Source organism: Sphaerodactylus townsendi, linkage group LG07 (genome assembly GCF_021028975.2).
Source record: "Sphaerodactylus townsendi isolate TG3544 linkage group LG07, MPM_Stown_v2.3, whole genome shotgun sequence".
NCBI classification, from domain to species: Eukaryota; Metazoa; Chordata; class Lepidosauria; order Squamata; family Sphaerodactylidae; genus Sphaerodactylus; species Sphaerodactylus townsendi.
In genome coordinates, this window is record NC_059431.1 from 86,516,350 (window position 1) to 86,763,986 (window position 247,637).

At 40.8% G+C, this 247,637-nt stretch overlaps 1 protein-coding gene and 1 non-coding gene across 8 annotated transcripts; both read left to right on the forward strand.

Annotated features, from left to right (window-relative positions):
• Window positions 1–5,029: 5,029 nt before the first annotated feature.
• CNTLN (centlein) lies at window positions 5,030–226,428 on the forward strand. 7 transcript variants are annotated; one of them, XM_048504012.1, is made up of 27 exons: window positions 5,030–5,340; window positions 26,906–26,994; window positions 32,037–32,105; window positions 53,102–53,186; window positions 66,639–66,773; window positions 67,394–67,573; window positions 75,669–75,802; window positions 84,118–84,280; window positions 88,122–88,316; window positions 101,870–102,043; window positions 107,519–107,644; window positions 113,099–113,220; window positions 118,676–118,801; window positions 137,648–137,748; window positions 142,177–142,268; window positions 148,449–148,990; window positions 153,244–153,415; window positions 157,493–157,559; window positions 160,777–160,997; window positions 181,310–181,501; window positions 191,262–191,359; window positions 192,901–193,027; window positions 194,408–194,545; window positions 195,872–196,057; window positions 211,116–211,313; window positions 211,970–212,047; window positions 225,451–226,428. In XM_048504012.1, exons 1-27 carry the CDS (start codon window positions 5,227–5,229, stop codon window positions 225,550–225,552), a joined length of 4,026 nt encoding a protein of 1,341 aa, XP_048359969.1. In that variant the 5' UTR covers window positions 5,030–5,226; the 3' UTR covers window positions 225,553–226,428. The 7 variants fall into 7 exon arrangements, with proteins under 7 accessions (XP_048359969.1, XP_048359972.1, XP_048359971.1 ...); XM_048504015.1 differs by lacking the exon at window positions 88,122–88,316 and having other exon boundaries at window positions 5,031–5,340; XM_048504014.1 differs by lacking the exon at window positions 66,639–66,773 and having other exon boundaries at window positions 5,031–5,340.
• Window positions 218,897–219,059, forward strand: LOC125437323. Its single transcript, XR_007245173.1, has one exon. It is a non-coding gene; the product is annotated as a U1 spliceosomal RNA (small nuclear RNA).
• Window positions 226,429–247,637: the final 21,209 nt, after the last annotated feature.

Sequence of the window (247,637 nt, forward strand, 5' to 3'; positions counted from 1 at the left end):
GGTTTAGGGGGTCCAAAGTTATGGACCCTCAAAGGGGGTGCCCCATCCCCCATTCTTTGCTAAGTCTCCTGATGATACGCTGAAATTTTGGTGCCGCTACTCAGGGGTAGGGAACCTGCGGCTCTCCAGATGTTCAGGAACTACAATTCCCATCAGCCTCTATCAGCATGGCCAATTGGCCCTGCTGGTAGGGGCTGATGGGAATTGTAGTTCCTGAACATCTGGAGAGCCGCAGGTTCCCTACCCCTGCGCTAGCTTAAAAACTGCACCCCCTGCAGGCCAAAAATGGAAAACTACTAAAAATATCCAAAAACGAACCCTGCATTTTGATGCTCCCCACAAGGTGGTGCCCTGGGCAGCTGCCCACCTTGCCCAATGGGCATTACGCCCTACCTCTGGTGGTAATATCCACTGCCTTCCTCACTATGGCAGCAACAGCAAGTCAGATGGGAAAAAGTAAGAATAATGTTCACAAGCCTTGTTTTTGTTGTGCTTGCTGATCCCATCCCCCACTCCTCCCCTTTTCTCTGTTACACCTTGCAAAAGCAGACACAAGGGCACGTTCTGTGGCTCCAGAAACTCAAGCAACCTTCCTTATCGTGTGGCTCCAATCTGGCCCAGCAGGGAAAAGGAAATTAAATGGCTGCAGAATGGATGGCACATGGCACCAAGCTCAATTTTGAAAAAAAGAACTTATCTGTACCTGCCATCCCATAGAAGCTATCGGTGAAGCATCCCTGCAGATTCTTTAACTGCCCCCCCCCCCCCAATTTATCCTTTAAGCTGAGGAAAATGAGGTTTTGACTTGCTATGGCCCAAAGAAGAAAAAATAGAAGCCAGACAAATTGTGCTCAGGTTGGGCATAGAGCTGTATGAATGCTCCCACGTGTGCAGCAGAGGTCCCAATATGGTGATCTTGGGAAACATGGTACCCATTTTTACCTTTCCTAGTACCCACCAAGTGTTTTTAGAAAGTGGGTGGGGACAGGTAGGGATTTTGTTTCTGAGGGACCATTGGAGAGCTTAATGGCTGTGCAATTTTTTAAAACATTGCTTTAGCAGCAGATGGCTGCTTCCACAGCACTAGGCTCTTCACTGTGTAAGCTATAACAGCCATTTTATGGATGGCTCTGCCTCTGTGGCACCACACTGTGTCAGAATTTCAAAGGTGCCTGCAGCGCAACGATTGGGAACCCCTGCTGTGGAGACTTACTACTCCATGTGGATGCGTCCTTATAATATCTAAATTGGGCCTCTCATCTATGTTGTGGTTCTGAAATGACCTTTACAACACATAGATCCCTGAGTGAGTAAAATATACAAGTCCTGCTTCTGGTGTAACAATAACTTTTGGTTTTCCTTTTCCTTTGAAGAGTGATCTTGACTCTCATTTCTTTGGTATCTAGTTTCAGAAAAGACTTGATATAACAGCTTTCCTTCACCCCCCCCCCCTTTTATGTACCCTGTATACTCTACAGTCAAGGCCAGTCCGCTTTCCTTAAAGTGATACCAGGCCCTCAATGCAGGAGCACAGTTTTCCTTAGCAGACCAGCAGGTTCAGCAAGGCAGGCTTCCCAGGTCTCAGCTAAATAGGCTGGCTGGTAATTAGACCCAGCACCATTGTTGGCAGGTGCTGGAGTCCCTGAGGATATGATGTATCTTGCAAGAAAGTATTGTTCTCAGCACTGTTCCAGACCCATGGTGGGATTGCATGCAGCCAGTCTAGTGTTTTGCCTCTATTGTCCCAAGCCTTCTGCCATGGTCATTCCGGCAGAGCGGGAGTGTGTTCTATAGATAATGGGCCTGGGTATGCATCCTGCCTGTGGGAGGCTTGGTGGCTGTCTCAAAGGCCAGTGGCAATGTCTCTCTTGCTGGTTCTGACACGGTTGCTGACGCTGACACATTGTGGCAGGCACCTCTGCAGGTCTGGTCCCTCCCCTGGTCTCTTTGGTCCTCCCTGGCCACTGGCCTCTGCTCCTTGAACTCTTCTCCTGAAGACTTTTGAGCCATTGGTCTCATTAGAAGTCATGTCACAGTGCATCTGCAGATTCTACTATATTCAAAAGCAGTACTGGCAACTGGCAGACCATGGGACTATATCTGGGTCCCATAATTCAATTTTAATCAACAGTTTTACTTACAAAAAAATAACTTTTCAATCATAATGAATATTTCACAGACTGTTACATATCTGGTTCTATATAAACATGTTGATGAAATGACCGAGAACTAGAAAGTTGATACTGCCAGATGTCACCAACTGTATTATGGATTGTTGCCACTGCTACTGCCTTCCCTGTGTTACAAAATACATTTCTGGGCCTTAAAGTGCTATCTAGAGAACAGAGCTGCTCCTCCAACTCTGTTTAGAGTTGTCCATCCCTAATGTATTGACTTAATGCTTAAGGAATACTGTTTTGAGAAACTGAGTATCTCTACAGATTGTGTTGTGAACTGATGTGTTAGAACTTTACAAGAGGACAATAATGGTGTGGTATGTGTGGGTGTGCATTCTCAGCTGCTATTCCCAAAAGTAGGGGGGATCTTACTGGTGTCCTTTGAACAATTCCTGAAGCTTGGGTGGTCATGGACTGAGTTGTCCCTTCCAAGTACACGCCTAATGTTAAGAAGCACATTGCTGTTTTGGGTGGCCATGTACTTTTCATTCCCTCAGAGAGCTTTAATCTAATTTCCCAACCAATCCCTTTCCTAGCAGGTAGCCTTCTCATTATTATTTTTTGTGACAGCCTACACATCCTGTGCAGGGTCAAAACCTCACCCTCTTTTCCAGTGTGTGTTTTTTTTTAAAGCAAACAAACAAGCCATCCCAAACCTTGTCCTGTTCTCTTCCTTGGTTCATTTAAAACAAATATTTTTGTCAGGACACTCCAGTTCTCCTATTTGCTTCCTCCATTTAATTACCTCCAGCTGACTGTCTTCTCTCCAGGCTTGGCATTAATGACAAGTATGTGGGGTGGGGAGTTATCATCAAACTTTGATCCAGAAGGGACTATTAACATCTCTACCACACCCCAGCCTTGCGGGATTTATTGACCATTCCATGACAATTTCATTTGTAAGGATTTCTTCCTGTTCTAAAGCAAGCCTGAAATGTATGACAATAAGAGTTGGACTGTTATACACTTTTGAAGTCTCAAAAACTGCATACAGCATTGCAGTAATACGGGAACTGCATAGCCTTCCCAGGATTCAAGGTTGTAATTTCAAAAATCCTTGCCTGTGGAGCTTTTTTACTATATTTAAGGCCATTATGAAAACAGCCTCCTATTATCAAACATAATAGTAGTTTTGTCTAAATTTAACTTCATTTTCTGAATTTTGGCATATGCCAAGGGCGTGCAATTAAATTTCATGAAAGTCCATAAAAATCACAACAGCAGTGGTGGCGGGTTTGTGTCTGGAATCTGGTTGCTTTCTTCTGCAACACTTTCATATGACTGCTGAATGGGTGGCCCATAAAACATGGATTGGAGGTTCAAATATGGATCTCAGACCACAAATTCTTGTTTCATCCCAGCTCTAAACATTCAAGTTTCCCTAATTGCAAGAACTATTCTTCGTCACAAAATAATGTCTCAAAAACCTTGCTTCTTCGCAAACCAATCTGGCAATTCGTTTTTAGCAACTGCTACACAGATCTGTTGTACAGGTATTTTCCATTATTTACAAAATGTATACCACACCTTTCTGCCCACATCAGGCAACACATACAGATCTCTGTTCAGCCTTAGATGGATGGATTAACGTGAGTACCTTCATTTGTAAAATTACTGTAATGATTTATCTCACAAGTTTTTGAAAAGGTTTAGTTGTACAAGACTAGGGCCCTTCTGCACATGCTGAACAATGCACTTTCAATCCATCTTCAATGCACTTTGCAGCTGTGCGGAATAGCAAAATCCACTTGCAAATTGTGAAAGTGGATTGAAAGTGCATTATTCTGCATGTCCGGAAGGGGCCTTTCTTAACACTCACCAGAGTTTAATTGCAGTTTCTCATGATACACAAAGTGTACACCAGTTGTGTGACAATTTTTAAAAGTGCAAATAACATCTAAAGCATTTTTAAATACAGAGCATCCCACTAACGTAGGACAGAACTACTCAAGATACTGAGAATTCCATAAAAGGAACTTCCATTTTTGTCCTTTTAAAATCAAGCTTGTAAGGTTGGATTCTGACTGGAGGTACGTGAAAAGCATGTGTGTATACATTTTTCCTTCGCACAATTTTCCTCACCCAAATTGGCACTAGGAGGCAACTATTTATACCTTTGTAGCAGGTGCAGTTAATGATGTGGGTAGACTCCATGACAATAGTCCTTTCAGTACCACTGCACTCTATTGCACCAGGGTCACATGCATGTGAAAGTATGTCCATGCTGCCACTTGCTAGTCAACACTTACAAGCATGCATCCTAGTCTCAGTCAGAGACAAACCCCATTCAGTTCAACGGTGAACAGATTTTTTAAAAATTTACACCATTTCCTTCTTCCCAATGGGGACTGAAGTGGCTTACATCTTCTCTATCTTCCTCTCACAACTTTCTTGTTAGGTAGGTTATGCTGGCTATATGACTGGCCCAAGGTCTCCCAGCAAGCGTCAACGCCAGAGTGGAGATCTCAGTGGGGAACCCAGGGATTCATGCCGAGATCCTACTTTGATCCTGCAACCACTACACAACACTCTCTCTCCGTTGCAGCGTTAATGTATCGCAATGATAGCAAAAGGCACAACTATATTCGGCAGGATTCAACTATTCTCCTCTTCCAGGACACGCCAGCAACTTCTCGCCACAGAAGAAAAGGCGGGGGTCAGAAAGCTTCTGGCGCGAAAGTTTTTTACGCATGCGCCTTGCGACACGGGGAAATAATAATTAAGAAACCCCTCCCGCCTCCTGCCGCGTGTCCGTTAAACGAGAAACCCACATGGCGTGCTTTTTCTTGCGGTGCCTAGCGCCGCCCGCATGCTTTTTTAGCTCTTGGGGGAAACAATGTCAGAAGGGCTGGGAGGAAAAGGAGGCGGGCGGGATCCTGGAGGCGGCGTTTTATTGGTTCACAAGCCGGTTTTTAATTTTGTAATGGCGGCGGGCGGTTTGTAATGGTTTCTCTACATAGAGAACACCTCCCCCCCCCCCCCATACGCAGCCTATTTCCTTTAAACCAATAACTAAAAGTGCATTTTTAATAGGATCCTAGTGTCTCTTATGCATAGCATGGATACTTCCAATTCCAAGGATCCCGCCTTTGCAGCTGAATCTCGAGTCTTAGTGCTGGAGGAAGAAGTCAGGAACTTGAAAGAGGAGCTGAGGCAGTGCCAGGTTGGTACCCGAGATGGGAAGGGGCAGCAAGAACCAGGAGGGCTCCGGGGATTGGGCGCTGGTCCCTTGGAGCCTGGACCATCTGGCACTCTGAACCCAGTCAGATAACCAGTGCGGAGGGGGAGAAAAACTTTCTCCTGCATCCTCCTCCAGAGTGACAGTTCATAGCCTAAAATAAATCGGGGGATTGCAGTTCTGTAGCACTTTTACTTAGGAGTAAGCCCCATCCACAATAGCGGGTCTTATTTCTAAGCAAATGCGACCGGGCCCCAGTCTCTTGAATTTCCAGCTTCATCCTGTGCTGGCTTGCTCAGAAGTAAATCCCCCCCCCCCCCCCCCCCGAATCTTTCAGGCAGACGAGAAATCTGCAACAAAACTGTAAAATGGGCGCCCTCTTGTGCAGCATATCGTGTTATCAACATACCGCCTTGCTTTAACTTCGGATCGCTTAACTCTGAGGAAATAGACTAGAGGTGGGAAAGGAAGTACCAGAATAATTAAAAGCCATTAAGTAACCATCACAGTTCACATCCAGATGGATAGAAGGTGCACCACAGAAAGGAAACAAATAGTTGAGCAAATAGCCCTGGAATCACTGAGGTGATTTAACCGAAACTACATACTGTCCAAAAAGAGGGAGGGAGAGAGAGAATCACTTGCTAACAGCTTGCTTTGCTGTTCAGGTCAAATGATACCTAGCGGTGATCAAAATGCTCAGCAAGCCTGTAAAGTAGGCCAATACTGGCATCCCCTTATAAGGGCAGGGTTGACAGATGAGAAAGTTTGGCTTATTTAGGCTCATTTTATGAGTCTGTGAGCAAGAAAAAATTGAAACTGAGATCCTGGATCTCAACTTTCTCTTTTAGCCACTGCACTATAGTACACTGGCTCTGCTAAAGTTTCATTTCTTAGAAGTCATCCCCCAGACGCACTCTCCCAACAACTAAGTTTCAGATTTCAGACTTCCTTTGACACTTGGTAAATACATAGCATTGGTAAATTACAAAATTCTTATACCATGTCTTTTACTACTATTGGTAGTAGTGTAACTGAAGATAGTTAAGTATTGTAAAATATGCATTGTTTTAGCCACTCTATTTATTTGCAGGCTTATCTGTTTAAAAGGTTTATGTCTGGCTTCTCAATCTCACAGTTTCTGAAATAGGTGATTAGTAAATGCAGAATTTAAAGAGAAACATAAAATGAGCATGAAGCACTTGGACTCAGAAAGCACCCGTGGAAATGAAAACATCCAGTTAGGAGCAGTGACACAAATACATTTTAAAAACAATCACCAAATGCCTGGTTGAATTTTTAAAAAGGCCTGACTGGCACCTAGAACTGAGATCAGCAGACAGGCAAACAGCTGTTTGTCTAGATACTACACTATGATGGGTAACCAACCATTTTATTTATAAAGCTGAGGCATCTGAAGAAGGGCTTCAGAAAATATTAATTCTTGAGCAGGCTCATATGGGATCAAGTGTTCTCAAACAACATAGTTTTGAATCATTTAGGGTTTTAACAACCATGATTGTGTCCAGACAGAAACAGGCAAAAATAGAAGACCAAGAACTGGTGAAACATGACGGTTCCAATAATTAGTATATGCAGTCACTATGCAATCTCTGCACAGTCACCAAAGGCTGTACTGAATTATCAGTGGTGACTTTGGGTGATATCTGCTTACCTGTCTGGTGTTTGTTCTCTATTGACTTCCATCTTATCCCCCAACCTATTTCACATGTACATGAAACCATTATCTAAGTTTTGGTGCAAGATGTCATCAACACATTTTATTTTCAGATAAATCAGGTGAACTAATAGATATTCTGAATTGGTGATTAAAAATGGTAATAGGCTGAATTAGAGCCAATTAACTGAAGCTCAATCTAGAAAAGACTGAGGCACTGCTGGGTACTAATAATGCCAATCAGGAATGGAGACATCATTCTGTTTTAATGATGAAGACATCATTCTGCCTTCTGAAATCACCACTGCTGTCCTGGTAGTGGTGGAAAAGTGCCATCATGTTGCTGCTGGCTTATGACAACACCACAAGGTTTGTGAGGCAAGAGTGTTTGCAATCAAAGTGTGCTTGCCATTGCCTGTCTTTTATAACAACCCTGGACTTCCTTGGTGGTCTCCCATCTAAGTATTAATCAGGGTGATCCTTCTTAGCTTTTGCAGTTTAACTAGTCTGGACCATCCAAGTTATGGTACTGGTGGTCTACCTGATATTATCGGATCTGTGTTTATTGAAAAAGATTGAAGTATATTCTTTAGCACATTTATTTAAGTTTGGCTGGTGTACCAGCCGCAGCCTTTCCTTGAGAAACACGATCTGGCCACAGTTACTTATTCTCTGATTCCATCTATAAATCTAATATACTTAATGTTCCTTAAGGACAACTAGAGTGGCTTTTTGAATTCTTAAAATTAATTAGACATGATGTGTATTCTTTACTTTTGAACATTCATTTTGTCTATTACCAGACAATTTATTTGAATGACTCCAAGATCTAGCAGTGTGAGAAAAAAATGCCTTTGTTAACTCTCTTCACTTACTGTAATTTTATGAATCTTGATCATATCTTTCAATTGCCCCCTCCAAATTAAAAATCCAAACTTTTAAAATATAGATGTTCGGAGTTCCATTATCATTTCAATCCCTAACAAAAGTACATTCAAATTTGTTAATGTAGCCATGGAACTGTATTGATTTCAAAGTGGGATCTTTTTAGACAAAAGTATTTACACTGTAGGTAAATATTTAATTTAATATTTTATTAATTTAGAAGATGTGTTAATTCATTTCTTGTTTTTAGATAACTTTGCTTTAGAACTGGTCTTTATTGAATAAATGCCCTATCTTTCCTTATACCTACTCCACGAAAGTAAACAATCTCAATAAGAAATACGCAAGTGTAATAGTTATTGGTCAGATCAGGAACTAAAAGTCACCTACCTGATAGCAATAGTGGTGATTTGCTAATCCCCGTCATCTGCTGTCAAGCTGTAGTTGCAACTACATGAGCTATTCCATGAAGCTATTGATGAAGTTTGTTCTTTACAGTTCTTTTTGTTTTTAACAAAGGAAAGAAGGGTTTTTAAAAATGTTCATAGTATTTTCAGTTTCAAGCAGTCAGAACACACAAAGTTGCATTATAGTGTGTTAGGCCATTGGGCTGCCCTGTTCTGTATCGTGTACTGTGGCTAGGAATGCCAAACTGCTGCATGCCACCTTTGGAAGTGTTGGGGGCAGGCCAGGGGGAGGATGTGATAGTGTGTCAGCTGAATGATATAATTTTTGACCAGTTCTGATACTGAGTAATGTCAAGGACTGTGAAAAGCAAGGACTGTGAGAAGGCCCAGCCCATGGGAGAATGCCTACTAGAAGTGTCTGACTGTAGCTCAATGCTCCAGGGCCTTGAGTAGAGGTCTTTCACATTGCTTACTATCCGATCCTTTTAACTGGAGATGCCAGGGACTGCACTTAGGACCTTCTGCAAAGTGAGATAATCTGCCACTGAGCTATAAACCAACAATTTACCATGACTTGTAATAAGTTTTGATATTGGTTTTAAATCATGTTTGGCTGCCCAAGCAGTCCTGTGGGGTGTCAGGAGGTTCTTGAGGGGCTCATTGAAAGAAAATATAGCCAGGCCAGAAATGAAGCTGGGAGGGTTGGTGGAAGGATTGTCTGTGCATTCAAAAGATGGCCAGGGGCCTGAGGGAGGAGGCTGGCCAGCAGATGAAGTGATGAGGGGGCCATAGAAACCCAACAGTGGTGATGCCAGGCTAGCAATACTAGGCCAGTAAGAAGTGGTTTGGCCAACCAGGCCACCAATATTGGGTAGCTGGCCAGGACAAGGCAGAAGGAACCAAGAGAGATCCAGATGCATGACCGGATAGCAGTGCTCCTTCAGGAGCACTCAGCGGTCCCCAGGCCAGAAGTGGGGCTGGAGTTGCCCCTGGTAGGTATGCAAAAGACCAAGGACAAGCCTCAGGGTCCAGCAGCAACTGGAGAGGCAGGGCCAAGAGAGGACATCAGGCTGCCTGAGTGTTGTTTGGCCAGCCTGAAGGTCTACAAGGAAGCAATAGGCAAGGAGGTGTGAAGAAAGCCATGGAGATGTATGGGGAAAACCATTGAGGACAGTTCTGTGGGAAACAGCAGCATCCCCCTCAAATCACATACCCAAGAAGCCAAGGAGGACAATCAAATGATGAGGAACCCAGTTTGAGGCTACAAGTGATGGTGACCCGGCTATATTAAAGAGAGAATTATCAAGCTGAAACTTAAAACAATACAATTTATACTTTAAAAAACCCTGATTTTATGTGTTAAAAACTACTGAACATAATTTAACATCTACCATTTAGGAATGTTTAGTGTAGTTACTCTTTTCTGTATTTTTACTAAGTTTTGTGATATTTTTTCGAAGGTTGGCTGACCATGACTATATACAGTATTTTAATATGGCTGCCTTACAGAATTATGGTCCATGTTTAATTTTCAATCCCTTTTATAATAATTTGTAACAGTGAACTTGCCCTTTTCAGTGAGCTTTTGACTATGACCTTAAGTTCTCTCTCCGGGGTATTCACAGCCAATTTAGATCCAATCAGCGAGTATCTGAAGTTAGGATTTCTTGTCCCAGCGTGCATCACTTTTAAACTTACTGATTTTTAGACTAATCTTCATTCTGCTGGCTGCTTAAACTGTTCAGAAATATCATTTTGGAGTTCCCACATATCTCCATGCTATTGTGCCATCCTGAATAATTTTGTGTCATATGCAAAGCTGGCTGTCTCACTGTCCTCCCCCTGACTCCCTATCATTTATGAATAAGTTAAATAGCATTGGTCCCAATACAGATCCTTAGGGGACCACCCTGTTTTCCACGAATTTATCTGGGACAGATGTTAAGCTGACTGGTCTGTAATTATCTAGATCCCCCTTGGATCTTTTTTAAAAAATTGATGCTACTTTGGCTAACTTCCAGTCCTTTGCTAAGGAGATTTATTTTAGTGATAAGTTGCATATTTTTGTTAAAAGATCAGCATTTTCACATTTGAGTTTTTAGGAACTCTTGGATGAATGTCATACATTGTTGGTGACTTATTTTTAATTTATCAATTAGTGTGAAAACTGCATTCTTTGTACTCCTCTCAAAACATCTTTTTGGGTACCTAAAGTTCATCTAGCTAAGGCCTGCAAGACAGATCATAAGAATTATTAGCCTATGAATTTGCTAGAATATCTGTCCTAATCATTTATATAACCCAGTTTTATCCAGGATTTTATTTTTGGCTTGGAAGCAATATCAAATATTGAGATTTGTTCTCTGTTTTGAGATTTGCTGTTTATTTTATATGCATGATATAGTTATATGGTTGCTTTTAGCTGGTTGTCATTATTTGATATGGTTGTGTTGGTGGATTGATTCTATGGTGGATATGTGGAGTCTTGATGTTTACTGTATGTTTGTATATTACAATGTTGTGGCTGATCTGACAGCATTTAGGCTCAGGACAGTATACAAATAAACAATTGCCTTCAGGAAACTGGCAAGTGGTTAGCTATAGGTTAGTTGGCATGTAACTTACCCATTTCTTTACATGCTTGTATTTGTCTTCTTGGGTTTTTTTTTTAATATGCTTAGCCAGTTGATTGCTATATTTATCCTTGACTTGCCATGTTTTAGCATTATATTTGATTTAGCCAATCTTTTGTTTTTCTTTTATGGATTTGGGAATGACTTCCCTTGCAATTCCCTCCCCCCACCCAGTTTTATAGGGTTTTTTTTTCTTTTGTTGTGAGAATACTGCCTTCGAAAATAATACCATATTTAGTGGTGGACACCTTCACATTGTTGGAGTCATGGCTGCATGGACCCTTGCCACCTCAAATTGAGCACCTGCCCAAGCAAGTTGGTGTTGCCTTCAGCAGCATCTTCCAGAAAACTGGTAGCAACTGATTTGTAGTAATAGCACAACTGTTCTTCCAGGCACTATAATACTTCTGTAGTAACATATTTAACAGAAGGGAATATGTGACAATTTGTACTTCTCTTTCCAGTCTGGAGGCAACTGAACAGAGCAGTGATGCAGTTGGGGTGGTTCTCCATGACCTGGTGGCCTCCACGCTGTCCTGACATGTGCCCTGTTTTATAGAGGCATCTGGTTGTAAAACAGGATAATGGAGTAAATGGATCATTGGTCTGATCTCAACCTGTTATATTTCAATCTCCGGAAGTGCAAACTACAAAAGCAGTGAGTCCCACCCCCCTCGCGTATGGACAGCGAAAACATCAGGATTTCAACATCAGTAACCTGCAGACCAGCCCTGGTGTTGGTTCTTATTCTTAGAAAGTAAAAAAAAGAGGACTATAAGTCTTGAAGAAGGTCTAGCAATAAACTGCTAGTGATAATGTACTGGATAGTTTTGCCAACTGGGACTATATTTAATCACTACAATATAAGGAATTAATGTTAAAATGGCTAAAAAATATAACCAGATCTTAATCCTAAATGAGGGAAGTTTGGCCATGTATCATCAAAGGTTGAATTTCTGGTGTATCTAAAATAGATGGGTGTGAATAGATATGCACATTAGATTATTTGGAAAGTTTATTAAAATATAAATAAGCTATGATCTCTGTTTTTCAGCAGAGGTCTGCCTCTGCTATTGCTGTTTTCAAACATGGACTGGTTTATGTATGCTAGGGTTGCCAACTGCCTGGAGAAAAAGTATCCTGAATCTTTAGCAGAAGCTTAATGAGATATTATTAACTTCCATGACCTGCAAGGCTTCAGCAGCCCAGTTCCACATATCTGTATATTATTTCCCAAGCATGCCCCCATCTGCAGATATCTAAATTCACAGATCAGGGCCACAGTTGCACTAAACAGATATTTCTGCAAACTTGGGGCTTCCCTTAGATTTGCAAAAAAAAAATCTGACTTAAAAAAACAATTGGGGGGTTTAAATTCTCGCCACAATAAAAAAGCATTTTCCTTCAGTGGGGCTTCAGTCATCTAGGCTGGTTAGTTCTTGCCTCCAGTAGCACAGGCATGGCTCTGCAAATATGTATAGCATCTTGTGGACTCTAGGAGGCCAGCTCCTTCAACCTAGCTAGCCCTGCGAGTGCAGACACTCTTCTGTAGCTCCCTTATATACATAGCAGCAGTGCCGTAGTGGTTAAGAGCAGGTGCATTCTAAACTGGAGGAACCGGGTTTGATTCCCCGCTCTGCCGCTTCAGCTGTGGAGGCTTATCTGGGGAATTCAGATTAGCCTGTGCACTCCCACACACACCAACTGGGTGACCTCGGGCTAGTCACAGCTTTTCGGAGCTCTCTCAGCCCCACCCACCTCACAGGGTGTTTGTTGTGAGTGGGGAAGGGCAAGGAGATTGTAAGCCCCTTTGAGTCTCCTACAGGAGAGAAATGTGGGATATAAATCCAAACTCTTCTTCTTCTTTAATAGAAAGAAAAAGTAATGTAAGAGGAGAACACTACCCAAAAGAGTATGTTCACAAAGATCAGAGACCACTCCTGATCCCCCTCCAAGGTATAGAGTACCTGGATGGAGCGGGGTCTGAACTTATTCCACAATGCTGCTAGGTTCAGTCTGGCAGTTCTTCATGAGCTCAGGAGATCTGGCGACACAGTTCTTCATTAGCTCAGGAGATCTGGCCCAAAATGTGTCCTCGGGATTTTGGGGCCTTCCAGACCATCTGGAAGTTCTGCACCAGTCATTTCATTTTGGCCCTTCACTGTTCCATCCCCCAGCAAAAAATCCTCTGTCAGTGAGGAGTTTTCCTTATAGTCCTTTTTCCTTTAGGACATGATCAGGAGAATAATTCTGCTGCCACAGGCACCATTTGGAGAGGGTCCATAACTTTGGACCTCCTGATCCAAACTTCACCAAACCTGGGTGCTATCATCAGGAAAGTCTCCTAAAGATACCCTGAAAGTTTGGTGCTGCTAGCTTAACAATTTCACCCTGACAGCAGGCACTTCCCAAATTGTCCCAGATTCTCCTTTTAAATCCACCCCCTTCGGCATGGATTTAAAGGGAGAATCTGAGGCCCCCAGTTTAAACATTGAAAGTGATTCTGTTTCAGGGTGGGAGATAATCCACCCCAAAACAGTATCACTTTCAATGTTGTTTTAACTGGGGACCCCAGATTCTCCCTTTAAGGTGGATTTAAAAGGATAATATGGGCTCCCTAGTTTAAACACCATTGAAAGTGATACTGTTTGAGCATCACAGAGGCCACCCATGGGGGGGGGAGGGCGCAAAACTCAGATTTTGCACCGGGCTCCATTTTCCCTAGCTACGCCTCTGCCTGGAGGGGAGGGCAGAAGGGGCTGCAAGCTGGGAGCCCAGCTGGTGGGGGGCGGGGGGCGGGGCAGGGCAGGGGAGTCTGCTGTCTCCAGCCTCAAAGAGCTGCTTTTATAAGCACTGAGGCCAGGGACGGAGCTTGTGGAGGTGTTGCCACGCCCCCGAACCCACCCCATAAAAAATCTATAGCTATGTCACTGGTCTAGGGACAGATAATTTGTTGCAGGATCTTGATTTGAATCCTATGCTGGATAAGACACCTTGACTAAGAACACAGAGAATTGCCCAGGGACAGTTTCTTTATCTTGGGGGCATGATCCAGCCTGTGCCAGAAAACAGGTGGTGAACGTTCTGAGTGCACAGGAACCTTTGGCTAATGGTTCAGAAGGTGTACCTCCTACTGCAGCCTAATTTGTTCTCTGACAGGTTGCTTAACTGGGACCAAAAAAGAGAAAAACCAATGTTTCTTACTACTCATCAAAAGGGTAAAAAGTCAGGGGAAGGTTCAAATCGCATCCTCTGACCTTGCAGAACACAGGTGAGAACCTAGACAGATTCAGTAACACTAAGTGTACCTTCTGATTGAGGAACACATAGAGAATCACCTCCAGGGCATCACTACATCTGGAAGATATCTATCACTATCATGTGGTGTTCCAGTACAGACTCGGAGTAATGGTTTATGTCAGCCCCATCCTTCTGACAATGCCAGTTGAATGCATTTCTGTAACGGGTATATGTAATCTGAAATCATAACTGTTCTTTGCCCTAATGTTAAATCTCTGTTCTCAAGCTAGCAAGTAATTCTACTACTTTGTGCTTGAAGGGAAATACACCCAAAGGAAGCAGTGTGGCACGAGTCAGGTGTCTGAGGGGCTTTGAAGGTCAACATGGCCAGAACAGAGGCTTTGTGTCCTTCTGATACATCAATCACTTTGTAGGGACTGTTACTAGACCAAACCATGGTGTGTGGGGGGCTCTGCTTTTGAAGTGTGTTCTCCTAGCCATCCTGCTAACCCTTGGGGTGCCTAGCAATGTAGTGCCAAAATGAGGTGCTTACCCACAAGGGCAGAAAACCAGTGTGCATTTAACCTTGCCTGCATCACCCTTGCAAAGTACTTGCCTCACCCCTTCCTAAAGGGAGTAAAGGGAAAACAGTGCCTACAAACCTGTGAAGCCAGTTCCCATCTCCAGCCCTGGTCTACACATCTCCATAAAACAAAGTACAGCCACCTACCAAGGAAAGTAATCTTGTTTTTCTAATTTCTACTAACTTCTCCAAAACCACCTTATTTGCAGTGCCATTGTCTTACAACTGTGATTAAGTCAGCTGCCTGCCATCTTTGGGCACTCCCAAGCTTAGCCAATTAAACCAAGTGCAAAAGCTTTTAGTTTAACTATCCAAATACTTAAGTGTGATGTTGCTTTTTGTCTTCCCCAGGAGGACAATGACCCTCCTTTGTCCAGGAAGATTAAGCTCTCTTAGCACATTTAGAGGGCACGGTCTTTCCTGTAAAATAGCCATCCACCTTGCACTCAGTGCCCAGTTCTTCTGATTGAGCCTAGTTCAGTTACACAGCCTGTCAAATTATCCCACTTTCTTGGAATCCAGTCCAGTGCTGGACTCCGCTTCTTGGACCCAAAAAAACGAAGGGGGGAATATGATAGAGGTTTATAAGACTAGGCATGAGGTAAAAAAATGGATATAGAGCTTTTTCTCTCATAGTACCAGAAGTCGGAAGCACCCTGTGCCATTGATAGGCAATAGGTTCAGGACAAACATAAGGAAACACTTCTTTACCAAACTAGTAACTATGTAAGAAAGTGCTGCAAGTCCCTACCAGCTTATGGCAACCTCAGCATAATGAGAAGACACTTTACAGTGAAATTCTCAGTGTCTTGGAAATTCCCATGCAGTATCCGTATCTACTCTTACCTACAGTCAAACAATCACTGAAGGAAGGAGTAATTCTACCTCCGCTTTACATACATGTTTATGTGCTGTCAAGTCGCAACTGATTTATGCTTGCCTCAACAAGGGGCTTTCAAGGCAAGTGAGAAGCAGAGGGAAGGGTTTGCCATTGCCTTCCTCTGTAGAATCTTTGTCTTTCTTGATGATTTCCCAACCAAGATGGAGGCTCGAGATAGAATGGGCAGGTTTTGTGCACTGGAGTTGCCAGCTCTGGGCTGGGAGATCTTGGGGTGGAGCTTAGGGGGGTAGAATTTGGCCAGGAGAAGGGACCTCAGGAGGGTATAAGGCCATGGAGGCCACCCTCCAAAGCTGCCAGTACTTCTAGGGCAGGGGTCTGCAACATGCAGCTCTCCAGATGTTCATGGACTACAACTCCCATCAGCCCCTGCCAATTGTAGTCCATGAATATCTGGAGAGCTGCAGGTTGCAGATCCCTGCTCTAGGGGAACTGATCTCTGCTGCCTGGAGAGCAATTGTTTGGGAGATCATGGGAATGGTTTGAGGGCCGGTGAGTAGAAAAAAACTTTCCTGGAGTGGGGCAGGTAAGGTGGCCAGTGTTCTTTGGGAAAAGGAGACATTTTGCAGTGACACGCACACACACGCACGCACGCACACACACACACACACACACACACACACTGGTTAAAGCACGAAACTAGGATCTGGGAGATCCAAGTTTGAACCCCCAGTCTGCTGTGGAAGCTTCCTGGGTGGTCTATGGGCCAGTCTCAGCCTATCCTACCTCACAGGATTATTCTGGGAATAAAATGGAAGAGAGGAGAATGATGTAAACTGCTTCGGGGAGTACAAGTGATGTAAACAAAATGTTACATAGTGAGATGGCCAGCCAGCCCGAGGAAGAAAGTAAAACTTGAGATTAGCAGAGCCTAAACAACAAACCTGGAGATATCAAGATATTTTTTGCCTTTTTCTTCAACATCACAGAAAAGCTTAGACTTGGGGAAAGATTTTGTTTATATCTTGCTTATACATTTTCTCTGTGCTGAGATGCTGTGATCTTTTGCTGATCAGCTGTAGGCTCTTAGTTGTATCTATTCATTGCTTATTAACTAAAATATAGCATGTTTTCTTATATTTAATGGAAGTTATTTAGTCTTTGCAACTACTTCGTGACTACAGAAAAAGCTTTGGCTCCTGCTTATCATGGTATAATAGAAAAGAAAGAAGAACTGGTAATATTTCTAACAAGAGAGGTCTCCAAAATTTCCCTTCTTATTCTACATTGACTACATTAACGATGGGATTCTGATTTTTTTACAGAAGGTTTGACTGCAGGCCATCCGACTGTAATGCTGTTAATGGCTTTCTGGTTGCATAAGAGAATAACTCTTACTTGTGAAAGGGAATGTGGAGATAAAGAGGTAGACTTCTCATAGGCCAGCTGAGTAAATAAAGAAGTCATTTTACCATAAGGTCTATCAATATCTACTAGCAATGTTAAGGGAAGGGAACCTTTGTATGCAGAGGTAGCAAACCTCTGAATTCCAGCAGCATCATGGGAAGGTTTTGATCTCTATGGCCTGTTTGTTGGCCTTCCAAGGCAGTTGGTTGGCTGCTGTGTGAAACAGGATGCTGGACTAAATGGACCACTGGTCTGATACAGCAAAGCTCTTCTTAGGTGTAATTGTAAGCTTTGTGTTTATCCATTTTGCAAAAGACTTGGTCCTGCGCTGCTGTTGTCGCATGCGAAAAGTCAGTCCCAATTACAGTTTCCAGCTTGTATCATCCGAGGGCTCCTATGCTAGCAGTAGCTATGTGACCAGCAGAAATTTAGCAAGTGAAGTTTTTTCTAGCACACAGTGGTAGGGAAAAGTTCATCTGCCGAATATCACACAGTTATTAAAGGAACAGGAGCCCAGCAGGAAAAGGTTGGTAGCTCTGTTCTCAACTTATCAAGGAGGAGGGCCTTTTATAGAGTCACCATACTGGAATATAAAAGTCAAATCTTTAACTATGTTCTGCCTGACAGGCACCCCTGATGTGTGAGGAAAAAAAAATAAGAAAAAGTTCTTATTTCCTTTCGGACTAGTTTTACCTTTAAAAAGTAAGATGAAAATGAGGGCACTATTGGTCCAGTATTGGAAAAATGAAATCATGCTGGCTCCCAAACAAATTGTAAACTTTTGTCGTCATACTATGATATTTTTGTGTGAACAGAAAATGTCTTACCAGAAGTGTACTGGTCTCAGGTTTGATTTTGGCTTTATGTGAAGTTCTCATGGTGTGAAGCTACAGTGCTGCTTTCTTACAATGTTACACTGGGAAAAAAACTTTTGGCCCCCTCAGTTATTCATATTTTCAGCCCCCTCAGTTACTCATATTTCAGCTAGATGAATGAGTAAAAGTGTACAATGGCTTTAATTTCAGTTGTAGCCAACTGAATTTCCTTGTTAGTTGTTAGCAGCTGTTAAATGTCTTTGTACACTCCCCAGACATTCCCAGTTTTTTGCAATGACACACATGGATAGAGATAATGTATAGCTAAATGGTGACTTCTAAGCTCTTTGCTGTTAGGCAACTTTCTGGCAACTGAGTTAGGATCACCTTGCAAAATTTCGGTTATGGAGTACTGTTGACCATGGTTGCTTTTGTGTTGGATTTTTAATTTCTGTACAAGAAATCACGACATATATATTTATAAACAAATACATTGTAATAAACAGTCCATATGTATTTTTTATTTCTAGGTTTCACAAGCATAAGCAAACCAGATTTTTTATGGTTGCCAACTTTGAAAATAGTTTTAAGCTTTAATATATATTTAATCTGCAAGTCTGTAATAGGGGATGTTGTTTTGAGGGAAAGCTTCAGTTGCCCATTTCTACTCATTATACTTCTGTTAAAGGGACAGGACATTTTCCCCCTGTCCAGTTCAGTTGGAAACCCTATCTATGTGCAACAAGGAAGTGACGCTATTACTTCTAGCAGGTGTCTGCTGTGATCAAAGCTTATGGAAAGAGGAGTTGTACTGCTTCGTCTTACTTATTAATTCTTATTAATTCCTACTTGATTATGTGGATCATAGTATGTCGTGAGTTGTATGGATTCTGAGGGGCATCTCATCAAATCTACTGGCCTGATGTACATTCACTGGTATCAGCTGAAGCCCTGCCTCACCCTGGCAGCCAGTTTAAATAACAGTATGTTTAAATAAAAGCTGTTTAAATAAAAGCATGTATCATGTCAGGGAGAGAAACCCATTTCACTGTGATGTGCCTCTGAAGATGCCAGCCATAGATGCAGGAGAAACGTTAGGAGCAAAAACTACCAGACCACGGCAATGCAGCCTGGAAAACCCACAGTGGTCAGTTAACTCCAGCCATGAAAGCCTTTAATTATACAACGTAGCTGGGTTTTTTTTTCTGAAAGTGTACAATCTCTGTTATGATTACTATTAAAAGATGGCTTTTAATAATGCCTATGTGCCCAATAGCTGCCAGTTGTTCATTTGAAGAGCAACAGGCAGATTTGAATTCAGCTTCCCCTCTCAATCTGTACTACTGGTGGTTTTTCTGATCAGGATGATGTGTACGCATTCAGCAGGAAGTAGCTGGGTTGTGCTCATGGTACGTTCTCCAGCCAAGGATATACATTCATACAGAAGTCTTGTCAAAGGCTTTCACAGCTGGATTCAACTGGTTCTGGTGGGTTTTCCGGAACAAGATCCCCCAGACCACAGCCACACAGCCCAGAAAACCCACCAGAACCAATACAGAAGTCTATTTATGTTGCCTGTTATCCCTAGCTGGATTGGGGTCCTCATGCCTTAATTCCTGAAACTATAATAAATGTTATCAAGGATATCTTTCCACCAGTAGCGGGATTTTAGATATATGTTTATAGAGTAATTATGAACAAACTGACCTTTGTGTTCGGGTTCTGTAAAATGATGAATATTCAGCCGTCCCCAGGAATGTGTATGTTCTCTTTCTGAAACAGATGAATATCCAGCCTGAACCTATTGGGAGTCGTATTTGTCTTTGATGCTATATATTTGCAAATGCAGGCTTTAAAAATATGGAAACTTTGATACAAAATTGATATCAACAAGGACCACCTCAACAGTAAGAGCATAAACTCTTCAGTGCTCATATTTCTTTCAGATTTTTGAAGATCTCAAAGAAATTGAGCTTTTTAGCAGAAGCCATTTGACGTCTGAAGGTGCTTGTTCGTTTTGCATACCATTCTTGACGTTATTGCCCAAAATATGGCAAAATGTCCGCAGTATTGTCTTTGTTATTTTTGCTGTAACAATTATTTATTGGTATCATTTTCATTATAACATACCTGTGAGCTTGAAATGTGCTGGAGCTAGAGACCTTTCAATAAGAATTTGCCTTTAACTATACTTTATCGTTTTTTAGTTGAAAAGAAGACTGTGACAAAAAAAATCTCCTTATTCTACATATATAGTAATCTTTGTTTTAAAAAATTCTATATACTTCATGTATGTTGTGGATGTTCTGAAGTTTTATTGAGCTAAATTAGTTGTTTGTAAATTCAAAGACTCTGTGAGGGGATTTCAGCCCTACAAAATTCCATTTATCCTAAGGATTATGGTCATTTCAGTCCCAAATCTATACTTTACTTTTCTAATACTTAAGTTTCATGTTGTTGGTGATGATCCCAGGTCTTGTATCGTATGCGCTTTGTAATCATTCCTTTTTGCCTCCAGTTTTCCATTAGTTTTGGTCGATAGCTTTATGGGTCTAATCAGTAACTATTTTGCCAAAGCTGCAGTTAACATATTTGCAAATATGACCCTTCCACCTCAAATAGGAGGGAGTTTCTTGAGAAATGAGTTGTCTACATTCGAGTCGGTTACAGAATGCCTAACAGATAAATCTTCTTTATATAGCCATACTAACTCTCAAGGAGAATGTGCCAAGTATGTGTTTGGCTATGCTGTATGTGTCATGGGATTTCACATGCATTCCTATCTTCAAAACAGCTTTGAAATTTACAGACAGATGAACACTATGCAAATGCTGAGCATCATTAACAAGCAAGTTACAATGGTAGATTCCCATCGGTCAGACTGATGTTCTGACCGTTATTTTGCACTCTGTTACCTTGGCCTGTGATCAAAACAGAAACCCTGATTTCCTGAATTTTACTCATGTAGAAAATAGCCATGTGATCTCCTTGGGAACTTTATTCATACAATGAACGACAGATTTTTTTTTCCTGTTTACCTTTGCTTTTGACTGGATTTTATTTATGCATACTGAACCTTTCTGAAATAGTTCAATAAGGCTACTAGTCACTTGTTTTACTTATTTTTTTTATGGTCCACCTTTCACAGTGAGACTCGAGGCCGATTACAGAGTATGAATAAAAAGAAGGGGGAAAAGTAATCATTATAGTATAGGACACTGGATGGATGATGCAACAGGACTAGAAATACCAAATTGAACAAAGTGAGCAATGTTGTGACCATATAGTGTGAAGTATATAATAAACAATACAACAGGACTAGGGATACAAAATTGAATGCAACGTGAAAAGCCAGGTCCACTAGGTCCGCACAGTGGGTGCAGTGCAGACTGTGAGGTTACAAGGGTACAGGCAACGCTCTCTACTCTTATATGAAGGGGCTCTTCTGGACCATTCTGTCCCTCCAAAGATCATTTTCATTACAAGAATGTCCCCCTGAACTTTTATATTCTATGCATTTTGTCGATTGACAGTATGATAGCCTTCCTGACCTTTTCAAGCAGGCCTTTCTACAGAGGGAGAGCCACCTGAGAAAATGTACATTAGTTGGTGGTTGCTAATCTTACTGACCTGTATGGAAGAACCTTTAAAAGTTTTTGTTGAGATAACCAAAGTATTGCATAGTTGGAGGGGGGCAGTCCTGCTGGTGTGAGAGTCCTAGTGTTATTATTTAAATTTTTTTCTCTAAAGCTTTTTAAGAACCATAGCTTCTGGTTGTGAACACTCCTCGGGCTCAATGAACCTGAATAAACTGAGAACTGAGAAACACTTAACTCTTCACAGCTAACCAGTGCAGTAACAATACTATCATTACCCACTTTTTAGAGAGATCTTCAGCAGTGTCGGTTGGCAATCACATAACCATTTTAAAGCATAAGTTTAAAAGGTTTTTGCTTAACCATTCTGAAGGAAAATACCTTATAAAGAGGTTTCATTTTTTCAGATTTTCTTCAGAATCCCAAGTTTTTCATTTCAAATTTAGGAAGATGGTGAAAATTAAAGAAAAAAATTGTTCCCCCCCCTCCCACCCCCAACTTGGGTATTTGCTTATCTATATGCTAATTTAAACAGTTAGTGAAAAAACATGCCTTGTCCAAAGACTACTTATTATTATTCTTATGGTTTCAGAAGTTGGGGAGAGGGAAGAAAATGTATGTAGAGAAGCTAAAAGGTCTGATGGATGTGCTTACTATCCTGAAAAGGCATTCTCTTTATCCAGTGGAAGTTAGCTTGAGCTGTCTTTCTGGTTTAATTAGGAGGTCTGCTTCTCTCTAGGAAGGAGAAATGCATGATGGAAGTTGTTTTGATTGGCCAGCTGAAATTCTAGAGCTCAGCATATTTTTCTGTACTGCTGTGTTCCCCTGAAATGCTGGAAATGTTTCTGTGAGTTGCTTGGGCTTTGTTTAATTCATTTCCTTTCTTGCCTGTTGACACAAAATTCCCTGGAGAGTTTTAGTTCAGGTAACGCTCTGAGCCAAACCCGTATAAGTTCTTCAGAGCTGCTAAATCTTGTACTGTCTAGCCATATCCTGAGTTGTGAACGAACTTGTTTGCTTGTACTCATGGGATGTCATGTAGAAAATGCTATATTTACTAATGTGGTATTAGAAAAACTGTATTTTGTAATTCTGATCTGAATGGAATTTTTAGAAAGCTGAGTCATCAAGCTATGTGTGTATTTGGGTTTAAGGTAGCCTAGACCAGTAATTCACAGATTATCTGGTGGCGAACCTATGGCACTCCAGATGTTCATGAACTACAATTCCCACCAGCCCCTGCCAATTGGCCATGCTGGCAAGGGCTGATGGGAATTGTAGTCCATGAACATCTGGAGTGCCATAGGTTTGCCACCATGGTCTAGACCAGGGGTAGGGAACCTGCGGCTCTCCAGATGTTCAGGAACTACAATTTCCATCAGCCTCTGTCAGCATGGCCAATTGGCCATGCTGGTAGGGGCTGATGGGAATTGTAGTTCCTGAACATCTGGAGAGCCGCAGGTTCTCTACCCCTGGTCTAGACTATCAGCATCCTGTGCTATGAGCAATAAATATCTAAAGACCCGTGTGAGCGTCACAGAGGAGAATGCCTGTTGTGTCTTAGTATGATTTACTGATCTGTGCTTTTCTCAATTAGCTTCTTTGCCTCATTTCAACAATTGGATAATTCTGCTATCCCTGTCTATTGTTTGTGATGTAATTTAGCAGAATTGTTGTCTCATCGGCAGCCTACTTCACCAATGACTTTTGCAGGGGAAAAAAAACATAAGTGAGGGAAGGTTGGATTCCTTTGAGGTTGTTTGTTCCTGTGCTGACACATTGTAAAGGTAAAGCTTTCTTCTGTAAGAGTGACATGTGCCTTATATTTTGATTCAGAAACCAGGGAGCATCCATTCCTGCTATGGTTGAAAATGCTTTTCTTCGCTTAAGGGTGTGCTGATAAGTTTCAAGAAGGCTGGACAGTCCCGAAATAGTGACTTGATCTCTCAAATGCGTGTTTACAGTTGTCTTTTCTTAGTATATGTTATGTGTGCTTTTGAATATTGCATGTAGGGATCTGTTCTGTTCCTATTACAGAGCAACCATATTCAGTAGTCACAGGGATCAGAGGCTGAAGTGTTCTGCATTTCCATATGTCTCCTAACATGACGATGATGAAGTATAATTATTTTCACTCTTGACTGAAGCACAATTCCATTGTCTCTCTCTTTCATAACTGTCACTTTTTCAGTGTGAGGCCTGACCTGCAATCATTGCAGATGCATTGCTGCTTGGGGAAGAGCATCTCACTTTCAATATAGCTCCCAAAGCACTCTAAATATTTATGTTTTAAACATCTTTCTTTCCAGCCTCCACATACAATCCCAAAGTGAGCCTTCTTTTTCTGACATGGAGTAGTAGTGTGAGTAATTTTATTTTTAACGAGGAAATTTGGGGATCTTCCAAATGACATCTGTATTCTGTCCTGTGCATATAAGTTCTCAGCTGCTCAAGGTACACTTCAGCTGACCTTGCTGTGCCACTAACATCCCTGGAGCAGACAGAACAGTCCTTTGGTACATTGAAGATTGATATATCCCAGGCTTTGACAGCTGTAACGTTAGGCTACTGTGCCAATTTCAGACTGGAAGTGCTGTCTTATTGGAGAGGAAATTATTTTGCTTCCGAAACCATTCACAGGACTATCTTGTCGAAGTTTTTTAATTGTGCAGTCAGCTTTTTTAAAGGCTTTAAAACTGTTTACTGTGAAGATTGGGATAATTTTCAGTCCATGTTGCTACTGTTCAAACAAAATCTACAGAATGAAATGAAGTCTGTTAAGTAGGATAGATGTTGGATTTAGTTAGATAGTCAAATACGTTTAGTGCTGAGTATTATTCTGCAGAGGCGGAGCTACAAGGAAGCAGGGGATGTGTGCGTTGCACCGCATGCGCGCCTGGGGGGCAGCAAAAATTTTAGGGCTTTTAAATTTTTTTTAGTGTTTTCCAGTTTGTGGCCTGCAGGGGGGACAGTTTTTAGGCTAGCAGCACCAAAATTTCAGGAAGTTTTCGGGGGACTCTCCTGATCATACCACCCAAGTTAAGTGAGGTTTGGTTCAGGGGGTCCAAAGTTATGGACACCCAAAGGGGGTGCCCCATCCCCCATTGTTTCCAATGGGAGCTAATAGGAGATGGGGGTTATACCTTTGAGGGTCCGTAACTTTGGACCCCCAGAACCAAACTTCACCAAACCTGGCTGGTATCATCAGGAGAGTCTCCTAAAGATACCCTGAAATTTTGATGCCGCTAGTCTAAAAAACTGAAAAAATACTAACAATACAAAAAACACAAACGAACATGGGGGGGGGGGCAGCAAAACCCAGATTTTGCACTGAGCTCCATTTTCCCTAGCCACGCCTCTGTATTCCTGTATTCACTGTAAGAACCTGCATTGTACAGTAGGCTAGATCCTAGTGGGATCATGAAGAACTGAGGGAGGGAGGACAACTGACTTTCCTGAAAATCTCTTCCTTCAGATCTTCATAAGAGTGGCTTGAGAAGGTTAACTTCTTTTCTCGCCCCATCTTCTTTAACTGACTCTCTGCTTTTCTTAAAATACTGTATCCTGGAGCATGCTTCATTGTATTTGGGATAGAAGGAGTTCTTTTTCCCTTTTTTATTTACTAAGTCATTTGGCATACACTGACAGTCTCTTGAGTACGTGGAAAACGAATTCTTTATCTGCAAATAGTGTGATATTGCTGCTTTTGTGACTAGCATGAGGTCCAGCCACTTTACTATCCGATATGGTGATACTATCCAGGAGCTTGTCTGCTTATAAACTCCCAAGCGTTTGCTGTTTTGCTTAAATGTAGAATTACCACAGACATCCTGAAGTGGTGAAATATTCAACTGTAGCATATGGGTAGATAGTCCAGCTTCTGTGAATGAAGAAAAAGTTAGTGTGGCTTAAAGAAAAACTTATACAGGGACAGGATGGCAAAAGGAGTTCCATGAACTGGTAGGCAAACTGAAAATGGAAACCTTATTTAAGAAAGGTAGTAAAATTAAGTAGTGGGGAAGCCTAGTGCCTTTGTATACAATAAGGATATGCTTTATACCTGTCTGAATGGGCCAGTTTGTTCTTCATTTCATTCCAGAGTTGTCTGAGCATAAGGAAGAAAACCTTCCTTTCACCACCTCTTACTTAGAAGAATTGCTAATTTGAGTTCCATTTTGCAAAGACCAGCACAAGTAGCAGTGAAGGGGTAATTTATTAAAGTGGTAAAAGCTCTTAGTGGCAATTTGAAAGAAGCCCTGAGACCTTGAATATGGTTAAATCAGATTACTTTATTGAGGAAAATAATAAACTGGAGCAGTAATATCAAACAGACATGGACAATATCAAACACTGGAATACTCACATTAATATGCTTAAATGTAAATATGCAAATATTCCAAGCTAGCAGTAGAGCCCATTGTATGAACAAATTCAACAGGCTCTAGGAAACAGTTGGTGAGTTAATGGTGCCCTCTGAGGGGGACAACAACTCCTCCTGCCTTTCCTCCCCACTGCACAATTTACCACAGATAACGAAAACCAAGTCTAATTATTCAATGAAAAAAGCTCCTCCCCCACACACAGACAGGGTCACCTAACTTTGTAAACAGGCTCCCCTTTCTCTGATTTCTACCCCCCCCCACACACAGATAGGCTTCCCTAACTTTGCAAATGGGCTCTTCTGGCTCAGCTGCGTGTTGACAGAGTTCATCTCGTGTTTCCAAGCAGAAGGTTCTTCAGTGTTTACCACAGGGACCTTATCCTGCTAGGGAGAAGTACACTTAGGGGAGAGGAGGAAAAAATGGCTTCTTCCTGCATTTCCCCTCCTTTTCAAGGATTGACATTGCCAGTGAGAAGCACACCATGGGGGGAGGAGCAGAGTATGGCTTCCTGCAGCAAGGACTGCTGGGAAAGACAGTCCATGCCTTTCTGGGAGGAGCTGAGATCTGGGCTTTCCTGGATGGCTAAGGGCTACACTTCCCAGCATCCCTTGCTTTTTCTGGTTTGTTGTTGGAAACACCTTTCTCAATTATATAGTAAGATAACCTGCTAACTGAGATGTTATTAACTTCCATGACCTCCCCTTAAGGCAGCAGAGTATATGCTCTTGGTAGGAGATGAACGCACAGGAAGGGGAGCTTAGGGCTCTGAATCAGCCCACCTGTGTGAGCATTTTGTTTGCTGGGCTACATTGTTGAGAGAACACCAGTGAAGAGTTGCACAGATAGCTGTACAGATTTCGCTGTTGATGTATCTTATTGACATAGGAATATGATCTTGATCTAGCAAAAATGTTCTTGCTTAAGCCTGTGTAAAGGTAATTGTGTTTCGTTTTAAAGCTATTACTTTTCCTCTTCATGAAAGAGAGGATTCCTGAGCTATTGAGTGATTAGGTATTGCAGAATAACTAGACTTTTACTGTCCAGTGAGTTTCTTTAATGTGTTCTGTTTTCTATTTGCATTTTAAGGTTGATAAAGAATTTGTATGGTCTTTGTGGAAACGTCTCCAGGTCGCAAACCCAGATATTACTCAAGCAGTAAGCTTAGTTGTGGAAAGGTAAGTATGAGAGTTTTTTAACTGGGGTTCTTTGAACAAGTTTCACTTTCCTAGATGAGTCAAAACTGTTTAACTGCCATCCCAGGAGAGTGGGATAACTCGCTATGGCTGTGGTCTTATGGACACTTTCCTGGGAGTAGGCGTCAATGGATAAATGGGATTTATTTCAAAGTGTTTCTGCTTCTGATTGATTCCTAGTTAGCTGATCATTCAAAGAATTTAGTCATACTGGAATAATTGATTAAAGATGACAGGTAAAAATACAGTTAAGGCTGTCGTCATATTAAAGATCTCTTTATGATTTATTACATGAATTTAATCAAGGGATAAATAATAAAATCTGAGTAAATTCACATATGGAGAAACCAATTGTATTCCTCTAGCAGAATGGGAAAATGGCATGCTACAGGCTTTTTTGTATTAGATGATATGCACATAAAATGTTATGGCTTAGATTCTAAACCTGACTGGTTTCCACATATCCTGTCCTGTACTGTCCGCTAGGCAGTATGTTCATCTAGCAGTAGAAGTTTCCTTTCAGTCGGCCCAAAAGCACTTAGCAGCAGAGGAATGCATCCTGCAGGGTAGGACTGCCTCCATAATGGGCAAAGAGTTGGACTAACAATGGTAAGGCAGAGGACCTGGTATTTATATCCTGCTCTTCTATTCAGGTTTCCAGCAAGGTTTATATAAAGCAGGACATTGCAAAATACAAAATTAAAATGATCATGGAAAGAAATACAAATGTGCTTAGCAGCCCAAAACTTCTTAAAAGTCTAGAGTGTTTTCTTTGGGTGAATAGAGATAAATATCTCTTTTGATGAATTAGTGCAACTCTGCAAATCTTCAAGTACTTTTATTAAAAGTAATATTCTGCGTTATTAATTGTACCATCCTTTTAACTTGAAGGTATTGAATTTGATGATTTACGGCACTATCCTAAGGGTGGTGGGTGAATGTGTTTAGGAATCTGACTGACCCTTATGCTGGGGTATTTCTCTGGTGCGAATCAAGTGCCAGGCTCTGCACCGGCATCATTGGAAACAAATCACAGGGAGTTAGTTTGCACTGTGATGCTTTTCAGCCCAAGAATACCCCACAACAGAGGTTCAAAACTGAGCTAAGAAAAAGGCTGTGCAGTCCATGGGTGGCCATAGAACAGAAAATGAAAGTTTCTCCTACTGCCTCAGCAATGCCCATGAGGCCTCAAACCACCCTGGATGTTAACTAAGGACATGATCAATCATTCCCTCCAGTAAGACACAGCCAACCCCCTCCCCAGTACCCAATTATGCCCCTCTCCCAGCCTTACAAAAAAACTCCAAGCCAAGACACCCCCTAACTTATGAGGTAGGGTGCGTGGCACCGGACATAGTCTGACAGCTCCCTGCCCTGCTGATTTAGAGTGAGCATTGTGGCATCTTGGTGGTGGGAACAGCACAGAGAGAGCACTTAGCACTACTGGGTGAGCACTTTGCACAAACACCCAATAGGGAGAGCAAAGTCCACATTCTGTGGCTGACTTGTCTCAGTTCTAAACCCAAACAGATACTCCATCTTGTCAGCCAGGACTCAAAGAAGTGGCTGCGCACTGACAGGTAAGCAAAGGATTATTCGCCCCGACCTTTTCATCCCTTCCCTTCATCTTGGGCCAGGAGCTGCCCTGGCAGTACTTTGGACTTGACTAGGCCCAGCAGCCCAGTGGGGGGGGGGGGCATTAGGTGTTTCTGGCCCCTCGCTTCGAAAGGAAGTCCTACAATGACCAAAGTGCCGTCTCTCGCAAAGAGGGTGATGAAACCGTGGAGAGCTACACATCATCTGCTGTTGTAAGAAAATAGCCTAAACTGACTCATCTCAAAGCGTCACAATAGGGCTAGCAGCAATGTACCGCACTTTCTGGAACCAACTGCAAAAGTCACATTACCCTGTAGCAAGACCTGGGTACTTGAGCACAAACCAGAGAAAGACCACAGAAGAATGAAGAAGCAAAATACTCTTGGGACTTTAGAATTACAGACAGATAGACACCTTGGCACACACAACACCCAAGACACTTAACAGTGGGATTGAGAAAAAACATGTATTTTGGATCATAGATGTTGCTGTGCTTGAAGTTGGACAATAGGGTAGAGGGATGCAAAGAGCTGGGAAAAGAAGATCACAAAAATACAAGGACCTGACCACAAATTGAAGTTGAACGATTGTGGCAAAAAAGAACAACAGTAATCCCACTAGTAGTCGGTGCTCTTAGGAGGACTCCCCAAGAAATCTTGAAAAAAACATCTGGAAAGCTCTAAACTTGGACAAGACATCAGTCCACCATGCTGCAGAAAGCAGCACTTCTAGAACTACACATATTCTCATAAAATTACCTCTAATATCCCTCGTGTCCTTGGGAAGGGACTCGATATTCCAGAGATGAATTCCAGACACTTGTGCTGTGCTGTTATGTATTATAATAATAATAATGTAATCAATAATAATAATATGTACCCACCAATAATATTCTGCCCAGTAATTCCAATCGCGACAAAGTGTTGAAACATAATACACCAGACAGTCCCGCACCATTGATCGAGGGACAAGAAAGTGACCATCGCTCGACACTTAGCTTAGTCCCTGAGTGACTGCAGAGTCATTCAAAAAAAAATTACGACAAGGTCACTTCAGATACCACGATTTCCGCCAAACCCATCGAGAACTTCAGTGTCTATGGCACAAATAGAGCTGAGATGCGTCCCAATTAGTGTCGGGCATACTGGCATTTACGTCCAAAACACTAGAGTTGTACTTAGAGCATCTTGAATTGACAAAATTAACATCTATCAAATTCAGAAGGCAGCCTACTGCCCGATCCAGCACAAATGCACGTACAGTACCGATACCATTTACAACTTCCTAGGCCTCTAGGTGAAATTTCGATTTGTAATGAAGGTAACAATATAATGAAGATCTGGTACGCTGTAGAAATCTAATAATAATAATAATATTGCCGAGAGGCTCTTCACAGCCTGCCGGAATCATAAGGTGAACTGTGTGGTTTCACGGGCTGTATGGCCATGTTCTGATAGCATTCTCTTCTAGCGTTTGCCTGCCGCATCTGTGGCTGGCATCCTGGCTGAAGATGCCAGCCACAGAATGTTACAAACGCTGAGAGAATACTGCTCATTCTACAGCCCGGAGGGACAACCAGGCTCCTACAGCACCCAAATAATAATAATAGTTGAACTCTGCGCTATTCTGCTTATTTGGGTATGAAGCAGGTGGCATTGTCCACTAGAAATCTCTTGCCACCAGCATTTGCATTGGATAGCTCTCTTTCAACTCAGGAAAGCAATGCTGGTCATTTGAGGGGAGGGGTTGCATCTAGCACTCTAGCGGTTGGGAAGGACTGGGTGGATCCCAGAAATCACAGTTTCATCCATGTATGCTGTGAATGAGCATGAGATATCTGTGGAGTTCGGGCTTTGCAGAGGACTGTTGGCCAAAAGGATTAGTTCCATGGCTGTTGTACATTTCAGGCTTTCAAGTGGCTTCATTGGGGAAAACGACAACTGTAATGAAAAGGATTATTGAAATGTATGGCATACTAGGTTCCAGGCAGCTGCTATTTATCCCATACCTCAGTGGCCTCAGAGCTAGGAGCACCCACCCTTCATGGGTGGGGGGCTGGGGATTGCCCAATGGAAGATCAGGTATCTGTTTGGATGTGCTATTGCTTCCACAACCCAGCTACTTAGCCAGACTGGTTGGATGCAAAAAAAAAAAATCTGTTTTCACAGATGTCCTTTGCCAGCAGAAATAAACTCACAAAGCAATGAAGCAGAATATTTACTGTTCCTGGGGAGCTGGCCCAAGCTCCTTGCACAGGTCTTGGATAGCTGTCCTGTCCAGGCAGAAGCAATCCAGGTCGGTGCTGTCTGACAGATGGAGGGTGGTGATGCATGCCTACTATCAGTGAGCACAGCTTTGTTTCTGTTGTTGCATGCCACCCAAACATATAGCCCTGGTAATATGTGGATACGTTGCACAGCCAGCTGAGGACAGGCTGGCCAAGACATGTGAGAGAGGGTGTGTGGTTCAAAATGATCAAATGAGCTTGTTCTCCAGCCACCCTTGAGCCCTACCCCATCATTGCCTATCCCTGTCTTCCCTGTCTGCATGGCCTCCTCCAGATGCCTGGTGTCCATTGTGAAACAAGAAGGCAAGGTCTGACCAGGGGTTCTTTGGCTTCCTCATGCCTCAGCCCACATCTGCATACCTCTGTGGGTGGCATGGCCCTGCAGTGTCAAGCAGTGGTGCTGGTCACTGCCATCCAACTGGACAGAGGCTGAGAAAGTGCTGCTGTACGGGTCGGTAGTGGAACATACAAGGATAGCCCTTGCAGCTGTTTTCTGGTGCATGGTGGTAGAACAGGTCTCTGCTCTTGGGCATGCCACCTGGACGTAGCTACCCAACCTGAAGAGTTGGAGCAATTTTTTTGGCCCTGATTAGGAATGCATGTGTACTGCCATTGCACAGGGTGTCCTTTATGAGCAGGCAGTGATGGAGAATCTGTCTGGTACGGTGTCTGCCCAAGGTAGTGGGCAGCCACCTCATCAAGGTCTTGTGTATGAATTTGAGGGTCCTGGTACTTTTGCAACCTTGCTTGAGGGCTCTCCCCCACCCTCCCCACACACCTTGATAACTCCTGCCTTCTCTCTGTAGGTGACTGCTAAAAAGGGGACACCATTGCAGGACCATTCATAGAGGTGGCTGAGGGGAGCTAGCACCAAAGGCACCAGGACTCAGACCAGGGCCCAAGGGAGGAAATGGCTACCCCAAATGTGGCCACCCTATCTCCCTCACCAGGTAGCTTATCTGGGACCCAAGAATCCAGGACATGTCCCCTTGTGCCAAGCCAGGAGGAGATAGAATTGAACAATGGGGAGGAAGACCACAGAGATCAGACTGCAGAGGTGACTGTGAAGCAGGGTGATGGTGCCAAAAAAGATGGTAATGAATGACAACATGGGCTGAGGCTCTGCTCTCTGTCCCCACAGCCCAGGACGTTCCCCCCTGATGTTTGAAGGTTATGTTGTGGACCACCTCCGTGCCCTGAGTTCCACAAGGTGAGCTGTGGTGGCTAGGCTAGTCATTCTATGGACAGTTGAGCATCACAGAGTCCCTGGTGCCAGCGGCTGGTGAGCCCATGCAAGGTGAGCCCATGCATCAGGGGTACTCAAGTGTCTTCACATGCACAGTGATGGCAGTGGAGACTGGGAAGGATGCAGGAGCCAGAGAAGAGCTATGTCCTCTGAAGCCGGGTAGTGTGGCGACTGGTTCCCTAGACTGATGTTCTTCCTATTCCTCCCACCTGTTGTCCACATGGGTGGTAGTTAAGCAGCTGGAGAGCAGCCAAGACTGGTGGAAATCCTTATCCAGGGGTCAGCAGTAGATGGAAGGGCTGGCAATGTCTGTGTCCTCACTTGCTGGACACCTGGAGGGGCTGCTTGCTGTAGCAAGGAACATTGGGGAGGCACAGATGTGCACGGGGATGCTGCTGGGAGACCTGTCAGAAATACTTTGAGCCTCTGCACAATGCCTTGCTCAGGTGGCTCCCTTCCTGGTGCACTACCAGCAGGGCCAGCACAGAGACATCCTCGGCAGCTTGGGCATCCTGCTTGAAGGTGCAGCCACCAGTAAGCAGCGGACACCCTGACTGCAAAACATCCCTCAACATCTCCCTATTCCTCTTCTGATGTGTGGGCAGGTAGCCATGTTTGTTGATGAGGGGGATATCATGGTCCATGGTAATGCTGTCAGTTGGTTTGAGATTTCTGGTGGTATTAAGATGTATATGTTTCTGACAGCAAGTCAAGATCCCTGGCCACAGCCTTTTCTGCCTTTGTGCTTTGATGGGTGCTTGGTTTGGCCCAGTGGTAGGATCCAAACATTTTAGTAACAGGTTCCCATCATGGTGGTGAGATTCAAACAGTGGCGTAGTGCCAATGAGGCTGGGCATGGCATGACGGGGGCGTGGCCGGGCATTCTGGGAGTGGGGCATTGCTGGGCAGGGCTGTGGCAAGGCCTTGAGGCGTGGGAGAATAGATACATGAGTGCAGGCTGCCACACACACCCGGTGCACCTCCTGCCAGGACTGCTTCCCAAGAGTTCTGGCGCTACTGCTGAGGGAGGAGGAGAGCAGTAACTAAAGACCAAAAATCCACGCGGCAAAATCACCAATTAGTAACCCCCTCTCGCATTTTACACAAATAGTGAAAGTAAACTACTCTCGGGAACCTGTGAGAACCTGCTGGTTTGGCCTCTGGTTTGGCCACTGATTATTTTTGTCTGCCCTGTCTGTCGTGGCCTTGCCACCTCACTAAAACTTTTCCAAGAAATGCTGCAGCACTGTTGCTGGGGATACTAATGTGGTTGACACTGAGTTCCTGCCAGCTACTGCATAAACCAGGGGTAGGGAACCTGCGGCTCTCCAGATGTTCAGGAACTACAATTCCCATCAGCCCCTACCAGCATGGCCAATTGGCCATGCTGACAGAGGCTGATGGGAATTGTAGTTCCTGAACATCTGGAGAGCCGCAGGTTCCCTACTCCTGGCATAAACAAACCCTACAGGGAGTGGACTTGTAGTGTCACATTGCCACCATGACCAGATGCCACAATACTAATGGCCCTCAGGGTCGCTCTGTTAACCAATTAATTGACAAAATGTTGCTGCCGTTTAATAATCTTTTGATAATGCATTCTGAAATAAGTTTTTGTCTGTTTTTCCCTTGACTGACTGAAAAGTATTCAGCTATTTCAGCTTTATTTTTTTCTGATAGATGGGAGGACATAGATACTTGAAAATATTATGTAATTTATTATTTTGTATTCTAGATACACTTGCTGAAAATGAATGGTTAATAGCTACATGTTTTATAACTTGGTAAAGTTTGGCCCTGTTAAATAACATTTTATTTAACAGGGTCAAACTTTATCTAGCTATAGAATAATTGGTTATTAACTGTTCATTTAGAATAACATTTCAGTTACAACAAATAACCATACATTTGGAATAACATTTTAACAGTGCCAAACTATTAAATTACTGTTGATTTTATTGAGATATTTTATAGATTCAGAGAGATGTCTTGCAGCACAAGGCTGTCTATGGTTGTAGCCTCATCCATTACAGCAGAGTGTTAAGGGGTAACACATCTCTTACTCAGGATGTCTTTTCTAGAGTGTACTGCTCGAAAGAAGAAGAGCTTGGATTTATACCTCCCTTGCTGTCCTGTAAAGGGACTCAGGGGGGCTTGTGACTGGCCCAAGGTCAGCCAGCAGGAATGTAGGAGTGGGGAGACAAATCTGGTTCACCAGATAAAAGTCCATCACTCATGTAGAGGAGTGCGGAATCAAACCCGGCTCTCCAGATTAGAGTCCACTCTCTCTTAACCACTACAACACGCTGGTGTATTTCAAATGATTAAAAGATTTTGGACATGGGTGGACTTCTTTTGTTTTTCTTCATATTTGTCCAGCATAGACCACAGATTGGTTTCAACTGATATACTCAGAATTTCTTCACAGTTGTCCGGGCGCGAGTCCCAACGCGGCACCCGGACTTGTGACGGGGCCGTGTGAGGCCGCAGCCACGCCCACTCCCGAAGAGGAGACCCCTGTCAATCCGCCGCCTCACTACCCTGCCGGGATTCTGCCGCCCTTCCATGGCGACTCACCGACTCAGGAATCGGTTGGCCTATCGATCTATCAACCCGTCGATCCTTCGACCTGTCAATCAGCCGATCCGCCGGCACGAGTGCGCCGTGCGGAGGGGGTGAATGGGCGGGGCTCTGAGCCTGGCCGGGCTCGCCCAGCCTCAGCTGAGAGTGATAGTGGAGATGAGAAGAGACGACAGCTGGGACGGGGCAGAGGGTTGAAAGGGAAAAGGGGATATAAGGGGGTGGGAAAGGAAGCTCAGGGGCGTTGGCTGAGGGAAGAGGGTGGAAGGGAGAACTGGGTGGAGGCAGGGAAAGAGGACTGTGCAGCCCAGGAGGGCAGGGAGAGGGAGAGTCCAGCAGACCAGCTGTGCGGGGGAACAAGCTGGGGGACTTGTGTTGGGTCCCAACCCTGTGAGGGTGCAACAGGGAAGGGAGAATGGTGGGAAGCCCAGTAGGCGGACCAACCCTCACTCAGTGAAGTAACAGAGCGAGAGGAAAGGCGCAGGAAAGGTGACAGGGTACGCCCACAGCTGAGGCACCCTGTGGCCGAGACTATTTAAGACACCGGTTGGGGAGGACAACCCCCAGGTAAAGGGAGGTGGGACAGCACACTCGCCCCAGGGGGACGGGCGGTCAAGGAAGGCACCACAACAGTTAAGGCGCTCAGGTAGTGTTTACTAATCCCTTGTATACCCTTTTGGCTAAGAACACAACTGATTTGCCTGATCCTTTGCAAGGTAATTAGCAACTCGGAGGTACTAGGTGTTCTATTGGAAATGAGGTTGTAGTTCAAAGGTGAATCACAGAGTACCTTCTTTCTGCATTAGGAGAGCCTTCCTGGACTGACTGTTCATTTTCAGTTTAAGATGCTTGACTGGTTATTGTACTTTGATAGAGCTGCTTACAGGGAATGGAACTCTTGTACTTGGAAGGAGAAGATATCAGTTATGAATCCAGCGGAACTTTCAGAGAGCAGAATTACTTGAATCTTATGTGCAAGGCACCGTTTGGAGCAGAACTGAAAGGAGCAGCCCTCAATTTGGTGAAAGTAGTTTTGACTAGTTAAGGTAGAGAACAAAAGAGGGCGAGTCTAATGAAATCTTAACTCTAGTGCTAGTAAAATGGAGTAGACTAAGCTAGCTATTCTGATGCAGGCGTGGAAGCCTTAGTCCTTGAAGATGGGACTCTATCCTTAACTGAACATGACGGTTCTAAGAATTATGCTATTTGAATAGCTGATCCTATTTATGCGAGTAATCCAGAAGAAAATGCCTGAAAAATGCTATGGGGAGAGTCTGAATTCCCTGTGAAGTGGAGGAGAGAAGCATTGAATAATATGGAGGGGAGGGCTGTAGGAAATTTCCAGATGACTTGGAAAGCTCTTTCTTTTTCTCTATCCGATTCTATTGCTAGTTGAATTTTGGTGACCCAGTGGAACTGCAGATCTTAAACAGGTTTCCCCAGAATCCTGTACCATAGTTTGCATTGCAAACAGCAGCGTTCAGGCATTTTAATTAGGTCTGTGTTTAGGATCGGACTGCAAGACTTCTGCCAATTATCTCATGTGAGCTTGACATAGCAATTAATGTATTTGTTTACATGAACCAAATAGTAATCCTGATAACATGTAGTTGACGAATGCATCTAAACTTGCTGTTATTGGTTAATATATTTGTTTTTTCTATGGCTCTCCTGTAACAGCAAAAGAGGTCAAGCTGGTTGCAGTCTAAAATTGATTTTCCTTGGTGGAATGCCTAAGCAATCTGTTGGGTATTACTTTACTCTGCATGTGTGTTTTTTATTCACCAAGGATGACCAGCAAATGAATGAAGCAATTTATTTAAAGAACTGTAACTTTTCAGTCCTTACTCGTTTCCTAATTGTTTAATAACTTTATGGATAAGTAAAGTAAAAAAGATTATTTGATGGCCTAGCAAACTAGTTTCCAATGATGGGGCCTCAAGTGGAACATGGAAAAACAGTGGAGAATCTTGTATTACTATTTTGTTGACACAAAAAGAGGATGAATTGAAAAATTTGATTCTTTACAACATACTTTTTTCAGTATTTTTACGACATACTTTTTTCAGTATACTTCTTTACGACATACTTTTTACCAAGGAAAATTGTAGCATGGCAGAAGGGAGAATGCCTAGCTTTGAAGCAAAAAAAGAATAGGTGTAGACAGGTATTTGGTCTAATCATCTTTATTTAACCACTTCATGTTGCAGTAGGTTTTCTTTTTGCAACCCTTTTAAGAAGTTCCTTTTCTGCGAAGCATCTTAATTAAGTTTAATTAAGCTGCATGGTTGAAAAAAGTCATTTGGGAAAACCCACCTTTGTACTGATATGACGTGGGAATATTTTAACATTGAACAAAGGAAAGTTACTTCTCTTTTTCAGAAGTCTTTCATGTTCCCAAATTGGGATTGGTGCCCTAAAAATTTCAAAATTAAATTGAAAGCTCATTGCCAGTAGTGAGGATTTGTGGAATAGATGGAGTCGATTTCATTCTTCAGTGTTTGCTGCACTTGTTATTTGGTGACTATAACTATATTCTGTTTTATTATTCAGATACAAACAAAAAAAAGTATCTTTACTGTGCAAATGAGAAAACCTTTTGGGATATGCTAAAGCCTCCAGGTATTTTCAAACAAGCCATTGTAACAGTATCTCCATGTTAGTGTACTTTCCAACTACTTTAAATACTATTGATCTCTGAATTATGTAAAAAAGGTGTATGTTTTTTCTAGTTCATTTGCTTTTTGAAACTTTTTAAATAAAAATAAGCACAGATAAATACTTCATCAGTATTTTGTGTTACCTGTGTTTATCAGGTAAAATCGGGAAGCACTTCTGTTGTATAGTAAATGTTTAAAGAAAAATATTGAATTGAAAAAGTAATTAACTTTTTTTGAAGACCTTCTCTTCAATGTTTCAGAGGGATATTAATCCTGGAAGACTTTACTCATAATAGATTGTGGCCTCTGTCTAGCAAACAAGTGTATGCTTATGAAAGGAATAGTATGAAAAAATATAGTTGCTGAATGGGGAAAATGGTATAAGATGAGCCCTGTATGTGAAACTGGATTCCTCCTAATCGGGGGTTGAAGAATATAATGAAAGGTGAGATTCAGTTGTTCCCCCACCCCAACTGACATGTGGAGATCATGAAACCCTTCTAGTATAGAGCCCTAGACAGAGGCGTACCAGGGGTAAATGGCGCCCGGAGACAAATTGTCTCCATGACGCCCCCCAGGCTCTGCCCCTGCCCTGCCCACCTCGGTGGGGTTGAGGGGGCTTGGAAGCAGCAGGAAGTCCTGCTGTCTCATCATTTTTGTGTGCCTCGGACAGGGTCGAAGCACGCGAAAATGACGTGACAGCAGGACTTCCTGGTCACGTGGGGGGTCAATTTTGCGCCCCCCATGTGACCAGAAGAGTGGCGCCCGGGGACAAGGGGTACCCCTTGTCCCTAGGCAGATACGCCACTGGCCCTAGATAAGATTCAGCTTCTTGGAACTTGACTTTGCAGGACAGCAGGTTTCAGCCAATTTTTCTCCAAGTTCCTTTCCTTTTGAGATAATCCATTGGCTAAATTTATAGTGACTAATGCTTATAAAAGCTGTTTTAGATCAGAATATAGAGTACTGCACCATTCAAATGCCGCTGCGATGGACCCCTCTGCCCTTTCCTATTTTTCTGAGGCAGGCTAAACACTTTCTGACCAGGCTTGTCAGATTTTCCACTTTTTCCCTGGACTGAGCTGTTTAGTATGGTAGCTTGTGGTAAAATAAAGCACTGTCGCTCAGCCCTATAAGTCCTCTAGAAGGTAAAAGGAGCCCGTTATTTTAACTCTTGGCAAATTCCCTTGTTGAGGCACCAAATAAACCTGAGGCAGGGTAAACAAACATAATCAAAATTTATTTAACAGAGGAGATGGGATTGAAGAAACTTCAGATGGAAGATAAAATAAGTTGGAGAAATATATAATCCATGCAACGATCACCTCTAGGCTGGATTATTGTAACTTGCTCTACGTGGGCCTACCCTTGAATTTGGTCTGGAAATTGAAGCTCGTGGAACATGTAGCCGCTCGACTCCTAGCTGCGGTTTTGAGCAAGGAACATATTACTCCTGTCCTTTACCAACTATACTGGCTGCCGATCGAGTATCGGGCCATTTTAAAGGTTTTGGTTTTAACCTTTAAGGCCGTGAGTGGTCTTGGACCCACATATCTGAGGGACCGCCTCTCCCCATATTGCCCGATAAGGTTCCTCCGCTCGTCGGAAGCAAACTTTCTGGAAATCCCCGGTCCAAAAGACGCCCGGCTAGCTTCAACAAGGGACAGGGCCTTCTCGGTTCTGGCCCCTACCTGGTGGAACAAACTCCCTACAGAGGTTAGGGCCTTGTGGGATCTGAGCAAGTTCCGCAGGGACTGTAAGAGGGACCTGTTCCACCAGGCTTTTCCATCTGTCCAGCTGGGTTGAACCATCATATTATACTGTGGCTTCCTGGGGACTGTGCAGGAAAGTCGCCATCTTTGAATATTGGATCTGTTTTCTGGAAGTCTTGTGTTTCAGTAGCTTAGATGTTCAAAGATGTTCCAGATACTTCAGTCTTAAGGATTATTACTGGGTATAATAGGCTGGTACTTTTATCAAGTACCCTCAGCCTTGTCTTAGAAACTCGCAACTTAAACATAAATCTCTCTCTGGAGATAAAACAAAGCAAAACCCCCAAATGCTCCAAACTAACTGGTCCCAGGAATTCTTGTTCCTTGAAGATCTGTTCCTGTCCTGTTTATATGGCCTGCCCTGGAAAGACTGGCCTTCTACCTCACTTTGGCCCTCAATAAACTACCGGTTCTCCCTTTCTGGGTGTAATTTTTGCTCTCACAGCTCAGGCATACAACCTCAGAGTATATATATTTAACACAGTTAAGGCAATCAGATGTTTACCTAAAGGAACCTGAATCCAAAAGCATTCCCAACTTCTCCTCTCATAGAGATATTCTCCTCCCTCTTTAAGTCATAGAGTTGTAGTGCAGGTTAGCATCAGGTTGCTTCCCCTGTTCCTAGGCATTTATTCCCAACTCTGAAATGTAAACAACCTGGCCTTTAGATAGAGTGTGCTTTTTAGATTCATTTATACTGTACAGCATAGGTGTCAAACTCGCGGCCCTCCAGATGTTATGGACTACAGTTCCCAGCATGCTGGCAGGGGATGATGGGAACTGCAGTCCATAACATCTGGAGGGACCCGAGTTTGACACCTGTGCTGTACAGTTTGTCACAGCTGCATTTTCCATTTTGCCTAGGGGTGGGATGGGGTGTAGGTGCAGCATGCTTTTGAGGGTCAGGTTAGAGCAATTGGGCTCTCTTTTCTAATCCCTAGATGATTAGAATCAACATCACAATCCTAAACCCTTCTAAACCCATTGATTGTAGTTGCAAGTTAATGCGACTAGAAGCCGCTGAACATTGCTTTTTTATGTCTCTAATTCACTCACATTTTTCTGCTTTTCCTCTCTTCCAGTTTGCTTCCTATCCCTCATTCTCCTGTTTCTCTGTTCCTTTCTTCTCTCCCTACCAATTCAAAATGAATTTTGCATCCGAACAGTGGTGACATTAAGAGTAGTAGCTGGCCACACAGTCACTATTAATGCATCTTCAACATTTGTTGTCTTGTTGGGATTAAGTACATTGTAGGATTGTTGCAGGTAGGCTGTGCATCATATTTTAAAAAGTTAGTAAGTTTATATGCAGACTTTGTGTCTGTGCAGTCATTGGCATTTATTGTATTATTGCATAGTTGGAATTTGGTGAATCAAGCTTCAGTTGCCAGGTGGCAGCGTAAAAATTGCTCAGTTTTGATCCCCTTAAGAGCCCTGTATTAACATAGAGATTGTTGACTTTGGTAGTCAGACATGCAACCTTAGAAAGGCTACTATACTAAAAAGACATTACATGCAGCTTCTCTCCCCCTGCACAAAAATACTCAGTGGACTTCAGCAAAGAAATACTTCCTCTCTCTCTCTCTCACAGACACACACTCATTGTCAGGTGGGCTGGGTAGATGGGGCAAATGAAAAGGAACAGCCATGGGAAAACTGTGCAAGAATGTACAATACAATTTGTAGCACTTTTAGATGCTCAAAAAAGCAGGACATTTTTCAAGTATTGGAGGTACTTCTCAAAATTTTCAGTCAAATCACTATTTGAACAGGGGCTGATTGCTTCATTAGTACTTGAAATGAAATACTAGAAAAAATTATATAAAAGAAAGTTGAAGATTATAAACACTGTGTTTGTAGCTTTTTATGTTACAACTGTTATTTCCTACATTTAAAAAAATCCCTGTTCAAATGGTGTCTCGATATATCCCTGCATCTTTATGTGTTTCCACTTATCAAAGAAATGCAGGCTTCTTTTATTCTGTCTTACTTCAAACATTGCTTGTATGAGAAATGCTGGGTACTTTATTCAGTGAGGGCAAGGATGTAACCAACTGGAATCTGTTTAAACTACTTGGTCTGTTGGGTTTCTAGTCTGCAGTAGACTAACACCAATTTTGCAGCCAAATGTTTAAATTCATGAGCAAGGTTTTAAGTGTCAGCTTCCTCTAGGGATGGTGGATTACATCTAGCTTGGCCCTCAACAGTGGGACACTGCTTTGTTAATAGATGAACAATGCTATTCTGTTGTTTTGCTGTTAATGCGGGGTTGGGTGTGTATTTGTACCGCCCTACTGTACTGTTCCTCTAAAAAAATATAATGAAGTGGCAGAATTTAAATATTGTGTGATTTATTTTTTATTTTTGGGGGCAATATCAAGTGATCTTGTTTATACTGAATCATTTAGCACTGCTCATTGATTATGCTGCCTATGGGCAGATTAATTCAATCAATGAAACCCTGTCATTTTTCAGCTTCCCTCATCGGTTAATCATACTATGCAGTCCAGTGACATTTATAAACTGATTACCCATATTGTCACCAAAAGATATTAAACTCACCATTACTTTTAGCCTTATTCATCTATTAAGATCTTTTACGTGCACTAATAAATATTTTCTTTGTGAGCGTATCTTAATATAGGTTTTGAAATAAGTGTTTTGTTTTAAGTCAGCTCCCCCGTTATCACTTAGTATGCTGGCTAGAATCACATTGCGTTTAGGTGAATAACCTTTACCTCTAAGGTCAAATAATTGTGATTGTTGAAAATTGATGAAAGTTTAATATCCTGTTTCATTAAAAATTCTCAGAACATTGAACATAAGTCAACATTCCATGGAGAAGAAAGTATTACACAGCTTGCATGTGTGCATATCTGCATATCGGAGCACAAAATATTGACATGATAATTGCAGTCAAGCCTGAGTGAACAGTGGCCTGTGGGAATTCAGCTGGTGTTGTACCAACTGGATGGCTGCTCAGGACACAGTTTGAAATGCAAGGTGCAAGTTAGCACTTTATTCAGCACAGGCAGGCATCATTTAAAAATCCTTGGGGGAAACCCTGGTGATGTGCAGATGTTAAACCAGTCTGTTCTGAAGTGCTGATATTTTTGAGCACTGTACGAAACTTGTGCATTTTACATGAGAAAACGCTTGCAAAATTAAGGAGAAAATATGGATGCTTAAAATATTCAGGTTAATGCTTTAACCATAACCTCTACGACACAGAGTAGTGCATAAAGAATCCTCTCCATGTGTATTGCTGTAGAAATTGTAATAGAGCTTCATCATTCAGTTTATGAGTGCAAAAAAGGCCAGTTATTTTTTTCTGAATTAAGCTTCTTTAGGAGACAAAAGAGTACAGAATGAAGTACATAGGGCAGAGCAAGGAGTGGAATGGTTAACAACACAATCCTATGCAGTGTTACTCCAGTCTAAGCCCATTGAAATGAATGGGCTTACTGGAGTAACTCTCTTTCTGATTGCACTGCAAATGGTTTTAATTTTTATTTGACACTAAAATACCAAAACAAAACATTGTCTCATTCTTAACATATGGATAGTATATAAAAACAGATTACATTCAGGCTTAGATATCCCCATATTTTGTAAATGTTTTTGTAAATTCTCTTTACATACAAATTTGAATTGGCGGTGTCACAGTTTTTATTTTACGCCCAATATGTGTTAAATTGAATATAAAATTAGACCCTGTTCTTTTGGCAATTAGCAGTCACTTCCAGAAACGAGTTTGAAGCACTCAGAAAACTGTTTAATGTATACATGATTACATTGATCACAATGTTATCAAATCTAAACACTTCAAAGCTCATTCACTTAATTATTCTCTTGAAATCTGGCTGTATTGTGCCTATTTCCCCCCATGAAGATAAATAATCATCATGTGTACTTAATATATATGAAAGGAGAACAGCCAGTGATACGCTTAAATAACCATCACCTATTTAAGGATACCTTTTTAATATCTGTAATTCTTCAGTTTTTTTCCCTCTTAATTTTTGTATTTCTGTGGCAAACTAATCCCAGCAGTTAATGGACTCAGGCTGGACCAACTGTGTGTGGGATTGCTTTGTTGAAAACAATCTGTAATGTAGAAACATTCATTATCAGAAAACTGTAAGTTCATTGACATTTATCCACCAAAATCTTGTAATAATGTTATACTTGATTCTACAAAACAGTTTGGCTAAGATTCAGAGAGCCATGTGGTTATCACAGCGTACCCAGCAGGCCTGGGTGTTCCTACCAATACCTGCATCTTCCCTACCACAAGAACAATCTCCTGTATTGATTCACAACCTGCTTTTGAAATCTTAAGTGATTTTCCAAAATTTCTTACAATGTGCTTGGGGAGATGGGTTTAAAGTCATGCTCTATGTGCATAGCAGAGCTGTTGATGCTCTGGCTTTATGTGCATTTTATCATTGTAAGCTGCAGTTAGCATCTACTTACAGTGTATATGAAGTCAGGATTAGTAATAGAACACTATAATGTACATATTAATTTATACTGTAGTTTCTTTATGTAATTTCATTTATTTATTGATCTCTGAATGCACTTCTCATAGATTATCAGTGGTTATCATCAACCAACCTCTGTGGTTAGGAAAGGGGCACAAATAGGAGGGTCTCTGTTAATGATTTTAACTGGTGAGTATATTGATAATGGATCATATAATTCTTTAAATATCCTGACCTCAAATTGTTTAATAGTAATCCTGTGCTTTGATTTGTGCTTCAAAACTTATAGGCGGTCAGTTTAGATCTCCAGTAATGGAAACTTAGTTTCTCAATAACTTGTGACAGTTAAATTGTCTTTATGTCACATTTTGTACTAATCGAAAACTTAAGAAGGAGCCATGTACAGCTCACTGTAATAATCTACCTATTGGACCAAGGAGTTTTATATGATATAGGAGATGGAAAAATAGCTCACAGTAACTATCCATACCTTGGAAAGAATTATGTAAACTGAAGCTCTGTTTACATCTTTGGCACAAATATAATTGATTTACACAGCTTTATATCTTGAAGAGTCTGTGTAAGGAAAATGCAAATAATAAAGTTCAAATAAATTACAACTGGCGGCCCATAAGAAATTACCAAGAAGAAGAAGATGAAGAGAAGAAGAGGAAGAAGAAGAGGGAGAAGAAGAGGAGGAGGAGGAGGTGTTGGATTTATATCCCCCCTTTCTCTCCTGCAAGGAGACTCAAAGGGGCTGACAATCTCCTTTCCCTTCCCCCCTCACAACAAACACCCTGTGAGGTAGGTGGGGCTGAGAGCTCAGAAGAACTATGACTAGCCCAAGGTCACCCAGCTGGTGTGTGTTGGAGTGCACAGGCTAATCTGAATTCCCCAGATAAGCCTCCACAGCTCAAGCGGCAGAATGGGGAATCAAACCCAGTTCCTCCAGATTAGAGTACACCTGATCTTAACCACTACGCCACTACTGGTGTACAATTCCACAATTTGGAAATCCGCCAATACTCCTTAAAATCTGTCCTTCCAGAATTCTTTGTGCTTGTACTAGTGCTGAAAGGGGCAGAGTCAGCATTAATCCACGCCCTGAAACCTTTTGGCCTGGGAACACCCACATTTGCTGGTACGAACTTACGCTGGTAAAAAGGTAGGTGCAGTCCATGGAGCTGCATAGAACAGTTCCACAAGGGTTGGGGGAACATCCTTGTCGGTTTGCTGGCTGCTTAGGAGGCAGCTTGGCTGCACCATGTCTGCTGTCCCCAGCTGCAGTGCAGCTAAGCCTCCCCCTTTGGATTGCACTGTAAGATACCGTATATACTCGCATATAAGCCGAGTTTTTCAGCCCTGTTTTAAGGCTGAAAAATGCCCCCTCGGCTTATACACGAGTCACCGCTTACCAGCAATCACAAGTGCTTGTTGCTGCCCTCCCCGAAGGGCGAAGGGTAAACCCCCGCAGCCAGCGGGCTCTTCAGGCCTCTGCCAAGGCTGGGGGCGTGGCCCAGGACGACCTCCCTGCAGCTGCACAAATGGCTTGTTGCTGCCCTCCTCAGAGGGTGAAGGGGGAACCCGGAGGCACCCGGCTGGCTGGGGTTCCTCAAACCCCAGCCGGGAGGCAGAGGGTAGTGACATCAGGGGGAGTCACTGCCCAAATAAGGAGCTTCCTCTGCCTGCCGGCTGGCTGGGTTTCCTCAAACCCCAGCTTCCTACCCTCAGCTTATACACGAGTCAATAAGTTGTCCCAGGTTTTGGTGGTAAAATTAGGTGCCTCCGCTTATATACACGCGTATATACGCGTATATACGGTACATCTTTTCAGACATTCTGCAACAAAATGCCTCCTAGGGCTTGTGTGAGGCACTGTGCCTCACCGTGCCCAGCCCCTGGCCAAACTCTGCCTGCTGCCCCTATGCCCAGCTCCTGACCAAGCTCCCCACCCCTGCAAAACTCCGCCTGCCATTAAAAAAACACCCTTTCCTCCATCCCTCTGAGGCCCCTTCTGCACAGCATAGGCAGAGTGGGTTGCAGTTGTGATAAAGAAACCTGCTCTCCTGTTTTTTCATTTGCATACCACTGTGCAGACAGCCAACGGAGCCCGCGGAACCAATTCGGGTTGCTGTTGCGCCTTCACTCAGTGGCGCTTTTTTTCAGTACTTACCTCCTTCGGCTGTGTTGCTACGTGGGGAGGCAGGAATGGACCCCTCCCTGCAAACCTGCATGCAGCTGAGAGGCGGGACCTCTACCAATAAAGGGAAGTGCGGCTGATTAAAGCGCTTCCGTTCGCTTTCGAGTGGCTACAACCCGTATTAAAACAAATGAATCTCACAAAACCCACTCCAGGGGAGATAACATGGGCAGCCTCACTTTAGGGGTGGGAGCTGTGCAAAGCCCCCCCCCCCCGAATGGGTTTTTCCTGTCCCCAGCCTGGGTTTATTGGCCTGTGCGGAAGGGACCTGAGCAGCACCAGGGCTGGCAACACACTGTGCCCTCCCTGGCCTTGTACCCACTCCTGGTGTGTTGCCAGCCACCGCACTGTTCAGAGTAATGGAGGAGAGTTAGGTGTATTTTGAAATACAGTTAGCTTTCCTCGGTACCTCCAAGTGGAGCTGAGGCTGGCAACACACTGGGGGCGGGGGGAGTTTGGTGGGAGGTGGTGGCAGGGGGGCGGGGAAAGAGAGGGAGGGGCGGAGTCAGGGGGAATAAAATCTGCATAACTCCACATAGCATCAGCGTGAGTGTAAAGTAAGCTTTAGGTCAAATGCTCCCCCCCCCAGATATGTCATTGTTTTCAGCAGTTCCTAAACATGAACAGAGTTCAGAATTTTAAAAATCAGTTTCTTAGTAGAGGAAAATAACTTCTGAAGGAGAATCTACATATCAACAACTTGTCAGATTGAGCCCGCTGTATTTTTACTTTGTTCTAATTGTCTATGTTAATCATCAGTTAATTGATGGTACCATAGATTTTATTTGTATTTATTTTCATAATTTCTCTTCAACACTACTGCTTTGCAAATTTATTATAGGAAAGATAATATTTTATAAACTTCAGCAGTCCACTTTTGAAAATATTTGTGGTTTTTAGAAACTGTAGGTTCTGTTTTCACACCTCATTCGTAGTTAAATGCTTCCTGGTCGTCTCCAATATTTCATTTTTGACAACTCATTAAAAATGGGCCAAATCCCAGAAAATATGATCCTGTCATGTTGCATAATATATAGCGTGGGCCATATGCAATAGAAAATTGTTAGTTAATGATTTAGAATAATTTCTCAGATTTTTTGGCTTTCAGTGGTTGGTGAAAACTAACTGTGAGAAATCCATGTGGTTAAATACAGCTCTGTTAAACATTTAAAATAGGCGGTGCTCGTGGGAAAAGTGATTGGAGCTTAAAACTTGTACAAATTGACAGCCTCTCTTCACTCCATTTTTCATCCTAAAGAAGTCTGCAAATATTCTTAGCGCACATCATTATTGCTCATCAGTGGTTCTAATTAGCTAAACTGGAGTTTGTCTCAGTCATTGATCATCATCAAGTCTTTGACAGTGCCTGAATATATTTTTTTTCTTATTTGGGTGAACATTTTTAATGTATTATAGGCATGTACAGTGTATATTAATTGAATCAAGCATTTTTTTCCACGGTGCCGTTTACCTTTACAAGCAAACCTTCCTTCTGCTTTCCTCCTTTCCTCCCGTTTATCATACTTAAAATGTAGCAGCGAGTTCAATGATATGCTAGTAGCTTGAAGCATACAGCAGTATTACTTAGCATCTCTTTTGGGAGCTTCCCTGTAATGAGTATTGGAAGATATCCTATGCCACCAGGAGGAGCTGGTGATAAAATTCCATACCAGGTTTTAATTTATGCTAAAGGCTTCTGCTTGCACCCATTGTATACAAAAATGGAAGCATTTAGACAGCAACTTGGTGTTTCTGCTATTATTGTGATAACTAATGGAGACAAACTCCTGGCCAGTGTGTGGTATTGTCTTTCCTTTGTAGCCTGCAAAAAGAATTTATTTCTTAAAAGTCAGATGTTGGGTTCATGCAATTTTTTTTAAAAAAAACTCTTTTCTTTATCATTAAGCACAGTGTTGCTTGTGTATGCAGTTTTCCTTGTTCTTGAGTTAGACACTGTGGCCACAGTTCAGAATGAGGGTGTTTGTAATGTCCTGTATTGCAGTTGCTCTTTGCTTCTTGAACGAAGACCAGTGGGTTTATTAACCTTCAGTCTCTGCAAGTGTGGTGGGCCAGTTAGGACAGCCAGCCTTCTGATCAAACAGGATTCAATTGATTTTCAAAATATTCTGGGCATGTTTGGGAATCTCAGCAGCGACTCTTTTGCATTCTTTTGCACTCCTAACATCAATATGGAATACTGAATTGCTGAGGCGAGTTTAGGTAGATTGCTTCCATGAGTGACAAGTTTGAAAGAAGACCTTCCCTGTTGAAGGGAGATCTGGCCAACTGGAGGCTTGTTTAAGATGATTTCTGAGCAAAGTGATGAAGTGGGTAGTAGAGCCACTCTCAATTTATGTGAATGGTCCTTCTTCCCTCAGCCAAATCAGTCTCACTTCAGGTCTCATTCTGGAACTAAGGCATAAATAGTTACTCCGTGAGGTAATCTCCCTTTATAGTTGAACAAGAGAACTGTTTTCTTGTTGGCAATGCTTTAAGTGAAGGTGTCAGGGAGTCAGGCCTTCTATTTTAGTGGGATCTGAGGTAGATCATGATTTGACACTCTTCCTCTGCTTAAGGATACCTGTTTTTTGACATGTACCAAGATTCCTAGATGACCCCAAGTTGTGCCATGACACTGGTCAATGGTACTTTTTAACCAAGTGAAAAAAAGCCTCACTAATGTTTAAAAACATTCTTCTCACTGGAAACGCATCATAATCCAAAAGGATCTTTTCAACTGTATCACAGGAATGAGCAGGAATAGGCAGAGCCACCAAGGGCAAGAATACTAAATCCCCCAGTCCCAGGTTGCCTTGAGAGACCCGAGAAGTCCACTTGCCTCATTCCTCATTCTGGTCTCACTTGGTACCACTATGATTCCTGTAATCTGCTAGAAGCCTCTCTAGGAATATCTGATCACTCATGTTAACTGTTTGCCTGACTTTGGATCATAGTATGTTCTTGCACCAAGAGAGCACTAGCTTGTTTTCCAGTTGTGTGAAGAGTTGAAGAGAGTGATTATGGCTTCCCAGAGAATATTTTTATTTCAAGGATTGCTAAATTCCTTCCATCCCTCATTCTCTTTTTTAAAATGGGTGTGTGAGTGTGTGTATGTAGGCAGGGGGAGGCAGGAAGTTCATATTTGTGGGAATCTTTTACTGGGAGCCTGTTGTGGTTCGCAGCTTTACTAGAAGAAGGTGACACAGGAGTTGCAATGCCCATCAGTGTCTGGATTCTGTGTTTTTTTGGCCTTGAGAAGGAAGGGAGGAAATAAATGGTTTGAGCTATTTGGTCATCTAGGAGTGTCAAGAGGATACACTGCAGCCCAGAGCAACATGAGACATAGGCGTAGCTGCCATGGGGACATCCGGGGACAAATGGGTGTCACGTGGGGGGTAGAAAAATCGCCATCACACTTCCAGGAAGGAGGCTGAGCCTCGGTGTGACATTCGTGCGCCGCCTGGGCCAAGGCCTGCCCGAGCAGCATGCGCACGTTGCACTTTTTGCAGTCTGGTGGGAACTATACTTCCCAGGAGACCTTGCGAGCGAGTTGGGGCTTATGGATTACAGTAGGGCTCTTGCTACTTTTTTTTTTTAACAATATGAGCACTAGTTGTTGGTTCCTCTGGATGTTTCTGCAGATAGGGGGAATGGACAGACATTTTACATCACCATACCTACAACTAGCACAGCTATAAGTTGTAAGCAATATTTATGATTTCTCAGGAGCTCCTTTTTTCTGTAATTTATATGTGCTTAGCTTTTTGTTATTGAAATAAATGAGCCTGAAAATACCTTAACTGCATGTGCTCAAATTTTGTCTTTTATCTAGACTAGTAATGCCGTCTTAAGCAGGTCTACTTGGAATCCTGTTCATTGGGACTTACTCCAAGGGAAGTGTTCTTAGGGGTGCACAGTAAATGCCACAAATCTGTGATTGGTTGTTATTAGTTTTAAAAGGAAATAAAAATAGCAGAAACTTCAGTGTCACTTAAAGTATTTTTGTTCTTTCTTGTTTCTCTTGGTTTCTTCTTTTACAAAAAGAAGAGATAATGTTGGTCTAGTGATTGTGTAATTTTTCCACCTTGGAGTGTTCTGGATTTTTTTTGTTCTTTTCTTCTTTGATCATATTTCTTTTTAAAAATTGTTGCTAGTTACCAGTGTAATGTCTAAATAGTTACTAAATCGGGATTAGGTGTGTTATATAATTTATATTTAGATAATGTACTTCGTGGTGTTGTCTCCCTTGACACTGTGTAGCAGCTTAACAGATAGTAAATAATACAAATGTTTATTTTGGAAAGCAATCACCATCCACCATATAATTGTTTGAAGCCAGTAAGAAGTCTGGATTTTTCCTGGAATGAAGGAATGCTTAAAACATGGTTGCTGAAACACTGTTGACCAAAATTCAGGATGACCATAAATCACTTGTTTGTTCCTTATTGCAATCACTATGAGTACGTTATGTTGAATATTCCTAATGTTAAGCAAATATATTATTTCAGTACTGTAATAACCAGTTTTTGTTTGGTTTTGAGTACTGGATTCTAACTAATCAGATTGCTCAGGAGCTCTTTGGACATGACATTATTCTCTCTCTCTCTCTCTCGCTCTCGCTCTCTCTCGCTCTCTCTTTTCCCCAGTGTTTGACTGGGAACACTGTGGTGTCCAAAACATGGACGTGGTTGTCATTGTAATGACTTTTGTTTGCTTTGTAAGAAAAACCAGTGCTGCAGCCCAAACTGCATTTCATGAACTGGAATAGGTCAAGTCAGCCTGAAGGATTTTGATGCCTAAATAGTATCTTGTCAGGTACGACTCAAGAGACAAACAACAACAAAAAGCCAACATCACTTGGTGACCATTTGCAGGGAGTTTCTTCCTGTCTACATCATGCTCCAAACTCTGCATACAGTCCTAGATGGGCCGAATGCAAAGCCCACATGATCCCAGAAAAACAGTTTATTGGTTTAGTGCCCCCCCTCCGCTTTCTGTGTAGTCAAAGGTAAACCTTTTCCTTCCCATGAGTCTTTTGAAATAAAGAATATCAAGAAGGGGGACTTTGATCAACTTTCATCCATGAGGCTTGGAATACTTGACCTCTTCTCCCAGGGAAGACATGATTATCAGAGGATCATTTTACATTTTAGCTGATATTAATTAATCTTCAATTTCTAAGTTCTGTATTTCCCTTCTCCAGTTTCCCTCATCTGTCCATCTGTGTTTAGGATAAACATGAAAAATAGATGTTCATTTTTAGACTTCATAAATTTGGTTACCAATGGGCAGAAAACGTTGATGAGAAATAGCAGTTTGCCTTGCTAGAGACAAGGGACTTGCTCAGGTCTCCTTCCTAGCACAGCAGTGGGACTTTTTCCACAGTACACATGCACATTCTGAAAGCAGAGGTCTATGACTGTTCTAAGACAGTCCATCCGTTTTACAAAGAGTTCACCCTTCTCAGCTGGTGGCAGTTACTATCCAGCTAGGTATCATTCATAAAGTCTTTTTAAAGGTATGCACTCCACAGCTGATGCTGCACTCCTTTATATGACATATTTACCCTGGCTGTATTTGCCAGGGAATGGGAAGATTGCCACTGACCTCCAAGTAATCATAGAGCCATAGGCGTTGCTGCCACAAGAACATCTGGGGACAAATGCCTCGGACGCCCCCGTGGGAGTCACATGGAGGGAGAAAAATTGCCTCCACACTTCCAAGAAAAAGGAGGGGCGTGGCTGGGCCTTGACGCGACGTGCATATGCTGCGCCGAGGCCCAGCCACGCCCCTCCTCCTTCCCAGAAGTGGCTGGGTCTCCCCCCGCAGTGCCCTACCCCCACTTACCTGAGTTTAGCCGGCTGCTGCAAAGCAGCCTGCTGGGAACTACACTTCCCAGGAGACCAGGCTGCTTTTTCACCTGGCTGCTTTTTGCATTTTTCCCCGGGCACCATTTCCCCCCCTATGCCACTGCAAAGAGCACTGGTTTAGCAAGAAGTGGCCTGTTCTGGCTCATGGACAAAATAGTATGAGGTCACATGCAGCCCCGTGGTGATATACTGTATATCAGTGGTATACTGATCAGAGTGTCAGACTAGCATATGACTCAGGTTTGATTCTCCACTCTGTCCTGGAAGCCCACTGGACTCAGCCCAACTATGTCATGGAGATGTGAGGATACAGTGGTGGAGAGGATGACAATATAAGCTGCTTTGGGATCTCTGCTGGAGATGAAGGAAGGCCAAAAGACTAGTAAAAATATTATCCATATATGAGACTAGTTTCCAGGCAAAGGTGGGAAAGGCTAGTCCTGCTGAGTCACAGTTCTCTCAGAACTCTCTTGGCCCCCCTACCTCTGAAGCTATTGCGGGGAGAGGAAGGGAAAGGAGTTTGTAAGCCGCTTTGAGACTCCTTACAGGAGAAAAAAGTGGGGTATAAATCCAAACTCTTCTTCTTCAGCCATCTGCCATTTCCCTTTTGAGTTAGAGCAAAGGAGTTCCCCCAGTTTAAAAGCACCACACATATTGTGTGAAAGCAAAAAGATTAAAAAATTGTAGCAGTTGGTAAGGGAAGGTGGAGCAAAAGCTGCAGACAGAAGACATGCAAGTCCCAGTTCCTGTAGTGTAATTGGCTGTTAGCTTTGTTCAAAGACAGTGTGAAAAAGCAAGCAAATAAGCGGCAACTGTGATTAATGCTGTTGAATAGCTTGCACCCTTACTCTTCTCTTTCTGCATATCATAAATAGTTAAAGTTATGATAAGTGAGTTGAAATTTTTGCCACATCTGGAGCTTGCTTGAAAAGATAATATAAGAAATCATTAGGGAAGAAAACATCTTTGCCCCAAATCTGCCAGTTGTTGACAGTTTTAACACAGTATACTGGAAATAGCTGTGTTCTGGAAATAGTTGTGTTGTTCAATATGTTGCTCTTTTATATAACACGGAACTAAGAGTTCTCTGATATTAGTAATGGGACGGGGGCTCATCAGAAAAGATGCTACACAGATCTTTTGAAAAGTAACATATCTGTTTTTGGTACCCTAAGCCCTGTTTCATTTAGAATAAAGTTGTCTAAGTTGTTTGGAGACAAAATTTGCTGCCACTTGCCATATGTTCCATGATTAATTCTGCAAGGGCTGTCAGCTTTAGATAATTTAATTTCCCGTGCTTTAAAATGACATTCATTATTATCAGGACATGAAAAATTCAAATGATTAGAGGAAATTATGGCTAATAAGTGTCAATATATTTTTGTTGTTTCTAGAGAAAAGCAGAAAGCTGAACTCAAGGACAGGAAAGTTTTGGAGATTTTGCAAGTCAAAGACAGCAAAATTCAGGCACTGGAACAGGTTAGTATGATATTTAAACTAAATGTGAGAAGAATATTGCTGTGGTCATTAGATGAATTTGCATTGAGTTCTCTTTTCTACTACCTATAAAATAGGGACTGCCCGAGAACCTGATCCTGATTTCCATGTATCACTAGTTGGCCCTTACCATTTCTGGTCTGAAGACTAGTGAGGAATGGGGAGGGACCAGTGGTTATGGTAGTGGGATTCAGAATGGGACATGGAGGCTGGCTCGTCAGCCTCCATTTCTGCATTTCATCCACCTGTAAAACTAGTTGCTGGCCAAGCAAATAAAAGTTGAAGATTTGCTTGGGTACAACACTTAAGTATGCAGTGTGGTGTTAAGTAGAAGTACATTTGGACCATTTTTCCTATATCATTGATGTAGGAGATGTCACAGCCTGTATCTAATCCTGTGATCTTGCAGTTGTCTTGCTTCTGTTTTTCTTCCTGCCTGTGGAAAACCATTTTTCCAACTCAAACCTTCCTGGAAATATAAAAAGTTTGTTTATTTCCGGTATATTTATTTCCTTCACATCACCAAAGGTCCTGGGCAGGGTACAGTCATAAAACACCATAAAAATACAATCATAAAACCACCTTAAAAACTCCCTTATAAATCATCCCCATTCTCTACCCTAACCAACTCTTGCTTAAAATTCATAGTTATCCACCTCGCATAAAGCTTACCCCAGCAAATTTCAAAAATTGGGCTGGGGCTGAAACCCAAAGAGAGCTGGTACAGGTGAGAGCAGGTACCAAAAAAGGGAGTGGGGGGAGGAGGGGGGAGGCACTGCCCGGATGTCCGGATACAGAGGATCATCCAGGCCAGGGCCTAAATTACTGAGTTGGTGCCTGGTGGACCTCCGGAGGAAAAGTGTTCCAGAGCACAGACCACTTCAGAGAAGGTCCTCTGGGAGCCCCCATCACCAAATCTCTGAAGGTAATGGAGCTGCCAAGAAGCCCCTCCACCACTGATCTCAGCACATGGGCAGGTCCATATAGGAGGCGTTCAACATGATCGCGTGTTCAAAGGAAGGTAGCTTGGAAATGTATCAAAAGAAATGGAGGAAAAATGAATGGAAAACATTTCCAGAACCAAATGGGAAAAAAATGTGCGGAATTTAAAAAAAAAGAATTTGGGTATAAGAGACATTGTAAACTACTTGTTTTATTTTTATATAAGTACATAAATTAAATAATGAACATCTTATTATTAAAAACCCCAAAGTTGACAGAACAACAAATATAGTCCTATGAAAGGCCAGCCACCTCATTTCAATACAGACCCTTTGTCAGAGGACTGTCCGAGCATGAGGGAGAATCAAAAAAAAGGAGCAGCGTAGAATACAGTATTCACTTTGGTAGTCAGTGGTTGGGAGGTGGGCAGATGGAATTTGGACAGACAAGTGGCCTCAACCAAAAATCCAGTGGAACATCTCTGTCTTACAGGTCCTGTGGAACTGTTTAAGGTCCCTCAGGGCCTTGGTGTCAGCCGACAGCCTTCCACCAGGCAGAAACCAGGGCAGATAAGGCTCTGGCTCTGATTGAGGCCAATGTCCTTGTGTGGAAAAGGCCCATGCTTTGAGAAACTCAGGGCAGTATGAACACTCTCTTTATAGCAATCCTGAAGGGTAGGCTGGGCTAAGAGAGAGCCTAGCCAAAGGTCACTCAGGCTGTATGGGAATTGCATCCCAGGTCTTCTAGGTCTACTTTCATCCACTTATACCTGAGTGACCTGGTTCTTTTCAGATAAATGTATCTTAAATCCTGAAGGCTGTTTTGTAGAAGATGTGGTAACAAACCTGACTGCTACCAAGTTCACACTCTATAGGGAACTACAGCTAATCTGTGTCTTTCACAATTATATATCTGTTGGCAAACATGTGTTGGACTCATTTACAGATTACATTTTTAGGTGTGTATTTTAAATCAACTTCACCAAATCAACTTAGGTGTATATGTAGCAAACAAAGTTTGTACTCACAGTACACATATTAATCCATCCTTCTGAACTGACTTTTGAGTGGTATTTCAGGGGGGCGGGGTTAGCTACTTGTTCGAAATGGCTTTTCTGGAAGAATGCTAGTTCTGGATAGTCCTTCTGAAGCAGTTCTGTTTGTATTTGCTCCAAATATGAGAATCCTGCATCTATAAACATTTACTCAGACTTATATCTCACTTTATTCAGTGGGACTTACTGTATAGGATGTTAGCGTTAGAATTATTCTGAAATTACATTGCTCTCTAAACCTACAGAAACACTAATTTAGAATCACAATAGGAAATGCAGCAGATGATAAATTGAAATGTCATATATGTATTTCTGTAAGCCCATTTTTCTAATTTTTTTACCATTCAGTTTTCAATGTTCCTGTCAGTGCTGAACACGACCACTTGGATGCAGCAGAGTATCTACTCAAAATCCACTAAAACTGCTTGTAATTTAATTTTTTCATGTGCTTATTCTAAACTTAAAAGTACACATGGGAACACAAAACTGAATGCAGAGGGTTGTTTTCACACATCATGCCTTCCAAACAACATCTGCAGTGAACACAGATTAATATTCACTAATCAAACTCCTTGCCTGTTAAATAGGATGCGACATGAATGGCTCCTCTTGAATCTGCAGCAGACTAGCTGATGTGTGTATAGGTAGTCTAGCCTGCCAACTGATGGACTGAAGGTCCTTCAATATCAGTTGAGATGCAGTTTCATCAAACATGTTTATATTGAAAAAAGTTATTTATTACAGTTACCGTATATACTCGAGTATAAAACAACCCGAATATAAGACTAGGCACCTAATTTTACCACACACACAAAAAAACCTAGGAAAACTTATTGACTCGAGTATAAGTCTAGGGTGGGAAATGCAGCAACTACTGTAAATTTCAAAAATAAAAATAGATACCAATAAAATTACATTAATTGAGGCATCAGTAGGTTAAATGTTTTTGAATATTAATTTCAAAGAAAAACAGTAAACTAGGTCTGTAAGTGGAAAAGAGGGTCAACAAGAACAATATGGTCTTAACAGTAACTTTAGAAGTACAAAAACCTTAACTCAATCAGCAACCAAGCAAAAACACAAGAGTTAAAATCCTTCAAAACTGGATTCCTCCTCCTCATCTGTATGTCTAAATGTAACCCAACTTAGATTTTAAGAGGGATATTATCAGAAATGGAAAAGGAGTTCAAGTCTTTGACAGTGTGATCCCACCTTGTGACTCTTAACCTTGTGACTTACAACAAAAGAAACTTTAAATCTGTTTTCTGTTTCATAAGCAATAGTGTGCAGTATAACAATGAAATATGGCAAACCAATACAGAAACAATAATCCACATACAATAGTTCTGGCCTGCTATGCAAAACAGACTAGCAGGGTCTCAGTCCTTTACAGTTCTCTCTAGCTGTGTCCTGTGGCACTGTTGATGAACTTACAGCTTTGCTGTTCTTTGCTGAGCCCTCTCTCCTTATTGTCAAGCCTTCAATGGTAGCCCTGAACTATGAAAAAACAGTTCATAACAACTGAACTCTGTGAAGTTGATTGACTCCAGCTACAGGCCTCTTAACAATTCTGAGGAAAATAATATTTTTATAGCACCCATTATAACATTTTATAACAGGTAACCAAAATGCAAACTAATAGTTAATCAATATAAACATAATATCCCATTCTCAACAATTAATACAAACGTTCTTATACCTGAAATATGCAAATACAGTTCATAACAACTGAAATCTGTGAAATTGACTGACTCCAGGCCTCTTAACTGAATTCTGTGAAGTTGACTGGCTACAGGCCTCTTAACAATTCTGAAGAAATGGAGCCTTTTCTTCCTTATATGGAAAATCTGAGCTCTTTAGCTCCCCCTAATGGACGCTGGTCACACAAACAGAGCTTCAGCTATAGCACATACAGTTGTATATAAATACCGTATATACTTGAGTATAAGACACAAATATAAGCCGAGGGGGGCTTTTTCAGCATAAAAAATGTGCTGAAAAAGTCGACTGATACACAAGTATATATGGTATTTTACTGATTTGTTTATCACATTTTAAGCTAATCCTTCTTCAAAGGAGCCAAAATGGCAGTTGCTTGACAAGGGCTCCTAGTGGGCTGGGTCAGCGTTAGAAACATGAAGTGTTGCTTAAGGCATCATAAGTACAGAAAGAAAAAGAAATATATATCTGCAAGCTGAAACCAAACTATAAGGGAGAGCTCTTGTGAACACAAGATACTGACTTTTCCTGAGTTGGAAAAGCTTATGATGGATATCCTAGCAAGATTAATAGTGTAAATAAACACCTAAAGAATAGCTATTACTGTCTGTAGTTGTAAAGATACTCTAATCCAAGAACATCAAATTTAGGGAAAAAGTAAGAACAAAACCTTGAGGTCTGAATCCACAAACGTCAGCCTTGGTAGCTGCCACCAGCCCCTTTGTCTACTCAAATAGCCGGAAGCCAAGGGGCAAGCTTCCAACCTTCCTGGGATTACAGTTAAAAATACTTATCCCTGCAATATATACCACTTGCAGAGTGAGTTTTACAAAACAGTTAACCTGTTACAAGCGTCTAGTACTGGAATTAGTTTGAATCCACCTGAAGACAAAACACCACAAAATATTATTAAAAGAATGTATTAAAATTGGGCAATAATATATAATCTTGAGAACAAAAGGCAGTGAGGATTAAAATAATAAAACTTAAACTGGAAAGGTCTAACAACACAGTAAAATAGCAGTGGTTCAAAAGGCAAGATTAAAAATGCAAGTAGCTTGAATCTGTCGGCTTGACAAAGACCACTCTAGCCAGAGCAAAGGCAATGTGTCAGGAAGGCATAACTCAAGACACCAAGATGTTTGTCAAGGTTCAATTCTGGATCAAGGAACCATAGTGAAGGAACTCCAAAGCACAGCAAATCCTAAATTTTATGGCAGAAGATTTGAGGTGGCCGGGGCCTGTTAATCACTCAAATCGATGTCTTGTGATGTAAGACACTCACACAATTCAGTTGCTAACCTGGTGACCTGCAGGGTCAGAGTGAAATAGCAATGTAAAATTTATCTGCAGTCATAAACCCTTCCCTTGCTCAATGTGATGAGCAATAATTTCATCAGTTTAGCTAAATGGAACATGGCACTATGGTTCTATTGCCTTGATGGCCTAGCTCTAGACAGCTGAGCTTGGAACCATGTTTTGTCTCCCAGCATCTAATCGATTATCTCAGTTTCATAAGGTCAGGACTTTGCTACTTTGCAAGCATGCAGATCAGTTAAATTCCACTCTTATTATTTTAATGTAGGCTTTAAAGCCTGAACCAGTGTTCAAAAGAACAAGAAATTGTATAGCAGAAACCAGTTTCTTAATAGTGGTGAGCTGTCCATACAGACCAAAAGTGCCATCTTGAGCAGAGTTATGTCATTTTCGATCCAATGAATTCAATGGGTATAACTCTCCTTAGTGACACTATAAGATCCATAGTTCTTCAGTACTATGTGGGATTGTGAAACTCAGAAGGAGTATACTGTAGAAGGAAAAATGACTCCAAATTAAGGAGCTAATGAATATAGACACATATGTGTTTATGTTCTGCTTTAAAAATGCAAATTCTGTAGTAAAGAATGAATCTGTGGTTTGTATTATTTGTGCAAACTAAGCAAATTTACATGCTTTCTCTTATTTTGCATAACTTCTACAGTGTCTACCGGTTTACATAATTCCTGTTCTGCTAAGAGCAAGCAAAGAGAAGCAAAGTACTGTGCAAGGCACTGAAGCCCCCACCTAGTGACCAGAGCAGTTATTCAGCAGCCAGGGTGGTCTTAGTGATTTTGGATTTCCAGAAGATAATAGTCATATCAATTTTGGGCCAAGTATGATAAATTCTCAAAACTCACAATGATTAGTCAATTTTTTTTTTGTGAGGAAGATTTTTTCTCTTCTTTCATTAAACTATAGTGTATAGTGGAGAGGACTGCTTTTAAGAGGTGTCTATAGTATTGGGGACATGTTTCCTGCCAATAATAGAAACAACAAAAGTCTATTCTGCCTTGGTGAGGATCACCAAGGAAATAGAAAGGAATACTTAAGGGTTAGACCTTATGATCTGTGTGCACAAGGACTGAAGGATAGGGAAGATCTTGGACTAATGGCATCTTCTGCAGGCAGTTCATGGTAACTAAACCATAGTTTCCAAGATGATATCTAAGTCAACTTCAGCTTCCTCAATTGGTATTATACTAGTTGCAAAATAAGCAAGTCCATTCTACACTGGCAGCAAAATCCTTTTTTCTCATCCTTCACCAAATTCAGCAGTAATAGAAGCTACTCAAGACAAGGCTTCGTTTTGACCACCTACTTGTAAGAAGTGGAATAGCATGGGAATAACAGTTTATTGCTTTGTTGTGTTATCTCTGGGTTTCATAGTAATTTTTGTGGAGCAAATCACTTGTATTCTTGTTGTTAGTCAAGAAAAGCTATATATAAAAGTGTGAAATTCCCCATCTTATAAAGCAAGATGATGGTTATGTCAGTTTTGGTTGCTATGCATGGCTGGGACCCATTATAGGATCTGTGAGAGGTACTTTCTCAGTTGCTTAGGAATTCTTATTGGGAAGAAACAGGGTATAAATATTTAAATAAACTTTTCTTCTTCTTGTGACCATATTACAAGAATATGCAAGCTTGCAAAATCCTGGAAAACATTGTTTGCATGTATGCACATATATATATTTGCATATATTTGCATTTGCACATATTTATATCTTAATGTGTGTGAATGTAAAGGGCATTCAGAAGCAGTTTGGCACGGGCTATAGTTCAGAAATATTTCAAAGGAAGCAGGAGTGGATCGATCTTTGTTGCTGTGACAAATGCTTCTTCTGGCACTGGAGAATGCAAATATGCTGACAGTACAGAATGAACACTGCTGTAGTGTAAACTTTGGGGGGGAATTTCCGACACTGCTTATGTAGTGAGTTACAAACATTGCATATTTCAATTAAGACTGCTTGAGATTTAGAATAATGTTTGAAATGAATTTGCATGTCTTAGCAGTAGCAATTTCCAGTGTTCATGCTTGTCGAGAATATAATCATCATACTTGCGTTCTGTTCTTGCTTTAAGGATCTTGGGCTTAGATATACATAGGCTTATCCCATTTCATCTTAACTGCGATCTTGAGAGATCTGTTCAGGAGAGTTAGCAGTTTGCCAAAGGCTACCAAATAGCTGAGCTGGAATTTAAATTTAAGTCATCTTGGTTGAATCCTATCATTCCCAATACTTCATTAGACTATGTATAGCTTTTCCTATGTCTGTCTTCACACTTTTGAATTTTTTCACTCCCAGGGCCAGTTTTATATAGTGCTGTACATTTTCTGTTCACTCAATAAGTCATGACCATGTCCTAGTACTCTACATGCTAAAACAAATGTTGATGTATGATCCAGCAAATGTTGATACAGTCAGTAACAAGGAAGCTGGATTAAAAATGTCTGTGATCCGAGAGATTTTTTTCTGACAAACTGGTTGTAACAGCTCACAAACGTTTGTCCTTATGTGTTGCTCATGACAGGAACAGACTTTGCTCCTTCTGCAGTCTTCACCCATGTCTCAAAATCAATCTAAAGAAAATATGCTTCCTTGTTTTTTCTCAGGAGATGAAAATTAAGGATGAATAGAAGTAACAGTAAACCTTTACTTTCTCTTCTATAGCGCTGTTATTTAATTAGCTTTCAGTTTTGATCTGAAGAGACTAAAGCTAATCTTTTCGTCCTAGACCTTGTAATCTTTCAAAACCTTATCAACCAATTATACTCCAGAAGGGTTAAAACAGTACTAGCTGCCTCATTATCTCCACTTGAAAATCTTTGGCTTGCTGTGCAAATCTATATTAAAGCTCCTTTTAATAGGTCCAATTGAAAGAAACATAATTCTAGCTTCAAGCATTAATTAACATTAATACAGTTCATTCTTAACTTTTACCTATCCTGTTTATTAATTTTTTATACCTTGATTATATTAAATTACAGAAGAAAAGACTGTAGAATTAACTTTTATAAAATCTCTGTAAGATAAAACCTCAGTAAAATGTTCAAGGTAAATGGAAATTTTTCATTGGAGGGAAAAACAGCCTCCAATTTTGAATGATTGTGAGAATGAAACTTAGCTCTCAGAAGGTTTGAAAAGGCCTCAGCAATACACTGGCTCCAGGCTGTAGTGACCTCTACCAAAGTCTTTGTGGTCTTTTTGGGAAGTTCCAAATACCTGTTATTTGTAGCCTTTTTCAACATTTTTGGGGAATGTGCAATAAAAGCCAAAGTCTGTCTAGTCTTGTGTCTCTACCAGTCCAATCCAATGCTGTCATGTGGGTGGGCACAGCGCTGCTCTGGTACCACCCTGCCTGCTCCAAAGGTTGTTTCCATGGCGTGGGAAGCCCAAAAGTAAAAACTCCAACAACTTACCTTTAACTCCCCCATAGGAGGAAGTAGAGATACTCCGCAAAAAATGTGAAGTATGTCCAAGCCCCCCTGGTGTGAGGGGGCTAACTGGTGGTGGAAGCTGACTAAAGTCAGCTCCACCTCAGGGAACGCTCCCATCGTGCCAACACAACTCAGGGCGGGGGGGAAGCACCGTTGGTTTGCTGGGTGCTGCAGCTGGGCATCCCAGGGCTCTGCAGTGGATTGGTGCCGGTGTAAGTGCCCTGGGGAGGGCATTTCTGCTGCCGTAAGCCCGCGCTGCATCCAATGGGGAATTACCCTTTCCCCCTGGATTAGGCTGCCCATCTGTATGCTTTTTCCTCTTCCTGGATTCTGAGATGCATACTAGATTTGGTGCCAGTTTCCCAGCCTACTGCAGCTAGCCAGCCTAGTATAGCTGAGTCTGAATCTTTCTTAGTGGTGGGAATTGCTAGGAGAGTGAAAGTTATGTGCTACTGTTTGCAAGCCTGGTGGATAGAAGTAATATAAAAAGAGTTGGAAGAAAAGGGGGGGCTCTGGAATGGGAGGACTACAGCGAGAAAACTGCACACCCTATCTCAGTGAACTCCAAGGTCTCTGGATGCCCATTTGCTTCTTCACCAAAGCAAATATCCAGTGCTATCTCTCTTCTGCTTTGAGAAGGAAGTACTTCCAAAGAACCCCAGATGGTACTGAGTGATGGGGCCATAGACTTGTGCTAGAAGACTAGAAAGCAAACGAAAGAGTTAGGAGGGTGAGAGTTTAGAAAGTGTAAACATGAGCAGAGACACACTAATGAAAAGTTACTAAGACAGTGGTTTTAAACAACTCTGTTAAAAAAGCAAGAACTACTTTCATGTAGTTAGTATAGGCATGTGGTCCTTCTGAATTGGCCCTGGACTTATTTGAGCAGGTTTAACAACATGACACTGAACTTGTACTCCCACCTTTATACCCAGTATATGTTGCAATTTAAGTTGCTTGATTTTATTCATTTGTCCAGGAAGGTTTTGATTACAGTTAACGTGAGCCAGTAATGTGATACTGTGAAACAAAAGATCAGAGCAATTTCTGGTTGCCTTAATAGAAACATCACATTGTAGTACTTAGGAAGCAGTATGACTCTGCTCAGATCTGATGAGGCTTCATTAGAAATACTGTATTGAATTTAGCCACTATGCTACGAGGAGGATATTAGCTAACTGGAAGGGATTCAGAGAAGATAAAAATCCTACAAAGAAAGACATATAAAAGAAAGGTGATAGAACCCAGTAGTTGATGCAGAGTACAGAAAGACAGGATTAAGGGGAGAATGTTTTTTAAGGATGCAGCGAATGTTTTTTAAGGATGCAGTGTTTTTTAAGGATGCAATGAAGAGAAAATGCTTGTTCTCCTTATCCCTCAAAATTGTGAGTTTAAATTATAGGAATCTTACTGGTTTTCAGGACAGTTCAGTAAGAGCAATCAACAAATAACAATTAACAAGACCTTTAATGGCATCAATACACAAAATAAAATATATTCAGAAAAATCAAAGCAAATTCTGAAGATAGTAAAATTACTCGTGAGAGCTAAAAGCCTTAAATAAAAATCTGGCAACCATCTCTGTAATATGTGGCTGTTGGTCGCTAAGCAAATAGGCTACTTTTTCGTGATCTCTTCTCTCTGGTCTCTTCTTTAGAATAGCTTCGATAAAAAGTGACCGTATGGGTGCCGAGTTGTTACAGAACAGGAGTAGGTGTACTGTTGTTTCGGGAAGTCCTGCTGAGCAGGGACAAAGTCTTTCACATTTTTGGATATTTAGATATCTACCTTTAGTATCTGCAGTTGGTAAAACATTTAATCAGGCTAGCATAAAGTATCAACGGAGAGAAGGTGTTGTCAGGTTGCTCATGTACTTCGGTATAGAACCTGACATGGGTGGACAAATGCTGTAGTGCATTGGAGAGCAGATTCTTCTAGCAACTGCCATCAGCATCTGACCTTCAATGTCCAGGGTTCGCAGTTTCAGAACCCTAAATGCTTGAGCTTCATCCAGTGGAAGAAGTTGGTCGAAAGAGATTCCAGTACATTTAATCTGATTTAAAATTGTGATTTGCCAGGTAGAATTGAAATGGCCATTTAGCAAAAAGTATATCAGACTTCCCAGCGATGCTCTGAAGTGTAGGTGTAATCAGTATCTGTAGATGGAGAGCCAGACCTGTGAGGCGATCGTAATTGCACCGGACTCTAGGCAGAGAATGTGGTAGGTTATGGAATTTGAAAGTCCCAGTAGATGATGGAGAAAAAGAGATTGAACACTCTCTAAAATGGCAGCAGTTTTAACTCCTCAAATTGGAGCTCCGTAAAGTTGTTGAGGCAATAGTTTTAATTTGAAGACCCTCATTGCAGCGGGCACAAACTGTCCACCTTGGGAATGGAAGAATCTAAATACTGCCATCATCTTGATTTTTGTAGTATTAAGTGCTGAGTGAATGTGAGGTGACCATATCAGAGAATGAAAGTTTATTCCCAGATATCTAAATGAATAAACCTGTTCAATCTGCCTGCCGTTTACCTTCCATTTATTGAGTTTTCTAGACTTGGAGAAAACCAGGATTTTAGATTTGTTGAAATTTATTGTCAAAGCGTTGTTTTGGCAATAGGTAACTTTGAAGCAGTCTTCATAAACCCACCCTAGAACGAGATAACAACACAGCGTCATCTACGTAGAGGAGTACGTGGGTTGGCCTTTGACCCAAGATAGTTGCATGGTTATTAGTCTGTAACAGATAAGCGGCAAGATCATTTAGGTAGAGATTGAACAAATAGGGTGCTAGAATACATCCCCTCTTGACACCTTTGTTTGAAGTTATTGGTGAAGTCAGATGACTAGCATGGTCATAGCGGACCTGGCAGGTATTTGAGGAATATAGTTGGCGCATTAGGAATAATAGTCTCTGGTCTATTCCCAAAGCTGCTAATTTTTCCCAGAGTTGCTTCCTAGGGACATAGTCAAATGCACACTTAAGGTCCAGAAAAGCTGAGAAAAGTTTTCCACCCTTAGGACTGCTGTATTTCTCTGCTAAATGGTACAGGACCAAGCAGTGGTCGAGAGTGGATTTGCCAGAGGTGAAGCCAATCTGCTCCAAACCCAAAACTGAGGAGGACGAAGGTATTAGGCACTTCGCTAGGTGTCTTGCATAGAGTTTACTTACAACTGACAGTAAGCTGATTGGTCGATAGTTTGCTGTATTCCATGGATCACCTTTTTTATGAATTGGAACAATGATAACCTGAGACCAGGTTTCGGGGCTCTGCCCACTATTGTTAATTTGTGTGAAAAGGGCAGCCAATATGGGGGCCCAGAAGTCCGGAAAGCTAGTAAGAGCAATCAAAAGACCTGGTAGTTTGCAGTACCCTGATGTAGACTTTCTGTCTCTGAAAGATGCTAAGTCAGTTAAGGCAAACTGTTAACCTCGCAAACATTTATAGCTCCTAATAAGATCCTGAGCATCCTTCACACATTCTGTTCATACCCACAAGTAACTGATTCCATGATAATCTATTACTGTATTTCATATAACAGTGCTATAATCCTTTACTATATATATATTCAGAATGTATTTTCTTAAAAAAATGTTTAAGTTAAACTGCTTACAGTGCATTCTACCACTACCACCTATGCAAAAGAGGCACCACTAGTCCATTCACTGTGGATATTCAGCAGGAGGAAAAAACCCATTCTGCTCTGCAGGGCATATATGGCATAACAAGCATGCCAAAGATAATAGCAACCCACACAACACCCTCTGGTCAGAAAACAGTGGCCAGTGGCTCACCTGGGAGTGGTACATATAGATTAAGCCAATCTGCCTGCTGCTTGGTCTCTGCCTTGACACGACTTTGTCCCCACCCCCTTCTCAAGAGCCAGCAGAAAAAAGAAAAGACCCAGTAGCAGTGCAGTCCCAACAAAGACACATGGCTTAAGTGAAACACCCTCCTTTTCCAAAGCAAGGACCTGAGCCTAGCTGCCATTTTGCCTGTCCCCTAATGAAAATGCTTCTGGGTTTGGGTGATTGTTTGCTACCTTTATGATTTTTTTAAAATAGCAAATTTCTTCAATCTACCCTGTTTCCCCCAAAATAAGACCCCCCCCCCCAAAAAAAGATCTAGCATGATTTTTTTGGATTTTGGGAGGATGCCTGAAACATAAGCCCTATTCCAAAAATAAGTCCTAGTTACAGATTCCTCGGCGCAGCTGATCAGGTCACATGGGGGGCGCAAAATCATAGGGAAAAAAATAACACATCCTCTGAAAATAAGCCCTAACACATCTTTTGGAGCAAAAATTAATATAAGACGCTGTCTTATTTTTAGGGAAACACGGTTTCGCTCCTTGGATAAATTGAAAGTATTTAAATTAAAAAACAAAACAAAAAGGAGTCCCTGGAAATGCCGACAGAACTGCTCCTGTGTGGGCAGGAGAAGGTGGGGAGGGCAGAAAAGCCAAAGGAGGCAAAATGCATACAGCTCTGCTTCTCTAACCCTGTGCAGGCAGAGAGAAAAAAATCACACCTTGCCTGCAACTGGAAATTGTAGGAATTCTCTGATCTGCAGTGTGGTTAATTCTGAAGAGAGGGGAAATGTGTGCAATTAAGAATCTGACCCAAAGTTAATGTATGCTTGACCCGAAGAAAGCACATATGTGCAAAAGGCCTCATAAGATTAAGTCAAATTTAAAACTATAAACAACAAATATATGAATATTTTCCCCTTTGTCGTAAGCTTTTTAAAATATCAAACATGACTCCATGCATTCACCCTGAGGTATGGTACTGAACTGAGGACTGCAAGGTGCAAAGAAATAAAAAGATAAGGGATAATTATGTCTATTGCAATTTAATTGGTAAAAAGTAAAATAAAACCTTGAATTTCCATGATTGTATTAGTTGGTTTATTTCTCCCTCATATTATATTAATTATGTTTGATCTTTCTTAGAGAACATCTGGGCAACAAGCAGAGATAAACGACCTGGTACAGAGAAAAATTGCTGTAGATGAGGAAAATGTTGTCTTGAAGAGTGAACTCTGCCTCTTGCAGCAGAAATTTACAGATAAAATCGAGGAACTTAAGGTATATTGACTTGTACATAGTATGAAGATGGCCCCAGCTTTGAAGTAGCTCTTTGAGCTGCATCAGTCTTTGTGGCACAGAAAGTGACAAGCTCAGAGGAAATATAGCCTTAGGCCTTAGCCTGTACCATCCAGTTTTCTCTCATGCACAAAACTCGAAGAAAGATGCTTTAAAGTGAGGAATCCACGCTTTATAACTTTCAGATAAATAGTTAATGATGGAAATGGAGCAAAGAAAGTAGGAGTGTGAAGATGTGGCTTCGTGTAATTAGATTCTGATGGGACTGGCATTATTAATTGATAAAGCAGAGGTCTGGGAGGATATGTCTGTGTGGGTCTCAAAAATAGCTGGGGACAGCATCAAAGGCAGCTTGATCAATTAATGGGCTCTTTGCAAATGTGTACTCATCAAAGCTGTCATCCAGCTAAAAAATATGACCCTTCCACCTGCATGAAAGAGGCCAATAAAAGTACACAGGTGACCTTGGCCATCAAATATAGACGAAGCTGCTGTGAGGGTAAAACTGCACAGTTTATATTTGCTGATTAGCTCTCACTTTTTTCCTCTCCTTCCCTCCCCCCCTTTTTTTGTTTATCGGCCCTTGTGGTACTGTTCTACAGGACACTAAGGAGTGTGCAGTGAGAAAGGAAGAGCAAAGCAGGCTGGTTATAAAAAATCTGGAGGAGGAAAATGAGGGATTAAGTACACGCTATGCTGACCTGCTAAATGACCTGGAGAAACTGAGGAAGCAGGAGGCACAATGGAGAATAGAAAAATCTGGCATTGATGCAAAAATAAAGGTATGAGAAGGAACAGGCTCCTGGATGTGATTTCAGAACTGGCTTCTCTTAGGCTTTATGCTACATGTTATTTTCTTTAAATAACAAGTTATATATTCATAACCACCAATGGGGACTGGCATTCATTTACATTCCTTCACTTAAGACCCAAAGCTTTTTAAAAATTGATGTTGTAAAGCAGGAAACTGACTTCAAATAGCCACCCTAAAATGTAATCATTAAATAATAAAAGATATTTCATTCAAATATAAACATGTAATTTAAAAAATGTTGGAAATAATCCTGTCATTCCAGAATTCCCTCTGCCTGCCCCCAAATCAGATTGCTATCCAGACCCTGTGTCCAAAAGAGAAGGGCCTGGCTCAGTTGGACCCAGTGGTCCATCTAGTTTAGCATTCTGTTGAGAACACTTGTCAAACAGAACACATTTACTTGGTAGACTGTCCCACTGCAATCAATGGTACCTACTCCCAGGTCTGTGTGTAGAAGGTTGCAGTGTTGGTTTCACATATTTATTTACTTCCTTTATACCCTGCTTTTGTTTTCAGTATGGACCCAACGTGGCTTACATTGTACCCCTTTCCTCCATTTTATGAGGTAGATTAGGCTGAGCCCTCCAGGGGAGGGCGGTTATATAAATATAATAAATAAATAAATAAATAAATATGACTGGTCAAAGGTCACTCATCAGTGGGGATTTGAATCTGGGTCTTCCAAATCCTTGTCCAACAGGCTGTTGTGAGTTTTCTGACCTGTGTAACTGTGGTCTGGTAGTTTTTGCTCATAATAAATAGCTAATGCTAGCTCTTTTCTGTTATAATAGGACTTCTTGTACATACATATTTCTATGCCCAGTACACATCTATAGGGTATAAATCTTATAATTGTTGTTTTATTTGCATGATCTATCTATGTTCTACATTTTATAGATACACTTTTTGTTTTGCATTGGTGGAATATAGAAATTTGCATTGGTGGAATGTAGAAATGTGGATACTGTCTTTAAAGACTTATCTTTAATTCTATGATGATTTGTTGCTAAAACATTGCGTATAAGCAAATAATCTTTTGATCTCTCTGCAGGTGGATTTATACTGCAGTTGTAGGGCATGTTTAACTATCATGGCTCCCTCCCTCCCCCGCACAGTAATTTGGGGGACTATAGTTTGGTGTAGGTACTATGACAGTTCTTTATTAGAAATTTCATTCTCAGGACTACAGTTCTTAGGGTCCCTGTCTGTAGAGGGAATGACAGTTCAACCAGATATAAACTTAGCTAACTGTCATTACCTGTACGTAATTGGTCCTGGGGGGAATGTGGAAGAATGTGGAGTGCTTCATATGTAAGTGGATTAAGTAAGTTGTTTACATACAACCTTTCAACAAAAACTTTCCAGGCCAGTTTACAAAAGAGTACAATATAATAAAGTGAATAATATAGTTAAAATGCAGTTAAGTGGTGAAATGAACAAAATAAGCTATTCTTGATTTTTGCAGAAGGGAATTCAGAAGTCAAAGGATATCAAACAAAAAAGCCATCTGGGTTCTCACCAGCAAAGCTGGCTGGTTCCTGGAAGAACGCCCCCTGGGTCATTCTCAAGCGTTACACTAGTTGATACCGTTGAGTTGTCCCCTTAGCTGTGTTGGGCCCTGAGACATTTAGGGCTGTGAAATTCAAAACTGGTATCTTGTATTGCACCTGGAAACAAACTGGAAACCTGTGTAGATAGTATAACCTGGCTTAATATAATAATTTGTTGGTTTAATATGATAATATGCTTTGTTTAAAATATTTATGTCCCCATCTTTCAGTTTGCCTTTTTCAGTCTCCAGTCATGGCTAGGACATGTAGTTTAAAAAACATGATGAAGTGCAATCAATCAATAAATTACAAGTTCTGCTGATTTCCAAACAATTTAAGTCCTAACTAGGAGAAGGTTCTGTCTCAAGAATATCTTTTGAAAGCAGACCGTATGACAAGCTTTTTAAAAGGCCATCAGAAGTGCTCCCTTATGAACAAATTGTGGAAGACCATCCTAGACCATCAGGGAGGAAGATGGTGAGAGTCACAATTCATGCAAGGATTGTCGCAGAAAGAGGGTTTGGCAGTCCAGACCAGCGCCTCAAGTTCAATCTTGTAAATAAGTAACCAGTGGACTTCCTACAAGACTGATTTAATACAATCTAACTAACTTCTTCCTATAAGGTGAACGATCATATTCTCCACTTGCTGAAGCTCTTAGTTTTCAGGGGAAGACCCGCATAGAATCTATTACAGTAATCTCTAGCCTGCAGACCATTTCAAACGTATGGGAAGCGCTTTATAAACAACTGTTCTGGGTTTTTTGTCTGCATAGCACAGAAAAATTAAGCATTTCTGGGGAAAATGGTTCTTTTGTTCACAGTTTTCTGCCGCTTCAGTTTGATTCCCCATTCTGCCTGCCATTTTCTGATTCTTTCTCACAGACGTTTCCTCCCCTGGCATTGTGACTGGGTGCCATTTTAGTGATTGAAGTACATGAATGAACTCAGTTGTGCCTGCCAATTTTGGCAACATGTCATTTCCACCTTTTAAAATTTTCGGTGAGGTATTTTTGAAGCTTCGATGATTTAGTGATTCAGTATGATAATCGGCATGGATTCTGATATTGAGTCTTTGAAGCTTCCAAGATACTTCACTGAAAATGTTTTAAAAAGGGGGAAACAACATGTTGCTGTAATCAGCAGGCACAACTGTGTTAGTTAGTGTACTTTAATCACTGAAATGGCTCCCAGCCATGATACCAGCGGAGGAAATGTCTACTGGAAAGAGTTAGAAAATGACAGGTGACATGGCGAATCAAATGGAAGTGCCAGAAAATGTAGGATGCGAGTGACAGAGAAAACAAAAGTGAGAACTTTACATTCTGGCAGGAAAAGTAAAATGTTTCCTGCTTTCCACACAGCAAACAAGATACATTTTAAAAACGGCTTCAGGAAAAAGCATTTTTCCATTAGTTTAGCATTTTCAGAATAACCTGTTTTGAGCACAAGTAAAACGTTCTCCAAACATTTCGGGGAATAAAATGTAAAACTCCACCCCCAAACACCTTTTTTCCCTTTCCTGAAAATGGTTGATATAAACATTAAAATAAAACGTTTCCCAAAATTTTGGGGGAATAAAGCTGCGGAACTCCACCCTAAAACACTTTTTTTTCTTTCCTGAAAATGTTTTATTTGTGCTGTGTGGAATGAGACCATGTTAGCAGGACCAAGAATGGGAGGCAGTTAACATATTAATTGGTCCACCTGGATTCGTCTCTTTCAATGGAGACCCAGGTGGCCCATACAACCCGGGTTGCGTTTTTCCATCTTCGACAGGCCCGACGGCTGGCTCCCTTCCTCTCCAACGCTGACCTAGCCACTGTGATCCATGCAACGGTCACCTCCAGGCTAGACTATTGTAACTCGCTCTACGCGGGCCTTCCCTTGCGTCTGATTCGGAAGCTAAAACTGGTCCAAAATGCAGCTGCACGTCTGCTCACAGGCAGTGCCATCTGGGATCATATCCAGCCTGTGTTGCACCAGCTGCATTGGCTCCCAGTGGAGTTCCGAATCATCTTCAAGGTGTTGGTGTTGACCTTTAAGGCCTTACGCGGCCTGGGACCCTCGTACCTTCGGGACCGCATTACCCCATATGTCCCGAGTCGACCTCTGCGCTCAGCAGAGGCCAATTTACTGGAGATCCCTGGCCCCTCAATGATGCGGCTGGCCTCCACTCGGGCCAGGGCCTTTACGGCTCTGGCCCCTGCCTGGTGGAACACTCTACCACCAGCTGTCCGGGCCCTGCGGGACCTTGGAGAGTTCCGTAGGGCCTGCAAGACCGAATTGTTCCACCGGGCCTTCGGAGAGACCAGCCGCTGAGGGTGCCCTGCTTTCATCCTCCCCCTGCTGTATAGGGTCCCTAACATCATCGGGACCCATCACTCTTCTTGGGAGGGTTGCATATGGGTTCGTGGGATACTGTTTTAGAATGAAATTTTTAAACTTTTATATATTTATGTTTATATATGCTTTTATATTGTTCACCGCCCTGAGCCCTTTTGGGATAGGGCGGTATACGAAATCAAATAATAAATAAATAAATAAATAAATAAATAAATAAATAAATAATTGTAGGTGAAAGTCAACACTGCCAGCAATAACACTACTTGGGATTTTCAGCACTATAGTTAAGTCATGTACGTTGGCGTTTTATTTTAATTGCTTCTGGCATCTTTCTTTGTTTGATACTTGATTATACTTTATGTGGTATTTAAAATATGGTAATACACATTCCTATTTTAAATTGTTGGATAATGGTGCAACATCTTTGGCAACAGGTTTCCCTGTCTATCTCTCAATTTGGCCATGTATCTATGATAATTTGGAATTGTGCTCAATTGGAAGACCACTTTAATAAAGCAATGAGGCCATTCTGTGTTAGAATGTTGTGGTTTTCTCCAGAACATCAAATCATTTCTCTTCTTCACACTTATGTTGTGTTTTCTGGCTTGACTTAAGACTGTTGTCTCTAGATTCATTTAATGCTTGATAATCTTGAAATCTCAGCCTGAAAGATTCTTGGACTTCAGCAGACTGATTTGTTTTCCAGCAAAATACGCACACTGTCTGAACTATTTACAGTATGGGGGGGGGGGGGGGGTTGTTTTGTTTTTTAAATAAACAAAATGTCTGACCCCTTTGTTTGGTCATCTGTGAAAACAAAGTTATTTTCATTTGTCCATATATACATGAGTGGCTCATTAAAGCAAACGCTGAGGAGATTATTGATTCCCATTGATCCCATTCTCAAACTGTTGCAGGATTTTTTATAAGAAGAAAGAGGATTTCTCCTTGATGATCTGTGGGTTTGGAAATCATGACCACAGTCCTTACCCTCATATTGGAGGAAGAACTGAGATGATGGATGTCTACCAGAGATTTTAAGAACTACTTTTTAACATCCATCTGCCTGTCTGCCTGTCTGCCTGTCTGTCTGTCTGTCTGTCTGTGATAATACCTACGTACGTACGTACGTACATACAGAAATGTGCATTTTTATTTTAGGTTTTTATTTTAAAAAACCTGATTCTGGTTCATAAAGTTTGTTATTAAATAATTATTTGTTCCTAAAATAGTCATTTGTTATTGTTTCTCTTTCTTTTGGTTTCAGTGTGATGTGTATTTTCTGCCTATCGCTGTTTTCCCATTCAACTTGGATGAAACTATCAGAGATGTCTTCTGTTGTGACTGTGTCTAGACTGGGTCCTTCCAGTATAGGATGTAACTGTATTTAAATTTAAAGAAAAGCACTTGGGGGCTGAAATTGAGAACAGTGCCAGGTCCAGGAGCATCTGAAGCTGAACCCATTGTTATTAAGGTGTACAGCAACTCATCCTGTGTCCTAGTGGACACGACTAGTGGACAGTGCAGTGCAGATGAGGGGGAGGGCTGCTGCAGCCAAGGGCAGTGCAGAAAAGGTGGTGTGTGCCACTGGTGGCACAGAAAGGAGGAAGTTAAAAAAAAACCTCCTGCCACCTGAACTGCCCCATTGGGGAAACAGGCTTACACCACACTTTTGTGTGGTATCTGCTGGCTTGGAGGGCAGTGTTGCCAGGCTGGAATGCCAGTGGAAGCTGACTAAAGTTGGCTCCATCCTCAGCAGTGCCTCCAGTATGCCCGCCCCCCTGCACTGGCATTTGCTCGGATGCTAGAATAGCTTCCTGGTGGCGCTCACCCCTGGATTTGGCCACCATGGAGCTTTGCCAACGCTGTATACCAGCGTGTTTGCTCTCTCCACTGGCATGGGAGCCCCTTATGCCAAAGAAGGGGGCAAATATGCTGGTGGGACCCTCCACCGCTTACTAACACTCCCATCTGGATTTCACACACACCCCATCTGAATTGGGCCAAAAGTTTTGTTCTTTGGGACATTCTTCCCTTACAGAAGCTGAGCTGGAAGCCGAGTCTTCTGTGTTTATGCGTGTGTGTGTGTGCTTGACCTTTTGTTAAGTGAACTATGAAGATTCCTGGATGATATGTTTGGGGCTATCCATGCTTCCTTTCTCATATGATTGCATGCTAAAAGGTTGGGTGCATGCAGGATGGCATTCAAATTGCTGACAGCTGATCTAGGAAAATGATACTTACTTGGCTGGCCTCCCGGGCATACCTATCTTCACACTGGTGGGTGCTGTATTTCCTTTGTGGGGTATGTGTGTAGGGCACAGATTTACACCATGCAGGCATGTTGGCATTGCCATGCTGCTTATAGGCTTCTGTCCCTGGCTGTTGTTGGGGCATTGTCAGCCTGCATCTTTATGATTGGTGAGTGTTACTGGTGCTGCTATGGATGCCAGCGCAGTTGCTAAGCTTCCAACTTTGTGCAGTGGGGTCTTTTATCGAATGTCTTTTCTCTGCTAACAGAGTGAACATACAATAGTGACTAGTTGTGCTGGTGCCTCACTGTTGTTAGCGCTGCAGCAGCAGCAGCATCCTCATTTAGGATGGAAAAGTGGATCTTATGCATGTTAATTTGTTAATGAATGTTGCATTAGGCCCGTTATGATTGGGCCATTATGTTTAGGCTCATTGCATCAGGCCCATCATGATTGTCCCCTCCTTCAGCATATTTAGCTTCTACAGAAGTTTAACCTTTCTAGTTCTTCTCGCCCTTGTTTTGCCCCTCTTATTGACATTTGGCAGCATTATTTCCTTCCCTTCAGTTCAGAGGCCTAGCTGGGCCAAACTGTGCCCGGTGCACATTCTATATTTTTCTTAAGTCTTCCCACCATGCCCCCCTCGGGGCCTCCTTCCTTCTTCCAATAGCTTAATCTCTTACCTTAGTCTCCCCATCTTTTTCTGTGAACTTTTTCAGGCTGCGAAAGGCCTGTTCACAGTAAAAACGGCGTGATGGGAACTGTACTTCCCAGGAGACCTTGTGAGCCCCAAGGTCTCCTGGGAACTGTAGATCCTTAGGCCATTTTTACTGCCAACAGGCCTTTTGCAGCCTGAAAAAATTCAAGAAAAAGGAAAGGATCTAAGGTAAGTGTGGGAAGGGGGTGGGGTGGGGGGGCGCCACAGGGGCGGGGGAAAGGGGAAAGGGCCTGGGGCGATTTTCTGTGCCCCAGGCGTGTGCCTAGTGCACAGCACACACCCCTTTTCCCTTGTAGCTTCGCCACTGCTTCAGTTATCTTTTCCCCTCCTCGTTTCACCTGTGATTGCCACCTATTTGACATAAAGTAACTTTGGATCCTGACCTGTGCAAGAGTGTATTAGTAATTTCCTTGAGAATTGCTAGGCATCCTTCGTGTACTTTTTTGTCATAATACTTAGTTTGTCACACAGTGCTAGTATAAGAATATATATGGCCAAATATTCATTTTCTAAGTCTGCATTGCAGAGACACCAAACACCATTGGACTGTCACTTCAACATTATGATATCTAATAGTGTCATTAGGTGTATAAGTGAAGTTATACTGTATTAACAGCCAAATCCATGGTGCCGGGGGGGGGGGGATAGACCAGCAGCCAACTATGGTTGCTCCACATTGCCTCCAAAGAGGCATCGTGGGTGCCCCTGGGAAAGCCCCTAAAAAACTGCTTTTGCCAACTTTTTATGATGGTGTAAGTCTGTGCTGTGGAAGGGGAGCATTATCTGGGTTGAAAGTCCTTAAAGTTGGCTACACCTCCCAGAAAGCCCCCCTCCATGCCAGTGTGGACATTTGCAGTGGTGGCCAGCTACCACAGGGGCCAGCTTTTGGGCACTGTGGTGGCTTGCTCCCAAGGTAAGTCTCTTGTCACCAGTGCTTCCAGTGTAGCTTCAGCCCCCCCCCCCCCCCCCTCAGACTGCCCAGCAAGAGTTGTTCCATTATATGGTGTTTGGAGCTCATTTAACTTTAATCCTAAATGGGCTGATTTTGATTGTCTTATGATATGCAGATCATTAGATCTTTTTTGACTGGCTAATTATATACAGTTCTAACACTCTTGGACATTTCACATTATACAGTTTACAACATTTTACTTATTGATTTATTCTCTCCTGTAAAAATAAATTATATGTTTTCTAGAATTTTGAAGCTGATTTAACAGATGCAAGGGTGCAAATGGAAATCTTTCACAGTAGATGCAACGATCTGGCAACGCAACTGAGAATTAAACAGACTGAATTAACACAAAAGGATTTAGATGTAGCCAGAGCCAGGTATGTATACCACATTTTAATAAAGCATTTGTGAGCATGCTCATTCCAATGAATATGGAAAATGTCCATTGTTTGGGATTTGTGGAAAAATTGTAATGCCAGTCTGCTTTGCGTGCTATGGAGAAAGTTTAGAATGTCTCCTGTTTATGCAGACTATCTTGGTGCCTTTTGGCTTCTATTACAGACATTATTTAAAAAATGCACATCTTTAATTAGCATTGGGTCAGAGAGTTCTTAGTCTCCACTGCAAGTCACAAAACATCAATATGATTAGTAACATAAGCAATTAATTTGAGAGGCTAAATGCCTGAAACTGACAAAAGTTTGAAGCCCAACTTTCACTTTTTAATTAGAGTCAAGTCTGACAGGTCAGCAGGAGCCTGCTGCTGAAGGTTTATAATGTTGTGATTTCAGCTTTTATCTGAGATTTTTCACATTTTAAGTTGGATCATGAGGATTAATATTGCATGGATGAAATGCGAAGGAAAAATCTAGCCTAAACCACTTGAACTATGTAAGCTTTTGATATAGGGCAATCTGATGGTCCGGCTAATTGCCATTATAACGGGACTTATATTGGGGTAACTTTTTGTTACCCTATATTCTTCTAGTGGTAACATCAGAAGCATAGTTAAGAGCAGTGGGAAGAAGGCAGCCCTGCCCTCCCTAACAATTCCTGTACAGCCTTCATTCACAATATTGTTATTGAGGACACCCCCCAGATCAGTGCCTTCTACACTGATCTACAGTTATCAACAATAATGGTGATATGGTGATATTGTTTTTCAACCACATGCTTTCTGACACACATGGCACAAGTATATTGAAGAAAGTGCACACAGTTATTATAATTAAACATTTAGTGTCATATCTCACTGATCAGGAGAACCAGTAAGGTCCAGAGATCCACTTATGCAATCATTCAAATTTCAAAACACTAGAATGATTCTGTGGCTCGTGAACGTGCCAGTGTTACACAGTGGATAGACTATCATTTTAGCTTTACACGGAAAGATGTGTAGCCCATTAACCAGGTGGAAGCCAGCAAATGGAATCCATTGGATATAGGTGCCCAAGGGAAAAAGTTCAGATCCTGCTTTGGGACTGAGGAAACTCCATTGATATATCTGAATGTTGTGAAGAGAATCAGATTTTTTTTTGCAAGGGAAAAGAAGTTTAGACAAGAAAAAATAGAACTTACAGCAGTAAGCTCAAAAGCAGCAGCACAAGGAAGCTGTACTTAGTTCACAGTGGCTTTTTACACAAAAGGTCTTTGCTGTGTAGTGGAGGCCACTGTTTGCCACAGCAAGATTTCTTGTATGGACGTATTTTGTGGAGCCCCACTTTCACTTTCTAGTATCTTTGTGGCAAGTGAAACCACTTGTTAAATATTTAAATCTTGCTTCACTGCCAGAATGGGACAGATTTTCCAGTGGGCACAGCTTTGGCCTGGACATCTTCTCTCCATACATGGCCAGCCTTCCGACAAAGTGGCATACTGCTAGTGGGGACATGGGGTTCCATGTCCCCATTAGCTGGGCATCCCCCACTTGATGAAATGGTGTGCGACCGAACCCCTGTCCCCTTCCTAGCCTGCAGAGAAGCCAGGGGGGTGGGGCTTAGCAGCGGGTTGCTCTACCACCTGCCTGAGCCACCTGTTGTGGTGCCCCGCCCCCTGGCCTCTTTGAAGGCTGGCTTCTGCCCTCCCCAGGCTCTGGGGAGGGCAAGAACTGGCCTGCAGGGAGGTGGGGGAGCGGGGCTCTGTGGCAGGTGGTAATTTCCAGTGCTGTATTTTTTGTAGAAAATTTTCTACAGAGTCTATAAAGTCAATAACAATGAAAGAACAGCATTACCAGCAGAATAATATGCAAGTTTTGTCAAGCATTGAAATTAATGTTTTTGAGGTAATTATCCCTAGGAAACATGTAGAAGAGAACATGTAAATGAATTATGGGAGGGAATGAAGCCTCTTTCACATGGTAGAAGTGGTACTGTAGTCAGAAGTCTGATAAGGAACTAACATGTAATGCAAGGGGTACTACAAAGGCAATGAATCTGGTATTCCACTGACCTCTGTGGATGAGAGCTAAATTCTGTTGAAAGAGATGAATAGATAGCTACCTCCAAGGAGTGGTGCACAGTTTTTTTGGGTGAGTGGGGGCTTGCTAAAATTAATCTATCCACAGTTTTAAGCACTTTTTAGACATTCAATCTTACCTTTACATTTTACAAGTATTAATTTCCACATAAAGCTTTGGATTTGTTTAATATTAAGTTTAAACTATGCTTGATTTTTTCCCTAACCATGTACATTAATTCTAGTATTTGTAGCTAATTGAAATTAACATGAGATTAAAAATTTGATTTACTAAGTATGTAAAAATAATCATGCTAATTGAGATCAAACTCTGTTACTGCCACTACCACCACGACCTCTCTGCCTCCCCATTGCCTTTAATACATCCCAAAGCTAAGTAGAGAATATAAACAGAATCAACTGAGAAAAAAGGTAAAGAAAACGAAGAATGGAGTATGAATGGGTCAAATGTGATAGACAGTAGAAAAGAGGAGTGTGAATGCGAACAAAGAAAGAAATTTGGGAAGGGCTAAGGCAGTGGTGGCGAACCTTTGGCACTCCAGATGTTATGGACTACAATTCCCATCAGCCTCTGCCAGCATGGCCAATTGGCCATGCTGGCAGGAGCTGATGGGAATTGTAGTCCATAACATCTGGAGTGCCAATTGGCCATGCTGGCAGGGGCTGATGGGAATTGTAGTACATAACATCTGGAGTGCCAAAGGTTCGCCACCACGGGGCTAAGGAATGATTAGAAACCAAATGGATGCAAAGAACCATGTAAGCATGCACCATGTTAGGGATCACTCTGATAGATGAAAGATCTGTTGAAATGTTTTCCATGCTAGGAGTTTAGTACTAAAGGTTACAGCCCTATGAGTAATACAATCTTCTTGCTCCTTAGTAAGACAGTTGTGAAACACGAGCTTATGTGATGTAGTGGTTAGAGTATCAGACTAGGATCTGGAAGACCCAAGTTTGAATCCCATTCCACCATGGCAGTTTGTTGGGTGACCTTGGAGCAATCACATATTCTCAGGCTAACATACCTCACAGAGTTGTTGTGAAGATAAAATGGACGAGAGTAGAATGTGTTTGTTTTTTTGGGGTCCCCATTATGAACAAATATTGAACAGGATGCCACAAGAGTCCAAGGGGAGAGTGGAAGCACCTGAAATAGGGGAGAAAGGGGATCTTGCAAGGTCCCCAGACCCCGCCCCTGGGAAGAAAGTCACCCAGCTAGAAGGAAGGCCACACCGCATTCCGGAAAAGCGTACTCTCATCCCTCCCCCCTGTGAGCTCGCAAACAGGGCCCCAGGTAAGTCTGTGCCCCCAGGCTATTCTGACCTGCTTCATGCTTAAGTTTCGGTCTATGGTTTGTAAATTGTGAACCAACTTTTGCAGTGCATTTTACATTCTATTTATATTGGCAAAAGGACTAACTATGGCAAAACTGACCAGGGTTTCCTTAGCCAATGTTCACAAAGTCCCTGAAAATCCTGATTTGAAATTCTAATTGAGAATGGAACTCTGGGTAGCATTAACTACAGTTAGTGACAAACTGGTGTAAATGCTGAACCATGGTTAGGACCAAAATGGGAAGTCAGAAAGAATCCATATCTGAGAAGAAGAGAGTAAGAAGGTATTCCAGAGACTGGTTGTGATATTTCAGTTTGATTTTCTTATATTTGCACCATCTCTATTTTGGTCATCCCTGCTGTCAACTGAAATCTTTTTGAAAAATTCTCTGTAATATTTTTTTGCGGTTTTGTTCCTCTTACTTTTTTCCTTATAGTTGTCAACTCTTCATTTGCAACATTAACTAACTATTAGTTTTATGTATGTCTTCCGCAGGGTGGTGAGGGGCAGGAGGAAATCAGCCGAACTCCAATTTGTACTTGGGTATAATCAATAACCAGTCACATTGCATTGATATTTCCCTGTGGATTTACCCCTTACTGCCCCAAGAGTACTGATTAATGTTAGACATCACTATGCTATCTTCTCTCATCTAATGAGGATATGGGTGCTAATCAGAACATTTTGCCTTTCCCACGTTATTCTTTAATTCAGGTGTTAACTGGTTTAGCAACTAGCCACGTGTAAATAAGATGTATGCTGTACCAGGAACATTCTCCTTAGAGACACTAGTATAGATAAGAATCCACATTACATTTGTAGGTATGAGCAAAAATGCACTTTATTATTCATTGAGGGATACCTAGAAGGAGATGAATGAATGCTTCTTATTAACATGGCCCTATCTGTGCATATTTAAATCCGGAGATCAGGGCCAAGGACAGACAAGGCAGAATTGATAGAAAAATGTAAAAACAAAGCAAACCCCCCAATGGCAATAGAAGTGCTTGTTGCCAGGCAACCAGAACAGTTTTTGTCAACAAAAGACAGGGAGAGAGGACAGGGCCCTTTCCGTATCTGTTTTGGCCTTTGAGGGAGGACTCTTTGAAACTAGGCCCACCAGCAACCACCAAGCTACGTTCTAACACACCACTTTCATGACTTACCCTTACCTGCTAGCTATTGCCCATCAGCCATGCCATTAAAGCCAGTGTGGTTTAGTAGTGTTGGAGTTAGAGAATTAGACTAGGATCTGGGAGACAAAGTTTGTTGTGGAAGTTCACTGAGTCACACACTCCCACTCCCACTCACTTGTTGTGAGGATCAAGTAGAGGAGAGAGAATTATGGAGGCTGCTTTTGGTCCCCATTGTGGAAAAAGGCGGAATATAAATGACGTAACTAAGTAAAATATGTAGCTGAAGATGGAGGCAGATAACAGGTAGGCTGTTGGTAGGTAGAAAGGAGAGAGGGAAGAAAGGAAAGATAAGCATATGGGAGCTGCCAGGAGGAAAGAAAGGTGGAATATTGTGGGGAGGACAATAGAGGGGAAAGTGAGGTTCCCCTCAGTTAATCCTTACTGGTTTCCAGCTGCACAAGTTGCCAGGAGGAGGAAAGAGGGGAAAGCTGAAGATGGAGGACAGATAAGTGTAGGTTAGCTAAGAAGGAGAGACGTGAGCAGGGAAGAGAGATAACATAGTGCGGTTTCAGGGAAGGAAAAGAGGAAATGGTGGGGGAGGCAGAAATGAGAAGGCCCCCACAAGTTCTTGCAGGTCCCCCACAGGTAATTACTTTTATATCCGTACATCCAGTTGAAATAGGTTGCATCACACAATAGTAATGTTGATTACAATTGACCAGAAAAATGGCAAGAAAGGGGTTACAAATCACATTGCTTGGGATTTTGTTTAATTATTGGCATATATGGCCATCTGTTATGAGTATATTGCTTTCTGTTTTGCATTTACATTGGAGTAATGCTACTTTAATCTGTCAGCCTATATTCCAACCCCTGTAAAAATGAGCTTTGAAATGAAAAAAAAAAATACAGGTGAAACAACTAACACTAGCAACTCTTCTTATCCCTGCTCAGGCCTTTTGTTCTCCTTTGTCATTTAGGCGTTTACTTGTAGGGCATTAACCTCAAAATTTGTAGACAGGTGTGTATCTGAAGTTTGAAATTGTGAGCTTTGAGATATCTTTCTTTATAGCCTTTACAAAGCACCTAGGTTTTGAAAGGCATCCTGTGATCAACTCCAGTATCCTGCTGCTCGGCTGCTCTCCGTCTTCTTACAATGTAATGACTGTGCTTTCTATGAAAGTTCACTCATAAGATAAGGCTTTGACTGCAGCAGCTGTGGGAATGAATGGAGCAGCTACATGACCTAAAGCTTCTGAGTTATATTTTAAAAAACCTCACAAAATCCTCCCTTCTCCCCCAGTCCAGTGCTCTCTTTCATAACAGTGTACAGAAAAAGGGTGAAATGGCAATAGATGTATTCATTGTTAACATAACTATTTCAGTTATATTAGTACTGGTAAATTGGTAATTTAAATTCGTTGTTGTGGAATCTGATTTTGGTCTCGGGAAGAGTATGTAAATGAATAGAAATATCTCAATTATGAAAATGGTTGACTACTTTGAACAGGAAGAAGATCCTAGAAGTACCAATATTACATCTGATGCAGAAATTTTGAGGACAGTGTCCTTAAACCAGTGGCAAATATGCATGCTTCCCTCCATGCTGTGGCTTGCACATGTTAAAACCCCAAAATATTAAGTAATACAACATGTGCTGAAACCCATTTGCTGTATTGAGAGGGCAAGACCTAGTTAACCCTGACCATCAGGAAAAGCAACCTTAGTATCAGCTGCCCAGTTCCTGTTCTTATTCCAGTGTAGTTGGGCTTCTGGAAGGGAAGGCACACTACCATGTTTTCTGGAATGATTCGTTCTCATGAGTTTTATTTGTGGAATTCCCAGTATGAGTTTGAAGTCTTCTGAGTTCAGAAAGGGGTTTGTAGGACTGTTGTTTAATGCCTCTAGTATCTAATGAAGAGATCTTTGAACTCTCAAAAACATATACACCCAAAAGCTTACTGGTCTCTAATGTGCTTTTGGACTTGAATTGATCTCTTCTGCTGCAGACCAACATGGTTACCCACTGAAACTATCCAATGCACATTTATGCCAGTTTCTCTTTAAGCAACACTGGAGATGTCCATAAATAAAGAGGCTTAAAAGAAAAATGGAAAAAATCAGGTGCCCTCTTCATTTGCAAAGTCTTTTTCGAATTGTGGATGTGCAATCTTTGGCATTCCTACTGTCAGTTCACCCTGCAATTACTTCCTTCTTTGCAGCACTAAAAGATCAGCTATCCCTTAATGTTTTAATCCTTTGGAACTTCTGTAAGATGTTACAATTTTAATAGTAGCAAGTATTGTGACCCTTTAGGTTCACACTTCATCTATATATGAAATTGTGTATCTGAAAGATAATATCATATTATAATTGGAAACATTTATAATGTCAGGATTCTCAATAACTAGCTATTAAGAGAATGGAAGGTTTTGTGTAATCTACTAAGCAGTTGCCCTGCTTTGTGCAGTGGTACCCAAAGCACTTGTTCAGCTGGATTCTTGAAGCTGCTGAAATACCAACTGACAATGCCAAGTTCCACCACAATAAACCTTTGAACAGCTCAAAAAAAAGTATGGAAACTAAACATCCAATATTTGCATAGAATATATTGAACCACTCTTTCTAGCTATGTACTAGCTCTGCTTCTGAAAACACATGTAATTAGACTGATCTACAGAATTTTGTATGGCTCCTTCCGCACATGCAGAATAATGCACTTTCAAACTGCTTTCAATGCTCTTTGAAGCTGTGCGGACTAGCAAAATCCACTTGCAAACAATTGTGAAAGTGGTTTGAAAACGCATTATTCTGCATGTGTGGAAGGCATCATTGTATTTTATTTACTTATACCTCACCTTTCTCTCTCATGTGGGCCCATTGTTTCCTCCTCCTTCATTTTCTCCTCACAACAGCCCTATCTAGTAAGTTAGGCCTGAGGCCATCGAACAAGCTTCCACAGCAGAGTATCCTTTCCTCAACCTTTCCCTTTTTCAAGCTTCTTTGATCTAAAGATCTTGAGTAGTACATAGGGAGCTTTTATTTCTTGAAGGAAAATATGGTGGACAGTGGGGAGTCAAACCTGCATCTCCCAGATTGTAGTTCAACACTCTACCTACTATACTCTCTAGCTGTGCTTTTGAAAACACATAGAATTACATTTCTGAGCTCTTTGTGGGATTTTGAATCTCTTTAAATAGATTTTGCTGTATAACAGAATGGGGGATAGGAAATTCAAAAATCAGATCTTTTTAACCTTTATTCCTATCACGAGAGTTGGCCTCTCAGCTATCCCTTAGAATCTGTTGTTGCATGTCTTGACAAGGAAAGGAACTTTTCTCAGCATATTTCAGGACAGTTCTTTTTATGCTTACTGTTTCTTTAGGTGGTTGATGTCACAATTTTCTCTAAAGAGAGTTTTCACATTAGATCCAATTTGGAAAAGAAAAACCCCTCATTAGACTTTTTTTTTACTGGTATAGCTATTCAAAAAGACTGCAGTTGTTGCCTGCTATCTTTTGCTTCTTGATATTAAATTGTTGCTTAAGTAGTCAGGGAAGCTATGAATACCGTAAGTGAAGTCTTGGTCATTTTGCTAATAATATTAATAATCAACCTGCACTTATAAGAAAATTGAGAGAATGAAAGATGGCTATCTCAAAATAGCTAGCACCGCCATTTAACTGAGTTGATTACGAGATTTCTTTTACTTTATTTTCAAGTTTCTTGCTTGTTTTGCACAGGAAGGAGTTGCAGGAGCTGCAGAATCTCTACAAACAAAACACTGAACATGCAGCACAGCAGGCAGAGCTGATCCAGCAGCTTCAGGCTCTCAATATGGATACGCAGAAAGTACTGAAAACTCAGGAAGATGCTCACACAGCTGAAACAATATCCTATCAGAAAGTATGCACCCCACCCCCACCCCCACAAAAAAAGTATATTTGCTTCTCTGTTGGTATGACACTATGTAAGAATTTAATTTTGTGAACTGGGTAGGGGTGCAACTTTCCCATTGGTCTGGAACACCAAGTATTGGCATATATGGGTCAGCAGCCGAGTAGTCAATGGACTGTTATCTATCTGTGTTTGGCCCCTCTGCAACAGTATTCCAGATGCTTTTTGTAGCTTTATAAAACTTAGCAGAAACTTAGGCAGCCATGCACTGATGCTTCCAGATGTGCAGTAAAATGATATTAAAGCTGTGCACATTTAGTTTCTATCAGTCTTTCTGCTAATCTTGAAGGCTGAGAAAGCATTTGGGTAATTTCAGTAAGTAGGGAGTTTGGTGGCCGGTGATTTGTATTGCTTTGGGTTTGTTTTATCATGAGACTGCATTTGTTCTGCACAGACTATTCTTGCTGAGGCAGTCCATGACTGGCATTTTCTTTGATTGAGAAATGCATGCTGAACGGATTTGTGCTGCAGTTTCAAGAAGGGCGGGGCAACACTTTTTGAAATGGAAAGGTAGACAGGATTATAGCTACATAAACATATTTGCTATACTTTCTGAAACTGTTTGGATTTATAAACCATGAAACATGGGGTTGTATAAAAAGCAACTCAACTACAGAAGCACGGGCAGCTGCGGGAAAAGAAATATCCCAGTAAATAACAGCCTGATGCATAACTAAATAACAGTAATCTTATATGTTTAATTCATTTTTGCTGTTTTTCTTAACAATGGGGACCCAAAGTGTCTTACATCCTTTTCTTTTCTTCATTTTAGTCTCACAACAACCCTGTGGGTTAGATTAGAATGAGAGAATGTGTCAAGGCCAAAGCACAAGTTAGAATTAGTCCAGCACTCTTAACCGCTATGGGCAAAAGCATTTTTGTATGAGTATGTCCCATTGAAATGATACAACATTATGTCACACATTCAGGACTATGATTTGAATATGCATTGATTTATGGGCTTCTAACTTTCCTCATTTATGGACTTGTAACTTTCTTACTATATGAAGCGTTTCTTCATTCCAGTTGACGGAGTCTATGTTAATTCTCCATCTTGGCTTAAGGGAAATGTGAGATGTTTGTCAGCCTAATAATATGAACATGGGTTTATACCGGTATTAGGAAAACTGATCAAGTTCATTTCAGGCTTATCTAGCTCATTTGAGCAAACCTTAAATAGTCGGCATTTGTTGTCTGGCTTGGTTTTAACTGAAGAAGCTTGTTCATCAATATTAATGGCCCTGATTTCTGTTGCTTGAGAGAACTAAACATAGGATTCTAGCCTAGTTTTCTGTTTGGGAGCAACAAATGTTACTTCAATCCCATTGAGATAGCTTTCCTTTATGAGATTTTCAATCAAACTGATTAATAAATAGCTAGACAGCCAAGACCACACAGAAGGGAGGTACTGCATTTTGAAACAAAAGCTCTAAACTGTAAATTTCAGAGTACTCTGATAAGATAGTCTGGAGACTGAGAAACTCTTCTTGTCTTATTATCCTTAGTATTGATTTAAGACTCACCACCTTGAGTCTTAGGTGTGGACAAATCTGTTGAGTCTCATTAAAACCAGCATGCTACTGGAGCACTTTGTGTGTCTGGGACCAGTAAAATAGTTGGTATATATTTTGGGGAAATAATTCCTTTTCTTGAGAGGAACAGCTATAAACACAATATAAAATAGATGTCAAAGAGTTTCTATAACATTGCTAACCTAAAATATTTGCCTGTGGTAAAGGGAAGTGGTGTTGTATAGTAAAACGGATAGACATTTGTGTGAAACTCCTGACTGTATATTCTTCCCCCGGTCTGAAATCACTATTAGGATTGGGATCTGGAAATATCTGTGGGTTTTGACACTTTTTCCACTTGAGTGCTCAATAGGTAAGACTCTGCAAACATTACAAATCTCACAAAATGTAACATCCAAGTGACGAGAGAAATCTGTGATTGAATCTCTTCACATTTTTTTAAAGCTTCAGTGCAGCCATGGGGCTCCTTGGCTTAGACTGAAGCCTTTGGAAAGGTTAACCTTTCTTCTGCACCATTTGTCTGAATGAATCCCTTGAAGCTATGGATTTCAACACTGTGGCTAAACCTTTTGTTGGGTGAGGTGAGGTAACTTTGATCTAGGAAAAGGTGTTGGGAATAATATGAATTAAACCCATTTTCACATCAGCTCTTATCCAAGTAGGCTACCCCACAGTTATTTCATGTGGTCAAAACCTTTCACACAAATGGCTGAGAGAATGTTGAATGCCTGAATACTTGACTGGCGTTCTGGTCTATGATTGGAATGAAGATGTGATTGATTGGCTGAATTGAATGATCCATCCCACCATTAAACAAAATGGTAGTACAAGTCTAACCCATCAACAAGAAGGCTGTGATAGGTTTTGAAGGAGTCTTTGGCTGGGAGGTATTGAAATATTTGATTATCCATTGGCTTTCTAGAGTAGTGGGTGGAATCTGCCATTCATCTGCTTTCTCCCTATGCTGTCAGAGCAGAAGTGTTTATGTAAAGATATACCTCTCTATATGATTCTATATTGACTGTTTCCTAAGAAACCTTGTATTTAACAGTGTTGCTTCCTAAATGATGTGAAGGTATGCTGAATTGAGAGTCTCTCTCTAAGTCTAATGACCTGAAGTACTGGCTATATGGACTGTCAGCCCAATAACTAAGGTCATTGATCTTCCTGTAAGGGACAGTATATCATAGGACGTACATGCTGATAGGCTTGATGCCATTTAGAAAAGCAGAAGACGGTTCCTCTGTGAATTTGCCTAAGGAGCAGCTGACAAGTCCTTATCTAGTTCTTGCAGCCCGGACTCCAGTACAATGGAGAATCTTGCCTGAAATACTGTACATTTGATTTGTAAAGGGAGGATAAAGCCTGTTATCTGGTTCTGGTTATTTAGAGAATGAAAACTTGTTGCAACCTCAGCGTGTTTGTATGTTGCCATGTGGCTAAAAGTTTTTTTTTCCAGTCCTGGAAGACATCTTGTAAGTAGATTCTTGACCATCTCAGCTTTTGAGCAATTAAGCTTCTGTTTTTTTATTATAGGAAGAAATCCTAAATGATGGACAAAAAAATCAGGTTGTGGTGTAGAAAGGGATCTAGATATAGCTATTAATTTGTTTAAAAACCAAAACTGAGCATCATCTGAATCATTTCAGTAACTACATGCAATAGGAATAATATACAGAAGTGAAGAGAGGCTTGAATATTTCCCTCCAAATATTATAACAACAACAACAACAACAACAACAACAACAACAAGACTATGAATATTGAAATTGTATCTTTGAGTGTTCTGCCATCCTTGGCAAATCTAAGTTTCTCAAACTCTGTCCTTAATAGTAATTAAAAAAAATAGATAAAAGGGGTGGGGCGGCCACATTTGTTGTTTGTGTGTCTGCCATGTATAAAATAGACGGGTGTTTGCATTTTTACAGTTAAAGGTGCATGTGTTTTTTTAATTTTATTTTTGTTGTTTTTTGAAATACAGCAACATACATAGTTCGGTGCATATGTTGAAGGGTTTATCGGTGGAGCTTTATTAGTTCTGTAGTGGAAGGATAATCTAAAGCACACTCAGTTTGTCCCAGAAAGGAACTGATATGAGTTGAAGCAGCATTTATGGAGACAAACTTGACTTCAATCCCATTGGTACCATGAGTTCTATGATCAAGCTGCACCCTGTAATAATTACATATCCGTTCATGACTTTGCACACTTGTTCGTAATGACAGTTTTTCCTCAAACCTATGTTTTGTTTAAAATAGCTCCACAATGAATTGACTATATGTTTTGACAAGCTCAAAGCAAGTGAGATTCAGCTCCGGCAAAGTCAAATTTCTCTCCAGAATGAGGTATTTGAAAAAGAACAACGGATTAATCAGCTGGAAAGCCAACTTCAGCAAGCACTCAGTTCTGCATCTACACTGCCTCAAGAAACTTATCCAAAGAAGAGAAAAGAGGTGAGGGAAAGTTTAAATGTTCAAACAAAGAGGCATTTATGGAAACTTCTATGTGTCGGTGTATTATAGCTAAGCATCATATACCTGGGTCTTGCTTTAAAAATTATACAGTATGGGGACAAAAGGGGGGGAAGAGATATGGGACTGAGATATTAGTGAACACCTCATCTCCACTAATTTCTCTGGTGGAAAACAGAATGTGAATATAAGCAATAAGCAACATGTGCATTCGCTTAAATAACTGGGAGCATGATGAAATGTAATAAATGTTTCTCTAAATACATTACTGCATGAAAATCTACACTAGAATATATATGTATACACACACACACACCTACTTCAGGCATTCAAGGCAATGTCAAACTGAGGAAAATGCAGTGTGCTTATTACAGAACTGTTACGAAGAAAAGATATGTATGGACTCTATGAGCAGTCAGAAAGAGTCCAAAGACAGAATAGGAAAGTGTAGAAGATGCTCTCAAAAAGAGAAGTTTAAGGAGTAAATGCAGGTTTAATCAAACTGAATACTTGCCTCACACATTCATATTATCTTAAGCCTAAATAAAATCTCTGTAAGCTAATAAAGGATAACTAGGTGGGGTTACCTATCAGGCAAAATCTTTGACTACTTTTTGCCACTTGGGCAAAAGTTATGGATGTGTGCACAGTACAAGCTTATGATTTTTAGACATGCGTTTTACAATTTTACCATGACGCACTGAAGAGTCTGAAAGTTATCAAGATAAGACCTTTTAAATATCCCCTCCCCTAATTCTGGCAGATCCTGTGCTGTTTCAGAAGATCAGGACTACAGGAGAGGTAGAGAGAAGATTAAGCACCCCCTTCTTTCCTCTCCAAGTTGCTTTGCAAGCCACAAAATAAAAGCAGCAGGCTGCATTAATATATTTTCATGTATTGTGGGTTGCCTTAAGAACTACTTCACATTTTATGTAGTAGTCCAGGCTCACAGATGTCTCATGGTGAAGTTATATGTAGTAAACATGTCTTAGTTTCCCTTTGTCATCCTTGAATACCATGTTAGGTTTAATTAACATTCATGTGGTACACCCGGATACTGTAAAATTCAAGTTACTCCTTGTGGTGGTACTCCAGATATGGAAGTTGCTGCCAAAGTCAGTTTGACTTGGATTTTTTTCTTTCACCTTGAGAATGTGGATCAAGTCCATTAGAATGCTGTCTTTCAAAAAGCTAGAGAAATTATCTGCTAATTTTAGTACAGCTATTGAACACATGTAGTGTAGCCACTAAAGACCTGAAACTGCCTTATATTGAATCAGACCACTGATGGTCCATCAGTTACCATACTTTTTACTCTGGTCCTTTTTTTTTTTAAGTTGGAGCTGCCAGGGATTGAACCTGGGGCCTTCTGCATGTCAAGCAGTTGCTCTACCAAGCAAATGAACCACAACCCCTTCTCCCTGTGTTTTCGTTTTTACAGTTGCTCACTGCTTTTGAATGCTATGCACATTACATAAAAATAAAGAAACAATTTAAAATTGTATTAGGCCTTTATTAAACTTTATAGGAAAATGTAAACAAATGGTCTAGCCTGCACATTCAACAGCATGTATCTTCTGTGACAGGACAATCTGAACATTGGCCTGATCCAATCATCAACCAACAAAACTTTAAGTGCCTGTGAAGGTCAGCAGACCTTTAGGAATGGCACAGTGGGAAAGGGGATTGGTGGAACTCATTGCCCTCCCTTAAGGAAACTTAACTACCTTTAAGTATGTCAAAAGTAGCTGGACAGGCTGGGCCTTGGAAGCTACTTGCCTTGGAGAAGCTTTTGATCAAATAGGTTGAGTCATTCTTTTCAAATTGATTTGGACCATATTTTTAGATAGCAGTACTCTGATGGCAATGATGGTTTATTTTCAGCATGTATGAAAGATCATGTCAGAAATAAATGGCAATTGGTTATGAAAAGAAATAGCATTCTGTGATGTGTTGGTGTAATAACGTGACCATTTCAAACACTGATGGCCTCTCTTAGAGGAATTTCAATGTTGGTATCATCATGTTAGCCTTAGCACTGCTTTAATTGAATGTAGGATCTCCCTGATGTGTGGTACAGATGCCTGTTAGGGTCAAGCAGATGTCAGGTGGGATGCCCTGATACTTTGATTACTTTCTATGCATGGTTAGTGAGTTAGGGGAGTGAAAGCAGAAGTCAATCCTGCATAATGTAGGGAGATTCACCATAAAAATAGTACCCCTTTTTTAGACTAATATTAATCCAATCATGTCCTAAACCAGTTGTGGAGTGCAGTATCTAAAGTTTCTATCTATTCATATAACAAGTAGATTAGTAAATGCGAATATCCCATTTCCCAATCAAAGCAAAGGAAAGCAGGAAGACTCTGAAAAGTGCAGGGCTTTATTATGGAAACAGCAACTCAACTTTAACTACTCTATAGTGGCCATATTCATGCTGCTATAATAAAACTTAAGAACGTTTAGTAATTTTTTCCCCCACAATTATTCAAAATTACATTACCCGTACTGAAAACGGAATGGCTTTTAGTGGATTAATTAAACTGTAGCTGGTTTGCCATCTGGGTACAGCTTGTTTAGTTGCTTTTTGCAGAAAGATTTTTCACGGAATAAAGAGCATTTCTGTTTTTCTTAGAATGCAACTGCTAGAAAGTGATGCAAGTAATATATACCCTAACGATTTACCAATTTTAAAAAGAGTTATCAAAATTAACTTTTTGGTCACCTTGATTTTTTTTCTTCACACGTTGCTTTGATGAGGTCCTGTAATATTTTATAAAAACTTATTTCACCAATATAAAGAAATATAATCACATTTTTACAACAGGTAAAGGTCCAGGGCTTAGGCTAGATGCCGAAGAGGAACAAAAAAAAAAAGGAAGAGAGGGAATTAAGTAAATCTGATTTTTATGGCTCAAGTGGTTTCATTAAATTAGAGTACTGTATGCTACTGTTCATTAATGAACTTGTGCCATATGCTTTAACTGTTATGGTCAATAGCTGATAAAGAGAAGGTTGTTTTTTTTTAAAAAAAATCTGGATAAAAATATCTCTGTGATGGGCTTTTATCAAAGGAGTTGCTTTGAATTCAGTAACTACTACTCAGCCAATATGGCTCACAATTTGCAACCCAAAGGTAGTCATACATTATTGGAATACAGCCTACTGCGCTTCACATTACACAGATGTGAAGGCCTGATTATAGCTGCTTCATAATTAACAGTGATCCGATTTGTTTTGTGGCATAAATGGTGCATGTGTAGAACATTAGCCATGGCACTCTCATTCAAATTCAACTCAAGGGCTCAGCGGCAGGCGGGTCACGAGCTTCAGGGAGTAGAAGCACAAGCTCCTCCATATGTTCTTGCGGCATCTTACTATGGCTATGAGTGCAAGATAAGTTCCCCAAAGAACCTAATCGTGTTCTGTAATTACAGTGCGGCTTTCTGCTGGCTAGAAATGAGGGAGAAGCTAAAACACTCCCTCATCAGATAATTTGTAAATTACTTTACATGGCGGATGCCTAACTCAGTTGGTTTTCAACTGCTGAAATTATAAATAATTGTAACAGATGTGGCAATATGGCTGGCCTCCAATAAATGAGGCCCTTGATAATTTGGCCGACCCTTTGACAGGCCAATTTAATAAAATGTGAACAAAATCTTCTTGCTAATAATTTATCATCCCTTTTCCCAATAGAATAAATTTAATTACCCTAGCAGTTAACAAGGTCACACCCAGATGCCAAACTCGGCTACAGTTTTGATAATGCAATCAGGAATTGAGAGGTGATGACAGCATTGTTGTTTTTTTCATTACCTGGCTTCACATAAACACAGGTGGCGTAGCTTTCTTGTCAGTTTTTAATAATTACAGGCTATTATGGAATGCATAGTTAGCAGATTGAAAACCACACTTTGGTGAATTTGTTTGAGTATGATTGAGATTCTAATGTATAGAGATGATAATTCATAACAAGCATCGCTCCTGATTTACCCTGTTATTGTGCAAGGTTTGATTTCTGCTGGTGACAGAAGTGTAACTGTTCTACGAACATCAGTCTATCTGTCAAAGAGTGCCATGCTTGTTAGGAAACATAAAGTGGAAAGACTTTGTACATTTTTCTTCCTAGCTAAACCAGCTATTTTCAAGTTGATAAGTTTACAGTTTGACATGATTTGGCATCACCAGAGAAAACGTGAAATCCATCTATCTAAAAGGGACAGAATGCCCCTTACACAAACATTTCTCAATTGGATTAGTTAACAGAATACAGATTTGATCCTATAAAGAGCAGAAATAAGAAACATGGGCTTAAAACAGAAAGTTGTTCGATTGGACTTTTCTGAAATATGTTATTTATACCAACCAACCAGGAAAGTCTTCTGACCATTAGCCCATGCAACTGTCATCAATACATCCACTTCCTTTAGTGTGAGATATGGAATGTAGTTTTGATTTCAGTTTGGCTGTGGAATGGATAATTAAAACGATGCCATAAGCAAAAGGCCAACAAGGCATCCCTATAGATGAAAATGAGGTCCCAGACAATGTGTTGAAAGTTACACAGTACAACAAAGCAAAGCTGGTCTGGATTTTGTTGGTGCTTGAATGGAGTTCTTCTTTGAAGATCTCTTCTTCTTTGAAGCCACCTACACTTCTGCAGCCCCCTCAAAAAATGGAAGATACAATTGTAATAAATAAGCAATAAACTGACAGTGGTGCTCCAGATACAACGGGAGACACCCCCACTCACCCCAATTCATTGAACTGACTGGGACATATTGTGTGCCCATGTAAACGATGTAAGCAGAAACAGTTCTGCTCTTAAGGTATTGGGGCATATTTTGTGTGTGAAATAGAGATTCTTCATTGTCAATTTAGAGCACTTCATGACCTGCATGAGATTTGGTTAATCCTTGTGTGCATTAAAATATATGCATATGATGAAGCCCCATAAAAATCTACTCATTGTTGTAATGTGTGATATGATAAATGATAAAAACCAATTTCCCTTCTGACTTCCCTTTTTAAAACAATTTACCAGAAAATGGCTCTTGCCATAAATACACGGTGGCTTGCTAAGGAGCTTGTGGAAAATAAATATGTGAACTTCCCAGGGCTATGCATACATTTTGAAAAAAGTATCAAGAAGCACCTTGCTGTGTAATCATACTGGACAGGAGATATTAGCCATCAAAGAAAAATTTTGAGACAGTGATAATAATGGAAGTGATTATTAGAACAAAAATACATTCTCAAGTGCTAAATACATATTCAAAAAGAGTCCATCACAAAAAAGGCCATCATTAGCAGGCATTCAATGTATCATCCTGTTTTGAAATATATCTTAATCAGAAGAATGTACAATGGAAAACAGTCACATGGATTTTCAAGCAGTATATTTCCATGCCCAGACAATAAACAAAATAATTGTAAGAACTGTAAGTAAACAAATATCTGACTCTTTCCCATATGACCAAAGTCTAAACATTCTTCTTAAGCTTGTTAAGAAAATTCATTGTCGGCTCTTCGGTGTTGTGGATATAATATGATTTACGCTGATGGAGAGGTTTCTTGCATACTTTAATTTGTGATACCTCAAATGGTGACAGCAATCTCCCAAGCAATACCGTGCAGACCCAAACTCTAAAAGTCAAATGTAAAAAGAGGGACTACCAGTAGATTTTTGGATACTTCTCTTAAAAGTCAGCTGGGAGTAGTAAAAAGCATATTAAGACTTTTCTATTAGAGGCAGGCATTTAACAATACAGGCAAACAAAAAGGTAACTGTTAGTTTTGTATTTTGAACCAGAAGTTCTAGCAAATATTTGCCTTCTGCACAAAAATTTGCCTTACTATTGCTACCCAATGAGTTAATCGACATACTCTGTAAGTAGATGTATGTGTATTGCCACTGGAAGGCATTGAAATCACATCCTTTTAAAAAATGAATGTATATCTCTATCCACCACTGTGCCTTGACAGATATCATGTTTCTGATATTGCACTTATATAACAATTAGTACAATCCTTCCTCAACATTTCTACTTGTTGGTACAGCAATTGCACCTGAAAGATTCAGTTTTTCAGTGCATAAATTAACTGGGCTCAAAAGTCCAACATCTTTCCTAAATTCTGATGTCTGTTGAATATTCTTTACTGTTTAAAGAGTACTGGAATAGTTGTATGATCAGTTCTGATACTGAATATAACATATTTTAAAAATGGAATTTTGCAACATTTTGAAAAGCCAGGAAATATTTAGTGTGTGCTAAATAAACAAGAGCAAAGCAAAATATTTTACTAACAGAAGCAGAATTCTGCAATGTGTTAAGCATATTCAGGACCCAAGCAGCATTTTTCTTGGCCCAGTACAAACTTGTAACACATATGTAAACTTCCCCCCCACCAACATCCTTATCCCTTATCCTATACATGCAATCTCATGAACCATGAAAAAGTCTGTTCTGATTCTAAAATTACTGCATGTTAAGTGCTAACAAGTTCTGACTTACGGCAACTATGTGAATTAATGATCTCCAAAATGACCTATCATTAACAGCCTTACTCTTGCAAACTGAGAGCCGTAGTTTCCTTGACTGAGTTAATCCATCTAATGTTGAATCTTCCCTTTTCCTGCTGGCTTCAACTTTTCCTGTCATTATTGTCTGTTCCAGTGACTTTTGTCTTGTCTTTAATGTAACCAAAGTATAATAGCCTAATTTTAGTCATTTTAGCTTCTACCCTGTTTCCCTGAAAATAAGACCTACCTCGAAAATAAGCCCTAGCACGATTTTTTGGGATTTTTGGAGGATGCTTGAAATATAAACCCTACTCCAAACATAAGCCCTAGTTACAGATTCCCAAATGCAGCTGATCTGGTCACATTGGGGGGGGGGGGGGCAAAAAAAATAAGACATTCCCTGAAAATAAGCCCTAATGCATCTTTTGAAGCAAAAATTAATATAAGACCCTGTCTTATTTTCGGGAAACACGGTAGGGAGGGTTCAGGGTTGATATGGTGTAGAACGCACTCTTTTGTTTTTGTTGGGCCAAGTATCCATAAAACTCTCCTCCAACACCACATTTCAAATGAGTAAACTTCCTTCCGGTCAGCTTTCTTCACTGTCCAACTTTCACACCTATACAATGTAATGGGAAATGCTGTAGTATCATTTACCATGACCTTGGTCATCAACAACGCATCCTTACACTTAGGAATCTTTTCTAGCTCTTTCATGGCTGCCCTTCCCAGTCTCAATCTCCTTCAGGTTTCTTGGTTATAGTCTTCCTTTTGGCTGATGATGGAGCCAAAGAATAGAATATTTAAATTTCTTCAATGTCAATCTTAACATTCTGTTATTCCCCAGTAGTCATTACTTTTGTCTTCTTGATGTTTAGCTGTAATCCTGTGTTAGAACTTTCTGCTTTAACCTTCATCAGTAGACATTTCAAGTCTTCATTATTTTCTAACAGTCATGTGGTGTTATCTGCATATCTTAAATTGTTAATGTTCCTTCCACCAATTTACACTCCACTATCATCTAAGTGTAATCCAGCTTTCCCTATGATATGTTCTGTATATAGATTGAAAAGATAGGGAGATAAAATCCATCCTCCTCTGACACCGTTGCCAATTGGAAACCATTCTGTTTCTCCACATTCTGACCTAGCAGTAGCCTGTTGCCTGGAGTACAGGTATGCACCTCAAAACAACCAGATGTTGTGGCACACCCATTTCTTTTAAAACCAGCCATAGCTTTTCATCATCCTATCAGTCAAAACCATTGTTGTAATCTATGAAATACAAACTGATTTTCTTCTGAAATTCTTTTGTATTTGCCGGTAAGTTTGCATTATGATCTCTAGTGCTGCGTCATCCTTTTCTGAATACAACTTGAACATCTAGCATTTCTTGTTCTATGTATGGTATCAGCCTTTATTGCAGGTTTTTGAGTATTATTTTACTCATGTGAGAAATTAATAGTTGCTGCAGTCTTTTACATTATTTAATAGCTGCTGTAGTCTTTGACATTTCCTTTTTTGGAGTTAGGATGTAAGTAGAGTGTTTCCATTCCCTTGGCCATTGTTTTGTTTTCTGTATTTATTAGCACATTCTTGTTAAGATTTTGATGGACTCCATTTTTAGTGGCTTGGGAGAGTTTACCATTGCCTTCTCCTACACAATACTAACCAGGTTTAGCTGAAGTGGAACTACTGTTGTCTATGAAAGATTCACTGCCAGAGTCACTTTCCACTACTGCTGTTGCCCAGTATGTTTCCTTCAAGGATTCCTCCACCCCATCACCACGTCTGTTCTCCACTCCACTCTACTCCACCCCATCACCTCGTCTATTCTCTTGTGCTGATGTTGCCATTGATCGTTAGTCAGTTGTCTTGAGTAACTCTGCTAGAACTGTAGCCTCTTGGCAGAGTCTAAACTCTTTATAGCATATAATTAGATACTTCCTAACTAATGTTTACCTATTATTTTCATTATTCAGAAGGCTGAGACACACACAAATTCCCGTAACTGTTTATTTGATAGAATTCTGCAGGTCAGGAGGTGGCATGACACTATGTAGGATATAGGGCCTCAATGGTAATGGAAACTCATTTTGGTTTGTGTGAGTTGCTGTACATTTTCATACTGGTTTTCACTGCTGTGGGAACTATTTATTTACTTATTTTGAATATGCCATTTTTGAAATGCTTGAAGTTATTTTTATCTGTGCTCAGCTATTGACTTTGATCAAATACATTTTAAAACACTACAAAACCTGGCAAAATGTGTTTGACCAGACATTGTTGTTGAACAGAAAAAGAATTAGTCCACATATCAAGATCCACAGTAATTTGTGTCACTTTCAGCTCTCTCTTTAAAAATGTCTTGGTATATTTACAATTAAATTTTAAACCAGACTTTGAATATTTGATTTAGATTTGTGACATATGTACAACTGTTCTTAAAGTATTGATGAAGCAACCAAGTTCTTTTGGCAGCTTAGCAAACAGGTACAACAGCAGCTGCACCTTCTCTAAAAGATGGCATTCTTCTGATTATACAAGTAAATTGTGCAACTGGCCAAGGGTAGTAGATAGCTGGACACCTTTACTTTGTGCCTAGATCCATCTTCCCTACTATCAACTGCCATTCATAAGGCTAGAGAAAGGAGAGGCAGGTACTTTTACATAATGCCTCAGTTGTAGTTGAGAACCCCACATCCTTGATACAATCAGTGTAGCCATTAAAATAAGAAACAGCCAGATGTTTTTTCATCATGCCTGAATCCATTTCCATTTGAGAGTCCTTCACCCCACTATCTTGTATGAGGCTCAGATGGAACCAGGCAACCCACCATTATGTCACAAGGATACAAGAATTGCAGATCTTTCCTCCATTCTCTAGCAGTCATTTCAACATAATTTATTCTTGGTTTTGCAAGACCTTCATGGACTAATAGTCTACACAACTTGTACCCCAGGAATAAACTTCACAAAATTTGAGAAGAACTGCTGTAGAGAATGGAACGTAGGTATGATCTGTGATTGTCAAAACAGTACTTCTAGTATAGAAATGGCTCTGGGTAGTCTGGTCTTGACTTGCTGCAGACAACAAAGCTCAAGTGAGCAGTCCTAAGGGGTACATAAGCCTCTCTGGATAAGGAAGAGCAAGAGAAGTTGCATGTGCTCCTGAGGTGAGCTCCTCTGGTGAGATAATGCTGAAAACAGTCACCGTAGTGATTGTCTAGAGTTGAAAAGCCATAGCTTAGCAGCATCTTTTCCAGTTTGAGCCAACCAACCTTGGGAGGAAACATCCAAGCTGTGTATCTCTGAGGAATGGAATGATGATATAATGAGATCAATGAGAGAAGTCTGATCTGTGCTGCCAATAAAACGTGCAAAAAGCAGATCTTCCTAAAAAGTGTGCAGTGATGAAAAATAAAGAGTATAGTAAAGAATTAAAAAAGAATTAAACTAAAAGGAACTCCCAGAGAAAAAGGTGCTAGAGTGCTTTTAAAATCAAAAAGTTTCCTAAGCCTATCCCTCTTTCAGATGGTGAGCTGCCAAAACAAAAACTGGAAAAGAAATGACATTTTAGGACAGTGGTTCTCAACCTTCCTAATTCAGCAACCCTTCGATACAGTTCCTCATGTTGTGGTGACCCCAACTCTAACATTTATCCATTTTACAGATGGAGAACAGTGATTCAGAGAGTCTTAGGCGACCCCTGCGAAAGGGTCGTTCGACCCCCAAAGGGGTCCCAACCCACAGGTTGAGAACCACTGAACTAGAGAGAGGGGAAAGACTGGTTGCTATGTTAAAACCTTGTAAAACCTGGGTAACTGTGAAAGTACTGACAAAAATGTAGTGGGGGGAAAAGTAGTGGGCAAAAATGGCAACTAGAAGTAATGGATCGTTGATAGGGGAAGTCACTGAAATCATCAACGAAGTGCTAATCGTATTGTCGAAGGCTTTCACGGCCGGAATCACTTGGGTGCTGTGTGGTTTCCGGGCTGTATGGCCGTGATGAATTCTGGCAGCATTTCTCTCCACAGCGTTTTACATGCCTGCATCTGTAGCCTGGCATCTTCAAGAGGATCCTCTGGAAGATGCCAACCACTGATGCTGGCCAGCGTCAGGAGAGAATACCTATAGAACACGCCATGCAACCCTTCTCAGAGGCTCTTCTAGTCATAATCATAATCAAGCTCCAGACTCTTATGTCAGAAATGTACTCTATGAAAAATAATGTCAACAAGAATATTCCCAGAATGATGTCTGAACGTATAAAGGGCATTAAAGAGATGAAACATGATTTTAGAAAAATTGTACAACTGGAAGAAAATATGGAGAAAACCAAGGAAGAAATTAAAACTTTTTTTTAAAAAAAACCTGTTGATTCTGTTCAAATTGAAGTCAAAATACATGATCTAGCTATTCTTCATCTTGAGTACCAGATAAGACAGAAAGCCTTGAGGAACCAATAAAGGAAGATTTGAAGAAGATCTCCTGAGCTTTAGACAACTGTCTAAAGATCAAGAAAGAAGAATTGGCATCAAGGAGTGAAAAAAATCTATGGAGTCTCTTCAAAAAACCCCAAAACAAAAGATGTAGATCCATTGTCATCTATTTTTGCTCCAAATAAATGACAGGACAGATCCTGAAAATACACAGGAAGTCAACAAGCAAGATAAAAGACATGGACATCATTGGGATGAAAGAGATTCCTTTGAGTTCTACAGAAAAGGAAAGAATATGCATTTAAAGAAAAATCAGATAAAATTCTCCTGACTTAAATGTGGGAAGGCCTTTTTTTGTTTACAAGGGACAGCAGCAAATAATTACTTCTAAAGCAAGTGCCAAAGAAACCTTTAAGAAGATGAAGAAAGGGTTTACTTAGAATTTGGCAGTCAGCTTAATTAAGGGTTTTTACTTAACTGTTGTATGAGAGACTACTGATAGTTAAAGTGGGAATGGGAAAGTTTGATACAAAGTTAAAAGAAGTGGGATAAGGGATAGAGGGTGAAATTTATAATAGAAATCTTAAACTTTGGGAAATTAAGTTAGGGAGATAGATTTTTTTGTCAAGCATTAAAATATTTCAAAAATGAAAAAAGCATTTACAATACAAATGTGCACAAAATATTTATATTTTATTTGGTTGAGTAGGTTCCTAATTGATAGCACATATTGGAACAGAAAGGCATTGTTTCTTGGTGGGAGAAGTTTCATGGTTTCTTGGTGAGAGAAATTTCCAGGAAACACTAAGAAAGGTTTATAATTTCTGTAACACAGCACAACTCCCCACAGCAGACACCTTGTGATATAGGGGGATGAGAGTTCTGAAGAACTATGAGTAGTCCAAGGTCTCCCAGCAAGCTTCATGTGTAAAAGCGAAGAAGATGTTGGTAGGGTTGTATATTCCATGTTGGTAGGGTTGTATATTCCTCTGCCGCAGAACTCAGCATGCCAGATCTTCTTTGTTGTACAATGCTCCACCTGGGTCCCAGTGCCTACCTAGCCCTGCTCCACCCCCCATTTCCCATCCGTTTGAAAATTAATTTTTTTTGAGCAATCATTCTCTTGTATCAAAGTACCATCTTCAATAATGCACAAAATAGTGGTTTTAACAAAGGCAGTGGGTAAAAATGAATGATAATTCTCATATTTGTTTGGGGCTATGTCCTCCCCCTCATGTCCCCCCCCCTTTGCTTTAAAAGTTTGTAACTGTGTGCTTTGGTGCCCATTTTCAAAACAGTGCAAGATGATAGGGCTGAACAAATCTAAACATAGCTGTTCCTGAGTTTATAAAGGCACTGGGAAGATCTGATCACAGATCACCCAAGGATTTGTTTGTTTTGATCCTAAGAGTTAAAATGGTATACCATTGATATACCAGGAAATTACCTTTCCCATTTGCAGATTTTCTGGGTGTCTTGAACTGGAATCTTCAGGCGCAATAAAGATTGGACGCCACCACAAAGTTTCTTCCCCTCTTTCCTATCCTATTGATAAGTATTGGTTGTTGGTGATGGAATCCGTGCATGAACATCTCTTAATCTGGATATTGGAAAATATTTAATAATAGCTGCACTGTTAATCCAAAAGGATTATTAATTTTTTTTTTAAATGAAAAGCAGTTTTGCAAATATTGATTTTTGGTTTGCAGAAAATAACAGTAGACCTTGGTGTCCTTGGTGATTGTTCAGAAGCCTCAGCTGGAACAAACTATGTTCTGATGGGAGAAGGATGGACTGTGTGAAGACACAGTACCAGTATCCCAGTGTCTGTACTAGTTCCCTCTTTCTTTCCAAGCTCATTTGAGAGTACTGGTGATGGCCTAAGAAGACCGTAATGTCTATGATCCATTAAAACCTTTAATACCACTCAGGAATGCCCTCTTTATTTTACTATCTTTGTGCTAAGTCACGAGAAAAAGGATATTTGGGAATTCTCATAGTGAATAATCCTCAGATTCCATGATTCCTTTTCCTAATAATTCACCAAAGTATTGTTTTGTTCCAGAGGCTGTTTGAGTATTTTAAAATTCAAATTGGCTTTTTTTTTAGCCAAGAGGTAGAATAGGGTAAGTTTAACCATTATATTTGGGACTGTGTGATTATCATGTTGTTCGATATTCTGTGCTACTAGGAAACTAATAGATGATCCTAGGTGCTAAACTAATAGATGATTCCCTTCTAAGTTCATTGAAGTCCTCATCTTTGAATTCAAAACAGTCCTTTTTAGGACTGCACCATCCAAATTACGCAAGTAAATAAGTTAATGTATATCTCAGTGTCAGATTGGGCATAAAGATGAATACATAAATTGTAAATTTGTAAATTTAGTCTCACGCACATACACACAATATGTCTCTATTCATATGATAAAACATATTTTTGTACTTTCAGCATGTTTCTTATCTCCAAACTTATGCTACTAAAATGTACAGAATTGTTGTATTCCACCAGTTTTGCCTTTTTTGTTTCTTTCCTCTGTCCCAACCTATCTATATTACTTTTTTCCAGGGATTCCACCAGTATTCTTCAAGGGAATTAGAATATCTCATAGCAACGCAAAAATCTGAAATAAAGCTTTTGCAAGAAAAATTGAAAAGAGCAAATTGTAAACTAGCAGATCGTACCCTGTGCAGCAGAGATTTCCTGGATTGCATCAGTGTTAGAACTGGGAAGAAATACAAGGTAGGAAAGCTTTATTACCTTGTGTATTTGTGTCAAAATGAGCTTGGCAAAGCTTGACATTTTGCTCTGGGACTTGGATAACAACAATTTTAATAAATGTCGATGCTACTTATAATTCTGGAAGCTTGATAGAAGAGTGTTTTTATTATCTGCCAAATACTTGTTAAAATAACTGTTGGGAGTAAGAAGTTTTACCTTATTAAACACTGACTACAGGATTGTTAATTTAATGAAATTATTTAAAGGTTCAATTCTTTGTAGGATTCTTAAGATGAATATTTATTACTTGATCCTGCTTGTGAAGATGCCATTCTTTCTAAACAGATGAATTTAGGAAGCTGAGTTTGAGATTAAAAGTTTGTAATTAAATGCTGATTTAGAAGTTTTTCAACTGGTGATATTTTCTCCTCAAAATTGATTATTAAATCTACATCTATGTATTTTACCTGTTTGAATTGTATTTCACCCTGCTATGAGATTCAGGGATGCAGAGATGCAGTTGAGTCACAAAACAAAATAATACAACCCCGTCTTTTTTCATAATTCTGTTTTTTGAAGTCCAGTCTTGGAGTGGTTCCAGAAGATGCAAATGATATGTCAGATATCCAAGGAAAGGAAGATTAATAGCTATGGCAATAATATAGAGAAGATAAATCTATATTGTATCTTGTTCTGCACAGTTGGTAGATGGACAGTATTGTCAAAGTGTTTTGTTACATATTTAAATAACAGTATTCATAAGGAAGGAGAAGATCTGTAAATTATGATGTTTTCAAGCCTTTTAAAGTTTTAGGTCAGAACCCTAGGGACTTTTAACAGCTATTGCGTTAACAGCTATTGCTGAGATTCAGTGGCGTATTTACCTAAGGGAGATGGGGTACCCTATGTCCCTGAGTGCCCCCTAGTTGGGGCGTAAAAATTTCAGGTTCATTTGTGTGTTTTTTGTATTTTTTAGTGTTTTTTCAGTTTTTCAGGCCTGCAGTTTTCAGTTTTCAGGCCTGCAGGGGGCACAGTTTTCAGTATAGCAGCACCAAAATTTCAGGGATTTTTCAGGAGACCCTCCTGGTGATACCAACAAAGTTAGGTGATTTTTGGTTCAGGGGGTCCAACATTATGGACTCCCAAAAGGTTTTCCCCCATCCCCCATTGATTCCAATGGGAGCTAATAGGAGATGGGGGCTACACCTTTGAGGGTCCATAACATTGGACCCCCTGAACCAAACTTCCAAACCTGGGTGGTACCATCAGGAGAGTTTCTTAAAGATACCCTGAAATTTTGGTGCTGTTAGCTTAACAATTGCACCCCTGACAGCAGGCACCCTCCAATTTCCCCCAGATTCTCCTTTTAAATCCACCCTCTTTGGCATGGACTTAAAGGGAGAATGTGAGGTCCCCAGTTTAAACATTGAAAGTGATGCTGTTTGGGGGTGGATTCCACTGGAGGTGTTTTGTGAGAGATGGTGGTGAATAGCCATCTACAGTAGCAGAGCCATCAGAGAACCGTGCAGGGAACTTTTACCAGCTTTGTTATCTCCAGTCCTCCAATGATGCTGGAGATCTTGAAAGCACTCCAACTGCTTCTCATTGCTCTGTGGCCCAGAAGAAGAGACCCCTCTTTCCTCTCCAATGACTGTAGATATTTCCTGAGGATAGTTGGCAACTACTTCTGAGGATGAGCCTGTATACACTGGTCTCATTGTCCCTCATGGTCCTTCAGTAGTTTGGTAAAGATTAAGAGCAGCTTTGATTTATTTTTTAAAAAAATGTAATTCTGTTCTTTTAACCTGTTATATCGCTTTGTAATCCACCCTTGGTGTCAGAAATGGCAAGCAGGCACAGTATAAATATTTCAATTAGATAAAATCTTGAATTGAACTGAAACATTTGGAATTTTGTTGTTTGAAAATTTATTGAGTATGCATCAATTGAGAGGCATCAACCACGTCTAGCATACAAAAGGTCAACTATGTTAATTTTTAAGAATTAGGTCATATGGGAGTTTTTCATAAAACAGAACACAAAATATATTCTCCAATTGGACATTCTGCAATAAATTCCAATTCCTTTTTGGAATTGATCACAGAGAAGGTGGTAATACATACCAGGGATCATAATAATTGGGTAATTTTAAGTAATTTATTTATTTATATTTATTTATTATTTAGACTTGATAACCTGCCCACACCTGAAGGGCTCTGGGTGGTGTATAGAACATGTTAAAAATGTATAACTAAAACAATTTGCAAGATACCATTTACAGTTTAAAACCCAGTATTATAGAATAACACATAAATATAATGTAAGAAATCAGATGGCAAAGAGGGTATTTCATTATGCATCACAAGAGTGGTCAAGATGGTCGTCAATAGAAGCATAGTGGATGGCATCTTTCCGCAGGTATCCCCCTCCACCAAAGGCCCGGCGAAACAAGACCATCTTACAGGCCCTGTGGAACTGCTCAAGGGCCTGGACGGATGAAGGCAAAGAATTCCACCAGACGGGGGCCAGTGCACTAAAGGCCCTGGCCTGGGTGGAGGAGAGACGGATTGTAAAAGGGCCTGGGACCACCAGTAAGTTGGCCCCTTTAGCATCTGTAAATCTGAAATCTCAACTTTACTTCCTTTTAAAAGGAGACTTTTTGGAATCAACCAAGTATATCCAAATAAGTGGTCTAGTTTATATACTACTACAGTGATCTAGGAGCTGCGTTCCCATGATTTCTTCCTGTGGTACTGTGGGAACATTTGGATGTCTGGAACCACATGTGTGTCTCCTTCCCACCCAACTGTTAGGTGGGCAATAAGAAAGATGATGAGTTAGAGTGAGCCAGGGTTGTGTAGTTAGAATGTCAGACTAGCATCAGAGAAACTTGGATTCAAATATCAACACAGCCAAGAGTGTGACCTTGGACCAATTACTCTTTTTCAGTCTAACCTACCTGACAGTTGTGAGGACAAAATGGAACAGAAAAAGTGGATCCTATACCAAACTGGTAACGCCTGAAGCCAAACTGTGCCTGGTGCGCAGTCTATATTTCCGCCCCCCATGGCCCCCCTGCGGTGCCCCCTCCCCGCGGTGTCCCCCCCACGGTGTCCCCCTTCCCACACTTACCTTAGTTCCTTTCCTTTTTCTAGAACTTTTTCAGGCTTAAAAAAAAGACCTATTCACAATTCAGGCTTAAAAACGGCCTGATGGGAACTATACTTCCCAGGAGACCTTGTGAGCCTGGGTCTCCTGGGAACTGTAGTTCCTCAGGCTGTTTTTAGCCTGTACTGTGAACAGGCCTTTTTTTCAGCCTGAAAAAGTTCTAGGAAAAGGAAAGGAACTAAGGTATGTGTGGGAAGGGGGGGTGGGGTGGGGCGCTGCAAGGGGGTGCCGCGGAGGGGGGGCGGAGGGGAGGGAGATGGGCCTGGGGGCGATTTGCCGCTCCCCAGGCATGCGCCTAGTACATGGTGCACCCCTCCTTGTAGCTCCGCCACTGGCCTGAAGAGGCCCTAAACTTGTGATACCAGAGAGTTCACTTAGCATCACGATACTTAGGAAGGCAGGGACATTCCAATAGTCCATGTGTATAAGAATACAAACAACTATATATGATTTTCTCTCCCAGTATAATCCTGCCTGCACCTTGTGTGATACAGCTTTACCACAGTTGGCTTCGATTGCTTTTACTGTAATAAATCATAAAATTAGTAATTAATCATTATTGCTTGAAGCTGAAATACTAAATTCAAGCCACAGTTGCTTTTGATAGCTAAAATAAAATATAAAATATATGAACCTCGTTTTGTTATTATTGAACCTCATAAATGTACTTTTTAAAGATCTCAGTTCCCACTCCCATGCACTTTGGTGAGGGACCAGCATTACTTACAGCTGATCTTTAGCAAAATAATATCTGTACAAGTCGATCAACATAGATGTTACTTTACAATATTACTGTAAGTCATTGTAATGCTGTACATATTAAAATGTTCTTAAAGATTTATATAACAGAGCCTTTTTATAACATGTATAATTATTTACTTCACTTTGTTGTCAGCCTTTCTTGTAGAGACTCATGGCAGATTAGAGTTATAAAAGCCAATACAGTAAAAACAGTACAGTGCATACCATGAATTGTGTAATAAAACTGGATTATGCAAATTTAAGAATTCTAAAATAGAATCTGTATAATACATTATGGAAACTGCATTTCACAATTAAAGAAAGATTTCTGTGTGCGTCTGTATATTATGTATGCAGTATAATGTGTGTGGATGGATAAACATCTTCTATTCCAGTGAACAGACTTCTTTGGTTCCCATGACTTCAATCTGAGTTCTTTTACTAGGCCAACTCCACACACATGCGCACACCCCACCATGAATTAGCCTATACCTTTTAAACTGTTTTGCTATATTATTCTGTTTCCATATATTGCTATATTATTCTGGGGTTTTTTCCTCTTACAAGTTTTAGATATTGGTACTTTGTTTCATTTTGATGGATTAAATGTAATAAATAATTTCTTTCCCAAATAGTTCTTACATACATTTTCCAATGGATTTTTTTTCAAGTGAGATTCTGTTGCAATCTGTGTGTTTTCCCTGTTGTTCGTAATATTCAGGAAAAAAACTTGCCATCTTATTTTTTTCTTCCTTTAAAAAATCAATTGTGATACATTTTTGCAGAATTACAAATGTGCATTATTTGAGAAAATAAAACAAATGGAGCATCTAGAGAGAGAAAAAGCTGAATGTGTATCTTAGGGGTTAAAATATTATTCACAGAACAGTGGGGTTAAAATGTGGCTGTGTTCTATCCAGAATGATTCAGGAATTCAGTAAAACTAATCTAGACAACTCCGTTTATTTTATATTAGAACATATGACACAGTCAGAGCAAGAAGTGCTACTTTCGCACATCCTTTCTCCAGATTGCTATATGAAGCTGTGCATAATATAAACACACATTCTTGTCTCTAGTTAGGCATATTATAGTTAATGACCATATGGTCATTATGGTATAAGATCTACTGTCTGTTGTATTTATATTCCTCAAGCATATTGTTCCTTCAACTTCACAGTGTGTTAAACTATTTCAGAGGGGAAAAAAGCCTTTCCCTCTTGTTTCTGGTTGTCCTATCAAGTGTAACCTTGGACCCTTATAGAGCAATTAGATCAGCCTCTATCCCCTCCTTTGTAATGAGGTTTCTTGCATTTCTGAGTCTATAACCCTTTAGTCTTCCCTAATGGGACATCATTATTCTGAAAGAAACAATGTAAATGTAAATGAATATTCTCATTAACGAGTCACAGAGAAACCTTTAGTGGTAGCGCTGTGGTAATTCTGCTTGTTATTTCTCTGGTATTCCATGCAGGATTTTTTTATAATTCATTATTAGTATTCAAAATTACTTGTTCTTTAATTTTGCATGTCTTTCATAAACCAGTGTTCCAACCAGTTCAACCATGTCCTTGTTTTATTCTCCAGGAGCCACCTGTGAAACGTTCAAGGTCTCTGTCCCCAAAGAGCTTTTTGAAAGAGTCAGAAGAACTAAGAAAGCTTCAAATAGCTGAAAAAAAGATTGAAAACCTGGAGAAGTCACTACAGTTAAAGGTGAAAATTTTTAAAGAACTTCTAAGTCTTCAGTTGGCATAGGGAAAGATAACGATTATATATGTATTTGAGAAAATCAGATATATATAGTGTTGTCTACAATTGAGTTACTAGAAAGGCATTACCTTTGCAATTACGATGCTAAGATTCGCATGCAATAAAATGTGCAGTAAAATGTTGGTGGTGCTGCATAAATACATTGATCTTTAATTTATGATTGTAGACGGTTATATGTATTACAGTTCTGAAAATGTTTTATGTTGTCCCTACCATAACTCTCTGCTTTCCCAAAGCATGGTATCTTTGACTCAGCTACACAAATCAGGTTTGTTAAATGGCAAGTGATCATCTATCTATCTATCTATCTATCTATCTATCTATCTATCTATCTATCTATCTATCTATCTATCTATCTATCTATCTATCTATCTATCTATCTATCTATCTATCTATCTATCTATCTATCTATCTATCTATCTATCTACCTACCTATCTACCTATCTACCTACCTACCTACCTACCTACCTACCTACCTACCTACCTACCTACCTACCTACCTACCTACCTACCTACCTACCTACCTACCGGTATCTATTTTGTATGACACCCTTCTCAGGGCAGCTTCCGAAGTATCATTAATACATTAAATTTAAGCAATCTACCTAACTCTAAAACCAGATAGTGGCTAAAAGATCTCAATTTAAGTATGAAAAGTTCTTATCATCCATGAAAGAAAGTAATAGGAGGGGACTGAAGGAGGAAGAGAGGGAGGCCATTTGATGGTAAAAGCATTTCTGCCTCAATTATAGGCCTGGTTGAACAGCTCCGTCTTATAGGCCCTGCAGAATTGCATTAGATATGCAGGCCCAGTTCTCATTAAACAGAGTGTTCCACCAGGCAGGGGCCAGGACCAAAAACACCCTAACCCTGGTTGAGGCCATCCAGATGTCTTTTGGGCCAGGGATCATAGTAGATTGTTGTTTACTGATCACAGTGCTCTACAGGGAATGTACTAGAAGAGGTAGTCCCACAGGTATGAAGACTCCTGACCATTTATGGCTTTAAAGGTAAGCACCAAAACCTTCACATAATCAGTACTCCACCCGGAGCAAGTGCAGCTGGCGGAACACTGGTGCATCCACCATGGGATCCTAATAAGTACCTGTGCTTCTGCAGTTTGCACCAGCTGGAGTTTACGGAGTAGGCTCAAGGGTAGCCATGCATAAACTGAGTTGCAACAGTCTAATCTGGAGATGATCATTGTATGGATCACTGTAGGTCAGTTTGTGATAGGTGGGTGCCAATAGTCTTGCCTGGCAAAGATGGTGAAAGGCCAGGCAAGCAACATGTGTGACTTGTGCCTCCACAGTTAAGGAGGCATCAAGAATCACACCACGACTCTTGATGGTCAGTGTAGGTGTTAACTGCATGGTGCCAAGACTTAGCAACTGGTACCTTCCATGCGTGCCCACCTGGCCTAGCTACAGGACCTCTGTTTTTGATGGGTTTAACTTCACAAATTCTTTCAATAAAGGTCAATAAACTCAATAGAACATGAACTGATGGCTATATTTTCTTGTTTCCAACTCATATGTTTAAATTCAACCTCTAAATAAGTCATCCCCCAGGTACACGGGTACTTTGGCCAAGCTGAAGTGTGAAGCTCAAGGTCAAATCCAACCAGGGGAGTTGACGAGCCAGGTATCTTATTGTGGAATACATGATTGTTTGAGTTTTGTGTGACCATTTTCTAATTGGAGTCTTATTTAGTCAAATATTGTTATATTGAGTTTACTGAGCTTTATTGAAAGAATTTGTGAAATACAGGTTGCCATTCAGGCTGTTAAGCCTCTAGGTACAGATTTTGGGTACAGACTAATATCAGGACAGGTCAAGTAACAACAGCAGTGCTGATGTGCTTCGGTCCAGTTGTCTCTGGAGCTCTTCTGGGAGGCTGACCAGATCAATCTCCATCCCACGGCCAGTGTGGAAGCTGGACTGAAATGTATCCAGTATTGATGCATACTCCAAGAAGGCCTGGAGTTACTCTGCAGCTGCTCTCTCAACTACCTTACCTAGGAATGAAAGATAGGAAACTGGGCTGTAATTGGAGGGATCTGTAGGATTCAAAGGTTTCTTCTTCAAGAACGGCCTTACCCCAGCCTCTTTCAAACCTTCAGGGAAGATAACTGAAGCCAGGGGCAGATTTATAATATTCCCTGTCATTGGGTTCATTACAACTCTAGGAGGTGAGAAAGCATGGCAGCAACACATAACCACGATCACTTGTGGAAAGTGGTGGGGTTAATGAGGAAGCAGTTCTTGGCAGGGGCCCTGACCTTCCCAAACTCACCCAGCAGTCAGCTCTTGCCATCTGGTTACTGCTGCATGAGGCATTGGAGGCCAGAGGCAGGGAAGACCTGGGTATCGTGGCTGCTGCTGGGGAATTTGGCTATGAGGTCCATGAAAATGCCACAGTGGGGTTGCAAGGTGCCTAGATGTTGATCCTGTAGAAGTGACGTCAGTTATGATATGCCTTTTGCTTCTCGTGAGGGGTTGTCGGAGCGATGTGGGTGCAGGAGACCAGCATCTGACTGATCTCCTTGCAAATCCCCTGTATGGTGACCCTGTCCATCCAGAATCAGTCCAGGTAGGGGCTGTTCAAGAGGCACAGGATGAAGGGGGTCTTGGAACTTAGTCTTGCTCTCTGTAGATTCCTGCAGCACCTGTCCCTTTCTCCCCATCACTGGTGACCCCTAGATCTCTCCAAAGGGGTTGCCTTCACCAGTGTGAACATTCTTTGTGGTGTTGTGTTCACTGTTGGCCTCCCCCTTTGCTCCCCTCAGGCCTCTGCTGGCCCTGGCATTTCACTGGGGCCTGCCCTCTGGTGGCCTCCCTTGCCCCTCCTTTGCCTGATCCAACCTCTTCCTTGCCCTAATCTGGCTTCACCACCTAACTCCTCCTCCGATCCACTGCCTCTTTGCTGGCTGTCAGCTGAACCATCAGTCACAGCCTCTGTCCCATGCCTCACCCCCCCCCCCGGGGCTGGGATTCCTGCATCACGGTATATTTTCCCTGATGTTTCCTAATTTTCTGTTTTTCTGGGACTAGCCGCATAGCTAACGACTTGGGAGGTGGCTCAGCTGTGCTGTTGCTGTGCTGTCCCTGGCCATGTCGTAGCTCTCCTCCCTCTAATGCTTCATAGGCTTTCACATAAGTTCATTAAGAAAAATACATTCAGTGTATTATGAAATATTAATCTCTACTGTACATTGTAATAAGTAGTGGTAAGCGCATGATGTTAGAAGAAATATGGTGCAGTTTTGATGGTGAATTCTTTAAAGATGTTTAACAGCAAAACCTGGGATCCATAAGGCTATTTCAGGAACATCCAGTGGGTATTTATTTTTTATCCGAACAGTAGAGTTTTCCTACTCCCTCCAGGAGAAGGACATGATTGGATTTGTATTAACAAACAGCAACGGAGGTATAGTGGAAAAAAATACAAACCACAGAAAGACAAATATTGTACCGGTGGTTCCCAAACTTTTTTGGGCTGCTGCCCCCTTGGCTACCAGCCAGGCCATGTTCTAGTGCGCCCCCCCCCCCCGCCCCGAATATGCTCCTCTCCTTTTCCTTGGTATTAGGTCTATTGCAACTTTAAAACAACAGTGAGGAGAGTGTTGCTTTTCCTTTTAAAAAATATTGTGCCTTGCAAACCAGGGGCGATGGGGCTCTTTGCCTTGTGTCCCCCCCCATCCCAGTTATACAGTAAGGAGAGTGCTGCTGCTTTTCCTTTAAAACTTAACAGTCACTACACGGCAAGGATGGAAGGACAAGACTTTTCCCCCACCAGCTGGCTCAGGAATCCCTGTACTGCTCCCCTACTGCCCCAAAATTCCTTATCACCCCTTTGATGTTTCTACCAGGGGGGAAGTAGCACCCACTTTGGGAATTTATTTTATTTTTTATTATTATTAGGCTTTTATACCACCCCATCCCCAGAGGGCTCTGGGCGATGTACAGCATATAGAGATACAATATAAAAGTAAACATTTAAAAGCAGCGATAAAAAATTACAAATATTTGTTCCAAGAATTATATAAAAATCTCAACAAAATAGAGTGGCGTCCAGCATTCCAATAATAAAAGTCCCTCCCCCCAAAAAGGGAGGCATGGCGAGTCTCGTTAGGTGACAGGTGGCCCAGATGTCAGGGGCCACAGAAAGGGGGCACCATTAGCAGCCGGTTCCTCCAAAGGCCCCTGCGGAACAACTCCGTCTTACAGGCCCTGCGGAACTCCCCAAGGTCCCGCAGGCCCGGACAGCTGGAGGAAGAGCGTTCCCCCAGGCCGGGGCCAGAGCCGTAAAGGCCAGCTGCATCACCGAAGGGCCAGAGACCACCAGTAGATTGGCCTCCACCAATCGGAGAGGCCGTACGGGGACATATGGGGTGATGCGGTCTCGAAGATACGATGGTCCCAGGCCGCGTAAGGCCTTAAAGGTCAACACCAACACCTTGAAGATGATCTGGAACTCTACTGGAAGCCAGTGCAGCTGACGCAGTACAGGCTGGATGTGTTCCCAGGTGGCGCTGCCTGTTAGCAAGCCCGCCGCTGCATGCTGAACCAGTTTTAATCTCCAGATCAAATGCAAGGGAAGGCCCGCGTAGAGCGAGTTACAATAGTCTAATCTGGAGATGACCGTTGCATGGATCACAGTGGCTAAATCCGCTCGGGAGAAGAAGGGGGCCAGCCGCCGGGCCTGATGAAGATGGAAAAAGGCAGCCCGGGTTGTATGGGCCACCTGGGTCTCCATTGAAAGAGACAAATCCAAGTGGACCCCCCCCAGGCTGCAGACGGAGGGGGTCGGCGCCAATGTGACCCCCTCCCACACCGGCAGCTGGAAAGTCCCGCCCCCCCTCGCGGCCGAGCCAAAGGATCTCCGTCTTCGATGGATTCAGTTTTAACCTACTCTGTCACAACCAACCAGCGACCGCCTCCAAAGAGTGCTGTAGAGCCGCAGGGGCGGCGGTTGCTCCCCCCTCCATCAACAGAATGAGCTGCGTGTCATCAGCATACTGATGGCAAATCAGCCCAAAACTCCATACCAACTGAGCAAGGAATCCCTACACTATACTAATATATACAGTATAGTGGGGGGGGGGGGGGGGCTCCTGTGGATTCCGTTTTAAAACATGTTACGTTCAAAGTTCTAGGCATTAAGAAACTAGTTGTGTAATTCTTCAGAATGTGTTGTTTCTCATGTTTGACAAGGGATAGCCAAACTGGTTATTTAGGCTTTAATCAGCCATGACTGTGAAGTCTTTTCAAATTGCAATTTAATAAACAGGTGGTTGACAGTTGATTTGTAAATGAGAAATTTAACTGTGCCGTTCTTTCGCTTATCGTTTGTTCAATATCTTACCAGTGTCTTCTCATCTTGATGTTTTGCAGACCCAGGAAAATGATGAGCTAAGACAAGCCCATGAAAAGCGCAAAAAAAGGCTGCAGATGTTTCAGACCAACTACAGAGCAGTAAAAAAGCAATTAAAGCAATGGGAGGAGGGCAATAGCAAGTAAGTTACACATCTCATTAAAACCATTATACCTATTAAATCCAAATGCAACTTTCCTGGCTTACGTGTCCTAGCAAAGAAGTTGGTTAAAGTGCAAAAAACAGTTTCCTGCTGTAATTTTTATAGGAGAGTACACGAGACAAATTCACATGATAATATATAATAGTAAAATCAAAAGTTGCTTGAGCTGATCATTCCATTTTAGTTTAGATGCCATTTCCAGTTTCACAAATGGACAGAGATCAAAAACGATTAAATTGTTTTGCCTGCTTTATCTCCCTTTTAATGAATCGTCTCCATTTGTCTCTACAGCTTTCCTTATCTGTTGCAGTTGCCTCCAAACAGCCATGCATACTATGCTATATAATCTTTGTAAATAATACATAAAATATTGTATTAGTTAATGTGTCTCACTTTTCCTACGGGTTTGTCATTTGGCTATGATAGACAAGAACACTTGGTGATTTAATTTCCAGACTACTTAAATCCTTTAAATATCCATTACTAATTTTGGGCTCATACAAATTAATTTGGGAATCCAAAGGGGGATGGTATTAAACCACATATAAATTATCTCTGATCCTTGCTTCCATTGTCTCATCAACACAACACTTTCTATTTTACTCCATGCCCTTGGGGGAGGGCCGAGTCACATAATATCTGTGTTGCCCTATATGGCCCCTGTTGCCAGCCAACACTGCTGGTGATAATGGTATTCTGATGTATAGGGAAAAGTTCTGAGTGAGATCATTGCTCTTTCAAGGTCAGTATTGTCTATTCCAGGGGTCCCCCACCTTTTTGAGCTCGTGATCACATTTGGAATTCTAACACAGCATTGTGGGTGTAACAACAAAATATCTTCCACAGCTTAACTTCAGTAGCACAGTGTAGAATCTTTTGCTGTGGTGGCAACTGCTGCAAATGCAGTGTAAAATAGTTACATCTTATTTTATTGTATATGTTTGCTTGGGGTTTGCATATACAATAGCCATGTGATTCTTTTAGTTGGTAACTGTGAATGTTGTTCCTACTGACTTTGATAGATTACACTGTAGAGCCCGCTGGAAGAACTATGAAATGATGGTGGCAAAAAATGTTACTACTCTGCTACTATGTTGGAGATCAGTTATCATTAGTGTGGGACCCATACTGTGGAGTTTCACATGATGCAATTCTGCCCCTCCCTGCTATTCAGTCTCTATGTAAAGCTCTTATGACAAATCATAGTTTGGGGGTACATTTCTCTCCCCTCAACATCAATTCAGAAACTCCAGTTAGTGTAGAATGCTGCAGCTCGGCTGTTATCAGGAGCTAGGCAAAACATTTATATGACTGTAGTCACTCCACTGGTGGCCCATCAATTCCTGGGATCAGTTTAAGGTATTAGCTATCATATATAAAGCCCACCATGACCTTGGATCTTCATATCTGTGAGACCATCTCTCTCCTTAGCTTTGCTCATCTGGGCAGGGACTTCTGTACATGCCAGCTTGCAAAAGGGCAAAATCAACAACTGCTTGTGCACACACCTTCTCCATTGGGGCTGCTACCTTGTAGAATGGCTTGTCTGATGAGTTCAGGAAGGCTTACTGTCTTCTGGCTTTCCGCAAATTATGTGAAACTGAATGGTTCAAAAAAGCTTTTCTACAAAGATAATAGGGTTGCGCTGTACAAAATGAGTCACAAAAATACATGGATAAATTATGAAGGACTATATTGAGGACTGTATTAAGGACTGTACTGCTTTGTATAACATGCTGTACTGCTTTGTATAGCATGCTGTAAGTAGGATCCTTTTATATCATGTTTACACTGCTTATTGTGTCATATTAATAGTTCAGTTTTGTTTCAGTTCTGTTTTTTAGATTTCTGGTTAGTTCTACAACCCTAATCCTATTACATTGTTTATTGACTATCCCATCTTGTTGATTGTACTGTATTGACTCTCTCCATAATCCACCTTGAGTCGTAGTGAGAAAGCCAGACTATAAATAGCATAAATAATTTTTAAAAATGTAATTAAGCTATATTGAAAACTGCTGCCATTCAAAATAGATAATCCTGGGCTAGATCAACCAGTGGTCCAAATGAAAACAAGTTAGCTCCTTAAAGCCATGTGTCATTAAGCTAAAATAGTTTCTGTTTGCACCCTTTTCTGCCACTTAATTACTTATGTTATAACCAGTAGAATTTAACCTTAAGTAATTGTTTTAACTAGTCATGGGACAAACGCTTAAAATGGGACATTGTTAGTGTTAGACACTGCATTTTTGGGACGTGCTCTGTCTGAACCGTTTTGGTTTGCATGTCCACCTGGTGTCAAGACCTGATCCCAAATGGATCTGCATCAGTATACTGAGAACCTTCCCTGATCTCTCTTGTTAAATACAACCTAGAGATTTTGCTGACTAGAAATGTTGAAAGAGCAGATTACTTTTGGATAACTAGATGCCCAGAAGAAACAGATATATTGATTGCTGATATGAGGCAGGGAGTATTATTAAATGTCCAAGTTAGTGGCATCCAAAACCTGCATAACACAGTCTCTCATGAAAAATCTATGCTAACTGTAATTATCATGTATCAATCAAAGTCCTACATCTTACTGAGAGTCTCAATAAAGAAAAAAGGTTGCAATATGCATTTGGACCAAGCAGATTTGTCATTTCTATTTAAATTAGTTTGGGCATACCAATTCATTTTCGTAGATTACAAGCCTTATTAAATATTATTAAGAACCCTGTGATGCAGAGTGGTAAACTGCATTACTGCAGTCCTAGCTCTCCTAGCTAATCCTGGCAGAAGTCAGTTTTGAATAGCCAACTCAAGGTTGACTCAGCCTTCCATCTTTCCAAGGTCGGTAAAATGAGTACCCACAGAGGTGGGATCCAGCAGGTTCTCACAGGTTCCCGAGAGTAGGTTGCTAATTATTTGTGTGTGCCGAGAGGGGGTTACTAATTGGTGATTTTGCCACGTGATTTTCGCCTTAGTTACGCCCCTCCTCTCAGCAGTAGCGTGGAGAACTTGAAGCAGTCTAGCAGGAGGTGCACCGGCGTGCGTGGCAGCCTGTGCCTGCGTGCATTCGTTTCCCATCCAAGGACCGGCGCAGCGGCTGCGTCCTTGCCACAACCCCGCCCAGGAATGCCCCACCCCTGGAATGCCCGGCCACGCCCCCATTGTGCCCCGCCCAGCCCCATTGGCACTATGCCACAGTTTGAATCCCACCACCATGGGAACCTGTTACTAAAATTTTTGCATCCCACCACTGACTGTACTGAGTATTCTGGGGGTAAAGTGTAGGTGACTGAGGAAAGCAATGGCAAACCACCCTGTGAAGTCTGTGGTGTCATGGTCAATGGCTTTAAGGACCCACTGGTCATTAATAACCCAGTGCTTTACCTTTATTAAATATGAAGGTTATAATAGTTGCATTTATGTAGGGGATAAAGATGACCACTTAACAATTCTTCTGGGTTTGGCTTTAGAAACAGTGGGGATAAAACAGCAAAACTAATTGAGATTCTGCTACTTCTTTGACCTGGTTTTTAGGAATAACTCTGAATTAAGGCCTTGTATTGATTTCTGTAGGGGCCTTTGCTGTCTCTTTATTCCCCATAGATGGTAGCTGTGTGCCTAGGCTTATTAAAAGAGATGAAATGACTGTCTTTCTGCTTCCACAATTTCCTTTTTTTCAACCAAATGGGAACCTCTTGATGATGGCTCTGTGGAATTATAGGTGTGTTGGGCTGGTAAGATGTCATACCTGTTCCATTTTCTGTCTTTAGTACTCTCAGTTACTTTGATAAGTCTACATTTTATGAATTAAATAAAAGCAATTGTCTTTCAGTAATTTATGCTAGAATTGCTGTCACAGAGTACCAGCTCAGCAAAGATATAAAATTAGTGAGGGTGGAAGCTGGATGTTACCTTTTCACAGAAAAAAACCAAATTCTTCAACGTCTGGTGATAAGTTACGTTGATGAATATGAATTTTCTACTGGAAAAACAACCGAGCTCCTCAAATGGAAGTTGTGATTAAATTCACTAGAGGAAACTTTATAAGCTATTATAAAGCTGCCATTTGTGCACAAAGTCTATAAATATCAGTGCCCAAATGCGATTGAGGAATTAGGTTTTTTTTAAAAAACCCACCCATCCTTGAATCCAAAGAAATAAGGCAGGGTGTGTGTTTGTGTGTAAGGTGCTGTCAAGTCACAGCCAATTTGTGGTAACTCCATATGGTTTTCAAGGCAAGAAACATACAGGTGGTATGAAGGCAGGATTAACGTGTTTTAAATAAATGAATACTTCTCTTAATACATTCATGGTAGCCTACTGTATTCTGAGGTTTTTATTTATTCTGAGGTTTTTATTTATTTATTTATGTTAGTTATAGTCCACCTTTCTCTGTATTCTGAGGTTTTTTATTTATTTATTTATGTTAGTTATAGTCCACCTTTCTCAATGGGACTCAAGGCAGTATGGGATTATGGGAAAAAAACCAAAGTCCTTGGACTTTCACACTCCTTCTTCCCTTTATGCCTTCTTTCTGCTTGTAAGCACAGTTTGGGAAATAAAAACATCCATGTTAGCAATAAACTACAATTTATTGTTTTCACAAATTTCACAAATTGGGCAAAATGACAAATTAGGGTTTGTTCTTTTTCCTCAAACCAGGATTAAACTGTGGTTTATTGGGAAGAGAATAAGTAATATAATTAACAAGTAATATAATTAACAAGTAACACAATGCTTCATCTAATTTGGATAAAATTATAAAATGATGATTTATTGGGGTTGTGGAAGTTTCTGAGGAGCATCTGACCATAACAGCAGGTTCCTCCTGTTTCCATGCAACTGGCATTATGGCAGATGCCTTTTCCCAGTACCTGCCCACAGGGCTGCCTCTTACTTCAGAGATCAGCCCTGCCCCACTAGAGGGTTTGTGGGTTACTTCTTTCCTCAGGATTTATTTCTGCAGACCCATATCCTTTGAAACCACCTTGGTTGCGTTCTGACTCGGATTGGTAATGCCGAGACAGACTCATCCTTTCTCAAGGGAAGTCAGGCTGATGCTCTTGCAACTGAAAGTTGCAAGTGGGTTGTCCTGGCTGTTGTTCAGTTGCTTTGGAAGGACTTGTCAGTTAGAGCACTATTGAGACTATTGCTCAGAGGCTGTGCTTGAGATTTCCAGCTTTAATTTTCTCTCTGCTGATTGTATGGATGAGATAACTATATGCGAACGCACCTCCATTTTGAATTGTGAGGGTTCTGTTTCCAGTTTATCTTTCTAAAACTAGTGAACAGGAGTTCTGTTTTCTTTATCCAAAAATTTATTTCAGCAATATTTGTACTCATGGTGATCATCAATTGTTGGGTAAAAAGAATGTTCATTTTTTCCTGCACTTTAAAAATCTATTATTATTTTATTTTTATTTTTTAAAAAAACCAACAGAACTGGAAGTAGGAACAGTGGAAAGAAACGTGCGGATCCCCGGCAGCTATGCCAAGAAGATTCTGATGCTGTGTGGAATGAGCTGGCTTATTTCAAAAAGGAACACAAAAAACTATTGAGTGAAAAGTGAGTTTCTGGTTTGTTTGTCTTTGAATACGTGCACACTGAGAAATGTGGTATTGGTTCTCCAAGTCTTTCTCTTGTTGGGGCTTGAAGGCCACTCCGAGGAATTCCTTTCAAATACCAAAATTAAAACATCTTCTTCTGCGAAAAACAAAGAGGAAAAACATCAGTCCTCCTCCTTCCCCCGCCCCTGAAATCAGTGACAAGTTTGCTAGCACTAACTGAAACTGTATTACATGATCTAGGGATTGTGTTAATTAATGTGGCTCTCATCTGTTGGAGGTGTCACTCTTCATTAGCCTGTATTTTACACACTGCCGTGCTTCATTTTTGGAATGAGGTGGTGAGGGGATAACCTAGCCAGCCATCGTTGTTTGATCTCCTTGATACATACGCAATGCAGAATGCCTCCGCTCTCTTGGTTCCCTGCCCTGTCCTGCTAATCCCAGCTGAGCTCATTATGGTGTAGCCTTGCTGCTACTCTTGGAGCCAGAGCTGTCCAAGCTAATTACTGGTAGCAGCAGAGCTGCCTGTTAAGGGTCTGGAGTGGATCTGCTAACATGGTCCTTCATAGTGACCTGCAAAAAGCACGAGGGAGTTGCTCTCTTTCTTGCCGTGCACAGCCTGTCCTTTGGGTTTAGTGCTGATCCCTTCACACAGCTCTTTTAGCTGTGGTAAGTGTAAAACTTGGTGAAGGAATTCTTATTTTAGAAAACATACAGTTTGCCTCTTTGATCTTTATAATTCATAGACGATTATACTCACCCTGGTAAAGGAAGAACGTTCCCTTTTGCACCAGACAAAGGGAAGGCAGTAGACATTGCATAATTAGCCTTTTTAATGATGTTTTAAAACATCTTTGTCAAGTTAATTTTGTTGTCTAGCATTGAGCTTCGTCGAAACTCTGAGCAGTTTCCAGTTCTTCTGAGACTTCATTCAGTGTGTTTGTTGGGAGTGTTCTTGCAATGACAGGAACTTCCAGAATATTCTGTCAACGGTAGAATGTTGAAGTACTTCAGTTCAGCTTTCCTTCTTGTACGAAAGCATTATTTTCTCTGTAGCACCTGCAACTTTAGCTCAGCCTGTGATGATACCAACTTTTGCCAAGTATACTAGCCCTAAGATAAGGATTTACCTCCTCAAAAAATCCTTGCTTCAGAAGTTCAGCTAACATAATTAACAAGACAAATACTGGAATAGTAAATAACAGCAACTCAAGAATACTTGATCTGAGTGTGCTGGAAATCAGCAGTTAAGAGAGGCACATTCTCCAAGGCCTGTTGAAGAGCATGTATATTGAACAAGCAATGTGTACCTGTTTTATAAAGCGATGCACACATTTTCCATGAGCCATGATGTGTAGGCAAAATCACTGGTTATTGCATACATTAACTGTCCAGTGGCATTACCCCAGTGTATATACTGATACAGTCATTCCTGTTGCAACTCTTTGATTCAGTCCAGGGTATCTTGGAAACCTGTGTCCATTGTGTGTGTTAAGTGCCATCAAGTTACTTCCGACTCACGATAACCCTGTGAATCAATGTCCTCCCAAATGTCCTATCATTAACATACTTGCTCAGGTCATGCAAATTGAGGGCCGTGACTTCCATTATGGAGTTCCTCTTTTTCTGCTGCCTTCATTTTTTCTTAGCATTATTGTCTTTTCCAGTGACTCTTGTTTTCTCTTAATATGGCCAAAGTATGACAGCCTCAGTTTAATGCATTTAATACAGATGTTTGACTGCTTAACTGTGGAATTTAAGTGACATAATTTTCCTCCAAGGTTATTTTCCATGTTAGCTTTGGATAACTTAGCTATTTAATGAGATGTGAAGAACAGGTGTATTCTGCAACTGTTAGGAAGTTTATGATATGTGGCCACTCGTCACGTCCTATGTCATTCCACATACCAGAGAAGTAACTATCCAGTTGGATGCACTTGGCACAGATGTTTCACTGTGTTTAGTAACTGGGTTCATTTTAGGCAAATGACCTGTTCAGACTCATGGATTTCTTTACATCAGTTCCAATAGGTTGAAGAGAAAAGAGGAATGCTAACTGAAATCCTGTTGAAGCAGAGGCTGTATTTTTTTCGTTCATTTGTGAACCATTTCTTTTCCTAAGGCTAGAAGGAGGACTCTAAGAAGCTTTAACATTGTTGATTCTTCTTTAGTTCCTAGGAACTCTTGTTCCTAGTTTACCAACTAGTCCAAACTATAGTTCACAGCAGGTTGAATGTATATCCTTGCTGAAGTATACTTTTTGCTTGAGGAAATCAGAACATTTCGAACAGATTAATCAAAACAGGTGACTTTTTTGCATTTTGACTGTAAAATGGGTGTATCCAAGGTCACACAAGCAGCCGATGATCAACAGCGGGGATATCAACGGAGGCATAACATCCAAATTGTAGTGTGTCATAGTCTCACTGTACACTGTGTTGATCAAGCCACGCCTGGAGTATCATGTGCAGGTTTGGAGGCCTCACTTCAAAAAGGATGTGAACAGAATGGAGCAGGTGCAGAGGAGAGTGGTAAGGATAATCAGGGGCCTGGAGACCAAGTCTTATGAGGAAAGTCTGAGGTACTTGGGAATGTTTAGTCTGGAGAAGAGGAGGTTGAGGGGTGACATAATTTCTCTCTTGTATTTAAGGGGCTGTCACTTAGAGAAGGGTAGGGAGCTGTTCCTGTTGGCTGCAGAGGATAGGATGCATACCGTGTATACTCGCATATAAGTCGAACTTTTCAGCACATTTTTGTGCTGAAAAAGTCCTCCTCGACTTATACGTGAGTCAGGTGTATTTAAAAAAAATAGTTTAGGGGTTTTACTTTGTTGGCCGCCAGGGAGCGCAATTTTTAGGCTAGCGGCACCAAAATTTCAGGGTATCATCAGGTGACACTCCTGATAATACCAGCCAGGTTTGGTGAAGTTTGGTTCAGGGAATCCAAAGTTATGGACCCCCAAGGGGCCCATCCCCCATTGTTTCCAATGGGAGCTAATAGTAGATGGGGCTACATTTTGAGGGTCCATAACTTTGGACCCCTTGAACCAAACTTCACCAAACCTGCGTGGTATTTTCAGGAGGGTCTCCTAAAGATACTCTGAAATGTTGGTACTGCTAACATTCCTCCCCTTGAACCAAACCTGGGTGGTATCATCAGGATAATCTCTTGCTGATATCAGCCAGGTTTGGTGATGTTTGGTTCAGGGAGTCCAAAGTTATGGACCCCCAAAGTGGGTGCTCCCATCCCCTATTGTTTCCAATGGAAGCTAATAGTAGGTGGGTCTACCCTTTTGAGGGTCCATAAATTTGGACCCCCTGAACCAAACTTCACCAAACCTGGGTGGTATCATCAGGAGGGTCTCCTAAAGATCTTCGGAAATGTTGGTATTGCTAACATTAACATTCCCCTTACAGGCACCCTCAATTTTTCCCCAGATTCTCCCTTTTAAACCACCCCACCCCTTCTGAGTGGATTTAAAGGGAGAATCAGGGCTTACAGAGCTAGTTTACTATTTTTCTTTGAAATAAATATTCAAAAGCATTTAACCTACTGATGCCTCAATTAATGTAATTTTATTGGTATCTATTTTTATTTTTGAAATTTACCAGTAGCTTCTGCATTTCCCACCCTTGACTTATACGCGAGTCAATAAGTTTTCCCAGTTTTTTGTGGTAAAATTAGGTGCCTCGACTTATATGCGGGTCGACTTATACACAAGTATATATAGTAATAGTGGGTTTAAATTACAGGAGGAAAGGTACTGGCTGGATATTAGGAAAAAACTTTTTACAGTGAGAGTTGTTCAATAGTGGAATTGGCTGCCTACAGAGATGGTGAGCTCTCCCTCACTGCCAGTCTTTGAGCAGAGACTGGACAAATACTTATCAGGAATGCTGATCCTGCATTGAGCAGTAGGTTGGACTAGATGGCTGTATGGCCCCTTCCAACTCTATGGGCACTTTCAACACATGCAGAATAATGCACTTTCAACCCACTTTCACAATTGTTTGCAAGTGGAATTTGCTATTTGGCACAGTAAAATTCAACTGCAAAGTGCATTAAAAGTGGATTGAAAGTACATTATTCTGCATGTGTGAAAGTGCCCTATGATTCTATGGTCAGGTGCCACTGTGTCAACAGTGACTAGGAATTTAATCGCATACACAGTGCAGCAGGGTGCAAATGGTCATTTGACAGGCAGTGCCTCTGGAATGAGGCGTTTCAGATTCTCTTCTCCTAAGTCAAATGGAAAAGACGCCAGCATATCATTGCAGTCCGCATAAAGTTCCAAAGATTTGTTCTTGATCACTCATCAAAGAAAAGCACTAAACTGCTGATCCTAACCTTATGATTGCTTGCATTCTTTTGTGGGGGATTATAGTGTCACAGGCAACTATACTTATTTGGCTGAAAGTCCCTCTTTGGCATATCTACATCTTTTTCTGTGTCATTTCAAAATTAAACATTAGCAAACTAAGATTAATTCCATGCTAAAAATAGTTTGGGTTCATTTTTTCTTTCTTTCAAGTATGCATTTAGATGCTTGCCCTCAGGTTTGTGTGAATGGTTAGCTCTTTATTATTATAGGAGTTTTAAAAGTTATTTAGCTTGCCCAAGTATCTTTGGGCCAGTGGCCCCCCCTCTGTTTGGCATACATATTCTGATTGGTGTTAGTCTATACTGAATTGAGATTGTAAAACCCCTTATTGCAGACAACATGGAATCCAGGTTAAAAATCAAATCAAAACAACAGCTCTCTGTTATTACATCTCGCGTATAGCTGCTGAGGCCCCTAAATATAGAGTATTGCTATTGATATGTGGTAAAAATTCCCAATCCAGGCAAGATTTACTGTAGAACAAATTCATTTTTATAGCCCCAGAACCTATCTCAAGGTATTCTCTGCCAACACGGAGACACAGGAAGCATATTTCTTTCTCAATAAACCTATTCAGCAACTGCAACTCAAAGTGCTGCTGCTGAGCTCAGTTTTCCATAGAGTTTACATTGTGGCAGTTGGCTTTTGCCTTCTGTGTCAGTCTTCCTTTCTTTACTCCCAAGGAAATTTTGTGTAGTATCGTGTTTGTTGATTTCATTTTGCTGGGCTTGTGAAATGCACAAGGCTGAGATGCACATGCTGTTCCTTATTTGAAATCAGTTATTTTACAGTTATAACTTTTTTCTTGACAGACTACGTGTTCATTCATTAGTGTCAGATCACACCAAAAGTTAGGACCATATTGCCTTTTTTTCTCATAAACAAACATCTCTGACTGATTGCTGAGTGCATGTTTTATTTTTATAAAAACATGGTTATTAATTGCAGATGGGAATCCACAAGGACTTGCAGGAGACATATCATTTCTCTCCCCCCCCCCCCATTTCCTCTTTCCTTTTTCTGAAAGCTCCCATTGCCTTCTTTTCTGCTTCCGTTTCTCCTCTCCTAGTGGCTTGGAGATCTCCTCAAATCACAATGGATTTTCCAACTACAACCTTAGGGCTGCCAGCTGTAGGTTGGGAAATTTTTGGATATTTGGGGTTGGATTCTTGGCAAAGTGAGGTTTGGGGAGGGAAGCAACCTCAGCAGTATATAATGCCAAAGAGTCTATCCTCCAAAGCAGCCATTTTCTCCAGGGGAAGTGATTTCTATCGTCTGGAGATCAGTTGTAATTCCAGTTGGTATCTAGCCATCTCCTGAAGGTTGGCAATGCAAGTTCCCCAGAGGAAATGGCTACTTCGGAGTCTATGGTGTTATAATCTGCTGAGGTCCCTCCCCTCTTTAACCCCACCTTGCCCAGGCTGTACCCTTAAAATTTTCAGGAATTTTCCAACTGGGAGCTGGCAGTCCTAACCAGGCCTGGCCCCAATGAATCTTCCTTTAAAGGCCAAAATACCCCTCGCCCCTTTTTTACTGACAACCAGCCTGGAATGTGTGGTTGTTTTGCTGCAGAAACTGAGGGAACGTGTTGCTTAAAGTTACAAACACCTTTTAATCATGGGGGGGGGTTAACCCCCCCTGATAAAAAGGTGTTTGTAACTTTAAGCAACAAGTTACAACCCCCCCCCCCCCCATGTGGTTTTTTTGTCTTGCCTGTTCACAGCTCCAGTTACTGGATTTAAGTATCTAATGATTTGTCTAACTTCACTATTGGAATGTATGATGATTTCCGTTTCTGATGCCTGATGAAGTGGAGAAACTTCTAAAAGTGTAGTCCCATCAAATTTGGCTTGATCCTTGCCCTTTGTAGCTGATAGCGTCAAGCACGTTGCTTAGAAAGTTAATAAATGTCTCTTTGTATCAGAGTAATTGCTTTGAAAACAGTAGCAATGAACCACCCTGGACCTGAATGACCTAAACAACTACCTCCTGGTGGCCACTGATACATTCTAGGGCAGGGGTCTGCAACCTGCGGCTCTCCAGATGTTCATGGACTACAATTCCCATCAGCCCCTGCCAGCATGGCCAATTGGCCATGATGGCAGGGGCTGATGGGATTTGTAGTCCATGAACTTCTGGAGAGTCGCAGGTTGCAGACCCCTGTTCTAGGGCAAGGTAGTTGAGCAAATAGTGGCTAGGCAGCTTTAGGTAATCTTAGACAGTGCCAGTTATCTAAACCGATTACAATTCAAATTTAGGTCTGAGTTTGGGATAACAACAGCCTTGGATTCCCTTACTGATCTTTGCTGATCTAATGTTGGGGAATATATCCTTATGGATTCTCCTCAACTTTTGATACTGTTAATGATATCTTTCTGGAGAGTCTGGCTGGATTTGATAGTTGGGGTCACCATGCTTTTGTGGTTCCACTCTATGGCTGGGCACTTCCAGAAGGCAGGGCTAAAGGACTGCTTATGAACCTTTCCCATTTTTGCACTGAGGTCCTGCAAGAGTCCATCTTGTTCCACTTGCTGTTTACATGAAATTGCTGGAAGAGATTGTCTGGGAATTTTGAATGAATCACCTATATCTCTCAGCATTCCCCCCACCCACCCCCCACCCCGAGCTGAGTTGAGTCTACAGAGGTCCTGAATAGGTGCCTGAAGAAGGTGACGGGAGATTAATAAGGTGCTGATTGTTCTAGACAAGACAGAGCTGCTATTGGTCAAGAGCTGCTTGGAGGCTAAGTAGCAATATGTTCTGAAGTGGTCTCTCCAAAGAAGCAACTTCACCTCTCGGGAGATACTGGATCCTAACCTATGGTGGAGGAGGTTGTGGTATCGTTTGTGACACACCACATCTTTTGACTTTGGCCGATAGACCACCTATGGTAATTTCTCGAAAAGTTTAATGTAGCTGCAGTGATCCATGCTGTGATCACATCTCTGGTAGCTCAATTGTAGTAGTTTATCTTAGTAACCTGTTTTAATGTTATATGTTATTATTTTTTTGATTGTATTGTTTTGGTTTTACTTTGTGAGATTCTTCAAGCACGTCTCTGGAGAGGTAGAATGTAAATTCTCTAAATAAATAGGAAGTAGGCATGAGCACAGTGATTCTTACAGTACAGCAGATGGAAAAGAGCTTCTGTGATCACAGGAATTACCACCAGCTTTATTGCTATACTGTCAGGTTATGAATTACATTTCTCTGCATAGGCAAATATATGTTGGAACTTCTCATAAAAATGGGTGTTGTAAACCCATTCTTGGTCTTTTAAATATGCTACTGGTTCATTTTTCTGCGGTGTTCTTTCAAAAACATCTGCAAGTAAAGTAATCCAAGAACTTTGCGTTGTGGCCAAATCAACACATTGTCTAAATAATTAAAAATATGTCAGCTTTTTCCTCCTGCAATGGCCTGTTGGGAACTTGTTTCCTTCTCTTGCCCTCCAGGGCATATAGGAGCCTGTTTACTTAAGCAAGATTTTGAATGGAGGCTGCTACAGATGAGACTTGAATTTTTATTTGTGGGATAACGTAGTGTGGAAAGGGAGTCGTTATTTTATAGGATCTTCTGGCTAATCAATATGAGAGATGTTTGGGAGCCAGAGAAGGAGAACCGCTGCTGCTCTGATTGATTTTGTAATTTTATTGTGCTTTTAGATTTGCCAGAGGTTCTCGGGGGTCTGGAAGGGATGTCTCTCCCATGAAAACGTTTATGTACAAATGAGGCAATGATTATCTAAATATAAAGTGATTCACAGAGGTTAATAGAGATAGGCCTGCAATATTAAATTATTTTTAATAATGCTGACTATTATTAAACAGTGGGGGGCATTCTGAGTTCTTGTCGCTTCCTCACTATGCAGGACCTTAAGTGGACAAATACCTATATGCTTAACAATGACCTCTTCCCCCTGATTGGAATAATGAGGCTGAATATAATGCTCCTTGCCGTGCAATCTGTGACAAGGAAAACTTATTAATGTGATTTATCATTCACTAGCTCAGTTAAAGGGAGTTAAGGTTGTGCTTTATGGCAGCCATAAAATGTAAGCTCCCATTTTATGTTTGGATTTTCTCAAGGCCCACCTTGGGCTTGATCCAAACTTTACTTTGTAATTTAGGATTTGTTAGAGGTGGTTTGGCCCTGCACTCCTCTGTTTTAATACCCTTAAGAGCCACCACAAGCATGTGATTTGGGAGTGCTATTAGGGTGGTTTGGCCCTACACAGTTCTGGTCTGTAAACATGTACAGCATGGATGGCATGGTTGGAATAGTAACTTCATAAGCTGCTATCACTCTGTGCTCTTAAAGTGTACATTTGAATAGGTTCAGGTTAACCCCAGGCATCTGAGGTAGATTTGAATGTGACTATGTAGTGATTTCCAGCTCCCAGGATCCACTAATTGGAAACAGTTATCAAAAGCAAAATATTGCTATATGCCTGTTGGTCCAGAATGTGGCCCTGAGAGTACTCACTGGTACACCAGTTCAAGAGCACATTAGACCTGTACTGTACTGGCTGCACTTATTGCCAGTTGGATTCCGTATCATTTTCAAGGCTTTGGTATTAACCTTTGAGGCCTTGAGTGGTTTGGGACCATTGCATCTTTGGGACTGCATCTCCCCATACCAGTCTTCTGATGGCAAGCTACTGGTGTTCCCCAGCCCCAGGGACATTCGGCTGAGTTCCACCAGAGCTAGGCCTTTTAAGCTCTGGCTCCTGTCTGGTGGAACTCACACCCGCTGGACATTAGGGCCCGGTGGTATTAAATCAGTTCCTCAGGGCCCGTAAGACCGAAATGTTCCTCCGGCTTACAACAATTAAGCCAGTCCTAAACGGCAACATCTCGACCCCTGAATTTATACCTCCTCCTCTCTCACCCCTGAGTTAGGATTGTGGTAAATGTGGAATATATGTGGGTAATTTTGGGAAATCACCATCTGGATATTTATTATGTATTGGGGATTTAAACATTTTAACTTCATACTTTATCCTTGTAATGTTATTATTGTTTTTAAATATGTGTGTTAGCTGCCCTTAGCCAGGCCTCTGGCTGAGAAAGGCAGGATACTAAATCAAATCAAAATAAAATAAATATATTTGTGTTGCAGTCCAATTCTGAATACATCACTCTCTCTCCACAAGCTGCTTATCTTGATTTAGGACCTGCTAAATGATGATATTTAACCATCTTGTTCTAAGAGTTTGTATAATACAGTAGGGGCCATTTTGAATTTCCCCCTTTGTTTCTTGTTCACAGAAGGTAGAAATTTTGGATGAATGGAGAATCTTTTAAGAAATCTCTGTCTGTGGAAGGTCACCACATTCTCCTCTAAAAGGAAGCATAATATGTTCTGTGATTGTTTGAGATGATGCTGTTCTGACTGTAATTTGAAGGTAGAGACCGATGCAGGTGGAGTGCAGCTTTGTTGCTTCTTTTTGGGACCTTTTCTTGCTGAAAATTATCAGCATCAAAATGCTTTTGCCTCCCTCAAACTGGAAAATTGTTAGAAGTGAAGGCCTTTTACTATGTAATAAAATAATCTCTGTGGGAGTGATTGACAATGCAAAAATGTCTTGAGGAGGATTAAGGCGGCCCCTCTCTTCCCATTCCTGTCTCTCCCTTCAGACCACTCTCTTAAAAAAATAGTCATGGAAACTTACGCATGAATCCTGTGACATTTTAGGATTTGTCAGAGTAGGCTTTTTGTTCCGGACTTCGTGGCTTTTTCCTCAGAAGATACGACAGAGAATAAGCATCTCATCATTTGAAGATCAACGTTAAGGTCCTGCTTCAGGACCGGGCTGGCTCATTAGAGTTCAGCAGTTCACATTCCTTGTCGAAAAGGCTGGTGAATAGGTTCCATCAATATCAAATGGCGAAAAGTCTGATACCTTGCATTAGCCAGAGTGTTGCTTTCTCCAGCATACTTTTCTCCAGTGACAGCTATATTTTAACATGGTCCTTGCCTGTGGGAGTATATATGGTAATCCCTGTTTGTACTGGCTATGGTAAAACTGGGGTTTATAACTTGGAATTTTGAGGTTTTCAAAGGGGCACTTCGGAGTTGCAGAGTGCATGTTTCATATGTAGAAGGTTTCATGCATAATTTGTGGTATTTTTAGTAGTTTGTAACAAGACTAGTACCTGTGGCCTTTGAGAGCTGCTAGCAGTTAGTGTAGATGGTACTGGATTAAATGATCTTGTGGTATGAAACAGCTTCATTAGATTTATTGAAAGCACTTTATGCCAATATTTGGTCCCAAGGCATCTTACAAAACTTTTGAGAACAAGTTAAAATATAAATATACATTTATTTCATTTCCTTTGATATCCTGAATGTGAAAATAGGAATATTTCTCTGCCATAAGGTGAAAAAAAAATACAATCTAATGCTAAAGGATAAAGTACCTACATAAATGCATGCCAGGTAACTTCAAATTATAGTCTTGCTATAACCATTAAAATCTCCTGCAACGGTAGTCCTTATTTGGACTAATTTCAGCTGTTGTCGAGGTGAATATCTTACAGTGTTTATTCAACTAACCCTAGTTGGAAGATCCAGAAAAATGTCAAGCCGCTGTCCCGTGCGTGTTGAGGAGCTGTTTGATGGTTATCAAACAGCAATCACTCTCTTATAACCCAAATTGGCTAAGGAATTCAATAAATCATTGTCAGTATCATGAACATGACTAAAATGTAAGTAATTCTTGTACTTTTTTTTTTTTTGCTTTACACTCTCTTTTGGCAGCCTTATCCCCCAATGTATGTAATGGTTTTTTGCTTTCTCACACAGGCTAGATCAAACACCTGCTCCAAGATTTGCTGTTGCTTCCCAAAGCTGTCAGTTGACACGCAAATATACAGACCCTTGGAAAGAGCAGATTTTGCCCTTATTGGAAGCAGATGTATCTGAATCTTAACACTAGAATAGTAGAGGGAAAACTTTTGTCATACTTGTATTTGACTGCTTCAAAAGCCAGATCTTGTTCAGGCTTATTCCAGATATTGTAACCTTTAGGACTACAGGGGAATACAATCATGCTGAGCTATGCTGTTCTTTTCAGTCCTAATTTATGACGTCTGTATTGTCCATAGAATTAAATGGCAGATTTTTAAATAGTTTTATGACGATTCATTGAAGAGTAACTATACCCTATATAACAGTAACAGAGAGTAACAAACCCTATACCCTGTTCAGGAGAATTGTGAATTCATCCACCATTTCCTGGACTGTCTTTGTTTTAGAATGCTCGCTTGGGTCTTAATGCTTAATGCTCCAAGGCACTAGGACCCAGGAGGAGCATCCTAGAACAAAGATGGTCCAGGAAATCGTGAATGAATTCAAAAATCTCTTGTCATCTTTATCCTGAACAGGGTATAGGGTTTGGTTGGCTTATGGCAAACATCTCATTCCCTTACTAGTTCCTCTTTCTTTTCTCTGAAAGACCCCATAACCTCCCCTTTTCCCAATTCCTCCTCTCCTTCCCAGTCAACAACCAGTCCACATTTATCTGCTCCTCTATCTTCAGCTTTCTCTCTCCCTCCACCCCAGCAGCCTCTACTTAGGAAAACTATGGTTCAGGTGTTTACTGCCAGCTCTGGACCAGGACCACTTGCTTTATAGGAACCTTCCAGAACTTGTGAGGGGACCTCATTTTACTCTGTGTTCCCCTCCCTACATTATTTCTTCTTTCCCTCCTCCTTGCAAACCCCATATTATCTCCTCCCCCCATTCCCTGCCTCATTCTTTCCTTTTCAGCCATTCATCAATCTACCTTTCCCCCCTCCCATTTTCAGCTATTTTTATTATTGACTTTCATATGGTGGCTACTGTTGAAACGTAGCAGCAGCCAAGCCTAGGTGAGTGATGCAAATCAGGTAGCAGAAGGTATCATGGTGATTGCTGCCAGGCTGCCAAATGAGTTCTCTTTCAAAGGTCAAAACAGCCCTGGGAAGGGTTCTGTCCTATCTCCCTGCCTTTTACTGACATAAAATAATTTACAGTTCGGTAGTTGCCTTGCAATGGCCACTGAAGGCTTCCATGTCTTAGAGCTATCAACACTCCTTTTATAATTTTAAAGCCTCCCACCAATGTATGTTATTAGATTTCATTTTTTTTCTGCAAACTCAGGCCATGTTTCAGGTTTGTAGAAAGATCTGTCTTTTCCAATCATGGCTTCCCATCCAATCACCAGATTTAATATCCTCAGATTTGGCCAACTTCATTATTAGACCATACAAGTGGGAACCCGCAAGGCACTTGTGAGGGTGGGTATCCCATTCCCCTCACCTTTGTTTTGTCCCCTTTCTCCCTACTTCTCTGCCTCTCACTCTTTCTCCATCTGACCAACCCTCTGCCCCCACCCCATCAGTCTCCTTTTCTGCCTGCCCAAACCCATCACTATCTCTTTCTGCCTCTGAAAAACCCATCATCCTTTCTTTCTGCCTTCCTACCCCAGCATTCTCACTTTTTGTCTCCCCACCCATCTCTCTTTTTATGTCTCCACTCCAACACTTTCTCTTTATGCCTCCCCATCTCAGCAATTTTTTATTTATTTCCTCTAAAAGAGGGGCCACAAGATTCACAGGGGGGAATCCCAATTCCCCTCCTATTTCTGAGCCTGAGTGGCTCCACCTTTAAACACAGCCACACCGGCAGTAGTGCCTGGGAGCTACTCCAAGGCTGCAGCAGCTCCCAGCATTCTCCACTATGGCTGAGCCTGGCTCGACTCCTAATGTCCTTTGCCACTTGGTTGATCTCCAGGTGGTTCCCAGTATCTTCTGTGACCAAGTCCAGAGTGGGTCCAAGTTTGCTTTGCCACTGTAGCTGGGTCTGGAGTGGCTCCTTATGTCCTCTTCCACCACCAAAGTTGGTCCTGGAGCTGCTCCAGGCAGCCTCCTCTGCTGCCATGGCCAGGCCTAGAGTGGATCCCAGCTTCCTCCACCTCTGTGGTCAGTCCTGGAGCAGCTCCTAGTGTTCTCTGTTGTGGCAACCAAACCTGGAGTGGCTCTCAACATCCTCCTATATCATAATGGCATCCAGCATCTGCCGTTGTAGCCAGGTTCACAGCAATTCCTAGCATCCTCTTCCACCATTGTCTGGACCCACCACTGGTGCTGCTCAAGGCATTCTCCATGGTCAAGCCCAGTATGGGTAGCTTTTGTTTGAGGCCAGTCTCATACTCTGAACCCTGGCCCTGGCTAATATTTTATATTAACAATTTTAAAACATTTCATCTTTTGTATTGTCAAAGGCTTTCACGGCCGGATTCAACTGGTTGTGGTGGGTTTTCCAGGCTGTGTGGCCGTGGTCTGGTAGATCTTGTTCCTAATGTTTCGCCTAACGATGCCAGCCACAGATGCAGGCGAAACATTAGGAACAAGATCTACCAGACCACGGCCACACAGCCCAGAAAACCCACCACAACCATTTCATCTTTTAATGATATTTTATTTCCCTTATGATGGTCTAGGACCATAATAAAGATTGATTGATTATTTGGGAGGAAAATCCCTAAGAAATACCTGGGTCATGATGCAGAGGCAGGCAATGACAAACCGTCTTTAAAGGTCTCAGGCCTTGCAAACCCTATCAGGTCTCCTTAAGTCATCTGTGACTTGACAACAACAACCCTATTTGTGATTTCAGATTTTCTGCAACCCTGAGTTTCTCCAAATTTGTAGGAAATCTGTTTAGTGTCTGTGGCTCTGATCTGCAGATTTAGATATTCACAGATGGAGACCACACTTTGCTATTAGAAATATTGATATCATATCATTATCGTATCATATCATGTTAAACAGTGGGTTTGCTATTCTCCTGTATTCATGAAACCACATTAATTACCCTCAGCAACTGAAAAGCTTTACATAACTGTTTTGAGGTTAGCCTATTGTCTCATAGTTAAAAAGTACTAGAGCGCAATATCAAACAGCAAGAAATGTTGGGATTTTACTGTTCTAATTTTGGATGTCAGTTTATTTTCCATATTTTGGCAAGGTGCTTCATTCTGCGCGACATTTTCACTTTAACTACAGCTTTCCTCCTTTAGGATGGCTCTCTCTTCTACTAAAACAGCTTTACCTTTTCCACCCAAGTTCAAAATAGAGTTCAAATTTTGTTTTTGTTCTGAATTTGTTACGGTCAATAACACAATGTTTATGACTTGTGTCAGTACAAGAGATATGACAACTGGGTTCACAGCCACACAGCCCGGAAAACCCACCACAGATGCCCTGAGGAATCTGTTTATTTGATGTACATGTTTGTAATGCTTGACTTTTTGTGGTCTATATTTTATGTTTTTGTTGTATTCACAAGATATTTTATGTGTGCCATAACCCTTTGAGAAGTTGCCACCTGAGCAAACAATACCAAATTGTGGCAAAAAGGTATCTGTAATAAGCTCCAGTATGTACAGACTGATCATAGAGAAATCATATTTCTGAGAAATGATCTTACAAATTTCCTGTTGGATCTTTTTACAGTTATATCTGTCCTGAAATTCTCTTGCATATAGGACCTGACATAAATGCCTCTGGATATTATGTGTAGTCTATTGTGTTGCCTAAGGTCATAATAATTGGTTGATCTGTTATTATTTTCCCATATGAAGTCTTCATAAGGATAATTACTGTGTTTTATGGTATTTTGGAATTTGGAATTCTTTTCTCGTTCCGTAAATTAACTATAACTAATCTGTTAAGAAGATCCATTTGAACTGTAATGCTGAGGAAAATGCAAGGTATTTGAAATGCAAACGGTTTAGATGCCATCAACTGCAACTTGAGGCTAAAGCCAGATGTAACATTAAATATCGTAAGCAATAATTCACTGTGAAGGTTCCCCTGCAATATCAATTTATTGACAAGTCGGATGCAGGGGAACAGCCAACCATGGGATGGGAGAAAGAAAGCAGAATTCAACTTGAGCTTGCCTATGCTTGGCATCATGGCTTGTCCTGTGTCATATAATGTTTGTATTTTGGATTGGACTACATGTCAAATTTAGCAGCATATAATATAACCCCCTTATAACATCTGAGTAATTCTCATGTCACATTCAACACATATACAGTGGCCTGTGTGATTTAGACCCCAAATTTATCCAAGTTCTGGTCCCTAATAAAGTGAGCATATAGATATACTGTAACACGTGAACAGGGATATATATATATATTCGTATCTGGAATGATAGCTATGTTGGTTTTCCAATGAAGAAGCAGAACCATCTTCCACAGACCTTCCTTTAAAAAATTGTGAGTATATATTCATTATGGAGTTTACGGAGAGTTGGAGTTACTTCAGACATTCCTTTCTTGGCTGAAGTGTCAAACACTTCTGTTTTTCATGAGTACACCTAGCTAGCGGAAGAATGATTTAATCACATAATTGATCTTATTAGTCATAACTTATTAGTCATAACTGTGGTATAATTTGTTTCTGAGAAAAAATTATCTTTAATATTTTTTTTCTCAGAAACAAATTATACCACAGTTATGCTGAAGATACATCAGAGTTATAAAATGTATCCTTCTTTCTTCTCTTCAAGTTCTGCCAATCAATTCAGTGTTCATGGTGTAGACATAGGCCCCTTCCGCACATGCAGAATAATGCACTTTCAATCCATTTTCAATGCACTTTGCAGCTGTGTGGAATAGCAAAATCCACTTGCAAACAATTGTGAAAGTAGATTGTAAGTGCATTATTCTGCGTGTGTGGAAGGGGCCCCAGTAGGAGTTTCAAAGAGAACATTCCTACTTCATTCTTGCGGCTGGAATCTATTATTGCAATCTGTGGTTCAATCTTTACTGATTGCAAAATTTCCATCAGAATTATATTTAACTTCATGTAACCTGCTTGACTTTTTGATATTCAGTTGTACAGTGTATAGTGTTCTTGAAAGGAACACTATTATTTTAAAATTTATTTATTTATGTTACTTGTAGTCTGCCTTTCTCACTTGGACTCAAAGCAGATTACACACAGAGGCTCCTTCCGCACATGCAGAATAATGCACTTTCAATCCACTTTCAGCTGGATTTTACTGTGTGGAATAGCAAAATCCACTTGCAAACAATTGTAAAAGTGGATTGAAAGTGCATTATTCTGCATGTGCAGAAGAGGCCAGAGAGAATACAATCAGCAAGATGGGACAATAAATAATGCAATAGGATTAGGGCTGTAGAACCAATCAGAAGTCTAAAAACAGACCTGAAGCAAGCGTAAATATTAACATGACACATTAAATGATGTAAAATTCTGTACAGGATCCTAGGCCCTTTCTGCACGGGCCAAAAACAGCACCCTAGGGACGGCAAAAACACCGTCCCTAGGGAGCTTTTCGCATGGGGGGTGCTGCTGCATTGCAGCAGCGCCACCCTCGCTCCCCCCCAGTGGCGCGAAGCCGCTGTTTCCCAACCTCGCTCCCCGAGCTAGGTTTTCCGGAAACAGCGGCTTCCAAACGCTGCCATGTGAACTGCAGCTGCTGGAAGGCGCCATGTCCCCCGCACCATCCCTGAAAGCTTACCTCGTCTCCTGGCTTTCGGCTTGTCGCAGAGGCCAGGGGACACGCCCCCCTGGCCTGCGACTCTAGAGCCCTCGCTCCAGCCTGTGGGGGCGTGTCCCCTGGCCTCTGCGACAAGCCGGAGGCCAGGGGATGAGGTAAGCTTTCAGGGACTGCACAGTCTGTGCGAAGGCTGCGCTGCTGCCTGCTGCCCTCCCGGGACCATCCATGCGAACGGTCCCGGGGGGTGCATCGGTGTCTTTTATGCTGACGCACCCCTGCACTGTTGCGGTGCAGAAAGGGCCTTAGTTTCACCAAGCTATAGCATGGGTTCCAGTCACTAATAATTTTCTAAGAAACTTTGTGAATCACAGCCCAATTTGGATGGGGGTGGGGTGATTGGTCTGTGCATGGGGCACTTCCCCCCCCCTCCACATTCATTAATAATTTTCTAAGGAACTTTTTAAATCACAGCCCAATTTATTTTTATTTTATTTATTTATTATTTGGATTTGTAGATGGGGGGGGGGGGCTGATTGGTCTGTGGATGAGGCACTTTTGCCCCCTCCACATTTGGTGGAGCTTTCTGTGTCTTGCTTTTCCTAAGTTATCTTTTATTTGCCTTTTCTAAGTATTGCTTGCAGCAGCCTAATTAAGAGAATGAAGCACATACACTGCAGAACAAGCCATCTCTTTCATGTAGTTGAGCTTCCCGTACAAACTAGCAGCAGCCTTATTGGGGAAATGGTTGCACGAGCTGCAGAATGAATAATCTCTTCCAGGCAACTGAGCCTCCCGCAACTCCTGCCGCTGCCTCCTCTTTGCCCAAGGCACCTGTCCCTCTTGCCCCCCCTAGATCCAGTTTTATTGTAATGCACTGATAAAAGCTTTGTACTTGTATAATAGCGGGTGTTTAACAAATGCAAGGAGAAATTTTAATTTTAATTTCCCATTGAATCAAAATTTGGTACCAACATAAATCATCACTTTGCATATGTATAGACCCTTTCCAGCTGGATTTCTCATGGTATTTTCAGTTTGTGCATCTCTTTTTAAATGGTGAAAAGTTAAGGAACTTTAGTGAAAATGATTGGCTGTAGTTGTGTATGATGAGTTATTACACCGGGAAACTTGATGTAAAATATTTGCTTCTGCTGTGTTTATTAAAAGTTAAAACAGTGGAATGTAATTCAAAATTCTTATTCTTATGAATCACACCACCTGTATATATTACTGTGATTTAATTAATATGTTGTGTACGAATGGAAGTGTAGTGATGAAGCAAACATTGATAGTTAACCTAATAATTTAATGTGACTGGTTTGTGGGCATCTGACTGGTTAACAGTATTAAAAAACTTTTATGTAGTTGAAATGCTGATTGAATGAAAATGGAAATCTCTGTAGGTTTTCAGATATTTATGAGTGCTGCAGTCTTCTTAACTAGCAGAGCCAACTGTGTCTGTAAATCATTGTTTCCTTTCCCATCAAATCTATTAGTGAGCAAATGCTTAAGCTTAAACACATGATATTATAGTAGGTATCTATTGTATTAATTTAGAAAGTCTTCAGTAGAAGCTGCAACGTTTGCGATAACAATGTACTCTGTTTTCAGGTAGCTGACCCATTTTTTCTTCAGTAACCCTATCGGTTCTGATTTGATTCCTGATTTTAAGTGTTCTGAAACTTTACACGAATGTTTGTTAAATTATAGAATTTTCTTGTTAGCTGATACATGTGCACAATTGCTTGCATTATTTATGAAATAATTATACTATTCCTGTAAAATAATTATACTATTCCTGAAATTAGTATAAAATTTCACTATCAATAATTCCATGGTTCTTATTAATTGCATATTTTGCATAGGTTATGTCTATTTGACTGATTCTTTTTTTAAAAAAAAATCCACACTAGTATGCCAATTCTTTATATTTTGATCTAGGCTCGATTTAGAAGAAGAATTGGATCAGATGAAAGTATGTGTATCTAGAGATAAAGCTAAAATACAAGAACTGAATCTGTGCCTGCAGCAAGAAAGAGAAGGTAGGCTCAATTTGGCCATTAAGCCAGTTTGTTTTCATTTAGAGCTCAATCCATAGTTTATACATTTATGGAGCCCTTCATACATTTTTATTAGCTGAGACAGCAAACTCTTGCTTGATCTCCTACCTACAAAGGAGCAATAGCAGAATCACTTACAAAGGCATGATGGTCTGAAGGATTGGCATGGCAATCAACCAGTGAACCAACATATCATGTATGATAGCTCACTTTAACATACAGCAAGTTCTGTGTGTTTATTATGCCAGTGACTTCAGGAATAAACTTTCGAGTGCTTTTTTAATTTGTTGTTGAAATTAAGTTTATCTCTGTGAAAAATAAGTCATTACCGTCAAACCTCGGTGTTTGTTGCCCTCAGAGATCGACGGTTTTCGTCTTCACCGGTCGCCCCCTGGCCGCTTGGTTGACTTGGAGATTGGCGGTCACCTCGGCTTCCAAGGCAACTTTTGAATATCTCAGGTGCACCGTTTGCATTGCACATGTGCGAACGGCATTGTGCATGCGCAAACAGCACACCTCAGAGTACGCCGTTTTTGGTTTTCGCTGCCTGTCGCCAGATGGATTAGCGGCAAAAACTGAGGTTCCACTGTATTTCCTTTCAAAATGATACTCTGTCTCAGTAATTGTCAGCATTGACAATTAAATAGGAATAGGAGTTTGGATTTATACTCCACCTTTCTCTCCTGTAAGGAGACTCAAGGTGGCTTACAAGCTCCTTTCCCTTCCTCTCCCCAAATACCCAAATGTTTGGGTTTTGCCCAAATACCAGAATGTCTCTGATGTCGTTTGCAACCTGATGATGTCACTTCCAAAAGTGATGTCAATGTGCCAATGGTGATTAGACTGAGGTCTCAAGTTAGGGCTTGTAAGACCCTGTCAACTGTCTGAACAGCGTCAGTAGAGGGGGCCCAAAGCTGGGAATCCCCACCCCTTGTGGGGGCCTGGTAACTCAAAGCAGAGAATATCTGTGATCAATTGTGTCTTTTGCTGACAGATTGTTGGATCAGATCCACTTTGTGTTTATTCACACTGAAAACAATCTACAGTCTTTGTGCAGTTCCTGCACTGGATCCAACTCAGTGAATTATATCCAGCCAACTGCTCGCAGATGATAGCCAACTTCTAGCCATCATGGATTTTTGCTCCCTCCTTACTGCAGCCCTTTAATCTGCAGAGGTGTAGCAAGGGGGGAAAGAACCTGGTGCACTGGTGCGTCCTCTGCCCCCGCCCATAATGCACCCACCCCAGAACACTCCTGCCATGCCCCCAGAACACCCCCGCAACGCCCTCACCCCACCCCCACAGGGGCACATGCCTGGTGCGTTGCATTCCCCCCCCATCCGCCCCCTTGGAGCTACACCTCTGTTAATCTACATATCATTTTTTCATACTGGTCCTAAAAATACCAATTACCGTATATACTCATGTATAAGTCGACCCGCATATAAGTCGAGGCACCTAATTTTACCACAAAAAACTGGGAAAACTTATTGACTCACGTATAAGTCGAGGGTGGGAAATGCAGCATCAATTGAGGCATCAGTAGGTTAAATGTTTTTAAATATTTATTTAATAGAAAAACAGTAAACTAGCTCTGTAAGTGGAAAAGAGGGTCAACAAGAACAATATGGTATCAACAATAACTTTAAAAGTACAAAAACCTTAGCTCAACCAGCAACCAAGCTAAAACACAAGAGTTAAAATCCTTCAAAACTGGATTCCTCATCATCATCTGTATGTCCAAATGTAACCCAACTTAGATTTTAAGAGGGATATTATCAGAAATGAAAAATCTACTATTAGCTTCCATTGTAAACAATGGGGTATGGGGCATCCCCTTTGGGGGTCAATAACTTTGGATCCCCTGACCCAAACTTCACCAAACCTGGCTGGTATCATAAAGAGACTCTCCTGATGAGACCAGCCAGCTTTGGTGAAGTTTGGTTCAGAGGGTCCAAAGTTATGGACCCTCAAAAGGGTAGCCCCATCTACTAATAGCTCCCATTGAAAACAATGGGGAATGGGGGCACCTCCTTTGGGGGTCCATAACTTTGGACCCCCTGAACCAAACTTTACCAAACATGGCTGGTATCATCAGGAGAGTCTCCTGAGGGTACCCTGAAATTTTGGTGTCTCTAGCATAAAAACTGTGCCCCCTGCTGGCCGGCAAAGTAAAAACACAAAAAAATTTTTAATGACCCGCATATAAGTCGAGGGGAGCTTTTTCAGCATTAAAAATGTACTGAAAAATTCAACTTATACATGAGTATATACGGTACCTTTCTAGGGGTCAAAAGAAAAGCTAGGGCAGTGGCTCTCAACCTTCCTAATGCCACGACCCTTTAATACAGTTCCTCAGGTTGTGGTGACCCCCAACCCTAACATTTATCCATTTTACAGATGGAGAACACTGATGCAGAGAATCTTAGGCGACCCCTGTGAAAGGGTCATTCGACCTCCAAAGGGGTTGCGACCCACAGGTTGAGAACCACTGAGCTAGGGGGAGAGAATGTGAAGAAAGTCTGCCTGTGTTGTCCTGACACTTGGCTAGATAGCCAGTGTTCCAATTAATATATCTGATTATGTTCTAAGATTAACATTGAGTGCTTTGATCAGTTTAGTATTAAGCTTTTAAAAAAACTTTCAGAAGTAAATGTTGACATTTATGCTACAGTTGACATTAAAATGAGTAAATATTTAGAAAAAGTTGAAATGAAGCTATGAATTACCACTACAAGTTTATTAAAGAAAGTAGAAAATGTATGCAGTTCCACTGTGCTTAGGGACTGTTTTTGGAACTAACATGGGAGTGAAGGAATTATTATCAAGGTAAAGGTACATATTCCCCAGTTGCACAGTTTTACGCTTTTCAGCTTTTATTATCTTACAGCAGTGCTCCATTTATTCCATGAATACAGGAGTTTTAATTAGCCATGACACATTCCAAAGACAAAAGAAAGGTCTAATTCACTCTAACAAACTTGTTAGTCCTGTTTATGCCAAGAGGATTGTTACCCTACAGAGGGTGGTGTGCATTTCTTCTCCTTTTGCTTTGTTTGTGAATCAAGAGCTCTTTACTGACCTGCCATGCCCACTTGTAGTTTTGAATTATATTTCTGAAGCAAACCTTTACTGTGCACAGCAGATAATATTCTCTGAGGATGCATGTCTTTGCCTAGCTTTAAAAAAATAGTTTTAAAGCATTTGAGCAGTTTTCCTACAATTCCCTTTCTTTGTATGACATGCTTAATATCTGGTTCAAATGCAATCAGCTGTCTGGTCGTTGCTTGAAAGCACAACGGTGACACAAGCACATATATCATTTGATTTCTCTACCCTTGATTAATGTATACTTGATAACTGGCAGCAAAATGTATGAACTGACTTCATTTAAAAAGCATTTCGTTTGAAATGATGGGAGGATATATAAAAGACTGGTCTGACATATTTGTCTCTCTGATGGCCCATTCACACATGTAAGCCATCATTTGATGTGGCCATCATCAAGCAATGGTTCATGAGGCATGCTGCTTGTGTGGTTCCTCATGTGGCGCTGAATGACTTCAGCATGTGGTTGTAAACGATACACAGAGAGAGAGAGAGAGAGAGATGTTGTGACAGTTTGATAAAAATAGCTGGAACCACTCTTACACAAATAGTTTGGCACCTGATATAGTGTGAACGTGGGCTGTCTTGACTGACTGCATGCATGAAAACATACTGTGGACAGTCAACGCTAATAACAAGTTTTTTAGATGCTCAAGTTTTGGATTAGAGTGATGAGGAGGAGCAGCCTAGGGGTACCATCTAGTGTATGTATCAGATGCTTTTCAGCGTGCTGCGTAGAGCACTGGGTCACCGGTCGGCTGTTTGAGTTTCTAATTACTATGAATCTTCAACATTACACTAGAATGACATCTGTGACTTATTCTGTAAAGTACTTGATCTTTCACCTTTTAAAAAAGGGAGTTTAAAGTTCTGTCCACCCTAATTCTGTTACTATTTGCTTTGTTCACCAATCACTCTGATCCTCCTGGCAGGGGATAAGAACCCAGAGAACAAAACTTCTAGTGACTGTGTAGATAAAAAGACAGCAAATTCGCCTTTTAAGGCGCAGGGGGGAAAGTGAAGATGGAAATAAAAGTATAGCATCTTTAACCTATAGATCTATTGTACCTTTGAAAATCTTGTAGTGAGGAATAAAACAGCCTGGCGTTACGACGAGTAATAATTATGTACTGTAAGGCTTTGAAAAGAGGTCAGTCTTTTTAGACTGACCAAACAGCTTGACAAGAAAATAAACCACGTTATTTACAATTGGGAAACTGATGAACCCATTTCCTTAAAATGACTTAATATTGTTTTACTCAGATATTAAGTGTCACAATATATTATTTATTCCCCTACCAGATCTGCTCTTTAGACTCGGTGAGGAAGATGAGGTCACGAGCAGTACGCCAAAGAAGAATGTGAAAGAAATATCAGCGCAGACATTACAGAAGGTACCCTAATCTGTAAGATATTGAGCCCAGCAAGCTAAATCTCAATTTCAGTATAAGGGATCATATGTTAAAAGACAGAACTGATTGATGTAAGCCATATGTTCTTTTTTTTTAATTATCTCTCATAATTCAAAAAAAAAGTCTGCCAAAATTGTGTCAGAAATCAATGCTCATGAAAAATATACATTTATGTCTCTTGCAGGGTCAAAGAATATTAACGATACAGTTAAAGAGAATAAAACACATTTAGAAATTATCTAGATGTAGATTAAAGCGTATGTTCTGTACAGTTTTAGCGTGTTCTTTTTGTAATCTTCGGTTTGGTCGAACAAATACAACTCTGGTATTTTTTCTGCTGGTAAATCTAATGATTTTTTCAATATTCAGTTGTATGCGTAAATGTGTATTATCACAGCATGTTTAACAGTCTCATTAGTTTAACACCTGTATGGTATGCTTATGATAATGCTGAACCATATAGGTCATGAGAGCACTGCTGATGTGGCATGAAGAATAAATGAGAATAATGTTTAACATTTGTATTGTGCCTCACATCTATTGCCTTTTGTAAATCTAACAACCCTGTAAGGTTGGTGAGCCTGTCAAATGACAGATGGGAACTGAAGCACAAGAGCTGTGGCTATCTATTAGATTAGAACCATCTGTTGAATTTATGGCAGGGCTGAAATTCAAGGTAGAGGCTTCCTGATTTGTTGCTTAGCCCCTATGTGCTTGCCCGTAATAAAGCCTTGTAAGAGACCAAAGAGCCAGGCCCCACAGAAACTCCCTGCTACATCTCTGCAGCTGAAATTCTAATTTCTGGGACTGATGTTACTGAATAAGATTGCACTTACTTCTGAGAAAGCCTGCTTAGGACCGCTCTCTTGGTGATTTATTGCTTGTCCCAATCAGCTTCCCCTGGAATGAGGTAATTCTAACTAATTTCTGTAGAGGGTATGACTGGGTCATTTAATTACTCATAGAAAAACAGTAGACTATTTTCCCTCAGAATGACTGCTTATTGCATTACTGCAAGAGTTTTTGTTCTGGTTTTGCCTCCCTCCAAAGAAGGCACACCCATATTAGTGACTCTACAGAGAGATGTAGCTGAACTCCTTTGACAGCAAGGAATTCTTACCTTTCAGTTTTAAGTATAAACTTTTTGACTCTATGTGTTTAGTATGTAGTGTGTTTTAGCTAGCAGAAGTTTGGGAAACTCTGGAGTTGTGAAACAGCAGTTGTCATTTTCCACAGTGCACTTAACAAACTATTCCAGTTTTGAATACATTTCCTGTTTTCTTAAGTAGTTTGGTTTGTTAACAGCTGTTCACTAAAGGGAATATGCTTTACCTCCAAGGGAATAGGCTTTACCTCCACCACACCCGCAAAAAAAAAAATTCTTCTCCTATCGGTAACTTATTTATCAAGTTTCTGAAATTTTGGAACTATGCTGAAATTAGATATACGAGACCATGTTACTTAATAACACTATGGCTATGTCAATTTATCTTGTATTTGTGAATTAGCTTGTAGGAAATGTGGTAATTTACAGCAGATGATTTGATTGCGTATACTTCTAACACTTGCCATATGGTCAGGTAATGAAGGCTGTCATCTCGTTATTACTGAATGACAAACATCATGTTAAAATAATAACACAGAACAGGAAATGCTCACATTCATTTATCTTAAGGTAGAGTGAGTAATTGAAATAATTTGAGAGCTACAGTAGAGGATGTCACACCTATCATGCAAGTAATTTTGCTTGCCAGGTACACTATAATTTTCTACCCCTATGGATGTAAGGTGTTATAAGGAAACCTTAAGGTATAAACCCTGAAGACCTGCATTGTTTCCTTTCAACTACTATAAATGATTGAGTTTTCCACTTAAATAAAGAAGAATTTCTCCTTCAAAACCGAGGCAACAAATGTCTTCAACAGGAAGGAGTTTATAATGTAGGCTACCGGATAGGCAAGCCTGTACATCAGCAGGGACACAGAGGGATAGTAAGTATTGGCTAGGCTCATGAGAAGGTGATGTGTTGTTGTCTTCATCAAAGGTCAACAGTTGGATGGTGGCAGGGTAGTAGCTATACCTTGTTCAGGATAAAGACGACAGGATATTTGTGAATTCATCCACCATTTCCTGGATGAACTGTGTTCTGGAATGTTCCACTTGGGTCCTAGTGCAGGTTCATACAATCATTTCAAAGCCATTAATAAATAATATGTAAAAGTATGGAACACAGTTTGTTGAAATGTGATTAATGATTTCGATAGTATATGACGTGTTTACAGAAATATAAAGCATGCACAAATATATAAATTCATCAAATGAAAAAGTCATAGAGACTTCCAGTTTCTCCTACAGTGAATATTAACCCTTAAATCTTACACTTTCAGCACTTGGCCATCACATATCCAAATGAAATGAAATGAAATGAAATCTTTAGCATTATTAGTATTTTAAAAATCTCACATTTCTCTATTGAGATCTTAATTTAACAATCCGTTATATTCGAAACCACTAGTTATCAATTTTTTTTCTGTTTTATCTAGATATTCTATCAAGGGGTTCCAATTGTCCATGAACGTACTTAAGTTATTTTCTTTAAGTAGCAAAGTTAACTTGGCCATCTTAGCCAGCTTTAGTACCTTCACCCACCATTCTTCAATTGTAGGGATTGTTGGAATTTTCCATTTCTGCACATATAATGTTCTTGCTGCTGCTGTCATATATGCCAATGAGCCACCTTGATGTTCTGCATTTCTTTTGCATTAACAACATTATTTCCAGGCTCTGCTTCCCAAATTATAGACTCTTTTTTCATAGCCAAAATCTGTCTTTTGTTTTGAGAAAAACACCTCATTGTGAACATGTACCAAAGTACTGGTTTGATGGTCAGATCAATGGGACTTATCCAGGGTTTTATAAGTCATCTACCACTTAAGTGCTAATCAGGCAGATTCCATAAAACCATTAAGTATCAAGAGGTGTCATATATTGACCTGTGCTGCAAATGAACAGACTATGTAAAAGTATGCTTTTGTTCTTGCTGGTAGTTTGATTTCTATATGGAATTCATTCAGGGGCGTAACGAACAAAACTGTAGCCCTGGGCAAAACCTGAGTTTGATGCCCCCCCCATGGGTGGCGGAAGGAAGCGGAGCTCCCCCGTCCTCCTTCCCTGGTGGCTTGTTACTTCCCCACTCCCTGCCGGCTGAACTTAGGTGCCCTCCCTTACTGGCGAAAGGGCATGAGATGCGGGGGGTGGGGGGAGGCGGCATCCAGGAGAGAGCTGCACAGTCAGTGCAGTCTGCTAGTCCTGCCACCCCACAAAGATCCATCTGAGGACACAGCAGGGCTGATAAGAGGCGGAGTACAGGCTGCAAGGCTTGGCAGTTCGGCTTGGCATCTGTGGATCAGACCAAGCTGAGCCGGTTCGGAGGCACTTGGAAGGCCAAGGGCCCGAGCCCACCCCTTCCGAACTCTGCACAATACGAACTTGCGGTAACATCTGAGATTCTCGGAAGTGTTTTTATTTTTTTGGTGTTTTTTCGCATTTCGGCCTGCAGGGGCGTATTTTTAGAGATATTGGCACCAAAATTTCAGGGTATCATTGCTCCAGCACATGAAGCCTGCTGGGTTCCACAAAAAACAGCATTTTTAAAGCTAGTGACACCAACATTTCAGGGTATCTTCAGGAGACTGTCCAGAGGACACCCCCCAAGTTTGGTGAAGTTTGGTTCAGGGGGGGCAAAGGTAATGGACTCCCAAAAGGGGTGCCCCATCCCCCACTGTTTTCAATGGGAGCTAATAGAAGATAGAGGCTGCCCCTTTGGAAACAATGGGGGATAGGGGCAACCCGTTTGGGGGTCCATAACTTTGGACCCCCTGAACCAAACTGCACCAAACTTGGGAGACATCATCAGGATTGTCACTGAAATTCTGGTGCCGATCTCTCTAAAAATGCACCCCCTGCAGGCCGAAATGTGGGAAAAACCCAAAAACAAAAATGCAGGAGCATGCCCTGCAAAATTCCTGAGCCCTGGGTAGCTGCCCACATTGCCCAATGGACATTACGCCACTGAATTCATTGGAAAACACTGGGGAAAAACTGTTTATAGGTATCTGCATCAACATGACTGAAACAATGTCTATTGAAAAATGCTCTATTAAAAAAAGAAAAATGTAGCTCTATTTTTAAAAAATGGAAAAAAGAACAAGAAAAAAAATTAAAATCTAGCAATTAAATAAGTTTCTTTTTAAAAGAAATATTGACAGTAAGGACAGAAGTAAAAAAACCTGGTGGTAGAGTTACACTTAAGTTTCTATACATGGTTTTCAACTATATCTAAAAATAAGTCCATAGACAATTGCTACCCACATGCCATACGTTCAAATATTGATAGATTTCTAAGGCCCTCTGTCCTTGATTTACTGAACATAGGCTTTTATCTTTCCAGTGTTGCAATACAAGACTTTTAACTGTAATTATGGCATAGAGGGTCCATTTTTGTTGACCATCAGTTAGTCTCCAAGGTGGGCAGGCAGTTTAAAAGTTCATAAGCATTCTCAAAAACTAGTGGACATTCTAATATATAGTTGATATGAGTAATTTCTTCCCAGAAAAACCAAATGATTTGACACACCCGAAGCATATATTTTAGGGATACATCCTGTGAGTTACAATGCCAACAATTAGATGCTGTACTCAATCCTTTGCCATAGAGACACTGTGATGTTCAGTGTATCCTAAACATACATTTTTGCTAAACATTTCTCAACTTAAGATCCATGGAGAGAGCAGGTACACATTTCAAGGTTGTATCTCATTGTTTTAGTAAGTGCAATTTAGTTCCATATTTCATTAATTCCGAAGACTCTGCATGTCATATTTATTAACTGACATCAAATATTTATGAACAAATATTGTAGGGGGGGGGGGTTTGTCTTGATTCAGTTAGTTTCCAGGAGCAAAGAGGACACTGAGACCTAATGCTGAAGAGCCATATTTAAATACCAACAAATGTTGCACTTGTAACTGTTGCCTTTCTACAAAAAGTGATAAGTCATATCCCGACCTTAGCTGAGAATGTATAGTCAAAGGATTTCATGGCCAGATTCAACTGGTTGTGGTGGGTTTTCCGGGCTGTGGTCCACCAGACCACGGCCACACAGCCCGGAAAACCCACCACAATTTAGCTGAGAAAATGACAAAAACTACTAATCATAATCTATTGAGTGGTCCAATGTAAAAATCACACCATTGTTCTTAGCTTTCCATAAAAAAAGATTTCTTCCCAAGTTTTAGATCTGGATCGGACCATAATGTTAATTCATCATGTGAAAATTCGTTATTGTCATAACATAAACACCATTGTTCTATAGTTGCAGGAACTGCAGGAGGAATGGGATCCACTATAGCAAAAATAGACCTTAATGCATTTCACTTAGAAAGGGACACTAGACAAAAGGACTCCAAAAGAGCCCAAGGCAGATAGTTCAACTGCAAAGGGCTGTCCCAATAACTATTACAAGTTAACAAATATGCCTGATGGTATAAACTAAGATCAAATAAACCAAATCATCCTTCATTGAATGGAGATTTCTCTTTAAAGAAATCTAAGGAACCCCACATAAATTTCCAAAACAAAGTATTAATTTTATGAATATATCTTCAAGGTATATAGAAAGTAATAGCATGTGAAATATAAATAATCCTAGGTATAATATTCATTTTCAGTGTATTTATATTGCCTCATAAAGACAAGTTTAAAGTTGTCCATCTCCACAAATCCAAAGATATATCACCAATTAGCTTGGTAAAATGTAATATGATTGTATGATTAATATCTCATTGAATCCATATTCCTTGGTTTGGCATATATTGTTTCATTTCATCAGCACACTTTTCACTATGTCACTTTGTCAAGAATTTCTAACTTATTTTACCATCTGCCCTTTGCTCAACAGATGTGTTATTGCAGTTCAAATGTGTTCATCTACAATACCTTGAAATTATTTTTCAATTAGGCACTTGAAACAGCTTTTGTCCTTGTACTCAGAACACATTTATGTTCATAAAGCATATATGACATTAGAACATTAGGGGGAGATTGGCTGTAATCTGAAAGGTTAAATTTGTTGGGGGTTTTGGGGGGCTGTTCTGTTTTAGGTTTGCCAATTGGAAAGAAGGCTGAAAGCATTTGAGAAAGAATCAAGGCAACTGATTGAAGTTAACAAAGGGTTAATGAAGGATAACAATGATCTGAAAGCAACTCTTCAGCAGCACAGAGAAGGAGCAGACACCAGAGAGAGGGAGGTGGAGAAACTACTGCAAAAGATCAAAGAAATAAAGCAGGACAAAGCAGAGCTTCAATTAATGATAGATGGGCTGGAGGGAGAGGTCACCTCTCTGAAGAGACAAGTGGCAGAAACCAACACATTGAGAAATGAAAATAAGGATCTGCTGAGTCAAGTGAGGCAATTGCAGACTTCCTTGGACAAAGCAAGGATGATGGGTACTTTGGCCACAGTGGAGGCAACCTGTGGGCCATGTAGATGTAAGAGTGCAAGCTCCAAAGTAATGTGGAAAACAGAGAAGAAAAAGAGCTCAGTGAAACGTCACCAGTCTTTCCTCAATCAGTCCATCAAGGTTATGAGTGGTGTATTTGAGAACTTCAGTAAGGACGGCTGGGAGGATATGAGTGAAAGCAGGTACGGCTCTCATTAACTTCGCTCTGTAGAGGGGGACACTGTGCATATGTAAAGCACTAGCAAATAGAGATTGAATTTCAACTACTGTCGATTTGGTATTCAGAAAAAATACTGTCAGAGCCTTTGAAATATCTTGGGAGGTCTTGTTCTGAGTTTATTGACTGAAATTTGCATGCAAAATTAGCCACAACTGCATGAGTATTTGAATAGGTGCCAGGAAACCCAAAAGAAGGCAATGCTTGATTTCTTCCAGTGATGCTATTTTCATGCAGTCATGAGGCTTGAAATTGACAGTTTGGCAGGTTGATTTAATTTGCTGGCCTTTTGCATATTCACCACTGACAGCTAAGGATTCCCAGGCAAGCCTACAAAGTTGGTTTAGTTATCCTGTGACATGCCAGCCCAGGAGGAGAAACATTTTTTTCTCTGTAATTTAGTTAGATAAATTTTGAATGACCCATTTCGACTTGCTACCAGATGTCTACAAGCTGTTTAACATCCTTTAAATTAAGGACCATCCACACTAATTATTGCATGTTTGTTTTATGTGCAGTCATTGTACTAACTTTAATTGAAGGACTGGTTGAAAATTAGGCCGGTAAAGGTAAGTTGAAATGCATAGGCACACAATCACAAAGTCCCTCGCAAACAGAACTGGCAAGAATGAAAACAGAACCACTTTTGGAAGTTTCTGTAGCCAATGGTGAAAAGTTGCCTAGTTTCCCGCTTAGTTTTTTCCCCTTTCCTTTTCATTTTACACATATAATTTCAATTACTACAGACGCTGCCCACTTTTGAATCTTTCCCACATTTTAAAGTAATGTACACATTATGGATAATTTCCAACTTTGTTGAGAGGTTTCAGATATGTAACAAGAAATCTTACTAGTGTTCTAAAACTGAATCACTTTGTAGGACTTTTTGCAACTAATTCAAATTGACTTGTATTTCTTCATAACTTTAAAATTATATAAAGTCAGGGAGGACAATATCCCCTTTAGCCAAATGAATGAAAACATTATCAGTTTTTTAAAAGTTGTAGAGTAAGCACATATGTTTACGTAGATTTGGTGGCTTTCTAGCCATCTAATCAATTTCAAGTTTTAGATATAATGTATCTGTTAGCTTGCTAACATTGAAGAATTAAGACTATTGAAAGTTGGAGTATAAATTATTATCAGATAACAATGTATCACCTGTCAGCAAGACTTCTACAATACAGATTGTCCATTTTCAAATTGCATTTATAGAAATAAGAAGTATATAATATATTTGTAATATATTTGTAACACTAACTTGTTGATACATAAGTAATCTTAGCGATGGGCACTAACACATCAAGTTCCCATGATTCATTATTAGGGATTCAAACAAGCATTTGTGAATGATGTCTCCCATTAATGAATTTTCAAGAGTCACATTGCTTCATGAATTGGCTCCATATTTTACTACTTGCTTTTTATCAGTACACCATTTGATTATTCCTTTAGCTTAGGTAGGGTTACTACTTAAGTTGTTCTGAACTTATAGCAGTTTAATTAAGCATCTTACCACAGGGGTGTACCGCCCAGAGGGACACATGGGTTCAAATGTCCCCAGGCTGCGGCCATTTAGTCACAACACTCCTCCTTCCGCCTGGGTTCATACACTGACTTCAAGACCTGGGGCAAAAAAACATTGTTTGGTCATGGTGGGGGAGGGTGACTTTCCATACCGGAGGGGGGGGGGACTACATTTTCCCTAGATACCCCTCTGTCTTACAATAATATGTAGTCTGGTACTGAAAACCCATTTTCTGAGTTGCTGAGCCTGCATGCCTGCCTCCCTGTTAACAAGGGCTCCCATAAGAAGCCTTGGGTGGGGAGGACCTTGATGCTGCATGGCCAGGCGGTAGGCTGCCGATGGACCCATACCTCCAGGTAGAGGGGAAGATCTATCTAGCGGTCAGCACCCAAATGAGTCCCATCAACTACTGCTCCAATTCCCCAGCACCTGGCTTGGAGAATGGTGTGTGTTGGGTTCAGTGGGCATGCTGCCCAGCAATAAGATCTGCCCCTTATGCTATGCTCTTGCTTCCTATGCCTGTAATCAATAAAACCTGGGCTGTGGCCAAATTTTATACCACAAAAATGTTATCCAAAGTGTTTGTTCTTTGGCTGGTGGCATCTGTCCTTCCCTTGACCAGCAAAGACAATGAATACCTAATTTTTCATATCCTGGAGTATATTCTGAGCCAGTGGTGGCGAACCTTTGGCACTCCAGATGTTATGGACTACCATTCCCATCAGCCCATTCCAGCATGGCCAATTGGCCATGCTGGAAGGGGCTGATGGGAATGGTAGTCCATAACATCTGGAGTGCCAAAGGTTCGCCACCACTGCTCTGAGCTATGCTTCACAGTCGGCTGCACAAGTAAGCATATGAAAGGGGCAAGTACAAGTAAACCATATGATGACATTTGATCGGAAATCAAAGGTAGCATAACATCTAGCAATGGCTGGCAACAAATTCCTTTGGTGCTTGGGGATAGTTGCACCTATATTTAAACACCGTCTCTTATTGGGAATATTAAATTGAAATTGTACAGATTTCATACCTCCTAAAAGTAATTCCATTCAACGTAGAGTGCATTCACATTGGAGTTTCTTGTGCTCATAATTGAGCTCTTGGATATGTAACTGAAAGTGGAGGAAATTTTACTTGGTGGAGGAAAATTGTCCCATGGGCTCCGCCAGGTGTCATTTTTTCCAGATAGTCTTGACTTTAAACATCTGAATAAATATCAGGCTTCTTCTGTCCCTTGTTAGGGTTTGGATAATATTTGAGTTGGGCTGTGCCTAGCTTATCTTTGTTTTAGATTGAAAGGGTGCAGATCATATGATCAGGGAGATTCCATCCAAATAAATTTAGTGCAGCCTGGTTACAATATTGCATTTCTAGTTTTTGCTAGAAAAACAAAACTTATGTGGCTCCATGAATCCTTTTTTGCTACGTGGATTTTGCCACCTATTGTTCATACAGATTACTAGCAAGTCCAAGAGTGCTGATTCTGGGGCCAGGTGGCCTGTAGGAGCAGAAATGCTAATTCAGTTACGTTGGGATTCAAAATTAATTCCCTGTAAATACATGTTTAGGAAAACCAGTTGATGAATATTTCAGTTTGAAGTGTTTAAGGCCAACTTGAACTTTGTCAGATGAATAACCAAAGTGGTGTAATCATAAAATGAACTGGCCATTGTTCTCATTTTTTTCAATAAATTATGTTTTCATTTGAAGAAGAAGAAGAGGAGGAGGAGGAGGAGGAGGAGGAGGAGTTTGGATTTATATCCCTCCTTTCTCTCCTGTAGGAGACTCAAAGGGGCTTACAATCTCCTTGCCCTTCCCCCCCTCACAACAAACACCCTGTGAGGTGGGTGGGCCTGAGAGAGCTCCGAAAAGCTGTGACTAGCCCAAGGTCACCCAGCTGGCATGTGTGGGTGTGTGCAGGCTAATCTGAATTCCCCAGATAAGCCTCCACAGCTCAAGCGGCAGAGCGGGGAATCAAACCCAGTTCCTCCAGATTAGAATGCACCTGCTCTTAACCACTACGCCACTGCTGCTCCTTAGGGACACTACAGATATGTAAAGTAGCAATTAAAACACACAGGATGGAGCATTACTAAGGAAATATCAAACAAAACAAAAATATGTTCTTTTTATATTTTTAAGAATAGAGTTTTCAAATATATTCTGAAGGAGGAGAAGTTAGATTCCAAAATTCAGTCATGGATTTGTGGAGCAGTAAGGCCTAGCCTGTGAAATTAAGGCAACAGTCAATAGGCTCCATTTGTATTCCAAATGAATCGTCTTTCAGGCCAAATCCTCCATAACCTGTCAAAAATTGTCATTATTTATTTAGGATCAGGTGTTGAGTAGATATCAAAGGCAAATAATGCAGGAAACTTTCATAAACAAAGTGCAGTAGATAGTAAATGTTTCTGTTTCCATCTGTTTGCTCTGTGCAGAAATTATCTAAAAGTGTGAAGAAAGATTTCTTTTTTACTTTAGTTAAATTAAAATGATTTGTTTGTTTAATTGTTCATGACAATTTGCCAGATTTGTACTTTTGTTTTTGTTGTTGTTTTTTCTTTGTTTTTATTTTTGCTGTTTGATTCTGTAGTTTATCTGTAGTTGCTTTATTTGCTCCATTATTGGATAGTTAAAGAGTCTCTAGCCCAAGTATAGTAAATTTTTTGCTGTTTTCCCATTTTTAGTGATTCTGAGATACCAATTTCTGAAAGTCAGGGAACCATTATATCAAAAACACGGCAACAGATTCCAATGACAGGCAAAAAAAATGAGCAAGAACAAAATAAGATGGAAGAGAATGAGATGCCTCCCTGTACTGTGCATTTAGAAGACACAAGCAAGCCACGTCATATAAAGGTGAAGTATAATTTGAGCACATTTCATTTTTTTGTCTCTTCAGAGTTACCATCAAATATGTAATTGTCGTTAAGTACAATAACCCTCCTAAATTAATGTTAAGGAATTGCAGTTCCTTGTCCTCAAGAGATCTGAAATACAATCTGTGTGGTTTCCAGCAGTTAAGTATAGGATACAGGCTGCTAGCCTGTTTTTGGAGGTAGCCAGTGTAACTATTTTAACATAAGGTGTTACTAGTTTTCTACAGTTGTCATTCCCACTTTTCTGAAAAGTACTGAGAATTTTAAAATCTTCTTGCATATCCATTCTTAGCGATTTCTAAGTAAACAAATTGACAGGAGTAAATGGGATATAAATAAAGCTATACCAGGTCACAAAAATGGAGTCCAGCAAAATGTTAACATTTTGCTGGACTCCATTTTTGTGACCTGGTATAGGTCACAAATGGCCCAGTTTGGAAACTCTTCATCTACATTCCAGTTTCCAAAAAAGATGTAGGCTCTTCTGAGGAACACCTTCCTGGAGATATTACATCAGCTGGGAGTTCCTGGAGTGGACCTAATTACCTCACCATAGAACTCAACTACCAAGGTTCTTGACAAGTTCTCAACACCATCAGTCTGAGGCAGTGGATGTCTTGATGTCGGAATGGCCTGGGGCTTCAGTATGTGTTTCCCTTGATACCTGTACTTGTCAAACTGCTCAGGAATATCCAGGAGTAACAGGCAGAGGTACTAGTGGTGGCCTTCTTCTGGCCCAGGAAATGTTGGTTCTCAACAATTCAGCAGGTATTAATGAGTTTCCCCTTCTAACTCCCACACAAGCAGAATATTCTACATCATGGTTCCTTTCTTCACCTCAGTTCGGCAGATTACAGTTAGTCATCTGGAACCTGAATGGTGGCCGCTCACTGGGTTAGGTTTTAGCTCTCAGGTCACTGAGATGGTTTTGACATCTAGGAACAAGCCTACATCCAGAATTTATTGATCTACAAGGTTTTTGTCCATTGGTGTAGACACAAAAGGAACAGCCACATGTCTCCAAGTCTGATTTTTGTTCTACAGTTTCTCCAGGATGGAATGGAGCATGGACTGAGATCATCCACTTTAAAGAGACAGGTTGTGGTGATAGGATCAATTGCTTCAACCTTAGATGGTATAAAGCTATCTGGACATCCACACGTGATCCGATGCCTCGAAGGAGTGTCGGCCAAGGAGTCTCCACAGATACACCGGTTGAACTCAATTTTTAATGCCCTGACAAGGCCCCAGTTTGAACCAGTGAGGGACATTTCTTTAAAAATCTTTAAGATTAAAAGCAGTGTTCCTGGTTGCAGGGACCTCCTCAAGGAGGATTTTGGAATTGAGTGTATTGTCCATTGGTCATAAGTTGTGTTTTTTTCCACCAGGACGAGGTGGTTCTCTGTTCTGATCTCTTATTTCAACCAAAGGTTAATTCCAGGTTCCATCAGCAGCAAGAAATTTGCCTGCCTACCTTTGTCTGAGCCCCAAACATCCCAAGGAGGTGGTGTGGCATGATCTGGAAGTATGAAGGACTTTAAAAGTATACCTGGTTAGAATTCAGGAAGACTGATGCATCATTTGTCACAGTCTCTACACTGAATAAAGGTCACAAAATTACATCATCAACCATCAGCAAATGCCTTAGAGACAGTACTTTGGTGTTATTGCACATTCATCGTAAAGCTCCACCAGCAATGTAGTGGTGGCAAAAATGCTTCTACGGAAGAAATTTGTAAAGCAGTTTTGTGATCAGTTGTATTCAACTTCATTGACCAGTTTGGACCTTCTGATGTTGTGTTTGGATGCTGTGTTCTGCAGCATGTATTGGAGGCTAACGATGACCAACCCTTTAGTTCTTAGAATGACTCTGGTCCCAAAAAGATGTCCTCCAGCTCAAAGGGAGAACAACTATTGGTACTAACCTGTGAAACATCCTTCTCCTCTGAGCATCAGAGGACATCTTGTCTTCCCCACGTCATTGATAATAATAAGACAGGCAACACAACTGGACGTACATGAGTGTACTGAATGAGAGTTACTTTATGTTTGATCGATTTCCTGTTGTTCGTTCATATGTTTTTCTTAGTATTTAGGTGAGAATTCTCTGTTATGATAAAGTAAATATTAAAAGTCTTCTTTAAATGTGTACAGCTATTGCAAGTCCCAGAACTGGGGATTTCTGGTAATGTCCACAGGATACAAGAAACACAATAATCTAGTTCCTGCCTCCCAGGTCAGTGGTGGGAATTACCAGAATGATGTCCTCCAGTACTCAGAGGAGCAGGTTCCTTCACAGTTAAGCACCAACAGTTGTTCTCCATGAGTTGGAAGATACTTGATGGCGCTTAATGCATCACATCAATACATTTATAAAATACAAATGTCTAAGGAAACTTCTATTGAAAATTTGTTTTACTTACCATCAAGAATATTCTTGTTGTTTGATGCTTCAATGGCATTCAGCCCAGATAAATCCTTCCAGGCAATTTTGTTTGAAATTGATCAGCCATTCAACAGTAGTGGAGTCTTGGTAGCCTATCATACAAGTTTAGTGCTTTGAAGTGTTATTGCAGGCTGTTATAAATTAATGGAGAGGACTGGATCCATTGGAGAATTTCCATAAAAGAATGGGCAAAATCCCTCCTTTCTGCTGCTGACATCTGACCCATGCTGTTCCTGGGTGTATCCTGCATCCAAGGAGCAGCATTTCTGGAAATGTAAGAAAATCATATGCCACTTCTGGAAATACTTTCCATCAATGGAGATGTGTGGCGCATCCAAGCCATTATCTGTTCCCCTCAGCTCAAGTGTGGCTTTGAATAATGTCTGCAAACTCTTTTGCTGTCATTTAAGACTGTAACATTGCCAAACTGTTATGGTTCACTGCATCTATATCTCATGCTGCTGTAATAACACCTATCAAGGGTAATGGATTGGATTAGAAGAATGACACAGAACTGAGGTATTGTCAACAAAATATAAAGAGTCCTACTGAATCAGACAAAAAGCCAATCTAGGCCAGCATTCTATTTCCTATGATCTCCCTCATTATCTCTCTGCTTTTGATATATTTAAATATATTGTATTAAGTTATCTTATAATTTTTAGCAATCTGTTTCTCAAATTCTTTTTCTTGATTTATAAATTTCGATTAGTTTTACCAGAGCTTGTGTTTCTTCATTATCTCATTTCAGCAAAACTTCCACTTCTTAAAAAGAGAACATTCTAGTCTTTTATGACTTCTTTGACTCTGCTTGTTAACCATGCTGGCATCCTCTAGGACTTAATGGTAGCTTTCCTAATCTGTGGTATATATTCTGAGTTTCTATTATTATGGTTTTAAATAACTTCGAAGAGTCTTGAAGATATTTCACCCTCTTTCTCACCCTTTTAACCTTCTTTTCAACTGCTCCCTTTACCCCTTTGAGAAGTCCTCTTCTGAAATCAATATGATCATGTTGGACTTTTCTAGCCAACTATGGAAGGATCTGTGTAATTCCCTCAGCCTACATGTTCTTTTAAAAGATGGTGTCGAAGTGGCATGGCATCCAGCCGTGGAGAAGAAGAAACTATGCTGCTCTGAAAAATTCTGAATTAGCTCCTATACAACCTTTGGATTAAGTTAGTTAGCCACAACACTATTTTTTCTACCCTTTCTATTCTAGTATACACTTTAGCTGAACTCAGTGATACCTGCTTTGATATTACAGAAAGAAGATAAGAATTATCCATTACATAGAACTAACGTTTCCTAGATGGGTAAAACATATCTGATTTGTAATATTCTATGGTGGCAGTATGACTAGTGAATACCAATATTTGTTACCTGTGGAACAGTTTTCCAGTTGGGCACTGTTTCCATATACTTTCTGCTTTCACCTAATTAACTATCACATTCAGTGATCTCTTATATATTTAGAATATGGAACAACCTACTAAGAATAAGTTGCAATCCAACAAGTTGCTTTTCTCTACATGTTTTACTCCTGGTAAAAGAAGATTCTTCAACTTTTTGAAAAGTTATGTGCATCCTATACTTTTTATGTCTGCACAGGACAAAGAAGTAGAACTGGCCCCTCTCAAAAGGAAGAAGACCCTTAATTTTGTGCTCACTAGTAAAGGTAAGAATCACATGCACTTTTTGCACTACTTATTTAAAACAAAATCGTGTTTGCATTTGTACATGTCTATATGGATAGATCAATGTGTATGATCGAAGCCACTTATCTATCACTCTTCTTTCTCTTTCCTCACCTCATTCCACTACTTGGATTATGAAAATTAAAATTATGGTTGCTATTAGGCCAATTAATGTGTTAAACATCTTGGGGGGCTTTGAGCAATTAAGACAGATTACAAGAGCCCCAAAGCCATTAAAGTTCAGTCCAAGATGTTCCTGCTGCCACTTTTCTATCCCACATCATCCTAAGGGAAGCAGATGAAGAACATATTGATGAAGGTGGAAGTCCTGGATGACCATGTTGATGGGTGCATCAGTGCTGATTCAATACACTGTGAATGTTCTCATTAGGGTACTGAGAAATTCCTAAGGAGAAGGTTATGGAAGGGCTTGGTGCTGAAAGGTCTTTTATATTAAGACATCTTTCAGACTACCTTTGAGAAACTTGGCATGTAGAGGGGAGTGTGGATTGCATATATGAACGTTTTGTAAATTCTGTGTCTCTCTGGAATATTTAATCTACACTTCCAGGTCAATATGGGAGGCAGATATGTAGAAAAGAAGAAATATTGCCTCTAGGAATGTTACAGACTTTCATGAAATCCTCCACATGGTGTATCTCAGCAGGAGAGTAGTTTTTTGTTTGTTTGTTTGTTTTGCTTTCTAACCTTTATATACTCAACTATGATCTTATGAGGACTGCTAGCTCACCTTTGGTGGTCTGAGAAAAGAGCCATTGCTCTTCTAAGTCAGCTTTCTTCTTCAGATTGAAAGGCAGGTGATGTACATGGTCTCTTGCAGCTTCTATCTTAGCTAACAGAGGCACATTCTTGTTACCCTTTGGTAGCAACAGCTTGATTCTGTAGTGTGTAATGAAAGAGAAGCCCCAGTTAGAGGGACCCTTGGGCCTTTCACCTCCCGCTCTATGCTACCTTTTGCAACATAGGGTCTGATTATGGAGAGGGGGAAAAAGAATGAGATGTCTAATCATGAGTAGATTTACCAGAACTTAAAACTAGTCAAGCCCTTATCCAACTGATCAAATGTCTCTTAGTTATGATTCCACCATGGAGAAGTATGAAGTGTCTAGCTAGTGTTAAAATTGGGAATGCCATTAGCAGTTATTTCCTGAAACTGTGGGATGGAATAATGACTGACATAAAAAGCCAGGCTTATCTTTCACATTTCTCAGAGCCACTAACCTCTCCCCATTCACTTGACAAATGCATTGAAATACCTGCAACCACCAGCTAGCATTTCTGCTTGATGTTATATTTGAAATGTTCCCCAAAGTGAGTGGGTAGAGTTTCTCAGGGAGAGCTTTATCCTTTCTCAAAAAATGTCAAGATTTTTTGTTTGTTTGCTTTTGCATTTTCTCTTCTGGGTGTGCCAGCTGCAGCTGCTAATCAGAACCTATTTGTCTATGTTGGCCAGAAACTGAGAGATCAGCTAATCATCTATGTGATTGCCATTTAATGGCAGATGTTGGTGTAGAGGTTAAGAGCAGTGGACTCTAATCCGGAAAACTGGGTTTGATTCCCACTTCTCCACATGAGCAGTGGACTCTAATCTGGTGAACCAGATTTGTTTCTCCACTTCATGAACTCTGCTGGTGACCTTGGGCTAGTTACAGTTCTCTCAGAACTCTCAGCACCAGCTACTCACAAGTGTCTGTTGTGGGGAGTAGAAGGGAAGGAGTTTGTAAGCTGTGTTGAGGGTCTTTACAGTTCAGAAAAGTGGGGTATAAATACAAACTCCTCCTCCTCCTCCTCTTCTTCTTCTTCACTGCTAGACTATCTGCTCCTCTGGCTCCTACTCATGAGTTCTGATCCCACATCTGGAACAAACTTCATTGGTCTGCCTTGTTTTGGTGAGAAGTGGCTCAGATAGCCTTTAGACTGAGTTAAGATCTGCAGATCAATTCATTTGCCCTGAAATGGACTGCTCTATTAAGACTGATGGATCCTAAACACCATCACAGAAATCATAACATCAGGGTTGGTGTTTCATGGTCTCACTTTTTCCAGGAAATCTGAAAAGCTGTTGGGAAGAGTCATCCCTAAGCTTCTATCATCACTCATTTTGAAAAGCTCAGCAGGAACCAAGGGAAGTGCCATAGTTCCCTTAGGTACCACACGGGGGACCCCTATTAGGGAGAATGAACAATTGATGTCTTCCTTCTGAATTCTCTTTCTTGAATATTCTTCTGTGCTACCCCAATCCACCCTTTTAAGGATCAAAACTGTTTATGATTAAAGGAAGATAGGAGAATCCTGACTTTGAAGTCTCAAGATCATGCCTAACCCTGAGTATATCAGGCCCTTTCTGCACGGGCGGTAAAGAGCGCCCCAGGGATGCTAAAAATAGCGTCCCTGGGTAGGGGTTCACACGGCCGCCGCCACTGCATCGCAGCAGCGCCGGCCTCGCAATCCCCAAGCGGTGCGAAGATGCTGCTTCCAAATCTCACTTCCTGAGCGAGGTTTTTTGGAAGCGGCATCTTCCAACCCCTACCGGGACCGTCCGTTGGCGTCATTTATGCCAACGCACCCCCACAGCGTGGCCATGTGGAAACGGCCTCAGTGTTTAGTCAACCCAGCATGAAATAATGTGGTTGTGGTTAAGATTATAATTTCCCATTTTTAACCACTGATTGATAGACTGATTAGAGTAATCTTTTCAGTACTGTGTTGGCGCTTGCTAAGCTGGAAATTCTCAACTGGGGTATTATGAGAAGGATCAGAACAGTCTTTCTTTTCTACATATTTGGTGCATATTCTGAGCTGGGAACACACCCCCAATATACGGAGTGCCATTAGAGAGAACTCAAGAGAACAGCTCATAGGTTAAAAAAATCACTTGGCCACTTTTGCCAATATAATTAATCCAAAATCAAGAACATAAACTGATCAGTTTTATGCTTTTTCTGCCATAATGCAAAATGTTCTTTCAAAACTGGATAGTCTTTTCAATTCTAGTAGAGGACTGTGTAAAATTAGTATATTAAATAATAAATAGTATTAAACATTTACAGGTAAAGAAGTATGACTTCTGGATTCTATAGGATGTTTATGGGCACTAAAATGTTCAACGATCCCAGTTTCTTGAAAGACCTATGAAAGGTATCAAATTAATTGTTGTTAACTGTGATCACTGTTTAGTGAACAGAGAGAAGAGAAGAAATGTTGTGCTTCAGAAAGTTGGCTGCTCTTCTTCTTTACGGGCACGGATTACATCCTTACAGCAGCAGTTAACAGTTTTACAGAATTCAAAAAGAACAACAATATTTGCTCTCCAAAAGTCTAAGGAAGAGAATGCAAAATTAACATCTCAGCTGCGTTTAACTGAACAGAGACTTCAAGCCAGCAAACAAACTGTTCAGGTAAAGATTTCTTTCTGCTGTTATAATCTTGATACGGAAAGAATGCAAGCCCAGTCTAATCATTAATAGCTCTCTTATCAATGGAAGGACTGATTGTCAACTCTAATTTTTTTGGCTGAAACCGGCATTATTATAATAATCCCTTCCCACTGCTTATCCCTTCTGACTCTTCATTGGCTTTCCAGGATAATGAAACTAGAGAGGGAGACTGTCCCTTTCCTGTAAACTCTGCTTCAGTGCAGTTTTTGTTTCACTACAGGGCAATGGCTTATTTTTTAAAAAATATTTCTATTTAAAATATCAATACTTCACAGTGCTTAGATCTGTGCTCTTAAGGAGGCCAGACTGCCCTGAAGTTAATTTTTTAATCTTCTGCCAAATATAGCTAGATCACCCTGTGTTGTTCTGCTCTGCAGACTGGTGGAGTATTGGTCGACATATTAAAGTAACCATAAGTGGGCCTGATCATCCATTGTGTAAGCAGATATTCTAGTACTCTTTCTTTCCAGTGTTCTACCAATACCAAATTTCACATTAAAGAACAGAAAAAAGAGTATCAACCAGCAGATGTTGGCCCTTGGCCCACAGGGTTATAGATCAAAAATATTGGTGCAACACAGTATTGTATGTGAATTTGTGGAGCATATTAGAACTGAAATATTTCTTAATGTATGATTCACTAACAACTTCTTTCATAGAACACTTATTTTTGGTTTAACTGTTTCTTTTGGGTCTCTTTTTATAAATAATAAGCATTTACTTTCAGAAGGATTCAAATCTACTGAAAAAGCTATACAGCCCACAAAATGTATTCGCTTCAGTAGATGTCAGATAGGGGGTAGATGCGTAGCAACAAAACACTAATGATGTTCCTTTAGTGATCCCTGCTTCTTGACCAACATTTTACTTGTGTTTTTATGTCTTTATACATATTTGAACTCTGTTTTGTTGTTGTTGTTTTAATGATGTTTGGTTTTGGAAGGTTGATTTTAATGGATATAAAATATGATATTATCATGTATGTTTTAATTAGTTAGCTGTCCTGGAGGCCTTTGCGAGCGCAGAAAGATGGGATACAAATTACTGTGAAGTAAATCTCAAATGCAGAATTGAAATGTAACTGTTGCCTATCCTATAGCAAAAGAAAATCACCCTGATTCAGTGACGGAAATCCTAGTGGAGAATCTGACTTCAACTTACGCTGCCCATGTGGATACACATACACATATCAGATGCTCACAGGGCTCCACTAAAATGGCAGGCTTTACATGGTGATGCATATCCCCATTTTGAGACCCATTGTTGCATATCATGATTTTTGCATGATATTGTTGAATTGCAACCTGTGTATCCAGAAGTAACATTGGTTAGGCTGCAGTCCTAAGGACATTCTCCTGGGGGAAAGCCCCACTGAATATTCCTGTTTAGGATTTCCCCCCAATTATGCAATCCTTCTGGGGGAGGGTAGCTGCAACCAAAAAGAAGAAGGGGAAATAAACCCAATTTGAAAAACAAGCTAGGAACCAAAAAGGTTGGAAAGTCTAAAAACGTATCCTTGATATGTATAAAATATAAATTTTATAAAATATATATTTTATTACACTGTTCTATATTCTAAATAATAAAGCACTATACATAAAAATACATTCATAACTTGAGAATACATACAATACACAGTATCATAAAATATATTACGAAAACGACAAAGCCTCAATTTTAATAATCAAATGCACAATATTTCAGGATGTAACACCCAAAATATCTAAAAAGACCTGACACGTTTCAATCCAATTGGATCTTCTTCAGAGGTCATTTAAACAACCCAGACATGCATAGAACTATTCACAACCCATACAGATTTATACTCTGTATTTGTAAATAGGTCAGACGAAAAATAAGATATTAAAAAATAATCCATTCAAATAAATGTAGCAGTTTAAGATTTCAAAATAAAAATGATAGGTTTAATTACTCACAAAGATACATTAAATGGTGTTCCCATAGGTATCTTTGATATATATTGTGAATCTTACAGGTAAAAACCAATTTTAAATAGAACACCACTAGGGAGACCTTTTAACAGAACACCAGTAGGGAGACCTAATAAATAGCAAACAACAAAATATTAAAAATAATGAATTAGGTAGACAAAAAACCTTATGATTTTCTTATACAAGCAGAAGGCAGGATTTCACAGTTTTACCTCCTATCAAAAGTTCATAAGGGTATTTTGCCTGGCCCAGGAAGGCCAATCGTCTCTGATTGTGGTTCTGACCCAGGGGCATACCGCCCCTGGAGACATATGGAGTCAAATGTTGCCGGGCGGAGGCCATCTAGTTACATGGGGGGTGGAAAATTGCCCCCCCCCACACTCCTCCTCCTCCCCCCAGGTCCATACACTGAAGAAATGTGTGTATGAAAGAGAGAGAAAGAACGAAGCAGCTCAATGGCAACTCCTGACTGACTTTTGCCTGGCAACATGCCATACAGGCTTGTAAACAGGCAGGGGAGAGAGAATGAGAGCGCACAAGCAGCAAAAGTGGTCCTCCATCTAGGCAGCTCTTCCACACCAGCTTCAGACGTGCACCTAGACCAAGGGTTGCGGGAAGGGGCAGACCAAAGTGGGGTGTGAAGGCAAGTTGCCGTCGCCTCATCACCTGCTAATTCAGCCACCCAACTTCCTTCCACATCTCTCCCTCCCCTCCCCTCTCTGCCTCCCTCCCTCATTCCTTCCCCCTTCTTCCCCACTCACTCACTCACTCACTCACTCACTCACTCACTCACTCACTCACTCACTCACTCACTCAGGCCCTTTCTGCACGGGCCATTTAGACCGGCGTGGGGCTGGTAAAAACGCCATTGTGGGGGAGAAGGTTGCACAGCTACTGCAGCGGCAGTGGCGTTCCATCCCAATGATGTTTTTCAGAGTCCACCTTCCATCCGGCGTCGAGTGAATAGTGGAGGACACCGTTCTTCGGCCCCCTGCTTTTGTTATTAAAACTTACCCCCTCTTCCTGCGTTGCTCCATGGGGATGAGGGGACATACATTTAGCCCCCAGGGCATTGCCAGGGCCACGGGGACATGTCCCCTTGTCCTGACGAAGCGACGCAAGATGATGGGGTAAGTTTTAAAAACAAAAGCGGTGCGCCTCATACAGAGGAACTGCCCAGGTTGCGCGGGAGTGCCAGGGCTGCAAGTGCATAACTGCACGAAAGGCCCCAGGCTGGTGCCAGTGTCATGTACACCGGCGCTCCGGCACTCCCAGGGCCCATGCAGAAATGGCCTATCTCTCCCTCCTCTTCTTCCCCCTCACTCCTTCCACCGTTCCACTTTCTTTCCCCCTTTCCTCCCATGCCACTCTCTTCTCCTCTTTTCTTTCTTTCACCTCATCCATCCCACTCCACTTTCCTCTTCCCCCCTTTTTATTTTCCCCTCTGCTCCTGCAGCCGCTGCACTGCAGCTGCTTCCTCTGACCTGCCTGCTTTTTTCTTCCGCCTCCCCCAACCCCTTTCCACTTTCACCAGGGCCAGAAAAATAACTCCCCCTCCCCCTCCAAGAAGCAGCATCCTTCAGGGTTTGCATTTCTTAGATTAGCTGGCAATAGAGGAGGGGGGCAAAAGCGGGACGATCCCACTTTCCTTCTCCCCCTCCCTGCTCCCCCCCACCCCAGTTATCCTTTCAGCTGCAGTGGAAGCAGCAAACATGATGGGACCAGCATCTCCTCTATTCATTTGCACTGGAGGCTTTATAACAATGCACCAAGGCCTGTTCTGACCCAATTATTAAAATTGAGACTTAGTGGTTGTTTGTAATATATTCTAATAAAAACGTAATGACTACTAAGATGGCCTTGTCCAGTTGCAGCAATAAAACCCACCCCACCAAGGGGATCTTGATTGATGTTCATGGATGTTCATGGAGGAGGCCTATATGTTAACTGTAGCTGAAAATAGGTGGTTACGTACTATTGTGACATGCTATATTTTTCTCAAAGGATAGTAAAATGAAATCAAGAGTTTTAGCAGCAGAAGGACATACTTGTCATTTGTTTTCATATGCACAATTATTAGAAAGATGTAAAGCAGATAAGAGGTCTTCTTTACATCTTTTGTTAGACTCTAAGACTGAATTTAAAGTAGAACTATGTGGTCATATAATTGCCAAAATGTATATGTTGCTGTTGAAATTTGAAACAGAGGAAGAGTGAGTAAAAGATTGTATGATAATATGGGCCAAAATTTTGGTTTAATACACAAATGGGCCAGATTTTGAGTTTAATACACAAATGGATCAGTGTCATAAATTTAAGTTCCACTCTTAAAGAATTTTTTAATAAAATGATGTATTGTTGGTACTTATCCCTGGAGAAATAAGCAAAAATGTATAAAAGTGTTTCGAATGTGTTGGAAATGTAAAAATCGTAAGAGTTGTTTTACCATTTATGGTAGGCTTGTAATAAAACTAAAAAAAATTGGTTACAAACACATTTAATAAATTACGAAGATTTTGAAGACTAACATTCAAATGAAACCAGAGACTTACCTTTTGGGTCTTGTGAACAGAAAGTTTGAAAAACGATACGGAATTTTTGCACAAATGATGTTCTCATCAGCGAATAGAATGAAGATATTGGAATTGGGTGAGATAGCTAATCTTACTTCATTGACTAGAGAAAATAACTTATATTCATAATTGGAAACCCCTGATGGACTTTTTGCTTAAAAATTTAAAAAAACTGATGATCTGTGAACTTGAAGACTAGGAGAATAGGAAAATCTACATAATAAAGTTCAGTTCCTATTTAATTAGTATATTTGTAACTGGAGAGCAAGTGGTAAATTTTTAATCATGTTTATATTTGGTACCAAAGAAATCGGGAGCCTGCCGTTTCATTTATAGTAGAGGGTTTTTTTCTCTGTATACTTTTGCCTGTTGTTTGTTTCCCAAAAATCTTAATAAAATTATTTTAAAAGGAAAAAAAGAAAAAAGAAATAAAGTAGCTGCATGATTGTGAACAGAAGTTATGAGTTATATTTTAAATCTGGTTTCTTCTTGGCATGTCATTTGAATTTTCTACTTGCAATGAGTTAAGCTTAAAACACTCTATTAGTGTCACCAAAAGGGAAATCTAAACTTTTAAGTGGAATCTTCGGCTACATTCCAGTGAAAATTATGGAAGTAAGAGAAAACAGTAACTGCAGGGAACTTATCTATTTTAGAAGAGGTATTGCTCTTTAGAAAAAGTAGTGGTAGGAAAACCTTTGTGAGGAGTACTGAATGTGAAAGGGATCTATACTGAGAGTTGAAACGGTCAGTCCAGGGACAAGAGTAGATACTGTCAAGCACTGCCAACCTTTTATGATGGCATGTTATATTTACAGTTCACTGTAGTAACATTGTAATAAAAGCTATTATAATCAGCATCTGTTGATTATGATGGAAGTGAAAACACAAACCCCAGAAGCAGACACATTTGTAAATACTGATAGCTTTGGAAAACTAGTTCTCAAATGGCATAACAATATTTGATTTAGTTTCTTACACTTTGCTACATAATTATAATTTGCAAGTGTAATATTACTTTTATTCCTAATACATGACTGTGGCTTAAATGGAATACAATACTTCTGTATTTGCAAATGTTAACATAATGTGCGCAGACAAGATAACCCTGTTAACTGAACTGAAGGAAGTCCATTAACCGACATAGACAGATGTTCATGCAGTCAGTACTTATCATAATCTCCATGGACTGCAGTGGTATAAGATCAGCTCTAGAGTTAAGGTTTAAATGTTCCAGATGTTCATTTTTAAGGCAGATTTCACAGTTCCGGCAACCTGAGGACTGTTGGCGTCTGTTGGTTTCTTAGATGGAAAACAAGGAAAGCTTATGGATATTGTTGCATGCTTGTGTATGTATGTAAATTGCAAACCTTAGAAATATACAGGGATTTACCTTATTTTTGTGCTTATTGACAAGCTGTTTGTACCAGTCCAGAGTGTGCATTGTGTTCTCTTTGCTGAGAAAACTGTACACCCCCACTTTTTTTTACAGCATTGCCGTCGGGTGACTGCACCTTTGGGACTTGTTCTTCAGTTTCTAAAGCTCATCTGTTTGTAAGTAAAGTAGTTAGGCTCTGCAATCAGTGTACGGAAATCACAGCTGGAGTTGTTACTTAATGTAAAAGTGATGTGATCTAAGTTCCTTTCAGGAGTTCCTTAGAAAAATGTCATGGAAGAATTATTGGCAAAATTCAGGGAAACTTTTTTTTAAAGCTTTTTTCCTGTACCCCCTGTGTCTAATGGCAGTGCAGAAACCCATCACCAGATGTCTGCATATATTAAAACTTTTTCTTCTGTACATACTGGAGTAATGACAATTATACATGGGCAAGATGTAACATTCTCGCAGCAAAAACACATAGAGGCGCAAGGGATAGAAGATACAGCAAAACTGCCATACTGTAATTTAAGTCAGTAATTAGTGCCTTTTAAATGTAGTGACCCAATTATAAAGCCCCCCACTACAAAATTACCCAGAATCCTTTGTTTCTGTTCCTATCGTGCTACAGAAGTAGCACCACAGGAATAATTGCATTGTTTTATGAGTTGCCTTTGACATCTGAAAAGGACGGAGTAGCTATGCAAACCCTTTTGTTCTGCAAAGGCCAGGAGGAAAAAAGGAACAGACTTGCAACACACCAGGCAAGTGTTTGCAACTCCTCTGGGCAGGACTACACAAAGGCTGCAAAGCAGTTCTTCAGGAGCATTCTTCCAGATGTGTAACTGTTGTTCCTTTTTAAAGCCTCTGCTTGGTGTTGCCATATTTCAGCCTAAAGAACTCCTACAGTAGCATTTAAAAAATCACTGCAGGCATTTCTTGAACAATTCCAGTGATATTGTTAATTTGTAAAAGGAAACCTTTGTTGCCTTGCGCTTTCTGTGTTTTACACTGAAAATCTCCTTAACATCTCAGAACTCTGAGTCTTCAGTGAGCTACATTTTAGATTACCTGGATGTATATTCATAAAAGATGAAATTATAAAGTATTAGTATTATGATTAGTCCTCTTTAATTGAATTTGCAAATGGGAAAATAAATTCTATTCTTGTCATTTACTCTCTTCCCCTTTATCTTCAAACCAAACTCATTTTCACTGTTCCCAGTTTCATTATACATATTTTGTTCCCAAGGGTTCATCCTACCGAAGGACGTGGGGCTGTATGGTTAGGATTCTTGAAGACTATAATCTGGGACATGATTAAGAGACAGCTAAAGCTTCCTTTTGCCTTAGACGCTGGAGTCAGCAAGGAAGGGATCGGGTTTTGCTTCTGCACACAGTCTGATTAGTGTTCACTTTTAGAAGAAGAATGTTTTTCCCTCTTGGATCACTGCTAGTGGTGCTGGTATTTTGCTGTCCATGACAGCATATTGTTCAAGTCATATTTGCCTTGAAGTCTTTTCCATGGGCCTCCTGTCTCTACTTTCTGCAGTTTGTTTTGCTTTTTTGAGTTCTGTTGAATGAACGTCGCTTGTTTTCTCTCCCTGGGATGGTTGTGGTAATTGATATATATGTTCTCTTGGCTGCTTCCATTGTACAATTGTAATAAATAATTGTCTTCATTTTTTGAAAAAAAATTAAAATAGAAGGATATGGTACGGTAAGATAATTTTATCCCATAGATTTGTGCTTCCATTATCAAACAAAATGCCTTTTCTGTTTTACTGATCTCTAAAGTAGAATTGCTATTAAAAATCTTTCATTATTAATGAACTTACATAGGCTACATGTTGGAAATGTAGCCTCTTCATAAATTAAGGCAGCGAGTTGGCATGAATCAGACCTGTCTGAATACTAATACTGTATTCATTGTAATGCAAACTGAATGTTGATAGATGCTAAATGCTAAAAAGGTATAAGGTGGCAAGAGAACTGAATTATCCTGGAGGATGGAGTACAGCTATTCTAACAGTTAATAGTCTAGAACACAAAGGCCAAGTCTAATAGAGCCTGCCCTAACCCATCCAAAGTTAAGAACTTCTGTGTGACATTGATTATTCTGGCAGAGCTAAGCATGGGCTAGTTCTCTGGGATCGACATTCCTGGATCTCAACAGTGCTGGAGTTCAACTGGATGATTTAGTACAATCAATATACAAATTAGAATCAATTTCAAAGTGATATGTAGGGTGTGATTTTGCAAAGAATCCAGCTTTTATCAAAACTGGTAGATATACTATTTGACAACGACTATTTTAAAAATTGATTCCCTCCAGTTTCTAGTGAAACTCTTAGGATTCACATGCCATATCCCTATCCCAAATAATCTGATATTTTAAAGTTTTACTATTTTAGTATTTTCATTTGTTTTAGATATATTTTTTCTGCATTCTAATGAAAAGGGATTAAGATTGGTCTAGGACTTCTTTAATGTAAAAAATACATTCCAAATGGGTTTTTGGGGGGAGGGGGGATTTGGAGAGTAAATAGTTATTCTCTATCACTGAAAAAGTGGTATAGTCTATACTATACAATAGAGTGCTAATTTGCTAATGTTCAGGAATCCTGTCTTTTCAAGAAGGGTATATACTCTTTCTTCATCTCTCTGTAGCTGATAAAAGTAAGAGTTAAAACCATGGAGTTAAAATCTCCAATAGGACTCTTAATAAGAATTAACATCTCTATTTCTTGGGTGCTGTGTGGATCCTCTGAAGATGCCAGCCACAGATGCAGGCGAAACGTCAGGAGAGAATGCTGCTAGAACACGGCCATACAGCCCGGAAACCACACAGCACCCAAGTGATTCCGGCCGTGAAAGCCTTCGACAATACATCTCTATTTCTCATAAACATAAGCATGCATAAGTTCATGTTTCTCTGATAACCCAGTGAGTAAACTTTGAAGGAGTAAACTTTGAACTTGTGCACTCTGCTCCTGTGGATAGAATCTTTTATATGAACCACTACCTGTGATTTTACAGGCTTGTGCTGTAGGCCCCTCAGTCCATCCATTATAATAAAGGATATGCAGGTAGTTTAGTTCATGTAAAAAGGTCTAGGTGTGATGAGCGAAAGCATGAAAGTTTAGTCAAGTGTTGTGTCAAGTGTGGACGGAATCAAATCTTGTCTGAGTGTAAATAGGTGAGAGGTTTGTTGATAACATTGTTATTGGACAACATTTCACTCAAAGATATTATTCCATTTTGAATCAGGTTTGGACTCGAATATTGTAAAAAAAAAGGGGAGACTTTCAGATGAGCTCTTTAAACCATATGTACAAATTGTTTGGATTGGATTATGAATTTTAGATGGTGCCATGTTTTCCCGCAGCATCCACCATTTTTTAGCTCTCTGTGGTACATCAATATGTCAAAAAAACTTCTTCAGTTTTTAAAAAATGGGCATTGTGAAAAATATTGACTCATTACGAAGTGCTACAATGTTCACATAGCATCTTTTGTAACTCAGGAATGCAACCATACAACAAAAACCTGCAGGAAAGTGATTTCACAAAAATTGGATTACCGTATATACTCACATATAAATCGAATTTTTCAGCATGTTTTTTGCGCTGAAAAAGCCCCCCTCGACTTATACGCAAGTCAGGTGTATTTAAAAAAATATTTTATGGTTTTTACTTTGTCGGCCACCAGGGGGTGCAGTTTTTAGGCTAGTGGCACCAAAATTTCAGGGATTTTTCAAGAGACTCTCCGGATGGTAAAGTTTGGTTCAGGGGATCCAAAGTTATGGACTCCCAAAGGGGGTGCCCCATCCCCCATTGTTTCCAATGGGAGCGAATAGTAGATCGGGCTACATTTTGAGGGTCCATAACTTTGGACCCCTGAACCAAACTTCACCAAACCTGGATGGTAACATCAGGAGGGTCTCCTAAAGATCCTCAGAAATGTTGGTACTGCTAACATAAACATTCCTCCCCTGACCAAAAATCCAGTTTTGAAGGATTTTAACTCTTGTGTTTTAGCTTGGTTGCTGGTTGAGATAAGGTTTCTGTGCTTTTAAAGTTATTGTTGAGACCATATTGTTCTTGTTGATCCTCTTTTCCACTTACAGAGCTAGTTTACTGTTTTTCTTTGAAATAAATATTCAAAAACATTTAACCTACTGATGCCTCAATTAATGTAATTTTATTGGTATTTTTTTTAATTTACCAGTAGCTGCTGCATTTCCCACCCTCGACTGATATGCGAGTCAATAAGTTTTCCCAGTTTTTTGTGGTAAAATTAGGTCCCTCGACTTATATGCGGGTCGACTTATACACGAGTATATACGGTAAATCTTCATGAAAAACAGAACAATACTTGCATTTTAAAACATTTGAAGTGAAAAAAATAAATGGTTCTCCATCAGAATCATCAACGATTTAAAGAGTGTGTCTGTATAAAATTTCAATTCTCCATCAGATAGCAAAATGGATTAACTTCCTTGAAAAAATCTTAACTTCCTTGGGTTGTCATTCATGTCTCCCCTTTGCAAGTCTAGTGCTTTGCCTACTTTGGGCCAAACAGATCAATGACAACCTGATTGCCTGGGACTTTGTTTTGTTTTGTTTATAGATAATACCAAGGCTTGGCTTTTGTTCCATTGTCCCTTGTTCCATTTGTTCCATTGACTTTCACTAAATGTGTACTATGATTTTTGATCCCTGATGTACTCCATAGCTCATTCTGCACATGCAGAATAATGCACTTTCAAACTGCTTTCAGTGCTCTTTGAAGCTGTGCGGAATGGCAAAATCCACTTGCAAACAGTTGTGAAAGTGGTTGGAAAATGCATTATTTTGTGTGTGCGGAAAGGGCCCATGAGACATCCATATGGCTGAGGACATCCATATTTGTCATAATATTACCATGTGTTAGATATTTAGGCTGCACTGTGAGCACTTTCAAATATTTGTAAGAGATTTCCATTCAGTAGCTGCCCCACAACCCCTCCCTCCAACTTGTCAAATTCCCTTGAGTTCAAACAGTAACTATCAGATTTGTCATATGAGTCATTCAAAGAGAACCTTCTGTCTGGGCACATATTTTCCTCTAAGCTTTTCCTTAAATAAATTTTCCTGCCAGATCCCTAAACTGTTTTTAATTTTGTTTTTTGGGTGGTGATATCTTGAGACAAATGTCTGAAGAAAAAATGTGTGTGTATACATTGCCACTTGTGCCAAATTGAATAGCAGCCATAGCACTGAATAAATTTCATATGGCTCAAAATCTCATCAACCAGAAAGCTGTTGAAATTAATTCTTGGTTCATCCATCCTTATGGATGACAATATTAGATTTTGTTTTTCCAAGGAAGTTCTACCTCGGTTATAAATGTTTTTAGAGCAACAAAAATCTGTCTGTCTCTTAAACTATAAATCTTATTTTTACTACACAAACACACCTCCTCTGTTTTAAAGAAAGGCCTGGAGTGGGCCAACAACTCGTGGTTCCGAATGTTGCTTGTTTTGCTGTAATGGCAGTTGTCATTGGCTCCAGCAAATGTCACAAGGTTTGGGTGCCCCGTATCACCATAAATATAGAGAAGTAAGTTTCTATAAATATCTGAAGCATTTTCCCCCATGTTAATGGGGTTGCAACCAAGGCCCATGGATTTCTGGACCCTGATAAAAAAGAACTCAAGTTGGGAGCCTGTCCATTCTGCATCTGTCTTACACTGAGTTATTCTGAGCCCTGCTTTCTGAGATTTGTTAACTGGATATACTGGGTTTTGTACAAGGAAAGGAGAGAAGTGTGCTGCCAAATGAAAGAAGTAAGACTAAGATTTTCTTCTTCACATTTCTCTAACAGCTTAAAAGTCCTTTTCTATTATTCTTATTATTATCCTTCATTATCTACCTCCTGAATTGCTTTTGCTTCAGCTTGTCAAGGTGCATTGCGGAGTATCTTGGTAGAGCATTTAGTGTTTGTGTGTGCGTGTGTGTGTGTTTGATCCTCAAGGGCTATGGCTTTTGCCAGATGAAGCACTTTTGATTTTGAGGCTGATGAAACACAGTGCTATTATTGATCTGTGCATGACACAGCCTTTCTCTCTGCTGGCAGAGTGTAGCAACATTTATCCAGGAATTTGTGAAATGTCACTTGGATCATGTTCATAAGGTAAACTGTGCAAAAAAGTAGGATCCAAACTGAGAATCTATGTGGAATTGGACGTGACTGTCTTATCCTTACATCCTATATTCCAGTTCAGCCAAGTGATATTTGTTAACCCAGTATCTGTGGTTGTTATATTATGTTCCAGAGAAAGATGATTATCATTTGAGATACCCTGTCCAATAAAGTCATACTTCTTTTTTCCACTCTGTTTTCTAATGCACTTGGGATCAGAATATTTTAAGTCAGTAAATGTGATCTGAACAACACGTCAATAATTTCTGTTCTATTTGTAACAAATTGATGGTTCTCATACATCACAGAGTAAAAGAATCTGTTTATATTCCCTGTTGGATTTTCTTGTTAGTCCATTCACCTACAGGTGTGTATGTGTCTCATTAAAATCTTAACATGCTCTGTGGTTGCAAAATCTATGGCTTTCATCTCAAGGTAATACTATCCCAAAGCCCCATTCTTACGCAGTGCATGTTTTCAAAATGTTTTGGTATACATGTCAAAAATTTCCAGTTTATTTATTTTAAGAACGTGCAAACAGATTTTTCACCTTTTAATGAAACTAAATTGGTAAGTCAAATGTGAAGCAAATTCGATAATACCTATTCTATTTTGTATACCACTTAAAATTTATAATGAACTGTTCTAAAATGAAGCTATTCAAATAACCAGGGTTACAAACACTGATTATGTCATGTAGCTATTTTTTATAAGTATTCAGAGTTGATCAGTGATAAATGGTTAAAGCTAAATGTTTCCTTTTCTTAGTAATAGTAAAATTGTGGATTTTATTTGCTGATAAAAAATGGCCACAGTAGCATTTTATAACACTTGGTTGAAATCACATGCATTCTGAGTCATCTCTATAGAATATTGTGTTAAGCTGGTCAGTATTATTCCTATGCTGAATTTAGGGAGCTGAGACCATGTTTTGCCAAAGCCCACTAATAAGTTCATGGCTGAAATGAGTTCTGAACCCATGAATTTCTGGCACACGGCAAACACAATTGGTCACCACACCACCACTTCCATTTAGTTCAGCCCGTGCTGCTGTTTTCAGAACTGTGCTCAGCATCTTGGTACAAGTGTAGCTTTTTCCCCCAGTGCAGTGTGATTTCTTGCCTTCATCTAATCCTCTGCCAAAATGTTCATAGAACCATTTAGCAAGGCCACTCTCTTTGACGGGTGATAAAGATTGACAATGCCAGCACTCTGGAGGGAGCAGGGTAAGTTGCTCAGAGTTAATAGCTCCGAGCCAAATGGCTTCTCGACAGTAAGCCACAAAGTACAATATTGAAAAGCTTGGGAACCACAAGCACAGGTGGAGTTTGACAACAATATTGTGGCCAGGATTGGCAACAATAATCTGCAGGTGGACAGGTGCCTAGCTTTACTCCCCAGTAGCCTTGATGAAATTCTGCTTTCTATCATGGGCCTTATTCCATCCTGTTAGATCAGTGGCATTTTAAACTGTTCTTTTCAGCTGTTTGATAGCGACAGACTTTTAAAAATAGGAACAACAGATGTAGAATTAACACTATAGTGGAAATATCCATTTTAATTTTCACATGTGAACAGATTTGATCTGATTTGATTTCGTAAAAATAATATCACAAAACCTGTTAACCAGACAGACAGATCGCAGGATCATCACAACAGCAGTTCTCATCCTTGAAGGCCATTTCCACACAGGTCATGTGTTCCAGGTGAGGGGTTTTTCCCCCACATTTACCCTGTAGTGTCATGGTGCACCTCCCAGGGGTCCTCTGGTTTCTCCTGGTCTTTCCGTAAACCTGCTATGCTCCAGAGTTTTTGAAAGATTGCAGCAAAGCCTGCATGGCTTCTGTGTGGGTGGGGAATTTTGGGTTTTTCTGGTTTTTTTACCCAAAGTAGAAAGTCTCCACTTTAGTTGGGGGAATTAGCTGGAGACAGAGAGAGCGGGAGGGGATAACTAGAATTGATAACCTATGTTTACCAGGATAGTCCTGGGTGAAAACTCTCAAATGGGCAGGCAGTTGTACAATTAAAGTTGATTTTATTAAAGAATAAAAACAAGTAAAACAAGAACTATATTTTAAGCAATGAACTTATGCACACAAAACATACAGGAGCTGACTAGGAGAACAGGGCGGAAGTTGGATAGGGCTTTAGAGATGGGTGATAGTTACCAGTCTTGAAGGGATGGCCAGAGAAAGCAGTGCTGAAAACAAAAAAATGACCAGAATGTCCAGGACTAACGAAAAGATCTCATACGGAAATGGGAGTACACTCATGAATCCAGAACACACACACACACTATGAATGGCCAAAGGATCAATTTTTATACTCCCAAATGGGTCCTGAGGTAGTATGAGGTAAGCTGGCAGGAAAGACAAAGAATTGATTGCTTTTCTGGGATTCCAACAAAAAGATAGGAGAGGCTTAATATCAAAATTGATTAATTTTTGTATCCAAGAGTGGTTTGAAGATGTGTGTGTTCAGGTTTTTGTGCTGCTATGTGTTCAATAACAAATTTTATTGTATTTTTGCATGTACAATTTGACTCTCTGAATTGTGACTGTCCGAGTCATGCCTTTGGAATATAAAAATATGAGCCCGACAAGATTAATTTGTAATTTTTAGTTTTGTAAGATTAGTGTTAATACTACACTATTAATCACGTGGGTAGGAAAATCCTTTTATTTTTAAAAAAAGTTTTAAGGGAATATTATTTATCCAGACATCTGTATTACTCCATGGGGATGTAGTTTAAGCACTTCATTAGAGAGTGGCATTTTCAGTGCCTTTAAGCATCTTTAAAATCTGTTTTATTAATTGCAAACCATATTTAGTATGACCTCATAATAATGTAACATACCTCAGGTGTCATGGCTGTCTATGCGGCATGCGTTAAAACTGTGTTCATATATACTAGACAACTGCACTTCAAGGGGAACAAAGTCTTGATAGGCAATTAGCAGTAATTAGGAAGATTCAGCTCAATGAGATGTCAACATCAGATTGTGGTTTTTTTTAAGAGTTGAATGTCAGGGACTTAAAAAGAAAGTTTTTCTTCCTCTGACATACAGGTATGGCATATGAAATATGAAATGCTAATTTCACTTTTCTGCTTATTATTCATGCATAATATTATTTTGTCATTCAGCTACTACTCTGTCAGAGTGCAAGGGGTGTTAAAACACTGCTGCTGGAATAAAAGATTAATCTACCACTGGCCAATTAACCAAAGGGTACTTAGTGGTCTCTGAAGGCTGATGAAGTCTAGCAACTAGCTAAAAGTACTTGTTAAAAACTCCTCTGCATTGCCTTCATTTGCTTGACATTTTGTGAAATAAGCTGTTGTCTTCCTGTAAGAACCTAGAAATAGTTTATAAATGTATGATCTTGGCAGACTTAACTTCCTTCTGCTCTCTTGCGCTCTATCCACATCTGACTAGGTGGCCTTTTTAAATTTCCATTTTTCTTCTTGTGCTTACTAAGTAGAACACTTACTTAGTTGAATACCAGGATTTCAGCCTTCCAGATGTTTTCTTGTCATATGCTGCTTATTAGAAATTGCTGCTAAAGCTAACTTGATGTGTGTCTTACATTTGGGATACATCTAGCTATTTGTTTCCTGTACTGTTCCAAAGGCATTTGACTTATGAAGGGGCTTTTTACCTACAAGATGTCAAAGATCAGGAGTTTATAGGATTTGCTGCAGTCTCATTTCATGATATAATTTGGCAAGCAATCACTGAACTTGTGTGATAATGAGTTCAATCTGCCAGACTGTTAATCACAAATAAATGTTAATATTGTTGCATGCCTTTATTCTAGCACAAACTTTTGAGAACCTGGAATCACTTTGACGGGTGCATATAGTGGACCTTCAGTAGGCAGGCAGACACTTGCACATACACAATCAGAGAGTCATGTTTATTTTGCTCTTTGTAAATCTGTGTGTATTTATGTCTGCCTGGAGTTCATTGCAGTTCATCTGATGTGGTGCCTGTAGTCCGTAACTGCTCGTGTTTAAATTTTTTAAAAGCCTTCAAGGTGCTACAAAACTTTTACTACAACACCCTCATCCTTTAAATATTTTGATCCATCTTCTCAGCCATGAGTTCTGCCTGCCTCCAGGGGATAAAAAAAGCCCTTCCCATATTATTTAACTCGTGCCCACTATCTTGGAAAATTATATCAACTGAGAATAATTGTTGCTAGAACTGGAGCAGGAAGGACTGCAGTTCTGTGGGGGGGGGGGTCCAATGGATGCAGAAATTGCAATTTTGAAAAAGTGCTCAGACATGATCAAATGGTAGTGATCTCATAATCAGCATTATAGAGTACTAAATAGCTTAGCTCAGTCATATAATGTTCAAGGTAAGTAGCTGTGACAATTCTCATGAGGTCTCTGGGATCGAGTATATCCTTCTTTATCACACTGAGAATAAATTTTGAACAGCAAAAGGCCAAAGTTGGATGAATCTGCCCCACTATAAAATACCTTCCTACAATATAATTGACAAACTCCAAGCCTAAATTCCATTTAGAAGAGTTCCCTGTTTGGGTTCATACTTAGGAAGGTGTACATTTTTACTTATTGAATTTTGTTGTTTTGTATTTGCCCTGAGTCTTTGTGAGGCTGTGGATGTGAATTAAAAAAAATGAAGATCTAGCCCATAAAAATTAGTTTCTACATAAAGTACCTAGTATAAAATAGCATTAAAATGCACATCTTTACATAGATGCATCAAAAATCCATAGATCCCTTCACTGGAAGCCCTACTAATGGAATGGATCTTGAGGGATGGTGCATTCTCAGGAATCGTGTGGGATATGGCGTGGAGGAGATGCAGTGGAAAGGAAAATCTGTGGAAAGTACACTTCCCAAGTGAGTGGGAATGCTTTTCTGCTCACACAAAGGAAGATGTTGAATCCATCTAAGGATTTCTTTGTATGTCAGTTTAATTCTTTTTTAAAAGCTATAATTAAATTGGTACATTTTATCAGGGAGTTCATTTTGTAGTACAATACCTTTTGGTTAAAAGATAAAGTTATTACCCAACTTCTTTTCTTAGGAGGAACACATAAAAACAGTTCTGTCAAATATCACATTTAGTTTGGTGTGCCATATTTTAATTAATAAAAAATAATCATTTGAAAATGTCAATTGTATATATTTATGGTTTAGATCCATTTCTAAACCATCTGCTGAGATTCTATAGCCCAAAAAAATCCAATTTCTTTTCATGAAATGCACATTTAGATAATTTAACAAATAAAGAGTTCTTTGAAAGTCCCGCACAGTTCCCGCACCAACTGTATATGGGATTCCTCATCCTGGGAGTAGATGAGAATGTCATCTAAATACAACTCCTTTAAACAACAAATCCTGAAGCACATCATTGATAAGGCTCATGAATACGTCGGGGGCTTCGCTTAACACAAAGGGCATTACTTGATATTCAAACTGACCATAGCGGGTATTATTGCTCCGGCCAATCAGGGATTTTGCTGGCCAAAGGTCTAAATCCCTCTGAGAATTCAACCAAACTTATTATCTTGGCACATTCATAGCATGGCCTGCTTAGCTTTCTCCCCAAGAAATGGGTTTTTGAAACGTCTATGTGAGGCCATCATAAAATGAGGGAGTGAGCGGAGTTCTGGAGCTGTCTGTGAAATAGCCCCACGTACCAGTCCACTGCTGGTCTCTCAAGTAGGGTGCTCACCTCATGCACCCGCTCACCTTCACTGGCATAATTGCTCCCATGGTCCTGCATGTAAGCATCCACTTGCACCAAAAGGTAAGGCAAGTGGTCAGGAGTGCCATCAAAGCGCACTTTCAATTGTCTGCAGGGGTGCTGCTACTATCAGTTATATTGGAGCAGGCAGAATAGTGGGAACAGGTGGGTCTCTTCAGGAGTGCCAGACACCCTTGATCCCATGAATTGAAGGGGGGTGTTGCGCTGCAGGCCCCCCTCATTTGACTGCCAAGCTGAAATTGTGCGGGAGCTATCGGGTTGCTACTGCAGTCGGTGGCCAGGTGGATTCCGCTGCTTCTGCCCGGGCCTGAAGCAACTCCACTTCACGTTGCAACTTGCGTATCTCGGCCTTGTATTCCTCTCTCTCCTGTCTCCACCAGTCGGCCTCCTGCCATGGAACGCCCAGTGCCCTCAAGAGTTCAGAGTCCAAGTCCGAGTCGTAGTCACAAGTTAGTTCCACAGTTTTGGTAAACCATGCTGCGCTTCTCCTGCGCTCAGTGCGTGTTTCCAACAAGACCCAAGGGTGCACCCCACCCGGTGGGAAAGTCCAAGTCCCGGTAGGATATTCCAAGGGCTCCCTGTCAGGATTGTAAGAGTCCTCTGACTGGATGCCCAGGGTGAGACCCCAAACATGATCCACCCAGCTTTTTTCTAATCGACGGTCCACCAGTGAAGTTTGGTCCAGCCGGATGGGTCATTGATCAAAACCTTGGAACCACGACTGTCCCTGCTACCCACCTGTGTCTGGGTTTCACCGATGCACAACTGTTCAACTCCTGCTGCAACAGTTTTCACGCCGGGTGGTTCTCGTACTAATTCTGCTATATGATCCAAAAGTGTAGGAGCAGCTCCTGCCCCAGACAGGGGGTTGCCAGGTCCCTCTTGGTCGAAAGCCATAATTGTTGATAAAGCTTTCACAACTTCAGCTGGCGATTGCAACATGAAGCTGGAAATATGAACAATGCAGAACTGTCTTAATGTCTGTTCCCCGCTCAGGCAATAAAACGCTTGTAGGTTTTCAAGGATTTTATTGAAGACATATGAGAGACAGAAGAAGACAGTTCTGGCGAAAAGGTGCCAAGCAGTTGATCGTATGGATAGCATAATCCCCACCCCCACATGGAAACAGAGAGAGTTAGAAGTGTCCATCCTGGAGGCCCTTCCCAACCAACGGAACTCCAAGGCCAGCATTGTTGATAGCATTGCACCTGCAAAAGCAAAAGAACTCCCAGATATATCCCCCTCCCAACAAGAGCATCCTGACACAAATATTAACATTTTTCTGTTTTTCTCTCTCTTTACCATACAATGTAGTGAACCTCCCCTGAGTTATTCTACACTGTAGCTTCTTTCATATTATCTAATTGGGAGTCTTCAGTGCCATTTTGTTTAATTTTTCCTTATGTTAAACTACCCATATTATAAGCATCTTTGGAATATTAGCATAGTACTATTGTTGGGCTCTTAAGGAGCTTTGTGACGTTATGTCATTAAAAGCTTGGTGGTTTTCTGCTGACTACAGATTGGTAAAAGATTATTCCAGCTATTACAGGAATGAAGGGAAAGTCTGCTCTATTCTGTGGCATCCTGACTGCTTTATGTTATAATTTTAAGGCATGCATTGCTGTGCTGTTTGACAGAATAAATGGATCTACTGCACTGTCAATCAAGTTCAATAAAGCTTAATAGTTTGTTTGCATGCTATTCATTTGAAGTAAATCCCTAACAAGCCTCATCTGCTAATTGGCCTCAACATTTATATTGCTAAATGAGAAGCATTTTGGCTGAGGAGTAAGACCTACCCAGTCGACTAAACAACAAACATCTGCTATCTTGTCCTGCTCCAACTTGGCTTTTACCAGTTAAGTGCATTGGCCTCAGGGTCAAGGTTATGGATTCTGTGGTTCCCTGGCTATGGTGCATGGATGAGAAAAGGACGACATAACAATGTAAAGATCAGCCAAACAGAAGCTGTGCAGTGCATATGGTCTGTTTTGCTTTAACCTCTACGAGCCCTACAAACACACACAAGTTGGAAAATGTGTTCTATATCATTTGCTAGTGGATTATACAAGTAAACTTATCCTGGTGACCATTATATTGAGTTAGTATTAAGCACCAAGTAGCACCTGAAAACATATTAATGTAAATTTATGCTTAGCATAGAAATAGTGCTCATAATGGGGAAAATGCATCACTGTACTTTTCAACATACTTTGCATGTAGTTAAATGAACATGAATTCATATGGTCAGCCTTCTTTACTATTTAGGACTGTATTTATTTGTGACCTGTGACTACAGCCAATACATTTGCAATTTGGACAGTGGATAGCATATGCTGTCTTTTATAATGCTAAACTGTAAAATTATGCAGCAAGTTAGTCTCAAATGCCTGTTAAACACAACTGTTTCTATTATTACTTTATTTGGAATACAGACCCTGATGTCCAACCTGACTGAATTGCAGCGAGAAAAATCAGATTTGCAAGGAAAATTGGACCACCTGACCCAGTCTACCAAACTGAGAGAGGGTCTGTCTTCTGTGATATCTGGGCATACTGTAACTACATCAGCATCTCCACTGAAGAATGCAGAGTTGGAAATGAAGCAGCTGCAGTATAAACTGAAGGTGACAGTACACATTATAACATTGTTATAAAATTTTCACTGTGATTCCTAAAGAAGATATCAAACCCTGGAAGATAAATATTCATGAGAAAATAAAATGCATCTAAGGGCTTGAGCAATCTTGCTATTGTATGATAGATACCCAACAATAATTAAATAAGTATTTTTTAAAAAAATTATTATGGCTCAAGGCCAGCCAAAAACATTCCTTAAAATATAACTTCCCTAAAAAAATGAATCATGCATTCAACAAAGATAACATTGATTAAAATATTCCTAGATTTCTTAATTTCCTGGTTTTTGATGGACTTTGCTTACCAGGGCACAGAACTTTGCTACCAGTCTAGAGGCCGAGGAACTTTTCAGACAGGAACTTTTCAACCCTATTTTTTTCAGAAAGTCCTGAAGTTCGGCCTAGTAGTTTCTTCCTAGCTGACAGAGTTATTCTCTTCTCTGATGGTTACAATGAGATAGCTGTTTTCAAATACTTCCTCAATATGAATTCTCTCTGGAAGAAGCCATTCTCCTCTAAGTTTTCAATGGAGTCAGAACTGCATATGTCTATGGGGGTGGCATGCAAGGGGAGGGGGCCCAGCATCTGGTCATGGCCCACTCACCCTAGCAGAGGAAGGGGGAGGGGAGCAAGGGGGAGGAATGTCATGCAAGGGAAGGGGAAGGGGGGAGGGGAGAGAGGGATAGATAGATAGGTGGTATGCAAAGGAGGGGAGGAAGGGGAGGGGAGAGAGGGAGGGGTGGCATGCAAGGGAGGGGAGGAAAGGGGAGGGGGAGGATGGCATGCAAGGGGAGGGAGGGGTGGCATGCAAGGGAGGGGAGGGGGGCGGCATCTGGACATGGCCCACCCACCCTAGTGGGGGGAGGGGAAGGGAAGGGAGGGGTGGCATGCAAGGGAGGGGTGGCATGCAAGGGAGGCTCTGTAAGCTTTAAACGAGCCTTACTATAACTAGAGTATCTGAAAAATACATGTTCTATGGTGTCCACATCCCCAGGCATGCAAGATCATATCTCCGTCCAAGGGATCTTTTTGAATTTCCCCTCCAGTATTTAGAGGGCAGGGCATAGCATCTGGCTAGCAGAGATTGATAATGAAATAAGAAAAAGTGAAAGTTCAGTCAAATTATGCTGAACTAGTGTGCTTCACCTGCTCAAATATTAGTAGAAATAAATCAGGCTTGAGACTATTAAATCCAACTTGTTGAAAGTGTTACACAGCAGGATTGTATTTAAGACAAATTGCATGATTCCAGACTTCACAAAATAAGAACAAGCAGGTGGTAATAAGTGGTAATAAAATAATTTTGATATCAAGTAGACATACTGCACCCTCTTTTATATAAATATCAACCAAGGAGAGGCCAATTTTCTCTAAGCATAAGTTAACACTTTCTTTCCATTCTGTTAGATGTACTTTTGACGGTCTCTGAACTTTGAAAAAATGCCTCTGACCTAATCAGGATATCTGTTGCACTGTATGTGTGAAAAATGAACAGCCAATATAGCTCTGCTTGCAGCACTTAGTCTACTTCACCTGGTCTACTTCCTGCCTTCCTTGAGCTCTCAGAATGCACATGCAGATATGTCACCATGGAACAGTTGATAATATCAAAAGTTTGCAAATAGTGCATACACTGGAAAAATAGAAATAAAGGGTTCATATTTGAAAATTGATGATCAGTGAAAAGCACATTTTATTAGCAATTAGTAAATGTGATTGAAAATTGTAAAATTTTAAGAATTAAGAATGCTAAAATTGGATACATTGTTTGACGGATATATAAATACAGTTTGGTCTTAGGTAATTTAGTTTAGTTTAGATTTATACTCCACCCTACCCTCGCCAGCCGGGCTCAGGGTGGCAAACAACAGCACATCACATACTATAAATAAAATAAAACTATCCAATAATTGACACATCACTAATTAAAACATCAATCATTTAAAATATCTGTAAAAATCGTTCTTGAGTCATAAAATCTTTGGGCTTCACAGTAGTGTGGTTAAGTAAGGATACCTCCTCAAGAGACGACCTCTCTAATAAGATGCACAAACCCGAACCCCAAATCCTAAGATCTATCTATTTCTAATCCACATAAGGAATGGGGGAGGGGTAAGTAAAAGCAGGGGAAGGGACTAGAGAGGGAAAGGCAGGGAAGGGAAGAGCAGGGATAAAGGTTGGAAAGGGAAGGGGGGATGGGGAGGCCAGAAGATGACAGACCTTGGCTACCTGAGCCGTACCACATCTCGCAGGGCCCTAATCTCAGTTGATGGGGAATTCTACCACTCATGGGCCAGGGCAAAGCCCTGGTCAAGGCCAGCTGGATGTCTTTTGGGCCAGGAATTCCAGGAGATTATTACCAGAGGAACATTAAGTCCTGTGGGGGTGATACTGGGAGATGCAGTCCCATAGATACAAGAGCCCCAGATTGCTCAGGGCTTTAATGGTTAACACCAACACCTTGAACCTGATCTGGAACTCAACTGGCAACCAGTGCAGCTGGCAAAGCCCAGGAGATATGTGTGATTGTATTGTGCTGAAATCCAAGTCTGTTGCCTTCTCCAGGGTTCCTTTTGTAGGGCTTGCTTTAGGGGGAGAACCTCAAAAAAGAGTGGGTGGGGGTTTACAGCACACATTCCCTCTCCTGCCTGCACTCTTCCTGGCTACCTTAAGACAAGTCTGGCCTTTCTCCCTGGTTCTCCCTGAGAGTCCTAGACCCAAAGGCAACTGTCTGTCTAGGATCCCATTTCCTCTGCCCTTCTGCCCTGGGAACTCTTAAAAGGCTTCTGCTCTGGCCTCTACTAGCCTAAAGAGCTCACTGCACCCTATTCCTGCCCTGTCCTTCTAAAGAAGCCTTCCTGGCTCCCACAATAGATGATGAATGGGCCATCGCCTGCAGCAGGTTCTGTTGGTCCTCTGCCAGCTTTTTTTCCTTGTGTCCTCCGCGGTTGACTGCTCACTGGCCACTGGCCTGCTTGAAGTCTCTTGGTGTTGTGGTGAGCTGGGAACCTGCTCCTGAGTTATCATATTGGGTTTGTGCAGCCCTCCCTGAATGGTTCCCTTGGCATGGTCTGCAAGCTTCCATCCCCTTGGAGGTAAGTGGGTGTGCGGGGGAGGCCTGACCCCAGGCAGTATTGCTTTTGATTCTAGTTTAGGATATAATTTTGAAGGCTTGGGGAACGTAGCAAGACATGCAAGTCCCTTTTTAAACAAAGGCTTAGTAATTTTTGATTAATGGAAAACCATTATGAAAAAATATGCAGTGATTAAAAATGATACTTGTAGTTCTTCAGGTCTATTGTTAATGTTTAGCATGCTTTTGTGTGTGTTTTCAGATGTGTATGTTTTCAGATGTCCATCATTAGAGATGCTCCTCCAATTCTTTTTTTTTTGTGGTTAAACAATAGTAAAGAGAAAGTTCCTGCACATTTCTTCTCAAGAGAGTAAAGAGAAAGTTACTGCACATTTCTTCTAAAAAATAAATAGGTTTATTAGGTGTTGAGTCAGCAGGCTCATGCATATCCTATTACTATTGGAACACCAATATCCAGGATGACACATGATAAACATTTTTATAGATCAAAGTGAACCTGTATCTTGAATTCTACAATTGTATTCTTAATTTCATGACAGTTGTCCAGTGGTAACTATTCTAATAGGTATCTGTTTTAATTAATCAGATTTCAGTGGAACCCTAATTAAGGAGTTTAGTGTTCTTCTATATTCAGTGCTTATTTCTAATATAGGCTGCCCCCCCAAGAAATGGGTCAGTAGCTAATGACAGTGATTGGAGAAGACTGTCAAATTTTATAGGTGACTTAGAAGCCAAGCATCCCCAGTCAGAGTTAGTAGTGGCGGGGGATTTTAACGCCAGGGTAGGAAACGATCCCATCCAATTATGTTCCCAAGAAGATATAGATCAAGAACTCCTTCAGCTACATCACTCCTTTTACACTCATATGCAAGGGAGAGATCTAAGGGGATTCCAAATTCTAACTCAACAATGGGCTCCATTTAGCCAAATTGGCCCTCCTACACAACAAAATCTGGCTAAACGGACTGACTAAGTTTCTGACCAAATGCATAGTTGCTTAATTTTACTTCATCATCTCTTCCCATGGGTGCAGCGTAATTGTGAGCTATGCATACTTTCGTGTCTCCACACTTGTTAGCCATTCTCCAAGCCTTTAGGATAGAGGGATTCTATGATTAGCGACATCACCTTCCACTCATCTACCTCCTCCTACTCAAAGAGAGACCTCTACTGCCAAAATTTCAAACTATAAAGGGTAAATTAACACCAACTCCCATAAATAAGTATTTAGTTGGTCAACCCAAACATGCAATAAAACCAAAGGAAGCACTAAGCAACACTCACCTGCAAGTTTCTTTGTGAAGCCTCCTTGCGAAGTAGTTATTGCAGATAATGTTAGCAGCAGTATAGGAAATTATGAAAAACTTGTTATTCATATTTGGTGTCCTTTTGAGGGGAACAAAGAGGGAAGGGAAATCTCAAAGGCAGAGACTGGGTTTGACGCTTGAGTGCAAATATTTGAATCCAAACAGATTCGGATCACATACAATAGGATTTAGGGCCTCCAAGGCTGCAAATTCCCCACTCCTGAATTGTTTTCGAGTCCTCAAAACAGACTCTATGCAACCACATCAAAGTAAAATCGTCAGCTAAGAGTCAATAAGGAAAGGCAACTGGGAGCAATCTACTATATGCCACCCTATCCAAATAACACAAAACAATTCTGGCAAATTAACAAATAGGGGCATGTAAAATGTCAAAATCTCACAATAGCTGCTAAGCATCACTCCTTCATTATGGCAGAAACACTACTCTGGAATTTTTTACTCTCCGACCAAGAGGATTGGACGAGAAGCTCTAGCATGAGCCCAGCCCGCAGGATTTGCCTGAATGGGCCCCAGTTAACATGGCCGAGGAAGAGGTTATTGAATTAATCTCACCAACTAAAGTCTGGGAAAGCAGCTGGCCTTGATATCATTGTAGCGCTTCGAGGATGTTAAAACCTTGTGACCCAGACTGGTGGGCTCCAGTGCTTCTGCCTCTATTATTTGCTATATATCAACAAATCTTTAAATGATTCCCAAGAAGACTGGTTGGATTAAAGGCGATCATTGTACCCTCTATAAAAGGGAGACCCCCCAGTGTCCCTCTAATTGAGAATAGGCCGATCAGCCTTTTATCTATAAGTAGACAAATTTGTATGCTAACTTCATCTACTAAGAGAAAAAAATTAAAGGAGCTGGACAACAGACAAGCATCAGCCTTAAGCCCGGCCCCAGAAACAAATCGGGTTTCGGGCAGGTAACTCCTATTCTAGATCATCACTGTCCTGAATTCTCCAACATCTTGCAAGCAAATACGTAGGCACGTAAAGAAAAAAGCTAAGCTTTTATGCCGCTTTCTGGATTTGAAGAGGTGCTTCCTTTGATTCGGTAGATAGGGAACTTTTATGGTATAAAATTAAAACCCTAAACATGGAAAACAGTGAGACTTTAGCTCTAATTAAAAGCGTTCCGTACACGCAGTAATACAACTTGCTACAAATAAGAACTTCAAGAGATAGCACGTGCCTAACAAGAATCAATTACTTATGAGTTAACAAAGGGGTTAAACAAGGTTGCCCTTACTGGCACCCAGTCTATTTTCGGCCTATTTCTCAATGACTTCCCTGCAACCTTTAACTAAAATTCGATTTGGCACATCCGCCACGCTTAGTGGTTAGCTGCATTACATCCACCCCTGCTTTATGCATACCGACGCTTGTTCTCTTGTCATATCTCCCAAGTGGAAGCTTAAAAGCGCCTACTAAACTCCGCAGTGCAGAATACTTGTCATGTAAATAAGCTGACGCTTTAACTATGTGACAAGTCCAAAGTCATGATCTTTGCAAAATCTAGAGTGTAAATGCTTAGCTGGAAAGTGAACAACCATGTCCTAGAGCAAGTAGAAGTCAGTTTAGGATATCTAGGGCTCCTATTCCAGTTGAGCAACTCTCACTCCTTTGGGTCCCTACAGCAAACAAGCTAGAGAACAAAGCTTAGGAATTGAATGCTTTCGCAGCTGATTCTCCGATTTTTTTCTACTCTAAAGGACACCAAAATTTGTCCCCGCTTGCACTCTGAAAATCTTCAATGCAAAAGATAATCCCTCAACTATTAAGCTGCGAGCCCGGCAATATGGTTCCCCGAAATTAAATCCTTCACTCTTATAGAGTCAAATTACAGGGATTACTTTTCGCGTAGAAGAATTTTAGGGCTTCCCACCAAGGTGCGTCCCATATGACAATCTCTATGCAGAGAAACTGGACAAAATAATTGGCATGGAACTGATGGCATGGACAAGAGTACTCTAAGTGCTTCGGACCCAAATTCATTTTGAGCCTAGACCCAATAGTTTTTTATACATCAACTCTTATCAGAATCTACATAACTGTGAAATGGTTGGCTGAAGCGCCATAGATAAGAAACTTAACAACATGGGCTTAACACAGTGCTGACCCAGTTCCAAACTATGTCCGCCATCACCGTGAATTGCGAATGAAAATTAAATCTGTTTTAGTTGAACGCAGAGAAACTGAGAATATTGCAGGAGGGGGGAAAAAAGCTGCTCCCCACAGGTCTTGGGAATTGTCCGATCAGATTTTGCTGTGCCAAGCTATCTGTAAGATATTCTGTGCAAACCCGAAACAACGCCAGAGTATACACTTTGGCTCGCTTTTAATGCTCTACAAATTCCTAACGCTTATGACTCTTGGCAGGTATAATAACACTCCATATGAGAACAGAGTTATACCCAAATGCTTAACATACGGCTGCTTGTTGAGACAGTTCAACGTGTAGCGCTATGCCGGAGGTTATCCAATATACGAAGAATCTATACGCTCCATGCTAAGCATCTGTCCGGTATTTTTAGAGAGCTCAAACGCTGTCGAGGTTACTTCATCTGTGATGAACTTTTCCTACTCAATGGGTCCTGTGATCCTATGTATGTGAGAATCGTTGCAAGGTTTTTTGAGGCACTATTTGGTCGAAGCAACTCATTGTCATACATAGTAGTAAATACGGTTAATTATTTCGTATAATGTGTCGCGGTTTACAAAGGCGTGGTTAGCTGTAACGTCTTTAACATTATTTTAATCAGTATTTAATGCATTTACTGCTGTATTTAATGTTTTAATGCATTTTAATGTTTTAATGTCTCAGTTAGTAGATAAATGCCTCTTTTCTACTTTTCTACTAACTCTGTAGTTTATAATGCCAATAAAGGCTTTGGAATTGGAATTGGAATATAGGCTGCTGTATTGTAATCTTACTTTGCAAACTTGCATATGGGATTTATCTGAGAATTTACTTTCCTTGCTTTCCACAAGCAGTGCAGCAAAAACACTACGGCAAAGAACTTTTAATGTCAGAATTTACATAACCTTGTTGTCCTGTTTTAATACATTTTTGAGCCTGCTTTATTTTGTTAAACAACTCTGCCATCGGAAATTAAAAACTCAGCAAATACTTGATTAGTGACATAACTAAACCAAATACATAAGGTTACACTGGGACCTGTCGGAAAATCTACATTGTGCACATATCTCAATTTTGCCTGCAAGATCTAGATAAATAAACCCAAACTGTACCATATGCACATTTATTTTTTTCCCTTCCAAATTCCAAAGTCTAGCCACACAAGAAGTGGTTTCTGAGAAACCAGGCTTCCTGCTTTTTCATACTTCTACCCAATCACCGCTGGAAGAGATTTACTTCATTTTCTTTCCCCTTCACAGCACCATCCTGTATGTTGTTTTCCACAGGAAGTGGTGACTTTCCCCTTGGACATAAGCACTCTTACATTTGTTTTAACAAGCATTGCTGTGTAACTCTTTTTACAGAGGCCCACTTTAAATTCAAGCATCCACTTTTACTTGTGGTATGTAAACTCCTAAAATGGGGTGTCACACATCTCCATTAATGAGGGCCCAGCACTCCTAGCCAGCCTACGGAACTTTGGTCGTTGTTCTACAGCCATTTATCATTTTAACCAGTTGAACATGAAACTACATAGCTTTCAGGATAGGATGACACGTCCAGTATGGAAATGTTGGTATCTGTGGCATGTTTTGACCACTTGAAAACATTTCCCTTTACACACACATAAACACACAGAGGTATATGTAATATGATCTGAAAATGTCTTTCTTACCAGAGAAAACTCCTGTTGAAGTGCACTGTCATGGAAGAATAGTAACTTGCATTCTTTTGTATCTCAGGAGTATCAAATGTATATGATTCTTTATCCCTTACATTATAGTTGTATTTAGAACCACAGAAGCCTGATTTTGTAAGACGACAGCAACAACAACAAAGAACAGTTTGAGGTTAAACTTGCTGGCGACTTTACCAAATTGCATTTGCATTCTTCATGAACCTGCTTTTAATTTTTCTTTCATTACATGAATGTTAAATCAAGATCATTATATCTCCTGCCATGAACATTTTAAAGAGAATGTGAAAATTCGAAGGCACCATGGGCATTTAGCATTATTGAATTTTAATTAGAGGAATAGCCAACATTTTACTTTTAAGGCTGCATGCAGGTGAAGAGGATGTTTCAGTGTGGATAGAAATAGTAGTTTACACCTAACTCTTCACATCAGAATCCATACTTCCCTTGAGAGAAACAATACTATGTACAAGACTCCCATTAATGTTAATGGGAGTTACAAACTTGCAATGAGCAGGGAAATATTCCAGAAGTATTTCAGTTTACTGCCTGTCTGATTTTTCGCTCATGGTTTTACATGTAATGGGTATATTCCCCAAACCAAAGCAATGGCTGAACCTGCAAAAAGAAATGTATGTCTATAGTGAGTGCATTTCTTGCCATTTATTGATTGATTGATTTGGTGCTGTACAGTGCTGCTTGCCGAAACATTTGGCATCACTGATTTTAGTTTTTGAGGTGTACTATGAATGCTTTAGAATACTGTGAAAAGTTTGGAATGAATTCTGTTTCTGCAGATACAGCTTTAAATGCTTAATAGAGAATTTGAGGTCTGATCCCCTATCTGCATTTAGTTATAGACTTTTTGCCCATACAAGAACAACAGAAGTAAATTCTAGATGCATTTGTAGTGGATACACTAAATTTGTAGTGGATACTGAGATGGCAGGACACGATGCAGCGTTGAAGGAATAAATTATACAAATGGTGTTAGCTGTCTTTGAGGAGCAAGATGGGACAACTGTGCAAAAGCTTCCATGGGCAACTCCGGTCCTGTTACATAATTGTTTCTCTTGAGTCTGTCGCAAATGTTAAAGATCAGAAGAAATATGTTCTTTATTACCCACCCTATCAAACAAGGAATCACCTTGGATAGATAAAATTTTTGTAGATAATGCTGTAGAGGAGTTTAAACCACAGTGGAATTTTTCTTCCAAGTAAAACAATATATTTACCGTTGGCCCTGAAAAAACACCTATTTAATTGAGGTACCAAACATTAGCAAATCATATTTTAAAGGGCAAATTTTCTTAATGCTAGAACAATAGAGATGCTTGTTTTACTATGGTGTTCTCTAATGATTGTTTAGCAGTGATCAAAATAGACTAAACCATCAGAACAGTAAATCTTCTCTTTGAAACAAGACCGTTATTGGTTATACTTTGTACAATTCTAAATCCCACAATGTTGAAGCTTTAATAAATATTTTATTCAATCTAGAATGCAAATAATGAAATCACCAAGCAGTCATCAACCATTAAATCTTTGAAAAATGAAGTCCAAAGTAAAGAAGAACAGATGCGGGAGCTGCAGGAAAAGTACGTTCACTCTGTCTATCTGTTGTGTCTGGTTCCCCCCAGTGGCCAAAATGTAATTATTCCAACAGCATTTCAGCTCGAGTATGGACATTTTTTTGTAATGCGCTTTCCCCGTTTCTCTTGTTTTTTTAAAGAATATTTCGGAGTGTTTATAGCATTTATCAAAGGAACAACGCATACTAAATGCACAGTTTTGTTAACCATATACAATTTTTACATTGCAATAAGAGTAACAAAATCATATTCCAGATCCCAGTGTGGACTGGGTTATCCATGATGCAGATTTAAATGAATTCTTCAATGTAGCTGAAAGCAGTCCTTCAAATACAGTGATTCTTTGCCTCAGGGCTGAGAAATATGTCAAGGTTTAGATGCTTAAAGTGGCTTAAACAGTCTGCTTTACATTTGTAAAAAGTATAGAAGGGCAACTGGACTTATTTGTATCTGTGCTCACTTAACTTCATGTCTCATTTGACATGTGCAGTGCTATATTTTAATTTTATATTTCTAAATGCAAACTGTAAACTGTTCATTAAAATTTTAGACTAAAAAAACCCACAAGTAAATCCAGTACCTACTAATGCGTAATTTTAAGGAATAAAAATTATTCTGTTGACATAGGTTCTTCATTTTTTATACAGTGGTATTTTTTAAAATATGCATATTTCTATTGATTAATGCCTTAGGATACATCTAAAGAGTCTAGTGCTCTGTTGTATGGATTTAGTATGGGCTCTGTCCTACCATTATTTTATGCGGTAAATATAGAATGTGTTTTGCTAGTAATTTTGATTGCCTCCAATACTCTGATGTGACCATTCAGATGTAAATTCCTTCTATCCATTTTGCCATGCTATGGTTTTCTCACTTATTTTATATGCTGCCGACATATCAGCAACAATGAATTTCATGTAATAATGGTACTGACTTGCTTTATTTGGATGAAGTACTGCAGCTGTGTGAAAATAGTTACAGGTAGTAGGGCAATAAGCATACATTTTCCTCCCACACAGTTTCTTTAAAAGATTTTGCTCTGTGTGCAGAAGCAGCATCTTCTGTGAAACCATTGTATTAGTTTTCTGATATTATGAGATATTTTTGTTTTACATTTTTATTGTTATAATGCCTTCTATGTACTAAAGAGAGGTACATAGTCATGACAAGCAGTTCAGACTTCGAAATCGATAATTTGGATGAGTTTCTTTTTTCCCCTTCTGTACTTTTGGTGCCAGCCTTCTCTAAAATAATTTTGTATTCTGTTTTTACTTCATCCATTATAATCCCTTCATTTTGCTATAAATTTACTGTATTGGGGCTGGTTAAAAAAATGCTACATTGATTCAGAAATCCAGTGTGTTACTGCTGTCTGCTATGTTTTTATATGTGTAGAATGTGTCAAACAATTTTTTTCATCACTTATGGGCTGGCAAATGTACAAATCTTAGCAATCTCTTCATTCCTGCAGTTTAATTATTCAAATTAAGTACATGCTAGTTATGTTTCATAATTTGGGGAATATTGCATTTCCTCCCTGCTTCAAGGATTTCTCGAATGGAGAGGGACCTAAGTATGAAAAGGCGTTTAATAGAAGACTGGAAAACGCAGATGAAATCTAATCAGGAAAAGGAGAAAACCTTAAAAGAAACACTGCAAACTCTTGAAGAAAAGGTATTTCATTTTATTAGTTTTAACGCCCCCCTGCACGCTCAAAAACCCCCTAAGATTGCTATACAAGTCTCCTCCATAACGTCAGCCTAATGAAGCCATTCTACAATTCTGAACGTCTCCCCCATTTTAAAAAAATCTGTTTCATTTGTATGCCCATTGAGGAATGCTGTTGGGTTGCACTGATTAATTGTAATGCTTATTCGGGTTAACAAAGTAGTTAAAATGTGCTAACTGAATGCTTGCTGTCTTAACGTGGTCCAGAACGAAGCTAAAATTGCACATACTTAGCTCCCTAAAAAAGCAGAGATTCTGTATAAAATACAAAACATATTTGCCGTCTAATGCTAGATAATAGTAAAAAGAAAGTTTACCTGTCATAATAGCTATGTGTCATCCTTTCAGCTGTTATGTACTTACTGATTTCACTTTACATGATTCTGCGAATTATTTCCCCCATAAATGTTTAATGCATTTTACAGATGCTTGAAGGGATTAGAAGAGAAATGGCAACTTTTTCTGCTCCTGTCTGTGCAGTGTGTTTGCTTGCCCTCTTTCGCCCAGCAAGCCAGGCACATGTATAGGAATCCCTGAGGCTGCACTCTCAGCAACCCCCAAATAGAAATAGTTTTCTAGGCAACCACTACTGTGATTTTCTTTAAAAGCAGGTGCCGGCTGTACGGCTCAGAAAGGTATCCTGCGCTGGCAGTCATTAAGCAGTTGTCAGTTCCGTAGAGAACTACTCTCTTGCCCTTAGTGTCAGTGATAAGATGTCATTAAGAAATCGGGTGCGAGTAGAGATCACAGGCAAAATGAAGATGGATCAAAATAAATATATGGTTTCTTTTTGTTTTGTATTGTTGTCTTGCAGAAAGCGTATTAGAGATCTGTACTCTCTAGTGATCTTTTGCTTTAACATCTTATTTTCAGGTTGTACAGGAGAATGGGCAAAATCTATCCATTTAATTTGTGCATAAAACTTAAAGTTAAATATGTATTTCATTGCTTGATTGAAATGGCAATCCAAGTAGATATTTAGGTGTGGATTGTATGGTAAATGCTGGTTCCTTGTGAACCCCAATGTGACAAATTCTCTACGTAACTGAGTGTTCTACATAGCAATGTGACTGTGTGTGAGGGGCCAGGAATTTAAAAATATCTAAAAGGTGTAGTCCTGTGGCTAATTATATGAATATCATTTATATTGATTTCAGCAGAATGCAATCCATACATGAATCAGGTGCAAGACAACAAACTACATTTTCACCACAAGAAATGTGTAAAATTAAAAGCAGTTATTATTTTGACTCCAAGTTTAGGTTTTCCATCTAAACAATGTAAACACCTTCACTGATAACAACTGTTCTCTGGGTGTTACTCTAGGTAAAGACACTGACTGAGGAATGTTCAAACAAAAAAGCATCAATTGATTCACTAAAGCAAAGGCTTAACGTCACTACAAAAGGAAAGGCACAGTACGAGCAACTGTATCGCAAAGCTACAGAGGAGATGCAGAAAAAGGTACATCATTACAGATTTTCTCCGTAGATTATTTCTCTTCTTGCAACCAATTCACTTTTTTATCCTAACTTCTTTAGGTAAGCTGTTTATAGTAAATAACTATATGTATGGTCAGTAACTTAAAATATTCACAATGGCCATAGTATTATCTCTGTAAGTGACTTTTAGTGCTTTGAAATGTGAAGACATGTTCAAATACATCACTGAGTCCTTCAATGAAGTATCCTGCAAATGTATCACTGAATGGAATTGGCACAGTGTCAGGGGAACTGTTATACGGGACAAAATGATTATAGATAAGTCCACTTTCTGGTTGGGAAGGACAGGAAGAAAGGTGAGATGGGGTATGGCCATTTCCCTATTCTGGTTGGTTCAGAAAGGTTTGTTAAGTGGAGGTTTTGGGGGAGGTATTGTTATTTTGGTTAAACAAGCTTCTGGAGGTTATATAACACACCATTTCTCTAGGAGAAATGGTGAGCATTTCATGTTCAACAGTTTACTCTCCTGGCATTTTTTTTTCTTTTTGAACTTGATACTACCATCCACTCAACTCTACTACCCAGCATTTCTTCCCATTAGGGAAATGGAACAGATTAAGAATTCTTTTCCTTCCATTCCTCTAGCCATACAGTTTCTTGAAACAGTTTTTGGTTTTTTAAGAATACTGCTGGGAAATGAAATGTGATTGTGTGTCATATCTAGTTTGAGCATCTTCCATTTCTTTTGTGGTGTATACGATGGGTCTAACAAGGTTTGAGAGCCTAGACTCCCCAGAGCTGATGCTTCCCTCATATCAACTGAGAGTATATTTTATGTTACGTTTCAAATTTAAATACAGTGTTAATCTAACTCCCTGGCCCTAAACTGTAGGATACAGTCTTCATAGGATATCCTACTTCCTATATTAAAAAGTAATAACCAAATAGAATATTCTTCCCCGGAGGGTGCTGTGGCTCAGTGGAAGAGCCTCTGGTTTGCACACAGAAGATCCCTAGTTTAAAAGGACTGGACAGGAAGTCATGTGAGACACACCTACCTCAGACTCAGGAGGACTGCTGCCAGTCTGACTAAACAATATTGTACTTGACAGACCAGTGGTTTGATTCAGCATAAGCCAGGTCCTCTTGTGTTCGTGGTGTGATAAAAAGTGGAGAGAAAATCTACTCCAGGTTGCAGTTCAGACCTTATCTCTGTACAACACAATGGGAGAGTAGACTTGCTCTGTAGAATTATGGGAGGGTCTTTTGCATGGTAATTATGATCACGTTATTTGTTTGCCCAAAGATATTGTGGTGTTTAATGAAGGTTCCACATGTCTTGTTTAAGGAGCTGAAAGTCACCAATTTAGAAGGCAAAATGGCTGAGGCGGAATTTGCTATGTCTGAGCTTGAAACAACTGCCTCCCAGCAACTCCATGGTCTAGCAAGGCAAAGTGGACAGGCACTTGAAGTCGTGCAGAAAAAGTTGATGATGGCTAATGAAAAAGTGGAAGAGTTTGTTACCTTTGTGAAGGTTGGTTCTTTGATTATCTTTTATTTATTTATGATTTGAAAAATAATTGTGTGGATTCCAGCATTAGGATCCACTTCAAGCATGCAGGGAATTGTGCCTGATACTAAGATTCTTCCTTGACTTCCCTTTCTTTCACTGACACCATCATGATACCAAATGCGGTTTCATAGCATTGTACAATAAACTTCACATGCTATAATTTACATCCTAACCTCTAATGGTCTTAACATTTAGAACCCCCAGTAAATTGCCATTAAGGACTCATTTCTACCGAAGTCCTGTGAGTCCTCTGCAGCTAACCTCCAGGTGGGCCCTGGAGATCTTAACTGACAACTGATCTCCAGACTGAAACTAGTTCCCCTTGGAGAAAATGGCTGCTTTGGAGGGTGGACTATGGCTTGGTTTTTCCTGGGCACATCGTTGGCCAAAGCTGGAATTCTTTTCTCATTTTTTGGTTTAAAAAAACTTTTCAAAAATGTTGCCAGCCTCCAGGTGGGGCCTGGAGATATGAAATTGCAACTCATCTCCACACTACTGAAACCATTTCTCCTGAAAAAAATGGCTGCTTTGGAGGGTGGACTGTATGGCTTGGTTGTTGTGGGGCACATTGTTGGGCAAAGCTGGAGTTGTTTCCTCATTTTCTTGGGCTAAAAAAACCAACCCTACACCAAAAGTTGGAGTTGTTTCTTCATTTTCAAAAGAAAAACCCTTACACCAACAGTTTGCAAACCACCAAGTGTGGCCTGGAGATCTGAAATTACAATTCATCTCCAGATGACTGAAACCACTTCCCCTGAAGAAAATAGCGGCTTTGGAGGGCAGACTGTATGCCTTGGTTTTTGTAGGGCAAAGATAGTTCCTTCCTCATTTTTTCTAAAAAAAAAACCCAAACCTCACACCAACAGCTTGCCAAGCTCCAGGTGTGGCCTAGAGATCTGACCCTACAAATGATTTTTAGACCCAAGAAACCAGCTCTCCCTAGAAAATGACTGCTTACAAGGGTGGACTGTCTGCCATTATAATTTCCTGACAACTTACCCCTCCACAAACCCTCCTGTGGCTTTGTTCTTCTTCGGCAAATTGTTGGGTAAAGATGCAACTGTTTTTTCATTAGAAAAAAAAACGTTGCCAATTTCCAAGTGGTGCCTCTAGATCTCATATTACAACTGAACTCCAGACCAGAGAACCCAGCTCCCGTGGAGAAAATGGCTGCTTTGGAGGGTAGAGTGTCTGCCATTATACTCTCCTAAGAACTTTCCCTCCACAAACCCTGCTTGCTTCTTGGGCAAATTGTTAGACAAGGATAGAATTGTTTCTTCGTGTAGCTTGATTCTTCTTGGCCAAAATCTCTGCCAAAGATGGAGATGTTTCTTCATTTACAACACAAACGAACAAAAAAACCCCATTTCCTCAAAAGTATGCCAGAATGTTACAGTGTTCACTACTGATTTAAACTGATCCTGCCTCACTGCTGCTCTAGCCACCAACAGTTGTCTAGAGCCCATTGTATTGTTCAACCCAACGGGCTTTACTTCTAGTGTTGTTGTAAGTTATAAGTCAGGGAGACAGATGGGGCAAGCTGTTCCTGCTGGTACTTCTCAATCTTTCAGCGGCCTTTGATACCGTAAACTATGGTATCCTTCTAGAACGGCTGCAGAGGTTGGGACTGAGATTGACTGGAATGCAGTGGTTTTCATCGTACCTCAGTGGCAGGCAGTATGGAAAAGCTACTGTTGATCCAATAAGATCATCCCCAGTTGAAGCTGTGCCTGTAGCTCATAAGCCTCCACCCAGTTTAACAACACCTTCAACAGTTAACAAGTATAGGAGCAGGTGCTTATAATGGTTAATCAAAGAAAGTATATGGGAAGAAGGTCAGAAAGGAAGCTGGTGGATGCTTCAATAGTAAGGATGGCTGTTTTGCCCGGCCGGAGTTTTTTTGGAAAGTTTATTCAGTATACTGAAAGGGATTGATTTTATTTGACTTTGTTCTTTGTTGTAAACTGCTGCAAATAAATGTCGAAAGCTGTCTGGTAAGCCCATTCTTCTGCAGAGCGGCTGGGGAAGAAACCAGGAGGGGGAAGGTCACACCGACCGGCCAGTTCTTATCAGCCTCCTTGGAGGCGAGAGGCTTGAACAGGAGGCCAGAGGTGTCAGATGTTTTTGCCAGCTGGACTTCCATACATGGTGGCAGCCGAAAGTAATAAAGGACACCGTAGTAAATTAAAATGCACAATGAGTGTAGCATTTGTTTCCTGGCATGATGGACCAGACTGAGGGCAGTAAAGACAGTATCATGAAATCCTGGAACCAAGAAGATTTATAGTGTTGAAGGATATATATAACATTCTTCTTGACTCACTTCAGATTCACAACACTGACTTAAACTCCATAGCAGGTTAATGAAGATGTTGGGCTCAGAAAAAAAATGCCCACACTAATTGTGTCATGAAATAGAGTCCTGCATTGAGAGCTCAGCAACAACTGGAGTACCATCTCAGCATTCATAGGCAAGCCCAGTAGACCAGCTGTGTTCCTTGTTAAAAGATGGGGCAAAGGCTCCACAAAGTGGAGATGGGGTCAGGTGCTCAGGTCCCTGAGATCTCTCTAGTGGAGTTCTCCTGGGCTGGATCCTGTCTCCTATGTTATTTAATATTTACTTGAAGCTGCTGGGGGAGGTCATCAGAGAATACGGTGTGCATTGTCACCAATGTGTGGATAACACCCAGCTGTTCCTCTCAGTTCAATCTGCATCAGGTGATGTGTCCTGCGTGCTGCATCGCTGCCTGAAGTCTATCGTGGACTCAATAAAGATCAATAAATTGAAGTTGAATCCTGTCCGAGGCTGAGTGGGCCTCCTGCCTCGGACTCCCAGCCTAACCCCTCCCTGACCTGCCCCACACTCACCTCGCACCAGGAGGGACCGGAGGACCAGTCACGACCAGTGGCACAAAGCTGTGGAAGAGGTGGCCGGGGGGAGCTCCACCCCACTGAGTAAGGCTGGTACGCGGACTCTGGCCCAGCAGGCAGGTTGGCAGAGCGGAACTGGGGTGTCGCAGTGAGAGGCCAGGCCCATCCAACAAGAAGGGGGCGGGAACAAAGGTGATGGGAAGGGGTGGAAAAGGCATGGAAAGGAAAAACTATAAAAGATCAGATAAGAAGGCACAGGGGGGAGAAATGGAGAGCAGAAGGTGTGGAAGGAGTAGAGAGAGAGGCACGAAGAGAAAACAGAAGGACAAACAAACTTGAATGGAGGAGGTGTGAAGAAGGGAAAGGTGGAGGCTGAGGGTGGCAGGCTGCTCACAGAAGAGAGACAAGGAGGCTTGCAGAGCCAGGGACAGTCCTCCTCACAATCAGGCTGTGGGTGAAGAAGCTCAGCTGCTTACACCACTCCTCAGAGACAGGGAGTGAGGCTGGGGATCAGACCACCCGTAAAGGGGAATGAGGGTTGGTTTGCCACTCCAAAGCTATCGCCGGGCAGGGGGTGGGTTGACAAATCCCAATAAGATGGAGGTGCTCTGTGTGCCAGGCTCACGAGTCCAGGGAATCAAGGGACTCTTGGTGCTGGAAAGGGTGGCTTTATCCCAGAAGGACTGGTGCAGGATCTGGAGATTCTCTTGGATGGGTTGCTCTCTCTGGAAGCCCAGGTAGCAGCAACAACCAAGAGGGCCCATCAACACCTCCAGCTGGTATGCCAGATTTGTAATGAAAAGCCAACAACCAGCTAAAGAACAGGCAGCTGTGACATTAAACAAAATGTAACAATAATAACAATAATAAAAAATAATCGGCACCTGGGCGCCATTCCAAAAACACTAGGGCGGGCACTTGGAATCTTCAAATCGACAAAATCAACATCTGTCAGATTCAGAAGACAGCCCTGCTGGGATCCACACAGATACTACATCTATACATTACAACATCCTAGGCCTCTGGTTGAGGCTTAAATTGTAATGAAAGGCCAACAGTTAGCTAAAGAACTAGCTGCTGTGATAGTAAACAAATTCAAATAATAAACCAGTATATAGTGAGGATCACCAATGGATACATTCTTAGTTGGCAAAGTTATATATCTCTTTTTATACATGTGGCATTTGTTAAATAGATATGATCTACTGAACATGAAAATGTTTTGAAGAATGATAAGAATAATTTATTATATGATTGGCAGTGCCAGGGGTAGTGGGACACCATGCATGTCATCCATAAAAGGGAAATAACTCACCTGTAGATGTTAGTTCTATTCTTTTTAATGCTTGAATACAGCCTGTTATTCACAGAGTCATGAACATTATTCCTTTCACCTGCCCTGGTCTGTTGACACAAACCTGATGGGGGAGCACAACAGGTTACTTCATCCAGCTGGCATGATTGATATGGAATGGCCTGGCACCCAATTTGGGTCAACAGCAACCTTTCTGGGGAGGTATATATGTACGTATAGGTATGGAAAAACATGCTGAACACCATAGACATAAGTCTTTACAAATACCTAGATAAGCATGAAAACAAATCACATCTAGACTGGGAGAGGTACAGATAGAGAAGGTCATGGTAAAATAAATATCATAGTCCTTGCTTTTCTTTCTTTGTCTTATTACAAATTTTGAATAGATTAGGTTGTTTTTTGTGTCATCAACATTTCTAATTTTACAAGCACTTTCCAAATAACAGAATATCATAACTACATTTGCCTCCTCAGTTGATATAAGGTCACTGCTAAGTTGTCAAAAGCAAAGGTGACTAACAATGAAATTGCCAGCAGGAGTGAAATTAATAAAGCCTAAATGAAAGTAATATGCTTGCTGACAACTTAACAAGCTAACGACTACTTTGGACAGTCTGTAATGAACACACAGTCGAGCGTACGGTTCTTAAAACCAGCTGTGTAGCTTATAGAGAAAGAAAAAGAAGCATATTTTCATTCATAGTATGCCACTGCATCTTCTGAAGGGCTCACAGCAAAATTCTGAGCAGTTAAGATCATGTAAACGTTAATTTCAGTGGCACTTAAATATGCATTACAGTGTATTGGGAAGTTGCGCAACATAAGAAGCTAAGAGCAAAATACGTACGCTTATTTTTGAGCCAGTGACTTTTTCATTTAGTGAAAAATTTGTCAGAGGTAAAATAAAATCTTCAGAATTATCACGTCTTTTAAAACACTGGTTTTGAAAGACAAGGTTCTCACCGCAGGAGAAATTTCACCACTTCAAAATAAATACATATACGCTGGCTGTTAAGTACCTGTTTACATGTCATACACATGGAGCCATCAGCTTGAAGTGTCTTCTCCACATTGCTGCTGCAGTATTTTGTGTCACATGGAAAGCTTCCAAGCCACATGCAAAGTAAAGTGCAGTCTAGTATGGAAGGTCCCCAGACTCTCCAGAAGGATCACAGGATGAACCCACTGATTGTATTGTCAAGCTTGATCAATGTGGTAAGAGCAACTGTAAGGTAAAGAAAAATAGTAGAGCAGAATTACTGCATGACTCAAAACAAATGCCAAGAAATTTATTTTACTACTAAATTAGCTAAGACCAACCAATGTAGCACTTGAGAAGTACTATTTAAAATGAGTGGTTCCAATTTTGCAAGGGTATGTTTGAAAAAAATCCTGTTTGCAATGCCAGTTGTCTCTTAAGTATACTACAACATACATTTGTACTGATTGCACTCTAAAATGAGTTGTATTTTTTGCCACTGCTCATTTGGCAGCATTCAGCATGGCAGCTGTCCAGTTAATCACTTTTGGCTCAGAATATACTAGATGGTTAGACTTACATATGCTCAGTGAATGTCCCAGGAAATGAAGGGTTGTACATCATTTTAAATCAAGTACATTTTAAGTTTATATGGTAATGATCATGCTGGCAGAGGCTTTGGACTTACTGGAAAATAGAGTTTCTTGGTGACTGTATAATTACTCAAAATATTTGTGATCCAATTTGGAACACTTGATGATGACAAAAATATTAGGCTTTGAGAATTAGACTAACAAAATGGGCAAGGCTGGGATATCAGAGCAAGAAGCGATGTAGCTTTTACATGTGCAGTGCAAGCTTAGGAGCACTTTCCTGGAATAAGCCCCATTGAGTAAATTTCAATAGGATTCTGAGTGGACCTGTTTAGGATGGCTCTTGTATACACATACACACAGCTGGATCAAGAGAACTAAACATAATGCTCCCCTCCATCTGAGATTGCAATCTGAGATTGCAAATCCCTTAACAGACCAGGTGCTCAGGAGCAACAGCCGCAGAAGGCCATTGCTTTCACATCCTGCATGTGAGATCCCAAAGGCACCTGGTGGGCCACTGCGAGTAGCAGAGAGCTGGACTAGATGGACTTTGGTCTGATCCAGCTGGCTTGTTCTTATGTTCTCCATAAGAATATTTTTTTCTGGTCAGTGAGTTAGGCAAGTGGAAGAGGAAGAAATCTATGGAATAGCAGTGTGATGGGTAGGTACAAAACAGCTTAGCAATACAGTTTAGTACTCTTAAGTGCTCAATTAAAAGCAAATTTCTTTTCAAGAGTTGTGCTCACACTTTCTTATTGCAATTTGAACAAGAGTTGTGTTCCCTGATCACTTCTTGAAACGAATGATAAAAATAAGAGAAGATAATGATGAGCCTTCAAAGACAGAAGAACTACAACATATTCATTGTGAGGAGCCAACATATTTCTCGCAACTCTGGAGAATGCCTTTTTGAACATATGAACTTGGGCTTTTTACGTATGAAGTTTGTACTATGTCCTTTTAATGTAAGATTTTCACATTACCATGGTATGGTACAAAAATGTGATAATCTTATTTAAAATACATAAACACAAACATCATAGTTTAAAAATTTCAGTACATATTTCATAGAATAATGTTCCTGCAAACTGTTAGTCTTTTGTATTTGGTAGACAGAATGCATGAAAATAAAGATGCAGCCCAAAAGTCAAATATTAATGATGAACAGAGCAGCTATTATTGACTTACTCAGTTGCTAAATATTTATGCGAGGTCCTCTGACACCTCCCCCCCTCCCCACAATATCACACTGAAACGATCACAGTTGAAAACCTTCCTCATGTTTCATTGGCATTATGTACTACACAAAATAAATCATGTTAAGTCGCTGTTTACACATTTTGGGCTAAAGCCATACATAAGGAAACCAAGTTAGCACTATGAGATAGATCTCTGGTTTCCTCCCGCTCATACTGCCTCTTTCTTTGAATCAGGGCAATATCATCTCCAGATAATTTCACCTTCTGTCATGTGAGGACAAGCAGAGGAGTAATAGGGAGAATTACTTGGTGTCACCTCCATATGCTGCGGCCAAGATATCCTTCCCCCTCGACCCCTCCACTACGACCTTCTCAGCTAACTGCTGACCATGGACATCAGTCACTCAGCAGCATCGTAAGCTAGTGGAGCTTTATGTCCAGAACCCAAAGCCCAGTTCTCTGTCTTCTGCTTTTGCTCAAAAGCAGGCAGCAGTAGAGCAGGCTGTGTTCCAGGAAACAGGAGACTTTGCAAACCACTGCGCTTCTATGCTTATATGAATACAGAGTCCTGTGTACCAGGTATTATTAACAAGAAATAATTGTGGGAAAGCCATGTTTGTTCATTTTGCAGTTGATAGTAGGTTTTCAGTTTGTGAATGTTCATAACGTTGCAAAGCCACAGAAGGCTGTATTCTGAATGAAAACACTTTTGGGGGGCATTATGTGGGAGGGATGATTATGTATTTTCAGGAGGGTTAGGAGTGGGGGATAGAAATGGTTTTTATAGTAGATTTTATGAGGGTTTTAAGATTGTTCTATGTGTTTTGTAACTGTAACCCCACCCAGGGATTTGGTGATGGACAGGAAACGAGTACACCAATTAATTAATCAATCAATCAATTAATTAATTAATGACAAATTATTTCTGTGCATTTGGTCTTGTAGAGATTTTCGAGTCCAGGATCTGCCCTAGGTAAGGATGTTTTCCAGAAATCTGAAAAATCTTCCTTAAAAAGAAATTACCAACTATTTTCTACTTGTCAGACTTCCTTTGGTGGCAGGGCAAATATCAAGGCTTCTATTAGGAAACAGCCACAGTTGATAGTTCTGAGAAGAACTGGTGATTAAATTAATTCTCCATCAGGATCACTTTTCAGATGGGCTTTAGGCAAATTGAATCAGAGGTCTGGATGGTGACAGTGAATATCTATTAGACTGTAAACAGAATAATAGGCTCTTTGGATTTTAATGAATGGAGTGAATGGCTGAGTTCTCACTGTTTAGGGCTAGCATATGGTAAGCGATGCGTGGAGTACACTAGGAGCTGTGTATAATGCAGACGCTGGACAGGGTCTGGATCACTAAAGGCAAAGCATATAAACCTCTGATGTTCCATAAATTAGTTGCTACTAATCATTCAGAAAAAAATAGTACATAAACAGTATGTGTAAATTACAATATTTATCAACGTGATGAAAATCTTTCAAGCTGTATTGAAATTTAGAAATTTATTTCAAATTATTAAGCTGTTGAAGCCAAATTGCAGTGGGCAGAATGTTTTCAGCAGCTGCTCATATAATCCTCACAAGGCAAGTATCTTTAGACCTGATTCATATTTTGCTTTTACTATAAAATAACAACCTTATATGCTGATCCAGAACTGGTGTATTTGCCCTGGCAGCGTTTCATATGTTTACAAAGCTTGTTTTTCAAAATAATCCTTTCCAGATTGCATTGGCAAGGAGGCAAGTGCACAGAATAATGTTCTTCCCTCACCCTTACTTTATTTGTTGTAAGTACAAACCCACTGTCCACCTGTATTTTGGCAAAAGAAAGATGTGGACACTACTTTACGGATAAGCCTCTTCCATTGAGGGGAAGTGGGAAAAGTTATCAGGTTTTTATAAAGTTCAAGTCCGTTGAATCACCAACGTACAGCTATATTGAATTAGAATGGCATTTCCATGATACCATTCCTATCCTATCTTTAGCCAAGGCTGTAACTTCTTACAACTGAGGCTTGGCCTTACCTTACAGTGGAAAGTTTGTCAGCCAGTTCTAATGAGTATACATATTCAGAAACAAATGTAAATGAACAAGAATGTATTCTGCAGTCAACCAAATACTGAGCAATGTTAAACCCCAGAATATTATAGGCACCATTTTAATAGTTCACAGATATGAGATACCCAGAAAAAAAGGATCAGGCTTGAATGATTTATATAAAGCAGAAGTACATGTGTGGTTAAATTGCCACACAAGAACCAAAAGCTGCTTCTTGACTGAATAGCCATCTCCACAGCCTTTTTGTAATATTTTCCCCTATGCCTTAATTAACATTATATGTAAGGAGAATCTCATACAGAATCTCATGCATATCCTTTAGGATAGCAATGGGAAGCTAAGAAACTGGTTAAAAAAATGCCTTGTATCCATTTGGAATGATAAAATGTTTTGGTAAACATTTCCAGGATCAAAGATAACCAAAACAGAATATCTAATTTAAAAAAAACCTGTCAGAGTTTCTGGATGCCACTTCATATGACTCATCCTGCTCTGATAAAAATTCAGATTTTATATTTCTTCCACAGGCTTTTAAAGGGGCACCTAGCAAATAGGAAAAAAAATGTTGCATATGGACAAAAGCTGTTACAAACTCAAGTTAAAATTTAAAAATATGTAAAATTAGGAGACAACAACAATAAAAGCAAATTAAATTGAAAATTAATAAGGAGCAAAGTGACAGCCTGGTCCAAAAACACAAATTAAGCTGCAAGAAATTCAGTCCCAAGCATGACTTTAGTTCAGATTCTTATCATATGCCAATGCAAACAGTGAAGCCATGCAGGTCAGCATCAGCTAGAAGGGATATAATTTTCTCTGCTGTTGGACCTGGGTCAAAGCTGGCTAGGATTTCAGCAAGAAATTTAGATCTGGGCTCCCCATAGAGAGGGCAAGACAAAACTTAATGAGGAAGCTCCTCTACTGCTGAGGCTCTATTGGGACATAAACACTGGGCAACATGTTTTCAGGTATAATGGCCTGTTAACATGGTTTTTGGCATAGTTTGCAAGCAGATGGCTGTGAAAGCTATTCTGAATTTATGAAAATTGATATTAGGAAGGTAAGAGGATTTGTTGTGATCCCTTTTGATCAGTCCAAATCATGGGGGAAATTTGGAGCTGGATATGGTATGCCCAGGCGGCTAGCCTGATCTCATCAGTTTTCAGATGCTAAGCAGGGTCAACCCTAGCAAGTATTTGGATGGGAGACCTCCAAGGAAAGGAAAGGTCTTGATGGAGGCAGGCTATCGCCTTGATGGATGCAAGCCCCCTCTGAATACCTGTTGCCTTGAAAATCCCAGCCAGAGTCATCATAAGTCAGATGTGTCTGTTGAGTGCACTGTGTCAAAATTGAAATTGAAAAACGTGTCCAATGGTTTTGAACCATCCAAAGCAAAAGAATGGAAGTTAGCTGGTAATTAATAGTAATGAAGGATTTGGTTGTAGCCAAGGGACCCAGGTAGGACCTCTCTGTCACAGGGTAAAGAATTGTCTGGAGAGTTAGCCAGAATATTCCTCTGTTTGTAGGCCTCTACTAAGGAGAGACCAAGTTCACCCATACTGGTGCCACTGGAGTACCCTATGCCAGAGTCAGAATCCTCAAAAATAGATTTTGAATAGTCTTCATGTTTATGACAGTTCCTTCATTCTAGCCTGGGACTGCAGTAGACATGCAAGAGCGGCACAGTAAATCACAGCAAATGAGATTCAAACCAAACAGTGTATATATATATATACACACAGAGAGAGAGAGAGTTATATAGTTATTATATATAGTTATTATAGTTATATAGTTACATAGTTATTATATATATAGTTGAGAGAGAGAGAGAGAGAATCTCGACTAAAACAGTGCTAGTGATCGAAAATATTTAGTCTACATTCCCATACTGTATTAAACCCTCTCTTAGGCTGATTCCACATGGGCCAAAAACAGCGGTGTGAAAACGGTGTGAAAACAGTATAAATCCTTTTACACCGTTTTAAACCCTTTTACACCATTTTCACACTGCTGTTTTTGGCCCATGTGGAATCAGCCTTCGTTTGGTATATTGTTTTATCATAGTATTTTTATGTTTCTTCATTAATATTGCACTAGTAAAATCTTGAAAGATTCAGCTTGTCTCAGTACAAAGCACTTGGAACCATTAGCAAAACTTGAACTATATAGATCTATGCTGGAATCTTGGTTTTATGTCATGTTAACCTTACATTGTCCTCCTTGTTCAACTGTAACCAAGTTCTAGTTATGAAAATGTTCCACTGTCTAAAACACAGTTAGTTTTAGTTGAAAGGTCTGTCTTCTGAGTACCAAACAAGATTGGCTGTTCTTAATTTATTGGTTGCCAGTAGATCAAAGCTCAAGCTGACAAAGTTGAACAAAACGTTAGCAGACTGTACTAATACTAAAACTGTATTCTGTGATAAGGTATCGAATCAGGTCAGTAAACATTTGACTTTTTTCTGTAGGCCTTTGAGAAAATTTAAGCTTTATGATTACTAAGATGCTTTAAGGAACATTCCATAGGCAGAAATTCTGACAAAAAGTAAGACAAAACAACCTTTTGTAGTTGAGTTTAAAAGACAGCCTGTACTATATTGAAGTTGCAGCAGCAGAAGCAAATATATGTCTCTAAGAACATTCTGATTTGTCAGGTGAGGTGTCCTGAGTGCTGTATGCCTCCTAGGAAGACCAGGATTCAGGTCTTAATGACAAATGACATGAGTCTGCTAGGTGGATTCACAGTAATAGTGCAGCTTCAAGTCTGGGAGAACTCCCTTTAAAAGGTCTGTGGAGGGTCTTTTCAAGTATGAACAATGGGGGATGGGGATGGGGTGGAAGAGAGGCTCCTGTGCCATTTTCCCAAGCCAAAACAGCACCAGGGCTGACTCATCAGGGTGGCTCTACAAACAGCCTCCCATGGGGCATATACCACCCCCTGGCACTGTTGCAGGTCACAAAAATGGCAGGGAGAGCTAGGAGATCCTCCACCTCCCATGTTGTAGTTGCAATCTGAATTGAGCCCCCACAATGCTTTTAAATAGGGAGGAGGAGGTAGTGTCCCCCACGATATTATTCATAATCACCCATCTCTCTAGACAGTTCACTGACACTGCATATTGGCTGACCATTGTCATAAAAATATTACATGGGGCCTGTCTGTCTGTCTGTCTATCTGTCTCTGTGTGTCTAGATATAGATATAAATATTGTGTGTGTGTGAAGTGCTGTCAAGTCATGTCCAGCTTAGGGCCAACCTAATGCCTTCCAAAGCATCCTATGTTTAACAGCTTATGGTTAACAGCCTTCCTGGCAAGGGCAGGAACTCGGCTTCAGGATCCGGCCCACACATGCACAGAAGCCGAGTCCTGATTGGACACTGAAACCTTGCAGCACTTTGGGGCTGCATCATCAGGAGGTGACAGCAAGTGCCTATATAAGGCGCAGCCTCGTGGCGGCGTGCTCACTCTCACCTGAATGCCGGACCCATCCACCCTTCCCTGTTTTTCAGTGTTCTGTGTTTTGTTATTATGTTTATGCTTTTCCATGCTCTTGTCATAGCTGGGCAGCAGTTTGCGCATGGGGGGTGATCCGCTGGGAAGGGGGAGGTGGGGGAGTGCCCCTATGACACCTCCATAAGAGGTTGGGGTGGAGCAAGCCAACGGTCGGGATGCCCAGCAGGAGCTACCATGGCTTGCACCCCTAGTGGCAGATTGAAGGGGGCACCAGACGGGGGCCCACTGCCCACCTGGCATTCTCCACTCCAATTTTGCCATTGCGGTCAATTCCTTTAGCAGGCGGGCTCGAGGGATTTGGTTGGCTCTGAGGGTTAGCATTTGTGCTGCCCAGATCACCCCTCCCATGCTGTGCCATTTGCTTCCTTTCAATCCCATGTCAATAAATACCTCTGGCTATGGCCAAATTTTGTACCCATAAAAGTTGTCATGTGTTTATTTTGGGGAAGGGGTTGGTTTTACCATTAGCTTGAGCTGACAGGTCCACATCTCAGCTTCCAATGAATGCTGTGGCTTCCTTTATCAACCCATGTTGGGTCTTCCTCTTTTTCTGCTGCATTCAGTCTATGTGATTGCATGCCAAAAGCACAAATCCACTTGCTTAATAAAGGGATAGAGTATTGTTTGTTGATAATCTTATTATAGTAATTACGATTATATTTTGTATTTATCACGACAGAGTTTTCTTAAAATTCACTGATTTTTACAGTTAAAAGTACGAAGGCATCCAGTGGTTGGAATTTGAACCTTTCTAGATCATGCACACACTATTCAAACTCCTGCTGAAATCTGAAACACTGGCCCTACTTCTTTCACAGTGATTTGCAACTTTCCCTGGTTCCTATACATAGTTCCCACATCAGTCATTTCTTCTGCTGTGATCAGCACAGCAGAAATTTGGCCTGTGCTCATTTCCAGCTGCTACCATTGCTCCTATTCTTTCCAGTTCTTTCCTTGGACTTCTAACTCGGCTGCAACAGGCCCCAAGATAATGATGTTGCATTTGCATTTATTTGCGAGATGATCACCTTTAGCCCACCCCGAGGTTGAACTCTGATGCAATTTTTTAAAAATTACACATACCAGGGATGTCTGAGTAATAGGAATTCTTCTATCATGCCTAATTTGGAAGTTGCCTCATATTCTTCGAACTCTTGAGTTCCTTAATCCTTCAGTTTATTCCTTTCTTTACATAGTAAAACATTCTTATTCCTCCTCGCTGCTTCCATTTTTATCATTATCCACTTATTTGTTCAGGCTTCGAGTCTCATTTTCTGCCAGTACTAAGCCAGTGCACTCAGCTGATAGATAATGCTTTGTTTTGATCATGACTGAATACCAGTTAGTTTAAACTAATTGCATTATATCAGGTGCGATTTCTTGATAAACTTATGCAGAGATTCATTGTTATTAATGTAGTTCTTTCTCCCATCATACCAGAATGAGCTAACAGTGCTGGGGGGAAACTGCTCGTTCCCTTGCGTACTCAGCACTGAACTTATTAACTACTTAAGAAGGATTGGGTTGGTGGGTATTCACAAGGGGAATTCTATCTTCTGTAGTACTCTTGTGGGAAAATAGATCATGAGCCTCTAAAATGTATGTGAGCCTCCACTGTAAAGACTTCAAGCTCTTTGCCATTTAATTATTTGCTACCAAAATTAAAAACATATACAACAAGGCAATGTTTCCTGCGGAAAATTGAAAAGTAGGGGATACTGGGCGATGAATTTTTTTGCAGTTACTTCATGAGAATCCAACATTGTGTTCAAACAACAAAACAAGTGAGAGGTACGCATTATTAAAGCGCCGTTTCTATACCTTAGTCATTTGGGCTATGTTCCAGTGTGCTGTTAGCGGCCCTTATGAACAATTGAAATCAGTGTGCTGGATTTAAGTATTGCAGTCCACTGCTATACAGCTGTATCAGATACAGAGCAGCAAGTATGGGCTTCCTCTGCCACAGCTACCTCCACATCCTATGTCTAGTAAGAAAATCAGAGGTGCATGTCTCTGTGACCCTGGAAGGGAAATTTTCTCTTCAGTCCCTTTCTTGCAGTGGAGGCAGTCAACTTTGCTTTGACTTGGATGAATCTGATAAGCCAAGAGATGCTAGAACACTGAGAAGAGTGACTACATTGAACTGTGCCTGCATCTCTTTTGGTGTCATACAGTTCCACAGCTGGTTCTGCACCAATGACTGGTGAAAGAGGGCATACACACCCAATAACACACTGGGGCAGTGCCAATCACTCTATTGACAAAGTGCTAATTGTAAGATGTGGTCATTCATTTGATGCCAGTAATTTTTAAAGATAACTGGATGTGGTGTCTGAAATTCTTCTCGAATTGTGGTATACAAAAACTGCAGTCACCGTTCAGCGGTACCGCTAATAGTTTTCATTTTATATCACATAATCTTTTACTATATTCGGGAAATGAATTAATCATAAACACATTTTTTCCCTTTGTGATTAGACCTTGGCCACAGAGCTGCAGCGTAATGTGAAGGAGATCAGAACACGAATAAGGCATACTAAAAAAATACAACAAGAGAAAAAATATGACAGCGGCATTTCAAAAGAGTCTGTTCACCGGGCCCAATACTTGGCTGCATCTATCCTTAATATTTCAAAGACTGACTTGGATGATATACTTGATGTTGAAGATGATGAGGTAAGCTACTGTTCACTCTTGATTATGCTAAGAAGGACAGATCTTTGACTGCATTTCATCTGAATGGAAGGTGGTGTCCAGTGGAGTGCCATATGGCTCAGTTCTGGGCCCAGTACTTTTCAATATTTTTATAAATGATCTGGATGAGGATGTGGAGAAACTATTCATTAAATTTGCAGATGATAACAAATTGGGAGGAGCAGCGAATGCACCAAAGAGATAGAATTCAATGAGATCTGAACACACTGGTAAAGTGGGTGGATGCAAACAAGATGCAGTTCAACAAGGATAAGTGCCACTTCTATATCTGAGTAACAAAAATGAAGAACACACACACTGGATGGGGGATACAGTACTGAGTAGCAGTGTGTACTAACAAGATCTTGGGATATGGGTGAACAGTAAATTAAATATGAGAACTCAGTGTGATGCAGCAACAAAAAAGGCTAATGTGATCTTGGGGGGCATTAACAGAGGCATATCGTCCAGCTTGCAAGATGTCATAGTCCCTCTGTATGTTGCACTGGAGTACTGTGTGGAGTTCTGGAGGCCTCATTCCAAAAAGGATGCAACATGAGATGGCCTTGTTGGCTACAGGAAGATTCTGGAAACTCTTCCACACTGACTAAGATTATGCACCAATATTTCATTTTCAGGTAACGGAACAGATCAAAAGAGAACATGAAAATGACAAGGAGTGGATGAGCTACTTACAGAAGCTTCTAGAAGGACAGGTATGCAATTTATTTGAAGTTTATTTGGTGGCAAATATTGCTTGTTCAATGGAAAATAGAATCTCTATCACTGTAAGTCATCCATCAGTCAGTATTGCCTGATGTAACTGGTAGTGGCTTTCCAGGTCTTTTACTGCACCTACTACCTGATCCCCTTTTAACTGGAGATGTTGAAGATTGTATCTGCGACCCTCTGCGTGTCAAGCAGATGTTCTACTGCTAAGCTATAGTCCCTCCCTTAAAAATCTGTGATAATAGAATCATCCACTCTCAGAATCTCAAGTCAGAAGAGGAGAATGTGGCGCTGGCTGGGCCCAGGGAACTATGACAGAGTCACCCTCTTCTCCTTTCCTAGAGCGCCCTTCTCATTGGAAACTGGGAAATTGCCACAAAGGCCATGACATCATCTCAAGTGTTTCTCCCATAGAGAAACTGCGTTTCTCCCATAGCCAGATGAGAGAGGTGCCTCCTGACTGAGCATGACACCTCTCCTGGGCTCAAAGAGTGATCTAGCTGGTCCAAACCACATCTAATTCAGCTAACATTGGCTCCCCATTGGAAAACAGAGGTTACAATGAAATGTGTCTCTGTGACAATTTCACCATGAAGAATTGCCACTACATCAAATGTAGGCTGAAGACACAGTCTCACCTAGGCCCCTTCCGCACACACAAAATAATGCGTTTTCAAACCACTTTCACAACTGTTTGCAAGTGGATTTTGCTATTCTGCACAGCTTCAAAGAGCACTGAAAGCAGTTTGAAAGTGCATTATTCTGCTGTGCAGAATGAGCTCAAGAAACACTCCTTTGAGTAGGAATTGAGTGGTTGCTGCTTATTTCCTGCTAGGTGAGAAGTCACGCTGTGCCAATTTAATATGGTGTGAAATGAACACAAAAGATGGCTGGATCAAAGGATGGGACTGCTGGATGCGTCCTGAGCTTATTATAACAATATTTAAGAAAGAAGACTACAGTTGGATAGTGCTGGAGCTCATATGAAGTTCAGGAACAGATTTGTAATGCAGTCTAAAGTAGACTCCAGTCTACGCCCGTTGAAATGAATGGGCTTAGAGTGGAGTAACTCTCCTCAGGAGTGCATTGTTAATTATCCAAAAATTTTAAATAAATGTATTTAAGAATTACAAATATTTAAGAATTACAACTGTTGTACCTGAGAACTATTTTCTATTGAAGGGGCTTTTCAGTTGAAAAAGGGAAAGGCTTAACACCATGTTTGTTTGAGCTAACTTTACGGATGGAAAATAAAACATCTAGGGAGAACAGCATACATCTTGGCAACATATTAATTAAATTATTGAATCTATCTGTATCCTTGGTGGAGAGAAAAGGATCCATTCCCTCATATGTCTTAGGAAAAAGAGATTTTTTTATTATGTGCCTTTAAAGTTAGTAGTTGATATGGACACCTGAGGAGTTCATGGGTTTCAGTGACCTTTTACTATGGACCTGTTTCCAGTCAATTCATGTTTTCCTCACAGCCAGACAGCTGTTTATTACCGTGTCTTCCCGCATTCTCTACAATATTTTCTACTGAGACCTCAAGCAGCTTGTTAGTGGGAAGTAAATATTGATTTGGCATCCTGTCAATGCAGAAAGAATGAAAAAATTTCCACTAGAGGCCCCTCAAACATTTTCCTATCGACATTTTCTGGGCAGAGTGGAAAGCTGCATAGAGGATGACAAGGCTGAGACTAGTTGAAATCCCTGAGGGGTCCATTGAGACTGCCGCTGTGACCTGTGTGATACTTTTTCTTCTCTTTCAAGTCTCTTTTTTTAATACACACACAGTCTGCTGGGATGCTCCCCTCTTGTAAGTGATCAAGGGCAGCTTATTGGCAGGTGAGAGCCCTGCTTTTCTAGTCACAGCCAGCTTTTGTTTCAAGATGGCTGACAACATAAACTGTATCTTAAAACTTCTAATTTTTATTTATCTTCTTAATTTCACCAAGGTGTTTCTAAAAATCTAGAGGAAATTATCCTTTAAAAATCCTTTAGGACAAACATATCTTGGTGTTTATTATGTGTATAGTGTAAAATTCACACATTTCATTTTTGAGCAGGTGAAAGAAGTTGTAAATAGCTTTCAGTTAGGATCATGAGGTATAAATGAAGGAAATATTAAATGAATTATCAGAAAATGCACTCTGCATAAAAAGTTGACAATATGTGAGTTGCCTACAGAGCTAGATCTATTAATCTTCAGTTAATAGAAAGTGTGAGTGATGCAATCTTCTTAGAAAGTGGGTACACACACTACTCTAGTGATCTCTTTACTGGGGTTATTGAAAAAGGAGCTGTCACAGTGGAATCAGTCTCTCCTCTCCTGTTCCCCTTTCCTCTGGCCCCTTCACCTGACAACCTTGGCCCTGGTTAAGTGTTACATTGCTATTGATGTTCACTGAGATTAGAGCTAACGGGGGTTCATTCTTAGCCAGACTTTCAAACTAGTTAGAAAAAGATAGAATCCTAGTTAGCATTATCACAGTTTACACTGATGGATATATCACACCTGTTGGAAAAGAAAAGGAGGAGCAAGAGGGGGCACAAACCCACTGTTCCCTCTCAATCGCTTACATTTGGTTAAAAGATCACCCTGTTCTCTGAATCCTTCTTTGAGATCTTTTTTCTCTTTTTCCCTGGCAATGAAACGTCATAGGACCTTTCTAAGTGTCCATTTAAGTCAAGGGGGGAAAGATGCTTTACCATACAATGCAAAAACGTTATCAGAGTCAGTCATCAGAGTTCTCTTTCCAGTTTGGAGGCCAGGTGTCTCTGACCCATTTTGCATCAGGTGTCTGCTGTGCGGAGGAGCAAATACCCATCATATCAAGATTTCTTGTATGGATGTATTTCCCTGAGCCCTGATTTTAATTTCCATTCTCGCCATGCCAAGTTGCACCACTTTCCACCAACTTTAATTTTCTTTGCTGTCAGGGTGGGAAGATTTGCCAGTGAGCACAGCTTTGCCCCAGACATCTTCCCTCCATCCACCACTAGCTCCTCCCACTCCTTCGCACCCCAGTGCACATCTCTCCCCTCCCCCTTTCAGATTTGTTATTACTTCAATTTTTGCTATTTATTATATTGATACAAAGAGAGAATCACTGCAAAATCAATGTCTTTTATTGCATTTGAAAACCAGGAAGTATATGTGTATGTCCGTGTGTGTTCATTGGGGGGGAGGAAGAGATTTCAGTTCTAGGACTTGTTCCCCTTCTTCAACAGAGTGTGGATCAGAAAATTGCTTTGTCTCTTTCTCTTGGGGGGGGGGTTGTTTTTGGAAAGGGACCATAATATTGATGTAACTGCAATCATAAGTAACAGCAATTTAAAGGGCTTTTACAGAGCCCCTTAAGAACATAAGAACATAAGAACAAGCCAGCTGGATCAGACCAGAGTCCATCTAGTCCAGCTCTCTGCTACTCGCAGTGGCCCACCAGGTGCCTTTGGGAGTTCACATGTAGGATGTGAAAGCAATGGCGGCTTCTGCGGCTGTTGCTCCCGAGCACCTGGACTGTTAAGGCATTTGCAATCTCAGATCAAAGAGGATCAAGATTGGTAGCCATAAATTGACTTCTCCTCCATAAATCTGTCCAAGCCCCTTTTAAAGCTATCCAGGTTAGTGGCCATCACCACCTCCTGTGGCAGCATATTCCAAACACCAATCCTGCGTTAGCATTGAAGAAGTGTTTCCTTTTTATTAGTTCCTAATTTCTTCCCCCCAGCATTTTTCAATGAATGCCCCTGGTTCTAGTATTGTGAGAAAGAGAGAAAAATTTCTCTCTGTCAACATTCACCACCCCATGCATAATTTTATAGACTTCAATCATATCCCCCTCAGGCGTCTCCTCTCCAAACTAAAGAGAGCCCCAAAGCGGCTGCAGCCTCTCCTCCTTAGGGAAGGTGCTCAGTCCCTCAATCATCCTAGATTTGCCCTTCTCACTGCACTTTTTCTATCTCTTCAATATCCTTTTTTGAGATGTGGTGACCAGAACTGAACACAGTTACTCCAAGTGTAAATTACGCACCACGTGTCTTTATATAGGTATGACAATCTTTACAGTTTTATTATCCCAATTCCTTTCCTGATTATCCCCAGCATAGAGAGTTTGCCTTTTCACAGCTACCATACATTGAGTTGACATTCCCATGGGAACTATCCACTAAGATACTAAATCCCTTTCCTGGTCTGTGACTGATACTTGCACTGACCCCTGTAAGCGATATTATGTGAAGTTTGGATTTTTTGCCCCTATGTGCATCACTTTGCATTTTTTGCTACGATGGAGCTGCATTTGCCATTTCTCAGCCCACTCACCCTAATTTATCAAGGTCAGCTTGGACCTCCTCGCTTGTAATCCTTTGTGGTTCTCCACCCACCCTACATAATTTGGTTTATCATCTGCAGAAACTTAGCCCACCAAGCTTCACCCACCTACTTCCAGATCATTTATGAATAGGTTAAAAGAGCACTGGTCCCAATACAAGATCCCTTGGGGACACCACTCCCCCACATCTCTCCATTAATGAGAATTTCCCATTTACACCCACTCTTTTGCTTCCCTGTTTCTCAACCAGTTTTAATCCATAGGGAGGACTTCCCCTCTTATTCCTTCATTGCTACAGAGTTTTTTTCTCAATAGTCTCTGGTGAGGAACTTTGTCAAAAGCAACTTTTGGAAATCCCAAGTAGACAATGTCCACTAGTTCCCCCTTATCCACATGCCCTATTTACATCCTCAAAAGAACTTTCCTAGTAAGTTTGTAAGACAGGATTTGCCTCTGCAAAAGCCATGCTGACTCTTTCTCAGCAGGTTTTGCTTTTGTTATGTTTATAATTTTTATCTTTAATGACAGATTCTACTAATTTTACCAGGAACAGATGTCAAACTGACTGGCCTGTAATTTCCCGGGTCCCCCCTAGATCCTTTCTTAAAGATTGATGTGGCCCATTAGTCATCTTCCAGTCTTCAGGGATGGAGTACAGTGATTTCAAGGATAAGTTGCATATTAAAGTGGGAACATCCAACAATTTCATGCTTGGGCTCTTTAAGAACTCTTGGGTGAATGCAATCTGGGCCAGAGGATTTGAGTAGCATTTAGTTTATCAATGGCTGCCAGAACTTCTTCTTGTCTACCACTATCTTAGATTGGTTCCTCAGTTAAGCCTCCCTAAGAAGCTTGGTTCAGAGTGCAGGAATTTTCCTCACCTCCTCTTAGAGTGAAGACAGATACAAAGGAATTCATTCAGCTTTTCTGCAATCTCCCTGTCATCTTTTTAGCTTTCACCCTTTGTTTCCTTTGTCATCCTAAGCAGACCCTACGCTTCCCTTGCTGGCTTCCTGCTTTTGATGTACTTGAAGAACTGTTTGTTGCTGGTTTTGATGTTCACAGCCATGCGTTCCTCATAATCCTTTTTTGCCTCCCTTACAGCTAACTTGCTTCTCTTTTGCCACCATTTGTGTTCTCTCTGGTATTCTTTATCAGTTAAGTTGGACTTCCATTTTCTAAAAGTTCTCACCCTTATCTTGCAACTACCAGGTGTGATGAGATCTGTGTCTTTAAGAGGGAGTTTATGGGTGGAGTTAAGAGAACCAGGAAAAGCAGAGGCCCATTGAGACTGCAGCAAGCAGCTGCAGGGCGGGCAGTGAATGTCTCCTTGCACGAAAATGGAGAAATGTGAGGAGACTGCGCATCTGGTTAAGTGTTACATTGTTACACTACAGCCCCACTGCACATCTAAGAGGCCTAAGGTAAGTGTTCCATGCATAATGGGCCTTTCATTTGGCCTATGTTTATGAAACATGGAAGTCCCTGAACTCTGTGGGACTGCTACTATTTTCCCCTCAGTTCTGTACCAAGCTTTGGCACTAGTATCACATGCTCCTGGCAGATACCAGCATGAAACTGCTATTTCTGCTCTGGGCATTAAGCACAGGTTAAGCATGAATCTCCATGGATCTCCATGTAAGACTTGGATCTCCATTCATGTCATTTACAAATAGTTTTCTTATATTTGTGCTTGATCCCCCCCCCCTCCCTCCCCATCCACCTTTCTTTTCCGTACAAAATGTCTAGCAGCAAAGTACATGAGATCACTTAATACTAAAGTTTGATATAGTGTCTTCTTGTGCCATTGAGCCTGGCCTCTGGAACGTAATTGCCCAACAGTATTGATTTAATTGCCTAGGTTTATTTGTGGACTCCTAATTATTGACTGGAGGTAAATTTAATGGAGAAACCTTTATGAACACGGGGAAACTGCTGCTGTTGCTGTTATACATAAATGAACTGCATCACATCCCTTTAGATCATTTTTCAAGCTAATTTTATTCCACTGTGACAGTATGATAACATTTAAAATGTCATACGTTTTATTTTTATTGCTGACATGCACCATTTTACTGCTACATTAGAATTTGGGGAAGGGGGGGCTCACAGTGAACACCAGTTGTTCTTTATTGTCATTTAAAGATTCCCCTAGAGTGTAATTATGAGCTGTGGCACACCTCTGGCTTATGGTCTTTCTCCACCTGTGTTTTCTATAATGTTAGAGGCTGTAAGGGGCAGAATCTTTGCCTCCTTTGGAAAATTATTAATGTTATTGTTGACTGATAGACACCATATCTCTGGGCAGATGCTGAACGTGTGCATGAAGTGACCATTCCATATGAGAGAGATTACAGGTAGATCAGAAAACTCAGCATTTAATTTGATCTTTCCCCCCCCCAGTAACCGGAGTAATCTTTGCCATTTAAAGTGGCGAAGATTTATTTCTTTAAACAATTTAGTTATTTTTAGTTGGGGAAATCTCGGAATGGAACCAGGGAAATTACTTGGCAGGGGAGACACCGTGATCACGCAGGAGGTTTCTCCAGGGTGAGACTCGTCCATTGCACTGTGGGAAATGCCCCAAGCTTTCTGAAAAAAAAAGATATGCAGTATTTTCTGTGTCCTCTCCTGGCAAGGACAAGTTTGCAGCTTTTGTGATGTAAAACAACTAAATAACAGATCTGCTACTAGTACACAGAACCAGAAACATTCTATTACATATGTAGCAGGCACATATAAGGTTAGATTTTCATTTCAGTACTTCTAGAAGTTATAATTTTAAAACCTCATTACTGAAGTGAAGCTTAGGAAAAGACAAAGTACTCAATATCAAATATCTGAAATGGCATAAATGAACCCTGCATTTCTTTGTTTTATTTTCAAAATAAACTCCTGTTGTTTACCAGCCTGGCTTGAATTTCTGAGGTTGGCAACCGAAGAATTGACTGAGAGTCAGCAAACAGGACACAACAATCAAATAACAGCTGATACACTGCTTGGTCATTCTCTTTGCCTTGGTACTAAACTTACTCCTGAAACCAAAAACTTGAAGCTGAGCACATTTTTGTGCAGCCCATGGTCTCGGCATCCTGATCCACAGTCACCTGACATGTATAAGAGCCTTAAGTATCAGACCAAGCTCCGGCAAAGTCAGGGCAAGTATCTGGAAGGGAGACAAGTGGGGGAAAGTCGATATACAACCAGAAGAAGGTGAGATAGAGACAAAGAAGAATATCTGTGGTAAGGTCCAGGAACAAGTCACAAAAGAACATCCTTGTTGTCCATGCATTAATGTGGATGGGATCCATTGAGTGGATCAGTCTTGCTGTGATCACATTCCCACTGAGAGAGGGTAGGAAATACCCATGGCACTGCACCCTGGGTTATCAGGCACTGCTTATTATTGTTTAAGGCTAATTTGCATAAATAGTCCGGCTGCAGTAGGTCCCTTTCTTTTTTCTATTCCTTTGCGCATTATTTTCAGACACAATTCAGACAAACCAGGAGATAAGAGCAGGGGTGAATAGGAGTGGCCAGTAGTACTATAAATGTACCCCCAGTGGTTAAAAGCCATTGCAGCTATTGCAGCCACTTTGGGAAGACTATCTGGGTTTTTTTTGTTTGTTTTTGTTCTTTTCAGTATGCTCCTTGGGTCCAACTCTAATTAGCTTTGTAACATGATTGAGTAGAGGTTGTTCAGAGAGCTCTCTGCTAGCTCTTGGTACTCACAGTGAGAGGGCTTTAATAGCATTGCAGTGGTCTTTGCTGTCCCTGCAGAATTTGTTAGCAGATTAGCAGTTCGCTTCTGCCTTTTCTCCCAGGAGCCCTTACTCTCTTGAAACTCTTGGAAATTAAAGCTTCCAGTATCCTTACATTAAAAGAAGCTGAAACCTATAGAACAGGTAGGTTATGAAGGATCGGCATTATCCATTATATAATGCAAGCACCATTAACTACGAAGCTGTCACAAACTTAGGCAAAACAGTTTTCCATTACTTGGAATGTTTCAATAATGTAATGTGAGGTGAACTCAGCAGTTGTGTGGCATACGGAAAGTGGTTCTGCATTACATCACACAACCAACGAACTAACAGAGAACCAGATACATTAAAAAAAATTGGCCCAGGATACCCAGTGCTGGACAAAAAAGAATTTGGGCAAATTTGTTACATGGTATCAACAACCACTAAACAACATGACCACGCAGCAACACAGGAAAGAACCATTCACTTAAAAATATTTCTAAACTCTCAGGACTAGTTTTTGCTGTAGCTTGCCAGCCCTAAATAACTTTGACCTGTTCAAACCAAAGTGGGCAAGCTGCAGGATCACTGGTGTGGCAAGAGGAGAGGCCAAAGGGGCAAAGGATGGGAAGGAGAGCAGCATTTTCATGCGGTTCCATTTTTCCAGCTATCTCAGAGTGTGTGTGCATGTGTAGTGAGCGGAAGGAGCAGAGTGCATCCTTCTGCCTGATCCACTCTGAATATGGGTTAGTAGTCACACTTACCAAAGAAAACTTCACATTGCCTAAGAAAAATAATGAATTTGGTTGTTCTGTACGAAATCTAGATCAGGGCCCCTCAAACTTTTTAGACCATGGACCCCTTCTTTGAACCCTTGAGCCCTCACTGACTCACAGGCAAACAAACAAACAAACAAACAAACAGCCATTATTAATAATACATTTCTTTAGGTGTATAATAACAGTGCGTAATGGCCAATTGGGGCTACGTACCATCCATGCATCAATAAACTAACTTAAATTTATTGTAATTTAAATTTAATTTAAATTTATTTTATGTATTTTTATTTCTTATTCAAATGTCAGCTTTTGACCCCAAAAGTTAATAATCAACCCCGGTGTTTACTGTCCTCCTTTTGACCACTATGCATTTATTGACCCCTTGGATAGTCCCATCGACCCCCAGAGGTTGATATTGACCACTTTGGAAACCCCTGATCTAGATCAACTTTACTCTTGATTTTGACTCAATTCCTAAGATTGTAGTTGACACACGTGAATTTTTGTTGTGAAGACATTAATTTTAGTATTATCCGATTTGCCTTTCCTTGGAGTACCCTTGAGGGGTAGAAGGACAGATTATTGTGCCTAAAATCCCCCCATACTTTCAGTTTGTTCCTTCTGTCACTGAAGTCAAGCATCTCTTTGCTTTAACCTGTATGAATTGACTCTGGCTGATTCTGCATGGGCCAAAAACAGCAGTGCAAAAACGGTGTGAAAATGGTGTAAAAGGGTTTGAAATGGTGTAAAAGGGTTTATACTGTCTTCACACCGTTTTCACACTGCTGTTTTTGGTCCAATGCGGAATCAGCCTCTCTTTCTTGCTTTCCTTTCTATATTTTCATCTTACTTGACTGCAAACTTGCAGGCAGGGTTCAACCTTTTCCCCCTCTTTTGCACAACTTTGTAGATGTCATAGTAATTATAAAGTATAGTTTATGTGGCAAGTCCTTGTGTCTTACTATTTGGACGTTCACAAACATATGGCAATAGAATGTGTAAGTACTCCCTTTTTTTCTTCAGAGGAGATAGAGTGGCATTTTTCAGTGGGAAGGTAGCAAGGGAGAAAGAGCTAAAGAGCTTGCCACTGTTCTCTCCACACTGTTCTCCCCTAGCAGCTGCCTATGGATACAAGGTCTTTTAAAATAATCCCATAAGTATGTAGTTCGATTCTTAGTTAGTGGTTAAGAGCATACAGTATCACAAAAGGAAACCTGTAATTCATAAATTCTTGCCTGTGGGCTAATTCCCAGTGAAATATGCATTAGGTTCACCTAAGTTCCACTGAAGTGAACAGCACTTAAGTTCACAGTTCACCACTTAGGTGCCATTCATTTCAGTGGGGCTTACAAGAGCCTAATTGTTCTTGCTGAATTTCACCTGATGACTGTAAATTCCATTTGATTGACAGTGCATCCAAATAGCTGCCTTCAGTTCTTAAAAACCATATTTTTAAATTGAGGTATTCTATATTTACAAAATTCAAATGCACAAAGTATAGCAATATATTTGATATTTGGGGGGGTTAAAGATCATTTCACATATATTTATCAATTAAAATATTTATACCCCACCTTTCTTTAGTTCAGGGTAGTTCAACACAGTGCAGTGTATTCACAATTTTCTGTGAAAGGTGTGATATTGATTACTGTGTACCATTAGACTCGTTGCTATAAAGCCAGCCAATTGTATTTCTCATGTCTGACTGTGTGATGTGTAAAATATTCTGGTAGCATCCAAAGTTTGTCTGGATTGTGTAGAATGAACTCTTCTTTTTGCTCAAAAATTACAAACACATAGAGGAAATCTCAGTGCATTTACAAAACCATCAATAAAAATCTGACAAGGCTCCATTGAAGATGAAGACTGCAAAGATGCAGTGCAGGATGTATGTCTATAAAGAGAACTAGATAAGAACATGAACACCCTCCCAAAAACTGATAAATGCACAAGACATGTGCAACATTTCAAGCTCCTCTTCCCCTTGATTGCCATGAATGATTAAGATAGAAACATCTCCTTAAAAATCATTTTACAGTGGCAGAGCAGCCACAAAGTGTAGTGAACAGCAGCTAAAATGTAGAATGATAGGAGCCCAAGATAGCTGTGAAGTAATACATTCATCTCAAGCAGGACGCTATGAGGAAAAAAAATATAGATTACCAGAAGTAAATACACTCTGGGTAGCCAAAGACAAATTGGAAAGAATTCAGAGAAAAACCAAAGACAGCTTCCTACATGATATTTCTTCTATATGGAATGGGTTGGAAAGTGTACTCAGGCTACAAAGGTTTCTTCTGCTGCCAGCATGGGACAGTTGGAGCGACTGCTGTGCACAGCACCCACCAGATCAGTGTCTTGGTGGCAAAATAAACTTGCACGTTACATTTCATATGAAGTGGTGTATATGCTTCACATACGATAATGGATGAAGGTGTACAACTTAATGTTTATTCAGGTATGAGGGTGATATGCAGTAATTTGTACAGTAATCAGTTGCATCCACAACTTTGCCACCCCTGTTTGGGGGTGGGGGATTCACCTTTGAAAATCTGACATTTTTCTTTGTCTTGGTTTATGCTATTGCTGTACCTCAATTTGGTTATGTGGTTTGGATAAAAAGAGAGACGGGACTTATATTCCTCTTGTGAGATTTCTATTTATTTATGTACCAGTATTTATTTCCTTAATTTATATCCTGCTTTTCTCCCCAGTGGGGACCCAAAGCAGGGTACAGTGCTTCCTTTAATAAATGTCTTGATTGTTATATTGATAGGCAATGTTGGTCATATGATGACAAACAAGCACTGTAACTTCTTGGAATTTACTTGTTTGCTAACTTCATTTATACCCGATGTTGCTCCCCTGCTGGAACCCAAAGCAGTTTACAGTTTTTTCCATTTTATCCTCCTGGTGACTCTGAGAGGTGTAGGCTGAAAGTGTAGGGCTGGCCCAAGGCCACCCAGCCAGTTACCATGGAGAGAGGGGGAATTCAGACTTCGGTCTTCCAGATTCCCATTCAGCACTCTAACCACTACACCACACCGAGCCTTCATCAACCAGTATAGGATTTTCTAATGAATGTAGCAGCTAAAGTGTATTTTATTGCCAGTCTGACCTTCTTTGTCACAATGACACAAAGTTCAGGGGTAGACTGGCCATTTAACATAGAGGGGAAGAAGTTCACTGTGTCATGGAGAGAAATGCATCTCATCATGGTGTGCCTCTGAAGATGCCAGCCATAGATATGGGCGAAATGTTAGGAGCAAAAACTACCAGACCACGGCCACACAGTCCGGAAAACAGCCAATTGATTCTGACCATGAAAGTCTTCATTGATACATTTCCAGTGGTCACAGATCATGGGCCACTGGCAGCTACAAGTGAGCAGAGTCAATGCTAGGGTTGGATCCAACCCTGATAGCGAAGCCCAGGAGTTCTGGCAGCACCATAGTGGCCACTCAGCTCAGATCTGACCAGCGGCACCAAGAGTGGGTTACTCCTGGGCCATTTTATAAAATCCTAGGCCTCCCTGGGAATAGCCTTTAAATACTGGCTTACTCTGCCAGTCTGACAGCTCCGTCTTGCACCCACCCTGGGCAGATATCTAGGTAGCCATTTGAAGCATGAAGGAGCTTTTTAATCCCTTTCTTTGGCAAGGTTCCTACTGCACCCAGAACCTCCTGTGCCTTCACTTCAGCCATGTTTGCTGCAGTCATTAGTTCCACGGTTTAATTTGGAGCCTTGTCAGGAAAACACCATTTTCCAACACTGGAGTGTATCTACTATCAGAGAATAGAGGTCGATGACTGTCCCTTCATATAGAGATAATATACCTCTTTCAAGATGAAAATAATGAGTTATTATGTAATGAAAGCTTCTGGCACTTTCATGATAATTATACTCATCCAAATGAAAAATATGGTTGCCTAACTCAACTGTCAAGTCCAAATACAATCTGTGAGTAACTGTTGGGTGCTTTTTCCCTATCGCAGAGTTTGACTTGTGCTTTGGCTCTTTTGTACCATCTATGATCTATGGAGAGATTTTTCTACATTTAGTCACCAAAGTTTCACTAGACTCCTCTGAAACCATTTACCCCCAGCCCTAGGAGTTGTATTGATAGCTCCGTCTCTCCCTCTCCTGAGAGCAGTCAGCATGCCGTGCTGCGTCTACTTATAAGTGCCCCAGAGATGACTGTAACCTCATATTGATCAGCTGATTGAAGATAAATGACAGAGCTGCTGGTATTGCAGATTACATCATTAACATGGTCAGTAAACCATGAATTGTTCAATAAGGCGTTTATCTTTTTTCATTTTATTCTGCTCTTTTATCATTTTTATGATAAGGAACAGTTACACACACTAATCAGGAGGATCCGTTTTAGGGGAGAACCGACATGGGCACGTGTGCCAGTGTCAGAACTAAGTGAAATCTAATAGCTTCAAGATACTTAGTAAATGTTTTTAGCTGAAGAAAAATATAGACTTCACTGATCATTTTTCTTACTCTGTTTCTCTTTTAGTTTCCTTTTGCTTCGTATTTAATGGATGCCATGCTGGAAAAACTAAATGAGCAGAAGAAGTTGGCAGAAGAGTACAGTTCTCTTGTGAAACAAATGATGTAACAGTGCTGGATAACTGAATGCTGACCTTTTTGACGAACAGCTTATGTTCAGCACCAATTCACCATTTACAGTAGCAGGTTGTTTGGTACATTTGTACGGAAATAAGAAGGGTTTGGAGGTCCATCTCTAAGCATACAGTAAATAGTGCTATGGGGTCATGCAGGAAATGCCAATTAAACATGGTAAATTCACCTATTAGTATAACGTGGGAACTTTCCCTTATTAAGAAATAAGTCCTGTTAAACATGGTAGGATTTCATTCTAGTTTATGATTGGACTGATTTGCTCTTCAGTTCTGAAAGGAATGTATTGCTAGACAACTTCCATACCAAGCCAATATATTAGCTGCAGAATAATTAGATATTATTTACACCCCCATTCCTGCTGCAAATTACTTAAATACTTTGTTGCTAGGTACAAGGATTTCAATAAACCAGTGAAAATAGCCAATTGTTCATCCAGTAGAAAGTTTTGAAAGATGCCATTTAGTGAGTTTATCCTTAAGGGCAGGGAACACTTAATGGACCCAATCCACTTAATGGACCCAGTCTTCCATCGCTATACTTGCATCATGTGTGTTCAGCTCAATGATGTTTGAAAGAGATCTTCACATCTGACTGAGCCATGCATTCTCACATACAAGGATGAAAATTTCAGTTATTTTTACATGTTAGGATGCCCTTTTGCTTTACAACTCAAATCATCATGAAGATGATAGGTCATCTGTAAATTCTCTATTTTGAACTATTGCCTAAAAGTATGATGTGAATTCAAATTTAGAAGACATGTAATTTTAATTTTATGACTGTGAACATGCATACTAAGTGTTCAGTGTATTTAACAGTATTTAAGAAGAATAAATGATTTTGATATTGAGTCTTCAGCTGGAAGCCGTTACTCTATACTGATCAGGTTACAATCCCAGGAATCAACTGGAAGAGCCATCAAAAGGGAAGGGAAAGCAGAGAAGATCGCTTAAGCAAGGACTGTGTATCACTGAATACAACCCCTGGTACTTTCTTGAACCACATACGGTATATACTCGTGTATAAGTCGACCCGAAAACAAGCCGAGGCACATAATTTTATCACAAAAAAACTGGGAAAACTTATTGACTCGAGTATAAGTTTAGGGTGGGAAATGCAGCAGCTACTGGTAAATTTCAAAAATAAAAATAGATATGGTTGGGTGCTATTTGGGGGTCTCTGCCACTGACCCCCATCTTATCAATCCCAAGGTCTCTGCCACTGACCTCTCCATCCCGCAGCTTGTCCAGCTCACCCAGGTCGACTGGCTGTCACCCACTGAGAGCCAGGGGCCGGCCGCCGCCAAGAAGAAGGCAGAGGAAGAGAAAGCGGCTGAAAGGGAGAAGGCAGGAGAGAGCGAAGATGGGAGAGGGGGAACGCCACACAAGAATTAAGTGGGACCCTCACTCGCGTATAAGTCGAGGGGGGCTTTTTCAGCACAAAAAATGTGCTGAAAAGTAGACTTATATGCGAGTATATAAGGTAAGCTTTTCTTAAGTCTAGAATGAAAGCTAATTTGTTTGAAAGAGACCTAGGAATTGTACAGAGAGATACATGTTGAAGCAGCAAGTAATTGAGCTTTAGCACTCTTATAGAGGAATCATAAGGTAAATACGAACATTCCACTAGCTTTGTTGGAGCTATTTTTCTGTAAGTCACTCCTGCACAGTTGCAGGCTGTGTTTAAATGACCCATCCCTATAGGGGAGCAGGGGAGCTGATTGGGTGTGCCTCTGTTGCAGAACGGGCAAAAATTCCCTTTCTAGAAATGTTTCGCAATCTGAGCTTGCATGATCAATGTTAACCCACATGTGTAGGTCTTTTCAACATTATCTCAGCTATGCAAGAGCACTGCATGAAAATTCACTTCCCATCCTATTGGAATAACATGTAGGGCAGTGATCTTAAGATTTTACAGCTCCCCATTACATTATTTGAGATACGTAGGAATTTAGGAAAGGTTAATATAGTCACTAGTTTGGGTATAGGTTAGAGTGCTTCAGGAATTTGTTGATTTAAGTAACCACAGGAATGATTTTTTAACTGTAAGTGCATTTCACTTATGAGAGTTGTATCCCATTCTTTGAATGTTTGCAGAAGAAGCCTGGACAGTTCTTGATGGTACCTTAATTTAGCCTACAGTGTAAAGAACTGACTGATGGACAATGATCTATTGATTATTCCTACAACTCTGGTGATATGACCCATAGCACCACCACATTAAGATAGTTAGGAATCTTCCATCAGCCCTAGTCCAAATGAATGTGACTAGCATGACAAGTAACTCTGGTGCTTCTAATGATATGCATTGCCTCTGCTTTCCCTCCTGTCCAGAAAGAGTCTTGTGCCTTGTGGTAGAAGCTTTATAGGCTGGAGCCTGCCTCACTTCAAAAATTTATGTCACACTAAATTTGTTACTCTGGAATCTGTTGTTTTGGATGTATGAGGAATGTGTTGAATTATTTGCTAAGCTATTCAGATTCCCCCCCCCCCCCCCCCCCAATTTCCATATTTCCCATGTCCTCCAGTTTAACTGTCTGTTGGTGGCAATAAGTTGGGGGCAGGTTTCCCTTTGTGGATACTATGGACATCATCTCTCATTATTTCTGCACCTAAGTGACAGCTTCAGTACGAACACAGGCCAATCCATTCAGCTGATTTACTAGCATTCCCCACTCTTCTTTGCTTATAACTTTTTTCCAGATTGATCCTGGTTTCCAGTTGGTTCTGGATTTCTCCACAAGTCTGCGAACATATTAGTTTTGGGTTATGACAAATGTTGAGCCAAAAAAGTTTTTCTTCCCACCAGTCATATTTCAAAGTAGGGTGAAAAAAATTAGATCTTGCTGTACTCAGTGACAGGGTGAACTGGTAGTATTCTAGGGAGAAGGACAATCATCCCCAATCTTTTCTACTGATTAATCTGCTAAGACTAAGGATCTTAGAGTCCAGTTGTACAGACAGTAAAAACATCTACCACCTTATATTTCAGGTGAAGGATTAATACTTTAATTCTTTCCCCACATGGAAAGTTAGTATACCAAGAAAAAAGTGGCAGGTTCTCCCTGGTGTGCCATGCATGTGATTTTGCTGAATGGTTAGATCAGCCTTTAGAAGGACACATAAATAGATTTGAAAATCTGGAAGGCTTCTGAAGCCTAAGAACTTTTGCTCTTTGCATGGAGAGGGCACTGGACTTGAGAAGCTCAAACACTTCCCAGTTCAGCTGACATATTGTTCATCAGTCACACACAGGAAAGTGGTTTTTCAACACTTTTCAAACTGCTCGGGACCAGTTTAAGACTATTTGATTGGTTACTTTTTTCACATTCCATTAACTTTTCCCCCCAAGCTTCAATGCAGTGCAATCAGCAACATTTCATGCATGTGTGTTTTCACACTGCCTGGGACCTAGTTCCCCACAGACACAGACACACACACATGAAAAGACAGAAAACCAGCATGGTGTGGTTAAGAGTGGCAGACTTTAGTCTGGGGAATTGGGTTTGATGTCCTTCTCCATATGAATGGCAGACTCTAAAGACCAGATTAAATTTCCCACTCTTCCCATGCAACCTGCCAGGTAACCTTGGTCCAGTCATGTTTTATCCGAAGTCCTTCAGCCCCTCATCCATTCTCATAAACAGCAAAAACATTAGTCATTCACTGATTGTAAACAGTGTGTATGTGTGTTTCGAGTCTTACCATTTGTGTTTGTTTAAATCTGCATTACTAAGCTCATTTCAAATATACATTTTTGCACAGCCTTCTGCAAGTCATGCCACCTCACCTCTTGCATCTGACTTGACCATCTAGAACCCTAGAGGTGAATCTATTTCATCTCCTATGCAGATGCAAAAGGGGCTTGCAAGACAGAAGGAAATTAAGTGCCACCCCCACAGGCAGGTACTACACAGCCACAGTCATCGGTCAACTGATCAGGTGACCAGATGGAACAATAGGCTCATGAGAAATTACAGCTTTTGTAAACAGTGTTCTCTGTAAAGTACACAGCATCTCTAATTACAATGGTTTTGCACATAAACTCTGAATACCAAGTAAATATTATTTTGTTTGGCTTAAACTGAGGACAGATTTTCCATTTAATCTTAAAGGAAAATGTCACTGTCAAGTGACATAAATTCAAACCCTTAGCTGTAAATATAATATCCTATGTCTGTGGTTGAGGAGCAGCAGTGACAGAGTGGTTAAGAGCAGGTGCGCTCTAATCTGGGAAACTGGGTTTGATTTCCCGCTCTGCTACTTGAGCTGTGGAGGCTTATTTGGGGAACTAGATTAGCATGCCAGCTGGGTGACCTTGTGCTAGTCACAGTTCTTCAGAGCTCTCACAGGGAGAGGGGAGGGAAAGGAGATTGTAAGCCCCCTTGATTCTCTTTACAGGAGAGAAAGGAGAGGTATAAATTCAAACTCTTCTTCTTCTATGGGTCATGGAAACCTTGAATAGGTCACAGAGCTGCACCTAGTGGGTTGTGTGTTCCTATACAGCTGTCACTACTTTTTACTTAAGGGGAAGACCTCCATGCATGCACAGTAAAGGTTCAAAGCCTTCTGCCTCACTTTGCACATATACAGAGAAGACCAGCAGAACAGTAAGTTGAACTCAACTCTGTGTAGCAGAGGCAGCTTCAGAGATCTTCCCATCCTGTGAAAGCTCTCCCTTGCCTTCTCTTCCCCCTGTTCAGTGCAGTCTGGCCCAGTCATCCCCTGATCTCTACCAACTGGTCATCCAGCACTCCACATATACTTGCAATAGAACCCCTAATGATATCATAACCCAGGCTTCTCCCATGGTTGTAAGTCCCATCCTACAATTGGTCAGTTAAAGATGGTCCTGATCTTTTGCCCATCAGACAGACAATTCCTGACTACTTCTTGAAAATCTCCATGTGTGAAACCTTGTCATAATGAATGGGCTTTGTCACCAGTTATACACTAAAGATCATAATTTGTCTTATACAGTCAAAACTGCTTTTTCTCAAACCCTGATTATTGACAGCACCAATTATCCAAGAGTACTTACACATCCTTATTTTCCTCTAGGGTCTTGTGTGCTACATTAACATAGCACTTTGGTAAAATAATTTTTAAAAAGTTATCAGCCAAAGAAAGAAGTAATAAGCATCAGTTTATAAACAAATTAATACCTTTCTTTCATTTTACTTTCCCACATCACCAATTGATTTAGCAGCCCTGGAAATTCTAAATTGCAGGTTGCCACTGAATTGTATCTGGTTATTAATTCTGAGACTTTTAAGATGGAGACAAGTGATGAAAGATAGGTTTTTAGTAAATAGCATCAACTTCATTACTTTTAAATTGTAATTCTTCACACAGTCATTTTTATTTCCAGTTGGCTGGTTGCCTTTTTTCCTGTAGTAGCTCATATATTTTAACATTAATTGCTGCACTTTTTTTCGATTAGCTTATTAATATACTTCCACTGTGTGTATATAGAGCTATTTGTAATAGGATCTGTCCCTGGTTTTACCTATTTCCATGACCAAACACAAAGCTGCTATGGTCAGATGTTGGAGATATGTAAATGGCAGAGACCCATCACCCCTGAGAAGGTGGACCTGGCCAGGTCACCAAAACGGCTGGGTGTGCGGTTGAATCAGCAGATGGCCTTTGGGTGAGTCACCTGCACACCTCATTCTGGCAGGGGGCCCTATTCAGGGATGATGGTGTTCATCTTTCTGAAAGGAATATAGACATCTGGCTTCATTGCATCTGGGATGGTTTGCTTGGTTGGCTGCAGATGTAGGAGCATTGGTGGGAGTGGGGCTTTGAGACAGATCTAGTCCGGGGGAGGCCATGCCTGCTCACCCACCTCCCCCATTTGGGAATCCCCATAAAGTGGCTTGGTGGTGGGGCCTGATCAGCAGCAGACCCATCTAGTGGGCTGACAGCTGGTTCTCATCACCAGGTGACCAGGGAACCATGCACACTGCCAGGTGGATTCTGAGACTATTACTCCACGTTTTTCCCCAAGGAGGCAGGCTGAGGAGATGGGGTAATATTGGACGGCAGATGGGTCACTCAGTGCAGAGTTCGCCCTCCTCCATACTGCACCAGTGTGTCTATGGTTATACTCAGTAAGTCCAATAGAGACCATGTATGGTTCATCGTTCTCGAAAGCTACCTCCCTTCTAGCCCCAGAGCCACAAAAATCAATAATTGAAGCAGATATATCTAGACATCTGGCAATGACTTCTGCTGTGACCAGAACAACCTGCATCCCACTAATCCTCTTTCCCAATTCCTCATGTACTGGAGATAATTCAGAGACCTCCCATTTTGCACTAGGCTTTGGAGCAAGCAGATTGATCACCCTAGTAAAAAGTTCACTACCTCTTGTGATCTCCCTCTTCCCTTCCTTGACACAATCAGATGTCAACCAGATAAAAATAATATAACAGATTTATGCTTCTTCCAGAGTCAAAGGAAACAAACAACAAACTAATAAAGCCAGTGCAATGTGGGGTGGACTCACACATTCCTTGCCCCAGTCCTCTGTTACCTGCCGATAATACAAGGGAGGAAATAGTTGGTGTTCAGCACCAACAACTGAACCAGGGCAGCATTTGTAGATGCTGGTCTTCATTTGAACAACAAATGCCCACTCTTGACTTAATGGCCTGTATCCAGTGTGGTCCATTTGATTCCTATGTAGTTCCCTAAGTTCCCACAAATGACCTTCATGGGAATCCATAGGTCCTCAGGAAAAATGAAGAACTGTAGTTGAATCAGCACCATCTCTCCCCCCACCCCAATTCTGTCTTAAAAACAGAAGTGATGCCAGTCAATGGTACTAGTCAGATCACAACGGCTAATAATTAGAACCACTCAGCTACTCAGATGATTTCTTGGCTTTCCAGACTGTTTTTGTACTCCACATGAAAGAGCACATACATACACAGATTTGGACAAATTCAAAATTATACACATGAAGAAATAAATAAACATTTGTGTACTAACCTGTATATACAAAAAGGTTTCTTTTAGACCAATCCTATACCAGTTTACTCAGAATTAAGTCCCACTGACTAAATTAAGGCTTTTGCACTTTGGTCAAATAAGAAGACAAGGCTCTCTGGAAAAGACAATTATGCCAAGAAAAGTTGAAGGCAGGAAAAAGGAAGTCCGAATATGAGCTGGATTGCCCTCAGCTTGCAAGACCTGAACAAGGCTGTTAATGATGGGACTTTTTGGTGGACACTAATTCAAAGAGTCACCATCTGTTGGCAGCAACTTCAAAGCACTTCACACACACACACACACACACACACACACACACACACACACACACACACACACACACACACACACACAGAGAGAGAGAGAAAGCTTAATAAATGAGCCATTATATTCTAAAATTTATAAACCAGTAAAGGTATTCAAAGCATTACTCATCATTACACACACCACATCTATGATCTAAAACTGGATGCCTACATGTTTGGCTATTAAAGGATGGTACATAAAAGTTGTTTATTTCCTTCAACAGAACTCAAAGCAGCTGGATATCATTTGAAGTCGGGGGGGGGGGAATATAGAGAGTCGGGTACAATTTTGTCCCCTGAACACTGACCCCTGACCCCCTTTTATCAGTAAAATGCTTGGGAGATTCATTCCCAGATATCTACTGAAGGCACTAAGAACACATTCTCATATTAGAATGACAGCATTAAGACAAGCAGCACATAAGTCCCACTGAATTCAATGGGACATCATATCAAATGAGTGCATATGGGATATTGCACCTTTAGTTTTTGTTGAATATTATTTTTATTCCTCACACACACATGTTCTCCAGCGGATAAAATCTCTGTAAAGATTTAGGGGTCAAGGGCAATTCCTATGCGGTCCCAGTTAGGCTGCCTACCATAAAAAACACAATCTGCTCAGAAGTGCACGGAAAGAGGATTGGATTTGGTTCCCCACACCAACCATCACAGACTCATCTTCTGATGAAGGACTTTCCACATAGGTGCATGAGAATTAATCCTTTATCTGCATGTAGTGTTCCTCATGTAGCTAATAGATTGCCAGTTCCATATTGGGAAATACCAGGAAATTTCGGGGTGGAGCCTTAGGAGGGGGACGTTTGAGCAGGGGAGGGACTTCAATATGGTACAATACCGTAAAGTCCATCTCCCAGGGTGGCCATATTCTCCAGGTGAACTGAACTCTGTTGCCTAAAGTTAAATTTAATAGTGGGAGATATCCAGCCACCATCTGGAGGCTGACAACCCTAAATGAGAGACAAGCAGAAACCTACTTCTAAACACCCTCTGCTCTAGGAAGGTTGCATCATGCATGCCACTTCTTCTCCCTTCCCCCTCCCTCTACTAGGGTGGGTGGGCCAGGTCCAGATGCTGGACCTCCTCCCGCCCCTCCCTTGCATGCCACCCCTCCCTCCCCTTCCCCTCCACCCACTAGGGAGGGTGGGCCATGTCAAGATGCTGTCCCCCTCCCCTTTGCATGCCACCCCTCGCTCCCTCCCCTCGCTCCCTCCCCTTCCCTTGCATGCCACCCCTCCAAGGCAGGTGGGTCTTCTTCTTTTCCTACTGTCTTCAAGGTTGGGTGCAAGTTTTTGAAACACAAAAAATCATCTAGTTTCTTGTCTGCAACAATCAAGTCACCTAATATAATATGTAAAACTTTGACATTCTTGTTTTGTACTTTTACAGGCTTACATTGTGTACCTACCTATAAATCCAATAAATAAAATAAAACCTTCCCTAGCAGAAGCACAGAAATTAGAAAGCAAGTCTAATCCTTCTGTACGGACAAAGGGAATTTTTTCTGCTGGAAAGCTTTATTCTTCAATTACACGTTCCTTATGCTCCACCTAGTGGCAAGATACGTAGTAATGTTAGATATACTCTATCATTTATCGGATACATTTTCAATGAAACAGTATTATTTTAAACGTTTGCTTTGACTGTTTTCTTTTCTGACATCTCTCCTGCTGAGACTATAGCTGCTTCATCTTGCTTGTGTGGGACCCAGACCTAATTTCTGCCTTTGTTATTCAATGGTTGCTCTGTTACTAGCCTTGCTGGAGAAAGGACAGTGGCAGAAATACTTTATAGTTCCATGCAGACTGACCTGATCCAGAAACCCCATACCAAGTTGTATGCACATCTAGTGCTAGAAGAAAGCGAGAGGAACAGGGCAAATTGAAAGAGAACTACCCAGGAACTTCAGTGATCAATCTAAGCTTGCCTCTGCATAATGTTCAAAATGGCCATGAAATTCAGCCCTTTGTCCATAAGGATATATATTTATAAATGTTAAGTTGAAGAAAAGAAAAAAAAAACTTTATGTTTTAAGTTGGGAAAGGGAAAGTGTTTCTTTACTTCATGCATATCCTACTTTGTCCCACAAAAGAGTTTATATCATTCTTGCTCTAACACTCTAGAGCTGAGGCAAATGGGGACGGTGCTACTTGAGCACCACTTCACCCACTCCACAGGGCTTTCTCAGGGTGCAGGAAGCTTGAAAAAGTTTAAAAAAAAAAACTCCAACTCCCTCATAGGAGAGAGTAGAGACACACCACAAACATCATAGCATATCTCCACTGGCAGCTCTGCCAGTGCACTGGGACCAAGAGGGGTCTGTAGGCTGACTAAGGTTGGGCCTGTCCTCCAGAACACCCTGGATTGCTGGTGTAGCTGGGGGAAGTCTGCAAGTGCTAGTGCAAGGCCAGGCATTGTGACCAGGTGTCACATGACACTACAGCAGTCAGGCAGCTACATAAGTGCCCCAGAGAGGGCATTTATGCCAGCAGAAGCCCACGCCGCATTCAGGGGGGGCTTCACCTCCCCCCCCCATTGCTCTGCCCATGTGTTCTGAATTATGCAGGGAAAATTACAAGTGAAAACCCAGAATGTTTACTAAATACATTATCCGCAGCATGTATTGTTTTGTCTATCACTGGGAAAAGAAGACTTTTGTGGATGCAACAAGAATGGCTGGAAAAACGAAAAGATAATTTTTGCATGATTTACCTTCTGAAAGTTGAAAAGCTTTGCTGGCATAGATTATTGGAATTAAACTATGGCACATGTGGACAATATTGGCTCTCTACTGAGCATGTTTTAATTATTGTTATTATAACTGGTTTTCAAAGATTCCTTGTCACACTAAGTAGCTACTTTGGATAGCATTTTTCTCAGGTCGTTTTCAGAAAGGGACAAGAGTGTCATATCATCAGCATAAAGCAAGATAGATATTTTTGATCAGTCAAGGAAGGAGGAGAATGATCCCAGGAGTTCAGGACCTGGACAATATTGTTGATATAAAAATTAAATAAGAAAGGGGCCAGCAAGCAGCCTTGTTTGACCCCCTTCCTAAGAGGCATTGCATCCATAAGATGACCAAAAGCAAACACTCTGACCACAACAGTAAGATTTGAGTGGAGTTCTTTTAGGACTCTAAAAAGCCTTCCCTCAATACTTGAATTATTTATTTAGAACCTTATGATTGATGGAATCAAAAGTCAGTGTAAGGTCAATGAAAGCAACAGTTGGCATCAATATTTTTCTTTTTAAAAATATTTTTGTTAATTTTCAACCAAAATATAAAACAGTTCTTATTACAAAGTTTAAGTGATATTGGATATAGAGGAGAAAGCATACAAAGAAGTAACAAAAATGTAATACAAAAGAAATACAAAAAATTAACATAGGTTCCTCACTTTTTCAAAAGGAGAGGTGTACAGTATGTGGAAACCAAAACAATATTATACAGTATCTTTAACTGTTATAACATCCAATTTTAAATCATCTATTTCCCTCTATACTGTCCCCTCCCCTGTGATATTATTGTCAAGGAACAAGTTATAAAACAAAATATTTTTAAAAAAATACTTATTTATCTTTCTGCAGGGTGTACAAATACTTCCTCCCTTCTTCCCTCTTCTACCCCCTGCACCTAACCCCCCCTACCCCGAGACTTCCCCAACAGCTTATCAATATTTTTCATGTATTTCTGAATTCATGCCATCAGTGTCAGGCGATGGTCAGTCATGTTGTGACCGTATGGAACCTGTGTTGTTCAGAGATGCAGGAATTAGAATAATCAGTTGAGTCTAAGTTTAGTAATAAAATGATGGGTGTATAACTTAGAAACAATATTTAAGAAGCTATTTTAATTATGTAAGTTCATATGTTCTTTAAAAAAAACTGTTTATAATTTGTTACCTGAAATGAAACACTTTTACATGTGTGCTTGTGTATGTCCGTGTACATGCAAACATTTGGTATAACTGTACAGGCGATGTCACAATAAATCTATGTTAATACAGTCTGGGATCAAAACTGAATAAGATCCAAATGTTCAATTGATTTGGCCTGTTTAGTGTGTTGATTTGTTCTTGTAGATTTTCTTCTGTTGATTTACAGCTGTCTTTCTTTGTACAAGATTAATGTAAACAACTTCTTATTATTCCCACTAGGTGGCAACCTTTAATTTAAAATGTTTTACTCTGTTGGAGGGGAGCAGTTATGATAGGTCTTGGTAGACATTTTACTTCTGGATTAGATATTGTTATAAATTCACAGTTCTGTTGGTAAACAGATGGAAAGGAGGTCAAGATATTCTTCTCTGTAATGCCAGTACGATATGCAAGCACATCTTTCTTCTAACGCAACTGAAGGAGTCATGTCTTCCATTCCACCCTAAGCCAGAGGATGGAAAGCACGCATTAATGGTACTCTTCCTCTTCGGTGGAAGTAAGTAAGTAGACAAAAACTGAGAGTGGTTAATAAGAGTTGGTTTTTAAATGCCATCCTTGGGAGGGACAAGATGACATTTTACAACACGAATGATGGACTTCTCAGGAGAGTGACATAAGCACGAGAGGAATAGGATAATTGCCTTTTTCCTTATTCAGAATTATTAACTGTGTAACTCCAAAAGTCTCTGATATTCCCAGTGTCCCTGGCTGTGATGATAGCTCTATCGGAAATATTTCTAGGTTAGAGTAGCTTCAGAATGAAACTGTTTTGCCTTGAGTTATTCTAGCTTCTTTATCTTGAATGTTGCCTTGCTGTTTCTTAATCTGGTACATACATACATCTGGTTTTCCAGTGGTTATATGTAGAATTAAAGGCTCTTGCAGTCAGTAGCATATGTTATGTTACAAGTGATACTTGCTTTGCTAAATAAGATTTTACATCCAATGATACTTTCAATGCTAATCGTTTCTAGGGCCCTTTCCACACGAGCCATATACGGCACCCTGGGGACGGCAAAAACGCCGTCCCCAGGGAGCCGTTCGCACAGGCGGCGCTGCTGAAACGACCTGGCTCCCCTCCACCTCCCCCAGAGCGGCGTCAGGCTGCCTCCAAAAACCTCCCTCCTGGAGGGAGGTTTTTGGGAAACAGCGTGTTCCCGCTGGCACGGTGCGAACGGCACCGCCGGGAACACGCTGTTTTCTCCGTCCCCCACCCCCACTCACCTCGTCATCCTGCATCGCTCTACTGGACTGCTGAGACCCTCCCTCGCTGTCCTCTGACCCCTGGAGGTCGGAGGACAGCGTGGGCGGGTCTTCAGAGTCCAGCAGGGCGACGCAGGACAACGAGGTGAGTGGGGGGGGGGACGGGGAAGAGGCAGCTCCGTGCGGAGCCGCCTCTCCTGTGCCAGCCTCTGCGGCGGCTGCTCGCACGCTCCCGTGCAAACGGCCCCCACCCCTCCACCGGCAGGAAATAATACAGTGGCTGGATTCAGGCAGCCCCATCGAATGGGCTGGGTGCCCAGATGCAGCACTGCAGCCACCCCATTCTGCCATTCCCAAGGTGGCTTTCGGGCAGCGTGGGGAGGCCAAATGCACAGAAAAGCCTCCCTGCCTCTGGAAAGCCCCCATTGGGCTTAATAGATTTACGCCACCAAAAAGGTGACATAAGTCCACAGCCCCAGGAGTGCCGCTGCTATGCTGGTGGCAACAGCGGGAGCTCAAGGATGCTGGCATGGTATTTAGCATCACTGTGGAGGGCCACAGTAGCTGCCTACTGGTGGATTTACCCATCTACTGAGGCAAGTGCCCCGAGGAGACCAAATTCTCTGGAACAACCCTGTGCAGCTCCCAGCAATGGATTACTGTATTACTTCCTGTTATCTTAGAGAAAAAACCTTTTGAATGGGGCTGTTCATTATGTAATTTAGGGTTTCTGATAAATAGTTTTGTTATAGCTCTTACAAGTAACTTGTATAGATTTGAACGTTGGTGTGGCATAGTGGTTAAAGTGTCAGACTATAAGGGACTGTTGGATTGAAATCCCTTACTCAGCCAGTGCCAGGTGATCTTGGGCACAATCTGTCAATTTAACCCACCCTCACAAGGCTGTTGTTGTGAATATTAAGGGGAGTAGGGATACATGATTTGAAAAACTCCTTTGGGGCCCCAATCAAGGAAAAAGCAGGATATAAGGAGGAGGAGGAGGAGGAGAGGAGGAAGAAGATGAAAACAAAGGTGATTTGTGGGTGGTCTTTGCAAGGTCAAGTAGCTGCTTTAATTGCTACATGTTAGAAATCCTGGATAAAAATCAGCCATGGGAAGGATCCCCTATTCTTCATTCTTGTCATGCTCACATTTCTCAAGGAGAAGTCATCAGAAAAAGATTGATACCCTTTTGATGGGCTTTTAAAGTGGATTTTTATGTTTAAAATAGAGAGGGGCTGATAGAGAGTCAGTATGACAATGGGTACAGTTTATTAGTTAACCAGATACCTTTAAAAAACGCATGGTTGTATCTCAAAACACACAGACCTTGGCGCCAAAAGAATGGGATAGTAGCCTTCTGAGGTGATAACATTTTATTATTCTACAAGCAGCCAAGCCCATTCTGGGGGAGATGATATGAGGACTAGCAAAGGGTGGGGGAGCAAGCATTTCCCCATGTAATGGGCTTTACTGATGTTGAAGTGCCTTCCCGGGCTCCTGGTACAACACTTGCCAACTACCCCCTTGTGGTGGACGCCAAAAATGCAGGTTCGTTTGTGGGTTTTTGTATTTTCAGTGTTTTTTTGTTTTTGGCCTGCAGAGGACGCAGTTTTTAGGCTAGCAGCAACAAAATTTTAGGAATTTTTTGGGAGACTCTCTGGATGATATCACCCAGGTTTGGTGAGGTTTGGTTTAGGGAGTCCAAAGTTACGGACTCCTAAAGGGAGTGCCCCCATCCCCCATTGTTTCCAGTGGGAGCTAATAGGAGATGGGGCTACACCTTTGAGGGTCCATAACTTTGGACCCCCTGAACCAAACTTCACCAAACCTGGGTGGTATCATCAGTAGGGTCTCATGAAGATACTCTGAAATTTTGATGCTGCTATCTTAATAATTGCACCCCTGACAGCAGGCACCCCTAAATTTCCCCAGATTCTCCTTTTAAATCCACGCCCTTCCTGCCAATACTTGTTTTCTTTCTTTCTTTTAGTCTCTCAATGCCTAATAAAGGTTATTATTGCTGTATTACTGGATACAACACCATAAAATGTTTTCATAGCAGTAATAAAATATTTTGAAAGCATTTAAAAAATTTTTTTTAAATTATTTCTGCTGTGTGGCATGGCCCATTTCTGTGTTCAGATTTGTGAGTTGGGGCATGTTCTATAATCTGATGGTGACTTTGAAACGACCTAGTGGAAAAAATCATTGTTTGGTCACGGTGCAAGAGGGTGGCCCCCCATGGTGGGGGGCATCAAACTCAGGTTTTGCCCAGGGCTCCAGTTTGCCTAGGTACGCCACTGCCTGGGTCTGTGGCTTGGGGGTTGGAGAGGATGGAAAGATGTGGCTTGGGGTAGGTGGGAAGGTGAGGATTGGGGGAGGGTTGGAAGGTGTGTCTTGGGATGGGGAGAGGTTTGAAATATGAGGCTTTATGTGGGGGGAGGGTTGGAAAGTGTGGCTTTGGGTATAGGGAAAGTGGAAAGGTGAGGCATGGGGTAGAGGGAGGATTGAAAAGTGTGGCTTGGGTGGGGGAGAGTTGGAAGGTGAGACTTGGGGTGAGTGTGGGGTGGAAAGGTGATGCTTGGGGTGGGGGAGGGTGAAATGGAGGTTCTTGGGGTGGGGGAGCTTGGAGGGCTTCTCCGGGCCTGCAGATCAGTGGGTGCCAAGGCACTGCTGCTCTGATGGCAGGGGTGGCCTGTTGGGGGTGGAGGAAAAGCTGGGAGGGCTTCTGTGGGCCTGCAGATAGCAGGGGCCAAGGCACTGCTACTCCACCAGTTGGGGTGGCCTTTTGGGGTGGGGAAGAGGTGGGAGGACGTCTCTGGGCCCGCAGAGCAGTGGGTGGCAAGGCCGGCCAGGATGGGCTGCTGGTGCTTGCTCTTGGAAGGAAGACGGGCAGGGGAAGGGAATGTCTCCCACCAACAGGCGAGTAGAACTCACTTCCTGGGTCCTGCTTGGCAATTGGTGGAGCGTTGTCATCATGACATTCCATTGCTTAGGCATTTATTGGTTAGGTTGAGGGGGTCATATTTTTAAATGGTTATCTATTTTAAAAAAACCCATCATGTATATGGTAAATTCACACAACAGGAAGCATTTTGCTCTTTAATTTCTTCTTAGTTTCTCATTTGCACAAAGTTTTATACAAAACTAGAATCTCTCACCAACGCTCAGAAATTATCTATTTTACGCTTCTGGGATTCTATCAATGCATTCTATCACACATTCTTGAGGTACAAGGAAACAATGTGTTCTCTTGTACCAATTGTTCATCGGCTTCTGAAATTTAACCAAGGTTATTAACTGTAAAGAATTTGATGTGATAAATACAACCCCCTCTTCTAACTGTCTTAGCAGCTGATTGTTGCAGCCTATGTGGGGAAGGGGAACAGAACCTCCTTCTATAGAAGGATGGCTTAATCATATCCGAAATATTTATTTATTTATTTTATTTTTATTTATTGTTTGGACTTTTATACCGCCCCATCCCCGAAGGGCTCTGGGCGGTGTACAGCATAAAATATTGATATAAATAAACAACTAAAACCTTTAAAACAGCGATAGCAACAATAAGAACAGTAATAGAGGCGTCCGGCCAACCCCATATTTTAAAATTCTCCCTGGAGGAGGAGGACGAGTCCCAAGATGACAGGCCCAGATGTAAAGAGCCAGCGAGGGGCACCACTTCAGCGGCTGGTCCCTCCAAAGGCCCGGCGGAACAACTCCGTCTTACAGGCCCTGCGGAACTCACTGAGGTCCCGCGAGGGCCCTAATAGCCGGAGGAAGGGTGTTCCACCAGGCCGGGGCCAGGGCCGTAAAGGCCCTGGCCCGTGTGAGGCCAGCCGCATCATTGAGGCCAGGGACCACTAACAAATTAGCCTCCGTTGGCCGGAGAGGCCGTGCAGGGACATACGGGGTGATGCGGTCTCGAAGATCTACGAGGGCCCCAGGCAGCGTAAGGCCTTAAAGGTCAACACCAACACCTGAAAATGATCCGAACTCCACGGGAAGCCAGTGCAGCTGGCGCCAATACAGGTTGAATATAGTCATAAGTTTCGCTGCCTGTACGTAGCCGCTCCACTGCATTCTGGACCAGCTTCAGTCTCCGGATCAAACGCAAGGGAAGGCCCGCGTAGAGCGAGTTACAATAGTCTAATCTGGAGGTGACCGTTGCATGGATCACAGTGGCCAAGTCCGCTTGGGAGAGGAAAGGAGCCAGCCTCCGGGCCTGACGGAGGTGGAAAAAGGCAGCCCGGGTTGTATGGGCCACCTGGGTCTCCATTGAGAGAGACAAATCCAGGTGGACCCCCAGGCTGCGCACGGAGGGGGTCGGCGCCAATGTGACCCCCTCCCACACCGGTGGCTGGAAAATCCTGTCCTCCCCCCCGCGGCCAAGCCAGAGGATCTCCGTCTTCGATGGATTCAGTTTTAACCTGCTCTGCCGCAACCAACCAAATAACCTTTTTAGCTAAATAAACATGCTACGAAAAGATGTGAAGAAATAATTTACATTGCACAGACAGATTTTGTGAATAGTGAGCAATTTTTATTATGCACTGAAATGAAAAGTTATACACAAAACATATTCTTTTGCTTTTTATGAATTCTTTTAAACACACTAGTGAAATATGGGAGGAGGAAAATTAGCAATTTTATATATGCCAATGCTACCACACTGCTGGCAGAAAATAGCAAAGACTTAAAATGACTACTGCTGAAAGTTAAAGGAAAAAGTCTCAAAAGCAGGACAACAGCTGAACAGCCGGAAGACGAAAGTAATTAAGGTACTGAAAAAGCCCAGATTCAAATCCTGGTTCAGGCCCCTTCCGCACATGCAGAATAATGCACTTTCAATCCACTTTCACAATTGTTTATGGGTGGATTTTGCTATTTTGCACAGTAAAATCCAGCTGCAAAGTGGATTAAAAGTGGATTGAAAGTCCATCATTAAGCTTAGTGAACTGCCTTAGACAGTCTCTCCAAGCATGATCTGTCTTGCAGGATGGTTGTGAAAATTAATTGGAGGATAGGAGTACTGTTTATCTCCCCCCCCTCCATTCCTTGAAGGAGGGACAAAATATGTAATAAATAGATCATAGCTAAATTTTAATCTCAGTAGTTCTTGTTTAGAATAAGAAAGTGGGAAGGGAGAGACATATGAAATATGGAAACTACACAAAACAGAATGGTAGTACAAAGAAAGTTCCTGAGATCTGATTAATATTCTTTAAGGCAGTCGTTTTTAATAGTCGCTTGGTTAAAGAAGCTCCCATCCCCTTCTTTTTGCTCCTTCACAAAGTTGAAAAAAAACAGGTAAAGAGCAGTGATTCAAGTTGGGAGTCTCGTGGTTATAACATTTTGTAGAACTTCTGGAGGCCCCGAGAAAAACCAGCTGAAAAATTCTGCCTTATGGCTAAACATTCCATCCTCTTCCAGCCCTGCTCTCTCTCATGCAATATTTAGTCAATCGCTGTAGTTGTCAGAAATGCATTTCAATGTGTTTTTGCTATTTGGTTCCAAGACTGAAAAGGGACAGATTGCGGTAAAGCTAAACGTTGCTGCTTTTGTCAAGTATAAACTGTGCTACCTCTCCAATGCCTGCTCTAGGGGGGAACAGATAGCTTGAAAGGATTAACATCTGCTCATTTTAGTAGCTGAGAGATCTGTAGCTATAGTAAACCATCAAATAAATACAAAACATCAATCCTGATCCCTCTGCCAGTTAAACAGAGAATAAGACAAGAGAATTTACACTGAGCTGAGGTGAGCAGCAAGCTCCTTCTATTCATTTTGTTCACACAGTGCTCTTTACTGCTTTAAGAACTACTGGAATAATTTAGTTGAAGGAGAAGCTAACAGCATGAGTCTGTACTTTGGTACGTGTGTGTGTGTGTGGGGGGGGGGGATGCTCACTACTGTTGCTTATATTTATGTTATTCATGAAAGGAGAGAACCTTTATGGCAAATTCTGAAGATCACAGCCTTACACTCAGCATTAATTAAAACCCAAAACATGAACTAGAATTCCAGCTTCACCAATAAACATGCATTTGAGGTGGCTAATACTGGAAAATGCATGTGAATTCTTTCAAAGCCCACTGTGGTCATATAACTGGATCAGTGGTAAACAGAAAGGCTATTTCATGACTGCATCTGCCACAAGGTTTGTGAATGGATCACAAGCGATGGTCCTGGATTGCCCATATGCCTTCAATATCCACATGATGTGCAGAAACCTGAACAGTAGCTTTTTGTGATGTGGGAATGAATGTAATCACCTGCTCATGTCTGCAGAGGAAATTGCTTTTAAATTAGGAGCAAGAGTTGGCAAAATGAATGAATAAATAAATAAATAATAACCTGGCAACGCCATGGGCTATGTGTTATTTCATCTTTTCCCATCCAGAGTGGAGAAGGCCAGCATGATTCCCCCAATATGGGTCAAAACACAAAAGAAGGAAACCCCTTTGTAGAAGGAAGGACAGTAGTTAGAATATTAATGCAGAAACCTAAAAATAAAAAGTCAAGATGTAAACATACAATACAATAGAATCATAGAGTTGGAAGAGACCCCAAGGGCCATCAAGTCCAACCCCCTACAATGCAGGAACACATAATTAAAGCACACCTGACAGATAGCCATCCAGCCTCTATTTAAAAACCTCCAAAGAAGGAGACTCCACCACACTCCGAGGTAGTGCATTCCACTGTCAAACAGCCCACACTCATGAAGTTTTTCCTGATGTTTAGGTGGAATCTTTTTTCCTTCACCTTGAACCCATTACTCCTGGTCCTAGTCTCTGGAGCAGCAGAAAACAAGCTTTCTCCCTTACCAATATGACATTCCTTCAAATATCTAAACATGGAAACAGAGTTTAAAAGACCCAACTAAGGAAATGGCACCAGTGATAATTTCTCACTTGACATAAAAGGATGTCAAAGATAAGACCTCCATTCACTATGTGCTCCCAACAGAACTTTTTAGTATGGTTAAGGCTGCATTCTTTAGCACACTTATCTATCTATCTATATAAAAAGCTAACCATGACTTTGTTAGTCATGGTTTAACGCAGGAACTGCTGGAGCAAACGCCCTGAAGCTTTCAGGGAACGCTGCTCATCCATCCAAGCGTGTTTGCCCATACTGAAAAGGCTCAGGTAACACACCTGAGCCAGGTAAAAATGCTTGAAAGGGTTGAGGTCCACTGCGCATGCCCCAAACCTCGGAGCTGCTCAAAACAGCCAGGGCGCCCGCGCCGGAGGAAGGCACGAACAGAGGGGCAGAACGAGGAAGCGAGCTGGCAAGACACGGAAGGGCAGCCGATGGGCCCCAGTCCCAGCCCCGAGCAGAGTGGGGCCGGGGGGGAATACCTCACAGGTCAAACGGCCACCGCCGGAGGAAGGCACAAGCAGAGGGACGCCAGGAGGAGGCAAGACGGCCACCGCCGGGAAACGCGCAGGTCCTGTGAGTCACCCCCCCTTAAGCCACAGTGAAGCGTGGCTGGGCCCGCTAGTTTGGGAATAAGTATCATCAAACTAAACAGGGATCTGAGTAAATATGCAAAGAACCAGGACTGCATGCAGAAAAAAACAGTTTCCACTAGTGTCTACTTACAATATAAAAGGTCTCCTCCTCCTAATATCTACGGCTAAAGATTTTATGAAAGCAAGGTTGGGAATTCTTTTTCATCCTTGTTAGATGGATCAAACTGTCTGATTTAGAATTCCAGCTCAATTTTCCATTATACTTCTTTCTTTGATAAAAAAGTGAAAACGTGCAAAGATCCACTGCGCTGTGTTTCTGTGAAAGGCAGAAACTCAGATCCACTTGCTATATCTCTTTCTGATATAACTTGTAACATAAAGTAGCTAGAATTCTGCATTCAGTAGCTAACTGGGATTAGGTAATTCTTGGGTGCTGTTTTTCTGATGGGTGAAAGAACTCTGCTGTGTTGGCAACTTTTATTTGGTATTGCCAAATAAGAATAGTTTTAAGAAATCTGGAGGAAAGTATTGATTATTCTTGTTTATTTTTTCACAGTATAAATTGCAAGCTATTTAACATAGACTGACATTAAGAAGAGCATATCTGTAGCACTTCCAATCATACTTTGTGTTTGCTTTCACAAAGAGAAGATCTTTGGACTTGTCAACTGTCAGCCACCCACTATGTATGAAGATTAAAGTCATAAACATACAGCATTTTTTCTGAACAGTGTATATTATTTTTTGTTGTCATGTTCATACAGTATTATCTTGGGGAATAATAAAATTTCAACACTGAAGTATCCTTGACTTTGTCGTCCTCAGAAAACTTAACAAGAGATCTACCATGTGTTGAGGGTGATTACACACCAGAATAGGGACCAGAATTAGGAGGCATCTTCCCATTTCTCACCCTGCTTGCATGGTTATAGTGTAGTTTAGGGCACTGACGGTGCAATGCTAAGTACAGTTACTCCAATCTAATGCCATTTCTGTACCTAAACTCTGTCCAGGAACGCCATACCTCAAATGATAGTGTGCATACCACAAAGGCAGAGAAATATAATATGTTGTAAGAACACACCCGTGGAAATATCTGAGACATAGGAAGAACATAATTCTAACATGCATTGCTGCAGAACCGTTACAAGTGCTCTGCCTCAAAATACAAATACCCAACAAGAATATCCTCTTCTTCAGCTGGGAATCTAGAGAACAGACATTTTTGAACAAGAGAAGGAAATCTACTCCCTTAAAGATGGTTTACTGGAAACAAACTGCCATATCTGCTCCATCCTGAGGGAGGGCGAGGGCGAGGGCGAATCCACTGGTGGAAGCTGCAGGCGGCTGTGCCAGTGGATCTGCCCTCTCCAGGCCACTTAACCTGGTGGACGGGTGATTTTGCAGGTGTGCAGGCGTTGCTGCCTCACTCCCCTCAGTCCTGAGACACAACACCAGTATCCCAGTGTCCCTGCTGCCTGCATAGCCAGGGGTGGGCCGTGGCCAGGAAGGCCCTCCTGGCATTCGTGGCATTATGCTGGTGGCTGGGAATTTGGACTTTGTCAAAAACCTTTTGGAAATCTAAACATAATGTTCACAGGCTCATTCCTGTCCACATGCTTACTGACACTTTTAAAAACTCTAAAGGTTAGTGATACAGGACCTATCTTTGCAGAAGCCATATTGGTTTGTGCTCAGCAGTGCTTACCCTTCTATATGCTTGACAATTCTATCTTTAATAGTGCTTTTCATCAATTTACCCAGCACAGATGTTACGTTAATTGGCTTGAAGCTTCCTGGATTCCCCTAAAACTTTTTTTATGAACCCCTCTTTTGGATTGAGAGCTGGCTAAAACCCCTTTCCTCTTGTCTTATATAAAGAGACCCATCTCTTCTCAGAAGCATAATTCCTCTAGATTTGAGCCCTTGTCTGAGAAAGGCCATGAGCTTTCTCAGCGGAGGGGACTCTTTCTCAAATGGACAAAGAAGATAGCTGGTTAAAACAGTTGGAGGGTCCATCCTTTCTTTCCTATGAGTCTTATTAAAGGGGTAACTGTTTGCAGAGGGAGAATTATAGTAAAGTCCAGCAGCACCTCAAAGATCAACA

What these genes read in the sequence shown, in the direction of transcription:
- CNTLN (XM_048504012.1), top strand. Translation starts at nt 5,227, where the DNA reads ATGCATAGCATGGATACTTCCAATTCCAAGGATCCCGCCTTTGCAGCT. An exon ending in AGGAGCTGAGGCAGTGCCAG is followed by an intron (nt 5,341 to 26,905) that starts GTTGGTACCCGA and finishes TTGCATTTTAAG; the next exon opens with GTTGATAAAGAATTTGTATG. An exon ending in AGCTGCAGTATAAACTGAAG is followed by an intron (nt 181,502 to 191,261) that starts GTGACAGTACAC and finishes TATTCAATCTAG; the next exon opens with AATGCAAATAATGAAATCAC.